The sequence below is a fragment of the Anomaloglossus baeobatrachus genome, chromosome 5 (assembly GCF_048569485.1).
Source record: "Anomaloglossus baeobatrachus isolate aAnoBae1 chromosome 5, aAnoBae1.hap1, whole genome shotgun sequence".
Classification (NCBI taxonomy): Eukaryota; Metazoa; Chordata; class Amphibia; order Anura; family Aromobatidae; genus Anomaloglossus; species Anomaloglossus baeobatrachus.
The window spans coordinates 592,826,564-593,114,921 of record NC_134357.1 but is presented as its reverse complement, the minus strand read 5'-3'; the positions used below and the strand labels follow the sequence as shown (position 1 = coordinate 593,114,921).

The 288,358-nt window shown below is 48.1% G+C and overlaps 2 protein-coding genes across 2 annotated transcripts; both read right to left on the bottom strand.

Moving 5' to 3' along the window:
* Positions 1-77,568: 77,568 nt before the first annotated feature.
* RCVRN (recoverin) lies at positions 77,569-81,898 on the bottom strand. The gene is made up of 3 exons (XM_075348011.1): positions 81,518-81,898; positions 79,755-79,866; positions 77,569-77,684 (listed from the first exon to the last, which is right to left on the bottom strand). Exons 1-3 carry the CDS (start codon positions 81,896-81,898, stop codon positions 77,569-77,571), a joined length of 609 nt encoding a protein of 202 aa, XP_075204126.1.
* Positions 81,899-121,677: 39,779 nt separating this feature from the next.
* Positions 121,678-263,997, bottom strand: GLP2R (glucagon like peptide 2 receptor). The gene is made up of 13 exons (XM_075348010.1): positions 263,654-263,997; positions 217,170-217,266; positions 148,733-148,837; positions 146,819-146,940; positions 142,716-142,822; positions 130,807-130,963; positions 130,556-130,715; positions 129,726-129,786; positions 127,269-127,338; positions 127,107-127,195; positions 124,981-125,119; positions 122,540-122,581; positions 121,678-122,013 (listed from the first exon to the last, which is right to left on the bottom strand). The coding sequence occupies exons 1-13, from the start codon at positions 263,756-263,758 to the stop codon at positions 121,681-121,683; spliced, it is 1,587 nt and encodes a 528-aa protein (XP_075204125.1). The 5' UTR covers positions 263,759-263,997; the 3' UTR covers positions 121,678-121,680.
* Positions 263,998-288,358: the final 24,361 nt, after the last annotated feature.

The window sequence follows — 288,358 nt, the reverse complement described above, 5'->3', positions numbered from 1 at the left end:
ACCTAACCTTAGCCCTAACTCTGTCCTTACACCTAACCTTAGCCCTAACTCTGTCCTTACACCTAACCTTAGCCCTAACTCTGTCCTTACACCTAACCTTAGCCCTAACTCTGTTCCTGAACCTAACCTTAGCCCTAACTCTGTCCTTACACCTAACCTTAGCCCTAACTCTGTCCTTACACCTAACCTTAGCTCTAACTCTGTCCTTACACCTAACCTTAGCCCTAACTCTGTCCTTACACCTAACCTTAGCCCTAACTTTGTCCTTACACCTAACCTTAGCCCTAACTCTGTCCTTACACCTAACCTTAGCCCTAACTCTGTTCCTGAACCTAACCTTAGCCCTAACTCTGTCCTTACACCTAACCTTAGCCCTAACTCTGTCCTTACACCTAACCTTAGCCCTAACTCTGTCCTTATACCTAACCTTAGCCCTAACTCTGTCCTTATACCTAACCTTAGCCCTAACTCTGTCCTTATACCTAACCTTAGCCCTAACTCTGTCCTTACACCTAACCTTAGCCCTATCTCTGTCCTTACACCTAACCTTAGCCCTAACTCTGTCCTTACACCTAACCTTAGCCCTAACTCTGTCCTTACACCTAACCTTAGCCCTAACTCTGTCCTTACACCTAACCTTAGCCCTAACTCTGTCCTTACACCTAACCTTAGCCCTAACTCTGTCCTTACACCTAACCTTAGCCCTAACTCTGTCCTTACACATAACCTTAGCCCTAACTCTGTCCTTACACATAACCTTAGCCCTAACTCTGTCCTTACACCTAACCTTAGCCCTAACTCTGTCCTTACACCTAACCTTAGCCCTAACTCTGTCCTTACACCTAACCTTAGCCCTAACTCTGTCCTTATACCTAACCTTAGCCCTAACTCTGTCTTTACACCTAACCTTAGCCCTAACTCTGTCCTTACACCTAACCTTAGCCCTAACTCTGTCCTTATACCTAACCTTAGCCCTAACTCTGTCCTTACACCTAACCTTAATCCTAACTCTGTCCTTACACCTATCCTTAGCCCTAACTCTGTCCTTACACCTAACCTTAGCCCTAACTCTGTCCTTATACCTAACCTTAGCCCTAACTCTGTCCTTACACCTAACCTTAGCCCTAAATCTGTCCTTACACCTAACCTTAGCCCTAACTCTGTATCTGAAACTAACCTTAGCCCTAACTCTGTCCTTACACCTAACCTTAGCCCTAACTCTGTCCTTACACCTAACCTTAGCCCTAACTCTGTCCTTACACCTAACCTTAGCCCTAACTCTGTCCTTACACCTAACCTTAGCCCTAACTCTGTCCTTACACCTAACCTTAGCCCTAACTCTGTCCTTACACCTAACCTTAGCCCTAACTCTGTCCTTACACCTAACCTTAGCCCTAACTCTGTCCTTACACCTAACCTTAGCCCTAACTCTGTCCCTGAACCTAACCTTAGCCCTAACTCTGTCCTTACACCTAACCTTAGCCCTAACTCTGTGCTTACACCTAACCTTAGCCCTAACTCTGTCCTTACACCTAACCTTAGCCCTAACTCTGTCCTTACACCTATCCTTAGCCCTAACTCTGTCCCTGAACCTTACCTTAGCCCTAACTCTGTCCTTATACCTAACCTTAGCCCTAACTCTGTCCTTACACCTAACCTTAGCCCTAACTCTGTCCTTACACCTAACCTTAGCCCTAACTCTGTCCTTACACCTAACCTTAGCCCTAACTCTGTCCTTACACCTAACCTTAGCCCTAACTCTGTCCTTATACCTTACCTTAGTCCTAACTCTGTCCTTACACCTAACCTTAGCCCTAACTCTGTCCTTACACCTAACCTTAGCCCTAACTCTGTCCTTATACCTAACCTTAGCCCTAACTCTGTCCTTACACCTATCCTTAATCCTAACTCTGTCCTTACACCTAACCTTAGCCCTAATTCTGTCCTTACACCTAACCTTAGCCCTAACTCTGTCCTTACACCTAACCTTAGCCCTAACTCTGTCCTTATACCTTACCTTAGTCCTAACTCTGTCCTTACACCTAACCTTAGCCCTAACTCTGTCCTTACACCTAACCTTAGCCCTAACTCTGTCCTTACACCTAACCTTAGCCCTAACTCTGTCCTTACACCTAACCTTAGCCCTAACTCTGTCCTTACACCTAACCTTAGCCCTAACTCTGTCCTTACACCTAACCTTAGCCCTAACTCTGTCCTTACACCTAACCTTAGCCCTAGCTCTGTCCTTACACCTAACCTTAGCCCTAACTCTGTCCTTACACCTAACCTTAGCCCTAACTCTGTCCTTACACCTAACCTTAGCCCTAACTCTGTCCTTACACCTAACCTTAGCCCTAACTCTGTCCCTGAACCTAACCTTAGCCCTAACTCTGTCCTTAGACCTAATCTTAGCCCTAACTCTGTCCTTATACCTTACCTTAGTCCTAACTCTGTCCTTACACCTAACCTTAGCCCTAACTCTGTGCTTACACCTAACCTTAGCCCTAACTCTGTCCTTACACCTAACCTTAGCCCTAACTCTGTCCTTACACCTATCCTTAGCCCTAACTCTGTCCCTGAACCTTACCTTAGCCCTAACTCTGTCCTTATACCTAACCTTAGCCCTAACTCTGTCCTTACACCTAACCTTAGCCCTAACTCTGTCCTTACACCTAACCTTAGCCCTAACTCTGTCCTTACACCTAACCTTAGCCCTAACTCTGTCCTTACACCTAACCTTAGCCCTAACTCTGTCCTTATACCTTACCTTAGTCCTAACTCTGTCCTTACACCTAACCTTAGCCCTAACTCTGTCCTTACACCTAACCTTAGCCCTAACTCTGTCCTTATACCTAACCTTAGCCCTAACTCTGTCCTTACACCTATCCTTAATCCTAACTCTGTCCTTACACCTAACCTTAGCCCTAACTCTGTCCTTACACCTAACCTTAGCCCTAACTCTGTCCTTACACCTAACCTTAGCCCTAACTCTGTCCTTATACCTTACCTTAGTCCTAACTCTGTCCTTACACCTAACCTTAGCCCTAACTCTGTCCTTACACCTAACCTTAGCCCTAACTCTGTCCTTACACCTAACCTTAGCCCTAACTCTGTCCTTACACCTAACCTTAGCCCTAACTCTGTCCTTACACCTAACCTTAGCCCTAACTCTGTCCTTACACCTAACCTTAGCCCTAACTCTGTCCTTACACCTAACCTTAGCCCTAGCTCTGTCCTTACACCTAACCTTAGCCCTAACTCTGTCCTTACACCTAACCTTAGCCCTAACTCTGTCCTTACACCTAACCTTAGCCCTAACTCTGTCCCTGAACCTAACCTTAGCCCTAACTCTGTCCTTAGACCTAATCTTAGCCCTAACTCTGTCCTTATACCTTACCTTAGTCCTAACTCTGTCCTTACACCTAACCTTAGCCCTAACTCTGTCCTTACACCTAACCTTAGCCCTAACTCTGTCCTTATACCTAACCTTAGCCCTAACTCTGTCCTTACACCTAACCTTAATCCTAACTCTGTCCTTACACCTAACCTTAGCCCTAACTCTGTCCTTATACCTAACCTTAGCCCTAACTCTGTCCTTACACCTAACCTTAGCCCTAACTCTGTCCTTACACCTAACCTTAGCCCTAACTCTGTCCTTACACCTAACCTTAGCCCTAACTCTGTCCCTGAACCTAACCTTAGCCCTAACTCTGTCCTTACACCTAACCTTAGCCCTAACTCTGTCCTTACACCTAACCTTAGCCCTAACTCTGTCCTTACACCTAACCTTAGCCCTAACTCTGTCCTTACACCTAACCTTAGCCCTAACTCTGTCCTTACACCTAACCTTAGCCCTAACTCTGTCCTTACACCTAACCTTAGCCCTAACTCTGTCCTTACACCTAACCTTAGCCCTAACTCTGTCCTTACACCTAACCTTAGCCCTAACTCTGTCCTTACACCTAACCTTAGCCCTAACTCTGTCCTTACACCTAACCTTAGCCCTAACTCTGTCCCTGAACCTCACCTTAGCCCTATCTCTGTCCTTACACCTAACCTTAATCCTAACTCTGTCCTTACACCTAACCTTAGTCCTAACTCTTTCCTTATACCTAACCTTAGCCCTAACTCTGTCCTTACACCTAACCTTAGCCCTAACTCTGTCCTTACACCTAACCTTAGCCCTAACTCTGTCCTTACACCTAACCTTAGCCCTAACTCTGTCCTTACACCTAACCTTAGCCCTAACTCTGTCCTTACACCTAACCTTAGCCCTAACTCTGTCCTTACACCTAACCTTAGCCCTAACTCTGTTCCTGAACCTAACCTTAGCCCTAACTCTGTCCTTACACCTAACCTTAGCCCTAACTCTGTCCTTACACCTAACCTTAGCCCTAACTCTGTCCTTACACCTAACCTTAGCCCTAACTTTGTCCTTACACCTAACCTTAGCCCTAACTCTGTCCTTACACCTAACCTTAGCCCTAACTCTGTCCTTACACCTAACCTTAGCCCTAACTCTGTCCTTATACCTTACCTTAGTCCTAACTCTGTCCTTACACCTAACCTTAGCCCTAACTCTGTCCTTACACCTAACCTTAGCCCTAACTCTGTCCTTATACCTAACCTTAGCCCTAACTCTGTCCTTACACCTATCCTTAATCCTAACTCTGTCCTTACACCTAACCTTAGCCCTAACTCTGTCCTTACACCTAACCTTAGCCCTAACTCTGTCCTTACACCTAACCTTAGCCCTAACTCTGTCCTTATACCTTACCTTAGTCCTAACTCTGTCCTTACACCTAACCTTAGCCCTAACTCTGTCCTTACACCTAACCTTAGCCCTAACTCTGTCCTTACACCTAACCTTAGCCCTAACTCTGTCCTTACACCTAACCTTAGCCCTAACTCTGTCCTTACACCTAACCTTAGCCCTAACTCTGTCCTTACACCTAACCTTAGCCCTAACTCTGTCCTTACACCTAACCTTAGCCCTAGCTCTGTCCTTACACCTAACCTTAGCCCTAACTCTGTCCTTACACCTAACCTTAGCCCTAACTCTGTCCTTACACCTAACCTTAGCCCTAACTCTGTCCCTGAACCTAACCTTAGCCCTAACTCTGTCCTTAGACCTAATCTTAGCCCTAACTCTGTCCTTACACCTAACCTTAGCCCTAACTCTGTCCTTACACCTAACCTTAGCCCTAACTCTGTCCTTACACCTATCCTTAGCCCTAACTCTGTCCTTATACCTAACCTTAGCCCTAACTCTGTCCTTACACCTAACCTTAGCCCTAACTCTGTCCTTACACCTAACATTAGCCCTAACTCTGTCCTTACACCTAACCTTAGCCTAACTCTGTCCTTACACCTAACCTTAGCCCTAACTCTGTCCTTACACCTAACCTTAGCCCTAACTCTGTCCTTATACCTAACCTTAACCCTAACTCTGTCCTTACACCTAACCTTAGCCCTAACTCTGTCCTTACACCTAACCTTAGCCCTAACTCTGTCCTTACACCTATCCTTAGCCCTAACTCTGTCCTTATACCTAACCTTAGCCCTAACTCTGTCCTTACCCCTAACCTTAGCCCTAACTCTGTCCTTACACCTAACCTTAGCCCTAACTCTCTCCTTACACCTAACCTTAGCCCTAACTCTCTCCTTACACCTAACCTTAGCCCTAACTCTCTCCTTACACCTAACTTTAGCCCTAACTCTGTCCTTACACCTAACCTTAGCCCTAACTCTGTCCTTACACCTAACCTTAGCCCTAACTCTCTCCTTACACCTAACCTTAGCCCTAACTCTCTCCTTACACCTAACTTTAGCCCTAACTCTGTCCTTACACCTAACCTTAACCCTAACTCTGTCCTTACACCTAACCTTAGCCCTAACTCTGTCCTTATACCTAACCTTAGCCCTAACTCTGTCCTTACACCTAACCTTAGCCCTAACTCTGTCCTTACACCTAAACTTAGCCCTAACTCTGTCCTTACACCTAACCTTAGCCCTAACTCTGTCCTTACACCTAACCTTAGCCTAACTCTGTCCTTACACCTAACCTTAGCCCTAACTCTGTCCTTACACCTAACCTTAGCCCTAACTCTGTCCTTATACCTAACTTTAACCCTAACTCTGTCCTTACACCTAACCTTAGCCCTAACTCTGTCCTTATACCTAACCTTAGCCCTAACTCTGTCCTTACACCTAACCTTAGCCCTAACTCTGTCCTTACACCTAACCTTAGCCCTAACTCTGTCCTTACACCTAACCTTAGCCCTAACTCTGTCCTTACACCTAACCTTAGCCCTAACTCTGTCCTTACACCTAACCTTAGCCCTAACTCTGTCCTTACGCCTAACCTTAGCCCTAACTCTGTCCTTACACCTAACCTTAGCCCTAACTCTGTCCTTATACCTAACCTTAGCCCTAACTCTGTCCTTATACCTAACCTTAGCCCTAACTCTGTCCTTACACCTAACCTTAGCCCTAACTCTGTCCTTACACCTAACCTTAGCCCTAACTCTGTCCTTACACCTAACCTTAGCCCTAACTCTGTCCTTACACCTAACCTTAGCCCTAACTCTGTCCTTACACCTAACCTTAGCCCTAACTCTGTCCTTACACCTAACCTTAGCCCTAACTCTGTCCTTACACCTAACCTTAGCCCTAACTCTGTCCTTACACCTAACCTTAGCCCTAACTCTGTCCTTACACCTGTCCTTAGCCCTAACTCTGTCCTTATACCTAACCTTAGCCCTAACTCTGTCCTTACACCTAACCTTAGCCCTAACTCTGTCCTTACACCTAACATTAGCCCTAACTCTGTCCTTACACCTAACCTTAGCCCTAACTCTGTCCTTACACCTAACCTTAGCCCTAACTCTGTCCTTACACCTAACCTAACTCTGTCCTTACACCTAACCTTAGCCCTAACTCTGTCCTTACACCTAACCTTAGCCTAACTCTGTCCTTACACCTAACCTTAGCCCTAACTCTGTCCTTACACCTAACCTTAGCCCTAACTCTGTCCTTACACCTAACCTTAACCCTAACTCTGTCCTTACACCTAACCTTAGCCCTAACTCTGTCCTTATACCTAACCTTAGCCCTAACTCTGTCCTTACACCTAACCTTAGCCCTAACTCTGTCCTTACACCTAACCTTAGCCCTAACTCTGTCCTTACACCTAACCTTAGCCCTAACTCTGTCCTTACACCTAACCTTAGCCCTAACTCTGTCCTTACACCTAAACTTAGCCCTAACTCTGTCCTTACACCTAACCTTAGCCCTAACTCTGTTCTTATACCTAACCTTAGCCCTAACTCTGTCCTTATACCTAACCTTAGCCCTAACTCTGTCCTTACACCTAACCTTAGCCCTAACTCTGTCCTTACACCTAACCTTAGCCCTAACTCTGTCCTTATACCTAACCTTAGCCCTAACTCTGTCCTTACACCTAACCTTAGCCCTAACTCTGTCCTTACACCTAACCTTAGCCCTAACTCTGTCCTTACACCTAACCTTAGCCCTAACTCTGTCCTTATACCTAACCTTAGCCCTAACTCTGTCCTTACACCTAACCTTAGCCCTAACTCTGTCCTTACACCTAACCTTAGCCCTAACTCTGTCCTTACACCTAACCTAACTCTGTCCTTACACCTAACCTTAGCCCTAACTCTGTCCTTACACCTAACCTTAGCCCTAACTCTGTCCTTACACCTAACCTTAGCCCTAACTCTGTCCTTACACCTAACCTTAGCCCTAACTCTGTCCTTATACCTAACCTTAGCCCTAACTCTGTCCTTACACCTAACCTTAGCCCTAACTCTGTCCTTACACCTAACCTTAGCCCTAACTCTGTCCTTACACCTAACCTTAGCCCTAACTCTGTCCTTACACCTAACCTTAGCCCTAACTCTGTCCTTACACCTAACCTTAGCCCTAACTCTGTCCTTACACCTAACATTAGCCCTAACTCTGTCCTTACACCTAACCTAACTCTGTCCTTACACCTAACCTTAGCCCTAACTCTGTCCTTACACCTAACCTTAGCCCTAACTCTGTCCTTACACCTAACCTTAGCCTAACTCTGTCCTTACACCTAACCTTAGCCCTAACTCTGTCCTTACACCTAACCTTAGCCCTAACTCTGTCCTTACACCTAACCTTAGCCCTAACTCTGTCCTTACACCTAACCTTAGCCCTAACTCTGTCCTTACACCTAACCTTAGCCCTAACTCTGTCCTTACACCTAACCTTAGCCCTAACTCTGTCCTCACACCTAACCTTAGCCCTAACTCTGTCCTTACACCTAACCTTAGCCCTAACTCTGTCCCTAAACCTAACCTTAGCCCTAACTCTGTCTTTACACCTAACCTTAGCCCTAACTCTGTCCTCACACCTAACCTTAGCCCTAACTCTGTCCTTACACCTAACCTTAGCCCTAACTCTGTCCCTAAACCTAACCTTAGCCCTAACTCTGTCCTTACACCTAACCTTAGCCCTAACTCTGTCCCTAAACCTAACCTTAGCCCTAACTCTGTCCTTACACCTAACCTTAGCCCTTACTCTGTCCTTACACCTAACCTTAGCCCTAACTCTGTCCTTACACCTAACCTTAGCCCTAACTCTGTCCTTATACCTAACCTTAGCCCTAACTCTGTCCTTATACCTAACCTTAGCCCTAACTCTGTCCTTACACCTAACCTTAGCCCTAACTCTGTCCTTATACCTAACCTTAGCCCTAACTCTGTCCTTACACCTAACCTTAGCCCTAACTCTGTCCTTACACCTAACCTTAGCCCTAACTCTGTCCTTACACCTAACCTTAGCCCTAACTCTGTCCTTACACCTAACCTAACTCTGTCCTTACACCTAACCTTAGCCCTAACTCTGTCCTTACACCTAACCTAACTCTGTCCTTACACCTAACCTTAGCTTTAACTCTGTCCTTACACCTAACCTTAGCCCTAACTCTTTCCTTACACCTAACCTTAGCCCTAACTCTGTCCTTACACCTAACCTTAGCCCTAACTCTGTCCTTACACCTAACCTTAGCCCTAACTCTGTCCTTACACCTAACCTTAGCTTTAACTCTGTCCTTACACCTAACCTTAGCCCTAACTCTGTCCTTACACCTAACCTTAGCTTTAACTCTGTCCTTACACCTAACCTTAGCCCTAACTCTGTCCTTACACCTAACCTTAGCTTTAACTCTGTCCTTACACCTAACCTTAGCCCTAACTCTTTCCTTACACCTAACCTTAGCCCTAACTCTGTCCTTACACCTAACCTTAGCCCTAACTCTGTCCTTACACCTAACCTAACTCTGTCCTTACACCTAACCTTAGCTTTAACTCTGTCCTTACACCTAACCTTAGCCCTAACTCTGTCCTTACACCTAACCTTAGCCCTAACTCTGTCCTTACACCTAACCTTAGCTTTAACTCTGTCCTTACACCTAACCTTAGCCCTAACTCTGTCCCTGAACCTAACCTTAGCCCTAACTCTGTCCTTACACCTAACCTTAGCCCTATCTCTGTCCTTACACCTAACCTTAGCCCTAACTCTGTCCTTACACCTAACCTTAGCCCTAACTCTGTCCTTATACCTAACCTTAGCCCTAACTCTGTCCTTACACCTAACCTTAGCCCTATCTCTGTCCTTACACCTAACCTTAGCCCTAACTCTGTCCTTACACCTAACCTTAGCCCTAACTCTGTCCTTACACCTAACCTTAGCCCTAACTCTGTCCTTACACCTAACCTTAGCCCTAACTCTGTCCCTTTACCTTTACTTAGAACTAACTCTGTCACTAAACCTAATCATAACATAATATAGAATCCTGTGTCTTCAGAATCGTTTTTTTTGGCGCACCTGTCTCCTCCGCTTTTTTCCTGCCTGGCGCACCTGTCTCCTTTGCTTTTTTCCTGCCTGGCGCACCTGTCTCCTTCGCTTTTTTCCTGCCTGGCGCACCTGTCTCCTTCGCTTTTTTCCTGCCTGGCGCACCTGTCTTCTCTGCTTTTTTCCTGCCTGGCGCACCTGTCTCCTTTGCTTTTTTCCTGCCTGGCGCACCTGTCTCCTCCGCTTTTTTCCTGCCTGGCGTACCTGTCTCCTCCGCTTTTTTCCTGCCTGGCGTACCTGTCTTCTCCGCTTTTTTCCTGCCTGGCGCACCTGTCTTCTCTGCTTTTTTCCTGCCTGGCGTACCTGTCTCCTCCGCTTTTTTCCTGCCTGGCGTACCTGTCTCCTCCGCTTTTATTCCTGCCTGGCGCACCTGTCTTCTCCGCTTTTTTCCTGCCTGGCGTACCTGTCTTCTCCGCTTTTATTCCTGCCTGGCGCACCTGTCTTCTCCGCTTTTATTCCTGCCTGGCGCACCTGTCTTCTCCGCTTTTATTCCTGCCTGGCGCACCTGTCTTCTCCGCTTTTTTCCTGCCTGGCGTACCTGTCTTCTCCGCTTTTATTCCTGCCTGGCGTACCTGTCTTCTCCGCTTTTATTCCTGCCTGGCGCACCTGTCTTCTCCGCTTTTTTCCTGCCTGGCGTACCTGTCTTCTCCGCTTTTTTCCTGCCTGGCGTACCTGTCTTCTCCGCTTTTTTCCTGCCTGGCGCACCTGTCTTCTCTGCTTTTTTCCTGCCTGGCGTACCTGTCTCCTCCGCTTTTTTCCTGCCTGGCGCACCTGTCTCCTCCGCTTTTTTCCTGCCTGGCGCACTTGTCTCCTCCGCTTTTTTCCTGCCTGGCATACCTGTCTTCTCCGCTTTTTTCCTGCCTGGCGCACCTGTCTCCTCCGCTTTTTTCCTGCCTGGCGCACCTGTCTCCTCCGCTTTTTTCCTGCCTGGCGTTCCTGTCTCCTCCGCTTCTGTCTACCTCCCGCCTCGTCTCCCGCCTCGTCTCCCTTGGACCCTCTCTGTATGGAAATGTCATGAATCCGCCAATCTGCTCTGCTGCGGCGCCGGCCTCGTCCATCACTCACTTATTACAATCGCCGGCAGACGAGAATGGCGCGGAGAGATGAGATTCTTTTCTCCTTTTGCTCTCGGCTGTTAATAAAAATAACTCCGGAAACATCTGCAGCAAAAAAAGAAATTATTCACAGGCAACAAGTGAGAGGATAGATCCAGGATCGGTTAACCCGTGCATGGCCGATAGGATACTTTATATTATGAGGCAGACCACTCTAGCCCACCAGGGATACCGGATATTACCAGCTATATCTCTCCAGGACACCAGGGATAATGGATATTACCAGCTATATCTCTCCAGGACACCAGGGATACCGGATATTACCAGCTATATCTCTCCAGGACACCAGGGATACCGGATATTACCAGCTATATCTCTCCAGGACACCAGGGATAATGGATATTACCAGCTATATCTCTCCAGGACACCAGGGATACTGGATATTACCAGCTATATATCTCTAGGACACCAGGGATACCGGATATTACCAGCTATATCTCTCCAGGACACCAGGGATACCGGATATTACCAGCTATATCTCTCCAGGACACCAGGGATACTGGATATTACCAGCTATATCTCTCCAGGACACCAGGGATACTGGATATTACCAGCTATATCTCTCCAGGACACCAGGGATAATGGATATTACCAGCTATATCTCTCCAGGACACCAGGGATACCGGATATTACCAGCTATATCTCTCCAGGACACCAGGGATACCGGATATTACCAGCTATATCTCTCCAGGACACCAGGGATAATGGATATTACCAGCTATATCTCTCCAGGACACCAGGGATACCGGATATTACCAGCTATATCTCTCCAGGACACCAGGGATAATGGATATTACCAGCTATATCTCTCCAGGACACCAGGGATAATGGATATTACCAGCTATATCTCTCCAGGACACCAGGGATACTGGATATTACCAGCTATATATCTCTAGGACACCAGGGATACCGGATATTACCAGCTATATCTCTCCAGGACACCAGGGATACCGGATATTACCAGCTATATCTCTCCAGGACACCAGGGATACTGGATATTACCAGCTATATCTCTCCAGGACACCAGGGATACTGGATATTACCAGCTATATCTCTCCAGGACACCAGGGATACTGGATATTACCAGCTATATCTCTCCAGGACACCAGGGATACTGGATATTACCAGCTATATCTCTCCAGGACACCAGGGATACTGGATATTACCAGCTATATCTCTCCAGGACACCAGGGATACCGGATATTACCAGCTATATCTCTCCAGGACACCAGGGATACCGGATATTACCAGCTATATCTCTCCAGGACACCAGGGATACCGGATATTACCAGCTATATCTCTCCAGGACACCAGGGATACTGGATATTGCCAGCTATATCTCTCCAGGACACCAGGGATACCGGATATTACCAGCTATATCTCTCCAGGACACCAGGGATACTGGATATTACCAGCTATATCTCTCCAGGACACCAGGGATAATGGATATTACCAGCTATATCTCTCCAGGACACCAGGGATAATGGATATTACCAGCTATATCTCTCCAGGACACCAGGGATACTGGATATTACCAGCTATATCTCTCCAGGACACCAGGGATACCGGATATTACCAGCTATATCTCTCCAGGACACCAGTGATACTGGATATTACCAGCTATATCTCTCCAGGACACCAGGGATACCGGATATTACCAGCTATATCTCTCCAGGACACCAGGGATACTGGATATTACCAGCTATATCTCTCCAGGACACCAGGGATACTGGATATTACCAGCTATATCTCTCCAGGACACCAGGGATAATGGATATTACCAGCTATATCTCTCCAGGACACCAGGGATATCAGATATTACCAGCTATATCTCTCCAGGACACCAGGGATATCAGATATTACCAGCTATATCTCTCCAGGACACCAGGGATACTGGATATTACCAGCTATATCTCTCCAGGACACCAGGGATACTGGATATTACCAGCTATATCTCTCCAGGACACCAGGGATACTGGATATTACCAGCTATATCTCTCCAGGACACCAGGGATACCGGATATTACCAGCTATATCTCTCCAGGACACCAGGGATACCGGATATTACCAGCTATATCTCTCCAGGACACCAGGGATACTGGATATTACCAGCTATATCTCTCCAGGACACCAGGGATACCGGATATTACCAGCTATATCTCTCCAGGACACCAGGGATACCGGATATTACCAGCTATATCTCTCCAGGACACCAGGGATACCGGATATTACCAGCTATATCTCTCCAGGACACCAGGGATACTGGATATTACCAGCTATATCTCTCCAGGACACCAGGGATACTGGATATTACCAGCTATATCTCTCCAGGACACAGATGTCAGATATTGCCAGCTATATCTCTCCAGGACACCAGGGATAATGGATCTTACCAGCTATATCTCTCCAGGACACCAGGGATACTGGATATTACCAGCTATATCCCTCCAGGACACCAGGGATCCTAGATATTACCAGCTATATCTCTCCAGGACACCAGGGATACCGGATATTACCAGCTATATCTCTCCAGGACACCAGGGATACTGGATATTACCAGCTATATCTCTCCAGGACACCAGGGATACCGGATATTACCAGCTATATCTCTCCAGGACACCAGGGATACCGGATATTACCAGCTATATCTCTCCAGGACACCAGGGATACTGGATATTACCAGCTATATCCCTCCAGGACACCAGGGATCCTGGATATTACCAGCTATATCTCTCCAGGACACCAGGGATACTGGATATTGCCAGCTATATCTCTCCAGGACACCAGGGATACTGGATATTGCCAGCTATATCTCTCCAGGACACCAGGGATACTGGATATTACCAGCAATATCTCTCCAGGACACCAGGGATACTGGATATTACCAGCTATATCCCTCCAGGACACCAGGGATACTGGATATTACCAGCTATATCCCTCCAGGACACCAGGGATCCTGGATATTACCAGCTATATCTCTCCAGGACACCAGGGATCCTGGATATTACCAGCTATATCTCTCCAGGACACCAGGGATACTGGATATTACCAGCTATATCTCTCCAGGACACCAGGGATACTGGATATTACCAGCTATATCTCTCCAGGACACCAGGGATACTGGATATTGCCAGCTATATCTCTCCAGGACACCAGGGATACTGGATATTGCCAGCTATATCTCTCCAGGACACCAGGGATACTGGATATTACCAGCTATATCTCTCCAGGACACCAGGGATACTGGATATTACCAGCTATATCTCTCTAGGACACCAGGGATACCGGATATTACCAGCTATATCTCTCCAGGACACCAGGGATAATGGATATTACCAGCTATATCTCTCCAGGACACCAGGGATACTGGATATTACCAGCAATATCTCTCCAGGACACCAGGGATACTGGATATTACCAGCTATATCTCTCCAGGACACCAGGGATACCGGATATTACCAGCTATATCTCTCCAGGACACCAGGGATACTGGATATTACCAGCTATATCTCTCCAGGACACCAGGGATAATGGATATTACCAGCTATATCTCTCCAGGACACCAGGGATACTGGATATTACCAGCGATATCTCTCCAGGACACCAGGGATACCGGATATTACCAGCTATATCTCTCCAGGACACCAGGGAAAATGGATATTACCAGCTATATCTCTCCAGGATACCAGGGATACTGGATATTACCAGCTATATCTCTCCAGGACACCAGGGATACTGGACATTGCCAGCTATATCTCTCCAGGACACCAGGGATACCGGATATTACCAGCTATATCTCTCCAGGACACCAGGGATACCGGACATTACCAGCTATATCTCTCCAGGACACCAGGGATACTGGATATTACCAGCTATATCTCTCCAGGACACCAGGGATACCGGATCTTACCAGCTATATCTCTCCAGGACACCAGGGATACTGGATATTGCCAGCTATATCTCTCCAGGACACCAAAGATACTGGATATTGCCAGCTATATCTCTCCAGGACACTGGATATCAGATAATTCCAGCTATATCTCTCCAGGACACAGATATCAGATTTTGCCATCTATATCTCTCCGGGACACCAGGGATACTGGATATTACCAGCTATATCTCTCCAGGACACCGGATATCAGATATTGCCAGCTATATCTCTCCACTACACCAGGAATACCGGATATTACCAGCTATATCTCTCCAGGACACCAGGGATACCGGATATTACCAGCTATATCTCTCCAGGACACCAGGGATACCGGATATTACCAGCTATATCTCTCCAGGACACCAGGGAAAATGGATATTACCAGCTATATCTCTCCAGGACACCAGGGATACCGGATATTACCAGCTATATCTCTCCAGGACACCAGGGATACCGGATATTACCAGCTATATCTCTCCAGGACACCAGGGATACTGGATATTACCAGCTATATCTCTCCAGGACACCAGGGATACCGGATATTACCAGCTATATCTCTCCAGGACACCAGGGATACTGGATATTACCAGCTATATCTCTCCAGGACACCAGGGATCCTGGATATTACCAGCTATATCTCTCCAGGACACCAGGGATACTGGATATTATCAGCTATATCTCTCCAGGACACCAGGGATACTGGATATTACCAGCTATATCTCTCCAGGACACCAGGGATACTGGATATTACCAGCTATATCTCTCCGGGACACCAGGGATACTGGATATTACCAGCTATATCTCTCCAGGACACCAGGGATACTGGATATTACCAGCTATATCTCTCCAGGACACCAGGGATACCGGATATTACCAGCTATATCTCTCCAGGACACCAGGGATACCGGATATTACCAGCTATATCTCTCCAGGACACCAGGGAAAATGGATATTACCAGCTATATCTCTCCAGGACACCAGGGATACCGGATATTACCAGCTATATCTCTCCAGGACACCAGGGATAATGGATATTACCAGCTATATCTCTCCAGGACACCAGGGATACTGGATATTACCAGCTATATCTCTCCAGGACACCAGGGAAAATGGATATTACCAGCTATATCTCTCCAGGACACCAGGGAAAATGGATATTACCAGCTATATCTCTCCAGGACACCAGGGATACTGGATATTACCAGCTATATCTCTCCAGGACACCAGGGATAATGGATATTACCAGCTATATCTCTCCAGGACACCAGGGATACTGGATATTACCAGCTATATCTCTCCAGGACACCAGGGAAAATGGATATTACCAGCTATATCTCTCCAGGACACCAGGGATACTGGTTATTACCAGCTATATCTCTCCAGGACACCAGGGATAATGGATATTACCAGCTATATATCTCCAGGACACCAGGGATCCTGGATATTGCCAGCTATATCTCTCCAGGACACCAGGAATACTGGATATTACCAGCTATATCTCTCCAGGACACCAGGGATACCAGATATTACCACCTATATCTCTCCAGGACACCAGGGATAATGGATATTACCAGCTATATCTCTCCAGGACACCAGGGATACCGGATATTACCAGCTATATCTCTCCAGGACACCAGGGATACTGGATATTACCAGCTATATCTCTCCAGGACACCAGGGATACTGGATATTACCAGCTATATCTCTCCAGGACACCAGGGATACTGGATATTACCAGCTATATCTCTCCAGGACACCAGGGATACCGGATATTACCAGCTATATCTCTCCAGGACACCAGGGATACTGGATATTACCAGCTATATCTCTCCAGGACACCAGTGATACTGGATATTACCAGCTATATCTCTCCAAGACACCAGGGATACTGGATATTACCAGCTATATCTCTCCAGGACACCAGGGATACTGGATATTACCAGCTATATCTCTCCAGGACACCAGGGATACTGGATATTACCAGCTATATCTCTCCAGGACACCAGGCATACCGAATATTACCAGCTATATCTCTCCAGGACACCAGGCATACCGGATATTACCAGCTATATCTCTCCAGGACACCAGGGATCCTGGATATTACCAGCTATATCTCTCCAGGACACCAGGGATCCTGGATATTACCAGCTATATCTCTCCAGGACACCAGGGATCCTGGATATTGCCAGCTATATCTCTCCAGGACACCAGGGATACTGGATATTACCAGCTATATCTCTCCAGGACACCAGGGATACTGGATATTACCAGCTATATCTCTCCAGGACACCAGGGATACTGGATATTACCAGCTATATCTCTCCAGGACACAAGGAATACCGGATATTACCAGCTATATCTCTCCAGGACACCAGGGATACTGGATATTACCAGCTATATCTCTCCAGGACACCAGGGATACTGGATATTACCAGCTATATCTCTCCAGGACACCAGGGATACTGGATATTACCAGCTATATCCCTCCAGGACACCAGGGATACTGGATATTACCAGCTATATCTCTCCAGGACACCAGAGATAATGGATATTACCAGCTATATCTCTCCAGGACACCAGGGATACTGGATATTACCAGCTGTATCCCTCCAGGACACCAGGGATACCGGATATTACCAGCTATATCTCTCCAGGACACCAGGGATACTAGATATTACCAGCTATATCTCTCCAGGACACCAGGGATACTGGATATTACCAGCTATATCTCTCCAGGACACCAGGGATACCGGATATTACCAGCTATATCTCTCCAGGACACCAGGGATAATGGATATTACCAGCTATATCTCTCCAGGACACCAGGGATACCGGATATTACCAGCTATATCTCTCCAGGACACCAGGGAAAATGGATATTACCAGCTATATCTCTCCAGGACACCAGGGATACTGGATATTACCAGCTATATCTCTCCAGGACACCAGGGATAATGGATATTACCAGCTATATCTCTCCAGGACACCAGGGATACTGGATATTACCAGCTATATCTCTCCGGGACACCAGGGATACCGGATATTACCAGCTATATCTCTCCAGGACACCAGGGATCCTGGATATTGCCAGCTAGATCTCTCCAGGACACCAGGGATACTGGATATTACCAGCTATATCTCTCCAGGACACCAGGGATACTGGATATTACCAGCTATATCTCTCCAGGACACCAGAGATACTGGATATTACCAGCTATATCTCTCCAGGACACCAGAGATACTGGATATTACCAGCTATATCTCTCCAGGACACCAGGGATACTGGATATTACCAGCTATATCTCTCCAGGACACCAGGGATAATGGATATTACCAGCTATATCTCTCCAGGACACCAGGGATACCGGATATTACCAGCTATATCTCTCCAGGACACCAGGGATACTGGATATTACCAGCTATATCTCTCCAGGACACCAGGGCTACCGGATATTACCAGCTATATCTCTCCAGGACACCAGGGATACTGGATATTACCAGCTATATCTCTCCAGGACACCAGGGATACTGGATATTACCAGCTATATCTCTCCAGGACACCAGGGATACTGGATATTACCAGCTATAGCTCTCCAGGACACCAGGGATACCGGATATTACCAGCTATATCTCTCCAGGACACCAGGGATAATGGATATTACCAGCTATATCTCTCCAGGACACCAGGGATACTGGATATTACCAGCTATATCTCTCCGGGACACCAGGGATACCGGATATTACCAGCTATATCTCTCCAGGACACCAGGGATCCTGGATATTGCCAGCTAGATCTCTCCAGGACACCAGGGATACTGGATATTACCAGCTATATCTCTCCAGGACACCAGGGATACTGGATATTACCAGCTATATCTCTCCAGGACACCAGAGATACTGGATATTACCAGCTATATCTCTCCAGGACACCAGAGATACTGGATATTACCAGCTATATCTCTCCAGGACACCAGGGATACTGGATATTACCAGCTATATCTCTCCAGGACACCAGGGATAATGGATATTACCAGCTATATCTCTCCAGGACACCAGGGATACTGGATATTACCAGCTATATCTCTCCAGGACACCAGGGATACTGGATATTACCAACTATATCTCTCCAGGACACCAGGGCTACCGGATATTACCAGCTATATCTCTCCAGGACACCAGGGATACTGGATATTACCAGCTATATCTCTCCAGGACACCAGGGATACCGGATATTACCAGCTATATCTCTCCAGGACACCAGGGATACTGGATATTACCAGCTATATCTCTCCGGGACACCAGGGATACTGGATATTACCAGCTATATCTCTCCAGGACACCAGGGATACCGGATATTACCAGCTATATCTCTCCAGGACACCAGGGATACTGGATATTACCAGCTATATCTCTCCGGGACACCAGGGCTACCGAATATTACCAGCTATATCTCTCCAGGACACCAGGGATACTGGATATTACCAGCTATATCTCTCCAGGATACCAGGGATACTGGATATTACCAGCTATATCTCTCCAGGACACCAGGGATACTGGATATTACCAGCTATATCTCTCCAGGACACCAGGGATACCGGATATTACCAGCTATTTCTCTCCAGGACACCAGGGATACTGGATATTACCAGCTAAATCTCTCTAGACCACCAGGGATCCTGGATATTACCAGCTATATCTCTCCAGGACACCAGGGATACTGGATATTACCAGCTATATCTCTCCAGGACACCAGGGATACTGGATATTACCAGCTATATCTCTCCAGGACACCAGGGATACTGGATATTACCAGCTATATCTCTCCAGGACACCAGGGATACTGGATATTGCCAGCTATATCTCTCCAGGACACCAGGGATACTGGATATTACCAACTATATCTCTCCAGGACACCAGGGATACCGGATATTACCAGCTATATCTCTCCAGGACACCAAGGATAATGGATATTGCCAGCTATATCTCTCTAGGACACCATGGATACCGGATATTACCAGCTATATCTCTCCAGGACACCAGGGATACTGGATATTACCAGCTATATCTCTCCAGGACACCAGGGATACCGGATATTACCAGCTATATCTCTCCAGGACACCAGGGATACCGGATATTACCAGCTATATATCTCTAGGACACCAGGGATACTGGATATTACCAGCTATATCTCTCTAGGACACCAGGGATAATGGATATTACCAGCTATATCTCTCCAGGACACCAGGGATACTGGATATTACCAGCTATATCTCTCCAGGACACCAGGGATACTGGATATTACCAGCTATATCTCTCCAGGACACCAGGGAAAATGGATATTACCAGCTATATCTCTCCAGGACACCAGGGATACTGGATATTACCAGCTATATCTCTCCAGGACACCAGGGATACTGGATATTACCAGCTATATCTCTCCAGGACACCAGGGATACCAGATATTACCAGCTATATCTCTCCAGGACACCAGGGATACTGGATATTACCAGCTATATCTCTCCGGGACACCAGGGATACTGGATATTACCAGCTATATCTCTCCAGGACACCAGGGATACTGGATATTACCAGCTATATCTCTCCGGGACACCAGGGATACTGGATATTACCAGCTATATCTCTCCGGGACACCAGGGATACCGGATATTACCAGCTATATCTCTCCAGGACACCAGGGATACTGGATATTACCAGCTATATCTCTCCAGGACACCAGGGATACTGGATATTACCAGCTACATCTCTCCAGGACACCAGGGATAATGGATATTACCAGCTATATCTCTCCGGGACACCAGGGATACTGGATATTACCAGCTATATCTCTCCGGGACACCAGGGATACTGCAGGTTACAATCTCTGCGGTGAATACTGACACATAGAGTTCTGGGAATTGCTGTTATTGTAGTATACGTCGTGGGTAGTTTATGTAATTTATTCCGTACTTCCCCTTTAAGTGATGCCGCCCGTCCTGATCACTATTTGTTTTCTTGTATAACATGAGCTTATTATAAAGGACTTTACGCCCGGAGGAGCCGACGGCGGAGATTAAGGAGGCTCGTGGAGGCTGCTCATTAGAGGCCGAGACGCTCAGGAGCTCAGTGGGAGAACATTCATCCAATTATCAGGGAACTTCTGCAGATTCTTGCTCTTCTCTTTCCCAGTGCAGTGCCCCTCACATCCTCTAGATGTCACTGTTTACACTGGAATCCTGCAGCAAACAGTGATACATTGTGTCAGGAAACCTCAGCATTCCATCCAGCATTCTATGCATCTGATTGGCTGGTGCAGATAAGCAGGGGCGGGGCTCTGATATCCCCCAGGGAGAGGCAATAAGTGCTCGGGGGTGTTGTGTTATCATGTGAGGGAGGTTTGGGGGTAACGTCGCTCCAGTGTTACATATGGTCACTCTCCGATGACGTCCTCCGGGCACTGCTTCTTCTCTTGTCGTTGCATCTCCTTTATGGTAATATTTGTTTATTTGTAAATCATAGAATATAACCGTTAGATTTTTGTGCCGCCAGATGGTGCTGCGCCGTGCTGTGCTGCGCCGTTCTGTGCCGTGCTGTGCTGTGCTGCGCCGTTCTGTGCCGTGCTGTGCTGCTCCGTGCTGTGCTGCGCCGTGCTGTGCCGTGCTGTGCTGTGTTGCGCAGTGCTGTGCCGTGCTGTGCTGCGCCGTGCTGTGCTGCGCCGTGCTGTGCTGCGCCGTGCTGTGCCGTGCTGTGCTGCGCCGTGCTGTGCTGCGCCGTGCTGTGCCGTGCTGTGCTGTGTTGCGCAGTGCTGTGCCGTGCTGTGCTGCGCCGTGCTGTGCTGCGCCGTGCTGTGCTGCGCCGTGCTGTGCCGTGCTGTGCTGCGCCGTGCTGTGCTGCGCCGTGCTGTGCCGTGCTGTGCTGTGTTGCGCAGTGCTGTGCCGTGCTGTGCTGCGCCGTGCTGTGCCGTGCTGTGTTGCCCAGTGCTGTGCCGTGCTGTGCTGCGCCGTGCTGTGCCGTGCTGTGCTGCGCCGTGCTGTGCCGTGCTGTGCTGCGCCGTGCTGTGCTGCTCCGTGCTGTGCTGCGCCATGCTGTGCCGTGCTGTGTTGCGCAGTGCTGTGCCATGCTGTGCTGCGCCGTGCTGTGCCGTGCTGTGCTGCGCCGTGCTGTGCTGCGCCGTTCTGTGCCGTGCTGCGCCGTGCTGTGCTGTGCTGCGCCGTGCTGTGCCGTGCTGTGCTGCGCAGTGCTGTGCCGTGCTGTGCTGCGCCGTGCTGTGCCGTGCTGTGCTGCGCCGTGCTGTGCTGCGCCGTGCTGTGCCGTGCTGTGCTGTGCTGTGCTGTGCTGTGCTGACAATGCGCCATCTGGTGGCCAAAAGTGTAACATTGATGGATTAATTTCCAGGAAAGGGTTTTCTTCTCCACAAGTAGTGAGAGCTGCAACATCATCATCATCATTCAGACGACCTGTCGACGGGGTGGAATGCCCCTTTAAATTTACTATTCCTCTGGTTACAGGGATCAGCCGTTCTCGATCGCTGCGCGGCATACATTCATTACGATGAGCTCCGCCGTCACCGGACGCTTTTATTTGTGACATCGAGACGGGAGCGGAGGCCGTGATCAAAGCAGATGAAAATGGACGAGGAGCAGATTACTGCCGGTGGTGGGGTTACTGGAGCGCGGAGAACATCTCTCATTAATTAGCATGAAAGGCGCCTGGAAGAGAAGAGGAAGCCATAAAGGGGAAGACTCCATGTAATGACCCCCCACCCCTGTAACCTCTGCAGTGTGTGGTGTATGGTCTGAGCACTGACAGGCGGACCCCCCACCCCTGTAACCTCTGCAGTGTGTGGTGTATGGTCTGAGCACTGACAGGCAGACCCCCACCCCTGTACCTCTGCAGTGTGCGGTGTATGGTCTGAGCACTGACAGGCGGACCCCCCACCCCTGTAACCTCTGCAGTGTGTGGTGTATGGTCTGAGCACTGACAGGCAGACCCCCCACCCCTGTAACCTCTGCAGTGTGTGGTGTATGGTCTGAGCACTGACAGGAGGACCCCCACCCCTGTAACCTCTGCAGTGTGCGGTGTATGGTCTGAGCACTGACAGGCGGACCCCCCACCCCTGTAACCTCTGCAGTGTGTGGTGTATGGTCTGAGCACTGACAGGCGGACCCCCCCACCCCTGTAACCTCTGCAGTGTGCGGTGTATGGTCTGAGCACTGACAGGCGGACCCCCCCCCCTGTAACCTCTGCAGTGTGTGGTGTATGGTCTGAGCACTGACAGACGACCCCCCCACCCCTGTAACCTCTGCAGTGTGTGGTGTATGGTCTGAGCACTGACAGGAGGACCCCCACCCCTGTAACCTCTGCAGTGTGCGGTGTATGGTCTGAGCACTGACAGGCGGACCCCCCACCCCTGTAACCTCTGCAGTGTGCGGTGTATGGTCTGAGCACTGACAGGCGGACCCCCCCCCCCTGTAACCTCTGCAGTGTGTGGTGTATGGTCTGAGCACTGACAGGCGACCCCCCACCCCTGTAACCTCTGCAGTGTGCGGTGTATGGTCTGAGCACTGACAGGCGGACCCCCCACCCCTGTAACCTCTGCAGTGTGCGGTGTATGGTCTGAGCACTGACAGGCGGACCCCCCACCCCTGTAACCTCTGCAGTGTGTGGTGTATGGTCTGAGCACTGACAGGCGGACCCCCCACCCCTGTAACCTCTGCAGTGTGCGGTGTATGGTCTGAGCACTGACAGGCGACCCCCCACCCCTGTAACCTCTGCAGTGTGTGGTGTATGGTCTGAGCACTGACAGGCGGACCCCCCCACCCCTGTAACCTCTGCAGTGTGCGGTGTATGGTCTGAGCACTGACAGGCGGACCCCCCCCCCTGTAACCTCTGCAGTGTGTGGTGTATGGTCTGAGCACTGACAGGCGGACCCCCCCACCCCTGTAACCTCTGCAGTGTGTGGTGTATAGTCTGAGCACTGACAGGCGGACCCCCCCACCCCTGTAACCTCTGCAGTGTGTGGTGTATGGTCTGAGCACTGACAGGAGGACCCCCCACCCCTGTAACCTCTGCAGTGTGTGGTGTATGGTCTGAGCACTGACAGACGACCCCCCACCCCTGTAACCTCTGCAGTGTGCGGTGTATGGTCTGAGCACTGACAGACGACCCCCCACCCCTGTAACCTCTGCAGTGTGCAGTGTATGGTCTGAGCACTGACAGGCGACCCCCCACCCCTGTAACCTCTGCAGTGTGTGGTGTATGGTCTGAGCACTGACAGGCGGACTCCCCACCCCTGTAACCTCTGCAGTGTGCAGTGTATGGTCTGAGCACTGACAGGCGGACCCCCCACCCCTGTAACCTCTGCAGTGTGTGGTGTATGGTCTGAGTACTGACAGGCGGACCCCCCCCCTGTAACCTCTGCAGTGTGTGGTGTATGGTCTGAGCACTGACAGGCGGACCCCCCCACCCCTGTAACCTCTGCAGTGTATGGTCTGAGCACTGACAGACGACCCCCCACCCCTGTAACCTCTGCAGTGTGTGGTGTATGGTCTGAGCACTGACAGGAGGACCCCCCACCCCTGTAACCTCTGCAGTGTATGGTCTGAGCACTGACAGACGACCCCCCACCCCTGTAACCTCTGCAGTGTGTGGTGTATGGTCTGAGCACTGACAGGCGGACCCCCCACCCCTGTAACCTCTGCAGTGTGTGGTGTATGGTCTGAGCACTGACAGGCGGACCCCCCACCCCTGTAACCTCTGCAGTGTGCGGTGTATGGTCTGAGCACTGACAGGCGGACCCTCCACCCCTGTAACCTCTGCAGTGTGCAGTGTATGGTCTGAGCACTGACAGGCGGACCCCCCACCCCTGTAACCTCTGCAGTGTGTGGTGTATGGTCTGAGTACTGACAGGCGGACCCCCCCCCCCTGTAACCTCTGCAGTGTGTGGTGTATGGTCTGAGCACTGACAGGCGGACCCCCCCACCCCTGTAACCTCTGCAGTGTATGGTCTGAGCACTGACAGACGACCCCCCACCCCTGTAACCTCTGCAGTGTGTGGTGTATGGTCTGAGCACTGACAGACGACCCCCCACCCCTGTAACCTCTGCAGTGTGTGGTGTATGGTCTGAGCACTGACAGGAGGACCCCCCACCCCTGTAACCTCTGCAGTGTGTGGTGTATGGTCTGAGCACTGACAGGCGACCCCCCACCCCTGTATCCTCTGCAGTGTGTGGTGTATGGTCTGAGCACTGACAGGCGACCCCCCCCCACCCCTGTAACCTCTGCAGTGTGCGGTGTATGGTCTGAGCACTGACAGGCGGACCCCCCACCCCTGTAACCTCTGCAGTGTGTGGTGTATGGTCTGAGCACTGACAGGCGGACCCCCCACCCCTGTAACCTCTGCAGTGTGTGGTGTATGGTCTGAGCACTGACAGGCGGACCCCCCATCCCTGTAACCTCTGCAGTGTGCGGTGTATGGTCTGAGCACTGACAGGCGGACCCCCCACCCCTGTAACCTCTGCAGTGTGCGGTGTATGGTCTGAGCACTGACAGGCGGACCCCCCACCCCTGTAACCTCTGCAGTGTGCGGTGTATGGTCTGAGCACTGACAGGCGACCCCCCACCCCTGTAACCTCTGCAGTGTATAGTGTATGGTCTGAGCACTGACAGGCGGACCCCCCACCCCTGTAACCTCTGCAGTGTGTGGTGTATGGTCTGAGCACTGACAGGAGGACCCCCACCCCTGTAACCTCTGCAGTGTGCGGTGTATGGTCTGAGCACTGACAGGCGGACCCCCCACCCCTGTAACCTCTGCAGTGTGTGGTGTATGGCATGAGCACTGACAGGCGGACCCCCCACCCCTGTAACCTCTGCAGTGTGCAGTGTATGGTCTGAGCACTGACAGGCGACCCCCCACCCCTGTAACCTCTGCAGTGTGCGGTGTATGGTCTGAGCACTGACAGGCGGACCCCCCACCCCTGTAACCTCTGCAGTGTATGGTCTGAGCACTGACAGGCGGACCCTCCACCCCTGTATCCTCTGCAGTGTATAGTGTATGGTCTGAGCACTGACAGGCGGACCCCCCACCCCTGTAACCTCTGCAGTGTGCGGTGTATGGTCTGAGCACTGACAGGCGGACCCCCACCCCTGTAACCTCTGCAGTGTGCGGTGTATGGTCTGAGCACTGACAGGCGGACCTCCCACCCCTGTAACCTCTGCAGTGTGCGGTGTATGGTCTGAGCACTGACAGGCGGACCCCCCACCCCTGTAACCTCTGCAGTGTGTGGTGTATGGTCTGAGCACTGACAGGCGGACCCCCACCCCTGTACCTCTGCAGTGTGCGGTGTATGGTCTGAGCACTGACAGGCGGACCCCCCACCCCTGTAACCTCTGCAGTGTGTGGTGTATGGTCTGAGCACTGACAGGCGGACCCCCCACCCCTGTAACCTCTGCAGTGTGTGGTGTATGGTCTGAGCACTGACAGGCAGACCCCCCACCCCTGTAACCTCTGCATTGTGTGGTGTATGGTCTGAGCACTGACAGGCGGACCCCCCACCCCTGTAACCTCTGCAGTGTGTGGTGTATGGTCTGAGCACTGACAGGCGGACCCCCCACCCCTGTAACCTCTGCAGTGTGCGGTGTATGGTCTGAGCACTGACAGGCGGACCTCCCACCCCTGTAACCTCTGCAGTGTGCGGTGTATGGTCTGAGCACTGACAGGCGGACCCCCCACCCCTGTAACCTCTGCAGTGTGTGGTGTATGGTCTGAGCACTGACAGGCGGACCCCCACCCCTGTACCTCTGCAGTGTGCGGTGTATGGTCTGAGCACTGACAGGCGGACCCCCCACCCCTGTAACCTCTGCAGTGTGTGGTGTATGGTCTGAGCACTGACAGGCGGACCCCCCACCCCTGTAACCTCTGCAGTGTGTGGTGTATGGTCTGAGCACTGACAGGCGGACCCCCCACCCCTGTAACCTCTGCAGTGTGTGGTGTATGGTCTGAGCACTGACAGGCGGACCCCCCACCCCTGTAACCTCTGCACTGTGTGGTGTATGGTCTGAGCACTGACAGGCGGACCCCCCACCCCTGTAACCTCTGCAGTGTGTGGTGTATGGTCTGAGCACTGACAGGCGGACCCCCCACCCCTGTAACCTCTGCAGTGTGCGGTGTATGGTCTGAGCACTGACAGGCGGACCCCCCACCCCTGTAACCTCTGCTGTGTGCGGTGTATGGTCTGAGCACTGACAGGCGGACCCCCCACCCCTGTAACCTCTGCTGTGTGCGGTGTATGGTCTGAGCACTGACAGGCGGACCCCCCACCCCTGTATCCTCTGCAGTGTGTGGTGTATGGTCTGATCACTGACAGGCGGACCCCCCACCCCTGTAACCTCTGCTGTGTGCGGTGTATGGTCTGAGCACTGACAGGCGGACCCCCCACCCCTGTATCCTCTGCAGTGTGTGGTGTATGGTCTGAGCACTGACAGGCGGACCCCCACCCCTGTAACCTCTGCAGTGTGTGGTGTATGGTCTGCACTGACAAGCGTATATCCCCCCACCCCTTTACTCAATGCCACATTTTGGTGCACCGTCCCTTTAAGAAAGCATTGGCTGAGAAGGAGCAGTGAGGAGGTGCGGTATAATTATACCGCTATTATATGATGATTGATGGCAGGTGAAAGCCGCACTGATGCGCCAAGTGCAAGAGTCACCGCTAATTAATTGGCAGCAGCGCAAGTGTTCACTTCATTACCGCGCACAGATGGGGGACATTATCAATTACCGGAGGAGGGGGGGGAATGGCCCTTTAAGGGATAGCGACACCAACATAGTGGAAACAGAGACCCCAAAGAATAAATGTAGCTGCACCCACATATCCTGTATAATACTGGTATCTTCTTATGTGACCCCCAGCAGCACAGAGTATTTCAGGAGAGGAGAGCACTGACCTTATAGGAGGACACAGAGATACATAGAGGAAGGAGCAGGTCCCAGCAGCACAGAGTATTTCAGGAGAGGAGAGCGCTGATCTTATAGGAGGACACAGAGATACATAGAGGAAGGAGCAGGTCCCAGCAGCACAGAGTATTTCAGGAGAAGAGAGTGCTGATCTTATAGGAGGACACAGAGATACATAGAGGAAGGAGCAGGTCCCAGCAGCACAGAGTATTTCAGGAGAGGAGAACACTGACCTTATAGGAGGACACAGAGATACATAGAGGAAGGAGCAGGTCCCAGCAGCACAGAGTATTTCAGGAGAGGAGAGCGCTGATCTTATAGGAGGACACAGAGATACATAGAGGAAGGAGCAGGTCCCAGCAGCACAGAGTATTTCAGGAGAGGAGAGCGCTGATCTTATAGGAGGACACAGAGATACATAGAGGAAGGAGCAGGTCCCAGCAGCACAGAGTATTTCAGGAGAAGAGAACACTGATCTTATAGGAGGACACAAAGATACATAGAGGAAGGAGCAGGTCCCTGCAGCACAGAGTATTTCAGGAGAAGAGAACACTGATCTTATAGGAGGACACAGAGATACAGAGGAAGGAGCAGGTCCCAGCAGCACAGAGTATTTCAGGAGAGGAGAGCGCTGATCTTATAGGAGGACACAGAGATACAGAGGAAGGAGCAGGTCCCAGCAGCACAGAGTATTTCAGGAGAGGAGAGCGCTGATCTTATAGGAGGACACAGAGATACATAGAGGAAGGAGCAGGTCCCAGCAGCACAGAGTATTTCAGGAGAGGAGAGCACTGATCTTATAGGAGGACACAAAGATACATAGAGGAAGGAGCAGGACCCAGCAGCACAGAGTATTTCAGGAGAGGAGAGCGCTGATCTTATAGGAGGACACAGAGATACACAGAGGAAGGAGCAGGTCCCAGCAGCACAGAGTATTTCAGGAGAGGAGAGCACTGATCTTATAGGAGGTCACAGAGATACATAGAGGAAGGAGCAGGCCCCAGCAGCACAGAGTATTTCAGGAGAGGAGAGCACTGATCTTATAAGAGGTCACAGAGATACATAGAGGAAGGAGCAGGTCCCAGCAGCACAGAGTATTTCAGGAGAGGAGAGCGCTGATCTTATAGGAGGACACAGAGATACATAGAGGAAGGAGCAGGTCCCAGCAGCACAGAGTATTTCAGGAGAGGAGAGCACTGATCTTATAAGAGGTCACAGAGATACATAGAGGAAGGAGCAGGTCCCAGCAGCACAGAGTATTTCAGGAGAGGAGAGCGCTGATCTTATAGGAGGACACAGAGATACAGAGGAAGGAGCAGGTCCCAGCAGCACAGAGTATTTCAGGAGAGGAGAGCGCTGATCTTATAGGAGGACACAGAGATACAGAGGAAGGAGCAGGTCCCAGCAGCACAGAGTATTTCAGGAGAGGAGAGCACTGATCTTATAGGAGGACACAGAGATACATAGAGGAAGGAGCGGGACCCAGCAGCACAGAGTATTTCAGGAGAGGACAGCGCTGATCTTATAGGAGGACACAGAGATACAGAGGAAGGAGCAGGTCCCAGCAGCACAGAGTATTTCAGGAGAGGAGAGCACTGATCTTATAGGACGACACAGAGATACATAGAGGAAGGAGCAGGTCCCAGCAGCACAGAGTATTTCAGGAGAGGAGAGCGCTGATCTTATAGGAGGACACAGAGATACATAGAGGAAGGAGCAGGTCCCAGCAGCACAGAGTATTTCAGGAGAGGAGAGCGCTGATCTTATAGGAGGTCACAGAGATACATAGAGGAAGGAGAAGGTCCCAGCAGCACAGAGTATTTCAGGAGAGGAGAGCACTGATCTTATAGGAGGACACAGAGATACATAGAGGAAGGAGCAGGTCCCAGCAGCACAGAGTATTTCAGGAGAGGAGAGCGCTGATCTTATAGGAGGACAAGGAGATACATAGAGGAAGGAGCAGGACCCAGCAGCACAGAGTATTTCAGGAGAGGAGAGCACTGATCTTATAGGAGGACACAGAGATACATAGAGGAAGGAGCAGGTCCCAGCAGCACAGAGTATTTCAGGAGAGGAGAGCACTGATCTTATAGGAGGACACAGAGATACATAGAGGAAGGAGCAGGTCCCAGCAGCACAGAGTATTTCAGGAGAGGAGAGCACTGATCTTATAGGAGGACATAGAGATATATAGAGGAAGGAGCAGGTCCCAGCAGCACAGAGTATTTCAGGAGAGGAGAGCACTGATCTTATAGGAGGACACAGAGATACAGAGGAAGGAGCAGGTCCCAGCAGCACAGAGTATTTCAGGAGAGGAGAGCGCTCATCTTATAGGAGGACACAGAGATACATAGAGGAAGGAGCAGGTCCCAGCAGCACAGAGTATTTCAGGAGAGGAGAGCACTGATCTTATAGGAGGTCACAGAGATACATAGAGGAAGGAGCAGGTCCCAGCAGCACAGAGTATTTCAGGAGAGGAGAGCACTGATCTTATAGGAGGACATAGAGATATATAGAGGAAGGAGCAGGTCCCAGCAGCACAGAGTATTTCAGGAGAGGAGAGCACTGATCTTATAGGAGGACACAGAGATACAGAGGAAGGAGCAGGTCCCAGCAGCACAGAGTATTTCAGGAGAGGAGAGCGCTCATCTTATAGGAGGACACAGAGATACATAGAGGAAGGAGCAGGTCCCAGCAGCACAGAGTATTTCAGGAGAGGAGAGCACTGATCTTATAGGAGGACACAGAGATACAGAGGAAGGAGCAGGACCCAGCAGCACAGAGTATTTCAGGAGAGGAGAGCGCTGATCTTATAGGAGGACACAGAGATACATAGAGGAAGGAGCAGGCCCCAGCAGCACAGAGTATTTCAGGAGAGGAGAGCACTGATCTTATAGGACACAGAGATACATAGAGGAAGGAGCAGGTCCCAGCAGCACAGAGGATTTCAGGAGAGGAGAGCACTGATCTTATAAGACACAGAGATACATAGAGGAAGGAGCAGGACCCAGCAGCACAGAGTATTTCAGGAGAGGAGAGCACTGATCTTATAAGAGGTCACAGAGATACATAGAGGAAGGAGCAGGTCCCAGCAGCACAGAGTATTTCAGGAGAGGAGAGCGCTGATCTTATAGGAGGACACAGAGATACATAGAGGAAGGAGCAGGTCCCAGCAGCACAGAGTATTTCAGGAGAGGAGAGCACTGATCTTATAAGAGGTCACAGAGATACATAGAGGAAGGAGCAGGTCCCAGCAGCACAGAGTATTTCAGGAGAGGAGAGCGCTGATCTTATAGGAGGACACAGAGATACAGAGGAAGGAGCAGGTCCCAGCAGCACAGAGTATTTCAGGAGAGGAGAGCGCTGATCTTATAGGAGGACACAGAGATACAGAGGAAGGAGCAGGTCCCAGCAGCACAGAGTATTTCAGGAGAGGAGAGCACTGATCTTATAGGAGGACACAGAGATACATAGAGGAAGGAGCGGGACCCAGCAGCACAGAGTATTTCAGGAGAGGACAGCGCTGATCTTATAGGAGGACACAGAGATACAGAGGAAGGAGCAGGTCCCAGCAGCACAGAGTATTTCAGGAGAGGAGAGCACTGATCTTATAGGACGACACAGAGATACATAGAGGAAGGAGCAGGTCCCAGCAGCACAGAGTATTTCAGGAGAGGAGAGCGCTGATCTTATAGGAGGACACAGAGATACATAGAGGAAGGAGCAGGTCCCAGCAGCACAGAGTATTTCAGGAGAGGAGAGCGCTGATCTTATAGGAGGTCACAGAGATACATAGAGGAAGGAGAAGGTCCCAGCAGCACAGAGTATTTCAGGAGAGGAGAGCACTGATCTTATAGGAGGACACAGAGATACATAGAGGAAGGAGCAGGTCCCAGCAGCACAGAGTATTTCAGGAGAGGAGAGCGCTGATCTTATAGGAGGACAAGGAGATACATAGAGGAAGGAGCAGGACCCAGCAGCACAGAGTATTTCAGGAGAGGAGAGCACTGATCTTATAGGAGGACACAGAGATACATAGAGGAAGGAGCAGGTCCCAGCAGCACAGAGTATTTCAGGAGAGGAGAGCACTGATCTTATAGGAGGACACAGAGATACATAGAGGAAGGAGCAGGTCCCAGCAGCACAGAGTATTTCAGGAGAGGAGAGCACTGATCTTAAAGGAGGACACAGAGATACATAGAGGAAGGAGCAGGTCCCAGCAGCACAGAGTATTTCAGGAGAGGAGAGCGCTGATCTTATAGGAGGACAAGGAGATACATAGAGGAAGGAGCAGGTCCCAGCAGCACAGAGTATTTCAGGAGAGGAGAGCGCTGATCTTATAGGAGGACACAGACATACAGAGGAAGGAACAGGTCCCAGCAGCACAGAGTATTTCAGGAGAGGAGAGCACTGATCTTATAGGAGGTCACAGAGATACAGAGGAAGGAGCAGGTCCCAGCAGCACAGAGTATTTCAGGAGAGGAGAGCACTGATCTTATAGGAGGACACAGAGATACATAGAGAAAGGAGCAGGTCCCAGCAGCACAGAGTATTTCAGGAGAAGAGAGCACTGATCTTATAGGAGGACACAGAGATACATAGAGGAAGGAGCAGGACCCAGCAGCACAGAGTATTTCAGGAGAAGAGAGCACTGATCTTATAGGAGGACACAGAGATACATAGAGGAAGGAGCAGGTCCCAGCAGCACAGAGTATTTCAGGAGAGGAGAGCACTGATCTTATAGGAGGACACAGAGATACAGAGGAAGGAGCAGGTCCCTGCAGCACAGAGTATTTCAGGAGAGGAGAGCACTGATCTTATAGGAGGACACAGAGATACAGAGGAAGGAGCAGGACCCAGCAGCACAGAGTATTTCAGGAGAGGACAGCACTGATCTTATAGGAGGACACAGAGATACATAGAGGAAGGAGCAGGTCCCAGCAGCACAGAGTATTTCAGGAGAGGAGAGCACTGATCTTATAGGAGGACACAAAGATACACAGAGAAAGGAGCAGGTCCCAGCAGCACAGAGTATTTCAGGAGAGGAGAGCACTGATCTTATAGGACACAGAGATACAGAGGAAGGAGCAGGTCCCAGCAGCACAGAGTATTTCAGGAGAGGAGAGCACTGATCTTATAGGAGGACACAGAGATACAGAGGAAGGAGCAGGACCCAGCAGCACAGAGTATGTCAGGAGAGGAGAGCACTGATCTTATAGGAGGACACAGAGATACAGAGGAAGGAGCAGGTCCCTGCAGCACAGAGTATTTCAGGAGAGGAGAGCGCTGATCTTATAGGAGGACACAGAGATACATAGAGGAAGGAGCAGGTCCCAGCAGCACAGAGGATTTCAGGAGAGGAGAGCACTGATCTTATAGGACACAGAGATACATAGAGGAAGGAGCAGGTCCCAGCAGCACAGAGTATTTCAGGAGAGGAGAGCACTGATCTTATAAGAGGTCACAGAGATACATAGAGGAAGGAGCAGGTCCCAGCAGCACAGAGTATTTCAGGAGAGGAGAGCGCTGATCTTATAGGAGGACACAGAGATACAGAGGAAGGAGCAGGTCCCAGCAGCACAGAGTATTTCAGGAGAGGAGAGCGCTGATCTTATAGGAGGACACAGAGATACAGAGGAAGGAGCAGGTCCCAGCAGCACAGAGTATTTCAGGAGAGGAGAGCACTGATCTTATAGGAGGACACAGAAATACATAGAGGAAGGAGCAGGACCCAGCAGCACAGAGTATTTCAGGAGAGGAGAGCACTGATCTTATAGGAGGTCACAGAGATACAGAGGAAGGAGCGGGACCCAGCAGCACAGAGTATTTCAGGAGAGGAGAGCGCTGATCTTATAGGAGGACACAGAGATACAGAGGAAGGAGCAGGTCCCAGCAGCACAGAGTATTTCAGGAGAGGAGAGCGCTGATCTTATAGGAGGACACAGAGATACAGAGGAAGGAGCAGGTCCCAGCAGCACAGAGTATTTCAGGAGAGGAGAGCGCTGATCTTATAGGAGGACACAGAGATACAGAGGAAGGAGCAGGTCCCAGCAGCACAGAGTATTTCAGGAGAGGAGAGCGCTGATCTTATAGGAGGACACAGAGATACAGAGGAAGGAGCAGGTCCCAGCAGCACAGAGTATTTCAGGAGAGGAGAGCGCTGATCTTATAGGAGGACACCGAGATACATAGAGGAAGGAGCAGGTCCCAGCAGCACAGAGTATTTCAGGAGAGCAGAGCACTGATCTTATAGGAGGTCATAGAGATACAGAGGAAGGAGCAGGACCCAGCAGCACAGAGTATTTCAGGAGAGGAGAGCACTGATCTTATAGGAGGACACAGAGATACATAGAGGAAGGAGCAGGTCCCAGCAGCACAGAGTATTTCAGGAGAGGAGAGCACTGATCTTATAGGAGGACACAGAGATACAGAGGAAGGAGCAGGTCCCAGCAGCACAGAGTATTTCAGGAGAGGAGAGCGCTGATCTTATAGGAGGACACAGAGATACATAGAGGAAGGAGCAGGTCCCAGCAGCACAGAGTATTTCAGGAGAGGAGAGCACTGATCTTATAGGAGGACACAGAGATACAGAGGAAGGAGCAGGTCCCAGCAGCACAGAGTATTTCAGGAGAGGAGAGCACTGATCTTATAGGAGGTCACAGAGATACAGAGGAAGGAGCAGGTCCCAGCAGCACAGAGTATTTCAGGAGAGGAGAGCACTGATCTTATAGGAGGACACAGAGATACATAGAGGAAGGAGCAGGTCCCAGCAGCACAGAGTATTTCAGGAGAGGAGAGCACTGATCTTATAGGAGGACACAGAGATACAGAGGAAGGAGCAGGTCCCAGCAGCACAGAGTATTTCAGGAGAGGAGAGCGCTGATCTTATAGGAGGACACAGAGATACATAGAGGAAGGAGCAGGTCCCAGCAGCACAGAGTATTTCAGGAGAGGAGAGCACTGATCTTATAGGAGGACACAGAGATATATAGAGGAAGGAGCAGGTCCCAGCAGCACAGAGTATTTCAGGAGAGGAGAGCACTGATCTTATAGGAGGTCACAGAGATACATAGAGGAAGGAGCAGGTCCCAGCAGCACAGAGTATTTCAGGAGAGGAGAGCACTGATCTTATAGGAGGTCACAGAGATACATAGAGGAAGGAGCAGGACCCAGCAGCACAGAGTATTTCAGAAGAGGAGAGCGCTGATCTTATAGGAGGACACAATGATATAGAGGAAGGAGCAGGTCCCAGCAGCACAGAGTATTTCAGGAGAGGAGAGCACTGATCTTATAGGAGGTCACAGAAATACAGAGGAAGCAGCAGGTCCCAGCAGCACAGAGTATTTCAGGATAGGAGAGCGCTGATCTTATAGGAGGACACAGAGATACAGAGGAAGGAGCAGGTCCCAGCAGCACAGAGTATTTCAGGAGAGGAGAGCACTGATCTTATAGGAGGACACAGAGATACAGAGAAAGGAGCAGGTCCCAGCAGCACAGAGTATTTCAGGAGAGGAGAGCACTGATCTTATAGGAAGACACAGAGATACAGAGGAAGGAGCAGGTCCCAGCAGCACAGAGTATTTCAGGAGAAGAGAGCACTGATCTTATAGGAGGACACAGAGATACATAGAGGAAGGAGCAGGTCCCAGCAGCACAGAGTATTTCAGGAGAGGAGAGCACTGATCTTATAGGAAGACACAGAGATACAGAGGAAGGAGCAGGACCCAGCAGCACAGAGTATTTCAGGAGAGGAGAGCACTGATCTTATAGGAAGACACAGAGATACAGAGGAAGGAGCAGGACCCAGCAGCACAGAGTATTTCAGGAGAGGAGAGCACTGATTTATAGGAGGACATAGAGATACAGAGGAAGGAGCAGGACTCAGCAGCACAGAGTATTTCAGGAGAGGATAGCACTGATCTTATAGGAGGTCACAGAGATACAGAGGAAGGAGCAGGTCCCAGCAGCACAGAGTATTTCAGGAGAGGAGAGCACTGATCTTATATGAGGACACAGAGATACAGAGGAAGGAGCAGTTCCCAGCAGCACAGAGTATTTCAGGAGAGGAGAGCACTGATCTTATAGGAGGACACAGAGATACAGAGGAAGGAGCAGGTCCCTGCAGCACAGAGTATTTCAGGAGAGGAGAGCACTGATCTTATAGGAGGACACAGAGATACAGAGGAAGGAGCAGGACCCAGCAGCACAGAGTATTTCAGGAGAGGACAGCACTGATCTTATAGGAGGACACAGAGATACATAGAGGAAGGAGCAGGTCCCAGCAGCACAGAGTATTTCAGGAGAGGAGAGCACTGATCTTATAGGAGGACACAAAGATACATAGAGAAAGGAGCAGGTCCCAGCAGCACAGAGTATTTCAGGAGAGGAGAGCACTGATCTTATAGGACACAGAGATACAGAGGAAGGAGCAGGTCCCAGCAGCACAGAGTATTTCAGGAGAGGAGAGCACTGATCTTATAGGAGGACACAGAGATACAGAGGAAGGAGCAGGACCCAGCAGCACAGAGTATGTCAGGAGAGGAGAGCACTGATCTTATAGGAGGACACAGAGATACAGAGGAAGGAGCAGGTCCCTGCAGCACAGAGTATTTCAGGAGAGGAGAGCGCTGATCTTATAGGAGGACACAGAGATACATAGAGGAAGGAGCAGGTCCCAGCAGCACAGAGGATTTCAGGAGAGGAGAGCACTGATCTTATAGGACACAGAGATACATAGAGGAAGGAGCAGGTCCCAGCAGCACAGAGTATTTCAGGAGAGGAGAGCACTGATCTTATAAGAGGTCACAGAGATACATAGAGGAAGGAGCAGGTCCCAGCAGCACAGAGTATTTCAGGAGAGGAGAGCGCTGATCTTATAGGAGGACACAGAGATACAGAGGAAGGAGCAGGTCCCAGCAGCACAGAGTATTTCAGGAGAGGAGAGCACTGATCTTATAGGAGGACACAGAGATACATAGAGGAAGGAGCGGGACCCAGCAGCACAGAGTATTTCAGGAGAGGAGAGCGCTGATCTTATAGGAGGACACAGAGATACAGAGGAAGGAGCAGGTCCCAGCAGCACAGAGTATTTCAGGAGAGGAGAGCGCTGATCTTATAGGAGGACACAGAGATACAGAGGAAGGAGCAGGTCCCAGCAGCACAGAGTATTTCAGGAGAGGAGAGCGCTGATCTTATAGGAGGACACCGAGATACATAGAGGAAGGAGCAGGTCCCAGCAGCACAGAGTATTTCAGGAGAGCAGAGCACTGATCTTATAGGAGGTCATAGAGATACAGAGGAAGGAGCAGGACCCAGCAGCACAGAGTATTTCAGGAGAGGAGAGCACTGATCTTATAGGAGGTCACAGAGATACAGAGGAAGGAGCAGGTCCCAGCAGCACAGAGTATTTCAGGAGAGGAGAGCACTGATCTTATAGGAGGACACAGAGATACATAGAGGAAGGAGCAGGTCCCAGCAGCACAGAGTATTTCAGGAGAGGAGAGCACTGATCTTATAGGAGGACACAGAGATACAGAGGAAGGAGCAGGTCCCAGCAGCACAGAGTATTTCAGGAGAGGAGAGCGCTGATCTTATAGGAGGACACAGAGATACATAGAGGAAGGAGCAGGTCCCAGCAGCACAGAGTATTTCAGGAGAGGAGAGCACTGATCTTATAGGAGGACACAGAGATACAGAGGAAGGAGCAGGTCCCAGCAGCACAGAGTATTTCAGGAGAGGAGAGCACTGATCTTATAGGAGGTCACAGAGATACATAGAGGAAGGAGCAGGTCCCAGCAGCACAGAGTATTTCAGGAGAGGAGAGCACTGATCTTATAGGAGGTCACAGAAATACAGAGGAAGCAGCAGGTCCCAGCAGCACAGAGTATTTCAGAAGAGGAGAGCGCTGATCTTATAGGAGGACACAGACATACAGAGGAAGGAACAGGTCCCAGCAGCACAGAGTATTTCAGGATAGGAGAGTGCTGATCTTATAGGAGGACACAGAGATACAGAGGAAGGAGCAGGTCCCAGCAGCACAGAGTATTTCAGGAGAGGAGAGCACTGATCTTATAGGAGGACACAGAGATACAGAGAAAGGAGCAGATCCCAGCAGCACAGAGTATTTCAGGAGAGGAGAGCACTGATCTTATAGGAAGACACAGAGATACAGAGGAAGGAGCAGGTCCCAGCAGCACAGAGTATTTCAGGAGAAGAGAGCACTGATCTTATAGGAAGACACAGAGATACAGAGGAAGGAGCAGGACCCAGCAGCACAGAGTATTTCAGGAGAGGAGAGCACTGATTTATAGGAGGACATAGAGATACAGAGGAAGGAGCAGGACTCAGCAGCACAGAGTATTTCAGGAGAGGATAGCACTGATCTTATAGGAGGTCACAGAGATACAGAGGAAGGAGCAGGTCCCAGCAGCACAGAGTATTTCAGGAGAGGAGAGCACTGATCTTATATGAGGACACAGAGATACAGAGGAAGGAGCAGTTCCCAGCAGCACAGAGTATTTCAGGAGAGGAGAGCACTGATCTTATAGGAGGACACAGAGATACAGAGGAAGGAGCAGGTCCCTGCAGCACAGAGTATTTCAGGAGAGGAGAGCACTGATCTTATAGGAGGACACAGAGATACAGAGGAAGGAGCAGGACCCAGCAGCACAGAGTATTTCAGGAGAGGACAGCACTGATCTTATAGGAGGACACAGAGATACATAGAGGAAGGAGCAGGTCCCAGCAGCACAGAGTATTTCAGGAGAGGAGAGCACTGATCTTATAGGAGGACACAAAGATACATAGAGAAAGGAGCAGGTCCCAGCAGCACAGAGTATTTCAGGAGAGGAGAGCACTGATCTTATAGGACACAGAGATACAGAGGAAGGAGCAGGTCCCAGCAGCACAGAGTATTTCAGGAGAGGAGAGCACTGATCTTATAGGAGGACACAGAGATACAGAGGAAGGAGCAGGACCCAGCAGCACAGAGTATGTCAGGAGAGGAGAGCACTGATCCTATAGGAGGACACAGAGATACAGAGGAAGGAGCAGGTCCCTGCAGCACAGAGTATTTCAGGAGAGGAGAGCGCTGATCTTATAGGAGGACACAGAGATACATAGAGGAAGGAGCAGGTCCCAGCAGCACAGAGGATTTCAGGAGAGGAGAGCACTGATCTTATAGGACACAGAGATACATAGAGGAAGGAGCAGGTCCCAGCAGCACAGAGTATTTCAGGAGAGGAGAGCACTGATCTTATAAGAGGTCACAGAGATACATAGAGGAAGGAGCAGGTCCCAGCAGCACAGAGTATTTCAGGAGAGGAGAGCGCTGATCTTATAGGAGGACACAGAGATACAGAGGAAGGAGCAGGTCCCAGCAGCACAGAGTATTTCAGGAGAGGAGAGCGCTGATCTTATAGGAGGACACAGAGATACAGAGGAAGGAGCAGGTCCCAGCAGCACAGAGTATTTCAGGAGAGGAGAGCACTGATCTTATAGGAGGACACAGAGATACATAGAGGAAGGAGCGGGACCCAGCAGCACAGAGTATTTCAGGAGAGGAGAGCGCTGATCTTATAGGAGGACACAGAGATACAGAGGAAGGAGCAGGTCCCAGCAGCACAGAGTATTTCAGGAGAGGAGAGCGCTGATCTTATAGGAGGACACAGAGATACAGAGGAAGGAGCAGGTCCCAGCAGCACAGAGTATTTCAGGAGAGGAGAGCGCTGATCTTATAGGAGGACACCGAGATACATAGAGGAAGGAGCAGGTCCCAGCAGCACAGAGTATTTCAGGAGAGCAGAGCACTGATCTTATAGGACGTCATAGAGATACAGAGGAAGGAGCAGGACCCAGCAGCACAGAGTATTTCAGGAGAGGAGAGCACTGATCTTATAGGAGGTCACAGAGATACAGAGGAAGGAGCAGGTCCCAGCAGCACAGAGTATTTCAGGAGAGGAGAGCACTGATCTTATAGGAGGACACAGAGATACATAGAGGAAGGAGCAGGTCCCAGCAGCACAGAGTATTTCAGGAGAGGAGAGCACTGATCTTATAGGAGGACACAGAGATACAGAGGAAGGAGCAGGTCCCAGCAGCACAGAGTATTTCAGGAGAGGAGAGCGCTGATCTTATAGGAGGACACAGAGATACATAGAGGAAGGAGCAGGTCCCAGCAGCACAGAGTATTTCAGGAGAGGAGAGCACTGATCTTATAGGAGGACACAGAGATACAGAGGAAGGAGCAGGTCCCAGCAGCACAGAGTATTTCAGGAGAGGAGAGCACTGATCTTATAGGAGGTCACAGAGATACATAGAGGAAGGAGCAGGTCCCAGCAGCACAGAGTATTTCAGGAGAGGAGAGCACTGATCTTATAGGAGGTCACAGAGATGCATAGAGGAAGGAGCAGGTCCCAGCAGCACAGAGTATTTCAGGAGAGGAGAGCACTGATCTTATAGGAGGTCACAGAGATACATAGAGGAAGGAGCAGGACCCAGCAGCACAGAGTATTTCAGAAGAGGAGAGCGCTGATCTTATAGGAGGACACAATGATACAGAGGAAGGAGCAGGTCCCAGCAGCACAGAGTATTTCAGGAGAGGAGAGCACTGATCTTATAGGAGGTCACAGAAATACAGAGGAAGCAGCAGGTCCCAGCAGCACAGAGTATTTCAGAAGAGGAGAGCGCTGATCTTATAGGAGGACACAGACATACAGAGGAAGGAACAGGTCCCAGCAGCACAGAGTATTTCAGGATAGGAGAGCGCTGATCTTATAGGAGGACACAGAGATACAGAGGAAGGAGCAGGTCCCAGCAGCACAGAGTATTTCAGGAGAGGAGAGCACTGATCTTATAGGAGGACACAGAGATACAGAGAAAGGAGCAGGTCCCAGCAGCACAGAGTATTTCAGGAGAGGAGAGCACTGATCTTATAGGAAGACACAGAGATACAGAGGAAGGAGCAGGTCCCAGCAGCACAGAGTATTTCAGGAGAAGAGAGCACTGATCTTATAGGAAGACACAGAGATACAGAGGAAGGAGCAGGACCCAGCAGCACAGAGTATTTCAGGAGAGGAGAGCACTGATTTATAGGAGGACATAGAGATACAGAGGAAGGAGCAGGACTCAGCAGCACAGAGTATTTCAGGAGAGGATAGCACTGATCTTATAGGAGGTCACAGAGATACAGAGGAAGGAGCAGGTCCCAGCAGCACAGAGTATTTCAGGAGAGGAGAGCACTGATCTTATATGAGGACACAGAGATACAGAGGAAGGAGCAGTTCCCAGCAGCACAGAGTATTTCAGGAGAGGAGAGCACTGATCTTATAGGAGGACACAGAGATACATAGAGGAAGGAGCAGGTCCCAGCAGCACAGAGTATTTCAGGAGAGGAGAGCACTGATCTTATAGGAGGTCACAGAGATACAGAGGAAGGAGCAGGTCCCCGCAGCACAGAGTATTTCAGGAGAGGAGAGCACTAATCTTATAGGAGGACACAGAAATACATAGAGGAAGGAGCAGGTCCCAGCAGCACAGAGTATTTCAGGAGAGGAGAGCACTGATCTTATAGGAGGACACAGAAATACATAGAGGAAGGAGCAGGTCCCAGCAGCACAGAGTATTTCAGAAGAGGAGAGCGCTGATCTTATAGGAGGACACAATGATACAGAGGAAGGAGCAGGTCCCAGCAGCACAGAGTATTTCAGGAGAGGAGAGCGCTGATCTTATAGGAGGACACAGAGATACATAAAGGAAGGAGCAGGTCCCAGCAGCACAGAGTATTTCAGGAGAGGAGAGCACTGATCTTATAGGAGGTCACAGAAATACAGAGGAAGCAGCAGGTCCCAGCAGCACAGAGTATTTCAGAAGAGGAGAGCGCTGATCTTATAGGAGGACACAGACATACAGAGGAAGGAACAGGTCCCAGCAGCACAGAGTATTTCAGGATAGGAGAGCGCTGATCTTATAGGAGGACACAGAGATACATAGAGGAAGGAGCAGGTCCCAGCAGCACAGAGTATTTCAGGAGAGTAGATAACTGATCTTATAGGAGGACACAGAGATTCATAGAGGATGGAGCAGGTCCCAGCAGCACAGAGTATTTCAGGAGAGGAGATCACTGATCTTATAGGAGGACACAGAGATACGTAGAGGAAGGAGCAGGACCCAGCAGCACAGAGTATTTCAGGAGAGGAGAGCACTGATCTTATAGGAGGACACAGAGATACAGAGGAAGGAGCAGGTCGCAGCAGCACAGAGTATTTCAGGAGAGGAGAGCACTGATCTTATAGGAGGACACAGAGATACATAGAGGAAGGAGCAGGTCCCAGCAGCACAGAGTATTTCAGGAGAGTAGATCACTGATCTTATAGGAGGACACAGAGATTCATAGAGGATGGAGCAGGTCCCAGCAGCACAGAGTATTTCAGGAGAGGAGATCACTGATCTTATAGGAGGACACAGAGATACAGAGGAAGGAGCAGGTCCCAGCAGCACAGAGTATTTCAGGAGAGGAGAGCACTGATCTTATAGGACGACTCAGAGATACAGAGGAAGGAGCAGGTCCCAGCAGCACAGAGTATTTCAGGAGGAGAGCACTGATCTTATAGGAGGACACAGAGATACATAGAGGAAGGAGCAGGTCCCAGCAGCACAGAGTATTTCAGGAGAGGAGAGCACTGATCTTATAGGAGGACACAGAGATACAGAGGAAGGAGCAGGTCCCAGCAGCACAGAGTATTTCAGGAGAGGAGAGCACTGATCTTATAGGAGGACACAGAGATACAGAGGAAGGAGCAGTTCCCAGCAGCACAGAGTATTTCAGGAGAGGAGAGCACTGATCTTATAGGAGGACACAGAGATACATAGAGGAAGGAGCAGGTCCCAGCAGCACAGAGTATTTCAGGAGAGGAGAGCACTGATCTTATAGGAGGTCACAGAGATACAGAGGAAGGAGCAGGTCCCCGCAGCACAGAGTATTTCAGGAGAGGAGAGCACTAATCTTATAGGAGGACACAGAAATACATAGAGGAAGGAGCAGGTCCCAGCAGCACAGAGTATTTCAGGAGAGGAGAGCACTGATCTTATAGGAGGACACAGAAATACATAGAGGAAGGAGCAGGTCCCAGCAGCACAGAGTATTTCAGAAGAGGAGAGCGCTGATCTTATAGGAGGACACAATGATACAGAGGAAGGAGCAGGTCCCAGCAGCACAGAGTATTTCAGGAGAGGAGAGCGCTGATCTTATAGGAGGACACAGAGATACATAAAGGAAGGAGCAGGTCCCAGCAGCACAGAGTATTTCAGGAGAGGAGAGCACTGATCTTATAGGAGGTCACAGAAATACAGAGGAAGCAGCAGGTCCCAGCAGCACAGAGTATTTCAGAAGAGGAGAGCGCTGATCTTATAGGAGGACACAGACATACAGAGGAAGGAACAGGTCCCAGCAGCACAGAGTATTTCAGGATAGGAGAGCGCTGATCTTATAGGAGGACACAGAGATACATAGAGGAAGGAGCAGGTCCCAGCAGCACAGAGTATTTCAGGAGAGTAGATAACTGATCTTATAGGAGGACACAGAGATTCATAGAGGATGGAGCAGGTCCCAGCAGCACAGAGTATTTCAGGAGAGGAGATCACTGATCTTATAGGAGGACACAGAGATACGTAGAGGAAGGAGCAGGACCCAGCAGCACAGAGTATTTCAGGAGAGGAGAGCACTGATCTTATAGGAGGACACAGAGATACAGAGGAAGGAGCAGGTCGCAGCAGCACAGAGTATTTCAGGAGAGGAGAGCACTGATCTTATAGGAGGACACAGAGATACATAGAGGAAGGAGCAGGTCCCAGCAGCACAGAGTATTTCAGGAGAGTAGATCACTGATCTTATAGGAGGACACAGAGATTCATAGAGGATGGAGCAGGTCCCAGCAGCACAGAGTATTTCAGGAGAGGAGATCACTGATCTTATAGGAGGACACAGAGATACAGAGGAAGGAGCAGGTCCCAGCAGCACAGAGTATTTCAGGAGAGGAGAGCACTGATCTTATAGGACGACTCAGAGATACAGAGGAAGGAGCAGGTCCCAGCAGCACAGAGTATTTCAGGAGGAGAGCACTGATCTTATAGGAGGACACAGAGATACATAGAGGAAGGAGCAGGTCCCAGCAGCACAGAGTATTTCAGGAGAGGAGAGCACTGATCTTATAGGAGGACACAGAGATACAGAGGAAGGAGCAGGTCCCAGCAGCACAGAGTATTTCAGGAGAGGAGAGCACTGATCTTATAGGAGGACACAGAGATACATAGAGGAAGGAGCAGGACCCAGCAGCACATAGTATTTCAGGAGAGGAGAGCACTGATCTTATAGGAGGTCACAGAGATACAGAGGAAGGAGCAGGTCCCAGCAGCACAGAGTATTTCAGGAGAGGATAGAACTGATCCTATAGGAGGTCACAGAGATACAGAGGAAGGAGCAGGTCCCAGCAGCACAGAGTATTTCAGGAGAGGAGAGTGCTGATCTTATAGGAGGACACAGATACATAGAGGAAGGAGCAGGTCCCAGCAGCACAGAGTATTTCAGGAGAGGAGAGCACTGATTTATAGGAGGACATAGAGATACAGAGGAAGGAGCAGGACTCAGCAGCACAGAGTATTTCAGGAGAGGATAGCACTGATCTTATAGGAGGTCACAGAGATACAGAGGAAGGAGCAGGTCCCAGCAGCACAGAGTATTTCAGGAGAGGAGAGCACTGATCTTATAGGAGGACACAGAGATACATAGAGGAAGGAGCAGGTCCCAGCAGCACAGAGTATTTCAGGAGAGGAGAGCACTGATCTTATAGGAGGTCACAGAGATACAGAGGAAGGAGCAGGTCCCCGCAGCACAGAGTATTTCAGGAGAGGAGAGCACTGATCTTATAGGAGGACACAGAAATACATAGAGGAAGGAGCAGGTCCCAGCAGCACAGAGTATTTCAGGAGAGGAGAGCACTGATCTTATAGGAGGACACAGAAATACATAGAGGAAGGAGCAGGTCCCAGCAGCACAGAGTATTTCAGAAGAGGAGAGCGCTGATCTTATAGGAGGACACAATGATACAGAGGAAGGAGCAGGTCCCAGCAGCACAGAGTATTTCAGGAGAGGAGAGCGCTGATCTAATAGGAGGACACAGAGATACATAAAGGAAGGAGCAGGTCCCAGCAGCACAGAGTATTTCAGGAGAGGAGAGCACTGATCTTATAGGAGGTCACAGAAATACAGAGGAAGCAGCAGGTCCCAGCAGCACAGAGTATTTCAGAAGAGGAGAGCGCTGATCTTATAGGAGGACACAGACATACAGAGGAAGGAACAGGTCCCAGCAGCACAGAGTATTTCAGGATAGGAGAGCGCTGATCTTATAGGAGGACACAGAGATACATAGAGGAAGGAGCAGGTCCCAGCAGCACAGAGTATTTCAGGAGAGTAGATCACTGATCTTATAGGAGGACACAGAGATTCATAGAGGATGGAGCAGGTCCCAGCAGCACAGAGTATTTCAGGAGAGGAGATCACTGATCTTATAGGAGGACACAGAGATACGTAGAGGAAGGAGCAGGACCCAGCAGCACAGAGTATTTCAGGAGAGGAGAGCACTGATCTTATAGGAGGACACAGAGATACAGAGGAAGGAGCAGGTCGCAGCAGCACAGAGTATTTCAGGAGAGGAGAGCACTGATCTTATAGGAGGACACAGAGATACATAGAGGAAGGAGCAGGTCCCAGCAGCACAGAGTATTTCAGGAGAGTAGATCACTGATCTTATAGGAGGACACAGAGATTCATAGAGGATGGAGCAGGTCCCAGCAGCACAGAGTATTTCAGGAGAGGAGATCACTGATCTTATAGGAGGACACAGAGATACAGAGGAAGGAGCAGGTCCCAGCAGCACAGAGTATTTCAGGAGAGGAGAGCACTGATCTTATAGGACGACTCAGAGATACAGAGGAAGGAGCAGGTCCCAGCAGCACAGAGTATTTCAGGAGGAGAGCACTGATCTTATAGGACACAGAGATACATAGAGGAAGGAGCAGGTCCCAGCAGCACAGAGTATTTCAGGAGAGGAGAGCACTGATCTTATAGGAGGACACAGAGATACAGAGGAAGGAGCAGGTCCCAGCAGCACAGAGTATTTCAGGAGAGGAGAGCACTGATCTTATAGGAGGACACAGAGATACATAGAGGAAGGAGCAGGACCCAGCAGCACATAGTATTTCAGGAGAGGAGAGCACTGATCTTATAGGAGGTCACAGAGATACAGAGGAAGGAGCAGGTCCCAGCAGCACAGAGTATTTCAGGAGAGGATAGAACTGATCCTATAGGAGGTCACAGAGATACAGAGGAAGGAGCAGGTCCCAGCAGCACAGAGTATTTCAGGAGAGGAGAGTGCTGATCTTATAGGAGGACACAGAGATACATAGAGGAAGGAGCAGGTCCCAGCAGCACAGAGTATTTCAGGAGAGAAGAGCACTGATCTTATAGGAGGACACATAGATACATAGATGAAGGAGCAGGACCCAGCAGCACAGAGTATTTCAGGAGAGGAGAGCACTGATTTATAGGAGGACACAGAGATACAGCGGAAGGAGCAGGACTCAGCAGCACAGAGTATTTCAGGAGAGGAGAGCACTGATCTTATAGGAGGTCACAGAGATACAGAGGAAGGAGCAGGTCCCAGCAGCACAGAGCATTTCAGGAGAGGAGAGCACTGATCTTATATGAGGACACAGAGATACAGAGGAAGGAGCAGTTCCCAGCAGCACAGAGTATTTCAGGAGAGGAGAGCACTGATCTTATAGGAGGACACAGAGATACATAGAGGAAGGAGCAGGCCACAGCAGCACAGAGTATTTCAGGAGAAGAGAACACTGATCTTATAGGAGGTCACAGAGATACATAGAGGAAGGAGCAGGTCCCAGCAGCACAGAGTATTTCAGGAGAGGAGAGCACTGATCTTATAGGAGGTCACAGAAATACATAGAGGAAGGAGCAGGCCCCAGCAGCACAGAGTATTTCAGGAGAAGAGAACACTGATCTTATAGGAGGTCACAGAGATACAGAGGAAGGAGCAGGTCCCAGCAGCACAGAGTATTTCAGGAGAGGAGAGCCCTGATATTATAGGAGGACACAGAGATACAGAGGAAGGAGCAGGTCCCAGCAGCACAGAGTATTTCAGGAGAGAACAGCGCTGATCTTATAGGAGGTCACAGAGATACATAGAGGAAGGAGCAGGACCCAGCAGCACAGAGTATTTCAGGAGAGGAGAGCCCTGATCTTATAGGAGGACACAGAGATACAGAGGAAGGAGCAGGTCCCAGCAGCACAGAGTATTTCAGGAGAGGAGAGAGCTGATCTTATAGGGGGACACAGAGATACTTAGAGGAAGGAGCAGGTCCCAGCAGCACAGAGTATTTCAGGAGGAGAGCACTGATCTTATAGGAGGACACAGAGATACGTAGAGGAAGGAGCAGGTCCCAGCAGCACAGAGTATTTCAGGAGAGGAGAACACTGATCTTATAGGAGGACACAGAGATACATAGAGGAAGGAGCAGGTCCCAGCAGATACATAGAGGAAGGAGCAGGTCCCAGCAGCACAGAGTATTTCAGGAGAGGAGAGCACTGATCTTATAGGAGGACACAGAGATACAGAGGAAGGAGCAGGTCCCAGCAGCACAGAGGATTTCAGGAGAGGAGAACACTGATCTTATAGGAGGTCACAGAGATACATAGAGGAAGGAGCAGGTCCCAGCAGCACAGAGTATTTCAGGAGAGTAGATCACTGATCTTATAGGAGGACACAGAGATTCATAGAGGATGGAGCAGGTCCCAGCAGCACAGAGTATTTCAGGAGAGGAGATCACTGATCTTATAGGAGGACACAGAGATACAGAGGAAGGAGCAGGTCCCAGCAGCACAGAGTATTTCAGGAGGAGAGCACTGATCTTATAGGACACAGAGATACATAGAGGAAGGAGCAGGTCCCAGCAGCACAGAGTATTTCAGGAGAGGAGAGCGCTGATCTTATAGGAGGACACAGAGATTCATAGAGGAAGGAGCAGGGCCCAGCAGCACAGAGTATTTCAGGAGAGGAGAGCATTGATCTTATAGAAGGTCACAGAGATACATAGAGGAAGGAGCAGGTCCCAGCAGCACAGAGTATTTCAGGAGAGGAGAGCACTGATCTTATAGGAGGACACAGAGATACAGAGGAAGGAGCAGGTCCCAGCAGCACAGAGTATTTCAGGAGAGGAGAGCACTGATCTTATAGGGAGTCACAGAGATACAGAGGAAGGAGCAGGTCCCAGCAGCACAGAGTATTTCAGGAGAGGATAGAACTGATCCTATAGGAGGTCACAGAGATACAGAGGAAGGAGCAGGTCCCAGCAGCACAGAGTATTTCAGGAGAGGAGAGCGCTGATCTTATAGGAGGACACAGAGATACATAGAGGAAGGAGCAGGTCCCAGCAGCACAGAGTATTTCAGGAGAGGAGAGCACTGATCTTATAGGAGGTCGCAGAGATACAGAGGAAGGAGCAGGTCCCAGCAGCACAGAGTATTTCAGGAGGAGAGCACTGATCTTATAGGAGGACACAGAGATACATAGAGGAAGGAGCAGGACCAAGCAGCACAGAGTATTTCAGGAGAGGAGAGCACTGATCTTATAGGAGGACACATAGATACATAGATGAAGGAGCAGGACCCAGCAGCACAGAGTATTTCAGGAGAGGAGAGCACTGATCTTATAGGAGGTCACAGAGATACATAGAGGAAGGAGCAGGACCCAGCAGCACAGAGTATTTCAGGAGAGGAGAGCACTGATCTTATAGGAGGACACATAGATACATAGATGAAGGAGCAGGACCCAGCAGCACAGAGTATTTCAGGAGAGGAGAGCACTGATCTTATAGGAGATCACAGAGATACAGAGGAAGGAGCAGGACCCAGCAGCACAGAGTATTTCAGGAGAGGAGAGCACTGATCTTATAGGAGGACACAGAGATACAGAGGAAGGAGCAGGTCGCAGCAGCACAGAGTATTTCAGGAGAGGAGAGCACTGATCTTATAGGAGGTCACAGAGATACAGGAGAAGGAGCAGGTCCCAGCAGCACAGAGTATTTCAGGAGAGGAGAGCGCTGATCTTATAGGAGGACACAGAGATACAGAGAAAGGAGCAGGTCCCAGCAGCACAGAGTATTTCAGGAGAGGAGAGCGCTGATCTTATAGGAGGACACAGAGATACATAGAGGAAGGAGCAGGTCCCAGCAGCACAGAGTATTTCAGGAGAGGAGAGCACTGATCTTATAGGAGGACACAGAGATACAGAGAAAGGAGCAGGTCCCAGCAGCACAGAGTATTTCAGGAGAGGAGAGCACTGATCTTATAGGAAGACACAGAGATAGATAGAGGAAGGAGCAGGTCCCAGCAGCACAGAGTATTTCAGGAGAGGAGAGCACTGATCTTATAGGAGGACACAGAGAAACAGAGGAAGGAGCAGGACCCAGCAGCACAGAGTATTTCAGAAGAGGAGAGCACTGATCTTATAGGAGGACACAGAGATAAATAGAGGAAGGAGCAAGTCCCAGCAGCACAGAGTATTTCAGGAGAGGACAGCACTGATCTTATAGGAGGACACAGAGATACAGAGGAAGGTGCAGGTCCCAGCAGCACAGAGTCTTTCAGGAGAGGAGAGCACTGATCTTATAGCAGGTCACAGAGATACAGAGGAAGGAGCAGGTCCCAGCAGCACAGAGTATTTCAGGAGAGGAGAGCACTGATCTTATAGGAGGTCACAGAGATACAGAGGAAGGATCAGGTCCCAGCAGCACAGAGTATTTCAGGAGAGGAGAGCACTGATCTTATAGGAAGACACATAGATACATAGAGGAAGGAGCTGGTCCGAGCAGCACAGAGTATTTCAGGAGAGGAAAGCACTGATCTTATAGGAGGTCACAGAGATACATAGAGGAAGGAGCAGGACCCAGCAGCACAGAGTATTTCAGGAGAGCACCGTTCTTATAGGAGGACACAGAGATACAGAGGAAGGAGCAGGACCCAGCAGCACAGAGTATTTCAGGAGAGGAGAGCACTGATCTTATAGGAGGACACAAAGATACAGGGGAAGGAGCAGGTCCCAGCAGCACAGAGTATTTCAGGAGAGGAGAGCACTGATCTTATAGGAGGACACAAAGATACAGAGGAAGGAGCAGGTCCCAGCAGCACAGAGTATTTCAGGAGAGCAGAGCACTGATCTTATAGGAGGACACAGAGATACAGAGGAAGGAGCGGGTCGCAGCAGCACAGAGTATTTCAGGAGGAGAGCGCTGATCTTTTAGGAGGTCACAGAGATACATAGAGGAAGGAGCAGGTCCCAGCAGCACAGAGTATTTCAGGAGAGGAGAGCGCTGATCTTATAGGAGGACACAGAGATACATAGAGGAAGGAGCAGGTCCCAGCAGCACAGAGTATTTCAGGAGAGGAGAGCTCTGTTCTTATAGGAGGACACAGAGATACAGAGAAAGGAGCAGGTCCCAGCAGCACAGAGTATTTCAGGAGAGGAGAGCACTGATCTTATAGGAGGACACAGAGATACAGAGGAAGGAGCAGGTCCCAGCAGCACAGAGTCTTTCAGGAGAGGAGAGCACTGATCTTATAGGAGGTCACAGAGATACAGAGGAAGGAGCAGGTCCCAGCAGCACAGAGTATTTCAGGAGAGGAGAGCACTGATCTTATAGGAGGTCACAGAGATACAGAGGAAAGAGCAGGTCCCAGCAGCACAGAGTATTTCAGGAGAGGAGAGCGCTGATCTTATAGGAGGACACAGAGATACATAGAGGAAGGAGCAGGTCCCAGCAGCACAGAGTATTTCAGGAGAGGAGAGCACTGATCTTATAGGAGGACACAGAGATACAGAGAAAGGAGCAGGTCCCAGCAGCACTAAGTATTTCAGGAGAGGAGAGCACTGATCTTATAGGAGGACACAGAGATACATAGAGGAAGGAGCAGGTCCCAGCAGCACAGAGTATTTCAGGAGAGGACAGCACTGATCTTATAGGAGGACACAGAGATACAGAGGAAGGAGCAGGTCCCAGCAGCACACAGTCTTTCAGGAGAGGAGAGCACTGATCTTATAGGAGGTCACAGAGATACATAGAGGAAAGAGCAGGTCCCAGCAGCACAGAGTATTTCAGGAGAGGAGAGCGCTGATCTTATAGGAGGACACAGAGATACATAGAGGAAGGAGCAGGTCCCAGCAGCACAGAATATTTCAGGAGAGGAGAGCACTGATCTTATAGGAGGTCACAGAGATACATAGAGGAAGGAGCAGGTCCCAGCAGCACAGAATATTTCAGGAGAGGAGAGCACTGATCTTATAGGAGGACACATAGATACATAGAGGAAGGAGCAGGTCCCAGCAGCACAGAGTATTTCAGGAGAGGAGAACACTGATCTTATAGGAGGACACAGAGATACAGAGGAAGGAGCAGGTCCCAGCAGCACAGAGTATTTCAGGAGAGGAGAGCACTGATCTTATAGGACACAGAAATACATAGAGGAAGGAGCAGGTCCCAGCAGCACAGAATATTTCAGGAGAGGAGAGCACTGATCTTATAGGAGGACACATAGATACATAGAGGAAGGAGCTGGTCCGAGCAGCACAGAGTATTTTAGGAGAGGAAAGCACTGATCTTATAGGAGGTCACAGAGATACATAGAGGAAGGAGCAGGTCCCAGCAGCACAGAGTATTTCAGGAGAGGAGAGCGCTGATCTTATAGGAGGACACAGAGATACATAGAGGAAGGAGCAGGTCACAGCAGCACAGAGTATTTCAGGAGAGGAGAGCACTGATTTATAGGAGGTCACAGAGATGCATAGAGGAAGGAGCAGGTCCCAGCAGCACAGAGTATTTCAGGAGAAGAGAGCACTGATCTTATAGAAGGACACAGAGACACATAGAGGAAGGAGCAGGTCCCAGCAGCACAGAGTATTTCAGGAGAGGAGAGCGCTGATCTTATAGTAGGTCACAGAGATACATAGAGGAAGGAGCAGGTCCCAGCAGCACAGAGTATTTCAGGAGAAGAGAGCACTGATCTTATAGAAGGACACAGAGATACATAGAGGAAGGAGCAGGTCCCAGCAGCACAGAGTATTTCAGGAGAGGAGAGCGCTGATCTTATAGTAGGTCACAGAGATACATAGAGGAAGGAGCAGGTCCCAGCAGCACAGAGTATTTCAGGAGAGGAGAGCACTGATCTTATAGGAGGACACAGAGATACATAGAGGAAGGAGCAGGTCCCAGCAGCACAGAGTATTTCAGGAGAGGACAGCACTAATCTTATAGGAGGATACAGAGCAAGGAGCAGGTCCCAGCAGCACAGAGTCTTTCAGGAGAGGAGAGCACTGATCTTATAGGAGGTCACAGAGATACATAGAGGAAAGAACAGGTCCCAGCAGCACAGAGTATTTCAGGAGAGGAGAGCGCTGATCTTATAGGAGGACACAGAGATACATAGAGGAAGGAGCAGGTCCCAGCAGCACAGAGTATTTCAGGAGAGGAGAGCACTGATCTTATAGGAGGTCACAGAGATACAGAGGAAGGAGCAGGTCCCAGCAGCACAGAGTATTTCAGGAGAGGAGAGCACTGATCTTATAGGAGGACACAGAAATACATAGAGGAAGGAGCAGGTCCCAGCAGCACAGAGTATTTCAGGAGAGGAGAGCACTGATCTTATAGGAGGACACAGAGATACATAGAGGAAGGAGCAGGACCCAGCAGCACAGAGTATTTCAGGAGAGGAGAGCACCGATCTTATAGGAGGACACAGAGATACAGAGGAAGGAGCAGGACCCAGCAGCACAGAGTATTTCAGGAGAGGAGAGCACTGATCTTATAGGATGACACAGAGATACAGAGGAAGGAGCAGGTCACAGCAGCACAGAGTATTTCAGGAGAGGAGAGCACTGATCTTATAGGAGGACAAAGAGATACATATTGGAAGGAGCAGGACCCAGCAGCACAGAGTATTTCAGGAGAGGAGAGCGCTGATCTTATAGGAGGGCATAGAGATACAGAGGAAGGAGCAGGTCCCAACAGCACAGAGTATTTCAGGAGAGGAGAGCGCTGATCTTATAGGAGGGCATAGAGATACAGAGGAAGGAGCAGGTCCCAGCAGCACAGAGTATTTCAGGAGAGGAGAGCACTGATCTTATAGGAGGTCACAGAGATACAGAGGAAGGAGTAGGTCCCAGCAGCACAGAGTATTTCAGGAGAGGAGAGCACTGATCTTATAGGAGGTCACAGAGATATAGAGGAAGGAGCAGGTCCCAGCAGCACAGAGTATTTCAGGAGAGGAGAGCACTGATCTTATAGGAGGACACAGAGATACAGAGGAAGGAGCAGGTCCCAGCAGCACAGAGTATTTCAGGAGAGGAGAGCGCTGATCTTATAGGAGGACACAGAGATACATAGAGGAAGGAGCAGGTCCCAGCAGCACAGAGTATTTCAGGAGAGGAGAGCACTGATCTTATAGGAGGTCACAGAGATACATAGAGGAAGGAGCAGGTCCCAGCAGCACAGAGTATTTCAGGAGAGCAGAGCACTGATCTTATAGGAGGTCACAGAGATACATAGAGGAAGGAGCAGGTCGCAGCAGCACAGAGTATTTCAGGAGAGGAGAGCACTGATCTTATAGGAGGTCACAGAGATACATAGAGGAAGGAGCAGGTCCCAGCAGCACAGAGTATTTCAGGAGAGGAGAGCACTGATCTTATAGGATGACACAGAGATACAGAGGAAGGAGCAGGTCACAGCAGCACAGAGTATTTCAGGACAGGAGAACACTGATCTTATAGGAGGACACAGAGATACATAGAGGAAGGAGCAGGTCCCAACAGCACAGAGTATTTCAGGAGAGGAGAGCGCTGATCTTATAGGAGGACACAGAGATACATAGAGGAAGGAGCAGGTCCCAACAGCACAGAGTATTTCAGGAGAGGAGAGCGCTGATCTTATAGGAGGGCATAGAGATACACAGGAAGGAGCAGGTCCCAGCAGCACAGAGTATTTCAGGAGAGGAGAGCACTGATCTTATAGAAGGTCACAGAGATACATAGAGGAAGGAGTAGGTCTCAGCAGCACAGAGTATTTCAGGAGAGGAGAGCGCTGATCTTATAGGAGGACACAGAGATACAGAGGAAGGAGCAGGTCCCAGTAGCACAGAGTATTTCAGGAGAGGAGAGGACTGATCTTATAGGAGGACACAGAGATACATAGAGGAAGGAGCAGGACCCAGCAGCACAGAGTATTTCTGGAGAGGAGAGCACTGATCTTATAGAAGGTCACAGAGATACATAGAGGAAGGAGTAGGTCTCAGCAGCACAGAGTATTTCAGGAGAGGAGAGCACTGATCTTATAGGAGGACACAGAGATACATAGAGGGAGGAGCAGGACCCAGCAGCACAGAGTATTTCAGGAGAGGAGAGGACTGATCTTATAGGAGGACACAGAGATACATAGAGGAAGGAGCAGGTCCCAACAGCACAGAGTATTTCAGGAGAGGAGAGCGCTGATCTTATAGGAGGGCATAGAGATACACAGGAAGGAGCAGGTCCCAGCAGCACAGAGTATTTCAGGAGAGGAGAGCACTGATCTTATAGGAGGGCACAGAGATACAGAGGAAGGAGCAGGTCCCAGCAGCACAGAGTATTTCAGGAGAGGAGAGCACTGATCTTATAGGAGGTCACAGAGATACATAAAGGAAGGAGCAGGACCCAGCAGCACAGAGTATTTCAGGAGAGGAGAGCACTGATCTTATAGGACGACTCAGAGATACAGAGGAAGGAGCAGGACCCAGCAGCACAGAGTATTTCAGGAGAGGAGAGCACTGATCTTATAGGAGGTCACAGAGATACATAGAGGAAGGAGCAGGTCCCAGCAGCACAGAGTATTTCAGGAGAGAATAGCACTGATCTTATAGGACGACACAGAGATACAGAGGAAGGAGCAGGACCCAGCAGCACAGAGTATTTCAGGAGAGGAGAGCACTGATCTTATAGGACGACTCAGAGATACAGAGGAAGGAGCAGGACCCAGCAGCACAGAGTATTTCAGGAGAGGTGAGCACTGATCTTATAGAAGGTCACAGAGATACATAGAGGAAGGAGCCCGTCCCAGCAGCACAGAGTATTTCAGGAGAGGAGAGCACTGATCTTATAGGACGACACAGAGATACAGAGGAAGGAGCAGGACCCAGCAGCACAGAGTATTTCAGGAGAGGAGAGCACTGATCTTATAGGAGGTCACAGAGATACATAGAGGAAGGAGCATGTCCCAGCAGCACAGAGGATTTCAGGAGAGGAGAACGCTGATCTTATAGGAGGTCACAGAGATACATAGAGGAAGGAGCAGGTCCCAGCAGCACAGAGTATTTCAGGAGAGGAGATCGCTGATCTTATACGAGGACACAGAGATACAGAGAGGAAGGAGCAGGTCCCAGCAGCACAGAGTATTTCAGGAGAGGAGAGCACTGATCTTATAGGAGGTCACAGAGGGAAAGAGCAGGTCCCAGCAGCACAGAGTATTTCAGGAGAGGAGAGCGCTGATCTTATAGGAGGACACAGAGATACATAGAGGAAGGAGCAGGTCCCAGCAGCACAGAGTATTTCAGGAGAGGAGAGCACTGATCTTATAGGAGGACACAGAGATACAGAGAAAGGAGCAGGTCCCAGCAGCACTAAGTATTTCAGGAGAGGAGAGCACTGATCTTATAGGAGGACACAGAGATACATAGAGGAAGGAGCAGGTCCCAGCAGCACAGAGTATTTCAGGAGAGGACAGCACTGATCTTATAGGAGGACACAGAGATACAGAGGAAGGAGCAGGTCCCAGCAGCACAGAGTCTTTCAGGAGAGGAGAGCACTGATCTTATAGGAGGTCACAGAGATACATAGAGGAAAGAGCAGGTCCCAGCAGCACAGAGTATTTCAGGAGAGGAGAGCGCTGATCTTATAGGAGGACACAGAGATACATAGAGGAAGGAGCAGGTCCCAGCAGCACAGAGTATTTCAGGAGAGGAGAGCACTGATCTTATAGGAGGTCACAGAGATACATAGAGGAAGGAGCAGGTCCCAGCAGCACAGAGTATTTCAGGAGAGGAGAGCACTGATCTTATAGGAGGTTACAGAGATACAGAGGAAGGAGCAGGTCCCAGCAGCACAGAGTATTTCAGGAGAGGAGAGCACTGATCTTATAGGAGGACACATAGATACATAGAGGAAGGAGCAGGTCCCAGCAGCACAGAGTATTTCAGGAGAGGAGAACACTGATCTTATAGGAGGACACAGAGATACAGAGGAAGGAGCAGGTCCCAGCAGCACAGAGTATTTCAGGAGAGGAGAGCACTGATCTTATAGGAGGACACAGAAATACATAGAGGAAGGAGCAGGTCCCAGCAGCACAGAATATTTCAGGAGAGGAGAGCACTGATCTTATAGGAGGACACATAGATACATAGAGGAAGGAGCTGGTCCGATCAGCACAGAGTATTTTAGGAGAGGAGAGCACTGATCTTATAGGAGGTCACAGAGATACATAGAGGAAGGAGCAGGACCCAGCAGCACAGAGTATTTCAGGAGAGGAGAGCACCGATCTTATAGGAGGACACAGAGATACAGAGGAAGGAGCAGGTCCCAGCAGCACAGAGTATTTCAGGAGAGGAGAGCACTGATCTTATAGGAGGTCACAGAGATACAGAGGAAGGAGCAGGTCCCAGCAGCACAGAGTATTTCAGGAGAGGAGAGCGCTGATCTTATAGGAGGTCGCAGAGATACAGAGGAAGGAGCAGGACCCAGCAGCACAGAGTATTTCAGGAGAGGAGAGCGCTGATCTTATAGGAGGACACAGAGATACATAGAGGAAGGATCAGGACCCAGCAGCACAGAGTATTTCAGGAGAGGAGAGCACTGATCTTATAGGAGGTCACAGAGATACATAGAGGAAGGAGCAGGTCCCAGCAGCACAGAGTATTTCAGGAGAGGAGAGCACTGATCTTATAGGAGGTCACAGAGATACATAGAGGAAGGAGCAGGTCCCAGCAGCACAGAGTATTTCAGGAGAGGAGAGCGCTGATCTTATAGGAGGACACAGAGATACAGAGGAAGGAGCAGGTCCCAGCAGCACAGAGTATTTCCGGAGAGGAGAGCGCTGATATTATAGGAGGACACAGAGATACATAGAGGAAGAAGCAGGTCCCAGCAGCACAGAGTATTTCAGGAGAGGAGAGCACTGATCTAATAGGAGGTCGCAGAGATACATAGAGGAAGGAGCAGGTCCCAGCAGCACAGAGTATTTCAGGAGAGGAGAGCACTGATATTATAGGAGGACACAGAGATACAGAGGAAGGAGCAGGTCCCAGCAGCACAGAGTATTTCAGGAGAGGAGAGCACTGATCTTATAGGAGGACACAGAGATACATAGAGGAAGGAGCAGGACCCAGCAGCACAGAGTATTTCAGGAGAGAAGAACACTGATCTTATAGGAGGACACAGAGATACAGAGGAAGGAGCAGGTCCCAGCAGCACAGAGTATTTCAGGAGAGGAGAGCGCTGATCTTATAGAAGGACACAGAGATACAGAGGAAGGAGTAGGTCCCAGCAGCACAGAGTATTTCAGGAGAGGAGAGCACTGATCTTATAGGAGGACACAGAGATACATAGAGGAAGGAGCATGTCCCAGCAGCACAGAGTATTTCAGGAGAGGAGAGCACTGATCTTATAGGACGACTCAGAGATACAGAGGAAGGAGCAGGACCCAGCAGCACAGAGTATTTCAGGAGAGGAGAGCACTGATCTTATAGAAGGTCACAGAGATACATAGAGGAAGGAGCAGGTCCCAGCAGCACAGAGTATTTCAGGAGAGGAGAGCACTGATCTTATAGGACGACACAGAGATACAGAGGAAGGAGCAGGACCCAGCAGCACAGAGTATTTCAGGAGAGGAGAGCACTGATCTTATAGGAGGTCACAGAGATACATAGAGGAAGGAGCAGGTCCCAGCAGCACAGAGGATTTCAGGAGAGGAGAACGCTGATCTTATAGGAGGTCACAGAGATACATAGAGGAAGGAGCAGGTCACAGCAGCACAGAGTATTTCAGGAGAGGAGAGCACTGATTTATAGGAGGTCACAGAGATGCATAGAGGAAGGAGCAGGTCACAGCAGCACAGAGTATTTCAGGAGAGGAGAGCACTGATTTATAGGAGGTCACAGAGATGCATAGAGGAAGGAGCAGGTCCCAGCAGCACAGAGTATTTCAGGAGAGGAGAGCGCTGATCTTATAGAAGGACACAGAGATACATAGAGGAAGGAGCAGGTCCCAGCAGCACAGAGTATTTCAGGAGAGGAGAGCACTGATCTTATAGTAGGTCACAGAGATACATAGAGGAAGGAGCAGGTCCCAGCAGCACAGAGTATTTCAGGAGAAGAGAGCACTGATCTTATAGAAGGACACAGAGATACATAGAGGAAGGAGCAGGTCCCAGCAGCACAGAGTATTTCAGGAGAGGAGAGCGCTGATCTTATAGTAGGTCACAGAGATACATAGAGGAAGGAGCAGGTCCCAGCAGCACAGAGTATTTCAGGAGAAGAGAGCACTGATCTTATAGAAGGACACAGAGATACATAGAGGAAGGAGCAGGTCCCAGCAGCACAGAGTATTTCAGGAGAGGAGAGCGCTGATCTTATAGTAGGTCACAGAGATACATAGAGGAAGGAGCAGGTCCCAGCAGCACAGAGTATTTCAGGAGAGGAGAGCACTGATCTTATAGGAGGACACAGAGATACATAGAGGAAGGAGCAGGTCCCAGCAGCACAGAGTATTTCAGGAGAGGACAGCACTAATCTTATAGGAGGACACAGAGATACAGAGCAAGGAGCAGGTCCCAGCAGCACAGAGTCTTTCAGGAGAGGAGAGCACTGATCTTATAGACGGTCACAGAGATACATAGAGGAAAGAGCAGGTCCCAGCAGCACAGAGTATTTCAGGAGAGGAGAGCGCTGATCTTATAGGAGGACACAGAGATACATAGAGGAAGGAGCAGATCCCAGCAGCACAGAGTATTTCAGGAGAGGAGAGCACTGATCTTATAGGAGGTCACAGAGATACAGAGGAAGGAGCAGGTCCCAGCAGCACAGAGTATTTCAGCAGAGGAGAGCACTGATCTTATAGGAGGACACAGAAATACATAGAGGAAGGAGCAGGTCCCAGCAGCACAGAGTATTTCAGGAGAGGAGAGCACTGATCTTATAGGAGGACACAGAGATACATAGAGGAAGGAGCAGGACCCAGCAGCACAGAGTATTTCAGGAGAGGAGAGCACCGATCTTATAGGAGGACACAGAGATACAGAGGACGGAGCAGGACCCAGCAGCACAGAGTATTTCAGGAGAGGAGAGCACTGATCTTATAGGATGACACAGAGATACAGAGGAAGGAGCAGGTCACAGCAGCACAGAGTATTTCAGGAGAGGAGAGCACTGATCTTATAGGAGGACAAAGAGATACATATAGGAAGGAGCAGGACCCAGCAGCACAGAGTATTTCAGGAGAGGAGTGCGCTGATCTTATAGGAGGGCATAGAGATACAGAGGAAGGAGCAGGTCCCAGCAGCACAGAGTATTTCAGGAGAGGAGAGCACTGATCTTATAGGAGGTCACAGAGATACAGAGGAAGGAGCAGGTCCCAACAGCACAGAGTATTTCAGGAGAGGAGAGCGCTGATCTTATAGGAGGGCATAGAGATACAGAGGAAGGAGCAGGTCCCAGCAGCACAGAGTATTTCAGGAGAGGAGAGCACTGATCTTATAGGAGGTCACAGAGATACAGAGGAAGGAGTAGGTCCCAGCAGCACAGAGTATTTCAGGAGAGGAGAGCGCTGATCTTATAGGAGGTCACAGAGATACAGAGGAAGGAGCAGGTCCCAGCAGCACAGAGTATTTCAGGAGAGGAGAGCACTGATCTTATAGGAGGACACAGAGATACAGAGGAAGGAGCAGGTCCCAGCAGCACAGAGTATTTCAGGAGAGGAGAGCGCTGATCTTATAGGAGGACACAGAGATACATAGAGGAAGGAGCAGGTCCCAGCAGCACAGAGTATTTCAGGAGAGGAGAGCACTGATCTTATAGGAGGTCACAGAGATACATAGAGGAAGGAGCAGGTCCCAGCAGCACAGAGTATTTCAGGAGAGCAGAGCACTGATCTTATAGGAGGTCACAGAGATACATAGACGAAGGAGCAGGTCGCAGCAGCACAGAGTATTTCAGGAGAGGAAAGCACTGATCTTATAGGAGGTCACAGAGATACATAGAGGAAGGAGCAGGTCCCAGCAGCACAGAGTATTTCAGGAGAGGAGAGCACTGATCTTATAGGATGACACAGAGATACAGAGGAAGGAGCAGGTCACAGCAGCACAGAGTATTTCAGGACAGGAGAAGACTGATCTTATAGGAGGACACAGAGATACATAGAGGAAAGAGCAGGACCCAGCAGCACAGAGTATTTCAGGAGAGGAGAGCGCTGATCTTATAGGAGGACACAGAGATACATAGAGGAAGGAGCAGGTCCCAACAGCACAGAGTATTTCAGGAGAGGAGAGCGCTGATCTTATAGGAGGACACAGAGATACATAGAGGAAGGAGCAGGTCCCAACAGCACAGAGTATTTCAGGAGAGGAGAGCGCTGATCTTATAGGAGGGCATAGAGATACACAGGAAGGAGCAGGTCCCAGCAGCACAGAGTATTTCAGGAGAGGAGAGCACTGATCTTATAGGAGGACACAAAGATACAGAGGAAGGAGCAGGTCCCAGCAGCACAGAGTATTTCAGGAGAGGAGAGCACTGATCTTATAGGAGGACACAGAGATACATAGAGGAAGGAGCAGGTCCCAACAGCACAGAGTATTTCAGGAGAGGAGAGCGCTGATCTTATAGGAGGGCATAGAGATACACAGGAAGGAGCAGGTCCCAGCAGCACAGAGTATTTCAGGAGAGGAGAGCACTGATCTTATAGGAGGACACAAAGATACAGAGGAAGGAGAAGGTCCCAGCAGCACAGAGTATTTCAGGAGAGGAGAGCACTGATCTTATAGGAGGTCACAGAGATACATAGAGGAAAGAGGAGGTCCCAGCAGCACAGAGTATTTCAGGAGAGGAGAGCACTGATCTTATAGGAGGACACAGAGATACATAGAGGAAGGAGCAGGACCCAGCAGCACAGAGTATTTCAGGAGAGGAGAGCACTGATCTTATAGGAGGACACAGAGATACAGAGGAAAGAGCAGGTCCCAGTAGCACAGAGTATTTCAGGAGAGGAGAGCACTGATCTTATAGAAGGTCACAGAGATACATAGAGGAAGGAGCAGGACCCAGCAGCACAGAGTATTTCTGGAGAGGAGAGCACTGATCTTATAGAAGGTCACAGAGATACATAGAGGAAGGAGTAGGTCTCAGCAGCACAGAGTATTTCAGGAGAGGTGAGCGCTGATCTTATAGGAGGACACAGAGATACAGAGGAAGGAGCAGGTCCCAGCAGCACAGAGTATTTCAGGAGAGGAGAGCACTGATCTTATAGGAGGTCACAGAGATACATAGAGGAAGGAGCAGGTCCCAGCAGCACAGAGAATTTCAGGAGAGGAGAGCACTGATCTTATAGGAGGACACAGAGATACATAGAGGAAGGAGCAGGACCCAGCAGCACAGAGTATTTCAGGAGAGGAGAGGACTGATCTTATAGGAGGACACAGAGATACATAGAGGAAGGAGCAGGTCCCAACAGCACAGAGTATTTCAGGAGAGGAGAGCGCTGATCTTATAGGAGGGCATAGAGATACACAGGAAGGAGCAGGTCCCAGCAGCACAGAGTATTTCAGGAGAGGAGAGCACGGATCTTATAGGAGGGCATAGAGATACATAAAGGAAGGAGCAGGACCCAGCAGCACAGAGTATTTCAGGAGAGGAGAGCACTGATATTATAGGAGGACACAGAGATACAGAGGAAGGAGCAGGTCCCAGCAGCACAGAGTATTTCAGGAGAGGAGAGCACTGATCTTATAGGAGGTCACAGAGATACATAAAGGAAGGAGCAGGACCCAGCAGCACAGAGTATTTCAGGAGAGGAGAGCACTGATCTTATAGGACGACTCAGAGATACAGAGGAAGGAGCAGGACCCAGCAGCACAGAGTATTTCAGGAGAGGAGAGCACTGATCTTATAGGAGGTCACAGAGATACATAGAGGAAGGAGCAGGTCCCAGCAGCACAGAGTATTTCAGGAGAGGAGAGCACTGATCTTATAGGACGACACAGAGATACAGAGGAAGGAGCAGGACCCAGCAGCACAGAGTATTTCAGGAGAGGAGAGCACTGATCTTATAGGACGACTCAGAGATACAGAGGAAGGAGCAGGACCCAGCAGCACAGAGTATTTCAGGAGAGGAGAGCACTGATCTTATAGAAGGTCACAGAGATACATAGAGGAAGGAGCAGGTCCCAGCAGCACAGAGTATTTCAGGAGAGGAGAGCACTGATCTTATAGGACGACACAGAGATACAGAGGAAGGAGCAGGACCCAGCAGCACAGAGTATTTCAGGAGAGGAGAGCACTGATCTTATAGGAGGTCACAGAGATACATAGAGGAAGGAGCATGTCCCAGCAGCACAGAGGATTTCAGGAGAGGAGAACGCTGATCTTATAGGAGGTCACAGAGATACATAGAGGAAGGAGCAGGTCCCAGCAGCACAGAGTATTTCAGGAGAGGAGATCGCTGATCTTATACGAGGACACAGAGATACAGAGAGGAAGGAGCAGGTCCCAGCAGCACAGAGTATTTCAGGAGAGGAGAGCACTGATCTTATCGGAGGACACAGAGCTACAGAGGAAGGAGCAGGACCCAGCAGCACAGAGTATTTCAGGAGAGGAGAGCACTGATCTTATAGGAGGTCACAGAGATACATAAAGGAAGGAGCAGGACCCAGCAGCACAGAGTATTTCAGGAGAGGAGAGCACTGATCTTATAGGACGACTCAGAGATACAGAGGAAGGAGCAGGACCCAGCAGCACAGAGTATTTCAGGAGAGGAGAGCACTGATCTTATAGGAGGTCACAGAGATACATAGAGGAAGGAGCAGGTCCCAGCAGCACAGAGTACTTCAGGAGAGGAGAGCACTGATCTTATAGGACGACACAGAGATACAGAGGAAGGAGCAGGACCCAGCAGCACAGAGTATTTCAGGAGAGGAGAGCGCTGATCTTATAGTAGGTCACAGAGATACATAGAGGAAGGAGCAGGTCCCAGCAGCACAGAGTATTTCAGGAGAGGAGAGCACTGATCTTATAGGAGGACACAGAGATACATAGAGGAAAGAGCAGGACCCAGCAGCACAGAGTATTTCAGGAGAGGAGAGCGCTGGTCTTATAGGAGGACACAGAGATACATAGAGGAAGGAGCAGGTCCCAGCAGCACAGAGTATTTCAGGAGAGGAGAGCACTGATCTTATAGGAGGTCAAAGAGATACATAGAGGAAGGAGCAGGTCCCAGCAGCACAGAGTATTTCAGGAGAGGAGAGCGCTGATCTTATAGGAGGACACAGAGATACATAGAGGAAGGAGCAGGTCACAGCAGCACAGAGTATTTCAGGAGAGGAGAGCACTGATTTATAGGAGGTCACAGAGATGCATAGAGGAAGGAGCAGGTCCCAGCAGCACAGAGTATTTCAGGAGAGGAGAGCACTGATCTTATAGAAGGACACAGAGATACATAGAGGAAGGAGCAGGTCCCAGCAGCACAGAGTATTTCAGGAGAGGAGAGCGCTGATCTTATAGTAGGTCACAGAGATACATAGAGGAAGGAGCAGGTCCCAGCAGCACAGAGTATTTCAGGAGAGGAGAGCACTGATCTTATAGGAGGACACAGAGATACATAGAGGAAGGAGCAGGTCCCAGCAGCACAGAGTATTTCAGGAGAGGACAGCACTGATCTTATAGGAGGACACAGAGATACAGAGCAAGGAGCAGGTCCCAGCAGCACAGAGTCTTTCAGGAGAGGAGAGCACTGATCTTATAGGAGGTCACAGAGATACATAGAGGAAAGAGCAGGTCCCAGCAGCACAGAGTATTTCAGGAGAGGAGAGCGCTGATCTTATAGAAGGACACAGAGATACATAGAGGAAGCAGCAGGTCACAGCAGCACAAAGTATTTCAGGAGAGGAGAGCACTGATCTTATAGGAGGACAAAGAGATACATATAGGAAGGAGCAGGTCCCAACAGCACAGAGTATTTCAGGAGAGGAGAGCGCTGATCTTATAGGAGGGCATAGAAATACAGAGGAAGGAGCAGGTCCCAGCAGCACAGAGTATTTCAGGAGAGGAGAGCACTGATCTTATAGGAGGACACAAAGATACAGAGGAAGGAGCAGGTCCCAGCAGCACAGAGTATTTCAGGAGAGGAGAGCACTGATCTTATAGGAGGTCACAGAGATACAGAGGAAGGAGTAGGTCCCAGCAGCACAGAGTATTTCAGGAGAGGAGAGCACTGATCTTATAGGAGGTCGCAGAGATACAGAGGAAGGAGCAGGACCGAGCAGCACAGAGTATTTCAGGAGAGGAGAGCGCTGATCTTATAGGAGGACACAGAGATACATAGAGGAAGGAGCAGGATCCAGCAGCACAGAGTATTTCAGGAGAGGAGAGCACTGATCTTATAGGAGGTCACAGAGATACAGAGGAAGGAGCAGGTCCCAGCAGCACAGAGTATTTCAGGAGAGGAGAGCCGTGATCTTATAGGAGGACACAGAGATACAGAGGAAGGAGCAGGTCCCAGCAGCACAGAGTATTTCAGGAGAGGAGAGCGCTGATCTTATAGGAGGACACAGAGATACATAGAGGAAGGAGCAGGTCCCAGCAGCACAGAGTATTTCAGGGGAGGAGAGCACTGATCTTATAGGAGGTCACAGAGATACATAGAGGAAGGAGCAGGACCCAGCAGCACAGAGTATTTCAGGAGAGGAGAGCACTGATCTTATAGGAGGACACAGAGATACAGAGAAAGGAGCAGGTCCCACCAGCACAGAGTATTTCAGGAGAGCAGAGCACTGATCTTATAGGAGGACACAGAGATACAGAGGAAGGAGCAGGTCGCATCAGCACAGAGTATTTCAGGAGGAGAGCGCTGATCTTACAGGAGGTCACAGAGATACAGAGGAAGGAGCAGGTCCCAGCAGCACAGAGTATTTCAGGAGAGGAGAGCGCTGATCTTATAGGAGGACACAGAGATACATAGAGGAAGGAGCAGGTCCCAGCAGCACAGAGTATTTCAGGAGAGGAGAGCGCTGATCTTATAGGAGAACACAGAGATACATAGAGGAAGGACCAGGCCCCAGCAGCACAGAGTATTTCAGGAGAAGAGAGCACTGATCTTATAGAAGGACACAGAGATACAGAGGAAGGAGCAGGTCCCAGCAGCACAGAGTATTTCAGGAGAGGAGAGCACTGATCTTATAGGAGGTCACAGAGATACATAGAGGAAGGAGCAGGTCCCAGCAGCACAGAGGATTTCAGGAGAGGAGAGCGCTGATCTTATAGGAGGACACAGAGATACAGAGGAAGGAGCAGGACCCAGCAGCACAGAGTATTTCAGGAGAGGAGAGCACTGATCTTATAGGAGGTCACAGAGATACATAGGGGAAGGAGCAGGTCCCAGCAGCACAGAGGATTTCAGGAGAGGAGAGCGCTGATCTTATAGGAGGTCACAGAGATACATAGAGGAAGGAGCAGGTCCCAGCAGCACAGAGTATTTCAGGAGAGGAGAGCACTGATCTTATCGGAGGACACAGAGATACAGAAGAAGGAGCAGGACCCAGCAGCACAGAGTATTTCAGGAGAGGAGAGCACTGATCTTATAGGAGGACACAGAGATACATATAGGAAGGAGCAGGTCCCAGCAGCACAGAGTATTTCAGGAGAGGAGAGCACTGATCTTATAGGACGACACAGAGATACATAGAGGAAGGAGCAGGACCCAGCAGCACAGAGTATTTCAGGAGAGGAGAGCACTGATCTTATAGGAGGACACAGAGATACATAGAGGAAGGCGCAGGTCCCAGCAGCACAGAGTATTTCAGGAGAGGAGAGCACTGATCTTATAGGAGGACACAGAGAAACATAGAGGAAGGAGCAGGTCCCAGCAGCACAGAGTATTTCAGGAAAGGAGAGCACTGATCTTATAGGAGGACACAGAAATACATAGAGGAAGGAGCAGGACCCAGCAGCACAGAGTATTTCAGGAGAGGAGAGCACTGACCTTATAGGAGGACACAGAGATACAGAGGAAGGAGCAGGACCAGCAGCACAGAGTATTTCAGGAGAGGAGATCACTGATCTTATAGGAGGACACAGAGATACAGAGGAAGGAGCAGGTCCCAGCAGCACAGAGTATTTCAGGAGAGGAGAGCACTGATCTTATAGGAGGACACAGAGATACATAGAGGAAGGAGCAGGTCCCAGCAGTACAGAGTATTTCAGGAGAGGAGAGCACTGATCTTATAGGAAGACTCAGAGATACAGAGGAAGGAGCAGGTCCCAGCAGCACAGAGTATTTCAGGAGAGGAGAGCGCTGATCATATAGGAGGACACAGAGATACATAGAGGAAGGAGCAGGTCCCAGCAGCACAGAGTATTTCAGGAGAGGAGAGCACTGATCTTATAGGAGGACACAGAGATCCAGAGGAAGGAGCAGGTCCCAGCAGCACAGAGTATTTCAGGAGAGGAGAGCACTGATCTTATAGGAGGTCACAGAGATACAGAGGAAGGAGCAGGTCCCAGCAGCACAGAGTATTTCAGGAGAGGAGAGCGCTGATCTTATAGAAGGACACAGAGATACAGAGGAAGGAGTAGGTCCCAGCAGCACAGAGTATTTCAGGAGAGGAGAGCACTGATCTTATAGGAGGACACAGAGATACATAAAGGAAGGAGCAGGACCCAGCAGCACAGAGTATTTCAGGAGAGGAGAGCACTGATCTTATAGGACGACTCAGAGATACAGAGGAAGGAGCAGGACCCAGCAGCACAGAGTATTTCAGGAGAGGAGAGCACTGATCTTATAGAAGGTCACAGAGATACATAGAGGAAGGAGCAGGTCCCAGCAGCACAGAGTATTTCAGGAGAGGAGAGCACTGATCTTATAGGACGACACAGAGATACAGAGGAAGGAGCCGGACCCAGCAGCACAGAGTATTTCAGGAGAGGAGAGCACTGATCTTATAGGAGGTCACAGAGATACATAGAGGAAGGAGCATGTCCCAGCAGCACAGAGGATTTCAGGAGAGGAGAACGCTGATCTTATAGGAGGTCACAGAGATACATAGAGGAAGGAGCAGGTCCCAGCAGCACAGAGTATTTCAGGAGAGGAGAGTACTGATCTTATCGGAGGACACAGAGATACAGAGGAAGGAGCAGGACCCAGCAGCACAGAGTATTTCAGGAGAGGAGAGCACTGATCTTATAGGAGGACACAGAGATACAGAGGAAGGAGCAGGTCCCAGCAGCACAGAGTATTTCAGGAGAGGAGAGCACTGATCTTATAGGAGGTCACAGAGATACAGAGGAAGGAGCAGGTCCCAGCAGCACAGAGTATTTCAGGAGAGGAGAGCAGTGATCTTATAGGAGGACACAGAGATACATAGAGGAAGGAGCAGGTCCCAGCAGCACAGAGTATTTCAGGAGAGGAGAGTGCTGATCTTATAGGAGGACACAGAGATACATAGAGGAAGGATCAGGACCCAGCAGCACAGAGTATTTCAGGAGTGAAGAGCGTGTTCCTGTCTTCATGTTGGAGAGTTAGTAAAGTCACCCACTGAGCAGAGGTGGAAGAAGACCAGGTCCAGAGTATTGCCATCTTCATGTTTTTCCCTTTAAGACCCTAGAGATTTCCTCACCTTTCAGCAATTCCCTAGGTATCCTTACATTCTCTCATTTCCCCTCGGTCTTTGCTGGTGATAGAGTTAAAAACCTATACAGCCCTTGGATGCGAGCCGTTAGCTTATATCCATCTGAAGAAACTTTATTGTTTGTTGCTTTTCTGCTCCTTGAGGCATCTGGAGATAAGTTATTCGTTCCCTTCCCCTCTGATTGTTTTCCCTTCTTTAGAGCTCAGTGGGGTTGACTAAGTACTCATCCCATCCATTTCTTGACTAGGGCCCAGTTCTAGGGTCAGTAAGGGTCAGGTATCCTGCTCGGGGCATAGGTGTTGGAAAGTTTGGTCAGGGGTCACCATCTCCCACTTCCCTTCCTTGTATGCGTGGTACTTCCCCAAACACTTGAGATGCAGGATTATTGTCCTTGCCGTTGACACATTGTATTATCTTCTCATAGCTTTTGCTATATTTACAGTTTTCTGGAACCTTCTCCTCTTGAAGGGGATATTGATGGAGAGTTTTACATTACACAGTGGAGGGGGGATGATTAATGTTCTTTACTGTCCCAAATCTGTCAGGAAACAATACACAGTGATCCCGGATCTCCACTTTGGGTCTATTTCTATAACAGCCGGTGTAGAAATAGGTAAAAGGTTTCAAAACTTCTCGATAGAGGTGTGAAAACTTTTCATATGGAAATATTATTATTATTATTATTTATTTATATATATATATATATATATATATATATATATATATATATATATATATATATATATATATATAAATATATATATATATATGTATATAATATTATATTATATATATATATATAAATATATATATATATAATATATATATTATTACATATTATATTATATTATATTATATTATTATATATATATTATATATATATAATATTATATATATATATATATATATATATATATAAATATATATTTATATTTATATAATTATTTAAATATTACACTCATAGTCTGGTTAGGGTGGGGGATGGGGGGGCAGAGGGTGAACGGTCATGACGTCATATTGTCCGCGTGCTATACACAGTGTCTGTAACCACGGAAGAGCGGCTCCAATTCATAAGTCATAAGCTAAAGATAGATACAAAATGTTAAATACAAACATTTCAGAAAGTTACAAAGTAAAATGAAAACTTTCCCCCGAAAGAGAAAATCTAACGTGAAGTTTTCTGTCATTTCACACGTTACAGCGAAATGTGAGAATATTCGGTTTAGGAGAAGATAAACCTGACGAAAGCATTCAAGGAGCTGAAAAGTTTCTGTGTTCATTAACGAGGAAATCTGTCAAGAAATGTGACATGAAAAATAAGAAAAAGGTACGAAAATCTACTTGTTCTGTTGGCTTACACCCACGGGCTCTAAGGGAGTTCAGAGCAGTAAAATAGCATAGCTCTTATATTTGAAGATGCACCAATTATATAAAGCTAAGAAAAGGCTGAGATTTTACAGGATTGTTAGAAAAGTACAGGAAACAGTCACTGTAATAGTGCGCCTGAAATGAAGACCTTAAAAGTGGTCATTTGTTTTTATAAATGTATACATTTTATAGGCATACACCCACAGGTTCTAAGGGAGTTAAGACCAGTAAAATAGCATAACACCAATTATTAGCACTATAAAAAGGCTGCAATTCTATAGGTTTGTTAGAAAAGTACAGGAAACAGAGAGATGTGACGGGCTCTGAAAAGTCCATATTGTGAGATGTCTTGCAGAGGGATGCAGCAGTCTTGAAATTGCCAAACTTTTGAAGCGTGATCACCGAACAATCAAGCGTTTCATGGCAAATAGCCAACAGGGTCGCAAGAAGCGTGCTGGGCAAAAAAGGTGCAAAATAACTGCCCATGAATTGAGGAGAATCAAGCGTGAAGCTGCCAAGAGGCCATTTGCCACCAGTTTGGCCATATTTCACAGCTGCAACGTTACTGGAGTATCAAAAAGCACAAGGTGCGCCATACTCAGGGACAGGCCAAAGTAAGGAAGGCTGAAATCCACCACCTCTGACCAAGAAACAGAAGATAAAGCCTCAAGACTGGGCCAAGAAATATCTAAGACTGATTCTTCACAGGTTTTATGGATGATGAAATGAGAGTGACTCTTGATGGGGCAGATGGATGGGCCCGAGGCCGGATCAGTAAAGGGCAGAGAGCTCCACTCCGACTCAGACGCCAGCAAGGTGGAGGTGGGGACTGGTATGGGCTGGGATCATCAAAGATCAACTTGTGTGACCTTTTCGGGTTGAGGATGGAGTGAAGCTCATCTCCCAGACCTACTGCCAGTTTCTGGAAGACGACTTCTTCAAGCAGTGGTACAGGAAGAAGCCGCTATCGCTCAAGAAAAACATGATTTTCATGCAGGACAATGCTCCATCACATGCATCCAACTACTCCACAGCGTGGCCGGCCAGTAAAGGTCTAAAAGATGAAAAAATAATGGCATGGCCCCCTTGTTCACCTGATCTGAACCCCATAGAGAACCTGTGGTCCCTCATAAAATGTGAGATCTACAGGGAGGGAAAACAGTCCACCTCTGGGAACAGTGTCTGGAGGCTGCGGTGTCTGGAGGCTGCGGTGTCTGGAGGCTGTGGTGTCTGGAGGCTGTGGTGTCTGGAGGCTGTGGTGTCTGGAGGCTGCGGTGTCTGGAGGCTGCGGTGTCTGGAGGCTGCGGTGTCTGGAGGCTGCGGTGTCTGGAGGCTGCGGTGTCTGGAGGCTGCGGTGGCTGGAGGCTGCGGTGGCTGGAGGCTGCGGTGTCTGGAGGCTGTGGTGTCTGGAGGCTGCGGTGGCTGGAGGCTGCGGTGGCTGGAGGCTGCGGTGTCTGGAGGCTGTGGTGGCTGGAGGCTGTGGTGTCTGGAGGCTGCGGTGGCTGGAGGCTGCGGTGGCTGGAGGCTGTGGTGTCTGGAGGCTGCGGTGTCTGGAGGCTGCGGTGGCTGGAGGCTGTGGTGTCTGGAGGCTGTGGTGTCTGGAGGCTGCGGTGGCTGGAGGCTGCGGTGGCTGGAGGCTGTGGTGTCTAGAGGCTGTGGTGGCTGGAGGCTGTGGTGTCTGGAGGCTGTGGTGGCTGGAGGCTGCGGTGGCTGGAGGCTGTGGTGTCTGGAGGCTGTGGTGGCTGGAGGCTGTGGTGTTTGGAGGCTGCGGTGGCTGGAGGCTGTGGTGTCTGGAGGCTGTGGTGTCTGGAGGCTGTGGTGGCTGGAGGCTGTGGTGTCTGGAGGCTGTGGTGTCTGGAGGCTGCGGTGGCTGGAGGCTGCGGTGGCTGGAGGCTGCGGTGTCTGGAGGCTGTGGTGGCTGGAGGCTGTGGTGTCTGGAGGCTGTGGTGTCTGGAGGCTGTGGTGTCTGGAGGCTGCGGTGTCTGGAGGCTGCGGTGTCTGGAGGCTGTGGTGTCTGGAGGCTGTGGTGTCTGGAGGCTGCGGTGGCTGGAGGCTGTGGTGTCTGGAGGCTGTGGTGTCTGGAGGCTGCGGTGGCTGGAGGCTGCGGTGGCTGGAGGCTGTGGAGTCTGGAGGCTGTGGTGTCTGGAGGCTGCGGTGTCTGGAGGCTGCGGTGGCTGGAGGCTGTGGTGTCTGGAGGCTGCGGTGTCTGGAGGCTGCGGTGGCTGGAGGCTGTGGTGTCTGGAGGCTGCGGTGGCTGGAGGCTGCGGTGGCTGGAGGCTGTGGAGTCTGGAGGCTGTGGTGTCTGGAGGCTGCGGTGTCTGGAGGCTGTGGTGTCTGGAGGCTGTGGTGTCTGGAGGCTGTGGTGTCTGGAGGCTGCGGTGGCTGGAGGCTGCAGTGGCTGGAGGCTGTGGAGTCTGGAGGCTGCGGTGTCTGGAGGCTGCGGTGTCTGGAGGCTGCGGTGGCTGGAGGCTGTGGTGTCTGGAGGCTGCGGTGTCTGGAGGCTGCGGTGGCTGGAGGCTGCGGTGTCTGGAGGCTGCGGTGGCTGGAGGCTGCGGTGGCTGGAGGCTGTGGAGTCTGGAGGCTGTGGTGTCTGGAGGCTGCGGTGTCTGGAGGCTGCGGTGGCTGGAGGCTGTGGTGTCTGGAGGCTGTGGTGTCTGGAGGCTGCGGTGGCTGGAGGCTGTGGTGGCTGGAGGCTGTGGTGGCTGGAGGCTGTGGTGTCTGGAGGCTGTGGTGGCTGGAGGCTGCGGTGGCTGGAGGCTGTGGTGTCTGGAGGCTGTGGTGTCTGGAGGCAGCGGTGTCTGGAGGCTGCGGTGTCTGGAGGCTGCGGTGTCTGGAGGCTGCGGTGTCTGGAGGCTGCGGTGTCTGGAGGCTGTGGTGGCTGGAGGCTGTGGTGTCTGGAGGCTGCGGTGGCTGGAGGCTGCGGTGGCTGGAGGCTGCGGTGTCTGGAGGCTGCGGTGGCTGAAGGCTGCGGTGTCTGGAGGCTGCGGTGGCTGGAGGCTGCGGTGGCTGGAGGCTGCGGTGTCTGGAGGCTGTGGTGGCTGAAGGCTGCGGTGGCTGGAGGCTGCGGTGGCTGAAGGCTGCGGTGTCTGGAGGCTGCGGTGGCTGGAGGCTGCGGTGGCTGGAGGCTGCGGTGTCTGGAGGCTGTGGTGGCTGGAGGCTGCGGTGGCTGGAGGCTGTGGTGTCTGGAGGCTGCGGTGGCTGGAGGCTGCGGTGTCTGGAGGCTGTGGTGGCTGGAGGCTGCGGTGGCTGGAGGCTGCGGTGGCTGAAGGCTGCGGTGTCTGGAGGCTGCGGTGGCTGGAGGCTGCGGTGGCTGGAGGCTGCGGTGTCTGGAGGCTGTGGTGGCTGGAGGCTGCGGTGGCTGGAGGCTGTGGTGTCTGGAGGCTGCGGTGGCTGGAGGCTGCGGTGTCTGGAGGCTGCGGTGACTGGAGGCTGCGGTGTCTGGAGGCTGTGGTGTCTGGAGGCTGTGGTGTCTGGAGGCTGTGGTGTCTGGAGGCTGTGGTGTCTGGAGGCTGTGGTGTCTGCTGCACGCAATGTTGATCATAAACAGATCAAGCAATGACAGAATCTATGGATGGAGGCTGCTGAGTGTCATCAGAAAGAAAGGGGGCTATATTGGGGACTCATTTTTTTGGGGGTTTTGTTTTTGCATGTCAGAAATGTTTATTTCTAAATTTTGTGCAGTTATATTGGTTTCCTGGTGAAAATAAACAAGTGAGATGGGGATATATTTGGTTTTTATTAAGTTGCCTAATAATTCTGCACAGTAACAGTTACCTGCACAAACAGAATCCTCCTAAGAAGCCAAATCTAAAAAACCCCTCCAACTGCCAAAATATTAAGCTTTGATATTTATGAGTCTTTAGGGTTGATTGAGAACATAGTTGTTGATCAATAATAAAAAAAATCCTCTAAAATACAACTTGCCTAATAATTCTGCACACGGTGTGTGTATATATATATACACACACACATATATATATATATATATATATATACATACATATATATCTATATATATATATATCTATATATAAGACCCACAGGTTCTAAGGGAGTAAAGAGCTGTAAAATAGCATAGCACCAATTATTAAAGCTACTACAGAGCTGAGATTTTACAGTCACTGTAATAGTGCACCTAAAATTAAGACCTTACTGGTGATCATTTTTTATTTTAATTTTATATATTTCATAGGCATACACCCACAGGCTCTAAGGGAGTTAAGAGCAGTAAAATAGACTAACTCTTACATTTGAAGAACTACCAATTATTAGAGCTAAGAAAAAGATGAGATTTTACAGGAGTGTTAGAAACGTACAGGAACAGTCACCATAATTTTATAGGCATACACCCTCAGGTTCTAAGAGAGTTGAGAGCAGTAAAAGAGCATACCTCTTACATTTAGAGAATCACCAATTATTATCTATCAGCCATTAATCAAATCTGTCATTTTCTTTATTATTATTTTAACTTTTCATTTTGTTTCTTTCAGCATTTTGTCAAATAACAATATCACAAACACAGTTAATTATAATTTTATATTATCTTTAATCCATTTTCTTCCCTTCAGTAGAAGCCGTTCCCATCTTCCCCTTTGATCCACAGATGTGGAAAAAAAAACTCCTAAATTTTAATTAAAACATTTCAATTTCATTGTATCAGGCAATTTTAATATTAGATTTTCAAAGCATTTTTTTGTATTATTTCTAGTGATGAGCGGACTCACAGACAACTGGGACCAGCGGATCCCAGTGATCCAGTTTTTAAAATCTGGTTCCAGTCCCCATATAAGTCTATGGAGACCAGAATTCGGCAATTGAAAGTATTGGTAGAAGTGATAAGGGGATAAGAGCAGGCGCACTTTACTCCCCGAAGCACCGGCATGGCTGTACACTGCGTCCAGGCTGAGCATTCACTTCCGGAGCCACGAATTATCCTTAATTGCATGTGCACTGCTTTCCCCACCTACCGGCGTCTGTGATTGGCTGCAGTCAGACGCGCCCCCACCCTGATTGACAGTTGTCCGATGCTTCCAATCACAAACACTATGTGCATCTATCATAGTATAAGAATAAATAAAAAAATTGGTGTAGGGTTCCCCCATATTACGATATGCAGCACAGATAAAGAATATGGCTACAGGCTGAAGCCCCCAGCCATGCGCTTATCTTAGTTGTGTATCAACAATGGAAGAACCGCATGAGGCTTTATTTTTTCTTTTTAATTATTTAAATAAATAATTTAAAAAATCAGTGTGTGGTCCCCAATTTTGATGCCTAGCCAAAATAAAGCCTGACAGCTGGGGTCTGGTATTCTCAGACTGGGGAGGCCCATGGTTATTGGGCTATACAGCCTCAAAATAGCAGCCTGCAGCCACCCAGGATTGTCACATACAATAGATGTGATAATCCCAGCACTTTACCCGGCTCTTCCCGATTGCCCTGGTGCAGTGCCAATTGGGGTAATAAGGGGTTAATGGCAGCCCACAGCTGAGCCGCGCAATCAACGGTTAGTTACGGTCGCAGCTGAAGGTTCCCATGGTCCTCCACCTGTGACCACAGGTAACCTGACCTCAGGGGACCTCATTAAACAAAGTGAACTCACCTGCATCTCCTGGCAGAAAACCCCTTTTTTATGCCAAATGATGCAGATTTGGAGCTGAAATTTTTACACCATATTCCTACACCCAATCTATACCTCATGGCAAAAGATGGCATCACTACCACATGAACCCGCATACGGTTTTGATGCATTTTTTTGCCAGGAGGTGTAGATTGGGCGCATGAATAGGGTGTAAAAATGTAATCAATAATAATCAATTTGTATCTCTTTGCCCAAATAAGCCAAAAAAACATTTTTTTTCTGCCAGAAACTGCACCAAAAAGGACATCAACATCTTTTTTTGCATTTTTGGGCTAAGAGAAGCAAATTGGGTGCAGAAATTTTCACACCATACTCCTGCACCCAATTTACACCTCCTGGCAAAAAAAACCAAACAGATCAAAACCAAATGAGGTAGGATGTGGTAGTGAAGCTTCCTTTTGCCAGGAGGTGTAGAATGGGTGCAGGAGTATGGTGTAAAAATTTCAACACCAAATCTGCATCTCTTGGCAAAAAACCCCGCATTTTTTTGCCAAGACATGCAGGTCTGTGAACCTGAGTTTACCGAGGTCACTTGAGGTCAGTCTACCTGCAGTAACAGGTGGAGGACCGTGGGACCTCCTGTTGTAACTGCAAATAACCTGAGTGACGTCATCGCTGATCGCACAACTCATTCATTCTCTGCCTAAACCTCACAGCATTCCGCCATGTACCATGATCACACACTGTGACTTCAGATATGTAGCAGAGCTGCAATCGTTGTGGGGCCTCATGGGGATTACATCAGACCTGCAGGGGTGTTTTAGGGGTTAATAAAGGGGTAAAAGAGGGGTTTTTTTGCATTTTATTTCAAATAAATTATTTTTTTTTTGTGATTTTGTTTATTTCTTTCACTAACAGTGGCATTAGTAATGGATGGTCTCATAGACAACTGCCATCAATAACCTAGGCCTTAGTGGCAGCTGAGGGCTGCCATTAACGTCTTACATTACCCCAATTGCCACTGCACCAGGGCAATCGGGAAGAGCCAGGTAAAGTGCTGGGGTTGTCACATCAAATGGATGCAACAAACCTGGGCAGCTGCAGGCTGCTATTTTTAGGCAGGGTGTAGTCCAATAAGTATGGGCCTCCCAGTCTGAGAATACCAGCTCTCAGCTGTCAGACTTTATTGTGGTTGAGTATCAAAATTGTGGGGAACCGCACTCCGTTTTATTAATTATTTATGTATTTATTTTAAAAAGCCGCATGCGGTTCCTCCTATTTTGATACACAGCCAAGATAAGCGCACGGCTGGGGGCTGCAGCCTGTAGCTGTAGGCGTTATCTATGCTAGGTGTCATAATATGGGGGGACCTTATGCCAAATATTTTATTTATTTTTATACCACAATTCTGACCCGCAGACAGTGCCAGTGATTAGTTGCAGTCAGACACTGTCACACAGGCTGGGGGCGTGTCTGACTGCAACCAGCGACAGCCGCAATGGAGCCTCGGTAAGTATGATGCGCTTGCTTCTTTTTTGTGTTCTTTATTTTTCCTTTATTTTTTTTTAATTTTCCCAGTGTCAAATCCGAATCAAACATCCAGGGTCCAGCACCTGAATACTTTTGAAACTGCATGGTACCAAGCATTTGCAGTCTGAATCCGCCCATCATTAATTTTTTCCCTTTTAATTACTAATTTTGTTCTTTTATCTTTTTAAAAATTATTTTTTTTCTTAATTTTTTTTTTTGTTTTTTAATTTGAGTAGAGTTTTAATCATTTGCACTTGAAGAAAATAATCCTCAGGGTTAATATTTAGATTTTTTTTTTCTAGAATTGTTTTTATTCAGTATATATCATTTAATTGGAAAAAAAATAATAATATAATCTAAAGCACAATTGCTTTCAATTCTAAACAGAAAACAAAAAGACTGGAAGACAACAATATATATATATATATATATATATATATATATATATATATATATATATAATATATATATATATATATATAGAAACAGAAGTTCCAGGCGGCACACAATCCTTCAAGGTGCACGTGTCCAAGGAAGGCATCCACAGTATAATTGATACAAAGGACCGGCACTCCAAATCTTCTGAAATATTTTTGTAGTTTATTCCATCATAATTTACGCCTGTATATTATGATGGAATAAACTACAAAAATATTTCAGAAGATTTGGAGTGCCGGTCCTTTGTATCAATTATATATATATATATATATATATATATATATATATACCGTATATATAAATATATATATATATATATATATATATATATATATATATATATATATATATATTCCAAAAATTAAGTCTAGCAGGGAAAAAATGTTTTTGGAAAGGTTTGAATTGTTTTAAATTAGAATTTTTTGAATTTGTAATTTTTCTTTATGTTTCCGGCATCCTCCTTCTCTTCTGCTCCATTTACAATAAGCTTTTGGCATGACCTTCAGGAATTAAGACGCCTACCGATACAATCCATGGATTATTGCTTAACCTAATTCCGTTCCAGTGAACTCAACGTCGCGGGGCACAAGTTGTAGGAGACGTTTAAGGAGGACGAGTTTTTACGACGAGTCTGTGTCTTCCTGGGTTCGGTGATGATCATGACGACATGGTAATGGGTTGGAGAGTCTTAGATAAGTGGTGATGGACTCCAGGGTTACTGTTTCTTTTCTTTTATTTTCTCCTTGACTTTTTGGGGTTCAAATTGGATCAAGCGCAGGATTTCTTTATTATTTAGGATCCCCTCAATAAATTCTCCTTCTGTGAGTTTATCTGCGAACACAATATCCAAGAGTAGAATTGGTTAAATTCGAGGCCGGTAAGACCAACAGTCAACTTGGCCAACCAAAGCACAAGCATATTATTGGGGGCTTACTTTAAAGGGGTGGAGAGTAGAGTCTTTTCTGATTAGTAGGCCTTGCATGCCTTGTCATCTTGCCGGCCATCGGCTCAGACACTCACTGAACCCAAGTGCCGGTAAGAGGCCAGTAAGACCAACAGTCAACTTGGCCAACCAAAGCACAAACATATTATTTGGGGCTTACTTTAAAGGGGTGGACAGTAGTGTCTTTTCTGATTAGTAGGCCTTGCATGCCTTGTCATCTTGCCGGCCATCGGCTCAGACACTCACTGAACCCAAGTGCCGGTAAGAGGCCGGTAAGACCAACAGTCAACTTGGCCAACCAAAGCACAAACATATTATTTGGGGCTTACTTTAAAGGGGTGGACAGTAGAGCCTTTTCTGATTAGTAGGCTTTGCATGCCTTGTCATCTTGCCGGCCATCGGCTCAGACACTCACTGAACCCAAGTGGCGCTCCAATAAGAAATGGCTGAGTGCCAAGTCCACTGACTTCTACCTCATTGACAATGGGGAAGCACGTGTTCCAGGTGGCACACAATCCAAGGTACAGGTGTTCGAGGAAGACATCCACAATATAATTTGAACAAAGGACCGGCGCTCCATATCTTCTGGAATTTTTAGAATTGATTCCACATTAGAATCACATAATTTTTCCCATCAGATGTGAAAAAGGCTCACTGTTAGCCGAAACGCGTAATTTACGCCTGTATACTAATGTGGAATAAATTCTAAAAAATTCCAGAAGATGTGAAGTGTAGGTCCATTGACAATGGGGGTATGTGAGGGACCTGAACTTTTGTTCCACCATAAAATTTGGCATTCGGAGCAAAGTGTCCCGAATGCCCTATGGGTATGGTTGTAGTCCTCCAAAATGTTGAGACACAATGATCAAGGTTGACATGCCTTGTACGTTACAAAAAGGTACCATTTTAGAGGAATATCCGCTGTGTATTCTTTAAGGGTAGCAGCACCCATGATGGCCATTCTATATTCACGACTATTGATAATCTTCTTGTCATGAGTGTGTCCCACTCAGAGGAGACCTCTGAGTCTTGGACCAGAAGGTCACAATGTCTAATTCTTTAGGTGTTAAGCACTCTTTCCTCTCTGGCTGTCCTTTGTAGTCGTAATCTCAGGTGCAGCTCTTTTGTGATCACTCCTCTTCACTATAAAAAGTCATGTATCTTCCCATCTGATGCCGGTTATAGATTCTCATTCTATGCTGACCACTTTGGAAGGAGCCAATCCCTGGAAGAGCCTGAGGAGTTATGACTATTGCAGCTGTGGTTGTTTAGCTAGAGTTGGGAGTGTTTTCCTTTTTGTGTCTATTTCCCCTTCTGTCTGTCTCCCTTACTTTGTGTTGTATTATTGCAGTGGTGAGACTTGTGCTCTCACCAGTCTACTCACTAGCCAGGGTCAGTTCAGGTTAAGCGAAGGCCTAGGCATATGATGAAGATAGGGATGTTAGTGAGCATAGGGTACAGACTCAGAGAAGTTGTCCCCTCTCCCCTTTCCCTATTTCCAGGGCCTTCCTTCTATACTTTTCCTATTGTTACCCTTGTGCTGCCCTACACGCTGAGCATCTGTACTTTCTGGCGTCACATTGGTGGTCAACTCTACTCTAACAAGATCCAGTCAATCAGCCAATCAAGGATAAGTCTACGATCAAAGAATCATTAAACCCTACAATAATGGACAAAACCCAGGAATCTCACGGCTCGCACATGGTGCCCATTACTCTTGGACATGGTGTCCACCATCACCTAACCCATCAGACAGCCATGTTGATCCATGACTGGCCTCCTCAATGTAGGGTATGATGTTCTGATCAGTTTGTGGACCAATAAAACTGCTATTGACCTTATGGGTTATATCATTGATAAGTCACGTGACTACAAGCTTGAGACCATATTATTGTGTCCCGTGACCTCAAAAGTGAAGAACGTCTACTATTACGTGAATGAACATAGATGAAAGTTACCAGCATCTTTCTTGCCAAAGAAGTCCCATATTTTATTGGTTCTCTTGTCCGGAGTGTTTTCATCATCTGGTAGAAATTTTTGGTCTTCAGCCGTAATCATTTTGAATATGGCCTGAAAAGAAAAGAAAAAAATTGGAAATTTTGTCAGAAAATTATTCAATGTAATGATGCAAAAATTTCCCGAAGTGAAAAAAACATATGTTTTTCAAAAGTTTAAAAATCATTCAAAAAGTTCTTGAAGTTCTTCAATGGGGAAGAAGTTGATTATGTTACAACAAAATGGAAATGTAATATTTTATTTTGTAGAAAACGACATAAAATAAAAATAGGATACAGAATAGAAATGATTATTAACTTGGAAGAAAAGAAGAAAAATGAAAAAAATAAAATAAAATAGGAAAAGCATAAAATAAAACAGTAATGATAAAAATCAACATCAATAAGAATTTTGTAATATCTTTATTACTTTAATTTCCAGAAATTGGATTAATTTCAAATAGACATTTTTTAAAGTATTCATTAATGTTTTTTGTATTTTATTTTAATTAAGTCTGAATTATTAATTAATTATTTTTTTTATTTATTAATTATTCATATATATATATAAATTATTTTAATTAAGTCTAAATTATTAAATTAATTAATTCCTTTATTTACTAATTATTCATATATATTAATTTAAGTCTAAATGATTAATTATTTTATTTATTAATTATTAATTTATCTAAAAAATATTAATTTATAATACTTTTTTAATTACGTCTGCATTTTTAATTCTTTTTCTATTATTATTTAATAAGTATTATTTATTTATCTTAATTATTTTATTTTAATTACTGTAAGTCTGAATTCTTAATTATTCTATTTTAATTATTCAATATTTATTTTAATTATTTATTAATTATTTATTTATCTTAACTATTTTATTTTAATTACCATAAGTCTGAATTCTTAATTATTTAATTATTTTATTTCAATTATTTATTTATTAATTTATTAATGATTTATTTATCTTAATTATTTTAATTACTGTAAGTCTGAATTCTTAATTATTTAATTATTTTATTTCAATTATTCATAATTTATTTATCTTAATTATTTTATTTTAATTATTTATTAATTATTTATTTATCTTAATTATTTTAATTACTGTAAGTCTGAATTCTTAATTATTTTATTTCAATTATTCATTATTTATTTATCTTAATTATTTTATTTTAATTACCATAAGTCTGAATTCTTAATTATTTAATTATTTTATTTCAATTATTTATTTATTAATTTATTAATGATTTATTTATCTTAATTATTTTAATTACCATAAGTCTGAATTCTTAATTATTTAATTATTTTATTTCAATTAATTATTTACTAATTTATCTTAATTATTTGATTTTAAATAAGTCTGAAGTCGGAATTAAGTCTGGATGAGCAATATATTTTATGTACTGCAATTTAATGATAATTGATTGTATAATATTTAACATTTTTCTAATAAATGCGCTTTTAATATTTTACTCAACGATTGTGAAGATCTATCCATTTTTGAAAAATGTATTTCAAATTCTAAGACCAAAATTTTACCTAAATTTTAGAAATGTTTAAATTAAATACATGGGTTTTGGCTAGATTAGGTCTAAAATCTATACTATGAGCCCAAAATATAGAGCATGTTTTCTAAATTTGAGATATTTTTGGCCATCATGGTCTATCGGATCGGTGGGGATCATCTTATGGTGCTAAGAAAGTAAGAAATACCGTACCGTGATGATTTCATGAACTTCTTGCTTGTTGATGGTCCCATTTCCGTCCACATCGTACAAGGAGAAAGCCCACTCTAATTTTTGGTTACTCTTCCCAGAAGAGGTCATATGAAGAGCAATCATGTATTCCTTAAAGTCCAATGTGCCATCGTTGTTGGCATCAAAGCTTCTGAAGACGTGTTGAGCATACGCTTTTGGATCAGCATCGGGAAAGAACTTTGAGTAGATGCTTTCAAACTTAGTGTTGGAGATCCTTCCAGTTGGACACTCCTTCAAGAAGGACTGATACCAAGTACACAACTCCTCCTGACTAAACTTGGTGTTCAACTGAAGTTCTTCCAGAATTTCCTTCGATAGAGCTCCACTTTTGCTATTGCCCATGATGAAGGAAGAACTTTTCTATTGTCCTACAATCCTAAAACGCAAAGACGTAATGTGTACAAGATTCAGCCTCCCTCTAAATCCAGATAAGACGTGTTAGGATTAATGAGGCTTAAGCGTCATGTAGACAATGGTGCTCACTTTGTGACTTCAGAACCGCAATTAAGGTAATTGAGAAAGCAGGCTAACCTCATGATACGAGTCTTACCCACCAATGATACTATGAAGTCTATGGCGTCGGCTGCAATGGTTTATGGAGTCTGAAGCCATTAAGATGGAATCTGACTTTAAGACAGGCTTTTCTTTCCTATGGGATTGGGGTAGTGGCTTATTTAATGCTATATACAACCTGTCTGGTGGCAAATATGGATTTACGGGATGCGTTAGGTACCACCGTCAATGACTTGCCACCGGAAGTGCACACCTCAAATCTCAACATTGATTGTATAGTTGTATTGTAGAGATCTTGGTCATAGTGTGATGGTATCAATTCCTTACCTTGGTGGTTGCCATCCGGTTCACTTTGACTTGGTGGTCACTGATGTCATGAGATTAGGCATATATTTTGGATAAAATTGACTATTAAAGATGAGTGAATCGAATCAAAGCAAATTGAATTTGCTATAAATCTCACAGAAATATTTGGATTCACAAAAATCTGATTTTTTGAGATTTGAGTTGCTAGAATACAGGCAACCGTCAGATTAGATTGTGAATGTTGGTGGACGCCATTTTCAGGTCTCTCCAGAGATGCTCAATTGGGTTCAGGTCAAGAAGAAGGGGCGGTGAAGAATGGTCACAGAGTTGTTCTGAAGCTGCTCCTTTGTTATTTTAGCTGTGTGCTTAGGGTCATCGTCTTGTTGAAAGGTGAACCTTCGGTCAAGTCTGAGGTCCAGAGCATCTGGAAGAGGTTTTCTTCCAGGATATCTCTGTACTTGTCCGCATTCATCTTTCCTTCAATTGCAACTAATCATCCTGTCCCTGCCCCATAGCATGATGCTGCCACCACCATGTTTCACTGTGGGGATTGAATTGGGTAGGTGATGAGCAGGGCCGTCCCTGCCCCCATAGCATGATGCTGCCACCACCATTTTTCACTGTGGGGATTATATTGGGCAGGTTATGAGCAATGCCTGATTTTCTCCACATATACCGCTTAGAATTATCACCAAAAAGGTCTATCTTCATATCATCAGACTAGAGAATCTTATTTTTTATAGTCTGGGAGTCCTTCTTGTGTTTTTTTGCAAACTCTATGTGGGCTTTCATATGTCTTGCACTGAGGAGAGGCTTCCGTCGGCCACTCTGCCATAAAGGCCCGACTGGTGGAGGGCGGCAGCGATAGTTGACTTTGTGGAACTTTCTTCCATCTTCCTACTGCATCTCCGGAGCTCAGACACAGTGATCTTGAGATTCTTCTTTACCTCTCTCATCAAGACTCTTCTCCCACGATTGCTCAGTTTGGCTGGACGGCCAGGTCTAGGAAGACTTCTGGTGGTCCCAAACTTCTTCCATGTAAGGATTATGGAGGCCACTGTGCTCTTAGGAACCTTGACTACTGCAGAAGTACTTTTGTAACCTTGGCCAGATCTGTGCCTTGCCACAATTCTGTGTCTGAGCTCCTTGGGCAGTTCCTTTGGCCTCATGATCCTCATTTGGTATGACATGCAGTGTGAGCTGTGAGGTCTTATATACACAGGTGTGCGCCTTTCCAAATCATGTCCTATCAGTTTAATTACACACAGCTGCACTCCAATGAAGGAGCAGAACCATCTCAAGGGGGATCACAAGGAAATGGACAGCATGTGACTTACACATGAGTGTCTGAGCAAAGGGGTTGAATACTTATGACCATGGGTTATACTGAGCAAAGGGGTTGAATACTTATGACCATGTGATATTTCAGTTTTACTTGTTTAAAACATTTTCAAAAATGTCTACATTTCTGTTTTTGTTCTGCCAAGATGGGGGATGGGAGCAGAGTGTAGATTAATGAGAATTTACCAAATGGCTGCAATGAAACAAAGAGTGAAAAATGTAAAGAGGTCTGAATACTTTCCGTACCCACTGTATATATGATAAGATATGGAGTAATGTTATGTAGGAAAGTATAGTGTAAGGTATATAAGTGTTATAGGTGCAGGTGAAGGGTTAAATCTCCCGGCACCAGACACAGTTGGGATTAGCCTATAGGGGAGGGGCTACTGCTGAGGGAGAGGGACGGTTTCTGTGGTAACGTCAGTTAGGGCCCGGCCTGTGACAGGACCGGACCTCAGGTGTGAGGAGCAGCAGAGCCGCATGACGTGGGTGTCATGAAGAGAGGTAGCAAAGTTTATGTTCAGTAAAACTATGTTTTTTATGATCTTGTGGTGTTCCTCAATGAACAGTGCACCCTCTGGTCCTGGCCGGCCAAAACCATCGACAACATGCGGCCTGCAGAGACGTATTGCCTCCGGCATGTAACACCATACACCCAGCCAGGACCTACATCTTCATGTAGCGTGAAAGGGTGCAGCAGACGATCATTACGTCACCTACAACTACCACCCCGCGCCATGTTACATCCCCCCATGATTCATGATGTTGAGGAGCATCGTATGTCATGATATCATATGAGGCCTAGTCAGTGCCAGAGGCACCAAACAATGAATACTGAAGACAAAAAGACCGGAATCCAAGCGAGAGAGCCAACGGAATATTGGACTGGTTGCTGTGGTGGTCGAACAAGTGAAGGGCGGTGGAGTATAATATTTTTGAAACCCCTCCATTTATTATGCTCAGGTGCCTATAGAGACCTGAGTCTATGATGAACATGTAAACTAGAGTATGATCTCCAGCACTTCAAAGAAGGTTAAAAATATTTATTGAGGTTCTATTAAAAAAGATCCATCGATCATGAAAACAGTGAGGGGGGACACATTAAGAGAAATCCAACATGTTTCAGCTAGTAGAGCCTTATTCAAGGATTGCACTTACATGTCTAATGTGCACACAGATATACTGAAAAGTCTCACTTGGAATGGAAAGGAACCTGGAAACAATTTCCAGTAATTGCTAGTAGAAAAGTCTCTATAGCAAGCACCTGAAAAAATGCATGTATGAAACACCCAAGTAAAGTGAACAGGTGCATATAGGTGCGTGCACAGATAGACAAGAAAAAGGATATACATAAGATAAAAAATACCAAAAATTAGTACAGATAAAAACGAAACATATATATAATACAATACAAAAAATAACATTCAGTTATATTGCAAAATGAGATCCTGCCGAACATTAAGACCTAGGGGTTGGCGTGTAGCTAGTTTAAAAATCCAGTAAGATTCACGATTTAGTATAGTTCTATGATAATCTCCACCTCTGGCTGATTTGAAAACTCTTTCAATACCTTGAAATTTAAAGGCAGAAATATCACCCCTGTGTACATTAATGAAATGTCTTGATACTGCTGATACATTAACAGCTTGCAGATTACAGGCATCAGATAAATGCCTTCTGATGCGCTGTTTTAGTGGACAAATAGTACAACCTACATATTGAATGTTACATTGTATACATTGTATCAGGTAAATGACTCCTGCAGTGTTACAATTAATGTAACTTTTCATAGAAAAATTCTCTTGTGTTACACAGGAATGAAATGTTTTGGATTTGGTCACATATTTACAAGAGAGACATATACTGTGTCCACAATTAAAAAAACCTATACAATTGAGCCATGTAGGTCTTTTGGGAGAAATTTCATTTACCATGCTTGGTGCTAGTAAATTGGATAGTGTAACTGCCTTTTTGGCCACACATTTAATTGTATGAGTTTGTAAAATTTGATTCAGTTTATTGTCTTGCTGTAATAAAGGTGTGTATTTATTAATAATAGTTATGAATTTGTATTGTGGAGAATATGCAGTGGAGAAAACAATATTATGTGTAGTAGATGTATACTTGGATTTATCCAGTAAAAGAGTTGGTCTATCTATTTTGTCAGTAATTGCTATAGCCCTGTTCAGACTCCACTCAGGATATTTTCTTTTTCGGAGTCTATTTTTGATGTTATATGTCTCTTTAATGAAATGTGTTGCATCAGAGCAGTTTCGTTTTGCCCTTATTATCTCTCCTACTGGAATATTTCTTACTACATGGGGAGGATGACAAGATGTAGCCTCTAAAATTGAATTAGCAAATTGAAGTTTATATTTCAGGGAGAATCTTAAAATCCTACAAGATCAGGATACTTACTTATTGCTTAAAGGAGATCCCACGCCATTCTATAAGAAAAAACTGTTTGAACTTTTACAAGAGGGGCTAACAGCAGGTTTTTTCAGTAAAAAGATTTTTGATTATTTACTAGTGGAAACACCGACCATCCCAATTTACCATGCTATGCCCAAAATCCACAAATGTATTTTTCCTCCCCCATTTCGACCGATTATATCAGGTATGGGCTCTTTACATGAACGTTTAGGAGCCTGGGTGGATCATTTACTGCAACCACTTGTTAAACAAATTCCTGGCTACATTAGAGATTCCAAAGCTCTGCTTAAAGACATCACGGAGATCAAATGGGAAAATGACTACAGTTGGCTTACCTGCGATATTATTAGCCTGTATCCCTCCATACCGCATCATGTTGCTTTGGAATCCCTAAAATATTTTTTACACAGGTACAGTACATATTCTTCGGAGTTATGCAATTTTTTGATTTCTTCCGTACACTACTTGCTAACACACAACTATTTTTGCTTCAATAATTCATTTTACCTACAGAGAAAAGGAGTCGGTATGGGAGGTAGATTTCCCCCTCCCTAGCTAACATTGTGGTTGCAGTATTTGAAGAGAATTTTATTTTTCATCCTCAGAACATTTTTCAAGATAAAATAATTTTTTTTGGGCGTTATATTGATGACTGTATCTTTATTTGGAAAGGCACTGTCCTAGAAGCAGAAGCATTTGTTAATCATCTAAATAATAATGTATCCAATCTACAGTTTACATACACTAGTCATAATACCCAAATTAATTTTTTGGATATTAATTTTACAGCCAATAAAGGGAAAATAGAGGTAACAACATATAGAAAAAATACTGATGCTAATTCAATTTTAGAGGCTACATCTTGTCATCCTCCCCATGTAGTAAGAAATATTCCAGTAGGAGAGATAATAAGGGCAAAACGAAACTGCTCTGATGCAACACATTTCATTAAAGAGACATATAACATCAAAAATAGACTCCGAAAAAGAAAATATCCTGAGTGGAGTCTGAACAGGGCTATAGCAATTACTGACAAAATAGATAGACCAACTCTTTTACTGGATAAATCCAAGTATACATCTACTACACATAATATTGTTTTCTCCACTGCATATTCTCCACAATACAAATTCATAACCGGTATTATTAATAAATACACACCTTTATTACAGCAAGACAATAAACTGAATCAAATTTTACAAACTCATACAATTAAATGTGTGGCCAAAAAGGCAGTTACACTATCCAATTTACTAGCACCAAGCATGGTAAATGAAATTTCTCCCAAAAGACCTACATGGCTCAATTGTATAGGTTTTTTTAATTGTGGACACAGTATATGTCTCTCTTGTAAATATGTGACCAAATCCAAAACATTTCATTCCTGTGTAACACAAGAGAATTTTTCTATGAAAAGTTACATTAATTGTAACACTGCAGGAGTCATTTACCTGATACAATGTATACAATGTAACATTCAATATGTAGGTTGTACTATTTGTCCACTAAAACAGCGCATCAGAAGGCATTTATCTGATGCCTGTAATCTGCAAGCTGTTAATGTATCAGCAGTATCAAGACATTTCATTAATGTACACAGGGGTGATATTTCTGCCTTTAAATTTCAAGGTATTGAAAGAGTTTTCAAATCAGCCAGAGGTGGAGATTATCATAGAACTATACTAAATCGTGAATCTTACTGGATTTTTAAACTAGCTACACGCCAACCCCTAGGTCTTAATGTTCGGCAGGATCTCATTTTGCAATATAACTGAATGTTATTTTTTGTATTGTATTATATATATGTTTCGTTTTTATCTGTACTAATTTTTGGTATTTTTTATCTTATGTATATCCTTTTTCTTGTCTATCTGTGCACGCACCTATATGCACCTGTTCACTTTACTTGGGTGTTTCATACATGCATTTTTTCAGGTGCTTGCTATAGAGACTTTTCTACTAGCAATTACTGGAAATTGTTTCCAGGTTCCTTTCCATTCCAAGTGAGACTTTTCAGTATATCTGTGTGCACATTAGACATGTAAGTGCAATCCTTGAATAAGGCTCTACTAGCTGAAACATGTTGGATTTCTCTTAAGGTGTCCCCCCTCACTGTTTTCATGATCGATGGATCTTTTTTAATAGAACCTCAATAAATATTTTTAACCTTCTTTGAAGTGCTGGAGATCATACTCTAGTTTCCTTGTCTGTGTTCTGCCTGAGGCCAGGGCAGCTCCGTGCACCAACACCGATCCTGACCTGGACTTTAGGAAGGGTGAGCTGAACTACTTTTTCTATTTTCTGTTATGATGAACATGTGACGCCCTGGCAAAACCAGGTAGTCACAGAAAGAGTTAATTCTCCTTGGCAACTACACAATCCCCACATAGAAGTACACCAGCCAATCAGGCCCTACTCACCCCCTCCACAGGAAAAAGGGAGGGGGCGAGAGGAGTTAAGTTCAATTGTGCAGTAGTCAGTGAAGTGCTGACAGGGGAAGCTTGGAGCTCCCTGGAAAAGGTGGCAGTCGGGGTTGTAGCCCTGGACTACCAAACTAGGTGGCAGTGAGGGCCACAGGCGACGGAGATCCGGTTGCGGGGATCCTGAGGCGACCGGGACAGGGTTGTAGCCCACCGGTGTCGAGAGTGGTGACTCGTTCGAGGCCATTCGAGCGGACTAGTCCAGACACGAGGGAGACAGACAGAGAGGATGGAAGGAAGGGCCCCTGGCTATACATCTGGGTGTGGGACCTGAAAACACCCGCAAAAGGTGACCGGCCATTTGGCAGGTTGCTTGACAAAAGGACTCTGTGTATTCTTGACCCTCCACATGAGCACAGCCTCATCCAGCACAACGACTACCAACTGTAAGTGCTCTACTTCCTGCCTCCTAAAGACTGCTCCCTGGAACCCCTCACATTACCGTGGACCCCGGGACTACACCTCCCCTACCCGTGGAGGAGATCCCACCTTGCTGCCCACCTGCTCCATTAGCCCCGGGCACCCCCATATCTAGGCAGCGGCGGTGTCACCATCCATCACCGCAACCCACAGGTGGCGTCACAGACAATCTCCCCTGTAAATAACCCCTTTTCACTCGTGGGCGATGGACGGCTGCGCGAGCCCCGGATTTGGCTGCCACTTGAGCCAAAGCCACTGCCCGGATCCGAGTGCCTCAAGCGGCCCCCGGTTCTGATCTGTCCCCCGCCCGTGACAAATGTTTTTTTACATCTTATAAAATTGATGCAATTTGAATTTCACAGCCGATCTTGAGCAAGTTTCTCAAAGGTCCAATTTCGGCAGATACTTACAAATACATATTTTTCATTGACAACAGAGAACTAGAATCATTCATGAAACAAACTGCCCAACTCATCATTTCTCGGCAGAGGAGGAAATTCCTGGCCTGGAGTCGGTAGCTCGGCCAATTTACCATGCTCTAAGCCACAGCTGCGCTCCTCACCACGAGGCTGCCAGCCTAAAAATAAATCTGTGTGAATACTAAATCACTTACATGTCTGTACCTTGACAGCATCCTTGGGTGTAGAGCTCGAATACAAAACTGATAAGCCGCACGTACAAGATACGAGATGCCAGGTTTTTTTCCACCATTGAGTCTATGAGTGGCTTGAACTTGAGGTTGAGTGGACTCATACTCATGCTCATGTCTAGAAGAGAAAAGTTTAGCAGTTCTTACACCCCTGCTACTCTAGGATCTTTAGTAGGCTTCGTTAAGATGGTGGCCAAATGGACAAGTCAAGTGTAGACGACCAAAACCATAACCGGGGAAGCAGGTGACTTTGAACTTAGGGTCTTCTGAGGAATTTTCATCGGGATATTTATATGGCATGGTTGTAATTTATTGTCTTCTAGTCCATGTTATTGACTGAGAGACTTTATGGTCCTAAAAAAGATCTTCAAAGAAAATGAGTAGACATAAATGAGTCAAGGTGAATCAAATGGCCACTCCTCTACTAACCGCTCCTCAATCTCTCCACTTTTGGGCCAGTCTTCCACTCACTAGGTCCCACGAGCCTGCATGAGCCCCGATGAACGTCATTAGCGTCAACTCTGGGTCGGAAGTGCCCACAAGCTCAGAACAAAGACAGGAGAGCCAATTGAAGGACTCACGGTGACAGGACAGGTACGGGGAGGGCCAAGGAGAGGTGGATTTAAGAAGTGAGTTAACCCTTTGATGCAAATTGAATCTTTCATCTAAATTGAACGTATCTGCCTGAAACGAATATCAGGAGATTTACTCCACTCTAATATTGAGGCTTCAAAAACATTTTTCCTAGACATCGAATAGAAGAAGGAACAGAGCAGGAACCTTGAAAACATGATTTTATCAAAGACAATTTTCTCTTGAAAATGTGACTTAGACTCCTTTCAAATGATCTTCAAAAAGTCTGGCGAGCTGGAGCAACGGTAGATTTGATATCAGATAAGACAGGGTTAAGTCAAGGTAGAGTAGAGGTGACAGCTGTCAAGAGGCTTGGCTAGTAGTGCACGCTTCATGGATAGGGTTCGAGTAAGAGGAGACGTGGACACGGTGTCACGGACAGCCAGGGAACCCTGAGGTAATCTTGAGAGGTCCGAAGCCTACGACTCACCCCGGTTTAGAGAGTCATGCAACGAGAGAACCGTTGGGGCCCAGAAGTGGACGAAGGTGTAATGAAGAAGGGGGAATGGAGGCACAGACCCGGCCGCTTGAGGACAAGTTCCAAGATAGCAGAGGACAGGTCGAGAAAGAGGACCCCAGAAACAATAGAATCAAAACCTTGAGGAGTAAGGACACGTCTGTCATAACGGTGTGAAGGATAAACTGAACAAGTTTGGTTGCCAAGTGAACTCTGATGTTGCGTGGGTTACTATTTCGTCTACGACAAGGACCAGCTGCGGGGTGATGTAAACCAACCTCAAGAAACAAGTAAGTGCTATGGACCCCAGCCAAAGTCACACCTTTATACGGAGTCTCTTTGGCAAAGCAGCATGGTGCCCATAAGGCCTGGTGTCCATTCCTCTCTTTAAGTGGCGCTGTGAGCAGGGCCGTTCCTGACACAACCATCAAGGAAGGGCTGCAGGCAAGATGCCTAAGACCAAAGGACTAAAGACCTTTAAAACAAAGATGGCAGGACATGGTCTGGGACCATAAGCAAGCCCCACCCATCGTGGGTGGTACAGAGGAAAAAAATTGCAAAGCTGAGCTCCGTGTGCTCGAAAGTTGGGGAGTAAGCAATGCCCCGTTTTTGGTGGTTCCCACCTCCGGTGAGTGTACAGAAAATAGAGAGCCTGCCATTCCCAAGAAGTAGATGAGGATTGAGCGGTGGCTCTGAAGAAATGGATGTAGGAGCCAGAAGACACCCCACCCTAGGTGAAATGGAAGTGGAGAATTGTCAGTGTCATGGACATGACACTGCCAATGGAGGATGTGTGGCGCCCTGGACAAGCCAGGTCATCACAGGTACTGCAACAACACACCCCACACCCCGGCTAGGCACACCAAAGTCAGACAAAAATCCTTGTTGCCTCCCTCCAGGGGCTGATGTCCACATCAGGGGGTGGAGCCAGGTGGTTGGCCCCACCCACCGAGGAGTTCACAGATCTGGAGGCGGGAAAAGGAAGCGAGATCAGTTTGGAGAGTTAAAGAGGGAAGTGGTAGTAGAGCAGACTGACCGTGTCCGGGTGCGTGGCCCGGGCACATACAGCCATACAGCAAGGTTGGCAGACGGTGGTGACCGTCTGCAGGAGAGGCTGATTGACGTGAACCGTAAGGACCGGGGACGGGCTGTGGCCCGCCGGTACCAGATCGGGGAGTGAAGAGAAGCCAGCACCATTCGGCAGGGCCTACGGACCCCGACCAGGCTTGGAGTCGCCGTAAAACCGGTCAAATCGAAGGGAACCTCTGGGGTTTCCCAGCAGTCAAGACCCGATTGAAGGCAACTGCTCAAACCGTGAAGGGAAATACAGTCACCTCCGAAGCTACAGTTCCCAGGGCCAGAGCCTGCGGGCAAAAGGGGCTCCCTCAGCATCCATCCAAGCTGGGGAGCGGGTTACCGGTGGGAAGCCACCAGAACCGAGAACATAACACAGGTGCAGGGAAAGGTAGTCACCGCCAACCTACCGGGAGAAGAACCACCGCAGCCGTCTGTGGGACCCGTCCATCCAGCCGTTTGTTTTACCGGAGACTTTGCATTCATCATTGGCTGAGTGAGTACCACCGTGCCGTGCGGCACCGCGCTGCCCCCGCGACCCTGCACCTTACCAGGCCCCGTAACCCACCTGCCATTCCTCCCTCACCGGGCCCCGGGACAACCAACCCCCCTACCCACGGAGGGGAAAAACAACATCCAAGCTGCTCCCTGTCATCGCTCCCGGGATTCCCGTCCAGAGCAGCGGTGGTGTCACAACCTCACCACAACCGTGGGTGGCGTCACGGACAATAAATCCCCAAAACCATTCCCCTTTTCACTCACGGGCGAGGAGCGCCGCTCGAGTCCCCGGATCCGGCCCACCGCTCGAGCCACCGAGCAGCAAGCGAAGCAGCAGCAGTGCCGGACCCGAGCGTGGTGAGCGCAGCGTCCCCTCCTCCGCCCGCGACAGATGCAGCTGCCGCCGAGCCATACACTCACAAGAATGAAACCCAGCAAGCCCAGGTGCAGTGGCTGGTGAGTAACCTGGAGGGACGCAGTCTTGCGGAGGCTGAATGTTGGTGGGCCAGGAGAAAATGGGGTATGGACCTGGATCAGTCACCGTCAAAGTACCAGAAGTTGGCCATGACTGGGAAGGTGGCCTATTTCGGCTTGCTGTATGTGTGACGCCCTGGCCTATCAGGTCGTAACAGGGTATTGTGCAACTTGCCATTCTGCACAGTATCCACCCTCCTTGGTTACGGGTCCTGGTCCTTTGGTATTGCTAACAGCTTGGCCAATCAAAAATCCTAGGGACACTTCCCACTTTAACCTACCAGACTTACCATTGGGGGCCTGAAGGGAATAGGGCCGCCCACATGGGAGGTTGGTGAGGGAGAAGTGAGGAAAGTGACAGTTGAGAGTGGAGTGTTGAGTCCTGAAGAGTGAAGGGAGAGGACGTAGAGTGGTGACTCTGGGGAGGAGAGGCCATGGAGGAGAGCTCATGTGTACTAGGTGGCAGACGTTGGTCTGGGCCTGGTAGGAGCTGGAACCCCAGTCGCAGGGGATAGTGTCAGGGGGCACGGACAGCCGAGGAGGGCAGCTGGTGGCCTTGAGCTATCACCGGGCAGGGGCCAGGGCATGATGGGGTACATGGACCCTAGGCCGGAAAGTAGCTTCACGCGTTCCGGTAATTTATCCGGCGGAGGTGAAGACTTCAAGTGTCATCCCTAACCCACTCCAAATCGCACCGATGGGATAGGACTTTCCCAATACAGTCCAAAGAAATCCTACGCGTGAACCCTGAGAGCAGGCTCACTCCGTTAGCCATATGGGTGAGCGGGACCCGAAGAGTTTTATACCCATGGGTCCAACACAGACAGAGGTGCCAAGGACAGGGCCACAGACCAACAGGAACACCAAGGGCACGGACCCAAGCGTACGCCCTACAAGCTGCAGTGGTGCTCAGAATTCTGGTTTACAAGCTGTCGTGGTTATAACCTGGACTGAGTGAGTACACTGAAAGCCGCTGTTCCTGTGGCGCCCTGGACAAGCCAGGGGCCACAGAGAACAACACCTACACAACCCACACTCCCGGTCAGGCACACCAAAGTCAGACAAAAAACCTTGTTGCCTTCCTCCAGGGGCTGATGTCCACTCCAGGGGGGTGGGCCAGGCGGTTGGGCCCGCCCACCGAGGAGTACACAGTCCTGGAGGCGGGAAAAGTGAGCAGATCAGTTTGAGAGTGGAAAGTGGAAGGAAGGAAGGTGGTAGTAGAGCAGACTGAAGTTGGCCCGGGTGTGTGGCCCGGACAGATCAGCAAGGTTGGCAGACGGTGGTGACCGTCTGCAGGAGTGGCCTATTGGAGCTGCCGTAAGGACCGTGGACGGGCGGTGGCCCGGCAGTACCGGACCGGTGCGCAAAGAGAAGCCAGCACCATCCGGCAGGGGCTTACGGACCCCGGCAAGGCTAGGAGTCGCCGTGAATTTGCCAAATCCGTTAGCGAAGGGAACCTCCTGGGTTTCCCAGCAGCCAAATCCCGACAGAAGGCAACCGTCCAACCGAGAGAGGGAAACACAGTCATCGCCAAGGCTAAAGTTCCCAGGGCCAGAGCCTGCGGGCAAAAGGGGCTCCTTCAGCCTCCATCCAAGCTGGGGAGCGGGTTACCGGTGGGAACCCATTGGAACCGTTACACTACATAGGTGCAGGGAAAGGCAGTCACCATCAACCTGCCGGGAGGAACAACACCGCAGCCGTCTGTGGGACCCGTCCATCCAGCCGAGTGTTTTACCGAGAACTGTGTCCTCATCATTGGCTGAGTGAGTACCACCGTGCCGTGCGGCACAGCGCTGCCCCCGCGACCCTGCACCTCGCCAGGCCCTGTAACCCGCCTGCCATCCATCCCTACTCCATCACCGGGCCCCGGGACAACCAACCCCCTACCCACGGAGGGGAGAACTAACATCAAAGCTGCTCCCTGTCACCGCTCCTGGGATCCCCGTCCAGAGCAGCGGTGGTGTCACCAACTTCACCACAACCGTGGGTGGCGTCACGGACAATCTCAAATCCCCACAATCCAATCCCCACCCTTTTCACTCACGGGCGAGGAGCGCCGCTTGAGTCCCCGGGATCCGGCCCAACGCTCGAGCCACCACCGAGCAGCCGCAGCAGCCACGGCCGGACCCGAGCAGTGGGAGAGCGCAGCGTCCCCTCCTCCGCCCGCGACAACTTGGCGTCACGAACAGGATCCTACCGCTCTGCCGTCTGGTAGAGGTGCGCCTTGTTACCGCCGGAGGTGTCCGGCCGGAAAATTTGAGAAGCCGCCATCTTGGGCGCGAAAAGTTTCCGCTCGAGCATCTCCTCGAGTAGTGGAGGTGCGAAGGCCAAAACCCCGCCTCTGTAGAGGAGGAGCCGGAAAGAGACTAAGGGGGACAGAAACAAGATGTCTGCGCCCTACGGAGCCGCTGGAGTAGCGGCGGACGCAGTCGTGGGAGCACCCGTAGATGGGAATGGGCCTGCCCAGGGTCCGGCCGCGCTGGCGGGGGGCGTCGCGGCCCCAGCTCTCGCTCAGGTGATGCCGTTCTCTTTGCCCTATGTGCCCGCAGCTGCCTGGCTACTGCAGTACGATGGGAAACCTGATGCCTTGCAGGTTTTCCGGAAAAAGCTTAGTCCGCTGCTAGAACTGTACCCCCTGACTGATAAGCAACGTGCAGCGCTAGTGCTGGGGCAGCTAACCGGCGCGGCTGAGCAAGAGGCGGAGACCTGGGCCGAGGGGGACCGGTCCTCTGTAGCCACCATCTTTGAGAAGCTGCAGACTGCATTTGAGACCCGTACCGAGGCGGAGTTGCGGATGCAGTTCTATCAATGCCGGCAACGGCCCGCAGATAGCATTCGGGACTATGCCTTGCGCCTGCAAACCGCGCTCCGCACACTGAAGCGGGTGGACACCATCCACAGTGTGGACAGTAACAAAATGTTAATAGAGCAGTTTGTGCAGGGGATGAGGTCCTCAGAGGACCGCAAACAACTTCGGCTGTGGGCCCTAGAACACCCTGATGTGGACTTTGCCGTATTAAAGGAACGGGCCATCAAAGCTCTGCAACCCCCCGCATCTGAAGCCCCTGAGCCAGCCCCGTGGCCAGTTGAGACTGCTCCCGTTGTGGTGGCCCCTACCCCATCAGCACCTCCAGTGCCTGCAGCCCCAAGCGGAACGATGGAAGAACTCGCTGCTCAAGTTCGCCGCATGGATAGGGACCTCGCTAAGATCCTCGCCGCACTCAGGCCTTCGACCAGATCCCAGGCCCCGGCGAAGATGCAGCTCGCCGACAGCCCTGAGGACGTCCCCTGGATGCAGCGGAGAATGGCCAATGACTCACGGTATGGACCCCCAATCTGTTACAGGTGCAGTAAACCCGGCCACTACTCCCGACGGTGTCCGTTAAACGAGCAACCCCTGGGGCCACGGGCCAATCCTCAGGAGTAGAACCGCATGGCCCCCCAGACTGGCGGGACCGGTACATCGGGGCACGGCCCATCATCCCCGTGGCTGTGGACGGCATACCGGTGATGGCTCTCCTGGACACTGGATCACAGGTAACCACCATACCATACACCTTATACCAGCGGTATTGGGGGACAGACGAGCTGGCTCCCCCAGATGCCAGTATGACACTGATTGCTGCTGATGGACTCCCATTGACCCAAGTGGGGTACAAGCAAGTGGCCATGACTGTGGGACGAGCTGAACTGCAACACCAGGGTATGATTGTGTTAATGAATGAACCCAGTGATCATAACCCGAAGGTAGTGCTAGGGACTAACGTGATGGAGCACTGTATGAGTGTCGGGGAGCCGACAGAGAGCTGTGCAGCGTGAGATCCGAGCCCTGATGTATCGCCAGCATGTAAACTCAACAGGAGGGGAGATTGGTGGAGTGAGGGTGATGGATGTTGCCCCGTTGATTGTGCCTCCCAGGAGCGAGATGATGATTTGGTGTAGGGCAGCGGTAGGGCCTCAGGGGCGTGACTACCCTGCCATGATAGAGCCCATGCCCTCTGAACACTGGCCCACAGTAATGGCCGCCTGAGGGGTGGTAGACGTAAAGAAGGGGAGAGTGCCCGTGAGGGTGCTGAACTGCGGGGAGGAAGAAGTCAGGCTTCCCCAATATGCTACACTTGCTAAGTTGCTCACCCTGGATCCCCACACCATCCGCGAGGCCGTTCCCCCAACCTCACCACCTACTGCCGCACTCACCCATCACCAGGGGAGTTAGACGAGTGGCACCAACAGCTACATGTAGGCACTGACGATACCCCTACACATCACAAGGAAGGGGTATACAGGGTGGTAGGGGAGTATGAGCGAGTTTTTAGCAAACATCACCTAGACTTTGGGCAGATTAAAGGGGTCCAACACCATATCCCCACCGGTGAGCACCCCCCTATCAAAGAGAGGTACAGGCCTATTCCCCCTGCACACTACCAATGTGCCAAGGACATGTTGAGGAACATGAAGGAGGCAGGGGTTATTCGGGACAGCTGTAGTCCCTGGGCCGCCCCGTTGGTACTGGTTAAGAAGAAGGATGGCACCATGCGGATGTGTGTGGACTACCGGAAGATTAACCAGATAATGCATAAGGACGCTTACCCTCTGCCCCGTATTGAGGAATCTCTGGCTGCACTGAGAACCGCTAACTACTTTTCCACCCTTGACCTCACCAGTGGGTACTGGCAGGTGGCTGTGGCGCCAGAAGACCGAGAGAAGACTGCCTTCACCACCCCTATGGGACTCTGCGAATTCAATAGTATGCCTTTCGGGCTGTGCAATGCCCCTGGAACCTTCCAGCGGCTGATGGAGTGCTGTCTGGGGCATCTAAATTTTGAAACCGTCCTGCTGTACCTGGATGATGTGATTGTGTACTCCCAGACATATGAAGCCCACCTGGAGCACCTGGCCGAGGTGTTCGCGTCCCTTGCAAAATATGGGATGAAGTTGAAGCCCTCAAAGTGTCATCTGCTGAAACCCAGAGTGCAGTACCTAGGGCATGTGGTCAGTACAGAGGGTGTCGCCCCTGACCCTGAGAAGATCTCCGCCATCCAGGACTGGCCGACGCCGACCACGGTGAGAGAGGTGAGGCAGTTCCTAGGCCTAGTGGGGTATTACCGTCGCTTCATCAAGGGGTACACGAAGATGGCTGACCCCATGCAAGACCTCCTCGTGGGACAGACTAAAGGTGGAAGACCCCTAGGAACCCCATTGGTGTGAGAAGAAAGGCATGAGGAATCCTTCCGTCAGCTGAGAGTGGCCCTGACCGGAGAAGAAATCCTAGCATACCCTGATTACAACCACCCCTTCATCCTTTACACCGATGCCAGCAATGTAGGCTTAGGGGCAGTCCTATCCCAGGTCCAAGACGGAAAAGAAAAAGTGATTGCTTATGCTAGCCGAAGGCTTCGACCGACTGAGAGGAACCCTGAGAACTACAGCTCCTTCAAGCTTGAACTCCTGGCACTGGTGTGGGCCATCACCGAGCGGTTCCGCCATTACCTGGCAGCGGCTAAGTTTACCGCTTTCACGGATAATAACTCGCTGACCCACCTGGACACAGCCAAGTACAGGGCCGGCCGTGCCAATGTTAATGCCAACGCACTCTCTCGGATGCCCCACCTGTTGGAAGAAGGGCCTGAGGATGACGACCTCGAAGAGATTGAGTTGCCCGCATTTCATCAGCCACCGACTGAGAAGGTGCATGTCCATCAACAACGGGTAAACCTAGACCCGCTGCCCAGTCAGGAGTGGCAAGAAGCCCTGGACTAGGCACCCCCTGTCCGCCTAGTCAAGATCTTGGTGGAACAGGGCGCTGCTGGGATAGACCCTGCCGCCCCAGCTGAAGGCCAACGCCTGTGGTGGGAACGGACCCGGCTGTATCTGCACCAGGGGAAGTTGTACCGTGAGCTGATTAACCCGAAGACCCATGAGAAGATCCGCCAGTTGGTGATTCCCCAAAGCTAACGTGCCCACCGTCCTGCAAGCATACCATGATGGTGCTGGACACTTCGGATGGAAGAAACTAGAGATGCTGTTGAGAGAGCGGTTCTATTGGAGTGGAATGCGGGAATCTGTAGAGGCCTGGTGCCGAGAGTGTGGCCCTTGCACGCTGAGAAGGAAGGACGAGGCCAGCCAGAAGGCGCCCCTACACCCGATCGTTACACATCAACCGCTGGAGCTGGTTGCCCTGGACCATGTAAAGCTCACCCCCAGCCGAAGTGGGTACACCTACGCTCTAACCATTGTAGACCACTATTCAAGGTTCATGGTGGTTGTCCCAGTCAAAGACCTAACCGGCCGTACCGCCGCTAGAGTGTTCCAGGCTTATTTCTGCCGACCACATGGATACCCTGAGAAGGTGCTTACTGACCAAGGCCCGGCCTTCGAAGCGGAGGTATTCCATGAATTTTGTCAGTTGTACGGCTGCAAGAAAATCTGGACCACGCCTTACCATGCCCAAACCAACGGCATGTGTCAAAAGATGAACCACCTGGTCCTGGGCCTCCTCAAGACGTTGCCGCTAGAAGAGCGGAACCTGTGGCCGGAGAAACTACCTGACTTGGTCGATATGTACGACAATATCCCTTCCAGTTCAACGAAATGCACCCCAGCATACCTGATGAGGGCACGCCCCGGTCGGCTACCGGTGGATCTGGACATGGGATTGGAAGCCCCAGAAGCATTCCCTTCGACAGCTGAATGGGACACTCGACGGAGGGTGCAGTATCGACAAATTCAGGAGTATGTTGAGAAGAACTTGAGTCGGAGTCGGGAACAACAGGAGCAGCACTTCAACCAGAAGGCGTCTGCTGGCCCTTTCCAGCCTGGAGATGTAGTGCTGAAGCGAAAGAGGAAGACCCACAAGCTGGATGATCAATGGGAGCAGACCCCATATGTCATACAGCCCACAGGATGGGAAGATGGGAAGGCCTACCAGATCAGTCGTGACCAAGGGGGCACTTTGGCCACGGTTTCCCGGGGCCATCTAAAGAGGTGCCCACCAGCATTGAGGGCAGCAGCTGAAGCTCCGGTTCCTAGACCGGCGGAGAAGGCAAAAGAGGTAATCCACACCGTGATGGGTGACTTCCCAGCAGACTGGCCTACACAGAACGGCATGGTGATTCTTCCAGTGATACTGTTCCCACAACCCGTGGATGAGGAAGTAATGGAAGTGGTCAACCATGAGCCAGTGCCCAGGGATGAACCTGTACCCAGCTCCCCTATGCCTCCGCCTGCCCCACACGGTAGCAGGGAAGAGGAACTGATTGTTCCCTCTGTCCCACTGCCTGTCCCCACTGATACCGGACCCCGGAGGTCCACTCGTCCTAACCTAGGTAGACCCCCACTTAGGTACAGGGAAACTACTCTTTAAAGGGGGGGGAAATTGTGTCTGTATGTGTTAAAAGTACCGTTTAAAAGAATGACAAGTAGATGATTAACCGAAGATTTACCTGATTGTCAGCCTGATTGAGACCGGTCGTTGCCGCCACCGTTGTCCCCGTGGGGACTGCTTACAAGTTTTGCATAAGGGACTCCTTATGGACAAGCCTGAGAACTAGCAAGGCAACCACAAACTTGTGGCTTGTAAATAATTATGTTTGTGGCTTTCACCGTTGCCGCCTCCGGAGAGGCAGATTGGAGGAAGGGCCCGCAGTGGAGCAGGCTGGGGCCCAGCCACCACCGGAACCGGTGGCGATCCTCTGGGGGTTTCAGAGGGTTCCCCATTGACGTGGGTCCCCTGAGAAGGACAGAACCCGCTCGGGTAACTTGTGCTGGACTGGGGTCAAGGGGTGCTGCCTGTTTGCTTAGGGGCAATATCAGGGCCAGGTTACTTGGGTGGGAGAGAGCGGAAGCCGTTACCGTTTGCAACGTTTCAGTAAGAGTACCTCCCGATGTGGGAAGATGTTATTATGCTTATAATATGTTACCGTTTTATCTTTTCCAGTTTGTGAAAATAAAACCGGTGATGGACGGGCAGCCCGCGGACGGTCTGCATTTTACTAAGGGGGAATGTGGCGCCCTGGACAAGCCAGGGGCCACAGAGAACAACACCTACACAACCCACACTCCCGGTCAGGCACACCGAAGTCAGACAAAAAACCTTGTTGCCTTCCTCCAGGGGCTGATGTCCACACCAGGGGGGTGGGCCAGGCGGTTGGGCCCGCCCACCGAGGAGTACACAGTCCTGGAGGCAGGAAAAGTGAGCAGATCAGTTTGAGAGTGGAAAGTGGAAGGAAGAAAAGTGGTAGTACAGCAGACTGAAGTTGGTCCGGGTGTGTGGCCCGGATGGATCAGCAAGGTTGGCAGATGGTGGTGACCGTCTGCAGGAGTGGCCTATTGGAGCTGCCGTAAGGACCGTGGACGGGCGGTGGCCCGGCGGTACCGGACCGGTGCGCAAAGAGAAGCCAGCACCATCTGGCAGGGGCTTACGGACCCCGGCAAGGCTAGGAGTCGCCGTGAATTTGCCAAATCCGTTAGCGAAGGGAACCTCCTGGGTTTCCCAGCAGCCAAGTCCCGACAGAAGGCAACCGTCCAACCGAGAGAGGGAAACACAGTCACCGCCAAGGCTAAAGTTCCCAGGGCCAGAGCCTGTGGGCAAAAAGGGCTCCTCCAGCCCATATCCAAGCTGGGGAGCGGGTTACCGGTGGGAACCCATTGGAACCGTTACACTACATAGGTGCAGGGAAAGGCAGTCACCATCAACCTGCCGGGAGGAACAACACCGCAGCCGTCTGTGGGACCCGTCCATCCAGCCGAGTGTTTTACCGAGAACTGTGTCCTCATCATTGGCTGAGTGAGTACCACCATGCCGTGCGGCACAGCGCTGCCCCCCGCGACCCTGCACCTCGCCAGGCCCCGTAACCCGCCTGCCATCCATCCCTACTCCATCACCGGGCCCCGGGACAACCAACCCCCTACCCACGGAGGGGCGAACTAACATCAAAGCTGCTCCCTGTCACCGCTCCCGGGATCCCTGTCCAGAGCAGCGGTGGTGTCACCAACTTCACTACAACCGTGGGTGGCGTCACAGACAATCTCAAATCCCCACAATCCAATCCCCACCCTTTTCACTCACGGGCGAGGAGCGCCGCTCGAGTCCCCGGGATCCGGCCCACCGCTCGAGCCACCACCGAGCAGCCGCAGCAGCCGCGGCCGGACTCGAGCAGTGGGAGAGCGCAGCTTCCCCTCCTCCGCCCGCGACATTCCTATTCCCTACGGCACGCAAACACCACACTATCACCAGGGACACGAATCCCCTACCCACGGAGGGGTTAAACATCAGGCTGCCGCACCATCGTCACCAGGCTCCCCAACCGCAGCAGGGGTTCCTCACGTTACCACACACCATGGGTGACGTCACGAACATTCTATCCCCCCTGTACATAGTCCCCCTTGCATCGAGTGGTCGTGCGACTCCCGGGTCCGGAGACCCCTCGAGCCAACGCGGGTCCGGATCGGAGCAGCAGCCTGGCTGCTGGTGCGGGGGCAGCACACATTGTGCAGGTACATACTAGAGACTGGGTGGTTGTTGAGTGAGATTCGGTGGAAGAGGGACAGCAGCTTTGGCCAGACAGTCTCTCTGCAGAAAAACTTTTCGTGGCCTTCTTAAAGCTGGAGAACCCCTGTGTATGTGGCCAGTGTGATGTGAGGAGAGGTCTGAAGCCTATAGCTCACCCTGCCGGGCTTAGAAAGTCATGTGATCTGAGAACAGGGCCAAGAAGCAGACAAAGGTGTGAGGAAGAGGGGGAAACGGAGACACAGACCCTGCAGCTTGAGGACAAGTTCCAAGAGTACCCCAGAAACAGTAGAATCAGAACTGTGAGTAGGAGGCCATGGTGTGAAGATAGACTGAACAAGTTTGGTTGCCAAGTGAACTCTGCTGTTGTGTGGGTTACTATTTCTTCTACGACGAGGACCGGCAGCATGGTGATGGACAACAGCCTGAAGAAACCAGTGCCATTCACCCCACCCAAAGTCACCTCTGTTCATGAAGTCTCCTTGGTGAAGGAGCACGGTGCCCATATGGCCTGGTATGCGTCCCTTCCTTCAGCTGGATATGATGTATTACCCAAGGGACCTAAAATGACCACATCATGGAAAGATCAAGACATAGGTCTCAAGATAACCAGGAACCTGATGACTGAAGGCAGCAAGGAGAAGCCTGAAGACCATGAGTGATGTGGTAACCCAACAAAACTGATCTTATCACCTTCTGTAAAAAGTCCTACTGACCATGAAGCTGCCGCACACAATATGGAGTCCATGGAGAGAACATCTTCTCTCGCTTCTCACAGGTCTTTGGCCATGAAGGAGTGAACACCGTCATGAACTACTAAAAAGCACATAAAAACCCTAAAAGCATCTCCAGAATAATGGATGGAGATTTTCCGAGTAACGGAAAAGACAGAAAATTACAACAATCATCATTGTTCCGAACCAAATCAAGCCCTCACCGGGAACGGTTGTTTCCGCGTCTGGTAACAATTGACTTGTTGATTGGCGCCTAGAACGTCTCCATTAGAGCTATTCACAACGCGAGGCTCCGAAAACTCTCGTCTTTCCGTGATTGTCGCTTTTCAAAAACAAAAATGGAAACTGTACAAATATAGAGACTTCATGTGTATTCCGAGAACCAAACAACTCATCATTGCCCTTCCCAGAAAGGGTCTTCTCACTCAGCAGCAGTTTGTGCTCCAGAGCGGCTGTTCCTTCAGAGAAGGAATTGCAATGTCCTACAGGGGCGCCATTATTTATTCACTCGGTATTTGTGCAATTGTTGTTTTTGTGTCTCTGGATGATGGGGATGAGGATGTTGCGCAGGATTAATGTCATCCTGCGCTGCGGAGCTGATGTAACCTGCAGCCTGGGTGTGATTACATTGATGGAGCTCATCATCATCATCATCACCGAAGGCCAAAACGATTATCATCTTCACACACAAGAACCTGGAGTGTAATCAGCTTAGAAAAGCTAGGGGCTAAGCCTCGGTCTAGGGGGATTAACCTGCCATCTGCGCACTCAGGGTATTCGCTCAGACGATGCCAAGCTGTCACCTGACCCATTTTACAATTAGTTCTGCACATAAGATCCATGTACAAGACGCAGCAAATTATCAGATATCACTGCCCTGCCTGTGCGAGGAAGGGGGGAACCGGGACGTCAATCACCGGAGCGCGAGCAACACAGGGAATGTAAGAAAATATAATACTGCCCCTGTGTACAGGAATACAACTGCTATAATACTGCCCCTATATACAAGACTATAACTACTATAATACTGCTCCCTATGTACAAGAATATAACTACTATAATACTGCCCCTATGTACAAGAATATAACTACTATAATACTGCCCCCTATATACAAGAATATAACTACTATAATACTGCCCCTATGTACAAGAATATAACTACTATAATACTGCCCCTATGTACAAGAATATAACTACTATAATACTGCCCCTATGTACAAGAATATAACTACTATAATACTGCCCCTATGTACAAGAATATAACTACTATAATACTGCCCCCTATATACAAGAATATAACTACTATAATACTGCCCCTATGTACAAGAATATAACTACTATAATACTGCTACTATATACAAGAATATAACTACTATAATACTGCTCCTATATACAAGAATATAACTACTATAATACTGCCCCTATGTACAAGAATATAACTACTATAATACTGCTCCTATATACAAGAATATAACTACTATAATACTGCCCCTATATACAAGAATATAACTACTATAATACTGCCCCCTATATACAGGAATATAACTACTATAATACTGCCCCTATGTACAAGAATATAACTGCTATAATACTGCCCCCTATATACAAGAATATAACTACTATAATACTGCTCCTATGTACAAGAATATAACTACTATAATACTGCTCCTATATACAAGAATATAACTACTATAATACTGCCCCCTATGTACAAGAATATATCTACTATAATACTGCCCCTATATACAAGAATATAACTACTATAATACCGCCCCTATATACAAGAATATAACTACTATAATACTGCTCCTATATACAAGAATATAACTACTATAATACTGCTCCCTATATACAAGAATATAACTACTATAATACTGCTCCTATATACAATAATATAACTACTATAATACTGCTCCCTATATACAAGAATATAACTACTATAATACTGCTCCTATATACAAGAATATAACTACTATAATACTGCCCCTATGTACAAGAATATAACTACTATAATACTGCCCCTATGTACAAGAATATAACTACTATAATACTGCCCCTATATACAAGAATATAACTACTATAATACTGCCCCTATGTACAAGAATATAACTACTATAATACTGCTCCTATATACAAGAATATAACTACTATAATACTGCTCCTATATACAAGAATATAACTACTATAATACTGCCCCTATGTACAAGAATATAACTACTATAATACTGCTCCTATATACAAGAATATAACTACTATAATACTGCCCCTATATACAAGAATATAACTACTATAATACTGCTCCTATATACAAGAATATAACTACTATAATACTGCCCCTATATACAAGAATATAACTACTATAATACTGCCCCTATGTACAAGAATATAACTACTATAATACTGCCCCTATATACAAGAATATAACTACTATAATACTGCCCCTATATACAGGAATATAACTACTATAATACTGCTCCTATGAACAAGAATATAACTGCTATAATACTGCCCCTTATGTACAAGAATATAACTACTATAATACTGCCCCTTATGTACAAGAATATAACTACTATAATACTGCCCCTATATACAAGAATATAACTACTATAATACTGCTCCTATATACAAGAATATAACTACTATAATACTGCCCCCTATATACAAGAATATAACTACTATAATACTGCCCCCTATATACAAGAATATAACTACTATAATACTGCTCCTATATACAAGAATATAACTACTATAATAGTGCTCCTATATACAAGAATATAACTACTATAATACTGCCACTATATACAAGAATATAACTACTATAATACTGCCCCTATGTACAAGAATATAACTACTATAATACTGTCCCTATGTACAAGAATATAACTACTATAATACTGCCCCTATATACAAGAATATAACTACTATAATACTGCCCCAATATACAAGAATATAACTACTATAATACTGCTCCTATATACAAGAATATAACTACTATAATACTGCTCCTATATACAAGAATATAACTACTATAATACTGCCCCTATGTACAAGAATATAACTACTATAATACTGCCCCTATGTACAAGAATATAACTACTATAATACTGCCCCTATATACAAGAATATAACTACTATAATACTGCCCCAATATACAAGAATATAACTACTATAATACTGCCCCCTATATACAAGAATATAACTACTATAATACTGCCCCTATATACAAGAATATAACTACTATAATACTGCCCCTATATACAAGAATATAACTACTATAATACTGCCCCTTATGTACAAGAATATAACTACTATAATACTGCCGCTATGTACAAATATAACTACTATAATACTGCCCCTATATACAAGAATATAACTACTATAATACTGCTCCTATATACAAGAATATAACTACTATAATACTGCCCCTATATACAAGAATATAACTACTATAATACTGCCCCTATATACAAGAATATAACTACTATAATACTGCTCCTATGTACAAGAATATAACTACTATAATACTGCTCCTATGTACAAGAATATAACTACTATAATACTGCCCCTATATACAAGAATATAAATACTATAATACTGCCCCCTATGTACAAGAATATAACTACTATAATACTGCCCCTATATACAAGAATATAACTACTGTAATACTGCCCCTATGTACAAGAATATAACTACTATAATACTGCCCCTATGTACAAGAATATAACTACTATAATACTGCCCCCTATATACAAGAATATAACTACTATAATACTGCCCCTATGTACAAGAATATAACTACTATAATACTGCTCCTATATACAGGAATATAACTACTATAATACTGCCCCTATATACAAGAATATAACTACTATAATACAGCCCCCTATATACAAGAATATAACTACTATAATACTGCCCCTATATACAAGAATATAACTACTATAATACTGCCCCTTATGTACAAGAATATAACTACTATAATACTGCCCCTATATACAAGAATATAACTACTATAATACTGCCCCTATATACAAGAATATAAATACTATAATACTGCCCCTATGTACAAGAATATAACCACTATAATACTGCTCCTATATACAAGAATTTAACTACTATAATACTGCCCCCTATATACAAGAATGTAACTACTATAATACTGCCCCCTATATACAAGAATATAACTACTATAATACTGCCCCTATATACAAGAATATAACTACTATAATACTGCCCCCTATATACAAGAATATAACTACTATAATACTGCCCCTATGTACAAGAATATAACTACTATAATACTGCTCCTATGTACAAGAATATAACTACTATAATACTGCCCCTATATACAAGAATATAACTACTATAATACTGCCCCTATATACAAGAATATAAATACTATAATACTGCCCCTATGTACAAGAATATAACTACTATAATACTGCCCCTATATACAAGAATATAACTACTATAATACTGCTCCTATATACAAGAATATAACTACTATAATACTGCCCCCTATATACAAGAATATAACTACTATAATACTGCTCCTATATACAGGAATATAACTACTATAATACTGCCCCTATATACAAGAATATAACTACTATAATACAGCCCCCTATATACAAGAATATAACTACTATAATACTGCCCCTATATACAAGAATATAACTACTATAATACTGCCCCTTATGTACAAGAATATAACTACTATAATACTGCCCCTATATACAAGAATATAACTACTATAATACTGCCCCTATATACAAGAATATAAATACTATAATACTGCCCCTATGTACAAGAATATAACCACTATAATACTGCTCCTATATACAAGAATTTAACTACTATAATACTGCCCCCTATATACAAGAATGTAACTACTATAATACTGCCCCCTATATACAAGAATATAACTACTATAATACTGCCCCTATATACAAGAATATAACTACTATAATACTGCCCCCTATATACAAGAATATAACTACTATAATACTGCCCCTATGTACAAGAATATAACTACTATAATACTGCTCCTATGTACAAGAATATAACTACTATAATACTGCCCCTATATACAAGAATATAACTACTATAATACTGCCCCTATATACAAGAATATAAATACTATAATACTGCCCCTATGTACAAGAATATAACTACTATAATACTGCCCCTATATACAAGAATATAACTACTATAATACTGCTCCTATATACAAGAATATAACTACTATAATACTGCCCCCTATATACAAGAATATAACTACTATAATACTGCTCCTATATACAAGCATATAACTACTATAATACTGCCCCCTATATACAAGAATATAACTACTATAATACTGCCCCTATATACAAGAATGTAACTACTATAATACTGCCCCTATGTACAAGAATATAACTACTATAATACTGCCCCTATGTACAAGAATATAACTACTATAATACTGCCCCTATATACAAGAATATAACTACTATAATACTACCCCTATATACAAGAATATAACTACTATAATACTGCCCCCTATATACAAGAATATAACTACTATAATACTGCCCCTATGTACAAGAATATAACTACTATAATACTGCCCCTAAGTACAAGAATATAACTACTATAATACTGCTCCTATATACAAGAATATAACTACTATAATCCTGCCCCTATATACAAGAATATAACTACTATAATCCTGCCCCTATATACAAGAATATAACTGCTATAATACTGCCCCTATATACAAGAATATAACTACTATAATACTGCCCCCTATGTACAAGAATATAACTGCTATAATACTGCCCCTATATACAAGAATATAACTACTATAATACTGCCCCCTATATACAAGAATATAACTACTATAATACTGCCCCTAAGTACAAGAATATAAGTACTATAATACTGCCCCTATGTACAAGAATATAACTACTATAATACTGCCCCTAAGTACAAGAATATAACTACTATAATACTGCCCCTATATACAAGAATATAACTACTATAATACTGCCCCTATGTACAAGAATATAACTACTATAATACTGCCCCTAAGTACAAGAATATAACTACTATAATACTGCTCCTATATACAAGAATATAACTACTATAATCCTGCCCCTATATACAAGAATATAACTACTATAATACTGCCCCTATATACAAGAATATAACTACTATAATACTGCCCCTATATACAAGAATATAACTACTATAATACTGCCTCTATGTACAAGAATATAACTACTATAATACTGCTCCTATGTACAAGAATGTAACTACTATAATACTGCCCCTATATACAAGAATATAACTACTATAATACTGCCCCCTATGTACAAGAATATAACTGCTATAATACTGCCCCTATATACAAGAATATAACTACTATAATACTGCCCCCTATATACAAGAATATAACTACTATAATACTGCCCCTATGTACAAGAATATAACTACTATAATACTGCCCCTCAGTACAAGAATATAACTACTATAATACTGCTCCTATATACAAGAATATAACTACTATAATACTGCTCCTATATACAAGAATGTAACTACTATAATACTGCCCCTATATACAAGAATATAACTACTATAATACTGCCCCTATATACAAGAATATAACTACTATAATACTGCCCCTATATACAAGAATATAACTACTATAATACTGCCCCCTATATACAAGAATATAACTACTATAATACTGCCCCTATATACAAGAATATAACTACTATAATACTGCTCCTATATACAAGAATATAACTACTATAATACTGCTCCTATATACAAGAATGTAACTACTATAATACTGCCCCTATATACAAGAATATAACTACTATAATACTGCCCCCTATGTACAAGAATATAACTGCTATAATACTGCCCCTATATACAAGAATATAACTACTATAATACTGCCCCTATATACAAGAATGTAACTACTATAATACTGCCCCTATATACAAGAATATAACTACTATAATACTGCCCCCTATGTACAAGAATATAACTGCTATAATACTGCCCCCTATGTACAAGAATATAACTACTATAATACTGCCCCCTATATACAAGAATATAACTACTATAATATTGCCCCCTATATACAAGAATATAACTACTATAATACTGCCCCCTATGTACAAGAATATAACTGCTATAATACTGCCCCTATATACAAGAATATAACTGCTATAATACTGCCCCCTATGTACAAGAATGTAACTACTATAATACTGCCCCTATATACAAGAATATAACTACTATAATACTGCCCCTATATACAAGAATGTAACTACTATAATACTGCCCCTATATACAAGAATGTAACTACTATAATACTGCCCCTATATACAAGAATATAACTACTATAATACTGCCCCTATATACAAGAATATAACTACTATAATACTGCCCCTATATACAAGAATATAACTACTATAATACTGCCCCTATATACAAGAATATAACTACTATAATACTGCCCCCTATATACAAGAATATAACTACTATAATACTGCCCCCTATGTACAAGAATATAACTGCTATAATACTGCCCCCTATGTACAAGAATATAACTACTATAATACTGTCCCCTATGTACAAGAATATAACTACTATAATACTGCCCCTATATACAAGAATATAACTACTGTAATACTGCCCCCTATATACAGGAATAGAACTACTATAATACTGCCCCCTATATACAAGAATATAACTACTATAATACTGCCCCCTATTTACAAGAATATAACTACTATAATACTGCCCCTATGTACAGGAATACATGGGTGCCACTGATCCACGTAAGCTCTGTATTTACCTGGGAGATTGGTCAGTCTATTGGAGAACTTCAAGAGACAAGGAAGAAAATTGATCCTCTGGGGGAGAAGCTGCAGCTACAGGCAGCACACCAGAGAGTCGTTGAGAAACCCTGATTTCCCTGGAGAAGAACTGCTGAAGGATTGTGACTGATGCTCGGGACATTTATCCCATTACTGGACTATTTTACCCTCTGTGTAGTGGATTATTTTATGGACCTTCTGGATTGCATGGAATACAAGTTCTTTGGATTGTCATCTCCTCTCTCGCTCTGTTGATTGAGTGATATGGGAGAAGGACCCCGTGACAACTGGTGACAGCGGTGGGATCAACAGAGCACAGCCCAATGGAGATCCACCAACAGAGTGAGTACAGAAACTGGACCGCATCCAGTCTACAGGAGAGAGCCAGAGATCTGGGCCTGAGCTACCAGGGACTGAGTAAAGAAGCCTTAATTGATCTACTGGTGGATGCGAGCTAGTCCACCTCCTCACAGATGTCTGAAGGACAAGCACTGGGGACGGGGATCCCTGCCCTAAAAAGCCAGTGGTTGGTGTGGTATGAAGAAGAGATGGCAGTTCTGGGCCAGGTGTATCTCAGGAGTATAAGGAGGAGGCTCCTCGCCGAGCACAGAGGAGACAAGAAGCAATGGAGTCCGACAGAGGGAGTAATGTGAGTTGGAGTAAACCCAGCGATCCGGGAGCCTGTGCGGATCACCCGGGCGGACTTCAAGCCATTTGATGAGGCTTCTGGAGATGTGGAGGGGTTCTTCATGGACTTTGAGCAGCAGTGTGCGGTGATGGGGGTTCCCCACTCTGGCTGGGTGCGTTTGTTAGTGGGACTCCTGAATGAAAGCCTGGCGGAGGCTTATCACACCATTGCCTCACAGCAGAACCGGGATTACAACATTGTAAAGCGGACTATCCTGGATTACCATGCCATCACCCCAGACTCACATAGGGCACAGCTCCGAGACCTCCCATGCACCACGGGGGGATCGTTTAGGTTGTATGCCATAAGATGTCCCAGGCATGTCAGAGATGGCTGGAAGCGGAAGACGCCTTCACTGTGGAAGACGTTATACAGGTATTTCTTATAGAACAATTTCTGTACAAGTGTCCCTCAGAAATACGGGAATGGGTCAGAGCACCTTGGATAGATCTGCAGCCCTGGCTGATGAGGCCCTTATTATCCGACCGCAATGGAGGGGGCTTCTGGACAATAAGAAACAGCCTGCTCCTGCCCCCCGGCCCTCTCCAGTTATACCTGCCTCTCCAACCAGCCGCAGGCCGATGACAACCACTACTCACAATCCTAGGCCCCAACAGTTCCGACCACTCTCTGGTGGAATCACAGAGAGGAGATGTTATGGGTGCGGGCAACCTGGGCACCTGCAATCCAGTTGTCCCGCAAGGACTCAGAGGGACCCCCACGTACCTCCACCTCGTCTGGTGCATTTTGTGCAGTCCATCCCGCCTGAGGAAGAGTTACCACCACCTCCACCGGAGTGTACCGCTGACCCCTGCACCATAGATGCCCTTGTTGGAGTGTATGGCCTCCGGCCTTTGTCACCAGGTTCTCCTACTGCCTTCTCCAGAATGCACATTGGAAGGAGTAGGACACAGAGGAGATGTTATCGATGTGGGCAGCGTGGGCATTTGCAAGACACTTGCCCTGCTGGTCGATTGAGGAATGACCTTGCACCAAATCGACCAGTTCATTCTCTACAGCCAAATACAATGGGGGAAGACTTCTCACCCCTTCAAGTTGACTTATCCAAACGAGTCAGACACTCGTGGTCGGCCACTAGGGGTTTATGGGGTGCGAGCCACAGCCCCGAGTTCCTCTCACCATCAAAGTAAGCACTTACAGGAGGTTGTGCTGGATGGACAGAGGGTCATTGGATTTTATGACTCCGGGGCACTTCTCACAATAGCTGATCCCCGGGTGGTGCGGCCAGAGGCGATACATCATGGACCAGGGATTGTTATTGAATTGGCTGCAGGACAAAGGAGGAAGATCCCAAAGACGACTGTAGATCTGGACTTTGGCTTTGGGGTCAAGCAATGTGTGGTTGGGGTGATGAGCGGCTGCCTGCAGATATTCTCCTAGGAAATGATGTGGAGATCTACAATGCCGATTTGTGGGTGCAGGTGTGGCGCCCCTGACCTGGTCAGGCACCACTGAGTATTGCACTCACTCCTGGGTCAGTACAAAACAGGTAATCCCAAAGGCTGACAAGGGTGTGGACAAACACAGACACTTAAGGTACCGTTACACTAAGCAACATCACTGCTGAGACACAACTTGCTAGCGATGTCGCGGTGTGTGACATCCAGCAACAACCTGGCCCCTGCTGTGAGGTCGCCGGTTGTTGCTGAATGTCCTGGCCCCTGCTGTGAGGTCGCCGGTTGTTGCTGAATGTCCTGGCCCCTGCTGTGAGGTCGCCGGTTGTTGCTGAATGTCCTGGCCCCTGCTGTGAGGTCGCCGGTTGTTGCTGAATGTCCTGGCCCCTGCTGTGAGGTCGCCGGTTGTTGCTGAATGTCCTGGCCCCTGCTGTGAGGTCGCCGGTTGTTGCTGAATGTCCTGGCCCCTGCTGTGAGGTCGTCGGTTGTTGCTGAATGTCCTGGCCCCTGCTGTGAGGTCGCCGGTTGTTGCTGAATGTCCTGGCCCCTTCTGTAAGGTCGCCGGTTGTTGCTGAATGTCCTGGCCCCTGCTGTGAGGTCGTTGGTTGTTGCTGAATGTCCTGGACCATTTTTTAGTTGTTGCTGCCCCGCTGTGAAGCGCAGATCACTGTGTGTGACAGCGAGACAGCAACAACTAAATGTGCAGGGAGCAGGAGCCGGCTTCTGCGGACGCTGGTAACCAAGGTAAACAGCGGGTAACCAAGAAGCCCTTACCTTGGTTACCCGATATTTACCTTCGTTACCAGCGTCCGCCGCTCTCACACTGCCAGTGCCGGGTCCTGCTCCCTGCACACATAGCTGGAGTACACATAGGGTAATTAACCCGATGTGTACTGTGGCTAGGTGTGCAGGGAGCCAGCGCTAAGCGGTGTGCGCTGGTAACACACACAGCTTAGAGGGGACCCCTGGGCAGACCCAGGGAGGGGGCGTAGCCCTCACATCCCAGCTAGTGGTGGGTAGTGGGACTAGAGACGGGGAGTGTGCAGAGGCAGCAAGAGGAGAGGAGTGGAGCAGAGAAAAGGACCCTGTCAGACCCTGCACCTGTAGTGGCTGCTGGCGGGGGAGAGCGGCTACCCAGTGGTGCTGCCTGAAATCCACCTAGCGAAGAGGTGGCTGAGTAAGGGGACTAGCGGTAGACCAGGCCCGCACGGGGAAACAGGTCCCCAGAGCAGGAAGCCATCTACTCGGCCTGCTAAAGCTGCTGGTGAGGGTGCTGGATGTACCTCACCGAACCACACAGAGTCCGCAGCATCAGCAGCAACGAGGGGGCCCATAAGGAGGATCGAGCCTCGAGCCATCTTATCCTTGTCAGCAAACGGGCCAGAAAGGGGAGAACGGCAGTTGCGACTTCCCTGGGTGATTCCCGCAGTACTACATGTAAGGAGTCACCCCAAACAAGAAGGGGTAGGAAGGCGAGTCAGCAGTCACCCCTACATCAGCTGGAGGGATACCTGGTTCCACCTGGTTCATCACAGCATCGCCCGGGTTGACTCACTCCTGCCATCTGAAACTGAGTAAAAACCCTGAAAGACATTGCTGTTTGTGTGTGAGTTCTTCTGCGACCTGTGGTACTACACACTTACACTGGGCCCCTTCGGCCAGCCGCACTCTCGGGAGCCCACAACATCAAACTGCATTTACCATCAGCCCCAGAAGCTCCCTAAACTGCAGTGGTGGTCACCCATTGACCGCAAAACCGAGAGTGGTGTCACGATTCCCATTGAAGTTAACCTGACCTGCCTGTTGTCAGAAGAATCCCAGCACGTGAAGTCCCTGAAGACCTGAGGCGACCTGAAGGTAATGGGGCTCCACAGAGGAAACACAGTTTGAGTGAAGACAGACACAAAGGGAAGCTTGTCCTATCAACCCTACAAGGGACTATCCACAGCTGAGCAGCATGGACTTAAGTGAGGTGGCCAGAAGTCTGTGTAGACCTCATGGTGTACTCACTTATTAAGGAGGGAGAGGTTGTGATGGTGGGATATGGGGGGTTGTGTATAATTTTGTGTAGGTTCGTTTTTTAGGTGTGCTGCTCTGTTCATTCTGTATTCCTTGTGTGTACATTGTCCTGTACCCCAGAGAGGCGTTGAGAATCCCCGATTTCCCTGGAGAAGGACTTCTGGAGGATTGTGACTCATTCCCGTGATATTTATGCCATTACTGGACTATTTTACCCTCTGTGTGATGGATTTGTAAGAACCTTTTGATAAAGACTGATCTGGAGGAGATGAAACAGCTGAGGGTTATTCAACCATCTCACAGCCCCTGGGCCTCTCCTGTTGTTCTGGTCCCCAAAAAGGATGGTACAACGAGGTTCCGTGTCGATTACCGGCGTAGATTAAACTATGCCACCAAGAGTGCCCAATTTGTTAGAGTTGAACAAGCGGAACTGGCAGATACCCCTAACACAGGACGCTCTGGAGTGCTCCGCTTTCTGGATGTGTCTGTGTCGCCCTGGGCAAGCCAGGGGACACAGGTCACACACCACCACACCCTACATCCCAGGTAGGAACATCTAAGCTAACCAAAAATCCTTGTTGCCTTCCTCCAGAGGCTGATGATTCACACCAGGGGGTGGGCCAGGCGGTTGGCTCCGCCCACCGAGGAGATCACAGCTCTGGAGGCGGGAGAAACCAGGCAGTCAGCTCAGGGAAGAGCTTGAGTGAGGAGCAGATAAGCTAAGTGAAAGTGAAGAAAGAAGAGTAGTAAAGGAGGAAAGCAAGAGTGGTGACAGAACAGAAGGAGTGTGTAAAGCCTGAAGTAGTCCAGCTGAGTGCAGGACAGGTCAGCAAGGTCAGCAACGGCGGTGACTGTCTGGAGGGGGACCGTTTGGAAGTTCCTGGAAGGACCCCGTAGGCTGTGTGCCCGGCGGTCTGGAGCAGTGTTCCGAAGGACAGTCAGCACCAGGGCAGGGGCCTCTCGGACCCCGGCAAGGCTTGGAGTCGCCAGAATTTGCCGAATCCGTCAGTGAAGGGGAGGTAGATCCCCCAACAACCAAGTCCCGATTGAAGGCAACCGCCCAGCCAGTGTAAAAGAGACACCGCCACCACCAAGGCACCAGTTTCTTAGGGCCAGCGCCTGCGGGCAAAGAGTAGAGCTCCCCCGGTCCAGCTTGAAGCCGGGGAGCGGGTTACCGGTGGGGACCCATCGCAACCAACTAGTACACAGAGGTGCAAGGAAGAGGGACATCACCGTCACCTACTGGGAGAGCAATTGCAGCCGTCCGTGGGACCGTCTTACCAGCCGTTTGGTTTACCGTACAAACTGTGTCAACGTCTCAGGCTGAGTGAGTACCACAGTGCCGCAAGGCACAGCGCTGCCCCCGCGTCCCTGCGCCCACCAGGCCCTGCACCTCCCAAACCGTCACTGGGCCCCGGGATCACCAACCCCTACCCACGGAGGGGCAACACAACACCTGGCTGCTCCGCATCACCATCCCCGGGATCCCCGTATTGAGCAGCGGTGGTGAAATCACCACAACCGTGGGTGGCGTCACGGACAATAAACAATCCCCGCACCCAACAAACCCCTTTCACTCACGGGCGAGGAGTGCCGCTCGAGAAACCCCCGGGATCCGGCCTACAGCTCGAGCCACCACTAAGCAGCGGCCGCCAGACCCGAGCAGAAGGGGTGAGCGTAGTGTGCTGACACCCTCCTCCCCGCCTGCGACAACTTGGCGTCACGAACAGGATCTTACCGCTCTGCCGTCTGGTAGAGGTGCACCTTGTTACCGCCGGAGGTATCCGGCAGGAAAATTTCAGAAGCCGCCATCTTTGGCGCGAAAAGTTCCCGCTCGAGCGTCTTCTCGAGCAGTAGAGGCGCGAAGGCCAAAACCCCGCCCCGAGAGAGGAGGGGCCGGAAAGAGCTAAGGGGGACGCGATGGCGGCTGGCCGCATGTAGCTGCGGCTATAAAAGCAGGGACGCCAGGACTCTGCAAACATACCGTTCCTGGAAGCAAAAGAAGAAGCCATCATGTGGATGCCGTCCCGTGACACCGTAGCCCCCGCGCCTGGAACCGCGGCGTGGGTGGAGATCCGAACCGCGCAGCTCTACCAAAGGCTGCAGGTCAGGATGCAGCTCCTCATGGAGGAGTGGGAGGCCGACATGGCGGACGTTGTAGCCACCGTGCGGAGACGCGAGGAGGAAGCGGAGAAAGGGAGGGTGAGTGACCCACGTCCCGATGCCCTTGGAGGGCCGGTCATCGCGGCTGTGGGGCCCGGTCCAAGCCCTCTCCCCCCGTTGCCTCCCTCGCCACCCGTTCCGGAGGCCGTGACCCCGCCACTAGGCCTGCTACCACCGCAACCGGTAGCAGTACCCAGCGTCCCCGCCCAAGCGGGCCGACCTGTAGCCGGAGCCCGCGGCACACCGGAGGTGTTACCGTGGAAGACGCCGAAGGAGAAACCGGAGGCATCCCCTGAAAACCCCCCCGAGCTGGAGCCGATGACCCGCTCCGAGCCGAAGGCCCAGCAGCGGAAAGCCCCTATGCCCATCCCCCACACCTCGGCTGAGGTAGCGCCGGGTTGTTGTTGCAAGGCAGCGCCCAAGGCCAAGACACCGCGGGACCTGTCGCCCATACTCCTGACAGTGGGCAACGTCCAGGATGTCCCGCGGGGCCCGACCCGTGCGCCGGCGCTGGCAGCAGCGCCGTATTGGGATAGGGAGCCGGTACCGCTGGGCCTGGAGATCACCGAGAGGGAGTGAAAGAAGGCCGAACTGGTGGCCAGAGCGATCCGGGAGAAAGAGAACCTCCGGCAAGCAACCCCCCGTGTCCGAGGACCGTTGTACGAGGGGCAGGTGAGGCGGTTTGATGTCCGCCGGGGCTACGGGTTCATCTACGAGCCGGGCCTGGAGGCCGAAGTTTTTGTAGCCCGGCGGGATGTGAATGCCCACCTGCCTGAGGAACATCCCGGCCGCAATCTGATGCCGGGTGACATCGTACAATACACCCGGTACTTTGGGGAGCGGGGGTGGTTTGCGCTGGACGCCAAACTAAGGAGGGGCCCGGAGGCCCTAGCGAGCGCAGACCTCCCTCCCCTGGCAGCGGCCCCAGAGCTTGAGCAACCGGAGTAGGGCAGCGGATGCCCGCAATACCGTCCCCGTTGGGACCACCACTTTGTTGTTTGTTTGAAAAGTTCTGCCAATGATGAAAATGATTACCGAGTACCTAACCTGATTGCCTTTGTGATTGAACCGGCCGGAGCCGGCACCGTTGTCCCCGTGGGGACCGTTTAAAAAGTTTTTGCATGGGAACTATCCATGGACAAGCCCGTGAACTTGCAGGGCACCCACAAACGTTAAGTGGCTTGTAAATCTGTTGTTTACCGTTACCGTTTTCCGCAGGCCGCCTCCGGAGAGGCAGGTTGGAGGGAGGGCCCTCAGCAGAGCAGGCTGGGGCCCAGCCACCAAAGGAACCGGTGGCTACCCTCTGGAGGGAAGGACAGATCCCGCTCGGGTACCGTGTGCTGGACTGTGGGTCAAGGGGTGCTGCCTGGGTTTTAGGGGCAGCATCAGGGCCAGGTTGCTTGGGTGGGAGAGAGGGGAAACCGTAACCGTAAACCGTTATGCAACGTTAAAGTAAATGTGCCTCCCGTTAAGGGAAGAGTTATTGAAAATGTATTTATGTGTTATTTACCTTGTTATCCCTTTTTGCAGAAAAATAAAACCGGTGTTGGACGGCAGCCCGCGGACGGTCTGCATTTTGCTAAGGGGGAATGTGTCGCCCTGGGCAAGCCAGGGGACACAGGTCACACACCACCACACCCTACATCCCAGGTAGGAACATCTAAGCTAACCAAAAATCCTTGTTGCCTTCCTCCAGAGGCTGGTGATTCACACCAGGGGGTGGGCCAGGCGGTTGGCTCCGCCCACCAAGGAGATCACAGCTCTGGAGGCGGGAGAAACCAGGCAGTCAGCTCAGGGAAGAGCTTGAGTGAGGAGCAGATAAGCTAAGTGAAAGTGAAGGAAGAAAAGTAGTAAAGGAGGAAAGCAAGAGTGGTGACAGAACAGAAGGAGTGTGTAAAGCCTGAAGTAGTCCAGCTGAGTGCAGGACAGGTCAGCAAGGTCAGCAACGGCGGTGACTGTCTGGAGGGGGACCGTTTGGAAGTTCCTGGAAGGACCCCGTAGGCTGTGTGCCCGGCGGTCTGGAGCAGTGTTCCGAAGGACAGTCAGCACCAGGGCAGGGGCCTCTCGGACCCCGGCAAGGCTTGGAGTCGCCAGAATTTGCCGAATCCGTCAGTGAAGGGGACGTAGATCCCCCAACAACCAAGTCCCGATTGAAGGCAACCGCCCAGCCAGTGTAAAAGAGACACCGCCACCGCCAAGGCACCAGTTTCTTAGGGCCAGCGCCTGCGGGCAAAGAGTAGAGCTCCCCCGGTCCAGCTTGAAGCCGGGGAGCGGGTTACCGGTGGGGACCCATCGCAACCAACTAGTACACAGAGGTGCAAGGAAGAGGGACATCACCGTCACCTACTGGGAGAGCAATTGCAGCCGTCCGTGGGACCGTCTTACCAGCCGTTTGGTTTACCGTACAAACTGTGTCAACGTCTCAGGCTGAGTGAGTACCACAGTGCCGCAAGGCACAGCGCTGCCCCCGCGTCCCTGCGCCCACCAGGCCCTGCACCTCCCAAACCGTCACCGGGCCCCGGGATCACCAACCCCTACCCACGGAGGGGCAACACAACACCTGGCTGCTCCGCATCACCATCCCCGGGATCCCCGTATTGAGCAGCGGTGGTGAAATCACCACAACCGTGGGTGGCGTCACGAACTATAACAATCCCCGCACCCAACAGACCCCTTTCACTCACGGGCGAGGAGTGCCGCTCGAGAACCCCCGGGATCCGGCCTACAGCTCGAGCCACCACTGAGCAGCGGCCACCGGACCCGAGCAGAAGGGGTGAGCGTAGTGTGCTGACACCCTCCTCCCCGCCCGCGACATGTCCATGCCACTTGATGAACCCCTGCTGACGTTTCCTAACTGTGAATCCATTACTCCTCTGCTCTCCAAATGCTGAATATACCTCTCTATAGTGCCTCTATCCCTAGGTCTGGAGGTGGAAGGGCTGAAAACCATCCAATATGTCTGATTACTTCTGGATATAAAGATAGTGCCTAAAGAGGACAAGGTCAGAAGCAGCAGGTGGAACCTTTGTGGGACGCTGATGCTACGGCCAGTACCCAGAGAGACTTGGAGAAACTGTGATTACCCTGGAAGAGAAATAGCTGGAGGATTGTGACTCATCTCCCGACATTTATCCCATTACTGGACTATATCCGTGTTCTTGGACTATTTTACCCTATTTGTGGTGGATTCTTTTATGGACCTTTTGGTTTGCATGTAATAAAGGTTATTGGGATTGTTCACTCATCTCTCGCTCTGTTGATTGTGTGATACCAGAGTAGAACCCCGTGACACCCCTCCATTCACTGAGGGTTCTGTATCCTTTGAAGTGTTGCAGCAGTCGTGTGGTTATTATGCAGAATGTTTTATTTTATTTTTTATGACCATTTTGTGCAAGATTTACAAACAATGTACAAAAATTAAACAAAATTACAACCAGATATTTACATATTAATGACATTGGGTTTATACAGATATAACTCCTGGGGTGTGAATTCTGGAAGACACAGGGCTGCAAAATTACAGTTTTCTAATATGTACAATACCACAGCGTGCCCACATCATAGTACCGCGATAAGGTGTCTACGTAAAAGCACCGTATAGTATCTGGACCAAGGAAGTCACATGGTTTGGAAGCATTGACCCACAAGTGAGGGTGTCATGGCCTTCATAGTCTCTTGTAGAACATGTTGACTTTTATCACATTTCTGACCATGTCGTAAAGGAGATCAAGAAGGTCTATAAACAAATGTAGGACCTTTATCCATTTTCACTATCCAGAATGAATGGAAATTGGGAAGATCTCGATTTTCTGTAGACCTCAGAATCGAATCTCTTGAAGCTCCTGACCTCGTGATGGCTGAACCTTTTGGAGCTCTTGACCTCATGATAGTAGAACCTCTTGAAGATCTTGACCTCATGATAGTTGAACCTCTTGAAGCTTATGACCTCAGGATGGTTGAACCTCTTGAAGATCTTGACCTTGTGATGGTTGAATCTCTTGATATCGTAATGGTTGAACCTCTTGAAGCTCTTGATCTCATGATGGTTGAACCTCTTGAAGCTCTTGACCTCGTGATGGCTGGATAGGGCCATGACCTCTCAAATATTGGGCTACGATCAAATATATTATTCTACATTCATCATGTCACATGGCGAGGTATCTGTCCATAAATATTAGGGACAACCATTTTCCTGGCTGGTGGTTTTCTCCAGTAGAATGGAAGATGTTCTCCTCATTCTTCTTAGTAATGGTTCTTGACACTCGTCCCTTATATTTCTATTATTTTTTTTCCTGGTGAAATTTTGTAAACTGTTGAAAACTTCCATTCGTAGTGTCCTTGAAACGACCTGAGCGCAGATGATATTTCGAGGTCTTCAACCTCTTCATCATCTCATGGGTGAAGAAGTGACTCCATGATGAGTTTTCGACCTACAATACAAAGTCTTATATTTCACTTTCTTCCACAGTCTCCTCTATTGTCTCCCCCAAGGTCAATCCTCCATCGCTGCTCTCCGAAACGCTCCCCCGAGCAAAATACTGCAGTGGTGCATTGTTATTGGGGCCGAGGTCAGAGGAGATGTTGACCGTGGCTTGTAGGAGCTGAACGCTGCTATTCTTCTTCCCATTCTGGTAATTTTCACTTTCCAGGAACAATTGACCTTTTGGCTTTTTAGGTCTTTGAGTTTTATACTTCACTTTATTACCAAGAATACAACTTTTACATGGAAAATACTGGAGAAGAAAGAGGTTCCATTGTTTCCGGAGCTCAGCCTTCACCTGTCAAGAGAAAAAGGAGGATGATGAAACCTCTGAGACCAGATATGAGGAATAACTAATAGGAGCAATATTATAGCTGTTATATTCCTATACATAGGGGCAGTATTATAGTAGTTAACCCCTCCTTGGCCGTGTTACTATTATGGTTTATATGTCCTCGTTCCTCTTGGTGATTGGATCTGACGTCCTTGAGTCTTTATGAGATTATCCTCCACTGAATGTCACAATTAACAGTTTTACGACCTCGTGAAGTCTACGACTAATTGACCTTTTCACAGATGGAGGATAAATCTCCAGACTATTTGCAGGAGGACATTTTCTTCTCCTGCTTTGTGGTTATGAAATCTTAAAGCATAAATGATGATTATATTTTCACTCTCACGGCTGCAGGAGGTTTAGAGGCGATGGTCATAATTTGGCTCCGGGGTGAGAAAGAACCTAAAATCCCCGACACAGCTCCAGATACACAAGGTCGCGAACACATTGGATGTGAAGGGAGAAGAAATAGGGAAATCCTCATACTCACCTCCCCATTAGTGAAGCAGTACAAATACGCAACCACGAAACCCTGCACAGAAGAGAGAACACACAGTTAGGGGAAACGTCCAGAGGCTGATACCGTAAAGGTCTCATTTCTGTAGGGTCCAGGGGTGAAGCTTTCTGTGGGGTGTCGCATCTGAAGTGTCCAAGGGTGGAGCTTCTGAGGGGTAGGGGATCTGAAGAGTCCAAGGGTGGAGCTTCTGAGGGGTGGGGGATCTGAAGAGTCCAAGGGTAGAGCTTCTGAGGGGTGGGGGATCTGAAGTGTCCAAGGGTGGAGCTTCTGAGGGGTGGGGCATCTGAAGTGTCCAGGGATGGAGCTTTCTGTGGGGTGTCGCATCTGAAGTGTCCAAGGGTGGAGCTTCTGAGGGGTGGGGGATCTGAAGACTCCAGGGGTGGAGCTTCTTAGAGGTGTGGGATCTGAAGAGTCCAGGGGTGGAGCTTTCTGAGGGGTGGGGCATTTGAAGTGTGCAGGGGTGCTGCTTTCTAAGAGGTGGGGCATCTGAAGAGACCAGGGGTGGAGCTTCTTAGAGGTGGTGGATCTGAAGAGTCCAGGGGTGGTGCTTCTGAAGGGTGGGGAATCTGATGTGACCAGGGGTGGAGCTTCTTAGAGGTGGGGGATCTGAAGAGTGCAGGGGTGCTGCTTTCTGAAGGGTAGGGCATCTGAAGAGACCAGGGATGGAGCTTCTTAGATGTGGGGGATCTGAAGACTCCAGTGGTGGAGCTCTGAGGGGTGTGGCATCTGAACAGTGTAGGGGTGGAGCTTTTTGAGGGGTGAGGCATCTGAAGAGTTAAGAAATTGACCTTTTTGTAGGAAAGGGCATCTGAAAGATTTAGGGGTGAAGCTAACTGTGGGGTGGGGCATCTGAAGAGTCCAGGGGTAGAGCTTTCTGTGGGGAGGGGAATCTGAAGAGCCCAGGGGTAGAGCTTTCTGTGGGGTGGGGAATTTGAAGAGCCAGTAGTGGAGCTTTCTGTGGGGTGGGGCATCTGAAGAGTCCAGGGGTGGAGCTTTCTGTGGGGTGGGGCATTTAAAGAGTCCAAGAGTGCAGTTATCTGATGGGTAGCCCATCTGAATACTCCAGGAATGTAGCTTTCTGAGAGGTGGGGCAGCTAAACAGTCTAGAGGTGGAGTTTTTGAGAGGTTGAGCATGTTGAAGAGTCCAGATGTGGAGCTTTTTGAAGGGTGGGATATCTGAAGAGACCAAGGGTGGAGCTGATGATGGGTGGAGCATCTGAACAATCTAGGGGTGAAGCTTTCTGATAGGTGGGACATCTATAGAATCCAGATGTGGAGCTTTTTGAGGGGTGGGGCATTGAAGAGTCCAACGGCGGAACTTTCTGATGGGTGGGGCATCTGAATAGTCCAGGGGTAGAGCTTTCTGAGCGGTGGGACATCTATAGAATCCAGGTGTGGAGCTTTATGTGGGGTGGGGCATCTTATGAATCCATGGGTTAAGCTTTCTTTGGGTTGGGGAATCTGAAGAGTCCAGAGGTAAAGTTTCTGATCTGAGAGGTGGAGCATCTGAAAAGTTTAGGGGTGGAGCTTTCTGTGGGGTGGGGCATCTGAACAGTCCAGGGTGGAGCTTTCTTGTTGGTGGGGAATCCAAAAGTCTAGGGGTGGAGCTTTCTGTTGGGTGGGGCTCTGAAGAGTCCAGGGGTGAAGCTCTCTGACTGGAAAGGCATCAAAGAGTCCAAGGATGGAGCTTCCTGAGGAATGGGGCATCTGAAGAATGCAGAGTTGGAGCTTTCTGATGGGTAGGGGTTCTGGGGAGTCCAGGGGAGCAGCTTTCTGATGGGTGGGGCAGCTGAAGAGTTCAGGAGTGGAGCTTTCTGTGGGGTGGGGCATGTGAAGAGTCCAGTGGTGGAGCTTCTGAGTGGTGGGGCATCTGAAGTGTTTAAAGGTAAAGCTCTGTGTGTGGGATGGGGATCTAAAGACTGCAGAGGTGGAACTTTCTGTGGAGTGAGGCATCTGAAGAGACCATGGGTGGAGCTTTATATGGGCTGGGGCATCTGAAGAGTCCAGGGGTGGAACTTTTTAAAGGGTGGAGTTTCTCGGTGTGGGTTTTTTGAGGGTTTAAGATAATAATGAGTGCTGTGGTTGAACTGTTTATAAGCTTCATTGGGTCCACCAGAAACGGGGGGCAAAACCAAGATTTTTATAAAAAGTGTTTAGAGGTAGGATATTGCCAAAGGGAGTACTTTTCTTTTCCAAATCTCATGGCACTTTCAACATCAGCAAGCTTCTTCCCAGCCAAAGATTAATCTAGGGCACTAAGAACTTGAGATACATAGGTTACAGAACCCCTAACGCCATATGAAGGGACCAAAATGTCTGACTCCTGGGGCACATAAAGTTGGCAGCACTAGTAATTTTCAGTATTGATATGGGTTTGCAGAACTATATAGTAACCCTTTTGAAGATGACGTCACCTGGAAGGAGCTCATGGTCAGCCGGATGAAGAGAAGGATATGATTGGTGAGACCCTTGATGTGCTCATCACTGACGAACGTGAACACGACCTCGTGAGTCCCCAGTAGCGGGATGAGGATGAGCGTTGCTTTGGCAAACCTTAAAAACAAAAAATATGAAGTTGTAGGTGGGTTGAGAGGCCGATGTAAGTGAAACAAGGTCAACGGGATCAACCAGAGTACTCCCAGGAGCAGCCATAGGTCCCGTCCCTGCTTAGCTGTACAGTTAAATGATAGGTCCACATGTGTATCTACATGTCTTCGGTTCTGGAGCAGGTGGGTACTTGGTTCGGGACTGGTGCTTATTAAAACTGAATTAGTGGAGTTCCCCTGAAGGCAGAATCTGTAATACATTCTGTTTTCGCATTAGTGGAGGGGCAACTACTATGTGATTGAGAGAGACTATAAGGTGCCTACTGATTTCAATGGGTCTTGCTGAGCTTCACTACATCAGCAGGACTCTGAAGGGGCCTGGCTGGTTCTGGTGGGACTCTTTTGAATCTAGTGGAACTCATTTTGGTCTAACGAAACACTGATGAGTCTAAAAATACGCTTTTGGGTCTAGTGGGTCTCTATTGGACTAATTAAGCCTCCTGGATCTCTGTTGGACCAAGTAAGAGTCTCCTAGTCCTAGTGGGCCTCTGTTGGGCCAAGTAAGACTCTATTGTCCTAGAGGGCCTCTCTTGAGCCAAGTAAGACTCTCCTGGTCCTAGAGAGCCTCTGTTGGGCCAAGTAGGACTCTCCTGTTTGCATTGAGCTTCTGTTCGGCCAAGTATGCCTCTCCTAGTTTTAGTGGGCCTCTGTAGGGCCAAGTAAGACTCTATTGTCCTAGAGGGCCTCTCTTGAGCCAAGTAAGACTCTCCTGGTCCTAGAGAGCCTCTGTTGGGCCAAGTAGGACTCTCCTGTTTGCATTGAGCTTCTGTTCGGCCAAGTAAGCCTCTCCTAGTTTTAGTGGGCCTCTGTAGGACCAAGTAAGACTCTATTGTCCTAGAGGGCCTCTCTTGAGCCAAGTAAGACTCTCCTGGTCCTAGAGAGCCTCTGTTGGGTCAAGTAAGACTCTCCTGTTTCTAGGAGGCCTCTGTAGGGCCAAGTAACACTCTCGTTATCCTAGTGGGCTTCTGTTGCTTTTAGTGGGTCTCTGTTGTATGCTTAGTTGGCTGCTGCTAGTCCTATTGGGCTATGCTTAATTCTCGTGGGCTTCTCTTGAGTCTAGGGAGCCTCTGTTGTGTCTAGTGGGTTTATATTGGTTCCACTGGAACTCAGTTGGGTCTCAGTGGACTGTTTGTTTGAGAGGGATTCTGTTAATTTTAGTCGGACTCTCTAGGTTAGTGGGCCACAGATGGTTCTGGTGGAACTCTCTTGAGTTGAGTGATAAACATTTGGTTCTAGTATGACTATATTGGCTCCAGTGGGAATCTGTTGCATCTAATAATCATCTGTGGCTTCTAGTTGGCATCTGTTGCTTCTAGTGTGACTCTCCATTTAAGGGGCCTCTGATGCTTTTACTAGTGTCTCTTAGTTGGTTCTGATGGGACAATGTTGGGTCTTTTATTAATTTGATGGTTCTAATGGTTCTTTGTTAGGTATAATGGGTCTCTGTTGAATCTAGTGAGTATCTGTTGCTTCTAGAGGGAACTTGCTTCCTGTAGTAGTACTCTGTAGGATCTAGTGGGACTATGTTGGGTCTAGTAGATGTTGTTGGGTCTAGGAGACGTCTGATAGGCTTAGTTGAACACACTTGATTTCTGTGGGACTCTGTTAATCTTATGGGCCACAAACAACTTTCAGTACCCTAACAGGACTTGGACGCTCTATCTTCTTTGATGGGCTCTCCATTTCATGGACCTGTAAGGTACCCTATATACACATCTTCACCCTACATAGCCATGGTTCCATAAACTATTTTCTTTCTAACCCACCAGCACATCTCTCCACTGGTTGCGTATTTTTAAATTGACTTTCCAGAATGGGAGGATTAGATTAGAAGCTCCTCAGGGGCGGGGCCCAATATGAATAATTACAGTATGGAGCTCACCATGAGATGCCAGTTCTGATATTACGCCCTCTGGGGTCACTCGTCTTCTTACCTGTACTTGTAGTCTGTAAACTTTAGCTGCTGGGCCTTCAGCTTCAGATGGAGAAGATTCAGGATCCTGATGTGTACGATGAAGTTTATCTACAGAAGTAACACAGACCGTCTATGTAATGGCCAGGAACGCGGGGTTCTTCTTAAAGGTTGCGATACTTACGAATATGCAGAGGAGCATTGGTCCCTTGATAATGTACCAGATAGCCATATTCTGGTTTACTGCCCAGCACCTAAAGGAGAAACTACGAAATATAAGATCCGAGAGGGGTCGGAGGGAGGAAGAACTTGAACACTACATGCCTCAGAATGTATCGCGGAGGAACATGCTTGCTACTGATATCATCCGCAAGGGAGGGATCCTGAGCGCTAACAGGAGAGGAGGAGGGAGAAGCAGAGAACAGGGCTGGACACAATCACTGGGGCTGCTGGGGGTCCACAGGTGTGCTACAATGGGGGAGATCCTGAGCGCTAACAGGAAAGGAGCAGGGATAAGCAGAGAAAAGGGCCAGACGCCATCACTGGGGCTGCTGGGGGTCCACAGGTGTGCTATAATGGGAGAGATCCTGAGCACTAACAGGAAAGGAGCAGGGATAAGCAGAGAAAAGGGCCGGATGCCATCACTGGGGCTGCTGGGGGTCCACGGGTGTGCTATAATAGGGAAGATCCTGAGCGCTAACAGGAGAGGAGGAGGGAGAAGCAGAGAACAGGGCTGGACACAATCACTGGGGCTGCTGGGGGTCCACAGGTGTGCTATAATGGGAGAGATCCTGAGCGCTAACAGGAAAGGAGCACGGATAAGCAGAGAAAAGGGCCGGATGCCATCACTGGGGCTGCTGGGGGTCCACGGGTGTGCTATAATAGGGAAGATCCTGAGCGCTAACAGGAGAGGAGGAGGGAGAAGCAGAGAACAGGGCTGGACACAATCACTGGGGCTGCTGTTGGTTCACGGGTGTGCTTCAGTGGGGGAGACCCTGAGCGCTAATAGGAAAGGAGCAGGGATAAGCAGAGAAAAGAGCCAGACGCTATCACTGGGACTGCTGGGGGTCCACGGGTGTGCTATAATGGGGGAGACCCTAAGCACTAACAGGAAAGGGAGAAGGGAGAAGAAAATGGCCGGATGCCATCACTGGGGCTGCTGGGGGTCCACAGGTGTGCTATAATGGGAGAGATCCTGAGCACTAACAGGAAAGGAGCAGGGATAAGCAGAGAACAGGGCCGGATGCCATCGCTGGGGCTGCTTGGGGTCCATGGGTGCACTTCAATGGGAGAGACTGTGAGCGCTAACAGGAAAGGGAGGAGGGAGAAGAAAAGGGCCAGATGCCATCACTGGGGCTGCTGAGGGTCCACGGGTGTGCTATAATAGGGGAGATCCTGAGCGCTAACAGGAAAGGGAGGAGGCAGAAGAAAAGGGCCAGATGCCATCACTGGGGCTGCTGGGGGTCCACGGGTGTGCTATAATAGGGGAGATCCTGAGCGCTAACAGGAAAGGGAGGAGGCAGAAGAAAAGGGCCGGATGCCATCACTGGGGCTGCTGGGGGTCCACAGGTATGCTATAATGGGAGAGATCCTGAGCATCAACAGGAAAGGGAGGAGGGAGAAGCAGAGATCAGGGCCGGACGCCATCACTGGGGCTGCTGGGGGTCCATGGGTGCACTTCAATGGGAGAGACTGTGAGCGCTAACAGGAAAGGGAGGAGGGAGAAGAAAAGGGCCGGACACCATCACTGGGGCTGCTGAGGGTCCACGGTTGTGCTACAATGGGGGAGATCCTGAGCGCTAACAGTCATAGGGATTAGGAGCCGCCACTATTATGGGGGTGCTGGGCTGTATAATATAGGGGTGCTGGGCTATATAATTTGGGGGTGCCTGACTGTTTACGAGTGCGTTGGCCTTTTATTAGTGGGGCGCAATAGCTATTATAGGGATGTAGTGTCTATTTGTCTATTGGGGGCTGCAGTCGTTTCTTTTGGGGGGTGCATGGCTGTCTATTGCGGGTGCATGACTGTCTATTGAGGGATGCATAGCTGTCTATTGGGGGGTACATCAGTTTCTATTATGGGGGTGCAGCGGTTTCAATTATGGGGGTACAGTAATAACTATGTGGGTGCAGCAGTTTCTATTTATAGGGGTGCAGTGGTTTATGTTATGGGGGTGCAGGGGCAGTGGCAGTTATGGGGGTGCAGTGACAATTATGGGGGTACAGTGGTGCTGGCAGTTATGGGGGATCGCAATGTCCTGACCATTCGGCCTCCGATACCCTGACACTGATATTTCCCATGGAGCCGGCGCCGCTTCTCTCGGCAGCTGTGGAGGTGATCCTGTATCTCGCGCTTGCAGGGCGCGGTGGTGATTGAGGCGCGCAGTTAGCGGATCGATATCTGCAGTATGTAGATTGTCCGCGGAGATTGTCTCATGATTCACGCTGCCAATGGCGCATTTAGAGACGTGACTGATCGCTGCGACCTCCGGATCCCCCATAATTATATCCTGCCGCCGGCAGCTGCTCACATCAATCATGGAAGAGTCACTGACACTCAGATCAGAAGGAATGAAGGGAAATGGCCGTCCTGAAATACTCTGCACTGCTGTGAGGAGGAATGAATGGCGCCAGGACTTACCCCTCGTTCTCCAGATAGGTTCTCGCTATCACCCAGGGAATGATGAACAGCAGGGGGCAGACTGCAAAACAAAGGTAGAAAGGTGAGATAGCCCCCCGGACACAGGCGATACAGGGGAGATAGCCCCCCGGATACAGGCAATACAGGGGAGATAGCCTCCCGGACACAGGCGATACAGGGGAGATAGCCCCCCGGATACAGGCGATACAGGGGAGATAGCCCCCCGGACACAGGCGATACAGGGGAGATAGCCCCCCGGATACAGGCGATACAGGGGAGATAGCCCCCCGGACACAGGCGATACAGGGGAGATAGCCCCCCGGATACAGGGGAGATAGCCCCCCGGACACAGGCGATACAGGTGAGATAGCCCCCCGGACACAGGTGATACAGGGGAGATAGCCCCCCCCGGACACAGGCGATACAGGGGAGATAGCCCCCCGGACACAGGCGATACAGGGGAGATAGCCCCCCGGACACAGGCGATACAGGTGAGATAGCCCCCCGGACACAGGCGATACAGGGGAGATTGCCCCCCGGACACAGGCGATACAGGGGAGATAGCCCCCCGGACACAGGCGATACAGGGGAGATAGCCCCCCGAACACAGGCGATACAGGGGAGATAGCCCCCCGGACACAGGCGATACAGGGGAGATTGCCCCCCGGACACAGGCGATACAGGGGAGATAGCCCCCCGGATACAGGCGATACAGGGGAGATAGCCCCCCGGACACAGGCGATACAGGGGAGATAGCTCCCCGGACACAGGCGATACAGGGGAGATTGCCCCCCGGACACAGGCGATACAGGGAAGATGGGGGTACTTACACCAGCCGATGGCCATGTATCTCAGCAGCATGCGCCGCTCGCACAGGACCAGGGACACGATGGTGCTGTGCAGATAGACCCCCTCCACCAGAAGCCAGAAGAAATTGGTGCCCACAAAGAAATGCAGCGAGATGTGAATGATGCGGCAGGAGGCGGGGGTCTGCGGAGGAAGGACACAGGTTACAGCGCCCCCGGTGGACATCACCGACCACATCAAATTACCGTGACCCCCCATAGACCCCATCACGTACCTGAGTGGTCAGCACAGACAGCCAGTCATCCTCGTTTCTGGCCTTTTTTGGGGCCGGGTCCATGGTCTGCATGTCCTTTATCAGCACCGCCAAAGCCTTCAGGATGAAGGAGCCGAAGAGATTCATGTGGATGTAATTACGGGTGCAGTGAAGCTTCCTACAGAGCGAGAGAAGGAGCGAGAGTGAGCCCCGAAACACAGACCGCAGTGCACACATCCACCACCGGGGGGCGACAGAGAGAATGAGCCCGAAACACAGGCCGCAGTGCACAGACCCACCACCGGGGGGAGACAGAGAGAATGAGCCCAGAAACACAGGCCGCAGTGCACAGACCGACCCCCGGGGGGCGATAGAGAGAATGAGCCCAGAAACACAGGCCGCAGTGCACACATCCACCACCGGGGGGAGACAGAGAGAATGAGCCCGAAACACAGGCCGCAGTGCACACATCCACCACCGGGGGGAGACAGAGAGAATGAGCCCGAAACACAGGCCGCAGTGCACAGATCAACCACCGGGGGGAGACAGAGAGAATGAGCCCAGAAACACAGGCCGCAGTGCACACATCCACCACCGGGGGGCGACAGAGAGAATGAGCCCGAAACACAGGCCGCAGTGCACAGACCCACCACCGGGGGGAGACAGAGAGAATGAGCCCAGAAACACAGGCCGCAGTGCACAGACCGACCCCCGGGGGGCGATAGAGAGAATGAGCCCAGAAACACAGGCCGCAGTGCACACATCCACCACCGGGGGGAGACAGAGAGAATGAGCCCGAAACACAGGCCGCAGTGCACACATCCACCACCGGGGGGATACAGAGAGAATGAGCCCAGAAACACAGGCCGCAGTGCACAGACCCACCACCGGGGGGAGACAGAGAGAATGAGCCCAGAAACACAGGCCGCAGTGCACACATCCACCACCGGGGGGCGACAGAGAGAATGAGCCCAGAAACACAGGCCGCAGTGCACAGACCCACCACCGGGGGGCAACACAGAGAGAATGAGCCCGAAACACAGGCCGCAGTGCACACATCCACCACCGGGGGGAGACAGAGAGAATGAGCCCCGAAACACAGGCCGCAGTGCACACATCCACCACCGGGGGGAGACAGAGAGAATGAGCCCCGAAACACAGGCCGCAGTGCACACATCCACCACCGGGGGAAGACAGAGAGAATGAGCCCGAAACACAGGCCGCAGTGCACACATCCACCACCGGGGGGAGACAGAGAGAGTGAGCCCCGAAACACAGGCCGCAGTGCACAGACCACCACCGGGGGAGACAGAGAGAATGAGCCCGAAACACAGGCCGCAGTGCACACATCCACCACCGGGGGGCGACAGAGAGAATGAGCCCCGAAACACAGGCCGCAGTGCACACATCCACCACCGGGGGGCGACAGAGAAAATGAGCCCCGAAACACAGGCCGCAGTGCACAGACCCACCACCGGGGGGAGACAGAGAGAATGAGCCCGAAACACAGGCCGCAGTGCACACATCCACCACCGGGGGGAGACAGAGAGAATGAGCCCGAAACACAGGCCGCAGTGCACACATCCACCACCGGGGGGCGACAGAGAAAATGAGCCCCGAAACACAGGCCGCAGTGCACAGACCCACCACCGGGGGGAGACAGAGAGAATGAGCCCGAAACACAGGCCGCAGTGCACACATCCACCACCGGGGGGCGACAGAGAGAATGAGCCCCGAAACACAGGCCGCAGTGCACACATCCACCACCGGGGGGCGACAGAGAAAATGAGCCCCGAAACACAGGCCGCAGTGCACAGACCCACCACCGGGGGGAGACAGAGAGAACACGAGAGTGAGCCCCGAAACACAGACCGCAGTGCACACATCCACCACCGGGGGAGACAGAGAGAATGAGCCCAGAAACACAGGCCGCAGTGCACAGACCCACCACCGGGGGGCAACACAGAGAACACGAGAGTGAGCCCCGAAACACAGGCCGCAGTGCACACATCCACCACCGGGGGGCGACAGAGAGAATGAGCCCAGAAACACAGGCCGCAGTGCACAGACCCACCACCGGGGGGGAGACAGAGAGAATGAGCCCGAAACACAGGCCGCAGTGCACACATCCACCACCGGAGGGAGACAGAGAGAATGAGCCCAGAAACACAGGCCGCAGTGCACAGACCCACCACCGGGGGAGACAGAGAGAATGAGCCCGAAACACAGGCCGCAGTGCACACATCCACCACCGGGGGGCGACAGAGAGAATGAGCCCAGAAACACAGGCCGCAGTGCACAGATCCACCACCGGGGGGCGACACAGAGAATGAGCCCCGAAACACAGGCCGCAGTGCACACATCCACCACCGGGGGGAGACAGAGAGAATGAGCCCAGAAACACAGGCCGCAGTGCACACATCCACCACTGGGGGGCGACAGAGAGAATGAGCCCGAAACACAGGCCGCAGTGCACACATCCACCACCGGGGGGAGACAGAGAGAATGAGCCAGAAACACAGGCCGCAGTGCACAGACCTACACCGGGGGGCGACAGAGAGAATGAGCCCAGAAACACAGGCCGCAGTGCACAGATCAACCACGAGGGGGCAACAGAGAGAATGAGCCCAAAACACAGGCCGCAGTGCACAGACCCACCACCGGGGGGCGACAGAGAGAATGAGCCCAAAAACACAGGCCGCAGTGCACAAGATCGACCACCGGGGGACGACACAGAGAACACGAGAGTGAGCCCCGAAACACAGGCCGCAGTGCACAGACCCACCACCGGGGGGCGACACAGAGAGAATGAGCCCAGAAACACAGGCCGCAATGCACAGACCCACCACCGGGGGGCGACAGAGAGAATGAGCCCGAAACACAGGCCGCAGTGCACAGATCAACCACGAGGGGCAACAGAGAGAATGAGCCCGAAACACAGGCCGCAGTGCACAGACCCACCACCGGGGGGCGACAGAGAGAATGAGCCCAGAAACACAGGCCGCAGTGCACAGACCCACCACCGGGGGGCGACAGAGAGAATGAGCCCGAAACACAGGCCGCAGTGCACAGACCCACCACCGGGGGGCGACAGAGAGAATGAGCCCAGAAACACAGGCCGCAGTGCACAAGATCGACCACCGGGGGGCGACACAGAGAACACGAGAGTGAGCCCCGAAACACAGGCCGCAGTGCAAGGATCCACCACCGGGGGGCGACAGAGAGAATGAGCCCCGAAACACAGGCCGCAGTGCAAAGACCCACCCCCGGGGGGCGATAGAGAGAATGAGCCCCGAAACACAGGCTGCAGTGCACAAGATCGACCACCGGGGGGCGACACAGAAAACACGAGAATGAGCCCCGAAACACAGACCGCAGTGCACAAGATCGACCACCGGGGGGCGACACAGAGAACACGAGAGTGAGCCCCGAAACACAGGCCGCAGTGCAAGGATCCACCACCGGGGGGAGACAGAGAGAATGAGCCCAGAAACACAGGCCGCAGTACAAGGATCCACCACCGGGGGGCGACAGAGAGAATGAGCCCGAAACACAGGCCGCAGTACAAGGATCCACCACCGGGGGGGCGACAGAGAGAATGAGCCCCGAAACACAGGCCGCAGTACAAGGATCCACCACCGGGGGGCGACAGAGAGAATGAGCCCCGAAACACAGGCCGCAGTGCACAGATCCACCACCGGGGGGCGACAGAGAGAATGAGCCCCGAAACACAGGCTGCAGTGCACAGATCCACCACCGGGGGGCGACAGAGAGAAGGAGCCCGAAACACAGGCTGCAGAGCACAGATCCACCACCGGGGGGCGACAGAGAGAATGAGCCCGAAACACAGGCTGCAGAGCACAGATCCACCACCGGGGGGCGACAGAGAGAATGAGCCCGAAACACAGGCTGCAGAGCACAGATCCACCACCGGGGGGCGACAGAGAGAATGAGCCCGAAACACAGGCTGCAGAGCACAGATCCACCACCGGGGGGCGACAGAGAGAATGAGCCCGAAACACAGGCTGCAGAGCACAGATCCACCACCGGGGGGCGACAGAGAGAATGAGCCCGAAACACAGGCCGCAGTACAAGGATCCACCACCGGGGGGCGACAGAGAGAATGAGCCCCGAAACACAGGCCGCAGTGCACAGATCCACCACCGGGGGGCGACAGAGAGAATGAGCCCCGAAAAACAGGCTGCAGTGCACACATCCACCACCGGGGGACGACAGAGAGAAGGAGCCCCGAAACACAGGCTGCAGAGCACAGATCCACCACCGGGGGGCGACAGAGAGAATGGGCCCGAAACACAGGCCGCAGTACAAGGATCCACCACCGGGGGGCGACAGAGAGAACACGAGAATGAGCCCCAAATACTGACCGCAGTACACAGATCCACCACCGGGGGGCGACAGAGAGAACACGAGAATGACCCCAAATACTGACCGCAGTGCACACATCCACCACCGGGGGACAACAGAGAGGAGAACACGAGAATGACCCCAAATACTGACCGCAGTGCACAGATCCACCACCGGGGGGCGACAGAGAGAACACGAGAATGATCCCCAAACACTGACCGCAGTGCACAGATCCACCACCGGGGGGCGACAGAGAGAACACGAGAATGAGCCCCAAATACTGACCGCAGTACACAGATCCACCACCGGGGGGCGACAGAGAGAACACGAGAATGACCCCAAATACTGACCGCAGTGCACACATCCACCACCGGGGGACGACAGAGAGGAGAACACGAGAATGACCCCAAATACTGACCGCAGTGCACAGATCCACCACCGGGGGGCGACAGAGAGAACACGAGAATGAGCCCCAAACACAGACCGCAGTGCACAGATCCTCGACCGGGGGGCGACAGAGAGGAGAACACGAGAATGAGCCCCAAACACAGACCGCAGTGCACAGATCCACCACCGGGGGGCGACAGAGAGGAGAACACGAGAATGACCCCAAATACTGACCGCAGTGCACAGATCCACCACCGGGGGCGACAGAGAGAACACGAGAATGAGCCCCGAATACTGACCGCAGTGCACAGATCCACCACCGGGGGGCAACAGAGAGGAGAACACGAGAATGACCCCAAATACTGACCGCAGTGCACAGATCCACCACCGGGGGGCGACAGAGAGAACACAAGAATGACCCCAAACACAGACCGCAGTGCACAGATCCACCACCGGGGGGCGACAGAGAGGAGAACACGAGAATGACCCCAAACACTGACCGCAGTGCACAGATCCACCACCGGGGGGCGACAGAGAGGAGAACACGAGAATGACCCCAAACACAGACCGCAGTGCACAGATCCACCACCGGGGGGTGACAGAGAAGAACATGAGAATGACCCCAAATACTGACCGCAGTGCACAGATCCACCACCGGGGGCGACAGAGAGAACACGAGAATGATCCCCAAATACTGACCGCAGTGCACAGATCCACCACCGGGGGGCAACAGAGAGAACAAGAGAATGACCCCAAATACTGACCGCAGTGCACAGATCCACCACCGGGGGGCGACACAGAGAACACGAGAATGACCCCACATACTGACCGCAGTGCACAGATCTACCACCGGGGGGCGACAGAGAGAACACGAGAATGACCCCAAATACTGACCGCAGTGCACAGATCCACCACCAGGGGGCGACAGAGAGGAGAACATGAGAATGACCCCAAATACTGACCGCAGTGCACAGATCCAACACCGGGGGGCGACAGAGAGAACACGAGAATGACCCCAAATACTGACCGCAGTGCACAGATCCACCACCGGGGGGCGACAGAGAGAACACGAGAATGACCCCAAATACTGACCGCAGTGCACAGATCTACCACCGGGGGGCGACAGAGAGAACACGAGAATGACCCCAAATACTGACCGCAGTGCACAGATCCACCACCGGGGGGCGACAGAGAGGACACGAGAATGAGCCCAAACACTGACCGCAGTGCACAGATCCACCCCCGGGGGGCGACAGAGAGAACACGAGAATGAGCCCCAAACACAGACCGCAGTGCACAGATCCACCACCGGGGGGCGACAGAGAGGACACGAGAATGACCCAAATACTGACCGCAGTGCACAGATCCTCCACCGGGGGGCGACAGAGAGGAGAACACGAGAATGACCCCAAATACTGACCGCAGTGCACAGATCCACCACCGGGGGGCGACAGAGAGGACACGAGAATGACCCCAAATACTGACCGCAGTGCACAGATCCAACACCGGGGGGCGACAGAGAGAACATGAGAATGACCCCAAATACTGACCGCAGTGCACAGATCCACCACCGGGGGGCGACAGAGAGAACACGAGAATGACCCCAAATAGTGACCGCAGTGCACAGATCCACCACCGGGGGGCGACAGAGAGGACACGAGAATGAGCCCCAAATACTGACCGCAGTGTACAGATCTACCACCGGGGGGCGACAGAGAGAACACGAGAATGAGCCCCAAACACAGACCGCAGTGCACATATCCACCACCGGGGGGCGACAGAGAGAACACGAGAATGACCCCAAATACTGACCGCAGTGCACAGATCCACCACCGGGGGGCGACAGAGAGGAGAACACGAGAATGACCCCAAATACTGACCGCAGTGCACAGATCCACCACCGGGGGGCGACAGAGAGGACACGAGAATGAGCCCAAACACTGACCGCAGTGCACAGATCCACCACCGGGGGGCGACAGAGAGGACACGAGAATGAGCCCAAACACTGACCGCAGTGCACAGATCCACCCCCGGGGGGCGACAGAGAGAACACGAGAATGAGCCCCAAATACTGACCGCAGTGCACAGATCCACCACCGGGGGGCGACAGAGAGGACACGAGAATGACCCCAAATACTGACCGCAGTGCACAGATCCACCACCGGGGGGCGACAGAGAGGAAACGAGAATGAGCCCCAAATACTGACCGCAGTGCACAGATCTACCACCGGGGGGCGACAGAGAGGACACGAGAATGACCCAAATACTGACCGCAGTGCACAGATCCACCACCGGGGGGCGACAGAGAGGAGAACACGAGAATGACCCCAAACACTGACCGCAGTGCACAGATCCACCACCAGGGGGCGACAGAGAGGAGAACACGAGAATTACCCCAAATACTGACCGCAGTGTACAGATCTACCACCGGGGGCGACAGAGAGAACACGAGAATGACCCCAAATACTGACCGCAGTGCACAGATCTACCACCGGGGGGCGACAGAGAGGACACGAGAATGACCCAAATACTGACCGCAGTGCACAGATCCACCACCGGGGGGCGACAGAGAGGAGAACACGAGAATGACCCCAAACACTGACCGCAGTGCACAGATCCACCACCAGGGGGCGACAGAGAGGAGAACACGAGAATGACCCCAAATACTGACCGCAGTGTACAGATCTACCACCGGGGGCGACAGAGAGAACACGAGAATGACCCCAAATACTGACCGCAGTGCACAGATCCTCCACCGGGGGGCGACAGAGAGAACACGAGAATGACCCCAAATACTGACCGCAGTGCACAGATCCACCACCGGGGGGCGACAGAGAGAACACGAGAATGACCCCAAATACTGACCGCAGTGCACAGATCCACCACCGGGGGGCGACAGAGAGAACACGAGAATGACCCCAAATACTGACCGCAGTGCACAGATCCACCACCGGGGGGCGACAGAGAGGACACGAGAATGAGCCCCAAATACTGACCGCAGTGTACAGATCTACCACCGGGGGGCGACAGAGAGAACACGAGAATGAGCCCCAAACACAGACCGCAGTGCACAGATCCTCCACCGGGGGGCGACAGAGAGGAGAACACGAGAATGAGCCCCAAATACTGACCGCAGTGCACAGATCCACCACCGGGGGGCGACAGAGAGGACACGAGAATGACCCCAAATACTGACCGCAGTGCACAGATCCTCCACCGGGGGGCAACAGAGAGGAGAACACGAGAATGACCCCAAATACTGACCGCAGTGCACAGATCCACCACCGGGGGGCGACAGAGAGAACACGAGAATGACCCCAAATACTGACCGCAGTGCACAGATCCTCCACCGGGGGCGACAGAGAGAACACGAGAATGACCCCAAATACTGACTGCAGTGCACAGATCCACCACCGGGGGGCGACAGAGAGAACACGAGAATGAGCCCCAAACACAGACCGCAGTGCACAGATCTACCACCGGGGGGCGACAGAGAGAACACGAGAATGACCCCAAATACTGACCGCAGTGCACAGATCCACCACCGGGGGGCGACAGAGAGAACACGAGAATGACCCCAAATACTGACCGCAGTGCACAGATCCTCCACCGGGGGGCGACAGAGAGAACACGAGAATGAGCCCCAAACACAGACCGCAGTGCACAGATCTACCACCGGGGGGCGACAGAGAGAACACGAGAATGACCCCAAATACTGACCGCAGTGCACAGATCCACCACCGGGGGGCGACAGAGAGAACACGAGAATGACCCCAAATACTGACCGCAGTGCACAGATCCTCCACCGGGGGGCGACAGAGAGAACACGAGAATGACCCCAAATACTGACCGCAGTGCACAGATCCACCACCGGGGGGCGACAGAGAGAACACGAGAATGACCCCAAATACTGACCGCAGTGCACAGATCCTCCACCGGGGGGCGACAGAGAGGAGAACACGAGAATGACCCCAAATACTGACCGCAGTGCACAGATCCACCACCGGGGGGTGACAGAGAAGAACATGAGAATGACCCCAAATACTGACCGCAGTGCACAGATCCTCCACCGGGGGGCGACAGAGAGAACACGAGAATGACCCCAAATACTGACCGCAGTGCACAGATCCACCACCGGGGGGCGACAGAGAGAACACGAGAATGACCCCAAATACTGACCGCAGTGCACAGATCCACCACCGGGGGGCGACAGAGAGAACACGAGAATGACCCCAAATACTGACCGCAGTGCACAGATCCACCACCGGGGGGCGACAGAGAGAACACGAGAATGACCCCAAATACTGACCGCAGTGCACAGATCCACCACCGGGGGGCGACAGAGAGGACACGAGAATGAGCCCCAAATACTGACCGCAGTGTACAGATCTACCACCGGGGGGCGACAGAGAGAACACGAGAATGAGCCCCAAACACAGACCGCAGTGCACAGATCCTCCACCGGGGGGCGACAGAGAGGAGAACACGAGAATGAGCCCCAAATACTGACCGCAGTGCACAGATCCACCATCGGGGGGCGACAGAGAGGACACGAGAATGACCCCAAATACTGACCGCAGTGCACAGATCCTCCACCGGGGGGCAACAGAGAGGAGAACACGAGAATGACCCCAAATACTGACCGCAGTGCACAGATCCACCACCGGGGGGCGACAGAGAGAACACGAGAATGACCCCAAATACTGACCGCAGTGCACAGATCCTCCACCGGGGGCGACAGAGAGAACACGAGAATGACCCCAAATACTGACCGCAGTGCACAGATCCACCACCGGGGGGCGACAGAGAGAACACGAGAATGACCCCAAATACTGACCGCAGTGCACAGATCCTCCACCGGGGGGCGACAGAGAGAACACGAGAATGAGCCCCAAACACAGACCGCAGTGCACAGATCTACCACCGGGGGGCGACAGAGAGAACACGAGAATGACCCCAAATACTGACCGCAGTGCACAGATCCACCACCGGGGGGCGACAGAGAGAACACGAGAATGACCCCAAATACTGACCGCAGTGCACAGATCCTCCACCGGGGGGCAACAGAGAGGAGAACACGAGAATGACCCCAAATACTGACCGCAGTGCACAGATCCACCACCGGGGGGCGACAGAGAGAACACGAGAATGACCCCAAATACTGACCGCAGTGCACAGATCCACCACCGGGGGGCGACAGAGAGAACACGAGAATGACCCCAAATACTGACCGCAGTGCACAGATCCTCCACCGGGGGCGACAGAGAGAACACGAGAATGACCCCAAATACTGACCGCAGTGCACAGATCCACCACCGGGGGGCGACAGAGAGAACACGAGAATGACCCCAAATACTGACCGCAGTGCACAGATCCTCCACCGGGGGGCGACAGAGAGAACACGAGAATGAGCCCCAAACACAGACCGCAGTGCACAGATCTACCACCGGGGGGCGACAGAGAGAACACGAGAATGACCCCAAATACTGACCGCAGTGCACAGATCCACCACCGGGGGGCGACAGAGAGAACACGAGAATGACCCCAAATACTGACCGCAGTGCACAGATCCTCCACCGGGGGGCGACAGACAGGAGAAGACAAGACTACACAACTCTTTACCTTTTATCACACAGGAGAGGATTAGATACACGGCTCAGCAGACAGTATCACACAGGAGAGGATTAGATACACAGCTCAGCAGACAGTATCACACAGGAGAGGATTAGATACACAGCTCAGCAGACAGTATCACACAGGAGAGGATTAGATACACGGCTCACTAGACAGTATCACACAGGAGAGGATTAGATACACAGCTCAGCAGACAGTATCACACAGGAGAGGATTAGATACACGGCTCACTAGACAGTATCACACAGGAGAGGATTAGATACACAGCTCAGCAGACAGTATCACACAGGAGAGGATTAGATACACAGCCCAGCAGACAGTATCACACGGGAGAGGATTAGATACACAGCTCAGCAGACAGTATCACACAGGAGAGGATTAGATACACAGCTCAGCAGACAGTATCACACAGGAGAGGATTAGATACACAGCTCAGCAGACAGTATCACACAGGAGAGGATTAGATACACGGCTCAGCCGAGAGTATCACACAGGAGAGGATTAGATACACGGCTCAGCAGACAGTATCACACAGGAGAGGATTAGATACACAGCTCAGCAGACAGTATCACACAGGAGAGGATTAGATACACAGCTCAGCAGACAGTATCACACAGGAGAGGATTAGATACACAGCTCAGCAGACAGTATTACACAGGGGAGGATTAGATACACGGCTCACTAGACAGTATCACACAGGAGAGGATTAGATACACAGCTCAGCAGACAGTATCACACAGGAGAGGATTAGATACACAGCTCAGCAGACAGTATCACACAGGAGAGGATTAGATACACGGCTCACTAGACAGTATCACACAGGAGAGGATTAGATACACAGCTCAGCAGACAGTATCACACAGGAGAGGATTAGATACACGGCTCACTAGACAGTATCACACAGGAGAGGATTAGATACACAGCTCAGCAGACAGTATCACACAGGAGAGGATTAGATACACAGCTCAGCAGACAGTATCACACAGGAGAGGATTAGATACACAGCTCAGCAGACAGTATCACACAGGAGAGGATTAGATACACAGCTCAGCAGACAGTATCACACAGGAGAGTATTAGATACACGGCTCAGCCGAGAGTATCACACAGGAGAGGATTAGATACACTGCTCAGCAGACAGTATCACACAGGAGAGGATTAGATACACAGCTCAGCAGACAGTATCACACAGGAGAGGATTAGATACACAGCTCAGCAGACAGTATCACACAGGAGAAGATTAGATACACGGCTCAGCAGACAGTATCACACAGAAGAGGATTAGATACATGGCTCAGCAGACAGTATCACCCAGGAGAGGATTAGATACACAGCTCAGCAGACAGTATCACACAGGAGAGGATTAGATACACGGCTCAGCAGACAGTATAACACAGGAGAGGATTAGATACACGGCTCACTAGACAGTATCACACAGGAGAGGATTAGATACACGGCTCACTAGACAGTATCACACAGGAGAGGATTAGATACACGGCTCACTAGACAGTATCACACAGGAGAGGATTAGATACCCAGACCCACCTGAATGTGAGGAGGATGCCCAGTGCGAAGATGAGGGTCCCCAGTGATGCGGAGTATCCCACCGTGTAGCAGATCTGCAGCAGTAGTAGCAGCGAGTGATCCTTTTTCTGTAATACAGGGGTGATTCCCATAGATGTCACCGGTCTCTTCTCATGCTATAGACCTCTGGAGTCGGCAGACAGATGACAGCGCTCACGGGGTTAATAAATACAGAACTCTCCTCGGTTACATCCATTATCCGGAGATTCTAGAATGTATCCAGTGTTAGGAGCAGACGGGCGAGAAAGACGGGCGAGAAAGACGGGCGAGAAAGACGGGCGAGAAAGACGGGCGAGAAAGACGGGCGAGAAAGACGGGCGAGAAAGACGGGCGAGAAAGACGGGCGAGAAAGACGGGCGAGAAAGACGGGCGAGAAAGACGGGCGAGACGTCCAAATATCACCGGCACTTTCCATAGGATTGTTATTATAGGACATTCCTCCTGTAACACTAACAGCCGGGCCCCATGATAGTTCTGCTGTGCAGGGGTCCGCGCAGTGTAGCCACAGGTGGAGGCCTCCTGTCCTGTACTGTCTGTAAGGAGATCACTAAGTGTGTGACTACTGGTATCACCGGTGTAATCCTGCCTATCTAGTCTCCAGCAGTATCACCGGTGTAATCCTGCCTATCTAGTCTCCAGCAGTATCACCTGTGTAATCCTGCCTATCTAGCCTCCAGCAGTATCACCGGTGTAATCCTGCCTATCTAGTCTCCAGCAGTATCACCGGTGTAATCCTGCCTATCTAGTCTCCAGCAGTATCACCGGTGTAATCCTGCCTATCTAGTCTCCAGCAGTATCACCTGTGTAATCCTGCCTATCTAGTCTCCAGCAGTATCACCAGTGTAATCCTGCCTATCTAGTCTCCAGCAGTATCACCGGTGTAATCCTGCCTATCTAGTCTCCAGCAGTATCACCTGTGTAATCCTGCCTATCTAGCCTCCAGCAGTATCACTGGGGTAATCCTATCTATATAGTCTCCAGCAGTATCACCGGTGTAATCCTGCCTATCTAGTCTCCAGCAGTATCACCGGTGTAATCCTGCCTATCTAGCCTCCAGCAGTATCACTGGGGTAATCCTATCTATATAGTCTCCAGCAGTATCACCGGTGTAATCCTGCCTATCTAGTCTCCAGCAGTATCACCAGTGTAATCCTGCCTATCTAGCCTCCAGCAGTATCACCGGTGTAATCCTGCCTATCTAGTCTCCAGCAGTATCACCGGTGTAATCCTGCCTATCTAGTCTCCAGCAGTATCACCAGTGTAATCCTGCCTATCTAGTCTCCAGCAGTATCACCTGTGTAATCCTGCCTATCTAGTCTCCTGCAGTATCACCAGTGTAATCCTGCCTATCTAGTCTCCAGCAGTATCACCAGTGTAATCCTGCCTATCTAGTCTCCAGCAGTATCACCTGTGTAATCCTGCCTATCTAGTCTCCAGCAGTATCACCTGTGTAATCCTGCCTATCTAGTCTCCTGCAGTATCACCAGTGTAATCCTGCCTATCTAGTCTCCAGCAGTATCACCAGTGTAATCCTGCCTATCTAGTCTCCAGCAGTATCACCTGTGTAATCCTGCCTATCTAGTCTCCAGCAGTATCACCGGTGTAATCCTGCCTATCTAGTCTCCAGCAGTATCACCAGTGTAATCCTGCCTATCTAGTCTCCAGCAGTATCACCAGTGTAATCCTGCCTATCTAGTCTCCAGCAGTATCACTGGGGTAATCCTATCTATATAGTCTCCAGCAGTATCATCGGGGTAATCCTTCCTATTTAGTCTCTAGCAATATCACCAGTGTAATCCTGCCTATCTAGCCTCCAGCAGTATCACCGGTGTAATCCTGCCTATCTAGTCTCCAGCAGTATCACCGGTGTAATCCTGCCTATCTAGTCTCCAGCAGTATCACCAGTGTAATCCTGCCTATCTAGTCTCCAGCAGTATCACCTGTGTAATCCTGCCTATCTAGTCTCCAGCAGTATCACCGATGTAATCCTGCCTATCTAGTCTCCAGCAGTATCACTGGTGTAATCCTGCCTATCTAGTCTCCAGCAGTATCACCAGTGTAATCCTGCCTATCTAGTCTCCAGCAGTATCACCAGTGTAATCCTGCCTATCTAGTGTCCAGCAGTATCACCGGTGTAATCCTGTCTATCTAGTCTCCAGCAGTATCACCGGTGTAATCCTGCCTATCTAGCCTCCAGCAGTATCACCGGTGTTATCCTGCCTATCTAGTCTCCAGCAGTATCACCAGTGTAATCCTGCCTATCTAGTCTCCAGCAGTATCACCAGTGTAATGCTGCCTATCTAGTCTCCAGCAGTATCACCAGTGTAATGCTGCCTATCTAGTCTCCAGCAGTATCACCAGTGTAATCCTGCCTATCTAGTGTCCAGCAGTATCACCGGTGTAATCCTGCCTATCTAGTCTCCAGCAGTATCACCGGTGTAATCCTGCCTATCTAGTCTCCAGCAGTATCACCGGTGTAATCCTGCCTATCTAGTCTCCAGCAGTATCACCAGTGTAATCCTGCCTATCTAGTCTCCAGCAGTATCACCTGTGTAATCCTGCCTATCTAGTCTCCAGCAGTATCACCGATGTAATCCTGCCTATCTAGTCTCCAGCAGTATCACCGATGTAATCCTGCCTATCTAGTCTCCAGCAGTATCACCGGTGTAATCCTGCCTATCTAGTCTCCAGCAGTATCACCGGTGTAATCCTGCCTATCTAGTCTCCAGCAGTATCACCGGTGTAATCCTGCCTATCTAGTCTCCAGCAGTTTCACCGGTGTAATCCTGCGTATCTAGCCTCCAGCAGTATCACCGGTGTAATCCTGCCTATCTAGCCTCCAGCAGTATCATTGATGTAATCCTGCCTATCTAGTCTCCAGCAGTATCACTGGTGTAATCCTGCCTATCTAGCCTCCAGCAGTATCACCGGTGTAATCCTGCCTATCTAGTCTCCAGCAGTATCACCGGTGTAATCCTGCCTATCTAGTCTCCAGCAGTATCACCGGTGTAATCCTGCCTATCTAGTCTCCAGCAGTATCACCAGTGTAATCCTGCCTATCTAGTCTCCAGCAGTATCACCGGTGTAATCCAGCCTATCTAGTCTCCAGCAGTATCACCAGTGTAATCCTGCCTATCTAGTCTCCAGCAGTATCACCTGTGTAATCCTGCCTATCTAGTCTCCAGCAGTATCACCGATGTAATCCTGCCTATCTAGTCTCCAGCAGTATCACCAGTGTAATCCTGCCTATCTAGTCTCCAGCAGTATCACCGGTGTAATCCTGCATAACTAGTCTCCAGTATGTTTAGTTAGTAAGTGTGTGCTGCGTTCCTGCCTATCTTGGCTCCGGTATAGGAGCAGCTTGGTCTATGGGTCAGTATAGGCCCAGCCTCCAGTGATGATTGGATGAGACCTCTTATAGCAATGTATATACACAATTACTCTTGTATATAGTCAGTTGTGCATTCCTGCCTATCTTGGCTCCGGTATAGGAGCAGCTTGGTCTATGGGTCAGTATAGGCCCAGCCTCCAGTGATGATTGGATGAGACCTCTTATAGCAATGTATATACACAATTACTCTTGTATATAGTCAGTTGTGCGTTCCTGCCTATCTTGGCTCCGGTATAGGAGCAGCTTGGTCTATGGGTCAGTATAGGCCCAGCCTCCAGTGATGATTGGATGAGACCTCTTATAGCAATGTATATACACAATTACTCTTGTATATAGTCAGTTGTGCGTTCCTGCCTATCTAGGCTCCGGTATAGGAGCAGCTTGGTCTATGGGTCAGTATAGGCCCAGCCTCCAGTGATGATTGGATGAGACCTCTTATAGCAATGAATATACACAATTACTCTTGTATATAGTCAGTTGTGCGTTCCTGCCTATCTTGTCTCCCGCAGTACCAGGCCTTTATCAGTCAGTATCACATAATAACATGTCTCTCCTGGATTTTCCAGCCTTGGCTGCCTTGTGTCCTGAATAACTCTGGTCCCATAAAAGCTCGGCAATCTGCGGTAATCCGGGGGATTAGCGGTGAAATGTAGAATAAACATGGCAGACTCACGTTCTGTTTGAAGTGATTGGCGGTGGAGCACTCGGTGTCGTCCCGCCAGATATCGGTGGAGTTGTCCTTTCTCCGCCAGAGCCCGTGCTCGGTGCATTGTCTGTGCGTGGAGCCGGTGCTGCCTGGAACGACACAGCCCAGGGGCTCAGAACATGGCGCAGCGACTCCGGGCCCCGCTACTGTACTGGCCCCATATAGGTTCATCTGGTCTGTATAATTGGGGGAATGACGGTCCGGCGCCATCTCCTGACTGTGACCAAACGCCAAACAGGACAGTATCTGATTCTCATCATGATTATGCAAGGATCCTGTGCCATATAGTGCCTGATAACCACTGCCATATAGTGCCTGATAACTATTGCCATATAAACTCCTAATAACCACCGCCATACAGTGCCTGATAACCACCGCCATATAGTGCCTGATAACCACCGCCATATAGTGCCTGATAACTATCGCCATATGAACTCCTGATAACCACCGCCATATAGTGCCTGATAACCACCGCCATATAGTGCCTGATAACCACCGCCATATAAACTCCTGATAAACACCGCCATATAGAGAATCATAACCACCGCCATATAGTGCCTGATAACCACCGCCATATAAACTCCTGATAAAAACTGCCATATAGTGCCTGATAACCACCGCCATATAAACTCCTGATAACAACCATCATAAAGTGCTTGATAACCACCGCCATATAAACTCCTGATAAACACCGCCATATAGAGAATGATAACCACCGCCATATAAACTCCTGATAACCACCACCATATAGTGCCTGATTACCACCGCCATATAAACTCCTGATAACCACCGCCATATAGTGCCTGATAACTATCGCCATATGAACTCCTGATAACCACCACCATATAGTGCCTTATAAGCACCACCATATAGTGCCTGATAACCACCGCCATATAAACTCCTGATAAACACCGCCATATAGAGAATTATAACCACCGCCATATAGTGCCTGATAACCACCGCCATATAAACTCCTGATAAAAACTGCCATATAGTGCCTGATAACCACCGCCATATAAACTCCTGATAACCACCGCCATATAAACTCCTGATAACCACCACCATATAGTGCCTGATAACCACCGCCATATAAACTCCTGATAACCACCGCCATATAAACTCCTGATAACCACCACCATATAGTGCCTGATAACCACCGCCATATAAACTCCTGATAACCACCGCCATATAGTGCCTGATAACCACCGCCATATAAACTCCTGATAACCACCGCCATATAGTGCCTGATAACCACCGCCATATAAACTTCTGATAACCACCGCCATATAAACTTCTGATAAACACCACCATATAGTGCCTGATAACCACCGCCATATAAACTCTTGATAAACACCACCATATAGTGCCTGATAACCACCGCCATATAAACTCCTGATAACCACCGCCATATAGTGCCTTATAACTATCGCCATATAAACTCCTAATAATCACCTCCATACAGTGCCTGATAACCACCGCCATATAAACTCCTGATAACCACCGCCATATAGTGCCTGATAACCACCGCCATATAAACTCCTGATAACCACCGCCATATAAACTCCTGATAACCACCACCATATAGTGCCTGATAACCACCGCCATATAAACTTCTGATAACCACCGCCATATAAACTTCTGATAAACACCACCATATAGTGCCTGATAACCACCGCCATATAAACTCCTGATAACCACCGCCATATAGTGCCTTATAACTATCGCCATATAAACTCCTAATAATCACCTCCATACAGTGCCTGATAACACCGCCATATACTGCCTGATATGAGGCAGACAGTACCAGAGGGCATTTACAGTCTATAAATCAGTCTGTGTACCATTACTATGCACATAGCAGGATCGGTGGCTCCTCGTTACCTTCTTGTATGGTCGGCAGGTACCATGGACACGGCACAGACACGTTCCCGGGGTACGAGGACGGCCAGCACACGAACTGATCAAACGTCCCATTACAGTAAACGCCTGCAAGAAAAGAGGACACAGAGGGTCAGCAACAGTGATGTCATCAGCAGCTGTAAAGTGAGACGCTGCAAAGGGCAGGAAGTGGGAGGTCACAAGATAGGAGGACCATGATAGAAGAAAAAGAGCAAAGAAAGAAGAGGAGGAGAAGGGAAGAAGAGGAAGAAGAGGAGGAGAAGGAAAGAAGAGGAAGAAGAGGAAGAAGAGGAAGAAGAGGAAGAAGAGGAGGAGAAGGGAAGAAGAGGAAGAAAAGGAAGAAGAAGAGGAGAAGGGAAGAAGAGGAATTAGAAAAAGAAGAGGAGGAGAAGGGAAGAAGAGTAAGAAAAGGAAGAAGAGTAAGAAAAGGAAGAAATGGAGGAGAAGGGAAGAAGAGGAAGAAAAGGAAGAAGAGGAGGAGAAGGGAAGTAGAGGAAGAAGAGGAAGAAGAGGAGGAGAAGGGAAGAAGAGGAAGAAAAGGAAGAAGAAGAGGAGAAGGGAAGAAGTGGAAGAAGAAAAAGAAGAGGAGGAGAAGGGAAGAAGAGGAAGAAAAGGAGGAGAAGGGAAGAAGAGGAAGAAGAGGAAGAAGAGGAGGAGAAGGGAAGAAGAGGAAGAAAAGGAAGAAGAAGAGGAGAAGGGAAGAAGAGGAAGAAGAAAAAGAAGAGGAGGAGAAGGGAAGAAGAGTAAGAAAAGGAAGAAGAGTAAGAAAAGGAAGAAATGGAGGAGAAGGGAAGAAGAGGAAGAAAGGGAAGAAGAGGAGGAGAAGGGAAGAAGAGGAAGAAGAGGAGGAGAAGGGAAGAAGAAGAAGAAGAAGAAAAGGAAGAAGAGGAAGAAAAGGAAGAAGAGGAAGAAAAGGAAGAAGAGGAAGAAAAGGAAGAAGAAGAGGAGAAGGGAAGAAGAGGAAGAAGAAAAAGAAGAGGAGGAGAAGGGAAGAAGAGGAAGAAGAGGAGGAGAAGGGAAGAAGAGGAAGAAAAGGAAGAAGAGGAGGAGAAGGGAAGAAGAGGAAGAAAAGGAAGAAGAAGAGGAGAAGGGAAGAAGAGGAAGAAGAAAAAGAAGAGGAGGAGAAGGGAAGAAGAGGAAGAAGAGGAGGAGAAGGAAAGAAGAGGAAGAAGAGGAAGAAGAGGAGGAGAAGGGAAGAAGAGGAAGAAAAGGAAGAAGAAGAGGAGAAGGGAAGAAGAGGAAGAAGAAAAAGAAGAGGAGGAGAAGGGAAGAAGAGTAAGAAAAGGAAGAAATGGAGGAGAAGGGAAGAAGAGGAAGAAAAGGAAGAAGAGGAGGAGAAGGGAAGTAGAGGAAGAAGAGGAAGAAGAGGAGGAGAAGGGAAGAAGAGGAAGAAAAGGAAGAAGAAAAGGAGAAGGGAAGAAGTGGAAGAAGAAAAAGAAGAGGAGGAGAAGGGAAGAAGAGGAAGAAAAGGAGGAGAAGGGAAGAAGAGGAAGAAGAGGAGGAGAAGGGAAGAAGAGTAAGAAAAGGAAGAAGAAGAGGAGAAGGGAAGAAGAGGAAGAAGAAAAAGAAGAGGAGGAGAAGGGAAGAAGAGTAAGAAAAGGAAGAAGAGTAAGAAAAGGAAGAAATGGAGGAGAAGGGAAGAAGAGGAAGAAAGGGAAGAAGAGGAGGAGAAGGGAAGAAGAGGAAGAAGAGGAGGAGAAGGGAAGAAGAAGAAGAAGAAGAAAAGGAAGAAGAGGAAGAAAAGGAAGAAGAGGAAGAAAAGGAAGAAGAAGAGGAGAAGGGAAGAAGAGGAAGAAGAAAAAGAAGAGGAGGAGAAGGGAAGAAGAGGAAGAAGAGGAGGAGAAGGGAAGAAGAGGAAGAAAAGGAAGAAGAGGAGGAGAAGGGAAGAAGAGGAAGAAAAGGAAGAAGAAGAGGAGAAGGGAAGAAGAGGAAGAAGAAAAAGAAGAGGAGGAGAAGGGAAGAAGAGTAAGAAAAGGAAGAAGAGTAAGAAAAGGAAGAAATGGAGGAGAAGGGAAGAAGAGGAAGAAAGGGAAGAAGAGGAGGAGAAGGGAAGAAGAGGAAGAAGAGGAGGAGAAGGGAAGAAGAAGAAGAAGAAAAGGAAGAAGAGGAAGAAAAGGAAGAAGAGGAAGAAAAGGAAGAAGAAGAGGAGAAGGGAAGAAGAGGAAGAAGAAAAAGAAGAGGAGGAGAAGGGAAGAAGAGGAAGAAGAGGAGGAGAAGGGAAGAAGAGGAAGAAAAGGAAGAAGAAGAGGAGAAGGGAAGAAGAGGAAGAAGAAAAAGAAGAGGAGGAGAAGGGAAGAAGAGGAAGAAGAGGAGGAGAAGGGAAGAAGAGGAAGAAGAGGAGGAGAAGGAAAGAAGAGGAAGAAGAGGAAGAAGAGGAGGAGAAGGGAAGAAGAGGAAGAAAAGGAAGAAGAAGAGGAGAAGGGAAGAAGAGGAAGAAGAAAAAGAAGAGGAGGAGAAGGGAAGAAGAGTAAGAAAAGGAAGAAATGGAGGAGAAGGGAAGAAGAGGAAGAAAAGGAAGAAGAGGAGGAGAAGGGAAGAAGAGGAAGAAGAGGAGGAGAAGGGAAGAAGAAGAAAAGGAAGAAGAGGAAGAAAAGGAAGAAGAGGAAGAAAAGGAAGAAGAGGAGAAGGGAAGAAGAGGAAGAAAAGGAAGAAGAGGAGGAGAAGGGAAGAAGAGGAAGAAAAGGAAGAAGAGGAGGAGAAAGGAAGAAGAGGAAGAAAAGGAAGAAGAGGAGGAGAAGGGAAGAAGAGGAAGAAAAGGAAGAAGAGGAGGAGAAAGGAAGAAGAGGAAGAAAAGGAAGAAGAGGAGGAGAAGGGAAGAAGAGGAAGAAAAGGAAGAAGAGGAGGAGAAAGGAAGAAGAGGAAGAAAAGGAAGAAGAGGAGGAGAAGGGAAGAAGAGGAAGAAAAGGAAGAAGAGGAGGAGAAAGGAAGAAGAGGAAGAAAATGAAGAAGAGGAGGAGAAGGGAAGAAGAGGAAGAAAAGGAAGAAGAGGAGGAGAAGGAAGAAGAGGAAGAACAGGAGGAGAGGGGAAGAAGAGGAAGAAAATGAAAAAGAGGAGGAGAAGGGAAGAAGAAAAAGAAAAGGAAGAAGAGCAAGAAAAGGGAAGAAGAGGAGGAGAAGGAAAGCAAAGGAAGAAGAGGAGGAGAAGGGAAGAAGAGGAAGAAGAGGAAGAAGTGGAAGAAGAGGAGGAAAAAGGAAGAAGAGGAAGAAGAGGAGGAGAAGGGAATAAGAGGAGGAGAAGGGAAGAAGAGGAAGGAAAGGAAGAAGAGGAGGAGAAAGGAAGAAGGGAAAGAAAAGGAAGAAGAGGAGGAGAAGGGAAGAAGAGGAAGAAGAAAAAGAAGAGGAGGAGAAGGGAAGAAGAGGAAGAAGAGGAGGAGAAGGGAAGAAGAGGAAGAAGAGGAGGAGAAGGAAAGAAGAGGAAGAAGAGGAAGAAGAGGAGGAGAAGAGAAGAAGAGGAAGAAAAGGAAGAAGAGGAGAAGGGAAGAAGAGGAAGAAGAAAAAGAAGAGGAGGAGAAGGGAAGAAGAGTAAGGAAAGGAAGAAATGGAGGAGAAGGGAAGAAGAGGAAGAAAAGGAAGAAGAGGAGGAGAAGGGAAGAAGAGGAAGAAGAGGAGGAGAAGGGAAGAAGAGGAAGAAAAGGAAGAAGAGGAAGAAAAGGAAGAAGAGGAAGAAAAGGAAGAAGAGGAGGAGAAGGGAAGAAGAGGAAGAAAAGGAAGAAGAGGAGGAGAAGGGAAGAAGAGGAAGAAAAGGAAGAAGAGGAGGAGAAAGGAAGAAGAGGAAGAAAAGGAAGAAGAGGAGGAGAAGGGAAGAAGAGGAAGAAAAGGAAGAAGAGGAGGAAAAAGGAAGAAGAGGAAGAAAAGGAAGAAGAGGAGGAGAAGGGAAGAAGAGGAAGAAAAGGAAGAAGAGGAGGAGAAAGGAAGAAGAGGAAGAAAAGGAAGAAGAGGAGGAGAAGGGAAGAAGAGGAAGAAAATGAAGAAGAGGAGGAGAAAGGAAGAAGAGGAAGAAAATGAAGAAGAGGAGGAGAAGGGAAGAAGAGGAAGAAAAGGAAGAAGAGGAGGAGAAGGGAAGAAGAGGAAGAACAGGAGGAGAGGGGAAGAAGAGGAAGAAAATGAAGAAGAGGAGGAGAAGGGAAAAAGAAAAGGAAGAAGAGCAAGAAAAGGGAAGAAGAGGAGGAGAAGGAAAGCAAAGGAAGAAGAGGAGGAGAAGGGAAGAAGAGGAAGAAGAGGAAGAAGTGGAAGAAGAGGAGGAAAAAGGAAGAAGAGGAAGAAGAGGAGGAGAAGGGAATAAGAGGAGGAGAAGGGAAGAAGAGGAAGAAAAGGAAGAAGAGGAGGAGAAAGGAAGAAGGGAAAGAAAAGGAAGAAGAGGAGAAGGGAAGAAGAGGAAGAAGAGAAAGAGCAGGAAAGTGGGAGGTCACAAGACAGGATGACCATAATTAATAAGGAAGAAGAGGAAGAAGAGGAGAAGAAATATTTTTATATCTTTATTTTTAAAGAGTAGAAGGAAGAAGAGGAAGAGAAGGAAGAAGAGGAAGAGAAGGAAGAAGAGGAAGGAAAGGAAGAAAAGGAAGAAGAGGAGTAGAAGAGAGAAGAAAATGAAGATGAGTAGATAGAAGAAGAGGAGGAGAAGGAAGAAATGAAATAGTAGGAAAGAAAAAGGAAGATGAGAAGGAGAAGAAATGAAAGAGGAGGAGAAGAGAAGGAAGAAGAGGAATCGAAGTAAGAAGAGAAAGAGAAGGTAAAAGGAGAACTAAAGGAACATAAGAAAAAAAGAGGGAAAAAAAACAGGAGAAGGAAGAAGAGGAAGCGAAGGAAGAAGAGAAAGGAAAGAAAGAAAGAAAGGGAGGAGAAGAGGACAAGAAGGAAGAAAAGAAAGAAGGAAAGAAAGAGGAGAAGGAAAAGGGGGAGAAGGAAGAAGAGGAAGTGAAGGAGAAAGAGGAGAAGGTAGAAGAGGAGAAAACTGGAACAAGAAAAGGAAGTAGAGAAAGAAAAGGGAAGAAGTGAAAGAACGGAGAAAGGATGGAAAGGAAAAAGATGAACAAATGGTCAAGAAAGGAAAAGAAAATTATACCTATGAATAGAAGAAGAATGTAAGGAAAAGAAAGAAAGAAGAGGAGGAGAAAAAAAGAAAAAGTAAAGGAGAAAACAGATGGAAAAGGGAAAGTAGAGGAAGGAAAGGATAAAATAGAAAACAAGAGGAGGAAGAAGAAAAGAATAAAAGAAGTAGAAATTATTTAAACATCTGTGCAGTAGAAGTGAAGGAGAAGTATGCTGCGCATCATTTTAATTGTGTTTGCTCTGTCTCTTCGCCGCAGGATAATCCTCCTCCCGTCTCCAGTCTCCAGTTATTATTATTTTTGGATACTGAGGGGTCGTAAAACATTCTTATCCGATAATAACATCCTCCTTATATCTGACTCCTCACAGAGTCTTCACTCGCTCCGGTTCTGGATGAGTAATTATTATCAGGACATACTGGACCCATAAATCCCTTCCCCCATCACTGCGGAGGCTTTCATCATTAGCACACGATAAGACACCGGGTCTGAGCGACACAAGGAAGCTCCATAGCATTCATTAGACGGACCCATGTGGAAGATGGGCAGTGATTGGAGGTCTACTGGATCGTTTGTATAAAATAAGGAAAACACTGACTGTTTCCGGATTAAATATACATAATTTAATATCTTCGTCTCTCTTGCTCTATATTTACATCCCCAAAGCCGTCCACTCTATTAGTGATGAGCGAGTACTAAAAAGCTCGGGTGCTCGAAGCTCGGGCCGAGCCTCCCAAGATACTCGTGTACTCGGCCCGAGCAACGAGCCCAATGTTATCCTATGGGAGACCCGAGTATTTTTGTGAAATGACCACCGGCAGCATGGAGAAACCCTAAAAATGGCACAAAAGTCTCCGAAGAGTGCTCAAATGACATGGCAACAGCATGGGGAAGACCCCTTGAAGCATTTATCACTCAAAAGTCACAGCTGTGAACAATTTAGTCCGCGTTTTACGCCATTTTTACGGACTCACCAGAAAACCTTCCAAAATGACACCAAAATGAATTTTCATGGCGGAAATGTTAAGGGCACATACCCAATAGTGAGATAGAGCTGGTGTATGTTACTTTTTGAGATTACTACATGAAAGATTTTACGTGAAAACATTGTGTGGCACTCCGATGTCCCTGAGAAGAGACGTACATAAAGGCCTCTGAGTCTAATGTGCCCATTTTGAGGAAGTGAGTCTTTGTAGTATTTTCCTTTGCCAGGGCAGTCCAAAATTGTGAGGTTCACCAATGCCCCTGCATACAGACGTGCATGATGGCCTGTAAACCTGAAGTGCCCATTGTAAGGAAGTGGGTCTATTGTAGTATAGCCCTTAGGCAGGGCAGCCAAAAATTGTGAGGCTCCACATTGTCCCTGGATAGAGACGTGCATGAGGGCCTGTAAACCTGAAGTGCCCATTGGAAGGAAGTGGGTCTATTGTAGTATAGCCCTTAGGCAGGGCAGCCAAAAATTGGGAGGCTCCACGTTGTCCCTGGATAGAGACGTGCATGAGGGCCTGTAAACCTGAAGTGCCCATTGGAAGGAAGTGGGTCTATTGTAGTATAGCCCTTAGGCAGGGCAGCCAAAAATTGGGAGGCTCCACGTTGTCCCTGGATAGAGACGTGCATGAGGGCCTCAAAACATTAAGTGTCCCTTGTCAGGAAGTGGGTCTTTTGTAGTATAGCCCTTTGGCAGGGCAGCCAAAAATTGGGAGGCTCCACGTTGTCCCTGGATAGAGACGTGCATGAGGGCCTGTACACCTGAAGTGCCCATTGGAAGGAAGTGGGTCTATTGTAGTATAGCCCTTTGGCAGGGCAGCCAAAAATTGGGAGGCTCCACGTTGTCCCTGGATAGAGACGTGCATGAGGGCCTGTACACCTGAAGTGCCCATTGGAAGGAAGTGGGTCTATTGTAGTATAGCCCTTAGGCAGGGCAGCCAAAAATTGGGAGGCTCCACGTTGTCCCTGGATAGAGACGTGCATGAGGGCCTCAAAACATTAAGTGTCCATTGTCAGGAAGTGGGTGTATTATAGTATAGCCCTTTGGCAGGGCAGCCAAAAATTGGGAGGCTCCACGTTGTCCCTGGATAGAGACGTGCATGAGGGCCTCAAAACATTGTTCCCATTGCAAAGGAGCGGGTCTCCTGTCGTTGTAATGTCCATTCTGCAAAGAATGGGCGAAAAAATTTACCACTGGGGGTATACCTGAAACAAAGGCCTAACTCTTGTAACGGTCATCATGGTGGCGCATGAGAAGGAGGAGCAGTCCAGCGATTATCCAAAGTCCAGAAGTGTGTACCCATGGGTGACTGGAGGTACATGGCAAATTCCCGTTACAAACTTTAAATTCCGCTCTCATTTGCTGGTGGTGTGGTGAAGTCTGGCCCAATCCAACCCTTGTTCATCTTGATCAGAGTCAGCCTGTCAGCATTTTCAGTTGACAGGCGGGTGCGTTTATCTGTAATGATTCCACCTGCGGCACTAAAAACACGCTCTGACAAAACGCTAGCGGCAGGGCAGGCCAGGACTTCCAAGGCGTAGAGAGCCAATTCATGCCACGTGTCCAGCTTGGATACACATTAATTGTAAGGCACAGAGGAATGTCGGAGTACAGTTGTTCGATCTGCAAGGTACTCCTTGAGCATCTGGGCAAACTTAGGATTTCTTGTGGCACTACCCCGCACCTCAGGGGCTGTGGTATGTGAGGGGCTGAGAAAACTGTCCCACATCTTAAAGACTGTTCCCCTACCTCTGGCGGATTGGACTTGTGCCTCTCTCGGCTGTACGCCTTGGTTGTCCACTGATTCCTGACCTATGCCGCTAGCGTTTTGTGAGGGGAATGCTTTGCCTACTTCCGTGACTATGGCCTTCCGGAACTGCTGCATTTTGGTTGACCTCTCCGCCTCGGGAATAAGAGACATAAAGTTCTCCTTGTAGCGTGGGTCTAACAGTGTTACCAACCAGTAATGATTGTCGGCCAAGATGTTCTTAACGCGAGGGTCACAAGACAGGCAGCTTACCATAAAGTCAGCCATGTGCGCCAGACTCTTAACAGCCAGGACTTCAGTAGCCTGACCAACACGTTGACTGAACATGCTGTCCTCCTCCTCCTCCTCCTCCTCCTCCTCATCTACCCTGTCCTCTGGCCAGCCACGCTGAACCGAGGATATGACTGGTGTGCATGTCATATCCTCAATTTGGCCGGAGATTTGCTCCATGTCTTCATCCTCCTCCTCGTCATAGTCCTCCACTGCACGTTGTGATGAGACGAGGCTGGGCTGTGTGTTATCACCCACACCCACTACTGTTTCTTGCTGCAACTCATCGCGCTCCGCCTGCAATGCATCATGTTTGGTTTTGAGCAGAGACCGTTTTAGAAGGCAGAGTAGCGGTATGGTGACGCTAATAATGGCGTCATCACCACTCACCATCTTGGTGGAGTCCTCAAAGTTTTGGAGGATGGTACATAGGTCGGACATCCATCTCCACTCCTCAGGTGTTATGTGTGGAGTTTGACCCATTTCCCGACGGCTTAGGTGATGCAGGTACTCAACAACTGCCCTCTTCTGCTCACATATCCTGACCAACATGTGCAGAGTTGAATTCCAACGCGTGGGGACATCACACACCAGTCTGTGAGCCGGAAGATGCAAACGGTGCTGAAAGCCGGCAAGGCCGGCTGAAGCAGTAGGTGACTTTCGAAAATGTGCAGACAGGCGGCGAACTTTTACCAGCAGATCAGACAGCTCTGGGTATGACTTTATAAACCGCTGAACCACGAGGTTGAGCACATGGGCCACGCATGGAACATGTGTCAGCTGGCCTCGCCTCAAAGCCGCCACCAGGTTCCGGCCATTGTCACACACGACCTTTCCTGGCTTTAGGTTCAGAGGTGTGAGCCAGTGATCTGCCTGCTGTTTCAGAGCTGTCCACAGCTCTTCTGCATTGTGGGGTTTGTCACCTATGCAGATTAGCTTCAGCACAGCCTGTTGCCGCTTCGCCGAGGCAGTGCTGCAGTGCTTCCAGCTTGTGACTGGTGTGGAGGGTACAGTGGATGAGGATGCGCAGGAGGAGGAGGAGGCTGAGGAGCATGACATTCCGGAGCTTTAGAGTGTGGGTGAAACACTGACTGAGGTAGGGCCTGCAAACCTTGGTGTGGGAAGGACGTGTTCCGTCCCTCGCTCAGACTGGGTCCCAGCTTCCACAATATTAACCCAGTGTGCCGTCAACGAGATGTAGCGGCCTTGCCCACAAGCACTTGTCCACGTGTCTGTGGTTAGGTGGACTTTGGGTGAAACAGCGTTGTTCAGGGCACGTGTGATGTTTTGTGACACGTGGTTATGCAACGCGGGGACGGCACACCGGGAGAAATAGTGGCGGCTGGGGACCGAGTAACGTGGGACAGCTGCCGCCATCAGGTCGCGGAATGCTTCTGTCTCCACCAGCCTAAAAGGCAACATTTCCAGCGCAAGCAGTCGCGAAATGTTAGCATTTAGAAGTGTGGCATGTGGGGCGTTGTCAGTGTATTTGCGCCTGCGTTCAAAGGTTTGCTGAATGGATAACTGAACGCTGCGCTGGGACAAGGACGTGCTTGATGATGGTGTTCTTTCTGCGTAGGCAACTGCAGGTGCAGGAGTGGAGGAGGCTTGTTCGCAGGCAGCATGGACAGGGGATTGGCTCGCATGCACAACCAGCGAAGACGTAGCAGTGACATCAGCAAGCACTGCTCCTCGACTCTGTTGTACTTCCCACAAAGTCGGGTGCTTGGCTGACATGTGCCTGATCATGCTGGTGGTGGTCAGGCTGCTAGTTTTGGTACCCCTGCTGATGCTGGCACGGCAGGTGTTGCAAATGGCCTTTTTAGAATCATCTGGAGCCAACTTAAAAAACTGCCAGACTCGGGAAGACCTAACATTTGTACAGGCACCTTGTGTCGTCGTGTTGTTCCGGGGAACGGTTGCCTGACTTCTGCCTGGGGCCACCACCCTGCTTCTTACTGCCTGTTGTGATGCTACGCCTCCCTCCCCCTGTGCACTGCTGTCCTCGCTCTGCATATCCTCCTGCCAGGTTGGGTCAGTTACTGGATCATCCACCACGTCGTCTTCCTCTTCCGCACCCTGCTCCTCCTCCTGACTTCCTGACAATTGTGTCTCATCATCGTCCACCACTTGTTGAGACACGTTGCCAACTTCGTGAGAACGTGGCTGCTCAAATATTTGGCCATCTGTACAGACGATCTCCTCATGACCCACTTCAACATGAGCTGGCGAGAGGCCAGAATGTGTGAATGGAAACGTGAACAGCTCTTCCGAGTGTCCAAGTGTGGGATCATTAATGTCCGAGGAGGACGTGTACTCAGCCTGGTGGTAGGAAGGAGGATCAGGTTCAGAAATGTGCGGTGCAGTATCACGGCTACTGACACTTGACCGTGTGGAAGACAGAGTGTTTGTGGTGGTGCCAATCTGACTGGAAGCATTATCCGCTATCCAACTAACAACCTGTTGACACTGGTCTTGGTTCAAGAGCGGTGTACTGCTGCGGTCCCCAAGAATTTGGGACAGGACGTGCGAGCGACTAGATGTGGCCCTTTAATGTGGCGAAATTAGAGCTTGCCCACGACCTCGGCCTCTGCCTGCACCACCATCACGTCCACTTCCTTGTTCCTTGCCAACGCCCTTGCGCATTTTGCAATGCTGTGCTGACGTGTATTCACTACTTGTGCGTTATATCAAAGTTTGTGCAAATTGTGCACCTGTACGCTGCCACCGACAGGCACACACGTGCGGTTTTTAAATGCAAGCACGGACGCAATAAGAACCTAACACAGGTTTTAGGAGCGACAATTACTGAGAAGTCTGACACTATCAGACACTGCTGACTGACATGTATTATACACTACACTTGTGCGTTATATAATAGTTTGGTAAAAACGCACACAAGTGCACCTGTACGCTGCCACCAACAGGCACACACGTGCGGTTTTTAAATGCAAGCACAGACGCACTAAGAACCTAACACAGGTTTTAGGAGCGACAATTGCTGAGAAGTCTGACACTATCAGGACTGTTTTAGACTGTGTACACCAGCCCCAGATATGATGAAGGCTGGTATACGGTCACCACTAGGAATGGCTATATACCCTGCCTGCCTGCCTGTATACTGCTACAATAGTCCTGACAAGGACTCTTTTGGCCACTAGCCTGTATTCCAACCTGGCTATACCCTGCCTGTATACAGCAACAATAGTCCTGAGAAGGACTCTGCTACTGTACTCCGACCTGGCTATACCCTGCCTGCCTGTATACAACTAGAATAGTCCTGAGAAGGACTTTTGGTCACACTGTTTGCAGCCCTGCAACTGAAAAAGCTATAAAGGGCCGCAAACCTTTCCCTGAAGCAGCGACCCTCTCCCTGCACTGACTGTCTGGATAGCTGTGAGCAGAGCACAGCGCGCCGGCCGGTATAAAGGCTCGGTCACGCTGTGCAGGCCGGCCAATCACTGCAATTCCACAACTAACAGGGCTGTGGCATTGCAGTGGTCTGCCAGCCAATCCCTGCATGAGGGCTGGCTCTCAAAAGAGCGCCAACATGCAGGGATGAAGACCACGAGTACAGCACGAGTATCGCGAGATTACTCGGTCTCCGCCGAGCAGCCCGAGTACAGCGATACTCGTGCGAGTACCGAGTAGTTACAAGCATGCTCGCTCATCACTACACTCTATTTAACAGGTGGGCAATTTGCTTGTATAAGCGATTGGAGGTGACAACGAGTAGTAGTTAGCTTTTTTTAGTTGGGTTATTGTGGAGTTGACGGTGACCATACCACGGTATATACTGTATTTCCTTATTTTTTTTCAATGAAGATAACCTTAAATTACACAGAAATCCCCTCTACACATTCTAATGTGGTAAATGATTATTCTCGCTGCAAACGTCTGGTTTTGAATGCAATATCTACATAAAATCTACATAATGGAAAAGATTAATATGGGCAAAAGAACACAGACATTGGACAGAGGAAGATTGGAAAAAAGTGTTATGGACAGATGAACCGAAGTTTGAGGTGTTTGGATCACACAGACCTACTCAAAAGATGCTGGAAGAGGCCTGACGCCTTCTGTCAAGCATGGTGGAGGTCATGTGATGGTCTGGGATTGCTTTGGTGCTGGTAAAGTGGAAGATTTGTACAGGGTGAAAGGGATTTTGAATAAGGAAGGCTATCACTCTATTTTGCAACGCCATGCCATACCCTGTGGACAGCGCCTGATTGGAGCCAATTTCATCCTACAACAGGACAATGACCCAAAGCCACCTCCAAATTATGCATGAACTATTTAGGGAAGAAGCCGGCAGCTGGTATCTATCTGTAGTGGAGTGGCCCAGACACCAGATCTCAAGATTGTAAAATATATATATATTAAATAATAAAGTATAATAATATAATAATATAGTAATTCATCCATAAAATAATACAGTATCACAGAAAAGAATATTATAAAATAATTGAATAAAATGATATAACAATAATATAACATATAATAAATAATAAATATATAATATGAATATAATACAATAAATATTAAATACATGTAATAAAATAATAAACATAAAAACAATAATTAATGGGGGGGGTTTTCTACACTTTGATTTTTTTCAGTATTTACTGGGGTTAAGTTTTAACCTCTTGTGTAATGTTTCCAGTACAAGGATAAATCCCCATATTTCTGTGCTGCTGCTGCTCGGATTATGTAAAAGTAATAGGATGTATTTATTTTTATATTATTCTTTCCTTCCAGCAATGAATATTAAATGTGAGGTTCTATTTTATCTTTTATATGATAATGACTCCGGGGAAGCAGCATTTATATATGAGGCTACACGCTGGATGTCGGAGCCAGTGAAGCATGCTCACTAAATGGCGAAACGGAGCCAGTCAGCAGATCCACATTATTAAACTCATTTTTTTTGCCCTAACACACATACAAAAAAAGACCAAAAAAAATCTGAAATAAGAAAGATAACATAAAACATCAAAATAATAAAAAAATAAAGAAATAAAAAAGAAATCAAATAATTATATTATAGACTAAAAATAAATCATAAATAGGTTTTAAAAAAATTATTCTAAAAGCTAAAAAAAAAATCTTAAATAAGAAAGATAAGATAAAACATATAAATAATGGAAAAAAAAAGAAATAAGATTAAATCAATAATTATAATAAAGACTAAAAATAAATCATAAATAGGTTTTAAAAACATTATACTAAAAGCTAAAAAAAAATCTTAAATAAGAAAGATAACATAAAACATCAAAATAATGAAAAAATAAAGAAATAAAAAAGAAATCAAATAATTATATTATAGACTAAAAATAAATCATAAATAGGTTTTAAAAACATTACACTAAAAGCTAAAAAAAAATCTTAACTAAGAAAGATAACATAAAACATCAAAATAATGGAAAAAAAAGAAATAAAAAAAGAAATCAATAATTATAATATAGACTAAAAATAAATCATAAATAGGTTTTTAAAAAATTATACTAAAAGCTAAAAAAAAATCTTAAATAAGAAAGATAACATAAAACATCAAAATAATGGAAAAAAAATAAATAAAAAAATAAATCAATAATTATAATATAGACTAAAAATAAATCATAAATAGGTTTTTAAAAAAATTATACTAAAAGCTAAAAAAAACCTTAAAATATAATTAAGAAGTAATAAAGAAAAGCCTAAAAGAAGCAAGTCAGTAACTCTACGTTATTAAACTATTTTTTTTCCCATAACACACACACATACACACACACACACACACACAAAAAAAAGGGGGAAAAATTGAAATAATGAAGATAGTAAAAACCATCTAAATATTGGAGAAAAATAAATAAAAAATAAATTAATAATTAAAATATAGACTAAAAATGCATGATAAATTATAAAAAGGTTAAAAAACACTAAAAGCTAAAAAAAAATATTAAAATATCATTATGTTGCAAAAATGGCTAAAAGAAAAAATAACAGTTTATTAAAAAGACTGAAAAATAAAATCTAACAAAACTTAAAAAATAAATAATAAATTATAAAACAAAACACTAAAAAGATATGTTGTATTAAAACATAAAAAGAATATATAAAAAGCCAAAGAAATAAAACATGAAGGATAAAAAAAAAGCAAAATGGCTAAATAAATAAATAAATATATAAATACATACAAAAAAATAGAAAATAAAAAAATAAAATATATACATACATATATATATATATATATATATATATATATTATATATATAGCTATATGTATATAAAATATATCTATATATATCTATATCTATATATATATATATATATATATATATATAAAATATAGATATATTTTATCATTTATTCATTTTTATTTTAAATTTGTTATTTTGCATATATATGTATTTTATACAAAAGAATAGAGAATAAAATATATATATATATGTATTTTATATATATATATATATATATATATATATATATATGTGTGTATATATTTTATTTTTTTATTTTCTATTTTTTTTATTTATTATTGTTATATATAAATAACTAAAATTTAAAATAAAATTAAAATTAATAAATGGTAAAATGCAAAAAAATAATGAAAAGCTAAAATATAGATTTAAAAAAAGTCATAAAAATAGATTCTAAACCATAAAAATGCTAAAAATAACTACAAAAAATACGTTGGATTAAAACAAAAATATAAATGATATAAGTTGCTAATATATATGCATATATATATATAATATATATATAAATATATAAGAACTGTCTCAGAACGATATTGGGGTCTATTAAATATGTATGACTATCAGGATGATCGAGCAGCAATAATTTGGTAATTTGCATAGAGTGATAGTGAGGTGCGAGCTGCTCGCCGCGGTGTCGTGTGTAGTCGGCCATGGTAAAGTGTTTCGCACGCCCGGTGTGTTCATACATTACAGAAATCTATTTATTCATGAAATATTAGTGCGGGGGATGGGGAGTGATCACCGCTTGACATTCTATTATAGGAAATCTAGAACATCAGCATTTACAGGCGACGATGGTCCATACGCGCTAAAAGTACAACAAATTGGAGGTCTGGGGGGAGGAAAATCACTGAAATGGATGGAAACAGCGCGGAGAAGACGTCTGGACGCATCTCTGACTCCAGCTCGCTGCCGGGGACAATGGTGTCAGAAGATTACACCATATTTATGGACTGACAATAAAATGTCCAAAACTAAAGATAACATGGACTCCTATGCACCCTGTACTAGGCATAGAGGAAGCCTCATACACATTCTGTGATAATGGTTAGCTAGTGAGACTGCTACACTCATAAAGCCAAAAATTAAAAGGAGGGACTGCAATACCCCCTGCATGACATGTAGAGGAGGGCCACAAAAAACATTTTTTTAACCATTTTTAAGGAGTGGGACTCCTAATTTGGTAAAGCATATGCACTAGGGCTGAAAAACACTTACCCCTGGGGGATATACATATATATATATATATATATATATATATATATATATATATATATATATATATACAGATCTTCTTCAGGTCTTTCAGGTCACTCCTCCCCTCCATACAGATCTTCTTCAGGTCTTTCAGGTCACTCGTCCATACAGATTTTCTTCAGGTCTTTCAGGTCACTTCTCCCTACAGATCTTCTCCAGATCTTTCAGGTCACTCCTCCATACAGATCTTCTGCAAATCTTTCAGGTCACTCCTCCATACAGATCTTCTGCAGATCTTTCAGGTCACTGCTGCATACAGATCTTCTCCAGATTTTTCAGGTCACTTCTCCATACAGATCTTCTCCAGATCTTTCAGGCCACTCCTCCATACAGATCTTCTTTAGATCTTTCAGGTCACTCCTCCATACAGATCTTCTCCAGATCTTTCAGGTCACTCCTCCATACAGATCTTCTCCAGATCTCTCAGGTCACTCTTCCATACAGATCTCCAGATCTTTCAGGTCACTCCTTCATACAGATCTTCTCCAGATCTTTCAGGGAACTCCTCCATCTTCTCCAGATCTTTCAGGAAACTCCTCCATACAGATCTTCTCCAGATCTTTCAGGTCACTCCTCCATACAGATCTTCTCCACATCTATGAGGTCACTCCTCCATACAGATCTTTCAGGTTGCTCCTCCATACAGATCTTCTCCAGATCTTTCAGCTCACTCCTCCATACAGATCTTCTTGGGGTCTTTCAGGTCACTCCTCCATACAGATCTTCTCCAGGTCCTTCAGGTCACCCCTCCATACAGATCTTCTCCAGATCTTTCAGGTCACCCCTCCATACAGATCTTCTCCAGATCTTTCAGCTCACTCCTCCATACAGATCTTCTTGGGGTCTTTCAGGTCACTCCTCCATACAGATCTTCTCCAGGTCCTTCAGGTCACCCCTCCATACAGATCTTCTTCAGATCTTTCAGGTCACTCTTCCATACATATCTTCTCCAGATCTTTCAGGTCACCCCTCCATACAGATCTTCTCCAGATCTTTCAGCTCACTCCTCCATACAGATCTTCTTGGGGTCTTTCAGGTCACTCCTCCATACAGATCTTCTCCAGGTCCTTCAGGTCACCCCTCCATACAGATCTTCTCCAGATCTTTCAGGTCACCCCTCCATACAGATCTTCTCCAGATCTTTCAGCTCACTCCTCCATATAGATTTTCTTGGGGTCTTTCAGGTCACTCCTCCATACAGATCTTCTCCAGGTCCTTCAGGTCACCCCTCCATACAGATCTTCTTCAGATCTTTCAGGTCACCCCTCCATACAGATCTTCTCCACATCTTTCAGGTAACTCCTCAATACAGATCTTCTCCAGATCTTTCAGGTAACTCCTCAATACAGATCTTCTCCAGATCTTTCAGGTCACCCCTCCATACAGATCTTCTCCACATCTTTCAGGTAACTCCTCAATACAGATCTTCTCCAGATCTTTCAGGTCACTCCTCCATACAGATCTTCTCCACATCTTTCAGGTAACTCCTCAATACAGATCTTCTCCACATCTTTCAGGTAACTCCTCAATACAGATCTTCTCCAGATCTTTCAGGTCACCCCTCCATACAGATCTTCTCCACATCTTTCAGGTAACTCCTCAATACAGATCTTCTCCAGATCTTTCAGGTAACTCCTCAATACAGATCTTCTCCAGATCTTTCAGGTCACTCCTCCATACAGATCTTCTCCACATCTTTCAGGTCACCCCTCCATACAGATCTTCTTCACATCTATCAGGTCTCTCCTCCATACAGATCTTCTCCAGATCTTTCAGGTCACTCCTCCATACAGATCTTCTCCAGATCTGTCAAGTCACTCCTCCATACAGATCTTCTCCAGATCTGTCAGGCCACTCCTCCATACAGATCTTCTCCAGATCTTTCAGGCCACTCCTCCATACAGATCTTCTCCAGAACTTTCAGGTCACTCCTCCATACAGATCTTCTCCAGATCTTTCAGGTCGCTCCTCCATCTTCTCCAGATCCACAACCGTTCTTCAATGCTCTTACTGAGAAAAGGAGGTTGTTGGCCAAAATCTCACAATGCATGACCCCAGCCATCCTCCCTTCGATACAGTGTAGTTCTTCTGTCACCTTTGCAAAAAGAAAAACCCAAGTATGATGTTTCCACCACCATGCTCCACTGTTGGGATGGTATTCTTGAGGTTGTACTCATCCTTCTTCTTCCTTCAAACATGGAAAGTAGAGCTGATACCAAAACGTTGTATTTTGGTCTCCTCTGACCATGTGACCTTCTCCCCATGCCTTCTATGGATCATCCAGATGGTCATCGGCAAACGTCAAACAGGCCTGACATGTGCTGGCGTGTGCAATGCAGGATTTTAAGCCATGACGGCGTAGTGTGTTACTTACAGTAATCTTTGAGACTGTGGTCCCAGCTCTCAGGTCATTGACCAGGTCCGTTATTATCACCGCCCCTACTGGACATTATTATCACCGCCCCTACTGGACATTATTATCACCGCCCCTACTGGACATTATTATCACCGCCCCTATTGGACATTATTATCACCGCCCCCTACTGGACTTTATTATCACCGCCCCTACTGGACTTTATTATCACCGCCCCTACTGGACTTTATTATCACCGCCCCTACTGGACATTATTATCACCGCCCCTACTGGACATTATTATCACCGCCCCTACTGGACTTTATTATCACCGCCCCTACTGATTGTTATTATCACCGCCCCTACTGGATGTTATTATCATCTCCGCTACTGGACTTTATTGTCACCGCCCCTACTGGACATTATTATCACCGCCCCTACTGGACATTATTATCACCGCCCCTACTGGATGTTATTATCATCTCCGCTACTGGACTTTATTATCACCGCCCCTACTGGACATTATTATCACCGCCCCTAATAGACTTTATTATCACCGTCCCTACTGGACATTATTATCACCGCCCCTACTGGATGTTATTATCATCTCCGCTACTGGACTTTATTATCACCGCCCCTACTGGACATTATTATCACCGCCCCTAATAGACTTTATTATCACCGCCCCTACTGGACTTTATTATCACCGCCCCTACTGGACTTTATTATCACCGCCCCTATGGACTTTATTATCACCGCCCCTATGGACTTTATTATCACCGCCCCTACTGGACTTTATTATCAACGCCCCTACTGGACTTTATTATCACCGCCCCTACTGGACTTTATTATCACCGCCCCTACTGGACTTTATTATCACCGCCCCTATGGACTTTATTATCACCGCCCCTACTGGACTTTATTATCACCGCCCTTACTGGACTTTATTATCACTGCCCCTACTGGACTTTATTATCACCACCCCTATGGACTTTATTATCACCACCCCTATGGACTTTATTATCACCGCCCCTACTGGACTTTATTATCACCGCCCCTACTGGACTTTATTATCACCGCCCCTACTGGACTTTATTATCACCGCCCCTACTGGACTTTATTATCACCGCCCCTACTGGACTTTATTATCACCGCCCCTACTGGACTTTATTATCACCGTCCCCACTACTGGACTTTATTATCACCGCCCCTACTGGACTTTATTATCACCGCCCCTACTGGACTTTATTATCACCACCCCTATGGACTTTATTATCACCGCCCCTACTGGACTTTATTATCACCGCCCCTACTGGACTTTATTATCACCACCCCTATGGACTTTATTATCACCACCCCTATGGACTTTATTATCACCACCCCTATGGACTTTATTATCACCGCCCCTACTGGACTTTATTATCACCGCCCTACTGGACTTTATTATCACCGCCCCTATGGACTTTATTATCACCGCCCCTACTGTACTTTATTATCACCACCCCTATGGACTTCATTATCACCGCCCCTACTGGACTTCATTATCACCGCCCCTACTGGACTTTATTATCACCGCCCCCACTGGACATTATTATCACTGCCCCTAATAGACTTTATTATCACCGACCCTACTGGACATTATCATCACCGCCCCTAATAGACTTTATTATCACCGCCCCTACTGGAGACTATTATCACCGCCCCTACTGGACTTTATTATCACCGCCCCTACTGGACTTTATTATCATCGCCCCTACTGGACTTTATTATCACCGCCCCTACTGGACTTTTTTTATCACCGCCCCTACTGAACATTATTATCACCGCCCCTACTGATTGTTATTATCACCGCCCCTACTGGATGTTATTATCATCTCCGCTACTGGACTTTATTATCACCGCCCCTACTGGACATTATTATCACCGCCCCTAATAGACTTTATTATCACCGTCCCTACTGGACATTATTATCACCGCCCCTACTGGATGTTATTATCATCTCCGCTACTGGACTTTATTATCACCGCCCCTACTGGACATTATTATCACCGCCCCTAATAGACTTTATTATCACCGCCCCTACTGGACTTTATTATCACCGCCCCTACTGGACTTTATTATCACCGCCCCTATGGACTTTATTATCACCGCCCCTATGGACTTTATTATCACCGCCCCTACTGGACTTTATTATCAACGCCCCTACTGGACTTTATTATCACCGCCCCTACTGGACTTTATTATCACCGCCCCTACTGGACTTTATTATCACCGCCCCTATGGACTTTATTATCACCGCCCCTACTGGACTTTATTATCACCGCCCTTACTGGACTTTATTATCACTGCCCCTACTGGACTTTATTATCACCACCCCTATGGACTTTATTATCACCACCCCTATGGACTTTATTATCACCGCCCCTACTGGACTTTATTATCACCGCCCCTACTGGACTTTATTATCTTCGCCCCTACTGGACTTTATTATCACCGCCCCTACTGGACTTTATTATCACCGCCCCTACTGGACTTTATTATCACCGCCCCTACTGGACTTTATTATCACCGTCCCCACTACTGGACTTTATTATCACCGGCCCTACTGGACTTTATTATCACCGCCCCTACTGGACTTTATTATCACCACCCCTATGGACTTTATTATCACCGCCCCTACTGGACTTTATTATCACCGCCCCTACTGGACTTTATTATCACCACCCCTATGGACTTTATTATCACCACCCCTATGGACTTTATTATCACCACCCCTATGGACTTTATTATCACCGCCCCTACTGGACTTTATTATCACCGCCCTACTGGACTTTATTATCACCGCCCCTATGGACTTTATTATCACCGCCCCTACTGTACTTTATTATCACCACCCCTATGGACTTCATTATCACCGCCCCTACTGGACTTCATTATCACCGCCCCTACTGGACTTTATTATCACCGCCCCCACTGGACATTATTATCACTGCCCCTAATAGACTTTATTATCACCGACCCTACTGGACATTATCATCACCGCCCCTAATAGACTTTATTATCACCGCCCCTACTGGAGACTATTATCACCGCCCCTACTGGACTTTATTATCACCGCCCCTACTGGACTTTATTATCATCGCCCCTACTGGACTTTATTATCACCGCCCCTACTGGACTTTTTTTATCACCGCCCCTACTGAACATTATTATCACCGCCCCTACTGATTGTTATTATCACCGCCCCTACTGGATGTTATTATCATCTCCGCTACTGGACTTTATTATCACCGCCCCTAATAGACTTTATTATCACCGCCCCTAATAGACTTTATTATCACTGCCCCTACTGGACTTTATTATCACCGCCCCTATGGACTTTATTATCACCGCCCCTACTGTACTTTATTATCACCACCCCTATGGACTTCATTATCACTGCCCCTACTGGACTTCATTATCACCGCCCCTACTGGACTTTATTATCACCGCCCCCACTGGACTTTATTATCACCGCCCCTAGGGGACTTTATTATCACCGCCCCTACTGGACATTATTATCACTGCCCCTACTGGACATGATTATCACCTCCCCTACTGGACATTCTTATCACCGCCCCTAGGGGACATTATTATCACCTCCCCTACTGAACATTATTATCACCGCCCCTACTGATTGTTATTATCACCGCCCCTACTGGATGTTATTATCATCTCCGCTACTGGACTTTATTATCACCGCCCTTAATAGACTTTATTATCACCGCCCCTACTGGACATTATTATCACCGCCCCTACTGGACTTTATTATCACCGCCCTTACTGGACTTTATTATCACCGCCCCTACTGGACATTATTATCACCGCCCCTACTGGACATTATTATCACCGCCCCTACTGGACTTTATTATCACCGCCCCTACTGGACTTTATTATCACCGCCCCTACTGGACTTTATTATCACCGCCCCTACTGGACATTATTATCACCGCCCCTATGGACAATATTATCACTGTCCCTACTGGACTTTATTATCACCGCCCCTACTGGACTTTATTATCACCGCCCCTACTGGACTTTATTATCACCGCCCCTACTGGACTTTATTATCACCACCCCTACTGGACTTTATTATCACCGCCCCTACTGGACATTATTATCACCGCCCTTACTGGACTTTATTATCACCGCCCCTAATAGACTTTATTATCACCGCCCCTACTGGACATTATTATCACCGCCCCTATGGACAATATTATCACCGTCCCTACTGGACATTATTATCACCGCCCTTACTGGACTTTATTATTATCGCCCCTACTGGACTTTATTATCACCGCCCCTACTGGACATTATTATCACCTCCCCTACTGGACATTATTATCACCGCCCCTACTGGACTTTATTATCAGCGCCCTTACTGGACTTTATTATCACCGCCCCTACTGGACTTTATTATCACCGCCCCTACTGGACATTATTATCACCGCCCCTACTGGACTTTATTATCACCGCCCCTACTGGACATTATTATCACCGCCCCTACTGGACTTTATTATCACCGCCCTTACTGGACTTTATTATCACTGCCCCTACTGGACATTATTATCACCGCCCCTACTGGACATTATTATCACCTCCCCTACTGGACATTATTATCACCGCCCCTACTGGACATTATTATCACCGCCCCTACTGGACTTTATTATCACCGCCCCTACTGGACTTTATTATCACCGCCCCTACTGGACTTTATTATCACCGCCCCTACTGGACTTTATTATCACCGCCCCTACTGGACATTATTATCACCGCCCCTACTGGACTTTATTATCACCGCCCCTACCGGTTGTTATTATCACCGCCCCTACTGGACATTATTATCACCGCCCCAATAGACTTTATTATCACCGCCCCTACTGGACTTTATTATCACCGCCCCAATAGACTTTATTATCACCGCCCCTACTGGACATTATTATCACCGCCCCTACTGGACATTATTATCACCGCCCCTACTGGACAGTATTATCACCGCCCCTACTGGACTTTATTATCACCGCCCCTACCGGTTGTTATTATCACCGCCCCTACTGGACATTATTATCACCGCCCCTAATAGACTTTATTATCACCGCCCCTAATAGACTTTATTATCACCGCCCATACTGGACATTATTATCACCGCCCCTACTGGACATTATTATCACCGCCCCTACTGGACATTATTATCACCGCCCCTAATAGACTTTATTATCACCGCCCCTAATAGACTTTATTATCACCGCCCCTACTGGTTGTCATTATCACCGCCCCTACTGGACATTATTATCACCGCCCCTACTGGACTTTATTATCACCGCCCCTACTGGACTTTATTATCACCGCCCATACTGGACATTATTATCACCGCCCCTACTGGACATTATTATCACTGCCCCTACTGGACTTTATTATCACCTCCCCTACTGGACATTATTATCACCGCCCCTACTGGACATTATTATCACCTCCCCTACTGGACTTTATTATCACCTCCCCTACTGGACATTATTATCACCGCCCCTACTGGACATTATTATCACCTCCCCTACTGGACATTATTATCACCGCCCCTACTGGACATTATTATCACCTCCCCTACTGGACATTATTATCACCGCCCCTACTGGACATTATTATCACCGCCCCTACTGGACTTTATTATCACCGCCCCTACTGGACTTTATTATCACCGCCCCTACTGGACTTTATTATCACCGCCCCTACTGGACTTTATTATCACCGCCCCTACTGGACATTATTATCACCGCCCCTACTGGACTTTATTATCACCGCCCCTACCGGTTGTTATTATCACCGCCCCTACTGGACATTATTATCACCGCCCCAATAGACTTTATTATCACCGCCCCTACTGGACTTTATTATCACCGCCCCAATAGACTTTATTATCACCGCCCCTACTGGACATTATTATCACCGCCCCTACTGGACATTATTATCACCGCCCCTACTGGACATTATTATCACCGCCCCTACTGGACTTTATTATCACCGCCCCTACTGGACATTATTATCACCGCCCCTAATAGACTTTATTATCACCGCCCCTAATAGACTTTATTATCACCGCCCATACTGGACATTATTATCACCGCCCCTACTGGACATTATTATCACCGCCCCTACTGGACATTATTATCACCGCCCCTAATAGACTTTATTATCACCGCCCCTAATAGACTTTATTATCACCGCCCCTACTGGTTGTCATTATCACCGCCCCTACTGGACATTATTATCACCGCCCCTACTGGACTTTATTATCACCGCCCATACTGGACATTATTATCACCGCCCCTACTGGACATTATTATCACTGCCCCTACTGGACTTTATTATCACCTCCCCTACTGGACATTATTATCACCTCCCCTACTGGACTTTATTATCACCTCCCCTACTGGACATTATTATCACCGCCCCTACTGGACATTATTATCACCTCCCCTACTGGACATTATTATCACCGCCCCTACTGGACATTATTATCACCGCCCCTACTGGACATTATTATCACCTCCCCTACTGGACATTATTATCACCTCCCCTACTGGACATTATTATCACCGCCCCTACTGGACATTATTATCGCCTCCCCTACTGGACATTATTATCACCGCCCCTACTGGACATTATTATCACCGCCCCTACTGGACATTATTATCACCTCCCCTACTGGACATTATTATCACCTCCCCTACTGGACTTTATTATCACCTCCCCTACTGGACATTATTATCACCGCCCCTACTGGACATTATTATCACCTCCCCTACTGGACATTATTATCACCTCCCCTACTGGACATTATTATCACCTCCCCTACTGGACATTATTATCACCGCCCCTACTGGACATTATTATCACCTCCCCTACTGGACATTATTATCACCTCCCCTACTGGACATTATTATCACCTCCCCTACTGGACATTATTATCACCTCCCCTACTGGACATTATTATCACCGCCCCTACTGGACATTATTATCACCGCCCCTAATAGACTTTATCATCACCTCCCTTTCTGGACTTTATTATCACCGCCCCTAATAGACTTTATCATCACCTCCCCTACTGGACATTATTATCACCGCCCCTACTGGACTTTATTATCACCGCCCCTACTGGACTTTATTATCACCGCCCCTACTGGACTTTATTATCACCGCCCCTACTGGACTTTATTATCACTATAGTACTTTATGGTATTATAACCACCCCTATTGGATGTTACTATCATCGCACCTACTGGACGATATTATGACTACACCTATTAGATGTTATTACCATCGCCCCTACTAGACGATATTATCACCGACTTTACTGGACATTATTATCCCCGTCCTCTGATACAATCTCTGCTGATTCACAGATACGTGTGGGAGGAATCAGGAAAACAGGAAAAACACTGATCCTGGCAAATCTCCAGAGGAACAGCTTGTTTTTCCTACTTTAACAAATTCTCTGATTAGAATAAAAAAATAATAAAATAAAGCGACAAAGCAAAAAGAAAAATGAGAAATATGTTCAACGTGTAAAATATAAATTATACAAGAAATGCGGGCGTCACATGGTACGATCTATTGTGCGATTTCACGAGCGATCGTACCCGCCCCGTCGTTTGTGCATCACGGGCAATTAGTTGTCCATGGCGCACAAAGTCGTTAACCCCCCGTCACACGTACTTACCTGCTGTGTGACCTCGCTGTGGGCGGTGAACATCCACTTCCTGAAGGGGGAGGGACGTTCGGCGTCACAGCGATGTAACACAGCAGCCGCCCAATAGAAGCGGAGGGGCGGAGATGAGCGGGACGTAACATCCCGCCCACCTCCTTCCTTCCGCATTGCCAGCGGGAGCCGCAGGACGCAGGTAAGCTGTGTTTATCGTTCCCGGGGTGTCACACGAAGTGATGTGCTCTGCCTCGGGAACGATGAACAACCGGCGCCATTAAAAATGAACAATTTTTTAAAAATAAGCGACGAGTACACGACTCACGATTTGTGAACGATTCAGCGTCGCTCGGAGGTGTCACATGAAACGACGTCGCAAGCGATGCCGGATGTGCGTCACGAAAACCGATAGATCGTCTCATGTGATGCCCGTGTACTCGGATCCGGACTCGCCGGGTGGTGGCTCGAGTGTCTCGGGACCCGGGAGCCCTGTGGTCCACTTCGATCTGAAAGGGGGGACTGGCGCTGTAGGGGGACGTAGGTGTATCGCTGGAGCCGTGTTTGAGTTGGTGACGCCACCCACGGTGGGTGGTGATATTGGACACCACCGCTGCGTTTACTGGGCACCCGGGGGAGATGTTGCGCAGCAAGATGTTAACCCCTACGTGGGCAGGGATGATGGCCTCGGGACCCGTTGGGTGTTGTGCGGTTGGGCGGTGCGCGGTTGGGCGGTGCAGGGAGGTGCGCAGCCGGAGGGCACTGTTGTACTCACGGTTAGTAACACACACAAGTCTCTGGTAAAACAAGTGGATGGTGGTCGGTGCCCGCAGCCGGCTGCGTCTGGTCCCCCACCCAGTTGGTGGTCTCTGCCTTTCTCCTGCACCGTGTAGTGTATGTGTGGCTGCCTGCACTTCAGCGACGGGAGTCCACTCCCCGGCTTTGTGGATGTTGGGAGAGCCCTTTTGCCCGCAGACTCTGGCCCGTGGGATCTCCCTGCCTGTGCGGTGGCTTTCTATCCCCCTCGGTGGGCTGTTGTCTTCAGTCAAGACTTTGGGTGGGAAAGGACCTATAGTCCAGACCGCAATCAGTTAATTAACTCAGTCCAGTGGATTCTGGACCTCGTTTCAGGGTCTGAGTACCCCCCTTTGTGCTCTGGTTTCCGAGTCGGTTCCCCGGGTCAGTACCGGCGGGTCACTACCCTGTCCCAGTCCACCACAATTCCACCGAGCCGTCTTCCCGGCTCCTGCAGACTGAGGCCACCGCTTGCCTCCTAGCCAAAGGTGCCCGGGCTCCAACCCTGGCACCTATCAGATTTCTGCAGACCTGGGCACAGGACTGCTTCCACTCACTACACCTGCACAACTAATCTGCCGTTTTTCCCAACTCAGGCTCTCTGAACTCCTCGGTGGGCGTGGCCAACTGCCTGGCTCCGCCCCCTGGTGTGAACATCAAGCCCTGAGAGGGATGACTAGGGTTTTACTGGTTGGCTGGTGACACCTTATTAGGGGACAGGTGTTGTGCGGGTTGCTATCTGTGACTACCTGGCTAGTCCAGGGCGTCACACTCCCCCTTGGTTAACTACAGACCGTCCGCGGGCTGTCCGACCACCACCGTTATTTTTTTTTCCTTTTTTTTCTGAACTGCAAAAGATAAAAGAGAACATGTATACATGTATACCAACATATTTACAATTACGAAAGCATTTGTTTCACCCCTTAACGGGAGGCATTATACTTGAACGTTGCAAATAAAACGTTTTTAATAACCGGGAACGGGACGGGACCGGGTCCTTTCATTTGCCCACCCAAGCAAACCTAGCCCTGATGCTACCTCTAAGCACTAGGTCAGCACCCCTTTTCCCCAGTCCAGGAAACGGGTTCAGGTCCAGGTATTGCCCACACGGGCCGGGTAATAAGTTCCTTCCCCGGCAGTCTCTCAGAGGCCCCACGTCCAGGGGACCCCTGACCCAGAGGGTTGTCACCATTTTGCATGGTGACGGGACCTCGGCCTCCTCTGCCGCAGATCCTTCCTCCAACCAGCCTCTCCGGAGACTGTAGGACATGAAAGGGTGGTCCGGGATTATTTACAAGCCCAATCGTTTTTGGGTGGCCTGCAAGTTCTCGGCCATGTTCATTTAAAACGGGCAATAACGGGGGTCAAAACAAAGTCCCAACGGGGACGTGCAGTATGGTAGCCGGGAACCGCTACCTTTTAACACTCAACAGTCTTTGTAATCAGGTGAGAGTCTCGGGTGATTGGCATTCATTCACACATCTCTTTACTTAATCAACATGTTGCATCCCTAGATGGCAGTTTCCCTGTATCTAAGGGGCTGACCTAGATTAGGGCACGTGGACCTCCTGGGCCCAACACTCTCTGGTGGAGGCGATGGGGAAGAGGTTACAGCCGGTCCCTCTTCCCGAGTGTCAGGTATGGCGGGTAGAGACCTGCGAGGGCATGGTGTACGTGCATCCCTGGGCACTTGCTCGGGTGCCTCACTGGCGGACATCTCCGGCTCCATTTCTTCCACGGGTTGTGGGAATATTATCACAGGAACAATCACCGCATCGTTCTGCGTAGGCCAATCAACTGGAAAGTCATCCATCACCGTATGGATCACCTCTTTCTTCTTCTCCACGCTCGGCGTGGGCACGGGGACCTCATCTACCAGTCTCAGGGGACCCGGGCATCTCTTCAGGTGGTCCCTGGAAACAGTGGTCGTGGTCTTCCCCTGGTCGCGACTAATGAAGTAGGTCTTCTCATTTTCCCATCCGGTTGGCTGTATGACGTAGGGGGTCCTTTCCCATTGATCGTCGAGCTTATGTGTTCTCCTTTTGCGCTTCAGCACCACATCCCCGGGTCCAAAAGGGGCAGCCTGAGCCCGCTTGTTGAAGAGCTGCTTTTGTTTTTCTCGATTTTGACGCAGATTCCTATCCACATACTCTTGGATCCATCGGTACTGCGTCTGTCGCTTGGCATCCCAGTTGGCAGTGGGAGGAAGAGTTTCGGGCACTTCTACATCCATTTGCAGGTCCACTGGCAGCCGCCCCGGCCGGGCTCTCATCAGGTACGCAGGCGTGCACTTGGAGCTGCAGGGGATGTTGTTGTACATGTCCACCAAATCAGGCAGCTTCTCCGGCCACAGATTCCGTTCTTCCAGGGGTAAGGTCTTGAGGAGATTAAGGACTAGATGGTTCATTTTCTCGCACATCCCATTAGTTTGGGCATGGTAGGCTGTGGTTCGGATCTTCTTACACCCGTACAAGTGGCAAAACTCCAGAAACACCTCCGCTTCAAAGGCCGGGCCCTGATCCGTGAGCACCTTCTCCAGGTAGCCATGCGGTTGGCAAAAGTAGGCCGGGAAGGCTCTGGCTGCTGTGCGGCCAGTCAGGTCTTTGACGGGGACGACCACCATGAATCTCGAGTAGTGGTCCACAATCGTCAGGGCGTAGGTATACCCACTCCGGATGGGCGTGAGCTTGACATGGTCCAGGGTGACCAACTTGAGCGGCTGGTGGGTGACAATTGGCTGTAGCGGGGCCCTCTGGCTGGTTTTGTCCCGTCTTCTCAGCGTACAGGGACCACACTCTCGGCACCAGGCCTCCACGGACTCTCGCATCCCACTCCAGTAAAACCGCTCCCTCAGCAGCATCTCCAGCTTCTTCCAGCCGAAGTGACCTGCGCCATCATGGTAGGCCTGCAGGACCTTGGGCACGCATGCCTGGGGCACCACCAGCTGGCGAAATTTCTCATGGGTCTTCGGGTTGATCAACCCCCTATACAACTTCCCTTGATGCAGGTACAGACGGTCCCTCTCTTTCCACAACCACTGAGCCTCCCAGGGGGCTGTGGGGTCCATCCTGGAAGAGCCCTGGACAATCATTGTCTTGACCAGCTGAACTGCAGGCTCCTGATCCTGGGCTTCTTGCCACCCCTGGCTTTGCAGCGGGTCAAGGTTCGCCTGCTGTTGACTAACACAGGGCTTCTCATCCCTTGGCCGATGGAATGCGGGTAGCTCGATCTCCTCAAGGCTGTCTTCCTCCATCCCTTCATCGAGCAAGTGTGGCATCTGAGATAGCGCATCCGCGTTAGTGTTCTTGCGGCCGGCCCTGTACTTGATGGTGAAGTCGTAATTGGACAGTCGAGCCATCCAACGCTGCTCCAGGGCGCCCAGCTTGGCCGTATCCAGATGTGTCAACGAGTTGTTGTCCGTGTAGGCAGTGAACTTCGCCGCCGCGAGGTAATGTTTAAACCTTTCTGTTATCGCCGACACGAGGGCCAAGAACTCGAGCTTGAAGGAGCTGTAATTCTCAGGGTTTCTCTCTGTTGGTTGGAGCTTCCTGTTGGCATAGGCGATCACCTTCTCCTTCCAATATTGTACCTGGGACAGGACCGCACCCAGGCCCACATTGCTGGTGTCGGTGTAAAGGATGAACGGGAGGCCGTAATCAGGTTAAGCCAAGACTTCTTACCCCGTCAGGGCCGACTTCAGCTGCTGGAAGGACTCCTCGTGCTATTCACCACAGACAAACGGGGGTCCAGGAGATCTACCATTCTTGGTCTGTCCCACAAGGAGGTCTTGCATGGGCGCGGCCATCTTCGTGTACCCCTTGATAAAACGGCAGTAGTAGACCACTAGGCCCTGCCTCACCTCCTTCACCATGGTTGGTCGCGGCCAGCTCTGGATGGCGGTAATCTTCTCAGGGTCCGGGGCTACGCCTTCCGTGCTCACCACATGCCCGAGGTCCTGCACTTTGGGTTTAAACAGATGGCACTTAGAGGGTTTCAACTTCATCCCATACTTGGAAAGGGCCGCAAACACTTCTGCCAGGTGCTCCAGGTGGGCTTCATACGTCTTGGAGTACACAATCACGTCGTCCAAATACAATAGAACAGTCTCGAAGTTGAGATGCCCCAAACAGAACTCCATGAGCCTCAGGAAGGTCCCCGGGGCATTGCACAGCCCGAACTGCAAACTGTTGAACTCGCAGAGTCCCATGGGGGTAGCGAACGCAGTCTTCTCGCGGTCTTCCCGTGCAACCGCCACCTGCCAGTAGCCACTAGTAAGGTCAAGGGTAGAGAAATAATTAGCAGTCCTCAGCGCAGCCAGTGACGTTTCAATGCGGGGGAGAGCGTAGGCATCTTTATGCATTATCTGATTGATCTTCCGGTAATCCACACACATTCTCATTCTCATAGTACCATCCTTCTTCACCAGCACCAGTGAAGTTGCCCAGGGACTACAACTATCTCGGATGACCCCTGCCTCCTTCATGTTCCTCAACATGTCTTTGGCGCACTGGTAGTGTGCAGGTGGGATTGGCCTGTACCTTTCCTTAATGGGTGGATGTGTACACGTGGGGATAAGGTGTTGAACCCCCATAATTCTCCCAAAATCTAGCAGTTGCTTGCTGAAAACCTGCCCGTACTCCTGCACTACCCGGTATACCCCTTCTTTGTGGTGCATGGGGGTGGATTCGGTGCCGACATGGAACTCCTGGCACCGCTAACTGTTTGGGTGGAGGGTCACTACCCGAGTGTTGTGTAGTGGTTGTTGGGATTGTTTTGTGGATGGCGTGTGCGTCTACGGTGAACAACTTGGCTATGGTGGCGTAGCGGGGAAGTCTGACCTCTTCCTCTCCGCAATTCAACACTCTCATGGGCACTCTCCCCTTCTTGACATCAATCACCCCTCTGGCTGCCATTACTGTGGGCCAATGCTCCGAAGGCAAGGGTTCAACCATTGCCGGGTAATCCTGTCCTTGGGGTCCTACTGCTGCCCTACACCAAATCATCATCTCACTCCGCGGCGGCACCACCAAAGGCGCGGCATCCATCACCCGCACATCTCCAATCTCTCCACCAGTCATGTTCACCTGCTGCCGCTGCAGGAGGGCCCGGATCTCACGCTGCAGTGCCCTCTGCCGACCCCTTCCCGCAGTGGCAGACAATTGCTGCAACAGGTTCAACACTTCCCCCATGCAGTGCTCAATCACGTTGGTCCCGAGGACCCCCTTTGGGTTACGGTCACTGGAATCATTAGGCACCACAATCATCCCTTGATGTCTCAACTCCATTCGCCCCACAGTCAGGGTCACTTCCTTGAACCCTACCTGGACCATAGGGAGCCCATTGGTTGCAATGATAGTTAAGCCATCGTCCGAAGGGGCAAGCTCACTGTCAGCCCAGTATCGCTGGTACAACGTGTAGGGCATAGTCGTTACCTGTGATCCGGTGTCAAGCAGGGCCATGGTCGGGACTCCATCCGCCGCCAGGGAGATGATGGGGCGGTCTCCAACGTACCGATCCCGCCAATCAGCTGGGTCTTGAGGATCTACTCCTGAGGATTGGCCCTTGGCCTCAGGAGTTACTCATTTAACGGACACTGTCTGGAGTAATGGCCGGTCTTGTTACACTTGTAGCAGACAGGCGGTCCATACCGTGGGTCGCTGTTCCTCCTCCGCTGCATCCAAGGGACATTCTCCGGGCTGTCGGCGAGCTGGATCTTCTCTGCGGGCTTGACTCTCGTCGGTAGCTGGAGAGCGGCGAGGATCCGGGTGACGTCCTCATTCAGGCGCCGGATTTGCAATGACAGATCTTCCGGAGCTCCGGTGGCTGCAGCAGGGGCCGGCAGGGCTAGCAAGGGGGGCGCTACCGAGATGGGAGCAGTGTCGACCGGCCAAGATGGCGGATCGGGGGTGCCAGCTTCTGATGTTTGTAGGACCTTGATGGCCCGCTCTTTCAGCACTGCAAAGTCCAGGTCGGCGTGCTCCAAAGACCACAGCCGCAGTTGCTTGTGTTCTTCGGCGGACCCCAGCCCCTGCAGGAACTGTTCCACTAGCATTTTGTTGCCATCAGCCTCGTTGATGGGGTCCACCCGCTTCAGCATACGCAAGGATGTTTGCAGCCGCAAGGCATAGTCTCTTATATTGTCCTTTGGTCACTGCCGACAATGGTAAAACTGCATCCGTAACTCCACTTCCGTGCAAGTTTTAAAGGCGACCTGCAGTTTATCGAAAATGGCGGTTACCGAGGCCTGGTCCGCGTCTGCCCAAGTCTCCACCTCCTGCTCGGCCGCGCCGGTCAGCTGCCCCAGGACTACCGCTGCACGCTGCTTGCCAGTCATGGCATACAAATCGAGAATCGTGCATATCTTTTTCCGAAACACCGGCAAGGCATCAGGCTTCCCATCGTACTGATGTAGCCAGGCAGCACCGGGCACGTAGGGCAAGGAGATTGGCAGCACCTGGGCGACCGCCGTAACCGCGGCCTCTCCCGCTCCTGCGACCGGAGCGAGCGTCGCCACATTCCCATTGTCGGGCACACCTGCGGGCGCCGCTATGCCGTTGGGGTTAGGCGCAGACATCTTTCCGCTTCTCCCCCTTGGTCTTTTCGCGGCACTCTATTTTTCGGCCGGTCAGTTTTGTTTTACGACCTCGGGGTTCACCTTCCGGCCGTGTTCCCAGGGGGCGGGGCTTCAGCTTTCGCGCCCTTTCTGCGGGGAAGAAAACTCTGGCGGGAATCTTCGCACCAAAACATGGCGACAAGATGGCAGATTCCGAAAATTTCACAATGGATCACCGCTGACTTCACTTGGTAAGTGAATGGGTAAGTATCCTGTTCATGACGCCAGAAGAGTCGATGTGTACTGCCCCGTGCTCGGTGGCAACCGAGCTGCTCGGATCCGGACTCGCCGGGTGGTAGCATGAGCGTCTCAAGACCCGGGGGCCCCGTGGTCCACTTCGATCTGAAAGGGGGACTGGCGCTTTAGGGGGACGTAGGTGTATGGCCGGAGCCGTGTTTGAGTTCATGACGCCACCCATGGGTTGTGGTGAAGGTGGACACCACCGCTGCGGTTACTGGGCACCCGGGGGAGATGTTGCGCTGCAAGATGTTAACCCCTCCGTGGGCAGGGATGATGGCCCCGGGACCTGTTGGGTGTTGTGCGGTGCAGGGAGGTGCATGGCCGGAGGGCACTATTGTACTCACGATTAGTAAAACACACAAGTCTCTGGTAAAACAAGATGATGGTGGTCGGAGCCCGCAGCCGGCTGCGTCTGGTCCCCCACCTGGTTGGTGGTCTTAGCCTTTCTCCTGCACCGTGTTGTGTATCTGTGGACTGCCTGCGCTTCAGCGACGGGAGTCTGCTCCCCGGCTTGTGTATGTCAGAGGAGTCCGTTTGCCCGCAGACTCTGGCCCGTGGGATCTCTCTGCCTGTGCGGTGGCTTTCTATCCCCCTCGGTGGGCTGTTGTCTTCAGTCGGGACTTTGGGTGGGAAAGGACCTATAGTCAAGACCGCAATCAGTTAATTAACTCGGTCCAGTGGATTCTGGACCTCGTTTTACGGTCTGAGAACCCCCCTTTGTGCTCTAGTTTCCGAGTCGGTTCCCCGGTTCGGTATCGGCGGGCCACTACCCTGTCCCGGTCCACCACGGTTCCACAGAGCCACCGCTTGCCTCCTAGCCAAAGGTGCCCAGGCTCCAACCCTGGCACCTGTCAGACTGCTACAGACCTGGGCACAGGCCTGCCACCACTCACTACACCTCCACTACTACTGCAGTTTTTCCTGCCTCAGGTTCTCTGAACTCCTCAGTGGTCGTGGCCAACCACCTGGCTCCACCCCCTGGTGTGAACATCAAGCCCTGAGGGGGGTGACTAGGGTTTTACTGGTTGGCTGGTGACACCTTATTTGGGGACAAGTGTTGTGCGGGGCCTATCTGTGACTACCTGACTAGTCCAGGGCATCACACCCGCATAAGAGTTAATAATTGTTCAAGAGACTGGTAATAAGCGATAGGGAACATTTTGGTATAATTATATATGTACAGCTGGTATAACCTGGGCATCCCCTGTATATAATTATATATGTACAGCTGGTATAACCTGGGCATCTCCTGTATATAATTATATATGTACAGCCGGTATAACCCGGGCATCTCCTGTATATAATTATATATGTACAGCTGGTATAACCTGGGTATCTCCTGTATATAATTATATATGTACAGCCGGTATAACCTGGGCATCTCCTGTATATAATTATATATGTACAGCCGGTATAACCTGGGCATCTCCTGTATATAATTATATATGTACAGCTGGTATAACCTGGGCATCTCCTGTATATAATTATATATGTACAGCCGGTATAACCTGGGCATCTCCTGTATATAATTATATATGTACAGCCGGTATAACCTGGGCATCTCCTGTATATAATTATATATGTACAGCCGGTATAACCTGGTCATCTCCTGTATATAATTATATATGTACAGCCGGTATAACCTGGGCATCTCCTGTATATAATTATATATGTACAGCCGGTATAACCTGGGCATCTCCTGTATATAATTATATAAGTACAGCCGGTATAACCTGGGCATCTCCTGTATATAATTATATATGTACAGCTGGTATAACCTGGGCATCTCCTGTATATAATTATATATGTACAGCTGGTATAACCTGGGCATTATCTGTATATAATTATATATGTACAGCTGGTATAGCCTGGGCATCTCCTGTATATAATTATATATGTACAGCTGGTATAACCTGGGCATCCCCTGTATATAATTATATATGTACAGCTGGTATAACCTGGGCATCCCCTGTATATAATTATATATGTACAGCCGGTATAACCTGGCATCTCCTGTATATAATTATATATGTACAGCCGGTATAACCTGGGCATCTCCTGTATATAATTATATATGTACAGCTGGTATAACCTGGGCATCTCCTGTATATAATTATATATGTACAGCTGGTATAACCTGGGCATCCCCTGTATATAATTATATATGTACAGCTGGTATAGCCTGGGCATCTCCTGTATATAATTATATATGTACAGCTGGTATAGCCTGGGCATCCCCTGTATATAATTATATATGTACAGCTGGTATAACCTGGGCATCCCCTGTATATAATTATATATGTACAGCTGGTATAACCTGGGCATCCCCTGTATATAATTATATATGTACAGCTGGTATAGCCTGGGCATCCCCTGTATATAATTATATATGTACAGCCGGTATAACCTGGGCATCTCCTGTATATAATTATATATGTACAGCTGGTATAACCTGGGCATCCCCTGTATATAATTATATATGTACAGCTGGTATAACCTGGGCATCCCCTGTATATAATTATATATGTATAGCCGGAATAACCTGGGCATCTCCTGTATATAATTATATATGTACAGCCGGTATAACCTGGGCATCTCCTGTATATAATTATATATGTACAGCTGGTATAACCTGGGCATCTCCTGTATATAATTATATATGTACAGCTGGTATAACCTGGGCATCCCCTGTATATAATTATATATGTACAGCTGGTATAACCTGGGCATCCCCTGTATATAATTATATATGTACAGCCGGTATAACCTGGACATCTCCTGTATATAATTATATATGTACAGCCGGTATAACCTGGGCATCTCCTGTATATAATTATATATGTACAGCCGGAATAACCTGGGCATCTCCTGTATATAATTATATATGTACAGCCAGTATAACCTGGACATCTCCTGTATATAATTATATATGTACAGCCGGTATAACCTGGGCATCTCCTGTATATAATTATATATGTACAGCCGGTATAACCTGGACATCTTCTGTATATAATTATATATGTACAGCCGGTATAACCTGGGCATCTCCTGTATATAATTATATATGTACAGCCAGAATAACCTGGGCATCTCCTGTATATAATTATATATGTACAGCCGGTATAACCAGGGCATCTCCTGTATATAATTATATATGTACAGCCGGTATAACCTGGGCATCTCCTGTATATAATTATATATGTACAGCCGGTATAACCTGGGCATCTCCTGTATATAATTATATATGTACAGCCGGTATAACCTGGACATCTCCTGTATATAATTATATATGTACAGCCGGTATAACCTGGGCATCTCCTGTATATAATTATATATGTACAGCCGGTATAACCTGGGCATCTCCTGTATATAATTATATATGTACAGCCGGTATAACCTGGCATCTCCTGTATATAATTATATATGTACAGCTGGTATAACCTGGGCATCTCCTGTATATAATTATATATGTACAGCTGGTATAACCTGGACATCTCCTGTATATAATTATATATGTACAGCTGGTATAACCTGGGCATCTCCTGTATATAATTATATATGTACAGCCGGTATAACCTGGGCATCCCCTGTATATAATTATATATGTACAGCCGGTATAACCTGGGCATCCCCTGTATATAATTATATATGTACAGCCGGTATAACCTGGGCATCTCCTGTATATAATTATATATGTACAGCCGGTATAACCTGGACATCTCCTGTATATAATTATATATGTACAGCCGGTATAACCTGGGCATCTCCTGTATATAATTATATATGTACAGCCGGTATAACCTGGGCATCTCCTGTATATAATTATATATGTACAGCTGGTATAACCTGGGCATCTCCTGTATATAATTATATATGTACAGCTGGTATAACCTGGGCATCTCCTGTATATAATTATATATGTACAGCTGGTATAACCTGGGCATCTCCTGTATATAATTATATATGTACAGCCGGTATAACCTGGGCATCTCCTGTATATAATTATATATGTACAGCTGGTATAACCTGGGTATCTCCTGTATATAATTATATATGTACAGCTGGTATAACCTGGGCATCTCCTGTATATAATTATATATGTACAGCCGGTATAACCTGGGCATCTCCTGTATATAATTATATATGTACAGCTGGTATAACCTGGGTATCTCCTGTATATAATTATATATGTACAGCTGGTATAACCTGGGAATCTCCTGTATATAATTATATATGTACAGCTGGAATAACCTGGGCATCCCCTGTATATAATTATATATGTACAGCTGGTATAACCTGGGCATCTCCTGTATATAATTATATATGTACAGCCGGTATAACTTGGGCATCCCCTGTATATAATTATATATGTACAGCTGGTATAACCTGGGCATCCCCTGTATATAATTATATATGTACAGCCGGTATAACCTGGGCATCTTCTGTATATAATTATATATGCACAGCTGGTATAACCTGGACATCTCCTGTATATAATTATATATGTACAGCCAGTATAACCTGGGCATCTCCTGTATATAATTATATATGTACAGCCGGTATAACCTGGGCATCTCCTGTATATAATTATATATGTACAGCCGGTATAACCTGGACATCTCCTGTATATAATTATATATGTACAGCCGGTATAACCTGGGTATCTCCTGTATATAATTATATATCTACAGCCGGTATAACCTGGGCATCTCCTGTATATAATTATATATGTACAGCCGGTATAACCTGGGCATCTCATGTATATAATTATATATGTACAGCCGGTATAACCTGGGCATCTCCTGTATATAATTATATATGTACAGCCGGTATAACCTGGGCATCTCATGTATATAATTATATATGTACAGCCGGTATAACCTGGGCATCTCCTGTATATAATTATACATGTACAGCCGGTGTAACCTGGGCATCTCCTGTATATAATTATATATGTTCAGCCGCTATAACTTGGGCATCTCCTGTATATAATTATATATGTACAGCCGGTATAACCTGGGCATCTCCTGTATATAATTATACATGTACAGCCGGTATAACCTGGGCATCTCCTGTATATAATTATACATGTACAGCCGGTATAACCTGGACATCTCCTGTATATAATTATACATGTACAGCCGGTATAACCTGGGCATCTCCTGTATATAATTATACATGTACAGCCGGTATAACCTGGGCATCTCCTGTATATAATTATATATGTACAGCTGGTATAACCTGGGCATCTCCTGTATGTAATTATATATGTACAGCCGGTATAACCTGGGCATCTCCTGTATATAATTATACATGTACAGCCGGTATAACCTGGGCATCTCCTGTATATAATTATATATGTACAGCTGGTATAACCTGGGCATCTCCTGTATGTAATTATATATGTACAGCTGGTATAACCTGGACGTCTCGTGTATATAATTATATATGTACAGCCGGTATAACCTGGGCATCCCCTGTATATAATTATATATGTACAGCCGGTATAACCTGGGCATCTCCTGTATATAATTATATATGTACAGCCGGTATAACCTGGGCATCTCCTGTATATAATTATATATGTACAGCTGGTATAACCTGGGCATCCCCTGTATATAATTATATATGTACAGCTGGTATAACCTGGGCATCTCCTGTATATAATTATACATGTACAGCCGGTGTAACCTGGGCATCTCCTGTATATAATTATATATGTACAGCCGGTATAACCTGGGCATCTCCTGTATATAATTATATATGTACAGCCGGTATAACCTGGGCATCTCCTGTATATAATTATACATGTACAGCCGGTGTAACCTGGGCATCTCCTGTATATAATTATATATGTACAGCCGGTATAACCTGGGCATCTCCTGTATATAATTATATATGTACAGCTGGTATAACCTGGGCATCTCCTGTATATAATTATACATGTACAGCCGGTATAACCTGGGCATCTCCTGTATATAATTATATATGTACAGCCGGTATAACCTGGGCATCTCCTGTATATAATTATATATGTACAGCTGGTATAACCTGGGCATCTTCTGTATATAATTATATATGTACAGCCGGTATAACCTGGGCATCTCCTGTATGTAATTATATATGTACAGCCGGTATAACCTGGACATCTCCTGTATATAATTATATATGTACAGCCGGTATAACCTGGACGTCTCCTGTATATAATTATATATGTACAGCCGGTATAACCTGGGCATCCCCTGTATATAATTATATATGTGCAGCCGGTATAACCTGGGCATCTCCTGTATATAATTATATATGTACAGCCGGTATAACCTGGGCATCTCCTGTATATAATTATATATGTACAGCTGGTATAACCTGGGCATCCCCTGTATATAATTATATATGTACAGCCGGTATAACCTGGGCATCTCCTGTATATAATTATATATGTACAGCTGGTATAACCTGGGCATCCCCTGTATATAATTATATATGTACAGCCGGTACAACCTGGGCATCTACTGTATATAATTATATATGTACAGCTGGTATAACCTGGGCATCTCCTGTATATAATTATATATGTACAGCCGGTATAACCCGGGCATCTCCTGTATATAATTATATATGTACAGCCGGTATAACCTGGGCATCTCCTGTATATAATTATATATGTACAGCTGGTATAACCCGGGCATCTCCTGTATATAATTATATACGTACAGCCGGTATAACCCAGGCATCTCCTGTATATAATTATATATGTACAGCCGGTATAACCTGGGCATCTCCTGTATATAATTATATATGTACAGCCGGTATAACCTGGACATCTCATGTATATAATTATATATGTATAGCTGGTATAACCTGGGCATCTCATGTATATAATTATATATGTACAGCCGGTATAACCTGGGCATCTCCTGTATATAATTATATATGTACAGCCGGTATAACCTGGGCATCTCCTGTATATAATTATATATGTACAGCCGGTATAACCTGGGTATCTCCTGTATATAATTATATATGTACAGCCGGTATAACCTGGGCATCTCCTGTATATAATTATATATGTACAGCCGGTATAACCTGGGCATCTCCTGTATATAATTATATATGTACAGCCGGTATAACCTGGCATCTCCTGTATATAATTATATATGTACAGCCGGTATAACCTGGGCACCTCCTGTATATAATTATATATGTACAGCCGGTATAACCTGGCATCTCCTGTATATAATTATATATGTACAGCCGGTATAACCTGGGCACCTCCTGTATATAATTATATATGTACAGCCGGTATAACCTGGGCATCTCCTGTATATAATTATATATGTACAGCCGGTATAACCCGGGCATCTCCTGTATATAATTATATATGTATAGCTGATATAACCTGGACATCTCCTGTATATAATTATATATGTACAGCCGGTATAACCTGGGCATCTCCTGTATATAATTATATATGTACAGCTGGTATAACCTGGATATCTCCTGTATATAATTATATATGTACAGCTGGTATAACCTGGATATCTCCTGTATATAATATATATATGTACAGCCGGTATAACCTGGGCATCTCCTGTATATAATTATATATGTACAGCCGGTATAACCTGGACATCTCCTGTATATAATTATATATGTACAGCCGGTACAACCTGGGCATCTACTGTATATAATTATATATGTACAGCCGGTATAACCTGGGCATCTCCTGTATATAATTATATATGTACAGACGCTATAACCTGGACATCTCCTGTATATAATTATATATGTACAGACGCTATAACCTGGACATCTCCTGTATATAATTATATATGTACAGCCGGTATAACCTGGACATCTCCTGTATATAATTATATATGTACAGCCGGTATAACCTGGGCATCTCCTGTATATAATTATATATGTACAGCCGGTATAACCTGTACATCTCCTGTATATAATTATATATGTACAGCTGGTATAACCCGGGCATCTCCTGTATATATTTATATATGTACAGCCGGTATAACCTGGGCATCTCCTGTATATAATTATATATGTACAGCCGGTACAACCTGGGCATCTACTGTATATAATTATATATGTACAGCCGGTATAACCTGGACATCTCCTGTATATAATTATATATGTACAGCCGGTACAACCTGGGCATCTACTGTATATAATTATATATGTACAGCCGGTATAACCTGGGCATCTCCTGTATATAATTATATATGTACAGCTGGTATAACCTGGGCATCTCCTGTATATAATTATATATGTACAGCTGGTATAACCTGGGTATCTCCTGTATATAACTATATATGTACAGCCGGTATAACCTGGGCATCTCCTGTATATAATTATATATGTACAGCCGGTATAACCTGGGCATCTCCTGTATATAATTATATATGTACAGCCGGTACAACCTGGGCATCTACTGTATATAATTATATATGTACAGCCGGTATAACCCGGGCATCTCCTGTATATAATTATATATGCACAGCCGGTATAACCCGGGCATCTCCTGTATATAATTATATATGTACAGCCGGTATAACCTGGGCATCTCCTGTATATAATTATATATGTACAGCTGGTATAACCCGGGCATCTCCTGTATATAATTATATACGTACAGCCGGTATAACCCAGGCATCTCCTGTATATAATTATATATGTACAGCCGGTATAACCTGGGCATCTCCTGTATATAATTATATATGTACAGCTGGTATAACCTGGGCATCTCCTGTATATAATTATATATGTACAGCTGGTATAACCTGGGCATCTCCTGTATATAATTATATGTGTACAGCCGGTATAACCTGGGCATCTCCTGTATATAATTATATATGTACAGCCGGTATAACCTGGGCATCTCCTGTAAATAATTACATATGTACAGCCGGTATAACCTGGGCATCTCCTGTATATAATTATATATGTACAGCTGGTATAACCTGGGCATCTCCTGTATATAATTATATATGTACAGCCGGTATAACCTGGACATCTCCTGTATATAATTATATATGTACAGCCGGTATAACCTGGGCATCTCCTGTATATAATTATATATATACAGCCGGTATAACCCGGGCATCTCCTGTATATAATTATATATGTACAGCCGGTATAACCTGGGTATCTCCTGTATATAACTATATATGTACAGCCGGTATAACCTGGGCATCTCCTGTATATAAATATATATGTACAGCCGGTATAACCTGGGCATCTCCTGTATATAATTATATATGTACAGCCGGTACAACCTGGGCATCTACTGTATATAATTATATATGTACAGCCGGTATAACCCGGGCATCTCCTTTATATAATTATATATGCACAGCCGGTATAACCCGGGCATCTCCTGTATATAATTATATATGTAAAGCCGGTATAACCTGGGCATCTCCTGTATATAATTATATATGTACAGCTGGTATAACCCGGGCATCTCCTGTATATAATTATATACGTACAGCCGGTATAACCCAGGCATCTCCTGTATATAATTATATATGTACAGCCGGTATAACCTGGGCATCTCCTGTATATAATTATATATGTACAGCTGGTATAACCTGGGCATCTCCTGTATATAATTATATATGTACAGCTGGTATAACCTGGGCATCTCCTGTATATAATTATATGTGTACAGCCGGTATAACCTGGGCATCTCCTGTATATAATTATATATGTACAGCTGGTATAACCTGGGCATCTCCTGTATATAATCATATATGTACAGCCGGTATAACCTGGGCATCTCCTGTATATAATTATATATGTACAGCTGGTATAACCTGGGCATCTCCTGTATATAATTATATATGTACAGCCGGTATAACCTGGACATCTCCTGTATATAATTATATATGTACAGCCGGTATAACCTGGGCATCTCCTGTATATAATTATATATGTACAGCCGGTATAACCTGGGCATCTCCTGTATATAATTATATATGTACAGCCGGTATAACCTGGGCATCTCCTGTATATAATTATATATGTACAGCTGGTATAACCTGAGCATCTCCTGTATATAATTATATATGTACAGCTGGTATAACCTGGGCATCTCCTGTATATAATTATATATGTACAGCCGGTATAACCTGGGCATCTCCTGTATATAATTATATATGTACAACTGGTATAACCTGGGCATCTCCTGTATATAATTATATATGTACAGCTGGTATAACCTGGGCATCTCCTGTATATAATTATATATGTACAGCCGGTATAACCTGGGCATCTCCTGTATATAATTATATATGTACAGCCGGTATAACCTGGGCATCTCCTGTATATAATTATATATGTACAGCTGGTATAACCCGGGCATCTCCTATACATAATTATATATGTACATCTGGTATAAGCTGGGTATCTCCTATATGTATATGTACGGCCGGTATAGGGTAGGTAATAATATGATATGCTGCAGTGAGTGGTTGTTGGTGGGCTTTGTATGGCTTCCTCACCGCTCAGCGTCGCCCTCTCCTGTATATATGTACGGCCGGTATAACCTGGGTATCTCCAGTATATATGTATGTACGGCCGGTATAGGGTAGGTAATTATAGGATATGCTGCAGTGAGTGGTTGTTGGTGGGCTTTGCATGGTTTCCTCACCGCTCAGCGTCACCCTCTCCTGTATATATGTACAGCCGGTATAACCTGGGTATCCCCTGTATAAATATATACAGCCGGTATAGGGTAGGTAATTATAGGATATGCTGTAGTGAGTGGGTGTTTGGTGTGGTGCATGGCTTCCTCACCGCTCAGCGTCGCCCTCTCCTGTATATATGTATATACGGCCGGTATAACCTGGGTATCTCCTGTATGTATATATATATACGGCCGGTATAAGGTAGGTAATTATATGATATGCTGTAGTGAGTGGGTGTTTGGTGTGGTGACTCGCCCACCCCAGGGCTATGGGACACCCGGTGCCGGGCCGGACTAGTCCGGTGGTAGTCAGTGGTGGCTGGGCCCGGCTCCGTGGCCCTGGTGGGTGTCAGTAGAAGATGTGGCTAAGTGAATGAAGTTTGTGTTCGTGACGCCACCTGTGGTGTGTGGCTAATAAGCCGCCGCTGCTGTGTGAGGCCTCCGGGATGATATTATGGCAGCAATGGTAGTACTGTTCCCCACAGGTGGAGCAATGCCCGGGGCACAGTTGGTGCTTGTGAATGTCTATGCAGCTGAAATAACAGAGACCACTTCAAGGGTGCAGTTCAAGTTCTTTACTCACAGTTCTTGTCACAGCTGTAGGGACCCTCGGACTGCTGGGACCACTGTCAGGGACCTCCGCCGTTTCTGGGTGATTCAGAGAGTAAAAGCCGGTGCCTTTCTCTTAGTGTCTCTTTCTTCTGCTGTCTTCACTAGCCTTGCCTTTGTTAGGATGGACCTGGCTTGGCCTCCACTACAGCCTCCAGGCTGGGGGGTCACCTGTCGGCTGATTACCCCTTTTCTGGAAGTCTGCTATGGGTTCTGGCCCGGGGAGCTTACAACGTCCCTGGGCCTCGGTTTTTACTGTTTGGAGATGATTTTGCACTCCTCCAGTCTCTAGGGACCGTCCCCTGTCGCAGCTTGGTCCCTCCACCGATGTGACTGTGGAACAGGCCACCGCAGCCTACAACTACCCGTGGCACTTCTAGGGCCCTCTCCTTGGTACCTCTAGGCCTGCTCGTGATACTTCCAGGACTACCCGCGGCCCTGCGACTCCTTCTGTCCCTTACGTGGTGTCACCTGGACCTCTGGGTCCCAGGGTCTTCACCAGGAAGCGTCATCTTCTGGTTCTCTGCTCCTGTCTGACTTGGAGCGTTCTCTCCTTCTTTCTTTCTTTCTTTCCTCCTCCTTGCCTGCCTCCAGCAGGCCTCCTCCTCCCTCCTTTCTCTCGTTCTTCTCCTCCAACTACATGCTGCTTCTCTCACTCCCTGAGGTAGACTAACTAAACTTGACCTTCCTTCCTTTGTCTGCTCTCTGGTGGCTCCTCCCACCTCCCCAGTTGCTAAGCTACCACCCTATGGGAGCAGGGATGGGTCTTACAGCCCCTCTCAGCATGCAGCATGGGAGGGTTGCCTGCCACTTTCCCTGGTCCCAGTATGTACCTAACAATGGGTGTAGTGTGGATTTACCAGGGGACCGGAGTTCACTCTCTTCCTCTCCCAGAATGTGGCATCACACCGCTGATGGGGTGCAATGACCTGTGGCGACGGAAGCCTCAGGGGCGCTACACTCCCCCACAGCAAATCCCAGCACGTCCTCGGGCTGAAAAAAACAACAAAAACATGTGGAGACACTGCAAAACATTTTTGTATGCAAAGTAATAAAACAATAAAACATTTCTTCCCTTTATGGGAGGCACAAATTCTTTAACGTTGCAAACTTCTTATAAAGAAACTATGTGTGCACTTTCAGTTCATTGCACAGTTTGGGCACTTCCCCCATAATTCTGGTAGGGGGCACAACGGGTGCAACTATATACATTTTCGGCTACAACAAGTCCAGTAGCCCGGCAGTTCGTTTCTTTCAATCAAACAATAATGGGACAAAATCAACCAGCCATTAAGTCCAATGGCCTGGTTACATAAGACACATACACATCCACCGGGGCCCACATTCCAGTTCAGTGGCCCGGTACACATAAACATGGGGGGTGACTTCTTCAAAAAGCATGAGGGGCAGTACAGCAGGAAAGGGTGTCATCTTCGAAAAGAATGAGGGGCAAAACACAAGGGACTTCTTCAAAAAGAATGAGGGGCAGACAGGGGCTATATACAGTTCAGCATCTCTGCATCTTCACTCACGAGGGTAGATGTCAGGGTCCCACTCCGGCATGGCTCCTGGCAGCAGGTACGCCGACGAGATCATCGTCTGGGTCCCTTGGGCGCTGGTCCCTGACCTTCTGCGCTGTCCTGCAGCCTGGATTGGAGTGGGGCTGCTTGTAGGTGTTGTACGGCGTTGCTGCAGAGGGTTGCTTGTCTGCAGGGGGCTGTTGCTGTGGTCTCTAGGGCCCTGCTTTGGCCGGGCTCCCTGCATCACACACGCTATGGAGATCCTGGTCTGCGTCTCCTGGGTGACCGTTGTAGGCCCGCTGTAATGTTCTGCGGCCTGGGTCTGCCTTGAGGGAGGGCTGCGGCGGCTGCTGACAGGGGAGACGCTGCACGATGGCATGGTGCGGCGCCACTACGGTTCCTCCGGGGCCGCTTCTTCCTGCAAAATATGCGCATGCAGCGCGTACCATCCACGGTCCCCCATCAGCCGGGTATACTCCATCACATCACCCGGCTTGGCATCTCGCCCTGGGTGGCCTCTGGGCAGGTGCTCCTCGATGTCACGTCTGGCCACAAACACATCTTTGCCCAGGCCGGGTTCCCGGATGAAGCCCCAGCCGCCATCTTGCCGAAAGTCTACGACTAGGCCCCGTCTCACTGGGCCCTCGTTTCCCTTCAGGGCCTTCCTGACCTCTTCCTTGGAGGCCAGATTAGCGGCTTCCCTGGCCTTCCGTTTCTTCTCCCGGAGCTCCCGCTCCCTCTGGTACTCTACCACTAGCCTCCGGCATGTTAACTCGTTGGCCAGGGGAGTTTCCTTGGGGAGCAGCGGCCGCTGCAGTCCCCTGCTTTCAATGGGCGCTGCGTCCCAATTCACTCCCGGGAATGCCATTCCCAGGAGGCTCACAGGGGGACTCGGCAAGGGGCCCGCTAGCTGTTCGGGGTTCACCCCTCCCCAGGCTCCGTCTGCGGGGGTCTCAGGCAGGCCTCCGGTGCCCCACCGTGCGTCCGCGGGGTAGGCTGGGAAGGCCAGGGGGTCAGTGAAGGGGCTAAGCGGGGGCGCGTGGCGGGGCCCTGGGTCCGGACTGGACGGGGTTTCTGGTTGCTCACCCTGCTTCCGCTCCGCGGCATCCATCCACCGCTCCAGATCCTCCGGCACCCTCGGCGTTTCTTTCTGCCGGTCCGCTTCCACCTCCACGCTGCTCAGCCTCCGGGCCAGGACTCTCATTTCCTCCCGGAGCAGGTCCAGTTCCGAGATTCACTTTTCCGGTCCCTGGTGCACCTCTCTGCAGCTCCTCCGCCATGCTACCGACCTGGGGAATGCTGCCTGGAACACTGCTCGGGTGCTCGACCACGCCACTCGGCTGCTCCCTTTCCCTTCTCGGAGGCGGGGCCGGAGGCTGCACTAGCATCTGGCGCCAGACTGGCGCCCAGCCCATCACGACCGGCATCACTCCGTTTGCGATAAGGTACATTTTCTTTATCTGCTGGTCTGGCATTTAGACTCTTTCTGCCAGCCGGCCAGCTTATCTGGTCGCCATTTCTTTTTCCTCCGCCTTCTATGGCGGGCACTGCTTCGCGCTCTTTTCTTGGACAAGGGGGTGGGGCTTCTCTTCACGCCCTTTCTTCTTTCACGCCCCCCTTCTTCCCGCGCTCAGTGGCTTCAATGGCGGCAGTTTCTCACAATGACACAGTCTTTTTCACGATTCTTCAGGCGCACAGTATCCGGAATGCCCGGGCACGAAATCCTGTTCGTGACGCCAAAAGTTGACTCGCCCACCCCAGGGCTATGGGACACCCGGTGCCGGGCCGGACTAGTCTGGTGGTAGTCAGTGGTGGCTGGGCCCGACTCCGTGGCCCTGGTGGGTGTCAGTAGAATATGTGGCTTGGTGAATAAAGTTGTGTTCGTGACGCCACCTGTGGTATGCGGCTATTAGGCCGCCGCTGCTGTGTGAGGCCTCCGGGATGATGTTATGGCAGCAATGGTGGTACTGCTCCCCACAGGTGGAGCAATGCCCGGGGCACAGTTGGTGCTTGTGAATGTCTATGCAGCTGAAATAACAGAGACCACTTCAAGGGTGCAGTTCAAGTTCTTTACTCACAGTTCTTGTCACAGCTGTAGGGACCCTTGGACTGCTGGGACCACTGTCAGGGACCTCCGCCGTTTCTGGGTGGTTCAGAGAGTAAAAGCCGGGACCCTCCTCTTAGTGTCTCTTTCTTCTGCTGTCTTCCTTAGCCTTGCCTTAGTTAGGATGGACCTGGCTTGGCCTCCACTACAGCCTCCAGGCTGGGGGGTCACCTGTCGGCTGATTACCCCTTTTCTGGACGTCTGCTATGGGTTCTGGCCCGGGGAGCTTACAACATTCCCTGGGCCTCGGTTTTTACTGTTTGGAGATGATCTTTGCACTCCTCCAGTCTCTAGGGACCGTCCCCTGTCGCAGCTTGGTCCCTCCACCGATGTTACTGTGGAACAGGCCACCGCAGCCTGCAACTACCCGTGGCACTTCTAGGGCCCTCTCCTTGGTACCTCTAGGACTGCTCGTGATACTTCCAGGACTACCCGCGGCCCTGCGACTCCTGCTGTTCCTACGTGGTGTCACCTGGACCTCTGGGTCCCAGGGTCTTTACCAGGAAGCGTCTCCTTCAGTTCCTCTGCTCCTGTCTGACTTGGAGCGTTCTTTCCTTCTTTCTTTCTTTCTTTCTTTCTTTCTTTTCCTTCTTTTCTTTCTCCTCCTTGCTTGCCTCCAGCAGGCCTCCTCCTCCCTCCTTTCTCTCGTTCTTCTTCTCCAACTACATGCTGCTTCTCTCACTCCCTGAGGTAGACTGACTAAACTTGACCTTCCTCTCTGTGTCTGCTCTCAGATGGCTCCTCCCACCTCCCCAGTTGCTAAGCTGTAACCTATAGGAGCAGGGATGGGTCTTACGACCCCTCCCAGCATGCAGCATGGGGGGGTAACTGCCACTGTCCCTGGTCCCAGTATGCACCTAACAATGGGTGTAGTGTGGATTTACCAGGGACCGGAGTTCACTCTCTTCCTCTCCCAGAATGGGGCATCACACCGCTGGTGGGGTGCAATGACCTGTGGCGACGGAAGCCTCAGGGGCGCCACAGTGGTGTATGGCTTCCTCACCGCTCAGCGTCGCCCTCTCCTGTATATATGTATATACGGCCAGTATAACCTGGATATCTCCTGTATGTATATATATATACGGCCGGTATAAGGTAGGTAATTATATGATATGCTGTAGTGAGTGGGTGTTTGGTGTGGTGCATGGCTTCCTCACCGCTCAGCGTCGCCCTCTCCTGTATATATGTATATATGGTGTCACGCTCCCCGGGTCCCCTGCCTTGCTTCCCGGCTCCCCTGCCTCGCTCCCCGGCTCACCTGCCACGCTCCCCGGCTTCCCTGCCTCGCTCCCCGGCTCCTCTGCAAAGCGTCCCCTGCTCCACAGCCTCCAGCCCCCATCACCTGCGCTCCCCAGGCGGCTTGGTCCCCGCTCCCGGCGCCCGTCGGCAGCTCTGCCCCAGGCCGGCTCCCCTGCCTCCTGTTCACCGCTCCCTGCCCTGGCTTCTGGCACCTGGGTCTCGCGCATGCGCATTAGGGCGCGCGCGCGGTCATTGACCCTTTGTTAAAGGGCCAGTGTCCTCCAACAGGATATTGAAGGATCAGGTACTGGGTATATAGGGGGATCCTTTCCAAGTGGGCGGGGCCTGTTCTTCGTGTTTTCTAAGCTAGGAGTCAGGTCTCCTTGTGTCTGTGATATACTCACCTATCTCTCTTCTAGAGCCGCTCCTGCCTCGCCAACCGGTCCTGACGATACCCGAACCCCGAACGGTGACGGCCTGCCATCCCGTCAGCTCCTGCCATCTCCGATCCCTGTGGTGACCCGTCTTCTCGCTCCATTGGTTCCGGACTCTGCCTGACGACATCTCGGCCTCCGAACCTGAGCTCCGTCACCCGGACTACCTTCAGAGACCCCGTGGTCCCAGGGACTTCTTTACTCCACTACTCTACACGGACTGTCCTGCTAGTGCTCCGGCTACCGGGCACCTTGCCCTCGGTGAGGTGTTCAGCCCAGTGGATCCACCTCCTGGGTCTGCCCGTCCACCTGGCCCTAACATATGGTCGGTATAACCTGGGTATCTCCTGTATATATGTATATGTACGGCCGGTATAAGGTAGGTAATAATATGATATGCTGTAGTGAGTGGGTGTTTGGTGTGGTGCATGGCTTCCTCACCGCTCAGCGTCGCCCTCTCCTGTATATATGTATATACGGCCGGTATAACCTGGGTATCTCCTGTATATATGTATATATACGGCCGGTATAGGGTAGGTAATTATATGATATGCTGTAGTGAGTGGGTGTTTGGTGTGGTGCATGGCTTCCTCACCGCTCAGCGTCGCCCTCTCCTGTATATATATGTACGGCCGGTATAACCTGGGTATCTCCTGTATATATGTATATATACGGCCGGTATAGGGTAGGTAATTATATGATATGCTGTAGTGAGTGGGTGTATGGCTTCCTCACCGCTCAGCGTCACCCTCTCCTGTATATGTATATACGGCCGGTATAACCTGGGTATCTCCTGTATGTATATATATATACGGCCGGTATAGGGTAGGTAGTTATAGGATATGCTGCAGTGAGTGTTTGGTGTGGTGCATGGCTTCCTCACCGCTCAGCGTCGCCCTCTCCTGTATATATGTATATACGGCCGGTATAACCTGGGTATCTCCTGTATATATATATATACGGCCGGTATAGGGTAGGTAATGCTGTAGTGAGTTGTTGGTGTTGGTGTGGTGTATGGCTTCCTCACCGCTCAGCGTCACCCTCTCCTGTATATATATATGGCTGGTATAGGGTGGGTAATGCTGTAGTGAGTGGGTGTATGGCTTCCTCACCGCTCAGCGTCGCCCTCTCCTGTATATATATATGGCTGGTATAGGGTGGGTAATGCTGTAGTGAGTGGTTGGTGTTGGTGTGGTGCATGGCTTCCTCACCGCTCAGCGTCGCCCTCTCCTGTATATATATATGGCTGGTATAGGGTGGGTAATGCTGTAGTGAGTTGTTGGTGTTGGTGTGGTGTATGGCTTCCTCACCGCTCAGCGTCGCCCTCTCCTGTATATATATATGGCTGGTATAGGGTGGGTAATGCTGTAGTGAGTGGGTGTATGGCTTCCTCACCGCTCAGCGTCGCCCTCTCCTGTATATATATATGGCTGGTATAGGGTGGGTAATGCTGTAGTGAGTGGTTGGTGTTGGTGTGGTGCATGGCTTCCTCACCGCTCAGCGTCGCCCTCTCCTGTATATATATATGGCTGGTATAGGGTGGGTAATGCTGTAGTGAGTGGTTGGTGTTGGTGTGGTGCATGGCTTCCTCACCGCTCAGCGTCGCCCTCTCCTGTATATATATATGGCTGGTATAGGGTGGGTAATGCTGTAGTGAGTGGGTGTATGGCTTCCTCACCGCTCAGCGTCGCCCTCTCCTGTATATATATATGGCTGGTATAGGGTGGGTAATGCTGTAGTGAGTGGTTGGTGTTGGTGTGGTGCATGGCTTCCTCACCGCTCAGCGTCGCCCTCTCCTGTATATATATATGGCTGGTATAGGGTGGGTAATGCTGTAGTGAGTGGTTGGTGTTGGTGTGGTGCATGGCTTCCTCACCGCTCAGCGTCGCCCTCTCCTGTATATATATATGGCCGGTATAGGGTGGGTAATGCTGTAGTGAGTGGTTGGTGTTGGTGTGGTGCATGGCTTCCTCACCGCTCAGCGTCGCCCTCTCCTGTATATATATATGGCTGGTATAGGGTGGGTAATGCTGCAGTGAGTGGTTGGTGTTGGTGTGGTGTATGGCTTCCTCACCGCTCAGCGTCGCCCTCTCCTGTATATATATATGGCTGGTATAGGGTGGGTAATGCTGTAGTGAGTGGTTGGTGTTGGTGTGGTGTATGGCTTCCTCACCGCTCAGCGTCGCCCTCTCCTGTATATATATATGGCTGGCATAGGGTGGGTAATGCTGTAGTGAGTGGTTGGTGTTGGTGTGGTGTATGGCTTCCTCACCGCTCAGCGTCGCCCTCTCCTGTATATATATATGGCTGGTATAGGGTGGGTAATGCTGTAGTGAGTGGTTGGTGTTGGTGTGGTGTATGGCTTCCTCACCGCTCAGCGTCGCCCTCTCCTGTATATATATATGGCTGGTATAGGGTGGGTAATGCTGTAGTGAGTGGTTGGTGTTGGTGTGGTGCATGGCTTCCTCACCGCTCAGCGTCGCCCTCTCCTGTATATATATATGGCTGGTATAGGGTGGGTAATGCTGTAGTGAATGGTTGGTGTTGGTGTGGTGCATGGCTTCCTCACCGCTCAGCGTCGCCCTCTCCTGTATATATATATGGCTGGTATAGGGTGGGTAATGCTGTAGTGAGTGGTTGGTGTTGGTGTGGTGTATGGCTTCCTCACCGCTCAGCGTCGCCCTCTCCTGTATATATATATGGCTGGTATAGGGTGGGTAATGCTGTAGTGAGTGGTTGGTGTTGGTGTGGTGCATGGCTTCCTCACCGCTCAGCGTCGCCCTCTCCTGTATATATATATGGCCGGTATAGGGTGGGTAATGCTGTAGTGAATGGTTGGTGTTGGTGTGGTGCATGGCTTCCTCACCGCTCAGCGTCGCCCTCTCCTGTATATATATATGGCTGGTATAGGGTGGGTAATGCTGTAGTGAGTGGTTGGTGTTGGTGTGGTGTATGGCTTCCTCACCGCTCAGCGTCGCCCTCTCCTGTATATATATATGGCTGGTATAGGGTGGGTAATGCTGTAGTGAGTGGTTGGTGTTGGTGTGGTGCATGGCTTCCTCACCGCTCAGCGTCGCCCTCTCCTGTATATATATATGGCCGGTATAGGGTGGGTAATGCTGTAGTGAATGGTTGGTGTTGGTGTGGTGCATGGCTTCCTCACCGCTCAGCGTCGCCCTCTCCTGTATATATATATGGCTGGTATAGGGTGGGTAATGCTGTAGTGAATGGTTGGTGTTGGTGTGGTGCATGGCTTCCTCACCGCTCAGCGTCGCCCTCTCCTGTATATATATATGGCTGGTATAGGGTGGGTAATGCTGTAGTGAGTGGTTGGTGTTGGTGTGGTGCATGGCTTCCTCACCGCTCAGCGTCGCCCTCTCCTGTATATATATATGGCCGGTATAGGGTGGGTAATGCTGTAGTGAATGGTTGGTGTTGGTGTGGTGCATGGCTTCCTCACCGCTCAGCGTCGCCCTCTCCTGTATATATATATGGCTGGTATAGGGTGGGTAATGCTGTAGTGAGTGGTTGGTGTTGGTGTGGTGCATGGCTTCCTCACCGCTCAGCGTCGCCCTCTCCTGTATATATATATGGCTGGTATAGGGTGGGTAATGCTGTAGTGAATGGTTGGTGTTGGTGTGGTGCATGGCTTCCTCACCGCTCAGCGTCGCCCTCTCCTGTATATATATATGGCTGGTATAGGGTGGGTAATGCTGTAGTGAGTGGTTGGTGTTGGTGTGGTGTATGGCTTCCTCACCGCTCAGCGTCGCCCTCTCCTGTATATATATATGGCTGGTATAGGGTGGGTAATGCTGTAGTGAATGGTTGGTGTTGGTGTGGTGCATGGCTTCCTCACCGCTCAGCGTCGCCCTCTCCTGTATATATATATGGCTGGTATAGGGTGGGTAATGCTGTAGTGAGTGGTTGGTGTTGGTGTGGTGCATGGCTTCCTCACCGCTCAGCGTCGCCCTCTCCTGTATATATATATGGCCGGTATAGGGTGGGTAATGCTGTAGTGAGTGGTTGGTGTTGGTGTGGTGTATGGCTTCCTCACCGCTCAGCGTCGCCCTCTCCTGTATATATATATGGCTGGTATAGGGTGGGTAATGCTGTAGTGAGTGGTTGGTGTTGGTGTGGTGCATGGCTTCCTCACCGCTCAGCGTCGCCCTCTCCTGTATATATATATGGCTGGTATAGGGTGGGTAATGCTGTAGTGAGTGGTTGGTGTTGGTGTGGTGCATGGCTTCCTCACCGCTCAGCGTCGCCCTCTCCTGTATGTATATATGGCTGGTATAGGGTGGGTAATGCTGTAGTGAATGGTTGGTGTTGGTGTGGTGTATGGCTTCCTCACCGCTCAGCGTCGCCCTCTCCTGTATATATATATGGCTGGTATAGGGTGGGTAATGCTGTAGTGAGTGGGTGTTGGTGTGGTGTATGGCTTCCTCACCGCTCAGAGTCGCCCTCTCCTGTATATATATATGGCTGGTATAGGGTGGGTAATGCTGTAGTGAGTGGTTGGTGTTGGTGTGGTGCATGGCTTCCTCACCGCTCAGCGTCGCCCTCTCCTGTATGTATATATGGCTGGTATAGGGTGGGTAATGCTGTAGTGAGTGGTTGGTGTTGGTGTGGTGCATGGCTTCCTCACCGCTCAGCGTCGCCCTCTCCTGTATATATATATGGCCGGTATAGGGTGGGTAATGCTGTAGTGAGTGGTTGGTGTTGGTGTGGTGCATGGCTTCCTCACCGCTCAGCGTCGCCCTCTCCTGTATATATATATGGCCGGTATAGGGTGGGTAATGCTGTAGTGAGTGGTTGGTGTTGGTGTGGTGTATGGCTTCCTCACCGCTCAGCGTCGCCCTCTCCTGTATATATATATGGCTGGTATAGGGTGGGTAATGCTGTAGTGAGTGGGTGTTGGTGTGGTGTATGGCTTCCTCACCGCTCAGCGTCGCCCTCTCCTGTATATATATATGGCCGGTATAGGGTGGGTAATGCTGTAGTGAGTGGTTGGTGTTGGTGTGGTGTATGGCTTCCTCACCGCTCAGCGTCGCCCTCTCCTATATGTATATATGGCTGGTATAGGGTGGGTAATGCTGTAGTGAGTGGGTGTATGGCTTCCTCACCGCTCAGCGTCGCCCTCTCCTGTATATATATATGGCTGGTATAGGGTGGGTAATGCTGTAGTGAGTGGTTGGTGTTGGTGTGGTGCATGGCTTCCTCACCGCTCAGCGTCGCCCTCTCCTGTATATATATATGGCTGGTATAGGGTGGGTAATGCTGTAGTGAGTGGGTGTACGGCTTCCTCACCGCTCAGCGTCGCCCTCTCCTGTATGTATATATGGCTGGTATAGGGTGGGTAATGCTGTAGTGAATGGTTGGTGTTGGTGTGGTGTATGGCTTCCTCACCGCTCAGCGTCGCCCTCTCCTGTATATATATATGGCTGGTATAGGGTGGGTAATGCTGTAGTGAGTGGTTGGTGTTGGTGTGGTGTATGGCTTCCTCACCGCTCAGCGTCGCCCTCTCCTGTATATATATATGGCTGGTATAGGGTGGGTAATGCTGTAGTGAGTGGTTGGTGTTGGTGTGGTGTATGGCTTCCTCACCGCTCAGCGTCGCCCTCTCCTGTATATATATATGGCCGGTATAGGGTGGGTAATGCTGTAGTGAGTGGTTGGTGTTGGTGTGGTGTATGGCTTCCTCACCGCTCAGCGTCGCCCTCTCCTGTATATATGTATGGCTGGTATAGGGTGGGTAATGCTGTAGTGAGTGGTTGGTGTTGGTGTTGGTGTATGGCTTCCTCACCGCTCAGCGTCGCCCTCTCCTGTATATATATATGGCCGGTATAGGGTGGGTAATGCTGTAGTGAGTGGTTGGTGTTGGTGTGGTGCATGGCTTCCTCACCGCTCAGCGTCGCCCTCTCCTGTATATATATATGGCTGGTATAGGGTGGGTAATGCTGTAGTGAGTGGTTGGTGTTGGTGTGGTGCATGGCTTCCTCACCGCTCAGCGTCACCCTCTCCTGTATATATATATATGGCTGGTATAGGGTGGGTAATGCTGTAGTGAGTGGTTGGTGTTGGTGTGGTGCATGGCTTCCTCACCGCTCAGCGTCGCCCTCTCCTGTATATATATATGGCTGGTATAGGGTGGGTAATGCTGTAGTGAGTGGTTGGTGTTGGTGTGGTGTATGGCTTCCTCACCGCTCAGCGTCGCCCTCTCCTGTATGTATATATGGCTGGTATAGGGTGGGTAATGCTGTAGTGAGTGGTTGGTGTTGGTGTGGTGTATGGCTTCCTCACCGCTCAGCGTCGCCCTCTCCTGTATATATATATATGGCTGGTATAGGGTGGGTAATGCTGTAGTGAGTGGTTGGTGTTGGTGTGGTGTATGGCTTCCTCACCGCTCAGCGTCGCCCTCTCCTGTATATATATATGGCTGGTATAGGGTGGGTAATGCTGTAGTGAGTGGTTGGTGTTGGTGTGGTGTATGGCTTCCTCACCGCTCAGCGTCGCCCTCTCCTGTATATATATATGGCTGGTATAGGGTGGGTAATGCTGTAGTGAGTGGTTGGTGTTGGTGTGGTGTATTGCTTCCTCACCGCTCAGCGTCGCCCTCTCCTGTATGTATATATGGCTGGTATAGGGTGGGTAATGCTGTAGTGAGTGGTTGGTGTTGGTGTGGTGTATGGCTTCCTCACCGCTCAGCGTCGCCCTCTCCTGTATATATATATATGGCTGGTATAGGGTGGGTAATGCTGTAGTGAGTGGTTGGTGTTGGTGTGGTGTATGGCTTCCTCACCGCTCAGCGTCGCCCTCTCCTGTATATATATATATGGCTGGTATAGGGTAGGGTAATGCTGTAGTGAGTGGTTGGTGTTGGTGTGGTGTATGGCTTCCTCACCGCTCAGCGTCGCCCTCTCCTGTATATATGTATGGCTGGTATAGGGTGGGTAATGCTGTAGTGAGTGGTTGGTGTTGGTGTTGGTGTATGGCTTCCTCACCGCTCAGCGTCGCCCTCTCCTGTATATATATATGGCTGGTATAGGGTGGGTAATGCTGTAGTGAGTGGGGTGTTGGTGTGGTGTATGGCTTCCTCACCGCTCAGCGTCGCCCTCTCCTGTATATATATATGGCTGGTATAGGGTGGGTAATGCTGTAGTGAGTGGTGGTGGTATGGCTTCCTCACCGCTCAGCGTCGCCCTCTCCTGTATATATATATGGCTGGTATAGGGTGGGTAATGCTGTAGTGAGTGGTTGGTGTTGGTGTGGTGTATGGCTTCCTCACCGCTCAGCGTCGCCCTCTCCTGTATATATATATGGCTGGTATAGGGTGGGTAATGCTGTAGTGAGTGGGTGTACGGCTTCCTCACCGCTCAGCGTCGCCCTCTCCTGTATGTATATATGGCTGGTATAGGGTGGGTAATGCTGTAGTGAGTGGTTGGTGTTGGTGTGGTGTATGGCTTCCTCACCGCTCAGCGTCGCCCTCTCCTGTATATATATATGGCTGGTATAGGGTGGGTAATGCTGTAGTGAGTGGTTGGTGTTGGTGTGGTGTATGGCTTCCTCACCGCTCAGCGTCGCCCTCTCCTGTATGTATATATGGCTGGTATAGGGTGGGTAATGCTGTAGTGAGTGGTTGGTGTTGGTGTGGTGTATGGCTTCCTCACCGCTCAGCGTCGCCCTCTCCTGTATATATATATGGCTGGTATAGGGTGGGTAATGCTGTAGTGAGTGGTTGGTGTTGGTGTGGTGTATGGCTTCCTCACCGCTCAGCGTCGCCCTCTCCTGTATATATATATGGCTGGTATAGGGTGGGTAATGCTGTAGTGAGTGGTTGGTGTTGGTGTGGTGTATGGCTTCCTCACCGCTCAGCGTCGCCCTCTCCTGTATATATATATGGCTGGTATAGGGTGGGTAATGCTGTAGTGAGTGGTTGGTGTTGGTGTGGTGTATGGCTTCCTCACCGCTCAGCGTCGCCCTCTCCTGTATGTATATATGGCTGGTATAGGGTGGGTAATGCTGTAGTGAGTGGTTGGTGTTGGTGTGGTGTATGGCTTCCTCACCGCTCAGCGTCGCCCTCTCCTGTATATATATATGGCTGGTATAGGGTGGGTAATGCTGTAGTGAGTGGTTGGTGTTGGTGTGGTGCATGGCTTCCTCACCGCTCAGCGTCGCCCTCTCCTGTATATATATATGGCTGGTATAGGGTGGGTAATGCTGTAGTGAGTGGTTGGTGTTGGTGTGGTGCATGGCTTCCTCACCGCTCAGCGTCGCCCTCTCCTGTATATATATATGGCTGGTATAGGGTGGGTAATGCTGTAGTGAGTGGTTGGTGTTGGTGTGGTGTATGGCTTCCTCACCGCTCAGCGTCGCCCTCTCCTGTATATATATATGGCTGGTATAGGGTGGGTAATGCTGTAGTGAGTGGTTGGTGTTGGTGTGGTGTATGGCTTCCTCACCGCTCAGCGTCGCCCTCTCCTGTATATATATATGGCCGGTATAGGGTGGGTAATGCTGTAGTGAGTGGTTGGTGTTGGTGTGGTGTATGGCTTCCTCACCGCTCAGCGTCACCCTCTCCTGTATATATATATGGCTGGTATAGGGTGGGTAATGCTGTAGTGAGTGGTTGGTGTTGGTGTGGTGTATGGCTTCCTCACCGCTCAGCGTCGCCCTCTCCTGTATATATATATGGCTGGTATAGGGTGGGTAATGCTGTAGTGAATGGTTGGTGTTGGTGTGGTGTATGGCTTCCTCACCGCTCAGCGTCGCCCTCTCCTGTATATATATATATGGCTGGTATAGGGTGGGTAATGCTGTAGTGAGTGGTTGGTGTTGGTGTGGTGTATGGCTTCCTCACCGCTCAGCGTCGCCCTCTCCTGTATATATATATGGCTGGTATAGGGTGGGTAATGCTGTAGTGAGTGGGTGCATGGCTTCCTCACAGCTCAGCGTCGCCCTCTCCTGTATGTATATATGGCTGGTATAGGGTGGGTAATGCTGTAGTGAGTGGGTGTTGATGTGGTGCATGGCTTCCTCACCGCTCAGCGTCGCCCTCTCCTGTATATACGGTATATATGGCTGGTATAGGGTGGGTAATGCTGCAGTGAGTGGGTGCATGGCTTCCTCACCGCTCAGCGTCGCCCTCTCCTGTATATATATATGGCTGGTATAGGGTGGGTAATGCTGTAGTGAGTGGTTGGTGTTGGTGTGGTGCATGGCTTCCTCACCGCTCAGCGTCACCCTCTCCTGTATATATATATATGGCTGGTATAGGGTGGGTAATGCTGTAGTGAGTGGTTGGTGTTGGTGTGGTGCATGGCTTCCTCACCGCTCAGCGTCGCCCTCTCCTGTATATATATATGGCTGGTATAGGGTGGGTAATGCTGTAGTGAGTGGTTGGTGTTGGTGTGGTGCATGGCTTCCTCACCGCTCAGCGTCGCCCTCTCCTGTATATATATATGGCCGGTATAGGGTGGGTAATGCTGTAGTGAGTGGTTGGTGTTGGTGTGGTGCATGGCTTCCTCACCGCTCAGCGTCGCCCTCTCCTGTATATATATATGGCTGGTATAGGGTGGGTAATGCTGTAGTGAGTGGTTGGTGTTGGTGTGGTGTATGGCTTCCTCACCGCTCAGCGTCGCCCTCTCCTGTATATATATATGGCTGGTATAGGGTGGGTAATGCTGTAGTGAGTGGTTGGTGTTGGTGTGGTGTATGGCTTCCTCACCGCTCAGCGTCGCCCTCTCCTGTATATATATATGGCTGGTATAGGGTAGGTAATGCTGTAGTGAGTGGTTGGTGTTGGTGTGGTGTATAGCTTCCTCACCGCTCAGCGTCGCCCTCTCCTGTATATATATATGGCTGGTATAGGGTGGGTAATGCTGTAGTGAGTGGTTGGTGTTGGTGTGGTGTATGGCTTCCTCACCGCTCAGCGTCGCCCTCTCCTGTATATATATATGGCCGGTATAGGGTGGGTAATGCTGTAGTGAGTGGTTGGTGTTGGTGTGGTGCATGGCTTCCTCACCGCTCAGCGTCGCCCTCTCCTGTATATATATATGGCTGGTATAGGGTGGGTAATGCTGTAGTGAGTGGTTGGTGTTGGTGTGGTGCATGGCTTCCTCACCGCTCAGCGTCGCCCTCTCCTGTATATATATATGGCTGGTATAGGGTGGGTAATGCTGTAGTGAGTGGTTGGTGTTGGTGTGGTGCATGGCTTCCTCACCGCTCAGCGTCGCCCTCTCCTGTATATATATATGGCTGGTATAGGGTGGGTAATGCTGTAGTGAGTGGTTGGTGTTGGTGTGGTGCATGGCTTCCTCACCGCTCAGCGTCGCCCTCTCCTGTATATATATATGGCTGGTATAGGGTGGGTAATGCTGTAGTGAGTGGTTGGTGTTGGTGTGGTGCATGGCTTCCTCACCGCTCAGCGTCGCCCTCTCCTGTATATATATATGGCTGGTATAGGGTGGGTAATGCTGTAGTGAGTGGTTGGTGTTGGTGTGGTGTATGGCTTCCTCACCGCTCAGCGTCGCCCTCTCCTGTATATATATATGGCCGGTATAGGGTGGGTAATGCTGTAGTGAGTGGGTGCATGGCTTCCTCACAGCTCAGCGTCGCCCTCTCCTGTATGTATATATGGCTGGTATAGGGTGGGTAATGCTGTAGTGAGTGGGTGTATGGCTTCCTCACCGCTCAGCGTCGCCCTCTCCTGTATATATATATGGCTGGTATAGGGTGGGTAATGCTGTAGTGAGTGGTTGGTGTTGGTGTGGTGTATGGCTTCCTCACCGCTCAGCGTCGCCCTCTCCTGTATATATATATGGCTGGTATAGGGTGGGTAATGCTGTAGTGAGTGGGTGTATGGCTTCCTCACCGCTCAGCGTCGCCCTCTCCTGTATATATATATGGCTGGTATAGGGTGGGTAATGCTGTAGTGAGTGGTTGGTGTTGGTGTGGTGTATGGCTTCCTCACCGCTCAGCGTCGCCCTCTCCTGTATGTATATATGGCCGGTATAGGGTGGGTAATGCTGTAGTGAGTGGTTGGTGTTGGTGTGGTGTATGGCTTCCTCACCGCTCAGCGTCGCCCTCTCCTGTATATATATATGGCTGGTATAGGGTGGGTAATGCTGTAGTGAGTGGTTGGTGTTGGTGTGGTGTATGGCTTCCTCACCGCTCAGCGTCGCCCTCTCCTGTATGTATATATGGCTGGTATAGGGTGGGTAATGCTGTAGTGAGTGGTTGGTGTTGGTGTGGTGCATGGCTTCCTCACCGCTCAGCGTCGCCCTCTCCTGTATATATATATGGCTGGTATAGGGTGGGTAATGCTGTAGTGAGTGGTTGGTGTTGGTGTGGTGTATGGCTTCCTCACCGCTCAGCGTCGCCCTCTCCTGTATGTATATATGGCTGGTATAGGGTGGGTAATGCTGTAGTGAGTGGTTGGTGTTGGTGTGGTGTATGGCTTCCTCACCGCTCAGCGTCGCCCTCTCCTGTATGTATATATGGCTGGTATAGGGTGGGTAATGCTGTAGTGAGTGGTTGGTGTTGGTGTGGTGTATGGCTTCCTCACCGCTCAGCGTCGCCCTCTCCTGTATATATATATGGCTGGTATAGGGTGGGTAATGCTGTAGTGAGTGGTTGGTGTTGGTGTGGTGTATGGCTTCCTCACCGCTCAGCGTCGCCCTCTCCTGTATATATATATGGCTGGTATAGGGTGGGTAATGCTGTAGTGAGTGGTTGGTGTTGGTGTGGTGTATGGCTTCCTCACCGCTCAGCGTCGCCCTCTCCTGTATGTATATATGGCTGGTATAGGGTGGGTAATGCTGTAGTGAGTGGGTGCATGGCTTCCTCACAGCTCAGCGTCGCCCTCTCCTGTATGTATATATGGCTGGTATAGGGTGGGTAATGCTGTAGTGAGTGGGTGTTGATGTGGTGCATGGCTTCCTCACCGCTCAGCGTCGCCCTCTCCTGTATATACGGTATATATGGCTGGTATAGGGTGGGTAATGCTGCAGTGAGTGGGTGCATGGCTTCCTCACCGCTCAGCGTCGCCCTCTCCTGTATGTATATATATGGCTGGTATAGGGTGGGTAATGCTGCAGTGAGTGGGTGCATGGCTTCCTCACCGCTCAGCGTCGCCCTCTCCTGTATATATATATGGCTGGTATAGGGTGGGTAATGCTGTAGTGAGTGGTTGGTGTTGGTGTGGTGTATGGCTTCCTCACCGCTCAGCGTCGCCCTCTCCTGTATATATATATGGCCGGTATAGGGTGGGTAATGCTGTAGTGAGTGGTTGGTGTTGGTGTGGTGCATGGCTTCCTCACCGCTCAGCGTCACCCTCTCCTGTATGTATATATGGCTGGTATAGGGTGGGTAATGCTGTAGTGAGTGGTTGGTGTTGGTGTGGTGTATGGCTTCCTCACCGCTCAGCGTCGCCCTCTCCTGTATATATATATGGCTGGTATAGGGTAGGTAATGCTGTAGTGAGTGGTTGGTGTTGGTGTGGTGCATGGCTTCCTCACCGCTCAGCGTCGCCCTCTCCTGTATATATATATGGCCGGTATAGGGTGGGTAATGCTGTAGTGAGTGGTTGGTGTTGGTGTGGTGCATGGCTTCCTCACCGCTCAGCGTCGCCCTCTCCTGTATATATATATGGCCGGTATAGGGTGGGTAATGCTGTAGTGAGTGGTTGGTGTTGGTGTGGTGCATGGCTTCCTCACCGCTCAGCGTCGCCCTCTCCTGTATATATATATGGCTGGTATAGGGTGGGTAATGCTGTAGTGAGTGGTTGGTGTTGGTGTGGTGTATGGCTTCCTCACCGCTCAGCGTCGCCCTCTCCTGTATATATATATGGCTGGTATAGGGTGGGTAATGCTGTAGTGAGTGGTTGGTGTTGGTGTGGTGCATGGCTTCCTCACCGCTCAGCGTCGCCCTCTCCTGTATATATATATGGCCGGTATAGGGTGGGTAATGCTGTAGTGAGTGGTTGGTGTTGGTGTGGTGTATGGCTTCCTCACCGCTCAGCGTCGCCCTCTCCTGTATGTATATATGGCTGGTATAGGGTGGGTAATGCTGTAGTGAGTGGTTGGTGTTGGTGTGGTGCATGGCTTCCTCACCGCTCAGCGTCGCCCTCTCCTGTATATATATATGGCTGGTATAGGGTGGGTAATGCTGTAGTGAGTGGTTGGTGTTGGTGTGGTGCATGGCTTCCTCACCGCTCAGCGTCGCCCTCTCCTGTATATATATATGGCTGGTATAGGGTGGGTAATGCTGTAGTGAGTGGTTGGTGTTGGTGTGGTGCATGGCTTCCTCACCGCTCAGCGTCGCCCTCTCCTGTATATATATATGGCTGGTATAGGGTGGGTAATGCTGTAGTGAGTGGTTGGTGTTGGTGTGGTGCATGGCTTCCTCACCGCTCAGCGTCGCCCTCTCCTGTATATATATATGGCCGGTATAGGGTGGGTAATGCTGTAGTGAGTGGTTGGTGTTGGTGTGGTGTATGGCTTCCTCACCGCTCAGCGTCGCCCTCTCCTGTATGTATATATGGCTGGTATAGGGTGGGTAATGCTGTAGTGAGTGGTTGGTGTTGGTGTGGTGTATGGCTTCCTCACCGCTCAGCGTCGCCCTCTCCTGTATATATATATGGCTGGTATAGGGTGGGTAATGCTGTAGTGAGTGGTTGGTGTTGGTGTGGTGTATGGCTTCCTCACCGCTCAGCGTCGCCCTCTCCTGTATATATATATGGCTGGTATAGGGTGGGTAATGCTGTAGTGAGTGGTTGGTGTTGGTGTGGTGCATGGCTTCCTCACCGCTCAGCGTCGCCCTCTCCTGTATATATATATGGCTGGTATAGGGTGGGTAATGCTGTAGTGAATGGTTGGTGTTGGTGTGGTGCATGGCTTCCTCACCGCTCAGCGTCGCCCTCTCCTGTATATATATATGGCTGGTATAGGGTGGGTAATGCTGTAGTGAGTGGTTGGTGTTGGTGTGGTGCATGGCTTCCTCACCGCTCAGCGTCGCCCTCTCCTGTATATATATATGGCTGGTATAGGGTGGGTAATGCTGTAGTGAGTGGTTGGTGTTGGTGTGGTGCATGGCTTCCTCACCGCTCAGCGTCGCCCTCTCCTGTATATATATATGGCCGGTATAGGGTGGGTAATGCTGTAGTGAGTGGTTGGTGTTGGTGTGGTGCATGGCTTCCTCACCGCTCAGCGTCGCCCTCTCCTGTATATATATATGGCTGGTATAGGGTGGGTAATGCTGTAGTGAGTGGGTGTATGGCTTCCTCACCGCTCAGCGTCGCCCTCTCCTGTATGTATATATGGCTGGTATAGGGTGGGTAATGCTGTAGTGAATGGTTGGTGTTGGTGTGGTGCATGGCTTCCTCACCGCTCAGCGTCGCCCTCTCCTGTATATATATATGGCTGGTATAGGGTGGGTAATGCTGTAGTGAGTGGTTGGTGTTGGTGTGGTGTATGGCTTCCTCACCGCTCAGCGTCGCCCTCTCCTGTATATATATATATGGCTGGTATAGGGTAGGTAATGCTGTAGTGAGTGGTTGGTGTTGGTGTGGTGTATGGCTTCCTCACCGCTCAGCGTCGCCCTCTCCTGTATATATATATGGCCGGTATAGGGTGGGTAATGCTGTAGTGAGTGGTTGGTGTTGGTGTGGTGTATGGCTTCCTCACCGCTCAGCGTCGCCCTCTCCTGTATATATATATGGCTGGTATAGGGTGGGTAATGCTGTAGTGAGTGGTTGGTGTTGGTGTGGTGTATGGCTTCCTCACCGCTCAGCGTCGCCCTCTCCTGTATATATATATGGCCGGTATAGGGTGGGTAATGCTGTAGTGAGTGGTTGGTGTTGGTGTGGTGCATGGCTTCCTCACCGCTCAGCGTCGCCCTCTCCTGTATATATATATGGCTGGTATAGGGTGGGTAATGCTGTAGTGAGTGGTTGGTGTTGGTGTGGTGTATGGCGTCCTCACCGCTCAGCGTCGCCCTCTCCTGTATATATATATGGCCGGTATAGGGTGGGTAATGCTGTAGTGAGTGGTTGGTGTTGGTGTGGTGTATGGCTTCCTCACCGCTCAGCGTCGCCCTCTCCTGTATATATATATGGCCGGTATAGGGTGGGTAATGCTGTAGTGAGTGGTTGGTGTTGGTGTGGTGCATGGCTTCCTCACCGCTCAGCGTCGCCCTCTCCTGTATATATATATGGCTGGTATAGGGTGGGTAATGCTGTAGTGAGTGGTTGGTGTTGGTGTGGTGCATGGCTTCCTCACCGCTCAGCGTCGCCCTCTCCTGTATATATATATGGCTGGTATAGGGTGGGTAATGCTGTAGTGAGTGGTTGGTGTTGGTGTGGTGCATGGCTTCCTCACCGCTCAGCGTCGCCCTCTCCTGTATATATATATGGCTGGTATAGGGTGGGTAATGCTGTAGTGAGTGGTTGGTGTTGGTGTGGTGCATGGCTTCCTCACCGCTCAGCGTCGCCCTCTCCTGTATATATATATGGCCGGTATAGGGTGGGTAATGCTGTAGTGAGTGGTTGGTGTTGGTGTGGTGCATGGCTTCCTCACCGCTCAGCGTCGCCCTCTCCTGTATATATATATGGCTGGTATAGGGTGGGTAATGCTGTAGTGAGTGGTTGGTGTTGGTGTGGTGCATGGCTTCCTCACCGCTCAGCGTCGCCCTCTCCTGTATATATATATGGCTGGTATAGGGTGGGTAATGCTGTAGTGAGTGGTTGGTGTTGGTGTGGTGCATGGCTTCCTCACCGCTCAGCGTCGCCCTCTCCTGTATATATATATGGCCGGTATAGGGTGGGTAATGCTGTAGTGAGTGGTTGGTGTTGGTGTGGTGCATGGCTTCCTCACCGCTCAGCGTCGCCCTCTCCTGTATATATATATGGCTGGTATAGGGTGGGTAATGCTGTAGTGAGTGGTTGGTGTTGGTGTGGTGCATGGCTTCCTCACCGCTCAGCGTCGCCCTCTCCTGTATATATATATGGCCGGTATAGGGTGGGTAATGCTGTAGTGAGTGGTTGGTGTTGGTGTGGTGCATGGCTTCCTCACCGCTCAGCGTCGCCCTCTCCTGTATGTATATATATGGCTGGTATAGGGTGGGTAATGCTGCAGTGAGTGGGTGTATGGCTTCCTCACCGCTCAGCGTCGCCCTCTCCTGTATATATATATGGCTGGTATAGGGTGGGTAATGCTGTAGTGAGTGGTTGGTGTTGGTGTGGTGTATGGCTTCCTCACCGCTCAGCGTCGCCCTCTCCTGTATGTATATATGGCTGGTATAGGGTGGGTAATGCTGTAGTGAGTGGTTGGTGTTGGTGTGGTGCATGGCTTCCTCACCGCTCAGCGTCGCCCTCTCCTGTATATATATATGGCTGGTATAGGGTGGGTAATGCTGCAGTGAGTGGTTGGTGTTGGTGTGGTGTATGGCTTCCTCACCGCTCAGCGTCGCCCTCTCCTGTATATATATATGGCTGGTATAGGGTGGGTAATGCTGCAGTGAGTGGTTGGTGTTGGTGTGGTGCATGGCTTCCTCACCGCTCAGCGTCGCCCTCTCCTGTATGTATATATGGCTGGTATAGGGTGGGTAATGCTGTAGTGAGTGGGTGTATGGCTTCCTCACCGCTCAGCGTCGCCCTCTCCTGTATATATATATGGCTGGTATAGGGTGGGTAATGCTGTAGTGAGTGGTTGGTGTTGGTGTGGTGTATGGCTTCCTCACCGCTCAGCGTCGCCCTCTCCTGTATATATATATGGCCGGTATAGGGTGGGTAATGCTGTAGTGAGTGGTTGGTGTTGGTGTGGTGCATGGCTTCCTCACCGCTCAGCGTCGCCCTCTCCTGTATATATATATGGCCGGTATAGGGTGGGTAATGCTGTAGTGAGTGGTTGGTGTTGGTGTGGTGTATGGCTTCCTCACCGCTCAGCGTCGCCCTCTCCTGTATATATATATGGCCGGTATAGGGTAGGTAATGCTGTAGTGAGTGGTTGGTGTTGGTGTGGTGCATGGCTTCCTCACCGCTCAGCGTCGCCCTCTCCTGTATATATATATGGCTGGTATAGGGTGGGTAATGCTGTAGTGAATGGTTGGTGTTGGTGTGGTGCATGGCTTCCTCACCGCTCAGCGTCGCCCTCTCCTGTATGTATATATGGCTGGTATAGGGTGGGTAATGCTGTAGTGAGTGGTTGGTGTTGGTGTGGTGCATGGCTTCCTCACCGCTCAGCGTCGCCCTCTCCTGTATATATATATGGCCGGTATAGGGTGGGTAATGCTGTAGTGAGTTGTTGGTGTTGGTGTGGTGCATGGCTTCCTCACCGCTCAGCGTCGCCCTCTCCTGTATATATATATGGCTGGTATAGGGTGGGTAATGCTGTAGTGAGTGGTTGGTGTTGGTGTGGTGCATGGCTTCCTCACCGCTCAGCGTCGCCCTCTCCTGTATATATATATGGCTGGTATAGGGTGGGTAATGCTGCAGTGAGTGGTTGGTGTTGGTGTGGTGCATGGCTTCCTCACCGCTCAGCGTCGCCCTCTCCTGTATATATATATGGCTGGTATAGGGTGGGTAATGCTGTAGTGAGTGGTTGGTGTTGGTGTGGTGCATGGCTTCCTCACCGCTCAGCGTCGCCCTCTCCTGTATATATATATGGCTGGTATAGGGTGGGTAATGCTGTAGTGAGTGGTTGGTGTTGGTGTGGTGCATGGCTTCCTCACCGCTCAGCGTCGCCCTCTCCTGTATGTATATATGGCTGGTATAGGGTGGGTAATGCTGTAGTGAGTGGTTGGTGTTGGTGTGGTGTATGGCTTCCTCACCGCTCAGCGTCGCCCTCTCCTGTATGTATATATGGCTGGTATAGGGTGGGTAATGCTGTAGTGAGTGGTTGGTGTTGGTGTGGTGTATGGCTTCCTCACCGCTCAGCGTCGCCCTCTCCTGTATGTATATATGGCCGGTATAGGGTGGGTAATGCTGTAGTGAGTGGTTGGTGTTGGTGTGGTGTATGGCTTCCTCACCGCTCAGCGTCGCCCTCTCCTGTATATATATATGGCCGGTATAGGGTGGGTAATGCTGTAGTGAGTGGTTGGTGTTGGTGTGGTGCATGGCTTCCTCACCGCTCAGCGTCGCCCTCTCCTGTATATATATATATGGCTGGTATAGGGTGGGTAATGCTGTAGTGAGTGGTTGGTGTGGTGTATGGCTTCCTCACCGCTCAGCGTCGCCCTCTCCTGTATATATGTATATACGGCCGGTATAACCTGGGTATCCCCTGTATATATATATACGGCCGGTATAGGGTAGGTAGTTATAGGATATGCTGCAGAGGGTGTTTGGTGTGGTGCATGGCTTCCTCACCGCTCAGCGTCGCCCTCTCCTGTATATATGTATGTACGGCCGGTATAACCTGGGTATCTCCTGTATATATATATATACGGCCGGTATAGGGTAGGTAATGCTGTAGTGAGTGGTTGGTGTTGGTGTGGTTTATGGCTTCCTCACCGCTCAGCGTCGCCCTCTCCTGGTCCAGTCTGGTCAGGCACTCTTGCTTGTACAGCTGCCACTTCTTCAGGATGCCCTCCAGCACGGCTCCGCTGACCTAGAGGATGACAGTGGTGGTTAATGGCCTTGTCCTTGCTGAGGCTGAGCGCAGCGCACGTCCCCTGCGCAGGAAGCGTTACCTGATATATGCCTGTAATGAGCCCTCGGTGCGAGGCCTTGAGGTCTCCTCATATGTGGCTTTATATTCTGTCTACATACAGCAGGGCGGCGAGTAACATGGCCACCACCGCCGCTCCCAGGGGAAACCTCACCCAGCTCTGCTACATCGCCACCACTGACAAACACAGCTCTGACATACCACTGAACTGTGACAAACCTACATCTGCTACATCGCTGGGCTCTGCTACATTATCAGAAGTGGGATTCCTAACTTGAACCGTGATATATTATCACAAGTCCTAGGTCAAACCCAGCTCTGCTACATTGCATGGCTCTGCTATATTGAAACAAGTGTATATAATCACATACCCAGCTCTGGTTTACCATATCATCACAAGACTGCCACCTGACACATCCAGCTCTGCTACAACCCCTGGACTGCTCTACTTTACCACAAGGCTTTCCCCTGGTGAACCCAGCTCTGCTATGTCGCTGGGCTCTGTCACATTACCACAAGAGTCCCCTGACATACTGATATATTATTGAATTCTGCTACATTATTACAAGTATGCATTCTGACAAACCCAGCTCTGCAACATCACTGGGCTCTGCTACATTGCCACAAGTGTGTCCTTGGGCAATCCCAGCACTGCTACATCACTGGGCTCTGTTACATTGCTACAAGTGTGTCCTTGGACAATCTCAGCTCTGCTACATCACTGGGCTCTGCTACATCACTGGGCTCTGCTACATTGCCACAAGTGTTTCTCTGACAAACCCAGCTCTGCTACATCACTGGGCTCTGCTATATTACCAAAAGTGCTTCTCTGACATATACCTAGCTCTGATTTACCATTGAAGTGTGTCTTCTTAGAAACTCAGCTCTACTACATCGCCTGGTTCTACTACAATACCACGAGTGTACCTTGTGACAAATCCAGCTCCACTAATGGGTGTTTTCTGAGAAACGGAACTTTGCTACAACGCTGCATTCCACTACAATACCACTAGTTTGCCTTATGACAAACCCAGGTCTGCTACATCACTGGGTTCCACTACAACACCCCAGTTGTGTCTTCTGACATATCAAGCTCTGCTACATTGCTAGGTTTTGCTACACCAAAAGTGTGTCTTCTGACAAACCCAGCTCTGCTATAGCTCTGGCTTCAACTACAACACCACAAGTCTGTCTTCTGACATATCAAGCTCTGCTACATCGCTGGGTCCGGCTAGAACATCTAATGGGTGTTGTCTGACAAACCGAGCTTCGCTACATTGCTGTGTTCCACTACTACACCACAATTGTGTCTTCTGACATATCAAACTCTGCTACATTGCTGGGTTTTTCTACGCCAAAAGTGTGTCTTCTGACAAGCCCAGCTCTGCTACATTGCTTGATTCTGCTACAACACCACAAGAGTGTCTTCTGACTAACCAAGCTCTGCTACATCGATGGGTCCAGTTACAACACCGCAATTGTGTCTTCTGATAAACCAAGCTCTGCTACATCGCTGGGTTCCACTACAACACAAGTGTGTGTTCTGACAAGCCAAGCTCTGCTACATCACTGGGCTCTGCTATTTCACCCCAGACAAGTCTCCAGTTATATCCAGCTCTACTGTTCCGGTTCCACTACAACACCACAATTGTGTCTTCCAACAAACCCAGCTCTGCTACATCGCTGGGTTCTTCTACAACACAAGTGTGTCTTCTGTCAAACCCAGCTCTGCTACATCGCTTGATTCTGCTACAATACCACAAGAGTGTCTTCTGACAAACCCAGCTCTGCTACATCGCTGGGTTCTTCTACAACACAAGTGTGTCTTCTATCAAACCCAGCTCTGCTACATCGCTTGATTCTGCTACAATACCACAAGAGTGTCTTCTGACAAACCCAGCTCTGCTACATCGCTGGGTTCTTCTACAACACAAGTGTGTCTTCTGTCAAACCCAGCTCTGCTACATCGCTTGATTCTGCTACAATACCACAAGAGTGTCTTCTGACAAACCCAGCTCTGCTACATCGCTGGGTTCTTCTACAACACAAGTGTGTCTTCTATCAAACCCAGCTCTGCTACATCGCTTGATTCTGCTACAATACCACAAGAGTGTCTTCTGACAAACCCAGCTCTGCTACATCGCTGGGTTCTTCTACAACACAAGTGTGTCTTCTGTCAAACCCAGCTCTGCTACATCGCTTGATTCTGCTACAATACCACAAGAGTGTCTTCTGACAAACCAAGCTCTGCTACATCGATGGGTCTAGTTACAACACCACAATTGTGTCTTCTGACAAACCCAGCTCTGCTACATCGCTGGGTTCTGCTACAACATAAGTGTGTGTTCTGACAAGCCAAGCTCTGCTACATCATGGGGCTCTGCTATTTCATCCCAGACAAGTCTCCAGTTATATCCAGCTCTGCTGTTCCGGTCCCCTAAGTCTCCAGCCTTCCTGAGGCCCAATTCAGCCTCCATTGCTTTGGCCGGTTTCCCCATCACTCTGCCCAGTCCCTTCCTTTATAGCACTGGTCTGCAGGAAGAGGCGGGGCTAAGCGTAGGGCCTTTGCTCCGCCCCTTTTGCTATATGATTGACAGTTCCTCCGTAGACACATCCACCACATTTGATGAATCTAGGAACATTCTTTCGTGTTGAACTTGAATCCAAGAATAAATAAATTCAACTTTCAAAGAAGAAATTCATTAATAAAGCGTCCTCTGTTGTAGACGTTTCATTCTGTCTGAAAAGCTAAACAGTCAGTGACAGCCGGTGACCAGACCCTGAGCGCGGAGGCCAAGTCTGCTCCACTGGAGAAGATTAATGGCCACCGGGGGGAGGGGCGGCACGCCGGACTCCGAGCCTATGGAGCAGAATGTGTAAACTATTAGACAAAAATGTCCTGGGCTTATCGGGACCAGGGTAAAAATATCACATAAAAGTGAAGAAAAGATCAAACAGGGTTGTGAGAGCAAATCTAAGAAAAGGAAAGCCATAAACTCAATACCTCAGGTCTACCGGAAATCCATCTTTAGATCCACCAATGTTTACTATTGATGTAGTCCCGTTGGTCAACCTAGAACCTCAAGAGCAACGGTGAAGCAGTTACCAATCATAGAGGCCTGACAAGGCCATAAACCCCAAAAGACGTTTATCTAATCAATAGTGTGACATGTTCACCAGATGTCCATCAAAAGGTCCACCAGTAGTGTGCAACCTAGTACCTTTAGGCCTCTGAGGTGGAAGAATTGAAGGTTTCAGTGTCCTAATAGAGATGCTTAGGTTGTGGTCAACCAGTCAATGAGATTGGTCATTGCCATAAATTCAATATCACATGGACCAAATCATTGAGGTGATCCATCTACTAGAAGTCCATCATTAGGTCTACCAGAGTTAACAATGCATTTGGGGTAACTGTGCAACCTAGTACCTTCAGGCCTCTGAGGTGAAAGAATAGAAAGCGTGAGTGTCCTAATAGAGATGCATATGTTGTGGTCTACCAGTTAGAGGTTGGTAATTTGCATAAATGCAATACCACTTGGCCAAAATCATTGAGGTGATTCATCTAGAAGTCCATCATTACGTCCACCAGAGTCAACAATGCATTTGGGGTAACTGTGCAACCTAGTACCTTCAGGCCTCTGGGGTGGAAGAATTGAAGGCTTGAGTGTTTCAATATAGATGCTTAGGTCGTGGTCTACCAGTCATAAAGATTTGTCATTTCCATAAATTCATACCACATGAACCAAATCATTGAGGTGATCCATCTACTAGAACTCCATCATTAGGTCCACCAGAGTCAACAATGCATTTGGGGTAACTGTGCAACCTAGTACCTTCAGGCCTCTAAGGTGGAAGAATTGAAGGCTTTAGTGTCCCAATTAGAGATGCTTAGGTCGTGGTCAACCAGTCAATGAGATTGGTCATTGCCATAAATTCAATATCACATGGACCAAATCATTGAGGTGATCCATCTACTAGAACTCCATCATTAGGTCCACCAGAGTCAACAATACATTTGGGGTAACTGTGCAACCTAGTACCTTCAGGACTCTGAGATGAAAGAATAGAAAGTTTGAGTGTCCTAATAGAGATGCAAATGTCATGGTCTACCAGTCAGAGGTTGGTCATTTCCATAAATTCAATACCACTTGTCCCAAATCTTTGAGGTGATCTATCTACTAGAATTCCATCAGTAAGTCCACTAGAGTCAACAATGCATTTTTGGCAACTGTGCAACCTAATACCTTCAGGCCTCTGAGGTGAAAGAATTGAAGGCATGAGTGTCCTAATAGAGATGCTTAGGTTGTGGTCTTCCAGTCATAAAAATTGGTCATTTCCATAAATACAATACCACATGGACCAAATCATTGAGATGATCCATCCACTAGAAGTCCATCATTAGGTCCACCAGAGTCAACAACTAATATTGTGCAGCAGTACCTTCAGGCCTCTAAGCTGAAAAAATTGAAGGCTCAAGTGTGAGACTCAAGCACTGGTCAACTAGTCATAACAGTGAACCATAACATTTTTTTAGAGGCATGGAAACTACAAGACCCCAACATCAAAACTTACTGTGTCCAAGACGCAGATTCCTACGTTTGCTTAAAACACCTTGGTGGTGGGGTTTTCTAATCTCCATGCGAAGATCTTGGAATTTCGCGTATGGCAGATACTGGGTTTGTTTTGACCATTGGAGACTCCAATGACTGTTATGGTTTGTTTGGCTCCATGTCGATCCAATTTTTCTTAAAATCTATTTGATCAATTTCTGGACTTTTCTGAAATTACGTCATTAAGGAGTTTTACGGTGAGTGGTAAAACTCATAGAAGAACGTAGCCTGACAATGATTAGCATTGACCACCTGAAGAGATAGGGGGATGTATTGGACAAGTGACCATATGTTCGAGTGCTATCTAGATCTACGTTGTTTACCAACCATTTTAAACTTTCCACCAACTTTGATCAAAGCTCTATAGAAGTCTTCAACCCATTAGATGAGAACAAGTATCCATGGGTCTACAGCGATCTCTTTTGGAGATGTTGGATGGACAATCTCCAAACAAATCCCTTTACCCTTTAGTTTGGTTTCTTATTCCCGCGACCCCTTATTCTGCCCTTGATGACCATGATGACCACTTTCCATTCCCTAGTTCCATGGACAAGTGAAAATCGAAAAAGAAAAAGCCTCAAAAATTACATGGACTCTACTATTGTGGACCTCAATGCCAGCAGAACTATTTATACTAGATGGTTAATCCTCGCTTGAAGCAGCCATTATTAGCTTCATATCTTCTCATACTCTCCACCCTCATAAAGTTGTTTACAACATATTCGATTGCCAGAGTTCTTCTGAAGTGCTTGGGTTGATGTTCTCATAGTACGCCAGACCTCGGAGCACATCCTCACCACTGTAATGAATCGAAGCCGTCAAGACTTTTGATGTAGCTTCTCAGCTGGTGATTATCTACAGCTTGTTAATACTCTTCCACCTTGTTATGTTAAGACTTGTCATGGTTACATTGGACACCAGCCACTGACCAACACAACATAAACAGTTCCCTAAACGTATAAACTCCCTACGGCATCTGCTTTTCATCAACTGGAAGAAGATGTTTATAAAACCCAATGTCATCTATAATACAATCCAATGAGGGAGAAACAGAATTGGGGATCACTGGGCATTGAAAGGAGTGGTTGCTATGTGGGAAAAAAGGCCATGGGGTAAGTTTGGATGGAGGTAGAGTAGAGGTCACTCAGGTTGACCCACAGAGACTACGTGGTGGTCTTCAAGGGTTTCCACTGATAAAAAGAAGATGGTCCATAGGGAGAATGGGTGTCCATAGCATGGAAGAGTCAGTCAACAGTGGACTAGAGTCAGTCTATAGTGAGTAGTCGTGGATCCATGGAGAGTAAGAATGTCCATAGAGGGGCAGAGTTGGTCAACAAAGTGCTGACATTGGTCTATAGAGAGAAGGGGTACCCATAACGTGAAAGAGTCAGGCAATAGTAGGCTAGAGTCGGTCTATAGTGAGTAGTCGGGGATCCATGGAGCATAAGAATGTACATTAAGTGCCAGAGTTGGTCATCAGAGTGATGACGTTGGTCCATAGGGAGAAGGGTTTCCCAATGCATGGAAGAGTCAATCAATAGTGTGCTAGAGTTGGATTATTAAGAGTAGGAGTGATTCATGGAGAGTAAGAATGTCCATAGAATGACAGGGTTGGTCAACAGAGTGGTGACATTGGTCCATACGGAGAAGAGTTTTCCCATAGCATGGAAGAGTCAGTCAATAGTGTGCTAGAGTCCATCAATAGTGAGAAGGAGTGGATTCATGGAGAGTTAGGTGGGCTTTGCACGTTGCGATATCGCAAGCTGATGCTGCGATGTCGCACGCGATAGTCCCCGCCCCGTTGCAGGTACGATATCTTGTGATAGCTGGCGTAGCGAAAATTATCACTACGCCAGCTTCACATGCACTCACCTGCCCTGCGACCGTCGCTCTGGCCCGCGACCCGCCTCCTTCCTAAGGGGGCGGGTCGTGCGGCGTCATAGCGATGTCACACGGCAGGCGGCCAATAGCGGCGGAGGGGCGGAGATGAGCAGGATGTAAACATCCTGCCCACCTCCTTCCTTCCGTAGCCGCCGGCGGCAGGTAAAGTGAAGTTCCTCGCTCCTGCGGCGTAACACACAGCGATGTGTGCTGCCGCAGGAACGAGGAACTGCATCGTACCTGTCGCGGCAGCTTAATTATGGAAAAGTCGGAGCCTGCACCGATGATACGATAACGACGCTTTTGCGCTCGTTAATCGTATCATCTAGAATTTACACACAACGATGTCGAAAGTGACGCCAGATGTGCGTCACTTTCGATTTGACCCCACCGACATCGCACGTGCGATGTTGCAACGTGCAAAGCCGCCCTAAGAATGTCCATAGAATGACAAGGTTGGTCAGTAGAGTGCTGGAGTTTGTTCATGGAGAGTAAGAGTGGATCCATGGAGAGTAGAAGTGTCCATAGACAGCAAGATTCAGACAATAGAGTGCTGGACTTGGTCTGTAGTGGGTAGAAATGGATGCAGAGAGAGATGTCCATAGCATGGTAGAGTCAGTCAATAGCGTCTTAGAGTCAGTCTATAGTGAATATTAGTGGATCCACAGAGAGTAAGAATGTCCATAGAGTGGCACAGTTGGTCAACAGAGTGCTGAAGTTGGTCCATATGGAGAAGTGGTGCCCATAGCATGCTACAGTCAGTCCACAGTGTGCTAGAGTCGGTCTATAGAGAGTAGTACTGGGTCCATGGAGAGTAAGAATGTCCAGAGATGCTGCAGCCACAGGAGACAAGCTCAGAGGGAAATACCAAGGCCAGGTATCCATTCACAGACGGCTGTTTCAGGGTATTGCCCCTCATCAGTGTGGAATAGGATTCTGGATAGGTGAGAGCAATGCCTAGTAGACCAACAAGACGAAACAATCACTGATCTCGGGGAGACCAGCCAGAGAAAACACTGCCGGCAGCCAAGAAAGGCGCTCAACACAGTGAAATCCTAAATGCATTGCCCCCTGGGAAGGATGCAAATGAAAAAAGGTTTGTTAGGAGTCTCGACACAGAACTAGCCAGATATCCCTCCGGGAAGGACCTGGCCTGGACGAGTTTAAAGATACGACAAGGGAAATACCAAGGCCAGGTATCCATCCACAGACCGCTGTTTCGGGGTGTTGCCCCTCATCAGTGTGGAGCAGGATTCTGGCCATGTGGGAGCAATGCCTAGTAGACCAACAAGACAAAACAATCACTGATCTCGGGGAGACCAGCCAGAGAAAACACTGCCGGCAGCAAGCTAGGTCCTTCCCGGAGGGATATCAGGCAAGTTCTGTGTCGAGACTCCTAACAGAGGCTCCACTGACCTTTTTTGATTTGCATACCTCCCAGGGGACAATGCACCTAGGATTTCACTGTTTGAGCGCCTTTGCTGGCTGCCGGCAGTGTTTTCTCTGTCTGGTCTCCCCGAGATCAGTGATTGTTTTGTTTTGAAGGAAGAGAAGACAAGTAGGGAGATGCTGCAGCTACAGAAGACAAGTGCAGAGATGCTGCAGTCATGGGAGACAAGTCCAGAGACACTGTACCAAGGGAAGAAAAGTAGGGAGACACTGCAGCTACAGAAGACAAGTCCGGAGATGCTGCAGCCAAGGGAGACAAGTCCAGAGATGGTGCAGTCATGTGAGACAAGTATGGAGACACTGCAGCCACGGAAGGCAAGTCTGAAGTTGGTGCAGCCATTGGGGAGACAAGTCCAGAGACACTTATGCCATTGAGATAAGTCCGGAGATGCTGCAGCCACAGGAGACAAGTCCAGAAACGCTGTAATCAGGGAAGACAAGTACAGAGACGCTGCATCCACGGAACAAGTCCGGAGATGCTGCACTCATGTGAGACAAGGACGGAGATGCTGTAGCCAGGGAAGACAAGTCTGAAGTTGCTGCAGTCATGGGAGACAAGTCTTGATATGCTGCAGCCAAAGGAGACAAGACCGGAGACACTGCAGCCACAGGAGACAAGTCCAAAGATGCTGTAGCGAAGAAAGGCAAGTAGGGAGATGCTGCAGCCATGGGAGACCAGTACGGAGACACTGCAATCACGTGAGACAAGTACAGAGATGCTGCAGCAAGGGAAGACAAGTCTGAAGTTGCTGCAGCCATGGGAGACAAATCTTGAGATGCTGCAGCCAGGGGAGACAAGTTTGAACATGCTGCAGCCATAGGAGACAAGTATGGAGATGCTGCAGCCTTGGAAGATAAGTAGGGAGATGCTGAAGCAATTGGAGACAAGTCCGGAGATGCTGCAGCCAGGAGAGACAAGTACAGAGACACTGCAGCCACTTGAGCCAAGTCCAGATATGCTGCAGCCACAGGAGACAAGCCCAGAGACACTGTACCAAGGGAAGTCAAGTAGGGAGATGCTGCAGCTACAGAAGACAAGTGCAGAGATGCTGCAGCCATGGGAGACAAGTCTGGAGATGCTGCAGCTATGAGAGACAAGTCCAGAGATGTTGCAGCCATAGGAGACAAGTATGGAGATGTTGCAGCCATAGGAGACAAGTATGGAGATGTTGCAGCCATGGGAGACAAGTCCAGAGATGCTGCAGCCATAGGAGACAAGTATGGAGATGTTGCAGCCTTGGAAGATAAGTAGGGAGATGCTAAAGACATCGGAGACACGTCCGGAGATGCTGCAGCCAGGAGAGACAAGTCCAGAGATGCTGCAGCCACTTGAGCCAAGTCCAGAGATGCTGCAGCCACAGGAGACAAGCCCAGAGACACTGTACCAAGGAAAGACAAGTAGGGAGATGCTACAGAAGACAAGTGTAGAGATGCTGCAGCCATGGTAGAGAAGTCCGGAGATGCTGCAGCCCCAGGAGACAAGTCCAGAGACACTGTACAAGGGAAGACAAGTAGGGAGACACTGAAGCTACAGAAGACAAGTCCGGAGATGCTGCAGCCAAGGGAGACAAGTCCAGAGATGGTGCAGTCAAGTGAGACAAGTATGGAGACACTGCAGCCACGGAAGGCAAGTCTGAAGTTGGTGCAGCCATTGGGGATAAGTATTGATATGCTGCAGCCAGGGGAGACAAGTCCAGAGACACTTATACCATTGAGATAAGTCCGTAGATGCTGCAGCCACAGGAGACAAGTCCAGAGACGCTGTAATCAGGGAAGACAAGTACGGAGACGCTGCATCCACGGAACAAGTCCGGAGATACTGCACTCATGTGAGACAAGTACGGAGATTCTGTAGCCAGGGAAGACAAGCCTGAAGTTGCTGCAGTCATGGGAGACAAGTCTTGATATGCTGCAGCCAAAGGAGACAAGACCGGAGACACTGCAGCCACAGGAGATAAGTCCGGAGATGCTGTAGCCAAGAAAGACAAGTAGGGAGATGCTGCAGCCATGGAAGAAAAGTCCGAAGACGCTGCAGCCATGGGAGACCAGTACGGAGACACTGCAGCCATGAGAGACAAGTCCAGAGATGCTGTAGCAAGGGAAGACAAGTCTGAAGTTGCTGCAGCTATGGGAGACAAATCTTGAGATGCTGCAGCCAGGGGAGACAAGTTTGAACATGCTGCAGCCACAGGAGACAAGTCCGGAGACTCTGCAGCCATGGAGACAAGATTATAGACACTGCAGCAATGGCAGACAAATGGGTTTGTATGTTCTCCCCTAATGTGACACTGCCCCTGGAGGTAGGAGCGGTACCTGCAGGATGGACCCCTTCTTACTCTACATATGCCTCCGGTAGCCGTGCTCCATCACACGCAGCAGATCTCGGGGGGCGTCTTCATTCCTAAATATTTACACAGTGCGACCCAAGTGTTTATACAGAAAGAGAGAAAATGTCCTCGCTTTATCTGCATTTTCCAGCAGATCCTCTGCGCTGCTGTGAGATAAATGAGGCTGAGTTTACAAAACCCGGGGCGAGGAGCTGCTCCCGAATGTTGAGCAGTCACCTCCCATGGGGCTCGTCTGGAAATATGAAGGGGCCCTTTAAATGAAGAGGATTTAATGGGGCATACACTGTCTGCACGGGTGACTCGTGTGGGGGAGGGGAAGTGACAACTTTCCTGGTACCATCAGACTGTCATCACAGCAGTTGTCAGCAATTCAGCCCAGACTTACCATTGGGTCAGGACTTTCTGAAGACAATGATCCAGGTGTAGAAGAACACGAGTAAAGAGCAGTGATGTCACCTCACCGGAGTGTGATGTCATCAAATCCAGAAATGTCTGTCCTCACCACCCCCCGATCTCATCCGCCCCCCCCCCCCGATCTCATCCCCTCCACCCCCCCGATCTCATCCCCTCCACCCCCCTCCGATCTCATCCCCTCCACCCCCCCCCCGATCTCATCCCCTCCACCCCCCCCCCCCCGATATCATCCTACATACTGTACATACCAGACATCGTGCTCAACAGAGGAAGCGCCAACATGAATCACCGCAGATGTCATCACCACCGATATTAGCAACTCTACCGCTGCCTGACACCACCGAGCCAAACCACACCCCCGAAATCAAGAAACATGGGGGATCACAAACCCAGGTTATACCAACTGTACATATATAATTATATACAGGAGATGCCCAGGTTATACCGGCTGTACATATATAATTATATACAGGAGATGCCCAGGTTATACCGGCTGTACATATATAATTATATACAGGAGATGTCCAGGTTATACCGGCTGTACATATATAATTATATACAGGAGATGCCCGGGTTATACCGGCTGTACATATATAATTATATACAGGAGATGCCCAGGTTATACCGGCTGTACATATATAATTATATACAGGAGATGCTCAGGTTATACCAGCTGTACATATATAATTATATACAGGAGATGCCCAGGTTATACCAGCTGTACATATATAATTATATACAGGAGATGCCCAGGTTATACCAGCTGTACATATATAATTATATACAGGAGATGCCCAGGTTATACCGGCTGTACATATATAATTATATACAGGAGATGCCCAGGTTATACCGGCTGTACATATATAATTATATACAGGAGATGTCCAGGTTATACCGGCTGTACATATATAATTATATACAGGAGATGCCCGGGTTATACCGGCTGTACATATATAATTATATACAGGAGATGCCCAGGTTATACCGGCTGTACATGTATAATTATATACAGGAGATGCCCAGGTTATACCAGCTGTACATATATAATTATATACAGGAGATGCCCAGGTTATACCGGCTGTACATATATAATTATATACAGGAGATGCCGAGGTTATACCGGCTGTACATATATAATTATATACAGGAGATGCCCAGGTTATACCGGCTGTACATATATAATTATATACAGGAGATGTCCAGGTTATACCGGCTGTACATATATAATTATATACAGGAGATGCCCAGGTTATACCGGCTGTACATATATAATTATATACAGGAGATGCTCAGGTTATACCGGCTGTACATATATAATTATATACAGGAGATGCCCAGGTTATACCGGCTGTACATGTATAATTATATACAGGAGATGCCCAGGTTATACCAGCTGTACATATATAATTATATACAGGAGATGCCCAGGTTATACCGGCTGTACATATATAATTATATACAGGAGATGTCCAGGTTATACCGGCTGTACATATATAATTATATACAGGAGATGTCCGGGTTATACCGGCTGTACATATATAATTATATACAGGAGATGTCCAGGTTATACCGGTTGTACATATATAATTATATACAGGAGATGTCCAGGTTATACCGGCTGTACATATATAATTATATACAGGAGATGCCCAGGTTATACCGGCTGCACATATAATTATATACAGGAGATGCCCAGGTTATACCGGCTGTACATATATAATTATATACAGGAGATGCCCAGGTTATACCGGCTGTACATATATAATTATATACAGGAGATGCCCAGGTTATACCAGCTGTACATATATAATTATATACAGGAGATGCCCAGGTTATACCGGCTGTACATATATAATTATATACAGGAGATGCCCAGGTTATACCGGCTGTACATATATAATTATATACAGGAGATGTCCAGGTTATACCAGCTGTACATATATAATTATATACAGGAGATGCCCAGGTTATACCGGCTGTACATATATAATTATATACAGGAGATGCCCAGGTTATACCGGCTGTACATATATAATTATATACAAGAGATGCCCAGGTTATACCGGCTGTACATATAGAATTATATACAGGAGATGCCCGGGTTATACCGGCTGTACATATATAATTATATACAGGAGATGCCCTGGTTATACCAGCTGTACATATATAATTATATACAGGAGATGCCCAGGTTATACCAGCTGTACATATATAATTATATACAGGGGATGCCCAGGTTATACCAGCTGTACATATATAATTATATACAGGAGATGCCCGGGTTATACCGGCTGTACATATATAATTATATACAGGAGATGCCCTGGTTATACCAGCTGTACATATATAATTATATACAGGGGATGCCCAGGTTATACCAGCTGTACATATATAATTATATACAGGAGATGTCCAGGTTATACCGGCTGTACATATATAATTATATACAGGAGATGCCCAGGTTATACCGGCTGTACATATATAATTATATACAGGAGATGCCCAGGTTATACCGGCTGTACATATATAATTATATACAGGAGATGCCCAGGTTATACCGGCTGTACATATATAATTATATACAGGAGATGTCCAGGTTATACCAACTGTACATACATAATTATATACAGGAGATGTCCAGGTTATACCAACTGTACATATATAATTATATACAGGAGATGCCCAGGTTATACCGGCTGTACATATATAATTATATACAGGAGATGTCCAGGTTATACCGGCTGTACATATATAATTATATACAGGAGATGCCCAGGTTATACCGGCTGTACATATATAATTATATACAGGAGATGCCCAGGTTATACCAGCTGTACATATATAATTATATACAGGAGATGTCCAGGTTATACCGGCTGTACATATATAATTATATACAGGAGATGCCCAGGTTATACCGGCTGTACATATATAATTATATACAGGAGATGCCCAGGTTATACCGGCTGTACATATATAATTATATACAGGAGATGCCCAGGTTATACCAGCTGTACATATATAATTATATACAGGAGATGTCCAGGTTACACCGGCTGTACATATATAATTATATACAGGAGATGCCCAGGTTATACCGGCTGTACATATATAATTATATACAGGAGATGTCCAGGTTATACCGGCTGTACATATATAATTATATACAGGAGATGTCCAGGTTATACCGGCTGTACATATATAATTATATACAGGAGATGTCCAGGTTATACCGGCTGTACATATATAATTATATACAGGAGATGTCCAGGTTATACCGGCTGTACATATATAATTATATACAGGAGATGCCCAGGTTATACCGGCTGTACATATATAATTATATACAGGAGATGTCCAGGTTATACCGGCTGTACATATATAATTATATACAGGAGATGCCCAGGTTATACCGGCTGTACATATATAATTATATACAGGAGATGTCCAGGTTATACCGGCTGTACATATATAATTATATACAGGAGATGCCCAGGTTATACCGGCTGTACATATATAATTATATACAGGAGATGTCCAGGTTATACCGGCTGTACATATATAATTATATACAGGAGATGCCCAGGTTATACCGGCTGTACAAATATAATTATATACAGGAGATGTCCAGGTTATACCAGCTGTACATATATAATTATATACAGGAGATGTCCAGGTTATACCGGCTCTACATATATAATACTATACAGGAGATGTCCAGGTTATACCGGCTGTACATATATAATTATATACAGGAGATGCCCAGGTTATACCAGCTGTACATATATAATTATATACAGGAGATGCCCAGGTTATACCGGCTGTACATATATAATTATATACAGGAGATGCCCAGGTTATACCAGCTGTACATATATAATTATATACAGGAGATGTCCAGGTTATACCGGCTGTACATATATAATTATATACAGGAGATGCCCAGGTTATACCAGCTGTACATATATAATTATATACAGGAGATGTCCAGGTTATACCGGCTGTACATATATAATTATATACAGGAGATGCCCAGGTTATACCGGCTGTACATATATAATTATATACAGGAGATGTCCAGGTTATACCGGCTGTACATATATAATTATATACAGGAGATGCCCAGGTTATACCGGCTGTACATATATAATTATATACAGGAGATGTCCAGGTTATACCGGCTGTACATATATAATTATATACAGGAGATGCCCAGGTTATACCGGCTGTACATATATAATTATATACAGGAGATGCCCAGGTTATACCGGCTGTACATATATAATTATATACAGGAGATGCCCAGGTTATACCGGCTGTACATATATAATTATATACAGGAGATGTCCAGGTTATACCGGCTGTACATATATAATTATATACAGGAGATGCCCAGGTTATACCGGCTGTACATATATAATTATATACAGGAGATGCCCAGGTTATACCGGCTGCACATATATAATTATATACAGGAGATGTCCAGGTTATACCAGCTGTACATATATAATTATATACAGGAGATGTCCAGGTTATACCGGCTGTACATATATAATTATATACAGGAGATGCCCAGGTTATACTGGCTGTACATATATAATTATATACAGGAGATGCCCAGGTTATACCGGCTGTACATATATAATTATATACAGGAGATGCCCAGGTTATACCAGCTGTACATATATAATTATATACAGGAGATGTCCAGGTTATACCGGCTGTACATATATAATTATATACAGGAGATGCCCAGGTTATACCAGCTGTACATATATAATTATATACAGGAGATGTCCAGGTTATACCGGCTGTACATATATAATTATATACAGGAGATGCCCAGGTTATACCGGCTGTACATATATAATTATATACAGGAGATGTCCAGGTTATACCGGCTGTACATATATAATTATATACAGGAGATGCCCAGGTTATACCGGCTGTACATATATAATTATATACAGGAGATGCCCAGGTTATACCGGCTTTACATATATAATTATATACAGGAGATGTCCAGGTTATACCGGCTGTACATATATAATTATATACAGGAGATGCCCAGGTTATACCGGCTGTACATATATAATTATATACAGGAGATGCCCAGGTTATACCGGCTGTACATATATAATTATATACAGGAGATGCCCAGGTTATACCGGCTGTACATATATAATTATATACAGGAGATGCCCAGGTTATACCGGCTGTACATATATAATTATATACAGGAGATGCCCAGGTTATACCGGCTGTACATATATAATTATATACAGGAGATGCCCAGGTTATACCGGCTTTACATATATAATTATATACAGGAGATGCCCAGGTTATACCAGCTGTACATATATAATTATATACAGGAGATACCCAGGTTATACCAGCTGTACATATATAATTATATACAGGAGATGCCCGGGTTATACCAGCTGTACATATATAATTATATACAGGAGATACCCAGGTTATACCAGCTGTACATATATAATTATATACAGGAGATACCAGGTTATACCGGCTGTACATATATAATTATATACAGGAGATGCCCAGGTTATACCAGCTGTACATATATAATTATATACAGGAGATACCCAGGTTATACCAGCTGTACATATATAATTATATACAGGAGATGCCCGGGTTATACCAGCTGTACATATATAATTATATACAGGAGATACCCAGGTTATACCAGCTGTACATATATAATTATATACAGGAGATACCAGGTTATACCGGCTGTACATATATAATTATATACAGGAGATGCCCAGGTTATACCAGCTGTACATATATAATTATATACAGGAGATGCCCAGGTTATACCAGCTGTACATATATAATTATATACAGGAGATACCCAGGTTATACCAGCTGTACATATATAATTATATACAGGAGATGCCCGGGTTATACCAGCTGTACATATATAATTATATACAGGAGATACCCAGGTTATACCAGCTGTACATATATAATTATATACAGGAGATGCCCGGGTTATACCGGCTGTACATATATAATTATATACAGGAGATGCCCAGGTTATACCGGCTGTACATATATAATTATATACAGGAGATGCCTGGGTTATACCGGCTGTACATATATAATTATATACAGGAGATGCCCGGGTTATACCGGCTGTACATATATAATTATATACAGGAGATGCCCGGGTTATACCGGCTGTACATATATAATTATATACAGGAGATGTCCAGGTTATACCGGCTGTACATATATAATTATATACAGGAGATGCCCAGGTTATACCGGCTGTACATATATAATTATATACAGGAGATGCCCAGGTTATACCGGCTGTACATATATAATTATATACAGGAGATGCCCAGGTTATACCGGCTGTACATATATAATTATATACAGGAGATGTCCAGGTTATACCGGCTGTACATATATAATTATATACAGGAGATGCCCAGGTTATACCGGCTGTACATATATAATTATATACAGGAGATGCCCAGGTTATACCGGCTGCACATATATAATTATATACAGGAGATGTCCAGGTTATACCAGCTGTACATATATAATTATATACAGGAGATGTCCAGGTTATACCGGCTGTACATATATAATTATATACAGGAGATGCCCAGGTTATACTGGCTGTACATATATAATTATATACAGGAGATGCCCAGGTTATACCGGCTGTACATATATAATTATATACAGGAGATGCCCAGGTTATACCAGCTGTACATATATAATTATATACAGGAGATGTCCAGGTTATACCGGCTGTACATATATAATTATATACAGGAGATGCCCAGGTTATACCAGCTGTACATATATAATTATATACAGGAGATGTCCAGGTTATACCGGCTGTACATATATAATTATATACAGGAGATGCCCAGGTTATACCGGCTGTACATATATAATTATATACAGGAGATGTCCAGGTTATACCGGCTGTACATATATAATTATATACAGGAGATGCCCAGGTTATACCGGCTGTACATATATAATTATATACAGGAGATGCCCAGGTTATACCGGCTGTACATATATAATTATATACAGGAGATGTCCAGGTTATACCGGCTGTACATATATAATTATATACAGGAGATGCCCAGGTTATACCGGCTGTACATATATAATTATATACAGGAGATGCCCAGGTTATACCGGCTGTACATATATAATTATATACAGGAGATGCCCAGGTTATACCGGCTGTACATATATAATTATATACAGGAGATGCCCAGGTTATACCGGCTGTACATATATAATTATATTCAGGAGATGCCCAGGTTATACCGGCTGTACATATATAATTATATACAGGAGATGCCCAGGTTATACCGGCTTTACATATATAATTATATACAGGAGATGCCCAGGTTATACCAGCTGTACATATATAATTATATACAGGAGATACCCAGGTTATACCAGCTGTACATATATAATTATATACAGGAGATGCCCGGGTTATACCAGCTGTACATATATAATTATATACAGGAGATACCCAGGTTATACCAGCTGTACATATATAATTATATACAGGAGATACCAGGTTATACCGGCTGTACATATATAATTATATACAGGAGATGCCCAGGTTATACCAGCTGTACATATATAATTATATACAGGAGATACCCAGGTTATACCAGCTGTACATATATAATTATATACAGGAGATGCCCGGGTTATACCAGCTGTACATATATAATTATATACAGGAGATACCCAGGTTATACCAGCTGTACATATATAATTATATACAGGAGATACCAGGTTATACCGGCTGTACATATATAATTATATACAGGAGATGCCCAGGTTATACCAGCTGTACATATATAATTATATACAGGAGATGCCCAGGTTATACCAGCTGTACATATATAATTATATACAGGAGATACCCAGGTTATACCAGCTGTACATATATAATTATATACAGGAGATGCCCGGGTTATACCAGCTGTACATATATAATTATATACAGGAGATACCCAGGTTATACCAGCTGTACATATATAATTATATACAGGAGATGCCCGGGTTATACCGGCTGTACATATATAATTATATACAGGAGATGCCCAGGTTATACCGGCTGTACATATATAATTATATACAGGAGATGCCCGGGTTATACCGGCTGTACATATATAATTATATACAGGAGATGCCCGGGTTATACCGGCTGTACATATATAATTATATACAGGAGATACCCAGGTTATACCGGCTGTACATATATAATTATATACAGGAGATGCCCAGGTTATACCAGCTGTACATATATAATTATATACAGGAGATGCCTGGGTTACACCGGCTGTACATATATAATTATATACAGGATATGCCCAGGTTATACCGGCTGTACATATATAATTATATACAGGAGATGCCCAGGTTATACCAGCTGTACATATATAATTATATACAGGAGATGTCCAGGTTATACCGGCTGTACATATATAATTATATACAGGAGATGCCCAGGTTATACCGGCTGTACATATATAATTATATACAGGAGATGCCCAGGTTATACCGGCTGTACATATGTAATTATATACAGGAGATGCACAGGTTATACCGGCTGTACATATATAATTATATACAGGAGATGCCCAGGTTATACCGGCTGTACATATATAATTATATACAGGAGATGTCCAGGTTATAGCGGCTGTACATATATAATTATATACAGGAGATGCCCAGGTTATACCCGCTGTACATATATAATTATATACAGGAGATGCCCAGGTTATACCGGCTGTACATATATAATTATATACAGGAGATGCCCAGGTTATACCGGCTGTACATATATAATTATATACAGGAGATGCCCAGGTTATACCAGCTGTACATATATAATTATATACAGGAGATGTCCAGGTTATACCGGCTGTACATATATAATTATATACAGGAAATGCCCAGGTTATACCGGCTGTACATATATAATTATATACAGGAGATGCCCAGGTTATACCGGCTGTACATATATAATTATATACAGGAGATGTCCAGGTTATAGCGGCTGTACATATATAATTATATACAGGAGATGCCCAGGTTATACCCGCTGTACATATATAATTATGTACAGGAGATGCCCAGGTTATACCGGCTGTACATATATAATTATATACAGGAGATGCCAGGTTATACCAGCTGTACATATATAATTATATACAGGAGATGCCCAGGTTATACCGGCTGTACATATATAATTATATACAGGAGATGCCCAGGTTATACCGGCTGTACATATATAATTATATACAGGGGATGCCCAGGTTATACCGGCTGTACATATATAATTATATACAGGGGATGCCCAGGTTATACCGGCTGTACATATATAATTATATACAGGAGATGCCCAGGTTATACCAGCTGTACATATATAATTATATACAGGAGATTCCCAGGTTATACCAGCTGTACATATATAATTATATACAGGAGATGCCCAGGTTATACCAGCTGTACATATATAATTATATACAGGAGATGCCCGGGTTATACCAGCTGTACATATATAATTATATACAGGAGATGCCCAGGTTATACCGGCTGTACATATATAATTATATACAGGAGATGCCCAGGTTATACCAGCTGTACATATATAATTATATACAGGAGATGCCCAGGTTATACCGGCTGTACATATATAATTATATACAGATTATACCTAGGTTATACCAGCTAAAATACATATATAATTATATACAGGAGATGCCCAGGTTATACCGGCTGTACATATATAATTATATACAGGAGATGCCCAGGTTATACCGGCTGTACATATATAATTATATACAGGAGATGCCCAGGTTATACCAGCTGTACATATATAATTATATACAGGAGATGCCCAGGTTATACCGGCTGTACATATATAATTATATACAGATTATACCTAGGTTATACCAGCTAAAATACATATATAATTATATACAGGAGATGCCCAGGTTTTACCGGCTGTACATATATAATTATATACAGGAGATGTCCAGGTTATACCAGCTGTACATATATAATTATATACAGGAGATGTCCAGGTTATACCAGCTGTACATATATAATTATATACAGATTATACCTAGGTTATACCAGCTGTACATATATAATTATATACAGGAGATGTCCAGGTTATACCAGCTGTACATATATAATTATATACAGGAGATGCCCAGGTTATACCGGCTGTACATATATAATTATATACAGGAGATGTCCAGGTTATACCAGCTGTACATATATAATTATATCCAGGAGATGCCCAGGTTATACCGGCTGTACATATATAATTATATACAGGAGATGTCCAGGTTATACCAGCTGTACATATATAATTATATATAGGAGATGCCCAGGTTATACCAGCTGTACATATATAATTATATACAGGAGATGCCCAGGTTATACCAGCTGTACATATATAATTATATACAGGAGATGCCCAGGTTATACCGGCTGTACATATATAATTATATACAGGAGATGCCCAGGTTATACCAGCTGTACATATATAATTATATATAGGAGATGCCCAGGTTATACCAGCTGTACATATATAATTATATATAGGAGATGCCCAGGTTATACCAGCTGTACATATATAATTATATACAGGAGATGCCCAGGTTATACCGGCTGTACATATATAATTATATACAGATTATACCCAGGTTATACCAGCTGTACATATATAATTATATACAGGGGATGCCCAGGTTATACCGGCTGTACATATATAATTATATACAGGAGATGCCAGGTTATACCAGCTGTACATATATAATTATATACAGGAGATGCCCAGGTTATACCAGCTGTACATATATAATTATATACAGGAGATGCCCAGGTTATACCGGCTGTACATATATAATTATATACAGATTATACCCAGGTTATACCAGCTGTACATATATAATTATATACAGGAGATGTCCAGGTTATACCAGCTGTACATATATAATTATATACAGGAGATGCCAGGTTATACCAGCTGTACATATATAATTATATACAGGAGATGCCCAGGTTATACCAGCTGTACATATATAATTATATACAGGAGATGTCCAGGTTATACCGGCTGTACATATATAATTATATACAGGAGATGCCCAGGTTATACCGGCTGTACATATATAATTATATACAGGATATGCCCAGGTTATACCGGCTGTACATATATAATTATATACAGGAGATGTCCAGGTTATACCGGCTGTACATATATAATTATATACAGATTATACCTAGGTTATACCAGCTGTACATATATAATTATATACAGGTGATGCCCAGGTTATACCGGCTGTACATATATAATTATATACAGGAGATGTCCAGGTTATACCGGCTGTACATATATAATTATATACAGGTTATACCTAGGTTATACCAGCGGTACATATATAATTATATACAGGTTATACCTAGGTTATACCAGCTGTACATATATAATTCTATACAGATTATACCTAGGTTATACCAGCTGTACATATATAATTATATACAGGTTATACCTAGGTTATACCAGTGGTATACTGTGGAGCAGTCAGCTCATGCAAATAGCTGGGAAAAGCTGGGAACATTATATCTGGCTCAGTAATAAGGTAGTCACTGAAGCCTGTTTATTTCGGTGTAATTTTGGGCCGGTTTTCCGGAGTAATCAGTAGGGATGGCGGCGGTGGGACTGGTCGCTCCCTTCTCCACATTCAATCCAGGTTTTGATTCCTCACTGGATCGGCTGAAATAATCAGGAGGCATTCAGTGCAAGGAGACTGCTGAGGAGAGCAGGACAGGCTCATGGCTGCTGGTGCTGAGACTCCATACCTCCTCTTGTGTGCCGCCCCCGTTCCAGCAGCCAACGCTGCTTGGATCCAGGCCTTCAGGGGTGGTGGCTCGAGGGTCTCCGTACCCGGGGGTCTCGCGGACACGCCGAATAAATGGGGGGACTAATACGTACGGGCTGGGCCGTATTAAGTTTGTGACGCCACCCACATTGTGTAGTGAGATAGGACACCACCGCTGCTGTTACGGGGCATCCGGGGGAGATGTTATGCAGCAAGTTGTTAACCCCTCCGTGGGCAGGGATGGTGGCCCCGGACCCGATGGCTCTGGTGCAGGGGGAATGACGACCGCAGAGGGTACTGGTGTACTCACTGTTAGGAAAACACACAAGTCTCTGGTAAACCAAGGTGGTGGTGGCCAGTGCCGCGGCCAGTTGCGTTCTGGATTCCCCACCCGGCTGGTGGTCTCTATCCTTTTCCTGCACCGTTTAAGTAGAAATGACTTCCCAGTTTGAAACGTAGGAGTCCGCTCCCGGCTGTGGCCTAATTAGCCGTGTCTGCAGACGCTGGCCCGTGGGATGTATTCCATCCGGTTTGCGTTTAGTTGGACCATCATTTATTTTTAAACAGGACAATGACCCCAAACACACCGCCAGGCTGTGTAAGGGCTATGTGACTAAGAAGGAGAGTTATGGGGTGCTACGCCAGATGACCTGGCCTCCACAGTCACCAGACCTGAACCCAATCGAGATGGTTTGGGGTGAGCTGGACCCAGAGTGAAGGCAAAAGGGCCAACAAGTGCTAAGCATCTCTGGGAACGCCTTCAAGACTGTTGGAAGACCATTTCCGGTGACTACCTCTTGAAGCTCATCAAGAGAATGCCAAGAGTGTGCAAAGCAGTAATCCAAAGCAAAAGGGGGCGACTGTGAAGAACCTAGAATATAAGACATATTTTCAGTTGTGTCACACTTTTTTGTTAAGTATTTCATTCCACATGTGATAATTCATAGTTTTGATGCCTTCAATGTGAATCTGCAAAATTTTCAGTCATGAAAATAAATAAAACTCTTTGAATGTGAAGGTGTGTCCAAACTTTTGGTCTGTACTGTATATATATATATGTGACGCCCTGGCCTATCAGGTCGTTGCAGGGTATTGTGCAATCTCCCCTTCTGCACAGTATCCACCCTCCTTGGTTTCGGATCCTGGTCCTTTGGGTGTTGCTAACAGCTTAGCCAGTCGAAACCCTAGAATCACTTTACACCGAACCCGCTAGACATACCATTGGGGGGCCTGAAGGGAATAGGGCTGCCCACTTAGGGGGTTAGTAGGGAAAGTGAGAAAGTGACAAAAAGTTAAACAGGAGTGAAAGGAGTAGGAGGTGGAAAGTGACTCTCTGGGAGGGAGAGGTCACCGGTCCGGAGCAGGGCTCCTGTAGTTACTAGGTGGCAGATGCTAGTCTGGGTCTGGTAGGAGCTGGAGGAGAGCAGCCGGTGACCTTGAGCCATCACTAGGCAGGGGCCATGGAACGACGGGGTACATGGACCCTAGGCCGGGATGTAGCTTCAACGCGTCCTGGTAATTTACCTGACGGGGGTGAAGACTTCAAGATTCATCCCCAACCCACTCCAAAATCTGGGTACTAGCGCACCGATGGGATAGGACGGTCCCAAAGAAAAATCCTACGCGTGAACCCTGAGAGCAAGCTCACTCCGTTAGCCATACAGGTGAGCAGGACCGAAAAGTTTCCAGCTTGAGGGTCCAACTAGTGAGAAGGTGCCACGGAAAAGGCCACAGGCTAACAGCAACACCAAGGGCACGGATCCCAGCGTGCTCCCTCTAGGCTGCAGCGGTGCCCAGAATTCTGGTTTACAAGCTGTCTGTGTTGTAATTCCTGGACTGAGTGAGTACACTGGAAACCCTTCTCCTACCCCCAACGGCACCCAAACACAACCATCCAACGGGCCCCAGGACACGAACCCCCTACCCCACGGAGGGGTTAAACATCCTGCTGCTACACCATCGCCACCGGGCTCCCCAACAGCAGCGGTGGTCTCCTACATTACCACACACCATGGGTGCGGTCACGAACTTCCTAATCCCCTGTACATATGTGATGCCCTGGACTAGCCAGGTAGTCACAGACATAACAACATACCACCCCCCCACCCTAGACAGTTACACCAGTCAGACAACAAACCCTTGTTGCCTCCCTCCAGGGTCTGATGTCCACACCAGGTGGGGCGGAGCCAGGCGGATGGCCCCACCCACCGAGGGAGTTCACAGGCCTGGAGGCGCGGAAAAGAGAGCAGATTAGTTTAGGAGGTGAAACGTGAGAGGAGTAAAACGTCTGCGTGTGCCTGGGTAGGAGCCCAGGCACTGACAGCAAGGTTGGCAGACGGTGGTGGCCGACTGCAGGAGTTAGTGAATCTCTGCAGAGCCGTAGGGACCGGGGTCGGGCGTTGGCCCGCCGGTACCGAACCGGGGGAGCGGAGTGAAGCTAAGCACACAGGCAGGGCCATCGGACCTCGACCAGGCTTGGAGCCGCCGACAATAGTCAAATCCGAGTGTGACAGGAACCCCAGGGGTTTCCCAACAACCAAGACCCGACAGAAGGCAACAGTCCACACCGAGAGGATATACAGCCACCGCCATAGGCTAGAGATCCAAGGGCCCAGCGCCTGCGGGCAAAACGGGCTCCTACGGCACCTATACGCCAGGGAGCGGACTACCAGTGGGCAACCACAGGAGTCAGAACATTCTAACAGGTGCAGGGAAAGACAGCCACCATCAGCCGTCCGGGGAGAGCACAACAACGCTGCAGCGGCTGCGGGACCCGTCCATCCAGCCGTTTGGTTTACCAGAGACTCTGTCATTGATTGTCTGAGTGAGTATGTCTCGGGCGGGGAAGGACGCCGCTGCGCCTCGCTAACGCTCGGGTCCGGCGCTGCTGCGACGGCTGCTCAGTGGCTCGAGCGGTGGGCCGGATCCAGGACTCGAGCGGCGCTCCTCGCCCGTGAGTGAAAGGGGGTTAGTTTGGTTTGGGGATTTGGTCTGTGACGCCACCCACGGGTTGTGGTGAGGTTGGGCACCACCGCTGCTGGTGACGGGGATCCCGGGAGCGATGGCAGGGAGCAGCTGGGATGTTGTTTTCCCCCCTCCATGGGTAGGGGTTGGTGGTCCCAGGGCCCGGTGAGGTGACGGGGAGGCAGGGTCGGGAAGGTGCAGGGTCGAGGGGACTGCGCAGCGCGGTGCCGGATGGCACGGTTGTACTCACTCAGCCACAAATGTACGCAAAGTCTCTGGTAAACCAAACGGCTGGATGGACGGGTCCCGCAGCCGGCTGCTGTGACTTCTCCCGGACGGTTGGTGGTGGCTGCCTTTCCTGCACCTTTGTGTATGTTCAGTCCCGGTGGATTCCCACCGGTAACCCGCTCCCCAGCCTGTATATGTGCCGGAGGAGCCCTTTTGCCACAGGCTCTGGCCCTTGGAACTCTAGCTGTGGCGGTAGCTGTATTTCCTTTTGCTGGTCGGACGGTTGCCTTCAATCGGGTCTTGGCTGTTAGGAAACCCCTGGGGTTCCGGTCACTGACGGATTTGACCTCTAATGGCGACTCCAAGCCTGGTCGGGTCCGCAGGCCCTGCCTGAGTGTGCTTCACTTTGCTCCCCGGTTCGGTTCCGCGTTGATTCGCCTCTCCTGCAGATGGCCACCACCGTCTGCCAACCTTGCTCTTGGTGCCCGGGCCACACACCCGGACACGGTCAGTTTGCTCCTCTACTACTCCACTCCTCACTCCTTCACTTTCCTAACTCAACTCTACACTGCACTGACTCCTTTCCCGCCTCCAGGACTGTGAACTCCTCGGCGGGTGGGGCCAACCGCCTGGCTCCACCCCACCTGGTGTGGACATCAGCTCCTGGAGGGAGGCAGCAAGGATTTTATGTCTGAGTGATATGCCTGTCTCAGGGTAGGGGTGTGTGTTGTAGTACCTGTGACAACCTGGCTAGTCCAGGGCGCCACAAGTACACCAGTGCCATACGGCACCCCGCGCCGCGCTGTCCCTCCAACCCTGCACCCCCAGCCATCCAGCCTCCCCCGTTACACCACCGGGCCCCCGGGATCACCAACCCCTACCCACGGAGGGGACAACATCCTAGCTGCTCCCTACCATCTCTCCCGGGATCCCCATCACCAGCAGCGGTGGTGCCATCATCACCACGTCCCGTGGGTGGCGTCACGAACTATTCCCCTAAACAAACTATCCTTTTCACTCACGGGTGAGGAGCGTTGCTCGAGTCCCCGGGTCCGGCCCACCGCTCGAGCCACCGAGCAGCCATCGCAGCAGCAGAAGCCCCGGACCCGAGCGTGGGCGAGCGCAGCGCCCTCCCCGCCCGCGACACATACTCCCCCTCTTTTAATTCGAGTGTCCGCGCGAACCCCCGGGTCCGGAGACCCCTCGAGTGGCTCGGCCGCTGACACGGGGGCAGTACATACATATATATATATTCGGTGTCTGGAGCCCTCGCCCTCTATTATAATGAGGGTTTGTGGAATGTAAATAATGGCGGTGATGAAAGGTCAGGAGTTTCTCGCTCTACGTTACATCCCTCTCTTCAGTGGATGCATTAATCTCTCACATTCTCAGCTTTTTTGTGTTTAGACTTGAACATTCACAAGTCAGGCGGTCTCCTCCAGCGTCCCGCTGACTCATGTACGGGGGATACAGCACCGCATGGGGTATATGGCGAGGGGAGAGCTGGAGACCACCTCTGGATCTGTAACCACTGAGGGACCCAACAGTGGAGCAAAGATTGTGGGCCCAAGGGTGCGAGCGGGCCGAAGGAGAAGGGGACACTGCTGGAAGAAGAGGGCACTGCTGGAAGAAGAGGGCACTGCTGGAAGAAGGGGCACTGCTGGAAGAAGAGGGCACTGCTGGAAGAAGGGGCACTGCTGGAAGAAGAGGACACTGCTGGAAGAAGAGGGCACTGCTGGAAGAAGAGGGCACTGCTGGAAGAAGAGGACACTGCTGGAAGAAGGGGCACTGCTGGATGAAGGGCATTGCTGGAAGAGGAGGACACTGCTGGAAGAAGAGGGCACTGCTGGAAGAAGAGGGCAATGCTGAAAGAAGGGGCACTGCTGGAAGAAGGGGGCACTGCTGGAAGAAGAGGGCACTGCTGGAAGAAGAGGGCACTGCTGGAAGAAGAGGGCACTGCTGGAAGAAGGGGCACTGCTGGAAGAAGAGGACACTGCTGGAAGAAGAGGGCACTGCTCGAAGAAGAGGGCACTGCTGGAAGAAGAGGGGCACTGCTCGAAGAAGAGGGCACTGCTGGAAGAAGAGGGCACTGCTGGAAGAAGGGGCACTGCTGGATGAAGGGCATTGCTGGAAGAGGAGGACACTGCTGAAAGAAGAGGCACTGCTGGAAGAAGGGGCCATTGCATGAAGAAGAGTGCACTGCTGGAAGAAGAGTGCACTGCTGAAAGAAGGGGCACTGCTGGAAGAAGGGGGCACTGCTGGAAGAAGGGGGCACTGCTGGAAGAAGGGGGCACTGCTAGAAGAGGAGGGCACTGCTGGATGAAGGGCACTGCTGGAAGAAGAGGGCACTGCTAGAAGAAGGGGCCATTGCTTGAAGAAGAGGTCACTGCTGGAAGAAGACGGCACTGCTGGAAGAAGAGGGCACTGATGGAAGAAGAGGGCACTGCTGGAAGGAGGAAAAACTGCTGAAAGAACGGAGCACTGCTTGAAGAAGGGGGCACTGCTGGAAGAAGAGGGCACTGGTAGAGGAAAGGGGCACTGCTGGAAGAAGAGGGCACTGCTGAAAGAAGGGGGCACTGCTGGAAGAAGAGGGCACTGCTGGAAGGAGGAAAAACTGCTGAAAGAACGGAGCACTGCTGGAAGAAGAGGGCACTGGTAGAGGAAAGGGGCACTGCTGGAAGAAGAGGGGCACTGCTGAAAGAAGGGGGCACTGCTGGAAGAAGAGGGCACTGGTAGAGGAAAGGGGCACTGCTAGAAGAAGAGGGCACTGCTGAAAGAAGGGGGCACTGCTGGAAGAAGAGGGCACTGCTGAAGAAGGAGGCACTGCTGAATGAGCAAAGCAGTGTTGGAGGAAGGAGGCACTGCTGGAAGATGGAAGCACTGCTGGAAGAAGGGGCCAGTGCTTGAAGAAGGGGGCACTGCTGGAAGAAGAGGGCACTACTGGAAGAAGAGGGCACTACTGGAAGAAGAGGGCACTGCTGGAAGAAGGAGGCACTGCTGGAAGAAGGCCATTGCTGGAAGAAGGGGGCACTGATTGAAGAAGGGGGCACTGCTGGAAGAAGAGGGCACTGCTGGAAGAAGAGGGCACTGCTGGAAGAAGGGGCCATTGCTTGAAGAAGAGTGCACTGCTGGAAGAAGACGGCACTGCTGGAAGAAGTGGGCACTGCTGGAAGAAGAAGGCACTGCTGGAAGAAGAGGGCACTGCTGGAGAAAGGGGCACTGCTGAAAGAAGGGGGTACTGCTGAAAGAAGAGGGCACTGCTGAAGAAGGGGGGCACTGCTGGATGAGCAAAGCAGTGTTGGAGGAAGGAGGCACTGCTGGAAGAAGAGGCACTGCTGGAAGAAGGGGCCATTGCTTGAAGAAGAGGGCACTGCTGGAAGAAGACGGCACTGCTGGAAGAAGAGGGCACTGCTGGAAGGAGGAAAAATTGCTGAAAGAATGGAGCACTGCTTGAAGAAGGGGGCACTGCTGGAAGAAGAGGGCACTGCTGAAAGAAGGGGGCACTGCTGAAAGAAGGGGGCACTGCTGAAAGAAGGGGCACTGCTGAAAGAAGAGGGCACTGCTGAAAGAAGGGGGCACTGCTGAAAGAAGAGGGCACTGATGAAAGAAGGGGGCACTGATGAAAGAAGGGGGCACTGCTGAATGAAGGAGGCACTGCTGGAAGAAGGGGGCACTGCTGAAAGAAGGGGGCACTGCTGAAAGAAGGGGGCACTGCTGGAAGAAGGGGGCACTGCTTGAAGAAGAGGGCACTGCTGGAAGAAGAGGCTGGAAGAAGAGGGCACTGCTGGAAGAAGAGGGCACTGCTGGTAGAAGAGGCACTGCTGGAAGAAGGGCATTGCTGGAAGAAGGGGACACTGCTGGAAGAAGAGAGCACTGCTAGAAGAGGAGGGCACTGCTGGAAGAAGAGAGCACTGCTAGAAGAGGAGGGCACTGTTGGAAGAAGAGGGCACTGCTGGAAGAAGAGGGCACTGCTGGAAGAAGAGGGCACTGCTGGAAGAAGAGGGCACTGCAGGAAGAAGAGGGCACTGCTGGAAGGAGGAAAAACTGCTGGAAGAAGGGAGCACTGCTTGAAGAAGGGGGCACTGCTGGAAGAACAGAGCACTGCTGAAAGAAGGGAACACTGCTGGAAGAAGAGGGCACTGCTGAAAGAAGAGGGCACTGCTGAAAGAAGGGGGCACTGCTGTAAGAAGCAGGCACTGCTTGAAGAAGGGGGCACTGCTGGAAGAAGAGGGCACTGCTGGAAGAAGAGGGCACTGCTGGAAGAAGGGGCACTGCTGGAAGAAGGGCATTGCTGGAAGAAGGGGGCACTGCTGGAAGAAGGGAACACTGCTGGAAGAAGAGGGCACTGCTAGAAAAGGAGGGCACTGCTGGAAGAAGAGGGCACTGCTGGAAGAAGAGGGCATTGCTGGAAGAAGAGGGCACTGCTGGAAGATGAGGGCACTGCAGGAAGAAGAGGGCACTGCTGGAAGAAGAGGGCACTGCTGGAAGAAGAGGGCACTGCTGGAAGAAGAGGGCACTGCTGGAAGAAGAGGGCACTGCTGGAAGAAGAGGGCACTGCAGAAGAAGAGGGCACTGCTGGAAGGAGGAAAAACTGCTGGAAGAAGGGAGCACTGCTTGAAGAAGGGGGCACTGCTGGAAGAACGGAGCACTGCTGAAAGAAGGGAACACTGCTGGAAGAAGAGGGCACTGCTGAAAGAAGAGGGCACTGCTGAAAGAAGAGGGCACTGCTGAAAGAAGGGGGCACTGCTGTAAGAAGCAGGCACTGCTTGAAGAAGGGGGCACTGCTGGAAGAAGAGGGCACTGCTGGAAGAAGAGGGCACTGCTGGAAGAAGGGGCACTGCTGGAAGAAGGGCATTGCTGGAAGAAGGGGGCACTGCTGGAAGAAGGGAACACTGCTGGAAGAAGAGGGCACTGCTAGAAAAGGAGGGCACTGCTGGAAGAAGAGGGCACTGCTGGAAGAAGAGGGCACTGCTGGAAGACGAGGGCACTGCAGGAAGAAGAGGGCACTGCTGGAAGAAGAGGGCACTGCTGGAAGAAGAGGGCACTGCTGGAAGAAGAGGGCATTGCAGGAAGAAGAGTGCACTGCTGAAAGAAGGGAACACTGCTGGAAGAAGAGGGCACTGCTGAAAGAAGGGGGCACTGCTGGAAGAAGAGGGCACTGCTGGAAGAAGAGGGCATTGCTGGAAGAAGAGGGCACTGCTGGAAGAAGAGGGCACTGCAGGAAAAAGAGGGCACTGCAGGAAGAAGAGGGCACTGCAGGAAGAAGAGGGCACTGCTGGAAGAAGAGGGCATTGCAGGAAGAAGAGGGCATTGCAGGAAGAAGAGGGCACTGCTGAAAGAAGAGGGCACTGCTGAAAGAAGGGGGCACTGCTGAAAGAAGAGGGCACTGTTGGAAGAAGAGGGCACTGCTGGAAGAAGGAGGCACTGCTGAATGAGCAAAGCAGTGTTGGAGGAAGGAGGCACTGCTGGAAGATGGAAGCACTGCTGGAAGAAGGGGCCACTGCTTGAAGAAGGGGGCACTGCTGGAAGAAGAGTGCACTGCTGGAAGAAGAGGGCACTGCTGGAAGAAGAGGGCACTGCTGGAAGGAGGAAAAACTGCTGGAAGAAGAGAGCACTGCTTGAAGAAGGGGGCACTGCTGGAAGAACAGAGCACTGCTGAAAGAAGGGAACACTGCTGGAAGAAGAGGACACTGCTGAAAGAAGAGGGCACTGCTTAAAGAAGGTGGCACTGCTGGAAGAAGGAGGCACTGCTGGAAGAAGGCCATTGCTGGAAGAAGGGGGCACTGATTGAAGAAGGGGGCACTGCTGGAAGAAGAGGGCACTGCTGGAAGAAGAGGGCACTGTTGGAAGAAGATGGCACTGCTGGAAGAAGGGAACACTGCTGGAAGAAGAGGGCACTGCTAGAAGAGGAGGGCACTGCTGGAAGAAGAGGGCACTGCTGGAAGAAGAGGGCATTGCTGGAAGAAGAGGGCACTGCTGGAAGAAGAGGGCACTGCAGCGAGAAGAGGGCACTGCTGGAAGAAGAGGGCACTGCTGGAAGAAGAGGGCACTGCTGGAAGAAGAGGGCACTGCTGGAAGAAGGAGGCACTGCTGAATGAGCAAAGCAGTGTTGGAGGAAGGAGGCACTGCTTGAAGAAGGGGGCACTGCTGGAAGAAGAGTGCACTGCTGGAAGAAGAGGGCACTGCTGGAAGAAGAGGGCACTGCTGGAAGGAGGAAAAACTGCTGGAAGAAGAGAGCACTGCTTGAAGAAGGGGGCACTGCTGGAAGAACAGAGCACTTCTGAAAGAAGAGGACACTGCTGGAAGAAGACGACACTGCTGAAAGAAGAGGGCACTGCTGAAAGAAGGTGGCACTGCTGGAAGAAGGAGGCACTGCTGGAAGAAGGCCATTGCTGGAAGAAGGGGGCACTGATTGAAGAAGGGGGCACTGCTGGAAGAAGAGGGCACTGCTGGAAGAAGAGGGCACTGTTGGAAGAAGATGGCACTGCTGGAAGAAGGGAACACTGCTGGAAGAAGAGGGCACTGCTAGAAGAGGAGGGCACTGCTGGAAGAAGAGGGCATTGCTGGAAGAAGAGGGCACTGCTGGAAGAAGAGGGCACTGCAGCGAGAAGAGGGCACTGCTGGAAGAAGAGGGCACTGCTGGAAGAAGAGGGCACTGCTGGAAGAAGAGGGCATTGCAGGAAGAAGAGGGCATTGCAGGAAGAAGAGGGCACTGCTGAAAGAAGGGAACACTGCTGGAAGAAGAGGGCACTGCTGGAAGAAGAGTGCACTGCTTGAAGAAGAGGGCACTGCTGGAAGAAGAGGGCACTGCTGGAAGGAGGAAAAACTGCTGGAAGAAGGGAGCACTGCTTGAAGAAGGGGGCACGGCTGGAAGAACAGAGCACTGCTGAAAGAAGGGAACACTGCTGGAAGAAGAGGACACTGCTGAAAGAAGAGGGCTCTGCTGAAAGAAGGGGGCACTGCTGGAAGAAGGAGGCACTGCTGGAAGAAGGAGGCACTGCTGGAAGAAGGCCATTGCTGGAAGAAGGGGGCACTGATTGAAGAAGGGGGCACTGCTGGAAGAAGAGGGTACTGCTGGAAGAAGAGGGAACTGCTGGAAGTAGGGAACACTGCTGGAAGAAGAGGGCACTGCTAGAAGAGGAGGGCACTGCTGGAAGAAGAGGGCACTGCTAGAAGAGGAGGGCACTGCTGGAAGAAGAGGGCACTGCTAGAAGAGGAGGGCACTGCTAGAAGAGGAGGGCACTGCTGGAAGAAGAGGGCACTGCTTGATGAAGAGGGCACTGCTGGAAGAAGAGGGCACTACAGGAAGAAGAGGGCACTGCTAGAAGAAGAGGGCACTGCAGGAAGAAGGAGGCACTGCTGGATGAGCAAAGCAGTGTTGGAGGAAGGAGGCACTGCTGGAAGATGGAAGCACTGCTGGAAGAAGGGGCCACTGCTTGAAAAAGGGGGCACTGCTGGAAGAAGAGGGCACTGCTGGAAAAAGAGGGCACTGCTGGAAGAAGAGGGCATTGCTGGAAGGAGGAAAAACTGCTGGAAGAAGGGAGCACTGCTTGAAGAAGGGGGCACTGCTGGAAGAACAGAGCACTGCTGAAAGAAAAGGGCACTGCTGGAAGAAGGGAACACTGCTGGAAGAAGAGGACACTGCAGGAAGAAGGAGGCACTGCTGAAAGAAGGGCATTGCTTGAAGAAGAGGGCACTGATTGAAGAAGGGGGCAATGCTGGAAGAAGAGGGCACTGCTGGAAGAAGAGGGCACTGCTGGAAGAAGAGGGCACTGCTGGAAGAAGGGGCACTGCTGGAAGAAGGGTATTGCTGGAAGAAGGGTATTGCTGGAAGAAGGGGGCACTGCTGGAAGAAGGGAACAATGCTGGAAGAAAAGGGCACTGCTAGAAGAGGAGGGCACTGCTGGAAGAAGAGGGCACTACTAGAAGAGGAGGGCACTGCTGGAAGAAGAGGGCACTGCTAAAAGAGGAGAGCACTGCTGGAAGAAGAGGGCAAGGCTTGAAGAAGAGGGCACTGCTGGAAGAAGAGGACACTGCTTGAAGAAGGGGGCACTGCTGGAAGAACAGAGCACTGCTGAAAGAAGGGAACACTGCTGGAAGAAGAGGGCACTGTTGAAAGAAGAGGGCACTGCTGAAAGAAGAGGGCACTGCTGAAAGAAGGGGGCACTGCTGGAATAAGGGGCCACTGCTTGAAGAAGGGGGCACTGTTGGAAGAAAAGGGCACTGCTGGAAGAACAGAGCACTGCTGAAAGAAGGGAATACTGTTGGATGAAGGAGGCACTGCTGAAAGAAGTGGGCACTGCTGAACGAAGAGGACACTGCTGGAAGAAGGAGGCACTGCTGGAAGAGCGAAGCCGTGCTGGATGAAGGAGGCACTGCTGGAAGATGGAGGCACTCCTGGAAGAAGAGGGCACTGCTGGAAGTAGAGGGCAGTGCTGTAAGAACGGAGTATTGCTGTAAGAAGGGGGCACTGCTGGAGGAAGGGGGCACTGCTGGAAGAAGGGGGCACTGCTGGAGGAAGGGGGCACTGCTGGAGGAAGGGGGCACTGCTGGAGGAAGGGGGCACTGCTGGAGGAAGGGGGCACTGCTGGCAGAAGGAGGCACTGCTGGAAGGAGGAAGAACTGCTGGAAGGACACACTGCTGGAAGAAGGATCCACTGCTGGAAGAAGGGGGCATTGTTGGGAAAAGGGGACACTGCTGGAAGACGGGGACACTGCTGAAAGAAGGGGGCACTGCTGAAAGAAGGGGGCACTGCTGGAAGACGGGGACACTGCTGGAGGAAGGGGATACTGCTGGAAGAAGGGGCACTGCTGGAAGAAGGGCTTCACTGCTGGAGGAAGGGGACACTGCTGGATCCCCGGGCAACACTAGGGGCAGAGAGGGGGTATTATTAATTTATAGAGGCACAGAAAGGGCATTATTAATATATGGGGGCACTTAATTTTTACTTTTCTGGATGGCGCTTTGGGTCACATGACTGAGCACTCACCCATTAAAGGGGTGGAGCCATCTATTTTTCCAGACTATGAAAGCAGAGGTGTCCCCCTTTAAATTTTGTTCCTCAAAATCTCTGACTAGACTGATGAGCCGACCCTTTCCCCGTCTTCAGTCGATTATTTCTCGACAGCTGGCGCCGGTCGCATGTTTATATACCGTCTTATATTTATTACATACAAATATAAAATAAGGATGGAGTGGAGGGAAGAGCTGTGTACACAAAACGAAGGGCAGGCGCATCGTCTGTGCTGTGAGGGACGTCAGGAACGCGCTGTGTGGTCTGGAACTGGTTTTTGAACCAAAGCTTTGTAGTTTGACTGCTTGGTCAAGTTTTCGTTGCTATCTGGTTGACCGACAATGGAGAACCTAAAGCATTGTGTACAAAAGGGAATGTCTGTCCATGAGGTTCTCATTTTCTACCTGTTAGAGGAGCAGTTTGTGCTCCAGAGCTGTTCTTCATACTGAAATTGAGGGGACAGAGAGTCCCAACCACGGTCCTTGTGGAGGCTATGGAGTTGAACCTTCTGGTCTCTTAGTCATCCACCTGAATACAAATACACACAAACTGTTATCCTTTCTCAAGAATCTTCAGCCAAGTCTCTTGGTACATCCTCCCAGAGTCCTAAGAGACATGTTCCCTAAGATCTCAGCCGTTAATTTATGTCCTTGGCCACTGTTCACTCCTTATTGTTGCCAAAAGCAGAACTCTAGAGTCATTTTCTGTAGACGTGAAACTTTAGAACCCGTGATGCCGTCCAGTGACGTTCTCCTCAAGGAGCCGGACCACCTGCTAAGGAAACAGCGCACATCCTGTAGTCCTTAATGGTATTACTACAAGCAGAGGTGACATCACTGGGCCATAATACTGTCCTTCAAGGCTGGAGTGGAAACAGAAAGGCTCAGCTTACCCATAAAGAAGACTTACTTGGCTCACGTCAATGGTCGTAAATCTTGAGGAACATGGGCAAGAAAAGCGATGATTCAACATTGTTAGGTCCGAACATGAAAACAAAGCAGACTGGAATGGCTGACGAGTTTCAGGTCTCCTGATTCTTCCTCATAGTCATTGTTTGATGATAAGGAGATCAGGGAAGTCTCAGATGATCTATTAACTTATCAAGGAGAGGGTATACTATTGCTTCTACAGAGCTTTTGATAAGAACGTTGTTTGATCTTCTGGTACCTCAAGAAGATTGGCCCTAACTGAGCCAGTGAAGATCATCTTAAAGAGTAGAGTCATCATGAGTCTTCGAGAGTCATGGTTAATAATAGTGTAGGAACCAGAAGAAAGCCAGAGAGTCCACCAGAAAGCAAAACCAGGCTGAAGAGCCATGATAAGGTGTCACATGGAGGTTTTTGCAAGCATCGCCGAATGTCATGGTGGTGTCAGGATCTGTGAAAACTCCAGATTGTTGTATTCTGCCTGCTAACTTCTCTGATGTCTGTGATCAGTGCATGGAGACTAGGGCGTTGACCCACAGACTTGTAGTTCATCGGCAGGCTAGCAAGAGTTAACCCCTGCTTGTTAATCTCATTTGGTCAGATGTTGTGGAAGAGCCAGTCACATTCACTGCCCTCCTATATATGCTGGCTGGACACTTCCACTAGTGCCAGCTATAGTTTATCTATATTGATCTGGTCAGTTGGGTTGATCCAGACGTTTTGGTGGTAGCTGTACATTACTGCTAGAAAGTTGACTGAAAGACAATAGGAGCACAAATAGGGTCTTATCTGGGAGGATGATGGATCTTGGAGAGGGATGAGAACGTCTACTATTCGAGCATAGACATGGCTTCTGCAGCACCCCTCGAGTGGATGTAGAAGCTGAAGGGGGATATCAGACAATGCCGCGTTGTCGTGTATAAATAATCCAACCCAAGTGGTAAAATGATGATTATGTATTTGTCAACGCGTTTTGGTGAACACTCTCGCCTTCTTCAGGACATGAGATTTTTGCCCTGAAGAAGGCAAGAGTGTTCTAAGAAACAGTTGACGAATAAATAATCACTATTTTACCACTTGGGTCAGATTATTTCCACACGGCAGTGCGACGTTGTCCCATCTCCTCCTTCAGCTTCTGCATTCTTGCTCTGAGCGATTGTAGTGTTAATCCTTGTAGTGCTTCTGTTGCTGCCTTACTTCTCTTACTTTCCTCCTTACTGTTTGTCCCTGTAAGTTTGCAGTGTGTCTAAGTTCAGTATTTTCTCTGTTTGTCTAAATCTGTGTTGCCATCTCACTCCTGTCCCTTCCTTCCCTGGGGGCGGAACAGATTAGCTCTGGTCAGGTGAACAGAAAGGCATGGGACTCATGCATCTCCACCATAAGGGGTAACCCTGAGGACAGGGATAGCCTAGGGTCCTCTAGCATGAGGGACAGTTGCTCCTCACTATCCTGTAGTCACATCGTGACATAAGATCACCACAGAAGTATTTTCGACTTACCCTAACATTCCGACTATGGCCTAACTTGAACATCTGGTATTTTCAGATTCTTGGTTCCAGAGAATAAAAATGATCTCCATATATTTCCTTTACATCATAAAGACCACAGGAATTCTCGTGTTAAGATAGAAAGATGTCCCATCGAACCCTTCTCCTTGTCTGTTGTCCTGATCTTGTCACTGACAGATGTAAAAGTTGTGTAAGAGCAAAGATGAAGGCCATGCGACTGTAATGTGGGCCCCATCCTGGATGGTCCATCTACTGGAGCTATGTCCGGTAAACAATGAGGGAAACACTACTCTCGCCAATGTATTGTGGTGCCCTTTAATCAGCTGATCAGTCTGGGATGCTGGACGGCAGACATTGCCTATCATAAGGATAACTTAGGGCCGCGAAAGGACCATGGTTTAGCAAAAACAAAGCCTAAAAGTGTGAACTATGGGGGCATTTGTGGATGGGGGCACTTTAGTTTCTCCTTAGGTGTAGAGTTAATGTCCTGATTTTTGAGAACCTAATGTTGTCTCCTCTCTCGTCCTGTCGAGAGGTCGGTGCCAAAGCTTCTTGAGGATGGGACCTCTGGGTATTTGTATTAATGATAATTATCATTTGCTCGAGTGAGTAAAGTTTTTGACCCAAGCTTATCACGGATACGGGCATGAAGGGGCGTCTTCAATATCTATGATTAGTAACTAAATTATATCCTTCATCCCGGGAGAGAAAAACATTCATATCCGAGACATAAAAATATATTACTGGCAAAGATGCTGAGAGTTACAGGCGGAGAAGACGAGCTCCAATCCTCTGCAGTACCACTTAGTGCCTCCTCTAAGTGTCTTTAGTGGAAGTTCCCGGGTGATTAAGATGGTTATTATCTCTGCCGTGTGTTTATAATCTGAACATACTCGGCTCTTTGGTGCCTGGTGTAGCAGCGAGCGCAGAAATTCAACCTGACCTTTTATTTGTAAATAATGTCTCCCCCGCCGATCATGGCTGACGTCTTACCACCCGCAGAGGAAACATTGTGCTTTGGAAAGGTTGTCAGAAATCCTGGAGCACCACATCTCCAAGTAAAGCCACTCCTTTATTGTACGAACAATCTCGGAACATTATACCCATTTTTGCACCTCCAAAGACCAAAGTTCTCCGAGAACTAAAGTAAAGGTCTCACAACTGATAATTCTTCTATGAATTGTCCTTCATTGGTTCGAAAAGAGACGTTCATGAAGCTCAACCAGAAATCTGAGGCTTCTCCATCACTCATCCAACATTGATCTCACAGAATCAGGTTACTCCAAAGACAAAGATCCCTGGAGACCATAAATTGACCAAGTACATTCAATAGTTGTTGGCCAAATGATCTAACAGTGGCTCACCTCCTTGAGAATGAAGCATTAGGGTTAATAATTCTTCTCCCAAAACTCCTAACAAATCTTAGATGCTCTGCAGTCCTGAGGAATCGGAATCAATCTCTAAGGCCATCATAAAATGAAAGATATGACTGGTAACAATGGAGATAACTGAAAGGATAGTGAACCATAGAGAAGATGGACCATCCTTCTGGAAGAACTGATACTTCAGAAGGTTCAAAAAGAGACGTTGATGAAGCTCAGCCGGAAATCTGAGGATTATCCATGACTCATCCAACAATCATCTCACAGAACTAGGTTACCCCACAGACCAAGATCATTGGAGACCATAAACTGACCAAGAACATTCAATATATTTTGGCCGAATGATCCAACGGTGGCTCACCTCCTTGAGAATGAAGCATTAGGGTCAATAATTCTTCTCCCAAAACTCCTAACAAATCTTAGATGCTCTGCAGTCCTGAGGAATCGGAATCAATCTCTAAGGCCATCATAAAATGAAAGATATGACTGGTAACAATGGAGATAACTGAAGGGATAGTGAACCATAGAGAAGGTGGACCATCCTTCTGGAAGAACTGATACTTCAGAAGGTTCGAAAAGAGACGTTCATGAGCTCAACTCAGAAATCTGAGGGTTCTCCATGACTCATCCAACAATCATCTCACAGAATTAGGTTACCCAACAGACCAAGATCATTGGAAACCATAAATTTACCAAAGACATTCAATAGTTGTTGGCCAAATGATCTAACAGTGGCTCACTTCCTTGAGAATGAAGCATTAGGGTTAATAATTCTTCTCCCAAAACTCCTAACAAATCTTAGATGCTCTGCAGACCTGAGGAACCAGTTGTCAAGCAATCTCTAAGGCCACCATAAAATGAAAGCGATCACTGACTGAAAAGATATTAAACCATAGAGGAGGTGGACCATCCTTCTGGAAGAACTGATACTTCAGAAGGTCCAACGTCTTAATGTTTAATGAAAGCTCCCTATATCAATGCCCAAAATCTAACCTCCAAACTTCCAGTTGGACCCTTTGTCCAGCACCAGTTCCTGATCTGCTGATGGTGCCTAACTTATGACTTTCGACTTGGCTTCCAGATACTGAGGCACATAACCTTAGGTCCCTATTGCCACCATATTGGATATATAGGCAAGGTGGTGCTCAGTGGTGTGATTGCTTGTATGACCTTTTTCGAACAAACAACCAAATATCTGACGTGAAGTAAATTTTGGTCATAGAATCTACCAGGCACCAATGAGGACATTTATCACTATGTATTACCGTAAGAGTTGGCGGGCGGCCATATTACCCAGAATAAAGTTTGTTCTAGCGAGTAAATAGTAAAGAGTGGATACCTGGCCAGAGAAGATGAGGATTAGACCTAAGGTGGACGAAGATTTAGGCGATGTTCATTTGGGAGAGTGACAGCTCCACCGGTGTCGCCATGCTGTTTTCCCATGGTGAAATGTCCACTCTCCCATGTCGCAGGAATTATCCACAACAAATGATGTTTGACACAAACCCAACAAAGGCTGGAATTTTCATCCCATCACAGAGACTCGGTGTCAGCACCCGGGATTCTCATAGTAATTGTCAACACTGGCATTGTGTATGTGCCGACCCCGGCCTACTGCAGATACGTGACGAGATGACACCGGACAGCTCACAGCTCCGAGGTCAACACACCACAGCATGATAGCGACTACAGAGACACCTCAGAGGTAGAGCAACCAACAGGTCTCTAACACATGGGGGCAGTATTATAGTAGTTATATTCTTGTACATAAGGAGCAGTATTATAGTAGTTATATCCTTGTACATAGGGGGCAATATTATAGCAGTTATATTCTTGTACATATGGGGCAGTATTATAGCAGTTATATTCTTGTACATAGGGGCAGTATTATAGCAGTTATATTCTTGTATATAGGAGCAGTATTATAGTAGTTATATTCTTGTATATAGGGGCAGTATTATAGTAGTTATATTCTTGTACATAGGGGGCAATATTATAGCAGTTATATTCTTGTACATAGGGGCAGTATTATAGTAATTATATTCTTGTACATAGGGGGCAGTATTATAGTAATTATATTCTTGTATATAGGTGCAGTATTATAGTAGTTATATTCTTGTATATAGGGGCAGTATTATAGTAGTTATATTCTTGTATATAGGGGCAGTATTATAGTAGTTATATTCTTGTACATAGGAGCAGTATTATAGCAGTTATATTCTTGTACATAGGGGCAGTATTATAGTAATTATATTCTTGTACATAGGGGGCAGTATTATAGTAATTATATTCTTGTATATAGGGGCAGTATTATAGTAGTTATATTCTTGTATATAGGGGCAGTATTATAGTAGTTATATTCTTGTACATAGGAGCAGTATTATAGTAGTTATATTCTTGTATATCGGGGCAGTATTATAGTAGTTATATTCTTGTACATAGGAGCAGTATTATAGTAGTTATATTCTTGTACATAAGAGCAGTATTATAGTAGTTATATTCTTGTACATAGGAGCAGTATTATAGTAGTTATATTCTTGTACATAGGAGCAGTATTATAGTAGTTATATTCTTGTATATAGGGGCAGTATTATAGTAGTTATATTCTTGTACATAGGAGCAGTATTATAGTAGTTATATTCTTGGACATAGGGGCAGTATTATAGTAGTTATATTCTTGTATATAGGGGCAGTATTATAGTAGTTATATTCTTGTACATAGGGGCAGTATTATAGTAGTTATATTCTTGGACATAGGGGCAGTATTATAGTAGTTATATTCTTGGACATAGGGGCAGTATTATAGTAGTTATATTCTTGGACATAGGGGCAGTATTATAGTAGTTATATTCTTGTATATAGGGGCAGTATTATAGTAGTTATATTCTTGTATATAGGGGCAGTGTTATAGTAGTTATATTCTTGTATATAGGGGCAGTATTATAGTAGTTATATTCTTGTATATAGGGGGCAGTATTATAGTAATTATATTCTTGTATATAGGGGCAGTATTATAGTAGTTATATTCTTGTACATAGGAGCAGCATTATAGTAGTTATATTCTTGTACATAGGAGCAGTATTATAGTAGTTATATTCTTGTACATAGAGGCAGTATTATAGTAATTATATTCTTGTATATAGGGGCAGTATTATAGTAGTTATATTCTTGGACATAGGAGCAGTATTATAGTAGTTATATTCTTGTATATAGGAGCAGTATTATAGTAGTTATATTCTTGTACATAGGAGCAGTATTATAGTAGTTATATTCTTGTATATAGGGGCAGTATTATAGTAGTTATATTCTTGTACATAGGAGCAGTATTATAGTAGTTATATTCTTGTAAATAGGGGCAGTATTATAGTAGTTATATTCTTGTACATAGGAGCAGTATTATAGTAGTTATATTCTTGTACATAGGGGGCAATATTATAGCAGTTATATTCTTGTACATAGGGGCAGTATTATAGTAATTATATTCTTGTACATAGGGGCAGTATTATAGTAGTTCTATTCTTGTACAAAGGAGCAGTATTATAGTAGTTATATTCTTGGACATAGGGGCAGTATTATAGTAGTTATATTCTTGTACATAGGGGGCAGTATTATAGCAGTTATATTCTTGTACATAGGGGCAGTATTATAGTAATTATATTCTTGTACATAGGGGGCAGTATTATAGTAGTTATATTCTTGGACATAGGAGCAGTATTATAGTAGTTATATTCTTGTATATAGGAGGCAGTATTATAGTAGTTATATTCTTGTATATAGGAGCAGTATTATAGTAGTTATATTCTTGTATATAGGGGCAGTATTATAGTAGTTATATTCTTGTATATAGGGGCAGTATTATATTAGTTATATTCTTGTATATAGGGGCAGTATTATAGTAGTTATATTCTTGTACATAGGGGCAGTATTATAGTAGTTATATTCTTGTATATAGGGGCAGTATTATAGTAGTTATATTCTTGTATATAGTGGCAGTATAATAGTAGTTATATTCTTGTATATAGGGGCAGTATTATAGTAGTTATATTCTTGTATATAGGAGCAGTATTATAGTAGTTATATTCTTGTATATAGGGGCAGTATTATAGTAGTTATATTCTTGTACATAGGGGGCAGTATTATAGTAGTTATATTCTTGTACATAGGGGCAGTATTATAGTAGTTATATTCTTGTACATAGGGGGCGGTATTATAGTAGTTATATTCTTGTATATAGGGGCAGTATTATAGTAGTTATATTCTTGTACATAGGGGCAGTATTATAGTAGTTATATTCTTGTATATAGGGGGCAGTATTATAGTAGTTATATTCTTGTATATAGGGGCAGTATTATAGTAGTTATATTCTTGTACATAGGGGCAGTATTATAGTAGTTATATTCTTGTACATAGGGGGCGGTATTATAGTAGTTATATTCTTGTATATAGGGGCAGTATTATAGTAGTTATATTCTTGTACATAGGGGCAGTATTATAGTAGTTATATTCTTGTATATAGGGGGCAGTATTATAGTAGTTATATTCTTGTACATAGGGGCAGTATTATAGTAGATATATGCTGCTATAATTATACTATAGCAGTTACGGTATATTCTTGTACATATGTAGCAGTATTACAGTAGCTATATTTTTGTTTTATGTTCCACTAAACCCAAGATTTACAGTTTTTCAAGCTATTTGCAGAGGGTTAATCTTTTCTTCAGGGGCAGGTGCCATATTTCCTGTGAAATCTGTTTCTAATGTTGGCTGTAAGGGGCTAAGCCTGTGTTGTAAAGTAAGATTCATTGATTCTTGTCATGATGCATTTTTCATATTTCGGGGAGGGGGGTTCAGGCTCGGAATGATAGAAGCTTTGTAATATATCATACTTAAGAATGCAGACGGCCGAGAAGCTGCTCTGTTCTAGAAGTCTCGAGTCATCCAAATCCAGATATCTTTATAAGGTAACACCCGGCGCGGTCGGCCTGAAATCATATCAATGCTCATACTTTATCACAATCACACAGAAATATTTAACCCTTCCATGAACCTTAAGGCTGAAGTTGTCACAGACCCACCCTTTTACCAACATCCCTGAACAGACATTTAAAGGGGTTTTCCATAACAGTGTTTTAAGATCACCTCTCAATAGGATAGGACTCAATCCCAAATTTTGTGCCTTTACTAAATTAAAGGACAAAAAAAAATGTACAAAAACACTTAAAGGGATGGTTATGTCAATGGCAATTTTGAAGCAACGACCCAATACAAAAGCCCAAAATAAGACACAAACGTGTTTTTCAAGTATGGAGTCAAAAATTGGTTAAAAATGTAAAATTTATCAAATATAACCAGATAATTAATAAAAACATATTGTCCAAACCAATTCCTCTATCAGCACAAGTCTTCGAGGCTTTCCCTGTTTTTCCTTTGCCAAGAAATTCCAGGGAAGCCTTTCCTCTGAGAAGGTACGTTCAGGGACACGTCATTTTCTCCATTGTCTAGACCTTAATTACTCGTTAAAAGTCAATATTCTTATTACTTTTTAAGATGAAAAAAAAAATAAAACCTTGCAAAAAATTCCCCCAGGGACATGTGATATGAGGCCTGACTTAAGCATTAAGGATGATCGAATACCTCAAATCTTCGGCTTCGCGAATATTTTCCAATGTAAGTCTATGGGAAGCCCGAATAGTTCCGAATAGTTGTTATTCGGGGTTTCCCATAGACTTACATTGCGCGTGGAATATTCGCAAATAGTCGAATAGCGGCGATTTATTCAGCAAATATTCGCGGAGCCAAATATTTCATGTATTCGATCATCCCTATTAAGTATTACAGAAGAGTAAATACCTAGCATCGCCTTTGATTGCTCCAAACCTATTTTACGCAAAGTGAAAAAAAGTATAAAATGTAAAAAACAGTTAGGTTTTTAATTTTAAGACAATATTACTCTCCATAGGGGTCACTGAAGATACAGTAACAGTAAACAAACAGTGCCCAAAAATTATCTTCAAGAATTACACTGTTTTAAATGCAAACATTTAGCTTTTTTCTCTTTTAAATATCTAACCTTTATAAATGTAAGTTTTTTCACAATTTCATCAGAATGTAAAAAAACTATACTTTTTGAAATTTGTTTTCTCATTCTATTTCTTTTTTAGAAATTACTTTTCCTTTTAAGAAAATCTTTTTTTAGATTCATGCCTTTGAAAATGTTTTTTTTTTCCACTACGACAGAAAAGTATTTGGCGCATTAGAGACAACATCTGCAGGATTTACCTATTTTGAAAAATAAAACACTTTACAGACCTAGAGAAACATTTGAAAAGAGAACAGTAAAAATCTTCCATATGGCAAATGTCAGCAGCTCATTATTCATCGCCTAACACAAAAGCAAAACAACTCCCGACATTCAGACAAGGATGATTCTTCAGTGCGGCAGCAAAAATGTCAGCGTTCAACAACTGGAAGGACTTCAAAACAATCAGAGTAGAACTGAAATTTTATGTAAGTAAATCAGACTCTTCATATTGTTATATTTTTCTTATTTTTGTATTGTAGAATCTTCAAATTTATCTAAACTCTAGAACATTCTACAATAAAATAATTCAAACTTTTCTTAGAATTTAAAACAGTTAATACTGGAAAGTTCAGCAATAAAATAATCGAAACTTTTCTTACAATTTAAAAAAGTAAATTTTCAAAAATTCCACAATAAAATAATGGAAACTTTTCAGAATTTAAAAAAGTAAATTTTAGAAAATTCTACAATAAAATAATTCAAAATATTTTTAGAATTTTAAACAGTAAACTTTGGAAAAGTCTACAATAAAATAATTAAAACTTTTCTTAGAATTTAAAAAAAGTAAATTTTCAAAAATTTCGCAATAAAATAATAGAAACTTTTTGGAATTTAAAAAAGTACATTTTAGAAATTTCTACAATAAAATAATTCAACCTTTTCTTAGAATTTAAAAAGTTAATTTTGGAAAATTCAGCAATAAAATAATTGAAACTTTTCTTACAGTTTAAATTTTCAAAAATTCCACAATAAAATAATAGAAACTTTTTTGGAATTTAAATAAGAAAATTTTAGAAAATTCTACAATAAAATAATTCAAATTTTTCTTAGAAGTTAAAAAAAGGAAAGTTTGGAAAAGTCTACAATAAAGTAATTGAAACTTTTCTTAGAATTTTAAAAAAGGAAATTTAAGAAAATTCTACAATAAAATAATTCAAATTTTTTTTATATGGAAAATTCTACAATAAAATAATTAAAATTTTTCTTAGAATTTAAAAAAGTACATTTTAGAAAATTATACAATAAAAAAAGAATAATTCAAAAATAATAGTATAAAAATAGTAAATTTATAAATTTCTGTGAAATTAAAAGCATATATTTTTTGGGTTTTTTTAAATTTAAAAACGAGAGTAAAATAATATGTTTAAAAACATTTTTTAAAACCTTTCTTTTTTAAGAATCGGAAAAAAACCCTGAAAAGTCAGGATTAATGAGACTTTTTTTCTAAGCCAGGACTCTTGGGTCAGGCATGTAAAGAATGTTCTTACGTGATCATTTTTTGTCTTTATTAACCCTATCTCTACACATAGAGGAACATTTTTATAAAAGATAAAAATAAATAAATTAAAAATTAAAAAAAAATTCTAAACTGTTGTCTTACCTGGTCCATAGGCAGCAGTATAATCAGGAGCAGCGCGGTGCGGAGGTTGCTCTTCTTAGTTTCACGTAGGTCACCGCCATCGGAGCAGCCTCTAAATTCGCCCATCGTTCCAAAATAAAAAATTCCAATATTCCCTTCTGTCCTAATTATTTAATACTGACCCCAGCCTGGTTCCACCTTGTATTAAAAATAAAAAAAGTAATAAAAAACTCTTCAGTGCAGATGACAGTTTTACAAGAATCCGGAATGTTCTCACAATAACAGGACAGCGCGAGCACATTCCTGGAGCGGACACAAGTTTAAAAAAGTTGTGAGGACGTGTGTGCGTGGAGAGGCCGCCCCCGTGCGCGGAGATCACAGTCTGAGCCTCCAGACGCTCGCACTCCACGGGATACACAGATTTTTTTTGTTATCCTCATAGCCAATAGGAGTCCAGATTCGGGATTTCCCGTAAAGGGTTTAAAAGTTCCTCAATGACGAATCCGGAGGCTAAAAATCATCAATATTATGCTACATTTACCGCTAAGAATCCGCACCCAGCACTAAACCGCTATCAACGTGCTCAAAAGTAACAAAAAACACTCAGTGCAGGCCCCAGCAGCACAGAGTATTTCAGGAGAGGAGAGCGCTGATCTTATAGGAGGACACAAAGATGCATAGAGGAAAGAGCAAGACCCAGCAGCACAGAGTATTTCAGAAGAGGAGAACACTGATCTTATAGGAGGACACAGAGATACAGAGGAAGGAGCAGGTCCCAGCAGCACAGAGTATTTCAGGAGAGGAGAGCACTGATCTTATAGGAGGACACAGAGATACATAGAGGAAGAAGCAGGTCCCAGCAGCACAGAGTATTTCAGGAGAGGAGAGCCCTGATCTTATAGGAGGACACAGAGATACATAGAGGAAGGAGCAGGACCCAGCAGCACAGAGTATTTCAGGAGAGGAGAGCACTGATCTTATAGGAGGACACAGAGATACATAGAGGAATGAGCAGGTCCCAGCAGCACAGAGGATTTCAGGAGAAGAGAGCACTGATCTTATAGGAGGACACAGAGATACATAGAGGAAGGAGCAGGACCCAGCAGCACAGAGTATTTCAGGAGAGGAGAGCACTGATCTTATAGGAGGACACAGAGATACATAGAGTAAGGAGCAGGACCCAGCAGCACAGAGTATTTCAGGAGAGGAGAGCACTGATCTTATAGGAGGACACAGAGATACATAGAGGAAGGAGCAGGTCCCAGCAGCACAGAGTATTTCAGGAGAGGAGAGCACTGATCTTATAGGAGGACACAGAGATACATAGAGGAAGGAGCAGGTCCCAGCAGCACAGAGTATTTCAGGAGAGGAGAGCACTGATCTTATAGGAGGACACAGAGATTCATAGAGGAAGGAGCAGGTCCCAGCAGCACAGAGTATTTCAGGAGAGAAGAACACTGATCTTATAGGAGGACACAGAGATTCATAGAGGAAGGAGCAGGTCCCAGCAGCACAGAGTATTTCAGGAGAGAAGAACACTGATCTTATAGGAGGACACAGAGATACATAGAGGAAGGAGCAGGTCCCAGCAGCACAGAGTATTTCAGGAGAGGAGAGCACTGATCTTATAGGAGGACACAGAGATACAGAGGAAGGAGCAGGACCCAGCAGCACAGAGTATTTCAGGAGAGGAGAGCACTGATCTTATAGGAGGACACAGAGATACATAGAGGAAGGAGCAGGTCCCAGCAGCACAGAGTATTTCAGGAGAGGAGAGCACTGATCTTATAGGAGGACACAGAGATACATAGAGGAAGGAGCAGGTCCCAGCAGCACAGAGTATTTCAGGAGAGGAGAGCGCTGATCTTATAGGAGGTCACAGAGATACATAGAGGAAAGAGCAAGACCCAGCAGCACAGAGTATTTCAGGAGAGGAGAGCACTGATCTTATAGGAGGACACAGAGATACATAGAGGAAGGAGCAGGTCCCAGCAGCACAGAGTATTTCAGGAGAGGAGAGCACTGATCTTATAGGAGGACACAGAGATACAGAGGAAGGAGCAGGACCCAGCAGCACAGAGTATTTCAGGAGAGGAGAGCGCTGATCTTATAGGAGGACACAGAGATACAGAGGAAGGAGCAGGTCCCAGCAGCACAGAGTATTTCAGGAGAGGAGAAAACTGATCTTATAGGAGGTCACAGAGTTACATAGAGGAAGGAGCAGGACCCAGCAGCACAGAGTATTTCAGGAGAGGAGAGCGCTGATCTTATAGGAGGTCACAGAGTTACAGAGGAAGGAGCAGGTCCCAGCAGCACAGAGTATTTCAGGAGACGAGAGCGCTGATCTTATAGGAGGTCACAGAGTTACAGAGGAAGGAGCAGGTCCCAGCAGCACAGAGTATTTCAGGAGAGGAGAGCACTGATCTTATAGGAGGTCACAGAGATACATAGAGGAAGGAGCAGGACCCAGCAGCACAGAGTATTTCAGGAGAGGAGAGTGCTGATCTTATAGGAGGACACAGAGATACATAGAGGAAGGAGCAGGACCCAGCAGCACAGAGTATTTCAGGAGAGGAGAGCACTGATCTTATAGGAGGACACAGAGATACAGAGGAAGGAGCAGGACCCAGCAGCACAGAGTATTTCAGGAGAGGAGAGCGCTGATCTTATAGGAGGACACAGAGATACAGAGGAAGGAGCAGGTCCCAGCAGCACAGAGGATTTCAGGAGAGGAGAAAACTGATCTTATAGGAGGTCACAGAGTTACATAGAGGAAGGAGCAGGACCCAGCAGCACAGAGTATTTCAGGAGAGGAGAGCGCTGATCTTATAGGAGGTCACAGAGTTACAGAGGAAGGAGCAGGTCCCAGCAGCACAGAGTATTTCAGGAGACGAGAGCGCTGATCTTATAGGAGGTCACAGAGTTACAGAGGAAGGAGCAGGTCCCAGCAGCACAGAGTATTTCAGGAGAGGAGAGCACTGATCTTATAGGAGGACACAGAGATACATAGAGGAAGGAGCAGGTCCCAGCAGCACAGAGTATTTCAGGAGAGGAGAGTACTGATCTTATAGGAGGACACAGAGATACATAGAGGAAGGAGCAGGTCCCAGCAGCACAGAGTATTTCAGGAGAGAAGAACACTGATCTTATAGGAGGACACAGAGATACATAGAGGAAGGAGCAGGTCCCAGCAGCACAGAGTATTTCAGGAGAGGAGAGCACTGATCTTATAGGAGGACACAGAGATACATAGAGGAAGGAGCAGGTCCCAGCAGCACAGAGTATTTCAGGAGAGGAGAGCACTGATCTTATAAGAGGACACAGAGATACAGAGGAAGGAGCAGGTCCCAGCAGCACAGAGTATTTCAGGAGAGAAGAACACTGATCTTATAGGAGGACACAGAGATACATAGAGGAAGGAGCAGGTCCCAGCAGCACAGAGTATTTCAGGAGAGGAGAACACTGATCTTATAGGAGGACACAGAGATACATAGAGGAAGCAGCAGGTCCCAGCAGCACAGAGTGTTTCAGGAGAGGAGAGCACTGATCTTATAGGAGGACACAGAGATACATAGAGGAAGGAGCAGGTCCCAGCAGCACAGAGTGTTTCAGGAGAGGAGAGCACTGATCTTATAGGAGGACACAGAGATACATAGAGGAAGGAGCAGGTCCCAGCAGCACAGAGTGTTTCAGGAGAGGAGAGCACTGATCTTATAGGAGGACACAGAGATACATAGAGGAAGGAGCAGGTCCCAGCAGCACAGAGTATTTCAGGAGAGAAGAACACTGATCTTATAGGAGGACACAGAGATACATAGAGGAAGGAGCAGGTCCCAGCAGCACAGAGTATTTCAGGAGAGGAGAGCACTGATCTTATAGGAGGACACAGAGATTCATAGAGGAAGGAGCAGGTCCCAGCAGCACAGAGTATTTCAGGAGAGAACACTGATCTTATAGGAGGACACAGAGATACATAGAGGAAGGAGCAGGTCCCAGCAGCACAGAGTATTTCAGGAGAGAAGAACACTGATCTTATAGGAGGACACAGAGATTCATAGAGGAAGGAGCAGGTCCCAGCAGCACAGAGTATTTCAGGAGAGAACACTGATCTTATAGGAGGACACAGAGATACATAGAGGAAGGAGCAGGTCCCAGCAGCACAGAGTATTTCAGGAGAGGAGAACACTGATCTTATAGGAGGACACAGAGATACATAGAGGAAGGAGCAGGTCCCAGCAGCACAGAGTGTTTCAGGAGAGGAGAACACTGATCTTATAGGAGGACACAGAGATACATAGAGGAAGGAGCAGGTCCCAGCAGCACAGAGTATTTCAGGAGAGGAGAACACTGATCTTATATGAGGACACAGAGATACAGAGGAAGGAGCAGGTCCCAGCAGCACAGAGTATTTCAGGAGAGGAGAGCGCTGATCTTATAGGAGGTCACAGAGATACAGAGGAAGGAGCAGGTCCCAGCAGCACAGAGTATTTCAGGAGAGGAGAGCACTGATCTTATAGGAGGACACAGAGATACAGAGCAAGGAGCAGGTCCCAGCAGCACAGAGTATTTCAGGAGAGGAGAGCACTGATCTTATAGGAGGTCACAGAGATACATAGAGGAAGGAGCAGGACCCAGCAGCACAGAGTATTTCAGGAGAGGAGAGCATTGATCTTATAGGAACACACAAAGATACATAGAGGAAGGAGCAGGTCCCAGCAGCACAGAGGATTTCAGGAGAGAAGAACACTGATCTTATAGGAGGACACAGAGATACATAGAGGAAGGAGCAGGTCCCAGCAGCACAGAGTGTTTCAGGAGAGGAGAACACTGATCTTATAGGAGGACACAGAGATACAGAGGAAGAAGCAGGACCCAGCAGCACAGAGTATTTCAGGAGAGGAGAGCATTGATCTTATAGGAACACACAAAGATACATAGAGGAAGGAGCAGGTCCCAGCAGCACAGAGTATTTCAGGAGAGGAGAGCACTGATCTTATAGGAGGACACAGAGATACAGAGGAAGGATCAGGTCCCAGCAGCACAGAGTATTTCAGGAGAGAAGAGCACTGATCTTATAGGAGGACACAGAGATACATAGAGGAAGGAGCAGGACCCAGCAGCACAGAGTATTTCAGGAGAGGAGAGCACTGAACTTATAGGAGGACACAGATATACATAGAGGAAGGAGCAGGTCCCAGCAGCACAGAGTATTTCAGGAGAGGAGAGCACTGATCTTATAGGAGGACACAGAGATACATAGAGGAAGGAGCAGGTCCCAGCAGCACAGAGTGTTTCAGGAGAGGAGAACACTGATCTTATAGGAGGACACAGAGATACATAGAGGAAGGAGCAGGTCCCAGCAGCACAGAGTATTTCAGGAGAGGAGAGCACTGATCTTATAGGAGGACACAGAGATACAGAGGAAGCAGCAGGTCCCAGCAGCACAGAGTATTTCAGGAGAAGAGAGCACTGATCTTATAGGAGGTCACAGAGATACAGAGGAAGGAGCAGGACCCCGCAGCACAGAGTATTTCGGGAGAGGAGAGCATTGATCTTATAGGAGGACACAGTGATACAGAAGAAGGAGCAGGTCCCAGCAGCACAGAGTATTTCAGGAGAGGAGAACACTGATCTTATAGGAGGACACAGTGATACAGAAGAAGGAGCAGGTCCCAGCAGCACAGAGTATTTCAGGACAAGAGAGCACTGATCTTATAGGAGGTCACAGAGATACATAGAGGAAGGAGCAGGTCCCAGCAGCACAGAGTATTTCAGGAGAGGAGAACACTGATCTTATATGAGGACACAGAGATACAGAGGAAGGAGCAGGTCCCAGCAGCACAGAGTATTTCAGGAGAGGAGAGCATTGATCTTATAGGAACACACAAAGATACATAGAGGAAGGAGCAGGTCCCAGCAGCACAGAGTATTTCAGGAGAGGAGAACACTGATCTTATAGGAGGACACAGAGATACAGAGGAAGGATCAGGTCCCAGCAGCACAGAGTATTTCAGGAGAGAAGAGCACTGATCTTATAGGAGGACACAGAGATACAGAGGAAGGAGCAGGTCCCAGCAGCACAGAGTATTTCAGGAGAGGAGAGCACTGAACTTATAGGAGGACACAGAGATACATAGAGGAAGGAGCAGGTCCCAGCAGCACAGAGTGTTTCAGGAGAGGAGAACACTGATCTTATAGGAGGTCACAGAGATACAGAGGAAGGAGCAGGTCCCAGCAGCACAGAGTATTTCAGGAGAAGAGAGCACTGATCTTATAGGAGGTCACAGAGATACAGAGGAAGGAGCAGGACCCAGCAGCACAGAGTATTTCAGGAGAGGAGAGCACTGATCTTATAGGAAGACACAGAGATACATAGAGGAAGGAGCAGGACCCAGCAGCACAGAGTATTTCGGGAGAGGAGAGCATTGATCTTATAGGAACACACAGAGATACATAGAGGAAGGAGCAGGTCCCAGCAGCACAGAGTATTTCAGGAAAGGAGAACACTGATCTTATAGGAGGACACAGTGATACAGAAGAAGGAACAAGTCTCAGCAGCACAGAGTATTTCAGGAGAGGAGAGCACTGATCTTACAGGAGGATACAGAGATACATAGAGGAAGGAGCAGGTCCCAGCAGCACAGAGTATTTCAGGACAAGAGAGCACTGATCTTATAGGAGGTCACAGAGATACATAGAGGAAGGAGCAGGTCCCAGCAGCACAGAGTATTTCAGGAGAGGAGAACACTGATCTTATATGAGGACACAGAGATACAGAGGAAGGAGCAGGTCCCAGCAGCACAGAGTATTTCAGGAGAGGAGAGCATTGATCTTATAGGAACACACAAAGATACATAGAGGAAGGAGCAGGTCCCAGCAGCACAGAGTATTTCAGGAGAGGAGAACACTGATCTTATAGGAGGACACAGAGATACAGAGGAAGGAGCAGGTCCCAGCAGCACAGAGTATTTCAGGAGAGAAGAGCACTGATCTTATAGGAGGACACAGAGATACAGAGGAAGGCGCAGGTCCCAGCAGCACAGAGTATTTCAGGAGAGGAGAGCACTGATCTTATATGAGGACACAGAGATACAGAGGAAGGAGCAGGCCCCAGCAGCACAGAGTATTTCAGGAGAGAAGAGCACTGATCTTATAGGAGGACACAGAGATACAGAGGAAGGAGCAGGTCCCAGCAGCACAGAGTATTTCAGGAGAGGAGAGCACTGAACTTATAGGAGGACACAGAGATACATAGAGGAAGGAGCAGGTCCCAGCAGCACAGAGTGTTTCAGGAGAGGAGAACACTGATCTTATAGGAACACACAAAGATACATAGAGGAAGGAGCAGGTCCCAGCAGCACAGAGTATTTCAGGAGAGGAGAACACTGATCTTATAGGAGGACACAGAGATACAGAGGAAGGATCAGGTCCCAGCAGCACAGAGTATTTCAGGAGAGAAGAGCACTGATCTTATAGGAGGACACAGAGATACAGAGGAAGGAGCAGGTCCCAGCAGCACAGAGTATTTCAGGAGAGGAGAGCACTGAACTTATAGGAGGACACAGAGATACATAGAGGAAGGAGCAGGTCCCAGCAGCACAGAGTGTTTCAGGAGAGGAGAACACTGATCTTATAGGAGGTCACAGAGATACAGAGGAAGGAGCAGGTCCCAGCAGCACAGAGTATTTCAGGAGAAGAGAGCACTGATCTTATAGAAGGTCACAGAGATACAGAGGAAGGAGCAGGACCCAGCAGCACAGAGTATTTCAGGAGAGGAGAGCACTGATCTTTATAGGAAGACACAGAGATACATAGAGGAAGGAGCAGGACCCAGCAGCACAGAGTATTTCGGGAGAGGAGAGCACTGATCCTCTAGGAGGACACAGAGATACATAGAGGAAGGAGCAGGTCCCAGCAGCACAGAGTATTTCGGGAGAGGAGAGCATTGATCTTATAGGAACACACAGAGATACATAGAGGAAGGAGCAGGTCCCAGCAGCACAGAGTATTTCAGGAGAGGAGAACACTGATCTTATAGGAGGACACAGTGATACAGAAGAAGGAGCAGGTCCCAGCAGCACAGAGTATTTCAGGAGAGAAGAGCACTGATCTTATAGGAGGACACAGAGATACAGAGGAAGGAGCAGGTCCCAGCAGCACAGAGTATTTCAGGAGAGGAGAGCACTGAACTTATAGGAGGACGCAGAGATACATAGAGGAAGGAGCAGGTCCCAGCAGCACAGAGTATTTCAGGAGAGGAGAACACTGATCTTATAGGAGGTCACAGAGATACAGAGGAAGGAGCAGGTCCCAGCAGCACAGAGTATTTCAGGAGAAGAGAGCACTGATCTTATAGAAGGTCACAGAGATACAGAGGAAGGAGCAGGACCCAGCAGCACAGAGTATTTCAGGAGAGGAGAGCACTGATCTTTATAGGAAGACACAGAGATACATAGAGGAAGTAGCAGGTCCCAGCAGCACAGAGTATTTCGGGAGAGGAGAGCACTGATCTTATAGGAGGACACAGAGATACATAGAGGAAGGAGCAGGTCCCAGCAGCACAGAGTATTTCGGGAGAGGAGAGCATTGATCTTATAGGAACACACAGAGATACATAGAGGAAGGAGCAGGTCCCAGCAGCACAGAGTATTTCAGGAGAGGAGAACACTGATCTTATAGGAGGACACAGTGATACAGAAGAAGGAGCAGGTCCCAGCAGCACAGAGTATTTCAGGAGGGCAGGGCACTTATCTTATAGAAGGACACAGAGATACAGAGGAAGGCGCAGGTCCCAGGAGCACAGAGTATTTCAGGTGGTGAGAGCACTATCTTGGTTATATCTTCAGGTGACACATTTGGCATGTACAGATGATTTCTCCTCGGAGCGCGTCGTCCTTGCTGTATAATCTATCGGTGGCTGTATAGATGTAATATTCTCCTCTGATTTATTGTCAGAGACATTTCTGAACAGGAAAACTGGAGAGTAAATCTGACTCTGAGTCGAGGACGAGCGGCAGAACTTTCCACATAAATCCTCGGTGGATATATTCCGGGCCGGCGTCACGGCTCAGGCGGCGCACTGTTACCGGTCAGGGTTATATTATGGATCATTACTACCTTAGAAAGTTGATTGTACATAAGTGTCAGACGCGTCCCCTCTTACCTTATGTTTGGTGGTCACCGAGCCCAGACCCCGAGCGCTGAGGCTGCGACTCATATAGACATTGCCATCTAATGCTGCGTCATGGCTCAATCATTATGAACTGGCCTTTGTCCTTACGTCTCCCAAGATCTTACTACTTGTCAGTCCCAGCTCCAGCGCCGGCTCTGCTGCCGTCATGTGATAGGTCATGTGATCAACATACTGATCCAACTTAGCTTCCTATATACAGCATGTGCCTCCACATAGCCCCCTATATACAGCATGAGCCTCCACATAGCCCCCTATAAACAGCATGAGCCTCCACATAGCCCCCTATATACAGTATGAGCCCCCACATAGCCCCCTATATACAGCATGAGCCTCCACATAGCCCCCTATATACAGTATGAGCCTCCATATAGCCTCCTATATACAGTATGAGCCCCCACATAGCCCCCTATATACAGCATGAGCCTCCACATAGCCCCCTATATACAGCATGAGCCTCCATATAGCCTCCTATATACAGTATGAGCCCCCACATAGCCCCCTTTATACAGCATGAGCCTCCACATAGCCCCCTATATACAGCATGAGCCTCCATATAGCCCCCTATATACAGCATGAGCCCTCACATAGCCTCCTATATACAGTATGAGCCCCCACATAGCCCCCTATATACAGCATGTGCCTCCACATAGCCCCCTTTATACAGCATGAGCCTCCACATAGCCCCCTATATACAGCATGAGCCTCCACATAGCCCGTATATACAGCATGAGCCCCCACATAGCCCCCTATATACAGCATGAGCCTCCACATAGCCCGTATATACAGCATGAGCCCCCACATAGCCCCCTATATACAGCATGAGCCTCCACATAGCCTCCTATATACAGCATGAGCCCCCACATAGCCCCCTTTATACAGCATGAGCCTCCACATAGCCCCCTATATACAGCATGAGCCTCCACATAGCCCCCTATATACAGCATGAGCCTCCACATAGCCCCCTATATACAGCATGAGCCTCCACATAGCCCCCTATATACAGCATGTGCCTCCACATAGCCCCCTTTATACAGCATGAGCCTCCACATAGCCCCCTATATACAGCATGAGCCTCCACATAGCCCCCTATATACAGCATGAGCCTCCATATAGCCTCCTATATACAGTATGAGCCCCCACATAGCCCTCTATATACAGCATGAGCCTCCACATAGCCCCCTATATACAGCATGAGCCTCCATATAGCCTCCTATATACAGTATGAGCCCCCACATAGCCCCCTTTATACAGCATGAGCCTCCACATAGCCCCCTATATACAGCATGAGCCTCCATATAGCCCCCTATATACAGCATGAGCCCTCACATAGCCTCCTATATACAGTATGAGCCCCCACATAGCCCCCTATATACAGCATGTGCCTCCACATAGCCCCCTTTATACAGCATGAGCCTCCACATAGCCCCCTATATACAGCATGAGCCTCCACATAGCCCGTATATACAGCATGAGCCCCCACATAGCCCCCTATATACAGCATGAGCCTCCACATAGCCCCCTATATACAGCATAAGCCCCCACATAGCCCCCTTTATACAGCATGAGCCTCCACATAGCCCCCTATATACAGCATGAGCCCCCATATAGCCCCCTATATACAGCATGAGCCCCCACATAGCCTCCTATATACAGTATGAGCCCCCACATAGCCCCCTATATACAGCATGAGCCTCCACATAGCCTCCTATATACAGTATGAGTCCCACATAGCCCCCTATATACAGCATGTGCCTCCACATAGCCCCCTTTATACAGCATGAGCCCCCACATAGCCTCCTATATACAGTATGAGCCCCCACATAGCCCCCTATATACAGCATGAGCCTCCACATAGCCTTCTATATACAGTATGAGTCCCACATAGCCCCTTATATACAGCATGAGCCCCCACATAGCCCCCTTTATACAGCATGAGCCCCCACATAGCCCCCTATATACAGCATGAGCCTCCACATAGCCCCCTATATACAGTATGAGCCCCCACATAGCCTCCTATATACAGTATGAGCTCCCACATAGCCCCCTATATACAGCATGAGCCTCCACATAGCCTCCTATATACAGTATGAGTCCCACATAGCCCCCTATATACAGCATGTGCCTCCACATAGCCCCCTTTATACAGCATGAGCCCCCACATAGCCCCCTATATACAGCATGAGCCTCCACATAGCCCCCTATATACAGTATGAGCCCCCACATAGCCCCCTATATACAGCATGAGCCCCCACATAGCCCCCTATATACTGCATGTGCCTCCACATAGCCCCCTATATACTGCATGTGCCTCCACATAGCCCCCTTAATACAGCATGAGCCCCCACATAGCCCCCTATATACAGCATGAGCCTCCACATAGCCCCCTATATACAGTATGAGCCCCCACATAGCCTCCTATATACAGTATGAGCCCCCACATAGCCCCCTATATACAGCATGAGCCTCCACATAGCCTCCTATATACAGTATGAGCCCCCACATAGCCTCCTATATACAGCATGAGCCTCCACATAGCCTCCTATATACAGTATGAGTCCCACATAGCCCCCTATATACAGCATGTGCCTCCACATAGCCCCCTTTATACAGCATGAGCCCCCACATAGCCCCCTATATACAGCATGAGCCTCCACATAGCCCCCTATATACAGTATGAGCCCCCACATAGCCCCCTATATACAGCATGAGCCCCCACATAGCCCCCTATATACAGCATGAGCCTCCATATAGCCCCCTATATACAGCATGAGCCCCCACATAGCCTCCTATATACAGTATGAACCCACGCAAAGCCCCCTATATACAGCATGAGCCCCCACATAGCCCCCTATATACAGCATGAGCCTCCACATAGCCCCCTATATACAGCATGAGCCCTCACATAGCCTCCTATATACAGCATGAGCCTCCATATAGCCCCCTATATACAGCATGAGCCCCCACATAGCCCCCTATATACAGCATGAGCCCCCACATAGCCCCCTATATACAGCATGAGCCTCCACATAGCCCCCTATATACAGTATGAGCCCCCACATAGCCTCCTATATACAGTATGAGCCCCCACACAGCCTCATATATACAGTATGAGCCCCCACATAGCCCCCTATATACAGTATGATCCCCACATAGCCCCCTATATACAGTATGAGCCCCCACATAGCCTTCTATATACAGTATGAGCCCCACATAGCCTCCTATATACAGCATGAGCCCCACATAGCATCCTATATACAGTATGAGCCCCACATAGCCTCCTATATACAGCATGAGACCCCACATAGCTTCCTATATACAGTATGAGCCCCACATAGCCTCCTATATACAGCATGAGACCCCACATAGGCTCCTATATACAGCATGAGACCCCACATAGCCTTCTATATACAGTATGAGCTTCCACATAGCCTTCTATATACAGTATGAGTCCCACATAGCCCCCTATATACATCATGTGCCTCCACATAGCCCCCTTTATACAGCATGAGCCCCCACATAGCCCCCTATATACAGCATGAGCCTCCACATAGCCCCCTATATACAGTATGAGCCCCCACATAGCCTCCTATATACAGTATGAGCCCCCACATAGCCCCCTATATACAGCATGAGCCTCCACATAGCCTCCTATATACAGTATGAGTCCCACATAGCCCCCTATATACAGCATGTGCCTCCACATAGGCCCCTTTATACAGCATGAGCCCCCACATAGCCCCCTATATACAGCATGAGCCTCCACATAGCCCCCTATATACAGTATGAGCCCCCACATAGCCCCCTATATACAGCATGAGCCCCCACATAGCCCCCTATATACTGCATGTGCCTCCACATAGCCCCCTATATACTGCATGTGCCTCCACATAGCCCCCTTAATACAGCATGAGCCCCCACATAGCCCCCTATATACAGCATGAGCCTCCACATAGCCCCCTATATACAGTATGAGCCCCCACATAGCCTCCTATATACAGTATGAGCCCCCACATAGCCCCCTATATACAGCATGAGCCTCCACATAGCCTCCTATATACAGTATGAGTCCCACATAGCCCCCTATATACAGCATGTGCCTCCAAATAGCCCCCTTTATACAGCATGAGCCCCCACATAGCCCCCTATATACAGCATGAGCCTCCACATAGCCCCCTATATACAGTATGAGCCCCCACATAGCCCCCTATATACAGCATGAGCCCCCACATAGCCCCCTATATACAGCATGAGCCCCCACATAGCCTCCTATATACAGTATGAACCCACGCAAAGCCCCCTATATACAGCATGAGCCCCCACATAGCCCCCTATATACAGCATGAGCCTCCACATAGCCCCCTATATACAGCATGAGCCCTTACATAGCCTCCTATATACAGCATGAGCCTCCATATAGCCCCCTATATACAGCATGAGCCCCCACATAGCCCCCTATATACAGCATGAGCCCCCACATAGCCCCCTATATACAGCATGAGCCTCCACATAGCCCCCTATATACAGTATGAGCCCCCACATAGCCTCCTATATACAGTATGAGCCCCCACACAGCCTCCTATATACAGTATGAGCCCCCACATAGCCCCCTATATACAGTATGATCCCCACATAGCCCCCTATATACAGTATGAGCCCCCACATAGCCTTCTATATACAGTATGAGCCCCACATAGCCCCCTATATACAGTATGAGCCCCCACATAGCCTTCTATATACAGTATGAGCCCCACATAGCCTCCTATATACAGCATGAGCCCCACATAGCATCCTATATACAGTATGAGCCCCACATAGCCTCCTATATACAGCATGAGACCCCACATAGCTTCCTATATACAGTATGAGCCCCACATAGCCTCCTATATACAGCATGAGACCCCACATAGGCTCCTATATACAGCATGAGACCCCACATAGCCTTCTATATACAGTATGAGCCTCCACATAGCCTTCTATATACAGTATGAGTCCCACATAGCCCCCTATATACAGCATGAGCCCCCACATAGCTTCCTATATACAGTATGAACCCACGCAAAGCCCCCTATATACAGCATGAGCCCCCACATAGCCCCCTATATACAGCATGAGCCTCCACATAGCCCCCTATATACAGCATGAGCCCTCACATAGCCTCCTATATACAGCATGAGCCTCCATATAGCCCCCTATATACAGCATGAGCCCCCACATAGCCCCCTATATACAGCATGAGCCCCCACATAGCCCCCTATATACAGCATGAGCCTCCACATAGCCCCCTATATACAGTATGAGCCCCCACATAGCCTCCTATATACAGTATGAGCCCCCACACAGCCTCCTATATACAGTATGAGCCCCCACATAGCCCCCTATATACAGTATGATCCCCACATAGCCCCCTATATACAGTATGAGCCCCCACATAGCCTTCTATATACAGTATGAGCCCCACATAGCCTCCTATATACAGCATGAGCCCCACATAGCATCCTATATACAGTATGAGCCCCACATAGCCTCCTATATACAGCATGAGACCCCACATAGCTTCCTATATACAGTATGAGCCCCACATAGCCTCCTATATACAGCATGAGACCCCACATAGGCTCCTATATACAGCATGAGACCCCACATAGCCTTCTATATACAGTATGAGTCCCACATAGCCCCCTATATACAGCATGTGCCTCCACATAGCCCCCTTTATACAGCATGAGCCCCCACATAGCCCCCTATATACAACATGAGCCTCCACATAGCCCCCTATATACAGTATGAGCCCCCACATAGCCCCCTATATACAGCATGAGCCCCCACATAGCCCCCTATATACAGCATGTGCCTCCACATAGCCCCCTATATACTGCATGTGCCTCCACATAGCCCCCTTTATACAGCATGAGCCCCCACATAGCCCCCTATATACAGCATGAGCCTCCACATAGCCCCCTATATACAGTATGAGCCCCCACATAGCCTCCTATATACAGTATGAGCCCCCACATAGCCCCCTATATACAGCATGAGCCTCCACATAGCCTCCTATATACAGTATGAGTCCCACATAGCCCCCTATATACAGCATGTGCCTCCACATAGCCCCCTTTATACAGCATGAGCCCCCACATAGCCCCCTATATACAGCATGAGCCTCCACATAGCCCCCTATATACAGTATGAGCCCCCACATAGCCCCCTATATACAGCATGAGCCCCCACATAGCCCCCTATATACAGCATGAGCCTCCACATAGCCCCCTATATACAGCATGAGCCCCCACATAGCCTCCTATATACAGTATGAACCCACACAAAGCCCCCTATATACAGCATGAGCCCCCACATAGCCCCCTATATACAGCATGAGCCTCCACATAGCCCCCTATATACAGCATGAGCCCTCACATAGCCTCCTATATACAGCATGAGCCTCCATATAGCCCCCTATATACAGCATGAGCCCCCACATAGCCCCCTATATACAGCATGAGCCCCCACATAGCCCCCTATATACAGCATGAGCCTCCACATAGCCCCATATATACAGCATGAGCCCCCACATAGCCTCCTATATACAGTATGAGCCCCCACACAGCCTCCTATATACAGTATGAGCCCCCACATAGCCCCCTATATACAGTATGATCCCCACATAGCCCCCTATATACAGTATGAGCCCCCACATAGCTTCCTATATACAGCATGAGCCCCACATAGCATCCTATATACAGTATGAGCCCCACATAGCCTCCTATATACAGCATGAGACCCCACATAGCTTCCTATATACAGTATGAGCCCCACATAGCCTCCTATATACAGCATGAGACCCCACATAGGCTCCTATATACAGCATGAGACCCCACATAGCCTTCTATATACAGTATGAGCCTCCACATAGCCTTCTATATACAGTATGAGCCCCACATAGCCTCCTATATACAGCATGAGACCCCACATAGGCTCCTATATACAGTATGAGCCCCACATAGCCTCCTATATACAGTATGAGCCCCCACATAGCCTCCTATATACAGTTTGATCCCCACATAGCCCCCTATATACAGTATGAGCCCCCACATAGCCTCCTATATACAGTATGAGCCCCCACATAGCCTCCTATATACAGCATGAGACCCCACATAGCCTACTATATACAGTATGGGCCCCCACATAGCCTCCTATATACAGCATGAGACCCACATAGGCTCCTATATACAGTATGAGCCCCCACATAGCCTCCTTTATACAGCATGAGCCTCCGCATAGCCTCCTACAGTATGAACCCCCACATAGCTCGCTGTATACAGTATGAGCCCCCACATAGCTCGCTTTATACAGTTTGATCTCCCACAATGCCACCTATATACAGTATGATCCCCACATAGCCTCCTATATACAGTATGAGCCCCCACATAGCCTCCTATATACAGTATGAGCCCCCACATAGCCTCCTATATACAGTATGAGCCCCCACATAGCCTCCTATATACAGTATGAGATCCCACATAGCCTCCTATATACAGCATGAGACACCACATAGCTTCCTATATACAGTATGAGCCCCCACATAGCCTCCTATATACAGTATGATCCCCACATAGCCCCCTATATACAGTATGAGACTCCACATAGCCCCCTATATACAGTATGAGCCCACACATAGCCTTCTATATACAGTATGAGCCCCACATAGCCTCCTGTATACAGCATGAGCCCCACATAGCTTCTTATATACAGTATGAGCCCCACATAGCCTCCTATATACAGCATGAGACCCCACATAGCTTCCTATATACAGCATGAGAACCCACATAGCCTTCTATATACAGTGTGAGCCTCCACATAGCCTTCTATATACAGTATGAGCCCCACATAGCCTCCTATATACAGCATGAGACCCCACATAGGCTCCTATATACAGTATGAGCCCCACATAGCCTCCTATATACAGTATGAGCCCCCACATAGCCTCCTATATACAGTATGAGCCCCACATAGCCTCCTATATACAGTATGAGCCCCCACATAGCCTCCTATATACAGTATGAGCCCCACATAGCCTCCTATATACAGCATGAGACCCCACATAGCCTCCTATATACAGTATGATCCCCACATAGCCCCCTATATACAGTATGAGCCCCCACATAGCCTCCTATATACAGTATGAGCCCCCACATAGCCTCCTATATACAGCATGAGACCCCACATAGCCTACTATATACAGTATGGGCCCCCACATAGCCTCCTATATACAGCATGAGACCCCACATAGGCTCCTATATACAGTATGAGCCCCCACATAGCCTCCTTTATACAGCATGAGCCTCTGCATAGCCTCCTATATACAGTATGAACCCCCACATAGCCTCCTATATACAGTATGAGCCCCACATAGCCTCCTATATACAGTATGAGCCCCCACATAGCCTCCTATATACAGTATGAGCCCCCACATAGCCCCCTATATACAGTATGAGCCCCCACATAGCCTCCTTTATACAGCATGAGCCTCTGCATAGCCTCCTATATACAGTATGAACCCCCACATAGCCTCCTATATACAGTATGAGCCCCACATAGCCTCCTATATACAGTATGAGCCCCCACATAGCCTCCTATATACAGTATGAGCCCCCACATAGCCCCCTATATACAGCATGAGACCCACATAGGCTCCTATATACAGTATGAGCCCCCACATAGCCTCCTTTATACAGCATGAGCCTCCGCATAGCCTCCTATATACAGTATGAACCCCCACATAGCTCGCTGTATACAGTATGAGCCCCCACATAGCTCGCTTTATACAGTTTGATCTCCCACAATGCCACCTATATACAGTATGATCCCCACATAGCCTCCTATATACAGTATGAGCCCCCACATAGCCTCCTATATACAGTATGAGCCCCCACATAGCCTCCTATATACAGTATGAGCCCCACATAGCCTCCTATATACAGTATGAGATCCCACATAGCCTCCTATATACAGCATGAGACACCACATAGCTTCATATATACAGTATGAGCCCCCACATAGCCTCCTATATACAGTATGATCCCCACATAGCCCCCTATATACAGTATGAGACTCCACATAGCCCCCTATATACAGTATGATCCCCACATAGCCCCCTATATACAGTATGAGACTCCACATAGCCCCCTATATACAGTATGAGCCCACACATAGCCTTCTATATACAGTATGAGCCCCACATAGCCTCCTGTATACAGCATGAGCCCCACATAGCTTCTTATATACAGTATGAGCCCCACATAGCCTCCTATATACAGCATGAGACCCCACATAGCTTCCTATATACAGCATGACACCCCACATAGCCTTCTATATACAGTGTGAGCCTCCACATAGCCTTCTATATACAGTATGAGCCCCACATAGCCTCCTATATACAGCATGAGACCCCACATAGGCTCCTATATACAGTATGAGCCCCACATAGCCTCCTATATACAGTATGAGCCCCCACATAGCCTCCTATATACAGTATGAGCCCCACATAGCCTCCTATATACAGTATGAGCCCCCACATAGCCTCCTATATACAGTATGAGCCCCACATAGCCTCCTATATACAGCATGAGACCCCACATAGCCTCCTATATACAGTATGATCCCCACATAGCCCCCTATATACAGTATGAGCCCCCACATAGCCTCCTATATACAGTATGAGCCCCCACATAGCCTCCTATATACAGCATGAGACCCCACATAGCCTACTATATACAGTATGGGCCCCCACATAGCCTCCTATATACAGCATGAGACCCCACATAGGCTCCTATATACAGTATGAGCCCCCACATAGCCTCCTTTATACAGCATGAGCCTCTGCATAGCCTCCTATATACAGTATGAACCCCCACATAGCCTCCTATATACAGTATGAGCCCCACATAGCCTCCTATATACAGTATGAGCCCCCACATAGCCTCCTATATACAGTATGAGCCCCCACATAGCCCCCTATATACAGTATGAGCCCCCACATAGCCTCCTTTATACAGCATGAGCCTCTGCATAGCCTCCTATATACAGTATGAACCCCCACATAGCCTCCTATATACAGTATGAGCTCCACATAGCCTCCTATATACAGTATGAGCCCCCACATAGCCTCCTATATACAGTATGAGCCCCCACATAGCCCCCTATATACAGCATGAGACCCACATAGGCTCCTATATACAGTGTGAGCCCCCACATAGCCTCCTTTATACAGCATGAGCCTCCGCATAGCCTCCTATATACAGTATGAACCCCCACATAGCTCGCTGTATACAGTATGAGCCCCCACATAGCTCGCTTTATACAGTTTGATCTCCCACAATGCCACCTATATACAGTATGATCCCCACATAGCCTCCTATATACAGTATGAGCCCCCACATAGCCTCCTATATACAGTATGAGCCCCCACATAGCCTCCTATATACAGTATGAGCCCCACATAGCCTCCTATATACAGTATGAGATCCCACATAGCCTCCTATATACAGCATGAGACACCACATAGCTTCATATATACAGTATGAGCCCCCACATAGCCTCCTATATACAGTATGATCCCCACATAGCCCCCTATATACAGTATGAGACTCCACATAGCCCCCTATATACAGTATGATCCCCACATAGCCCCCTATATACAGTATGAGCCCCCACATAGCCTTCTATATACAGTATGAGCCCCACATAGCCTCCTGTATACAGCATGAGCCCCACATAGCTTCCTATATACAGCATGAGACCCCATATAGCCTTCTATATACAGTATGAGCCCCACATAGCCTCCTATATACAGCATGAGACCCCACATAGGCTCCTATATACAGTATGAGCCCCACATAGCCTCCTATATACAGTATGAGCCCCCACGTAGCCTCCTATATACAGTATGAGCCCCACATAGCCTCCTATATACAGTATGAGCCCCCACATAGCCTCCTATATACAGTATGAGCCCCACATAGCCTCCTATATACAGCATGAGACCCCACATAGCCTCCTATATACAGTATGATCCCCACATAGCCCCCTATATACAGTATGAGCCCCCACATAGCCTCCTATATACAGTATGAGCCCCCACATAGCCTCCTATATACAGCATGAGACCCCACATAGCCTACTATATACAGTATGGGCCCCCACATAGCCTCCTATATACAGCATGAGACCCCACATAGGCTCCTATATACAGTATGAGCCCCCACATAGCCTCCTTTATACAGCATGAGCCTCTGCATAGCCTCCTATATACAGTATGAACCCCCACATAGCCTCCTATATACAGTATGAGCCCACACATAGCCTTCTATATACAGTATGAGCCCCACATAGCCTCCTGTATACAGCATGAGCCCCACATAGCTTCTTATATACAGTATGAGCCCCACATAGCCTCCTATATACAGCATGAGACCCCACATAGCTTCCTATATACAGCATGAGAACCCACATAGCCTTCTATATACAGTGTGAGCCTCCACATAGCCTTCTATATACAGTATGAGCCCCACATAGCCTCCTATATACAGCATGAGACCCCACATAGGCTCCTATATACAGTATGAGCCCCACATAGCCTCCTATATACAGTATGAGCCCCCACATAGCCTCCTATATACAGTATGAGCCCCACATAGCCTCCTATATACAGTATGAGCCCCCACATAGCCTCCTATATACAGTATGAGCCCCACATAGCCTCCTATATACAGCATGAGACCCCACATAGCCTCCTATATACAGTATGATCCCCACATAGCCCCCTATATACAGTATGAGCCCCCACATAGCCTCCTATATACAGTATGAGCCCCCACATAGCCTCCTATATACAGCATGAGACCCCACATAGCCTACTATATACAGTATGGGCCCCCACATAGCCTCCTATATACAGCATGAGACCCCACATAGGCTCCTATATACAGTATGAGCCCCCACATAGCCTCCTTTATACAGCATGAGCCTCTGCATAGCCTCCTATATACAGTATGAACCCCCACATAGCCTCCTATATACAGTATGAGCCCCACATAGCCTCCTATATACAGTATGAGCCCCCACATAGCCTCCTATATACAGTATGAGCCCCCACATAGCCCCCTATATACAGTATGAGCCCCCACATAGCCTCCTTTATACAGCATGAGCCTCTGCATAGCCTCCTATATACAGTATGAACCCCCACATAGCCTCCTATATACAGTATGAGCCCCACATAGCCTCCTATATACAGTATGAGCCCCCACATAGCCTCCTATATACAGTATGAGCCCCCACATAGCCCCCTATATACAGCATGAGACCCACATAGGCTCCTATATACAGTATGAGCCCCCACATAGCCTCCTTTATACAGCATGAGCCTCCGCATAGCCTCCTATATACAGTATGAACCCCCACATAGCTCGCTGTATACAGTATGAGCCCCCACATAGCTCGCTTTATACAGTTTGATCTCCCACAATGCCACCTATATACAGTATGATCCCCACATAGCCTCCTATATACAGTATGAGCCCCCACATAGCCTCCTATATACAGTATGAGCCCCCACATAGCCTCCTATATACAGTATGAGCCCCACATAGCCTCCTATATACAGTATGAGATCCCACATAGCCTCCTATATACAGCATGAGACACCACATAGCTTCATATATACAGTATGAGCCCCCACATAGCCTCCTATATACAGTATGATCCCCACATAGCCCCCTATATACAGTATGAGACTCCACATAGCCCCCTATATACAGTATGATCCCCACATAGCCCCCTATATACAGTATGAGACTCCACATAGCCCCCTATATACAGTATGAGCCCACACATAGCCTTCTATATACAGTATGAGCCCCACATAGCCTCCTGTATACAGCATGAGCCCCACATAGCTTCTTATATACAGTATGAGCCCCACATAGCCTCCTATATACAGCATGAGACCCCACATAGCTTCCTATATACAGCATGACACCCCACATAGCCTTCTATATACAGTGTGAGCCTCCACATAGCCTTCTATATACAGTATGAGCCCCACATAGCCTCCTATATACAGCATGAGACCCCACATAGGCTCCTATATACAGTATGAGCCCCACATAGCCTCCTATATACAGTATGAGCCCCCACATAGCCTCCTATATACAGTATGAGCCCCACATAGCCTCCTATATACAGTATGAGCCCCCACATAGCCTCCTATATACAGTATGAGCCCCACATAGCCTCCTATATACAGCATGAGACCCCACATAGCCTCCTATATACAGTATGATCCCCACATAGCCCCCTATATACAGTATGAGCCCCCACATAGCCTCCTATATACAGTATGAGCCCCCACATAGCCTCCTATATACAGCATGAGACCCCACATAGCCTACTATATACAGTATGGGCCCCCACATAGCCTCCTATATACAGCATGAGACCCCACATAGGCTCCTATATACAGTATGAGCCCCCACATAGCCTCCTTTATACAGCATGAGCCTCTGCATAGCCTCCTATATACAGTATGAACCCCCACATAGCCTCCTATATACAGTATGAGCCCCACATAGCCTCCTATATACAGTATGAGCCCCCACATAGCCTCCTATATACAGTATGAGCCCCCACATAGCCCCCTATATACAGTATGAGCCCCCACATAGCCTCCTTTATACAGCATGAGCCTCTGCATAGCCTCCTATATACAGTATGAACCCCCACATAGCCTCCTATATACAGTATGAGCTCCACATAGCCTCCTATATACAGTATGAGCCCCCACATAGCCTCCTATATACAGTATGAGCCCCCACATAGCCCCCTATATACAGCATGAGACCCACATAGGCTCCTATATACAGTATGAGCCCCCACATAGCCTCCTTTATACAGCATGAGCCTCCGCATAGCCTCCTATATACAGTATGAACCCCCACATAGCTCGCTGTATACAGTATGAGCCCCCACATAGCTCGCTTTATACAGTTTGATCTCCCACAATGCCACCTATATACAGTATGATCCCCACATAGCCTCCTATATACAGTATGAGCCCCCACATAGCCTCCTATATACAGTATGAGCCCCCACATAGCCTCCTATATACAGTATGAGCCCCACATAGCCTCCTATATACAGTATGAGATCCCACATAGCCTCCTATATACAGCATGAGACACCACATAGCTTCATATATACAGTATGAGCCCCCACATAGCCTCCTATATACAGTATGATCCCCACATAGCCCCCTATATACAGTATGAGACTCCACATAGCCCCCTATATACAGTATGATCCCCACATAGCCCCCTATATACAGTATGAGCCCCCACATAGCCTTCTATATACAGTATGAGCCCCACATAGCCTCCTGTATACAGCATGAGCCCCACATAGCTTCCTATATACAGCATGAGACCCCATATAGCCTTCTATATACAGTATGAGCCCCACATAGCCTCCTATATACAGCATGAGACCCCACATAGCTTCCTATATACAGCATGAGACCCCATATAGCCTTCTATATACAGTATGAGCCTCCACACAGCCTTCTATATACAGTATGAGCCCCACATAGCCTCCTATATACAGCATGAGACCCCACATAGGCTCCTATATACAGTATGAGCCCCACATAGCCTCCTATATACAGTATGAGCCCCCACGTAGCCTCCTATATACAGTATGAGCCCCACATAGCCTCCTATATACAGTATGAGCCCCCACATAGCCTCCTATATACAGTATGAGCCCCACATAGCCTCCTATATACAGCATGAGACCCCACATAGCCTCCTATATACAGTATGATCCCCACATAGCCCCCTATATACAGTATGAGCCCCCACATAGCCTCCTATATACAGTATGAGCCCCCACATAGCCTCCTATATACAGCATGAGACCCCACATAGCCTACTATATACAGTATGGGCCCCCACATAGCCTCCTATATACAGCATGAGACCCCACATAGGCTCCTATATACAGTATGAGCCCCCACATAGCCTCCTTTATACAGCATGAGCCTCTGCATAGCCTCCTATATACAGTATGAACCCCCACATAGCCTCCTATATACAGTATGAGCCCCACATAGCCTCCTATATACAGTATGAGCCCCCACATAGCCTCCTATATACAGTATGAGCCCCCACATAGCCCCCTATATACAGTATGAGCCCCCACATAGCCTCCTTTATACAGCATGAGCCTCTGCATAGCCTCCTATATACAGTATGAACCCCCACATAGCCTCCTATATACAGTATGAGCCCCACATAGCCTCCTATATACAGTATGAGCCCCCACATAGCCTCCTATATACAGTATGAGCCCCCACATAGCCCCCTATATACAGTATGAGCCCCCACATAGCCTCCTTTATACAGCATGAGCCTCTGCATAGCCTCCTATATACAGTATGAACCCCCACATAGCTCGCTGTATACAGTATGAGCCCCCACATA

What these genes read in the sequence shown, in the direction of transcription:
- RCVRN (XM_075348011.1), bottom strand. Translation starts at nt 81,898, where the DNA reads ATGGGCAATAGCAAAAGTGGAGCTCTATCGAAGGAAATTCTGGAAGAA. An exon ending in AAGTTCATGAAATCATCACG is followed by an intron (nt 79,867 to 81,517) that starts GTACGGTATTTC and finishes TTTTCTTTTCAG; the next exon opens with GCCATATTCAAAATGATTAC. An exon ending in CTTTGGCAAGAAAGATGCTG is followed by an intron (nt 77,685 to 79,754) that starts GTAACTTTCATC and finishes TTGTGTTCGCAG; the next exon opens with ATAAACTCACAGAAGGAGAA.
- GLP2R (XM_075348010.1), bottom strand. Translation starts at nt 263,758, where the DNA reads ATGGGCGAATTTAGAGGCTGCTCCGATGGCGGTGACCTACGTGAAACT. An exon ending in TTTACAGACTACAAGTACAG is followed by an intron (nt 125,120 to 127,106) that starts GTAAGAAGACGA and finishes TTTGTTTTTAAG; the next exon opens with GTTTGCCAAAGCAACGCTCA. An exon ending in ACTGCTTCACTAATGGGGAG is followed by an intron (nt 122,014 to 122,539) that starts GTGAGTATGAGG and finishes TTCTCTTGACAG; the next exon opens with GTGAAGGCTGAGCTCCGGAA.